Source organism: Phallusia mammillata, chromosome 1, assembly GCF_965637545.1.
Source record: "Phallusia mammillata chromosome 1, kaPhaMamm4.hap1.1, whole genome shotgun sequence".
Classification (NCBI taxonomy): domain Eukaryota; kingdom Metazoa; phylum Chordata; class Ascidiacea; order Phlebobranchia; family Ascidiidae; genus Phallusia; species Phallusia mammillata.
The window spans coordinates 11,831,232-12,109,743 of record NC_137252.1 but is presented as its reverse complement, the minus strand read 5'-3'; the positions used below and the strand labels follow the sequence as shown (position 1 = coordinate 12,109,743).

Below are 278,512 nucleotides of genomic sequence, written 5' to 3'. Positions count from 1 at the left end.
TGATTTTATTCGCTATGTCCTGGTTATCGTAGTTTGGTGCCAGCAGCATAATTTGGGGAAATGTGCACATCTTTTAAAATTTCCTTGTCACCTTTATTGTAATACATTTTGGGAAGGGAATAGTGCCCCTTTGCATGTTTGCTGGAACAGTAAGTGTCAAGATTATATACATGACAATACAACACAGCAAATAACAGAACAATGCATTTCTGATCTGTAGGCTTATGTTTGTAATTGTTCTTTATTTCTTTTATAGGTTGAATCAAAACTTATGACATCATCCATATTGAGTGGCAGAGGTCCCATGAGAGGAATGGAAGCTTGGAATGATATACATGACCCCACTCTTGGTCATGGTACATATAAAACTTTTTTCATTTATGCCAACAAATATTTATTATACTAGGACTGTATGTGAACACAAACACTTATAACCAGATTTGCCATCAACATGGAGCCCAAAATAAGAACAACCGAAAAAATAAATTTTATGCTAAACAAAGCAAACAGTTTTGAACAAATCTTTGCATTTATATGTTCCATGATCACAGGGCACATTTTTTCATATTTTCTTTTATGATTTTACAAAATCTCGGTGCAAAACCAAGTTTGTATATTATGCAACACGGGATAACAACAATAATTTTGTCCTAGACCAGGGGTTCTTAAACTGGGGCGCGCGCCCCCATAGGGGGCGTGAGAGGTTCGCAAGTGGGGCGCAGCACAATCTGGCTGTAAAGTTTTCACCTGCAAACAATTGTAAATGAATGTATGGAATAATGTCGGCGCTGATTTCGAACTTATTGTTTGGAAATCAAGTAAACTCTTCATTACTGTGAAATGGATGTCCAGCCCACGAGGCGATTTTTATATGGGCGCCAAGATATGGTCGTTCTAAAAATCCACTTCAAATCTGTTAAATTGTATAGTTAGTCTCATCTTAAAATCCTGGGCGTTGCAATCCCATAAAAGTAGGTAAATGACCTCACAGGCCATAGTTTGGTGACCCTTGTGCTATATAGTCGGTGGTACATTTTTATTTGTTCTTAATTTCGCATCAGAAATTGCCTTGACTTTTAGTGCATCAACAATTTCTGGGCGACATATGCCTACGTAGTTTACAAGAATACTACGTCGCTCTGTGCTTGCAAAAGCCTTCTTTTTCACAACTTATCAGTGTCGAAGTGGCTTTTTCCAACGTTCGGAACCAACGTGACAATAGCTTAAAGCGGACCTACGATGTATGTTGTCTCCGAAAAACAAGACAAACATCATCAGTGCTAATATTTGTTTAGGGGGACGTGAGGTAAAATAAATAGTGTCAAGTGGGGCACGACCGCAAAAGTTTATAAGCCCCTGTCCTAGACATTGCCTTTGTAATAAGGACAAATCTTACAAAATAAGGTCGGTATGGCAACTTTGCTTAAATAGCTTAGCAGCTGTTGTGTATACTTTGCTTTGTAACATGCTTTTTTACAGACACCAGACTTGGATTAACATCATCAATGCAGACTCCACAGAATCAGACCCCACATTTTGACCCACATGCAATAAGGTAAATAAACATCTAAAGCTGGGGTATATATTAAACTGAAATAAATTATTTGTTACACATTGTTTATTGCAGATGTGTACACTGTGATGCACCACAACCAAGAAACAGGGATACAAGATTTTGTGCTGAATGTGGAAAGCCTGTACCAGTGGATCCAAACTTGTTTCCAAATGAAAGTGGAAGTGTAAGTTAATGGCAAGCTATGTATGATTTACAGACAGTTGTACCAATTAACCTGTTTATTCAAATGTCTTGTTACCTCAAACACATCATATATTTACACAAAAAGTCATCTTTCTAAATTGTAGCAGACTCTCACACTTTATTTCTCCCATTTGTTTCTCCAAAAATAGTTAAAACAAGCTTTCTGTCCTAACCATTGATTATAAACTTTTATTTGTTTTGCAGATGGGCATGTGTACAAAATGTCGATCTTATGTTCCTCTCAACCAAGCAAAATGCATTGTTTGTGAGGAGCCTATCGGTCCAAAGCTTAAACCTGTATCAAGTGTAAGATTACAGGTAGGTGGAATTGTTTTGGAACACAATCAGCTTTAAAGCATAGTGCGCCAGGCCTATTAAAGGCGTTGTACTGAGTCAGCTGGTCTTCCAATCGATATAGTTCATAATTATAAAAAAGTAGGCATTTTAACTAGTGCAACATCTATTATGTACTGACATACATAAAAAGCTTTGTGTTTCAATTGATTTTTTTGTGTTTGTACAGCTATGTAGCTTGTGTCTTCTTACAGAATAAAAGTATGTGCATTAAAAATATGTGATTGTCAGGCCAATGTTGCATTGCACGTAAGTTGAACTTCGCTGTTATAAATCACCCCATCAATTTGGTTTATCGGCAGTGGTGGGATTCAGTCGGCTCGTATCGGTTCTATAGAACCGTTTCACGAAATTTTATAAAATCAGCGAACCGGTTAGCATTACTGGTTACTGTCAATGAACTTTTTGTAACAGAATCGGCTGGAAAATCTGACTTACGTGATAGAACCGGCTGACAAAAAAATTTGAATCCCACCACTGTTTATCTATATCATAATTTTACATTCATCGATGTCACTTTTCAGGACGAAATAGTTTGTGGAAGCTGCGGAACCCACAACCCATCCCACCTCACACATTGTGCTTCCTGCGAGCATCGCTTTCCTGCACCAATTCACACTGGTTCAAACTCCCCACCGTTACCCAGACTGGACGGTGAATTGGTAAGATGTCCGTCCTGCTCAAGGGTGAATAACCCGGATGCAAGGTTCTGCGACTGGTGTGGAGAAAAAGTGAGTTTGTAAAAGAACTTGTATAGCATAAAGCTATCCATGCGATACAGGCAAAAAGCCCACAAGCAAAACATTAAATATTTTTGTTTTATTACAGGCTGAACGGTAAAATTTCACGCTTGTAGCAAATCGAGCAGAATTTAAAAGCAAAAGTTCTTTTTAAGGGCAAAACCCTAAAAATCGCACCTGGATTTTGGGTCGAAATGTCCCGAGTTTGGTAACTTAAAACAAAACGGAATGACTAATAGAGCAATTTTTAAAAATAGATAGCCTACACCTCGATCTTCGCCTAATTCGGACAATACTTGAGATTCAAATGATTTGTAATATGGTAAGGCTTTAACTAATCGACATCGGTACCGAATCCGTATTGTTGCCTAACCCGAACAACTTTTTGGTAACGGGTCCGGATTAAAGGATTACTGGATTTACAAAAGATATTTAATGTTTTGTTTGTAGCCCGGGCACGGTTTGCCCAGATCGCGCCTGACCACAAATTAAAAGCCCTCAAATGTCTTTTTGGTATTAACATTAAGCTTTCTTTTCTTCAGCCTATCCCAGAGCAGAGTCCGTTGGCATGTTCTCTGTGCAAGCATAACAATCGTCCCTACTCGAAATTCTGCTCTCAATGCGGCTCCAAATTCGTGGCACCTGACCGCATGGATCCAAGAAACTACGATTTAGGCGACCAACTACACACTACACAGTTTGACAAACTACCAATGTGGCAAACTATCCCGCTACCCACTCTACCTAAATCACCAACCAAGTAAGAATTCTTCATGCTTCCTAAATTTGCCAATAAATTTAACTGCTAATAATAATACCCATTTTTGGCTGGATGAACCCAACGAAAGTGTATGCTTTAGAATGCTTGAATAAGTATGTTTCATAATCACACAGCTTAAAACCTACCATTAGACTTGTAACTTTAATTTAGGCTATTCCTGATAACTTGATCTTTTTAGTTGCCTACAATAAACTATTTTATTTATCCGGTCTACTTATGTACCATACAAGTTTTAACTTCGGACATATTGTGTATGTGTATCTGGGAGCATATTGAAAATATGAACATATTCCGATCTTTGTTTCGCAGTACGAGAATAGTTCGCGCTCAAAAGGCCCCAAGTCGTGAAGTGCAAACACAGACAGTTGGGCTTTTTTACCCAGGAGGAAAGAAAGTCAACCAAGAGCAACAGATGATGCAAGAAATGATGAATCAGGAACTGCGCATGCGCGACAAACAACCACCACTGACTGCCATAAGTCCCGGAAGAGGTAAATGATTTGTGTGCTTGTTCTTTGGGCTTAAAAGATTGTTCCTGGTGGGTTCATGGGTCCTTAACCTGCTTCTGTTTTCAAAGAATTAAAATAAACTATTTTTCTTTAGAATTGTTCTGGACAATGTTGCTTGGTTTAACGACGCGTTATGGTTGACTGCATAAAGGAAATCCACGTTAGGAAATCCGCTTTAAGCTTGCAAAGTCTTATATGTAACTGGCGCTATGGTTGACTGCACCAAGCTTGTTATGAAAACCAATTTAAACGTGCAAATTCGTGCATGTAATAAATACTTTGGTCGACTGCACAAAGTTCGTTAGGAAACCGATTTAAGCACGTAAAGTTGTCCTTGTTACCTGTGCTTTGTCCGATGGTCGATAAAACACTTGGAGATGTTATTCAGGATAAAAACGTATAACTACGACAAGGGCTTAGTTCTACCCGTAAAGCAGCAGGACTACTTTGTAATTTGACTCTTTAATTTTGAAATCAGGGTTTTGGCGCAAACAGATGGATCACATATGCGGCCACTTACGCGGTTACACAAACAACAACGTCGAATTCCGTTCAGTAATCGGAGAACCCAAACTTGGCAAGGTGAGATCTTGTGTTAAAGTCTCTGAAATCTAGCTTAACACTTACTGAAAATCTACCACTAAATGTTAAGCATCTAGTTACTAGATTTACTAGATTCTAGTAAATCAAGCTCAACAGTAAGGTAAACAATACACTTCTGTTTTTTACTTTGTAATGCAACTTCATTTGCGCTTATTAAGCAGATATACAGGTCTTATAAACCCTTTACCGTGTAAACGTTTTTTTTTTTCAGATTCTGGGCACAGCTATAGATGAGGGGGAGGAAGAAATAATTCTGAGTGTGACCTTTGCATTGAAAGGTCACACAGAGTTTGCTGATGGCGGAACACATGGACTGCAACGGGGTAAGAACAATTGATATTTGTATGTAACTGTTCCAAAGACAAAACGTTACATCCCTTTACTAGTAACAAACGTAAAAATTTTGTTGGAAAGTGTTCGTTTTTGTAAGTGATTGAATATCTTTATTCGAGTGTGTAAACTTCGCCCAATCGCATTTATCGTAGAAAAATATACTTAGCCCTTACATTAGGCTACTTACAGTTGTACTTTTTTGTTGCCAGATATTTACATGTCGAAGAAGAAGGTTGCGTTTGGAAGCACGTTTGAGAAAGATGAGAACGAATCCGAGAGGGGAGGGAAGAAAAGTAAAAAGAAGGGCAAGAAGAAGTCTTCGTCGCTTGCCAGAGAGGAAAAAATGAACGTACGAACAAATTTTGATGATAATCGTAGCTATTGAAATGTTCATGAGTCTTAAATATCCCAATAATGGAATAAGCAATTGAAATTAAACATTAGATGATAACAAGAACTCAACAAACGACCACTCCCTGGTGCGTTTGGAAAACTGTAAAAGCCTTTTTACTGTGTTTCGAAGAAAAAACATAATTTTAAACTATCAAGGGGTTCTCTTAACTGAAAGTATCAAGATTCAAGTATTTTCATTTTTATTAACGAAACATACTTTGAACAGCCAGAAGATCGACTTCTGATCAAAGAACTCGGACCCAGAGGTAGTGGCCGAGCGGACGAAATTTCACAACTGATTAAAGAGGGCGCAGATCCGAACTGTCAGGACCCGGATAAACGCTCCGCCCTAAGTGTGGCGGTCCGAAATAAGCGAGTTGAAGCTATCCGCGTATTGCTGGACGGTGGAGCTGACGTTAACCGAAGATCAGGTCCTCAACACAATTCCGCCCTTCATCATGCTGTCAAGCTTGGTCCATCAGAAGGCAAAGAGATTGTGAAGTTGTTACTCGAGTAAGTAATACTGTTTTGTATTTGGCATAAACAAGTTCCATTCGGTGCAGCTGGTGACAATATGTTGACCGTATATAACCCAGTTTGTCGAAAGTAACAGGCTGAAAAGCCCAGAAATCACCTCAAAAACAAATGCTAAAATAACTGTAGGCCATACCTACTTGAAAGAAATTACTTTACTTTAGTTTCAAACAGTAAACTAAAGTTTGGAGTTTTGCCAACTTTACGTTGTTCTAACATAGGAACCAAGGTTAATTTACCAGAGGTAGATTATACTTCTCTTTGACTGTAAATGCGTCTTACCAGTAGCCTACATTGTGGTACATTGTTGTTAAGTACATTGTTAATCTATTTGCAAGATAAGAAAAATTTATTGTTTTTCCGATGCGAAATTGTTTGTTGTTTTTCAGTTACGATGCAAATTCTGACGTTAAGAACGAGCAGGGCCTAAGTCCGTACAACTTTGCGGTCAGAAACGATTACAACACCATTGTGGCCCTTTTCAACGAACCAAAGGGAAGCAAAAATGCACAACCAAAGAGAAAACCTCGAAAGAAACGTCAAAACACGTCTGAATTGAGCAGCAGTGAAAGTGATAGCGACTTGTTCTGAAATTGTCAATTTTGATTGAAAGTAGTTGGTTTTGAACAATGTTATTGAACCGCACCACAACGTAAGGATCGTCACGTAGAATAGACTTTGTTGAATGTATTACGTGTGTTTTTGGAAGAATCGTAATTTTTATCGGGATAGCTGCTTATATCGTAACTTATATGTATTAAAACAAATTGGGTTTCGTTTTTGCGGTTGTCTTTGTGATGTTATTTCATATTCTAAAAAATACTGTGGTACTGTACAGAGTGTAATAAAGTTGTACGACATTAAACTTGGATAAAGTCGATTGGTAAGGTTGGTCATATTTGCATTTGGGTTTTGTTGGCACGAACACCTCATCGTGTTGCTAGTTAGCTACATGATATTTCGATCTATCCGAGTAAAGCTAATATTGTCTAACGTAGTTTTTGATTAAGAATAGGGCATGAAGTTCAAAATCATCGTCTAAAACGTTTGCCAAAAATATAAACCAATACAGGATTCTATACACCAGGCCCGTACTCAGAACAACGCCCTATAAATCAATTACAAGGCTTTGCTAGTGTAAACAAAACGCAGTGAACCTTATTTGTGATTGATGGGTTCTCTGGTGATAGGACGTGCTACTTATTGCAAGTTTTGCTCCAAAGTAAACAAACACACAAATTAGTACATGCAACACCAGAATAGCAGCAATGGCAAACCTACGCTCAAACAAAGCGAGTACCCCGGAAGCAAAAGGTCTCGCGGGACCATTACGTCATCGAAACGTAATCCAGTTGGCAGGTTGGGCCTTGTCTGCGTAGCTTGGGTAAATTTGCCAAGTCATTGGTGTCTTGAGTGACGCGCAAACGGCACGCCTCCGCTAAGCGTAGTAGTCAGCTAGTCGCTTTGTAAACCACTGCTGCAAAAACTATGGGGTCGTTTCAAGGTAAAACTTACAACACGCCTGAAGAGGCAGAAGCGTTTGTTGATGAAACAATACAAGCTCACAAGGTTGTAATGTTTACGAAGCGATTTTCACCATACTGCTACAAGGCTCGATCTGCATTTAAAAGTATTAAAGTGGAGTGTGTGGAAATACTGCTAACTGGGCGACCGGACTGTCAAATTATTCAGGACGCCTTGTTGAAAAAGACGGACGCGAGAACCGTACCAAGGGTGTTTGTAAACGGAAAGTGCATTGGTGGTGGTAATGAAACAAAGGCCTTAAATGAGCAGGGAAGGCTGGAGCAAATCGTTTTGGGGCAGCAAGCAGAGGAATAAACATGTCAACCTTCACAACCTACTCTGTAAAAAGAAAATGTGCTGATTTGTCGAGCTTGCTTTTGTACACCTTTGCGAAGATTAAAATGACTACCTATTCATGACAACATATCCACTTTGTAAATTCCAGCATAATTATGTATACCTCTAATTCATTTTCTGTTGTTATTCATGTCTGTGCAAACGTACATGTGAACATGCTTTTAACATTTGTACGAGTCATTTTAGCTGTATGAGAGTCAAAATGAAAAAGTCTAGTACACTGGTATGTAGTTGATTAGGTAACAGGGATTTCAATATGTTTCAAATCATATAAAAGTATAATCAGTTAAAGAACAATTCCTTTGTCCTAAATTATTTGACATAGGTGCTGCACATAGTTTTCCTGAAATCCAAATCAACCTTCCTTTAATCCAGTGATATCCAATATCAATTTTTCGTCTGGAAAATATACAAAACATGATATCACATCAAAAAGCAAAAAAAGTGAGGGTTACATAATTTTCCAATGACAACCAAACACAATTTTCACAAACTTTTTGGGTATGTATTATCCAACCATTGTGCGCTTTCGGCCCCTCATGCGAACTTCATCAAGTTTATTTATAACAGGGCTTGGGTTTTTGGAATTGTCTTTATATGCCTGAAGAAGTACATTAAACAATTGTTCTGAGCCTGGGTGAGTGCTAAGAAATGCTCTTTCCAGCACATACAAATCAACACCCTTATCTTCAGGCATAGCAGAAGAGGAACTTAACCCAAAATCAATCATAAAAATATTTCCAATTTTGTTGGATTCCTTGCTGGATTGGTATATCATGTTTGAAGTTGTCAAATCTCCATGGATAATATTTGCATCATGCATTATTGCAAGAATTCTTCCAATTGATTTGATAACTGGGTACAAATTTGCATAGCCTTCCTGAGGGTTCAGTTTCTTTTCATTGGAAACAAGATCTCTTACAGTTAGTCCATTAATATGTTGTAATAATAAAATGTTTCGTACAGTGTCAACAAAATATATTGCAGGAGTACAAATTCCAACTTTTCTGCAGCGCTGTAAGGCCCGAATTTCTTGAATTAACCTCTTTTTTGTAAGTTTTTCATCAATTTCTGGTAGTCTGTACTTTTTTGAGAACCTTTCTTTGATGATAACAGGTCGGTCACAAAATACACCTTCATAAACTTTAGCCTCAGCTCCTTGACTGATAATTTTGGAGTTTTGGCAGTAAAATTCCATGTCAAGCCCTAAAATTAGGTAGTCTCAAATGAACTTTCAACAACGGTTTGGCTTCATATAGAATGTTTCAAGAAAACAACCACACATGTAAAATATAATGGCTTTCCAGTTCCACGATTACTTTATAACCTTAGACGAAGTCTATATAAAACACGTTGTTTATATCATACCCTTTGCCCTTAGACAACATACTTCTAGAAAACACTTGTGCCACATGGTTTATACTTTATAATACACAACCATAGAAATTTTAACCACCAAAGACAAAATATTTTATTTCTAATCCTGTCAAGTCTTAAATTGATAACTATTAGCACTTTACTGATAAGGTATAAACAAATATTTTTAACATAAATAACAATTAAAACAAAAACTTGCTTGGTATTTTGTTCTTCTATTGGCATGGTCAAAGTATAAACTAAAAGCGTTGCTTGTGTCTGTGGAAACCAAACAACATTTAAAAGTTTTGAGTTTGACAAATGTTATTTCTTGAAATTTGATCTTATCCAAACATTGCAAGTTACAAACTTTGCAGGAAATTGGGAATTATATGTGTAATACTAGATTTTTTTACTGAGATGGATATCACTAGAGGGGAATTTAAAGACTTCTCGCAAAGTCAAAGATCGTCTCGTATCGGTAGTAGATTATCATCACGTGGAAGTACGTCTGGATCAATGGAGTTGTTATCCCCAGACTTGGTAAACGAACAAAAATGTTTTGCTTAATTACAGATTCAACAATTGATCGCTAATCGTATGTTAAACATTGACTGAAGACTGATTTTAATACCCATAATATATAAATAGTTCTATAGTTCTACAAAAACCATCTCAATTGATAAGTTATACAAATATGTTTTTTTGGGTTGAACGAGATAATATTGATAAGACTGTTTCTGAAAAACAAGATTATGTCTTAGTTCAAAAACATGTGGTAACCAATGTTTTTGATCAATATTTGTATTGATTTTCTGCCTCTTAATTATGTTTTCTTAATCCAGAGCAACTCACAATACCATCAAAATGAAAAGGAATCTTCTGAAGATGGTGACAGTGAATATTTTTCAGCAGAAGATGAGGATTTAAATGTTTCTAATACTGAAAAACCTGGCCAGAATGCTACTAGAGAGAAAAGTAGCAAGGAACAAAGAAGTGTGAAATCCTCTTTTTGTTCCACAAACTCTTCAGCACACTCAAATGAATCAGCTGAGTCTGAAGATTATGAGTTGCAAGAAGCTATCAAAAAAATGAGGAAACTTGACAGAATTTTGCAGAAAAAGATAAAACTCGAAAAGGAGGTATGATTGTCAAATTTTAAAAAATCAAACCAAATATATCAACCGTGTATGTAGGTCGTAAAATAGTAATTATTTTTGTTACTTAAACGCTTTTTTTGAGTATGCATACATAAACAAACTTTCATTTGACTTTTAGAAATGCTTTTTAACTATTTTTACATAATACTCCAGGTTAAAAGACAAAGGCTGTTGTATCAAAAATCATTTCATGAAGGCCTGGCGCTAATGAAGGTTGAAAATGGATCCACTTACAGTGATGCTGATAATAATACTTCCAAATATTTATCTTTGCTACCTCCACCTCAGCAGCTTGATGGTAAGTTTAACTTAAAAGTTTCGCAGTTGTAAACACCACATGATAGTGTGCACGGACACATGTTACCACCTGGTAATGCATTATTCATGAACGAAAATCTACTCTCTACTAGAACTTTTTAACTTAGTGCTGACAGTTAAGACTATTCAGCCTGGGCTGACAGTTTGATTGGTGTAATCGCATAATTTGGTTTCAAATATCCTTTCAGGATGTACAGTCGTACCATGAGGTATTATGCAGTATTTGGTTGTAACGTTTTTTATTTTAATATCTGTCTCCTTAAATGTTATAGTTTTGGAGTTTCAAAAATTCCATAACCTACATTTTTAAAATGTTTTTTTAAATTGTAAATAATAACAAAATTGTTTCAAATAAAGTTTGTTGCTTAAAGTGCTATTGGAAAGAAATGAAGGTGGCAGTGACTTTGAACCAATATTCCAGACACAATTTCAGTTACATGGGTCTTCTGTTGAGGTAAGTAATTCAGCAACATGTTTATACTGTTGAACAACACCATGTTCATTTTATTAGAATGATTTACGACCAAAATCAACCAATGATGTGCAAAGAAATGAACCTGACACTGACAGTGAAACAACAAGAAAAAAAACTACATCTGCTACATCGAGGCAATCATCAAACAAAGCTAATAAGGACACTGATTTTATACAAAGGAATATTGAGGTGCAGTATTTTAGAATGCTCTTCATATCATGACATATTTTTTTCTGAATGCCTGCTCTGGTGCTTGCTACACCATTCCATGTAAAAAAGTGTACAAAAACACCTATAAAAGCAAATAACATTGCAAACTGTTTTGAAGAAAAAGAAATTTCAACGTTGATAACAATATGCGTAGTTGGTAACAGTTAACACTATAATACTGCAGTAAGCAATATTTTGAATATTTTGCACTTTTTGAAAAATACTGTTGCAATTGTCATGTGTTATCAATACTAAAAATACTCTTCCTCTCCTTTCAGTTGGCAAAGGATGCTGCCAATTTGGTCTCAATGACAGCTGAGGAAAAACAAAGATTGTCTGTACTATTGGAGGACATTGATGAGGTTGACATTGATCTGGTAAAATACACATTTCAATCAAATATATATGTGATAAACGGAACAAGTGTATTGGACTGATTATAACTATTTAATTATAACAAAAGAGTTTTTAATTCAATAACGTTAATATTTATGTCACAGGAAGACTCATCACATGAACTTGCTGCTTTATCATCTGGTGAAGGTTACTTGCCAGACCAAAGCGAAATGCAAAGGTTGATGCAAATTGATGAGAGACTTCAGACTCTACTAACTGCTGATGTGTATCGATCAATATCAAGTACACCAAGATCAAAACATCATATACAAAGCCTTGTGAGTATTGCAACATGACCTGAAACACTAAATCACTTAATATAGGCATTTTGCATTTGCAGTACAACCATGTTGATGTATTAAGTTGTCTGTTTGTGTACAATGTTTGTAAGTTGTAAAGTTTGTTTAAAATTGAATTTTCACTGAAGCCTGAATAGAGCCTTAATGTAAATTAATATCTCGGGAATTGGCCGACCCGAGCCGAGCAGTCGCAATCTTTAATGCTCGGTGCTCGGTCGAGCAGTCACATGAATTAAACCGAGCATACAACAACGGAAATAATGCCGACCTTAAAAGACGTTTATGGAAGAAAACATGCTTTGAACCATCTCACCCGTACGCAGCACGTGTGACATCGAGAATTTGAATACAGGCTTGGCAAAAACATAAGGGACTTTTGAAGTAAAAAATGAAGTACAAAAAAAGATGCTCGGTGCGTGACCAAACAGAGCATTTGTGGTTTTGGCCCAAATTCAAAACAACAATAAGCTGTAACTTTTTCAACATTGACTTTTATTTACACAGATGCATGCCAATGTAGAACTAGCCACAAAATTTTCTAAGGCTGACTTAACAGAAGCTCGTAATCCGTCCCAAAGACTAGTTGATGTGGAAGAAAGGTTATCAAAACTTGACGAAAAATGGAAGGAACAGGTCAGTAAAACACATCACTGCCATAAAATTGATTTATGCATGAAAATATACTCCTAGCAACAACTGTAGTATAGAAACTAATGTTACATTTGCCTTCATTAAGCTTGTTTGGAAACCCGCGTTATTTGATTTGAATGGACATTTTATTTTTTCTGTTTTTATTAGTTTAGTTCTAGCGGTCCCCGGCTTACCGACGACCAGCTTTACCAGCTGCTGTCAGAATGTTCCAGAAACACATCACCAAATTCCCTTACTACATCACTGGGTTATAGGGAATGGAACGATGACGACACTCTGACATCATCATCGTCACGACTTAGTTCGGTTACGCTTCAGTCGGCAAGCGAGGCCAATTTCGACAACGAAGGCAAGGAACTGTCCCAGAGCCATGACACCATATCTCGAGAAGTTTTGGGCGACTTGTTAAAGGATGCAAGGACATGTTTAGGTTTAGATGACCAAAGCCATGGAATAGGTGGAGACACAGACTCCAGTTTGCGAAACATTGGTGAAATAGAGGACGTTGAAAATGTTGATATTAGTGACGATGATACCAGCAATTGAAGATGTCATAGCGATAGAAGTTATGTTGACTGCTGTTATTGTACCACATTAAGACGAGGAGATTTACTTAAAGCGACTGCCTACTTCATAAGGTCGCGTAAAAGTTAAACGCTTTATTTTTATTTCACACATTGTAGGCCAACTGTATCACTGTTTAACTTTCAAATTTTTATGCCAAGTAAAATACTGTTTTTATTTTATGACTGGTTTGTCATTTGTGTTGCAAATTAGTTTAAATGGCATTGATGCCTCTGACATTTGTAATATTTCATCAATTTTGTGCAGCCATTCGAGCCTCACTGGTCCAGACCATTGATCTTGTTTCTCCACGGCAAAAAATGCCAAGTCGAGTACAACATTCAAAATGTGAATTAGGATCCTGTTTTTTTTACATGACTAACTTGACGTCGAAAAAGAAAAAGGCCACAACTTGTTTCAAATTTATTTGAGTAGTTTTCAAAATATATTCTTGGTACAAAAGCGCAATTTATATTGGCAGGACGAAGTACAAATATGCAAAACTTACAAATTAGAACTCTTTTCAAATCTCTGGACACACAATGTACAGGGTTTGTACAGGCGCTACAAAATCATGGCAATGATAAACAAAAGCGCATGCTACACACGCCTTCATGCAAAGTCATGCAATATGTTATAATCAGCTTCATTCGTTTCCAGAGCAATTGCTTCGGGTTCGCCTCTGTCGCTCCATACGCCATCTAGCGGATGTGCAATAACGTGTTCCGTGCGACAGTTCTAAACAAACACACGCCTTTTTAGACACAAATCTGGGACAAAATTACTGCATAACTAGAAAAGTGGCTTTCTGGTATACTTCCATTTTATATATTCTATACGACATTTACCAACTTACTACACTATACACAATTTATCTATATGTATGATTGTTTTTGCAAGCAAAAACGAATGGGTCCCCACACGCGCGTTTATGCGGATTTACGGTAAACCTATGTTGCGGTTATTTTTAGATTTTGTAGATAAAAGCATCAACTTAACTTTAAAAGTTTTTGTCCATATTCTTTTTGCATCATTATTGTCATATAATTACAAAGAACGGGAAAAATACTTTCAATTTAATCTCTTGCTTTGACCTTGATATTGTCGTTCAAGTTCAGTATTTAAACATAAATTTTCCTAGAAAGCCTTAACTGTTATATTAGACACTATATAAAAAAGTCGTTTGCTACAAAGGTATACATAACAACTTGTTTTAACTTAACTTTGTTTCGCAAAAACGACCGTTTAATGACCTTTTTACACTGTTTTTAACAGCATGCAGTCCTCAGTGTTCAACAATACCGTTTAGCCTAATTTATACATGACTTAAGTACTGATTCTTGAATTGATGTGTCAAAAATAAAGAAGATACGTTATGACGAAAAATTCGTAACTGTGTTGTAATGCCTGCAAGTTGACCTTTAGTGACCCGTGGTTATGCGACGGCCAAGCTGACAACGAGAATTTAAAGAACATTTATAGCGGCGTTCTAAAAAGTTAAGTTTATTTTTTCATATTTATGTTGATCAACGACGTTTTGCCCGACATAAACGAAACCGAAGTACGTTTATTGAGATTAAATTACGTCTTAGGTGTAAAACCTTCGCCAAAACTGAAAATGCGCGTAGTAACTCAATAAAACGACACAGCATTGCTGCACACAAAAACAGCTGATTTCTAATCACTCAAACGACTGTCTCGTAAAACACGTCTGTCCGGACGTCAAGCTGAGCACTCCCGCTCTGCGGCCTTAATCGTAAACCAGTGAATTCCTCCCTTGAGACTTATATCTGACTGATAGCGTACACATATTATGGATTGTAAAGGTAACTGGCAAAATTTTAAATACTAAACGAATAGCCTGCTTAAACAATTGTTAAAATGTTCAAATATTTCTGCACCATAGGGCTTCTGCTTTAGCAAGTATAGCCGATTTAAAAATTTCACGTTTTGGGGGGCTGTGGGTGAACCGAGGGATCAAACGGGGTCAAAATTCACATGGACCATCTTTAGACCAATATCTGTAATGTGTGTAAATTTGAAAAAGTTTGAACCATTCTTTCTTGACCAAAACGTGGGAACAAATCCGCGTTAAACGGAAAAAAAGAAAAAAAAATACGGACAAAAACAATATGTGTCCCCTTCAGGGAAGGGGACCCATAATAAGTTAGGTTGAGATACATGTAACAGTTCATTGTGGGCAGGGTAGTAATTCAGGTCGGGTTCGGGCTTTGGTTTTTGTAACAAAAGGGCTTAATTCGGGCCTGACTTCACGTTCTGTGATCGTAATTTTTTTTAAATATGAATTACCGAGCTAAGCAACTAGTTGCTGGATATAACCTAACAGCCCTAAACGTTTTGTTTAAGCCATTGCCATTTTGTATGTCTTCTTTAATATAGGCCTGACAATCAAACTTTCGGGCCTAAACGGGCTTCTCAAAAACTTTCGGGTTCAAATTTACAACTCTGCGTGGGTTAATTTACTTGTTGATTCGCTCACCTTTGACACTATGTCAATTCTTCGGTCCACGACGCAATCAATGTCAGCGCAGTAGAGCACCAGAATCAGGAATCTCTGTTGTAGCATCACGCACGAATATTGCAATGCCAGTGTGTCGATCCTCTCGTCCACTTCGATATCGCTTTCGGCTCCCACAATGTGCTTTGCAGCGGCAACGATCTCATTTAAATCTCCTTGGCCATTGGAAAGGCGGATTTGTTGCTCCTAAAACGAACGTAGGCTATACAAGCTTTTTTATATTTTCATCCGTGCGACACAATGAAACGATTTTGCTTTAAGTTTGACACTATGTTACAATTAAATCCCCACTACGGTCGACCAAAGAAAGATAGCCCGAAAGATGTTGCAAAACATGTGGGCCATAATATGGTAAAAATGTGAACAGTTTATCGACCAAGCCCGTTTGACCACAGTACCACACCAAGGCAATATTTGACCAACATATGAGCTTTCCATGCTGTACCGAAATCTCTGGCATTAATATGTGTAGAATCGATGCGGAGTAAAAACACAATCACACCTTTGTAGCCTCCTTAACACACTCCTAATGTCAACATTTACACAAAAAGGCACACAACATACCTGATTGCTGACAAAGGCCTCTTTTAGTTGTCTAGGGCACCAGCCGAGCCCATGGTCTTTGGTGACGACAAACGCGACCCGTTCTTCATCTTTAAGCCAAGCGCTAAACCTGGTGATTTGGTTAGAAAGCAACGCTGGTTCTTTTAAGAACCGGTTTAAAGTAGTCTGGTCTGCCACATCCCCCTGTACATCTGTTGCGTGGCTTTCCAAGTCAACATCACTGAGTTCTAGGTCCCAGTCGGTGTTGGCGATTTCTGCGAGTAGTTTTTCGTCGATTTCGTCGGGCGTTTGAGGATTGTTTCCTTGTGGCGGGTTGCCATTGTTGGTTGCTTCGGTCATGGCATCTTTACCACGATTTGAAAGCGGTGCAAAACTGCTACATGAAACTAAGGTCAAACAAACTATCTACATGACACACACCGAGCACTAGGTGAAAAATCTACAGTCACGCGATTGGGAGATTTCAAGGGAATCACTTTTTTTCAGGCAGCTACATTTATTTTCACACGTAAAATAAAGGGTTTTTAAAACAAATAAATGCGATCATGAATAAAAAAACACCTAAATGTATTTTGTAAAATAAAAAATGTAAACTTTTGTATGCGTTTCTACAAGAATAATACGATTTGCGACAACGTCAAAATCAAGGCTATACGTAAGAGCGAACTATCATTCCGGCAGACTCTTGTGGTTGCGATGTGTGTGTCCTATAACAAAACCGTTTCAGTTTTAATGTTGCCAATAACAACACTAATAGTAGTGTCATTAGCAGTTTTTTTGCTTTCTTGTAGGCTCCCTCCTTGAAACAACGACTGACTAAAATTCTTGCATGCTTTAAGAAAGTTTGTTATTTTAGGCGAGTACAACAACCACATAATCAGTAGGTATAGTATAGCACGCATTTTCGGTGCATGGCATTAGTTTATGCTTACTCCTTGACAAAGTTTCCAGGTCTCTGCGGTTTTCCATCGATATCAGTACAGCTTTCCATATCGGAGCCTGTGGTTACGGATGCAGCCCAACGCGACGATAATTCTGCGTCTCTCCACGATTTCGGGATAGTCGGTTGGTTTGTAAGTTTCGCCTTTTCATGCCTTCGTTCAGCATTGAAATCGGGCATACGGCTGCCTGCAAACGATACACTTACATTTTAGTATTACTGTCAGTAAAGTCAATTGCGTTTAAGGTCCACTTTCAAAATAAAACAAACAGATTTTAGTTTGCAGACCACCTTAATAACGAAAGACTGTTAAGAGTTCTTCTGAAATCGATTGGTAGTTATTACATGTTGTACAGCTTTAGGAAAGGCAGCAGCTTAATGGTCAAATCGCCTTGTTCAACGACAATATATATACTGAAAGAAACAAATCAGTTCTCGAAAACTTTAGTGTGACTTACCAAAACCTAGTTTGTCGCGAATTTGGTAGAATGAATGATCACCCAGGGGTACAGGAGTTCGATTAAGGTTAGCTGTCCTGGGTGCCAATGAATCGTTCGGATGTAGAGTGTACGAAGCAGAAGTTACCAAAGAAACATCGTCCTCAAACGGCTGTTAAAAACATAGTGTTGGTCAGGCAATTAATTTGGCATAGACCAGTGGTTCCCAAACTTTTTCATATTTTTTTCAAAACGGTCCCTTTGCCATTATTTCGAGGGCTCGCGGTCCTTAAGCCTAAATGTGTATTTCATAAAAACGAAAGTTGATTGCAGGATTTTAGCTAGTTATGCAAAATTGCGCATAACAATCATCCAAAGACAGCATGTGACATCACAAACAGGACAAAAACATTACGATTGTGCGCGAATAATTGCATTTTTGATAGTTGTCATTCAATAAAGGCCATTGTTTAGCAATGGATACAGTCGATTCTCAATTCTACTTTGATTTAAACTTATTTAGTGGCACCAACTGACGCCAAATAAGATTATAGAATTACTTCAACAGCTTCGCGGTCCCCCAAAATTGCCTCACGGACCCCTAAAGGACCGCGGACCGCAGTTTGGGAACCGCTGGCATAGACGAAACTAAAGTTTCCACACAAAAATACGTTTTGCGTTTTCGTTTAAAAAAACAACACGTTATGTTATTTTTTGAATTGAGTTAGAGATAATCTTATAAGGCGAGGCTAGCATGTGCCCAGAAGCTCTACAATGTGTTTTCATTTACCTCAATTTGCCTAAACGTTTTGGCATAAGGGTCGTCTATTAGCTTCATTTGAATATTCGTTTCCAGTCTTTCCCAAAGTAGCTGAATCTCAGAGGATCTGATCTGTGCGTCGTGTCTAAACTCCGGGTAAAGTTTGCAGAGGTAATCCGCCTTTGCTTTTACTCGTTCACGTTTGGACAAGTTTTCCCGAATTTCCTTCAGGTGGCCCTAACAATCAACACAGACGTTTTTGCGGGGCATATATAAAACGCTTACCGTAACAACACACGTTTTTTGAAAAACATGGCCTTAAAATTTTCCAACATGTCGTTTATAGTAAGTTAATGTACAGAAAAACGCTGGTAAAAAGATTATTCCTTGGACTTGGAGCAAGTAAAGTTGTTGTTTTTTCTGAATGTATATTATAAGGATCAAAAAATATTCCTGTCTTGGTTAGATTCTAAGAACATGAATACAAAACAGGTAACTGAACATGGAACGTCAATAATGGCATATTTATGGTAACGTTTTTCAGCAAACAAAAAGCAGACAAACCTTGTACCAAAGTTCCAGTTCAAGATCCGTAAACTCTCCGTTGTCGCCGACATCCGTGTATCTTTCCATTTGGCAAATCCAACCCAAAGCATTGTTGTACTCGTCAATGAAGTCGTACCACACACGACGGGAAACGCTCGATAAACCGCTTGACATGACAGAGGGTTGAACAACCTACAAAAAATTAACAAAATGCAGAAATGATAATTAATCAACGATAACTGCATTTAAATATTTTTTGCACCGTCCAGTTGCAAAGCTCTGTGCTTGGAAGGACCTGTATTTTAGGCAATTTTAAAGAATCATAACAGTTGTCGGTGGATGTTTTGGTTTGCCAAAATAAAAATAAAACGATTTAGACAACCTGGGAACGTTTGTATGTAACAGAGGTCTAAAAATGCTTACCGATCGTATACTTGGTTTGGGTGTTGATGTCAACGGATAAAGCTTTTGACTAAAACTTGGTTGATAGGTGGCTATTGAAGCCTTTGAAGTTGGTTTGGACACAGTTGGCTTGCTTTTCTTTTTGTAAACCTCGTGGTCGAAGATTTCCAATCCAGAGCATTCAAGCTCCAATCTTTCCACAACGGAGAGAACAGTTTGCTTTTCACTTGGAAGAATACCTGCTAGTTCTTCAGCGTCTGCTTTAACAGCAGCGTACAAGCGTCTGGAATGACTTGTAGCTTGGTGAAGGCGCTCAATGGCAGATTCGTAAAACTAAAACAACAACATAAACCACTCGGGTTACAATTTAAATGCCTCTGTTCCAGCCGACGCCTACTTGGCATAGTCACTGCCCAATATCGTGTAATAGTTTTTTTTCGCCAGGACACACTCATTAAACATTCTAATTGAAAAACATTCTCAACCAATCGGGTACGTTTTCCACGCTTATGCACTAAGCCATCTCTTTGTTACGTGTACAAACTAGGCAACTAGCCAACAGCAATGATTGTTCTACATTTCGCCTGTGTTTACAAGAAAGCTGATTTGTGAAACCGAACCAAGACGCTAACACAGCAGAGGAATTGTGTGGTCAAATCTTGGCATTCCTTACATATGTTTCTTCTCCGCTAGATTCCGCCTCTCGAATATCTTTTATCTCCTCAGCCCAGCTCAAAAGCGACAGGGTGTTTTGGGAAAACCTCTGAGAAACAAAAAATATGTTTTTGAAGGTTTGTAGGTGTATATGTTGTTGAAGTCAAACCTTTCTAATTTCGTCAAGTTTACAAAATAGAGTGTTAACAATCCGCTAATTCAATGTACAAAAAACCCAAACAAAAACAATAAAAAGTATATGAAACTGTGCATGTTTGATTGCGCAACATTGTTACAAAACCTGAATACATCAAATATCTATGAATGAATGTCAGTCGCAATCTCTGTCATTGCGAAAATATGCTTATTCATTTCACAAGAATAAAAATCGTGGTTATTGCTACGACTTGTCCAAGTAAAAACAACAAACAAAATAGTTTCACACTGATATGGTGCTGAAGTATTTTGAATATTTTGCTACGACTCCGCAAAAAACAACAAACGTTTTCTCCAACTTTATATAGTTATGACAGATCGACATTCCAACGCCTCACGTTACCTCCACTCTTTCATAAATCTTTTCCCAATGTTTTTCCGCGGGTTCCTTACTGGGAAAACCATTCCCCGCCTTCTCAATTTGCACATCTGCTACACTCCCACCAGGAAGGTCCAGGTTTTTGTTTTTGAAATTTAATCCCTGTGAAAAGGGCAGTTGCTTATTAGGTCATTGTATTGCCGCGTGCCAAAAATATACTAATTCCAGATTACTGTGTTCGCGATATAGCGCTTGAATGCAACTGATTGTGTTTCGTTCAATAAAGATTACAAAGGGCAAAAACGAGTTCTTGAAAGTTCAATGCTTAATAACGTTACAGGGAATCAGGTTTACATGCTAACAATACAAGCCATGGGCGCCGCCACGTAGGGGCAAGAGGGGCACTCGCAGGTGCTTTGATAGTAACAGGTGTTTCTGTTTGCGACGGTTTTGGTCAGGCATAAACAATTGACATGCTTGCTTAAAATCTAGGCTGCTGAAGTAACTGAAGTGCTTTTGTTTGAAAAAATAAACTTGTTAGTTTGAATTGTGTAAACACAAATTGGGAACAATTGCGGACAAAATAAGATTGAAAAATATTCTGGCGTTTTACGTGATGTACCTGCAACAAGCTTTCCACTTCAGCCGAAGCGTTATCGTCATCATTCACATACGTCATCTCACTTCCCATACTCTTCGAGAAGTATCCATCGTCTTTTGTAGACATAGACGAACCGTCGTACAACGATGACCCAATGCCGCGATCGAAGCCACTGTCACAACTGTCAGCCACCGAATCAGCTTTCTTTCCCAAGTGCGACATTCCCTTACTCAGCAAATGCTCGCTGTAGCTTGGTAGTTGATTGGCAGATTCTTTGATGTCTACTACATGGACGACATCCGCTTGTCGCGGGCTGGCTCCGTTCAACTGTATATTCAGTATTTGCAGCTGCACACGAGCTAGGTTCCACAACTGCTCGATTTGTTTTAAATGAAAACTTGTGAAGGATACTTGACAGCTAGTACCAGTTAGCCCGTCCCAGTCCAAACGCCCAAATAACGGGTTATGGTTCTGCGCAACGTCGACGGAGGTATTTTCGCCTGACCTTACTCCTTTGTGGTGTAATGTTTCATATTCGCCTTCTGTACATTCCGCGATCCTTTGTTCGCTTCGAGATTGTTCCGCTGAGCTAGAATTACGGCGATCCAGATAATGGCGAGCTTCTTTCAACAGGTGCTGATAGAATTTCACTCTTTTTTCGAAGTCTATTCGCGAAATCTAGGAAAATTGAACTCGGTCAACAAGGTCACCACAAAAAATATATTGGTTACGGATATAACCTTCAGGCACGGTTGTAGACAACCATTCGCATTTATCAAATGCCTGTATGAGTTGAAATGAAACGTTTAGTGTTATACGCAAGGACACAGCGCCCAAGCCACTATAACACATTCGCTACGACTGACTGCGCAAAACTTACCCATAACAGCTCAAGCTAATAGCCTTGTACGACTTTTGTAATCTCTACATGCTATCATATTGAGCGATTATACCAGGCTTAACGGTATGAAGTTAATTATTGAAAGCTAACCGACTAAGATCTTTACGCACAAGGCGCACAACCGCGTAAATAATGGTATTTGAACGAGAAACGTCGCATGAAATGCCTTGGGGTGGCCTCTTAAGCCTACTTCATATTCATCTCAAGTGTTCCGGGGTCAATACACAAATGCCTTTGACAGCTTGGCGAATTGGAGAGTAAACGTTTTGATTTCTTATAAGCACTGAACCGTTTTCCATTGTGCCCTAAGTTTGCAAACATGATGAACAATTGATTATAGCTGGAATTTTGTCCTTTGTTACTGAGCTTGACATTTTAGATACATTTAACAAAAAAGTAGTTGGGAATTGCAACAATAATACCTAAGCAGCGTATTAAAACATACATTAGATTAGGCCTATAGCATATGTCAGTTTTTAGAGAACATGCCCCCCTTAACCATATTGTCCTCCAACGCCATCAAAAAGTGCCCAAATGTCCCCCATTGTTGGGAATTTCCCGATTTAGTTAATAAAGATGTGTTGAAATACGACAGGCCTAACATACATATTGTAACACACTTTCTGTATATTAGCCAGATAAAATGTGACAATTTATGTTCCTTACTGATTTTACACAACTTAACGAATTAAATTAGACCTAAACAACGCTATTTAGTCAAGGATTGGCGCTTGGGTGTTCTATTGGCGATGTTCTGTAACAAGTAGACTTCTATTTCGTCACAATAGATTTACGAACGAAAAATGTTTTGGTTTTTTTATACTCTGTCCGTGCAATGATCTAAAAGTATGATGTGTAGTGACGATAATGCGTTAACAACAGCTCTGAAAGCGGGGTCCGTGATCCCGTATGGACCCGCAATGATTCTCAAGTTTTTGAAAAGATTATGGATTTGAACACTTTGATCTGTTTATAGTTCCGGTTTATATACCGAATAGCGAGGATCGTTTTTTTAGTATTGTTTTTTCAAGAAAAGATGAAAACGACTGATCTTGCGTTGGACATAAAGTTTAGAAACAACGTGATTTGGCTTTACTTTACCTCCACGCCTGAGGTAGGCGCTGCAACAAATTGTGCCTCCATGTAATAACCTATAATTTGAGTCTAAAACCTTTCCTACAACATATAGTAGGTTTTTCATATATACGCACCTGTACCATGGTTTTCGCCAGAACCTTGTTCAGTCTTTCTTGGTGATTCGGGTGCTGTAGAGATGTTCCCACTTTGGTGAGCTGCTCTGTGGTGGTTGTAAGCCACGACAGTAGCCCGTACACTTCAGCCGAAAGCGCCACTACATAAGCATTCTGTAAATCCATGCGACAAACGCTATTCGCCAACATCTCGACCTCGGAGAGGATTTTGGTTCTTGGCGAAGTCATCAAACCATTTTCCTCGGCTTCTGTCTCTAGCAAACCTTCACTGGTTGCCTTGTAGCCGCCTCGCAGTTCCGGAAAACTGAGATTGTTTTTGTTGGCTGTCCAAACCCGTTCTGTGGGCTCGCGTGCCTTTGGTAATCCAACGAGATTATCCATTTCAATAACTCAAGAGGCACTTAAGCTCAAGCTAATTAGAATCCAGATGTTTTTTTCGCTTGGTGTGTGTCGCTTTGCCACTTGAACATACATGAAGCGTTACCAGCATATTGTTTGCGTATCTAACGTTATGAGTTGCTGTTTCGCCATTGGACGCTACACACCTACAATAAAGTCATACAAAATTAAAAAGGTTTGCGACAGTATACTGAACTAATTTCTAATAGTAAGAGATATTGTCTATTGAACACATATATACCAACCACTTTGTTATAAAAATCCCTCGCCTTTACAGCTCTTTCACTAAGAAATAATTTACTATTTTACCAAACATGCATTCCATGTGCATCCTTCTGTGGCACAAATTTGCACCATTTGACGGATCCTGCTTTATAACTTGCGTATACCAGTGTCATTGAATACAGATCCCATACCGTTCAGTTAATACTGTGTGCCATGATTATAGCCTAAGCCACATGTGAGAGGCCAATAATGGAGTTCTTCCGCCTTCGACACGCCAAACGCCACCTTGGAAAACAGTTTCATGTTTACTCAAGCATACGCGGCATGGTTTTGGTCGATACTATCAATACAGTGTGACTCCAGTCGAGCGGGGATGATATCTTTGTTTAAAAGGTCGCCAAACACACTCCCAAGCTCGTATCAGTCTGTTTACTGTGAACGCTTTAATCAACTATGCATTCCTAATGCGGTTGAAGTGGTTTGCTGCTGACGCATTGCTTCTGTAGAATTTCTGTACCAACACGCAGAGGAGTTGAACACTAGAGGTCAGAGATGTTAAAGAGCGACAGCTTACTCGAACTTGTTTAATATGTAAACATTCCTAAAGTTGCGTTGCTTTACTTTTATGTGCCTTGCAAAACCATTATAATTTGTCAAACTATTTTTCATTTTAAAGAAAATGACTTCTGACTCTGGGTCGAAACATACTTTTGGGTTCAAAATATAAATGCGATAAACTGCCTATGAAATAATCTTGTCCAGCTTTTTCTGTTTTGGCACTAAATTATATAGCACCTGGTTACCACGTTTGTTTGCTATCGAACGTTAAAATACTGCTATTTTACTACAGTCCATATTCCTCTTTTTCAATACTAACGTTAGAAAGTGACCTTGCCTCAACAACAACCTTCAAACAGGTACAACAAAGCGTTTGTAAACAAGTACGTTGGGTCCTTACTTATGGATTTCCACATAACTTCTTACGAGCCTCAGCCTGCCCATGAAACTTTTGTGTTTCTTCAACTACTTATATCGACCATTTATTGTATGTTCACAACGAGCTACATAAACAAACGACGTATACGAGTTTGGCCACAATAAATCGAACGCGCGTGCTTGCTGACGTTACGAACGAGATTGGGCAAGTTATGAAAGTCATGTAGTGAATTGGTTACGGTCTAAGCTGCGCTTTCAAGTCGTTTATTAAGTGGGCATGTTTACGTGCGTTTAAAGTTACGAAAACAAACAGTGGTTATGTTGTTTGCCTTAAACCTTTCTTTAATGTCAAATAAATTACACGTTGCTTATTAAGACTTGAAAAAATATTTTTCTGGAAGATTTTGTCGCCTTAAACACGCCTTTGTGGCAATAACCTCATGTTTCTTTCGACGGCTACCCAAAAGTTACTGAAACAGACTGTTTTAAAGTAAGACCTCTGAGTGTTCTACCACTTCCAGTATAAAATGATACAACTTCAAACAAACCAGCACTGACACCATGGTGAAGAATGGTTGTTGTGCCTCAGGAAAGGCGTGTGAATTTTCGCACGCGTGACAATCAACCATGCAGGTGTAACTCAAGAAATACTGCGATCGCACTCACATTCCAAGCAAAGGCACGCACGCTGCACGCAAATTTGTGACACAGCCAATTCCATGAAAACCCAAAACTTGTTGAAAAACCTGCTTAAAGCCTAAACATGTGGAAGATGCAAAAGGTAAAGAAAAATTCTTGGTCAACCAAAAGAACAACTCGGTGATTAGGAAGTTGTGCTTAGGTGTAGCACACCGACCGTAAAGTTTAAAGATAAACGAACAGAAGTTATAATTACAGACGATTTTTATGGATTATGTGTTAAACCTAACGAGAGTTTACGCAAAAACATTAACAAAGATTTCTTTCGATTTACTACAAAGTTGGCAATTAGGTCGGTTTGGTTGCATTTGGGAAAGATGTAGAGGTTTCAACAAAGGTGTTTCTTATTTATCACATCGGACACCACATTTGTCTCGAAAGCAATTATTCACATAAATGGCATCTTATTTCCGTAAACATACTGAAATATTAATTGCGGGAGAAGTTTGGATTTAAAACAGTTTTGTTTTTCAACCACTTTAAACTAATCAAACTTTTTTGTGCAATAACGAATGATCGAAATACGTTTTGTTTCTTTACTAGGGCTGGTACATATTAACGTTGACAATTAAGAAACTAAAATCTAAACAGCTTTAGTCGATGTGGGGGTTAAGATCAATCGATTTTGGCTGACGAACAAATCAAAAAGGCAATTGTAGATGCATCTTTTCCTTTTTAACGGCAAAAAGGTCTGTCGAGTTTGTATTAAAAAACAGCTGCTATCATTTTTATCTGGCAAAATATATTTTGGATTGAATGAATCTTATCCTAAAGTTATGCTTTTTCGGAAATAATTCGACAAACCGATTGTCCCCAAATTCATTTGAAACAAGAAACATATGGGACTAGATAGTTCAAGATTTTATAACCTTGAAATTGCAATAATGGGATTGATTTTCGCCAGAGAGTTTACATTAACATCTCCGAACATTTTCTTACCAAACGCGAAACATATGCCGCTTGCTTGTGTACAATAGAAAAAAAATTGGCACTACATTACACTTTTTTTACACTAGAAAAAAACCTATACGTATACGTTTAAGTATTGTATACATTAAATAAGGGTTTCGCTATACTTTCATCGACAGAAAGTGCATAATTTGCATGTATCGATCCTAAAACCTTTGAGTCGCACTTTTAAAACGATTTCGTAGGCTATCGGCCTAAGTGATATTGTCGTTTAGGCTATAAACTCTCCATCTTGCACACAGACACAAGCAATCATAACGATTTTTTTTATTTCGACAATTAAACCGTACCTTAAGTGTCTAAAACATTTCAGGACAGTGCGATTAAACTCTTCAGTTATTTTCATAATGGAACCCTGCGTTGGTTTTTACCGACCCACTGGAAAGTAAGAATGTATTTAAATGTTTGTCGAAACGTTTTGTTGCAAAACGCATAGCATACTGGGTTCAGAGTGCTGTTGAGATAACAAAGCCAGTAACCAATATTCCACGCTACATCTGGAATACAAGTGGCGTCGTTGGTGCCACAGAAGGCCTCGGTGATTGCCATGATATTGTATGGCAACCATAGAATTATAAATGCCGCCAGTATGGACGCCAGGAGGCGCGCAAGCTTCGTTTCCTTCTTAAGTGCTTGAAGCTTCTTTCGCACCATTTGATTTTTCAGCTTCTCAGCGGCTTTTGTGATTCCGCTGCCCCCGCCACGTTTTCTATCACCTCCAAACTTCGGTAAGGCTTCTTTCCGAATCCAAGAAATGATCCTGTTGCGCTTTGGCGACTGTTTCTCACTTTTTGCGCTGGTATGTGACTTTTCTGGCGGAGTTGGGCGCTTTTGGTCGCTGTTTTCAACACGGGGTGGGGCTGTTGTGTCTGTCGCCTTGGGGATCGTCTTGTTTTCGTTGATTGCACTAATACTAGATTCTTTGTTGGGGGGATTATCTGCGATTAACACCGTACTTCGACCTTCCTCTTGATTGCACAATGATTTACAGTTATCAGGGGATTTATATATGTTTTCACTTGCGTCCACTTGCGATACGGAGCTAGAAATAAAATAAACAATTATCTTTGACAAGATCCTATTACAAACTTTTGATTGTTATGTCTGATTTATTCAAGATTATTAAACTGTTAAACAAATTTGTCTGAAAAGGCCAAAAAACACACATAAACATATTACTGACATTTTTGAAAAAAGTGAATCAAATTAAGAGCACAACGAGAGGAGAACCAACTAAGTACAAAATAAGCTTCTTAGTAAAAGCTACAAAAGTAACTTAATATTAACGTTGGTAAGCTACTTTGTATGGAAGGTATTAAAATAGATACCTGTTGTTGGGTTCATTATCCAATTTTGCAGCATTCTTGTTTTTTGCCATATTTTCCAGCAATGGTGTAATAGGTGAGGACTCCTTGGGCAAGGCAGGAAGAAGTCGACGTTTGGAGGATGATCTCTTGTAACGCTTCGTTGCGTGGAAACTTGATCTCGTCGATTCCACCACCACACTCGTCTCCGCATCTCGCTGTAGGTCTTCCACGGATGGGGATTTCCAAACACGTGACGGGGAATCGGTTGTCGGGGCAACAACAACTTGCTCCTGCACGTATCCGTGACGTACAACGGCCACCACCCTACTGTGTTGCTGAATTGTCTCTTGTTTTGTGTCTTCCAACTCTGTGCTATCGACTTGTTTCGTGTTGACGTCAACGCTACAGTCGTGAATGCTTGGCCAACGTTCGCTAATTGGCGCATCGACGGGCTCGTTACAGGCCTTCGCTGGTGATTTTGTCGCCGGTTGCTCGTTAATGGCAACGGGTGCGATTGATTTTTCTCCATATTGGGCTTGCGCGTCTTGCTGCGCCGAGGTCGGTTGACTTTCCCCGCCACTAGACTCTTTCATGTCACCAGCCATCAATTTAAACTCAAGGGGTGGGTCCCTGCTGCTCTCCTCGCTCTGATTAGCCTGCGGGCCAATTTTCCCGTCGACGACCGGTGCTTTAACTTCATTACTCTCTCTATTGGGAACCACCGCCCCGTGAATTGCCCACTTATTGCTTTTCTCCGCCGAGCGACTGCCCAACGCCGAAAGGCAGCAAATTAATGCTCCCCACAGCACTTGGCAACAGTTAATTCCTTGTGCGTGGTTGGAACCTCGCGTCTTCTCGTGGTGACAATCCGAACTGCTTGTGCACTCAATGTCCTCACTGTGTGATGTCACTGCATGGTTGTCCTTGGGAACTTTGATTTCATTCATACCTAACAGCTTCCTGCGTAAAAGTATGGAATTTAGTGAAATGAAATATTGCTTTTATACAAATCTTTTTAGAAAAATGCGACATGTTGTTGCACTAAGTAGAAGTTTTTCTTAGTATATTTTGCAATCTAAGCGCTGTACTATATATGTACAGGATCATGATTGTCAGCTGCTTCTTTGTATTTTACACTGCTCGTGAGGGAAATCGGCCTCCTAAATTTTAAAAGAGAATTCAGCGTGATGCTGTTGTAATTTTGCTTTTATTTATAAATTTTACAAGAGAGGTGTATAATGCTTGATTTGTTTTCTGCATCATCGGCTGTATGACTTACTTTCGTCTTTCGCGGATGCCCAAGTAGACCTTCCAATACAGGTAGCACATGACAGTAGCAGGGAGATAAAACGCAGCTACTGCTGTCACCACTGCCATCGTCTTGCTATCCTTGATAAACTGCACGTAACACTGGTTCTGCAAAATAAAGGGGAACTAGTTCAAACGTTGAATAGGCTTAAAGCAAAAATAGTCAAAACTTTAAAATATATAGATCGTATTTAGTTTTTACATGTACACCTGCGAAATGACTTTACCAAATAAGTTGGATAAACTGCCATTACGCATCTATCTTAAACAGAACAAAGGCCCCTTTTACCATATTTATGCAGTTTGGTTACCCCAATATTTATCATGTCAATAAAAAGCTATTATTTAAGGTGGGAAACAAAAACCTAAATTAAAACACGCGCTAAAAAAATTAAGAATTACGTTTCAAATCGCAAAAGAGCAAATCACCCATGTTTCGTCAACAAATACAAATTTCATAATGCAAACTTTTAAATGTAAAAAACGCGTGCATTTGTAAAACGCCAGACGACGATAAAATGGCTGCAAAACACCCTTCAACCTTTTCTAAGCCAATAAATATTGTACGAGTTTTTAATGGAAGATAACCTTCTTGAACGACCGACATGCTATTACGAAATACATTAAACTGCGGCTTAGCTACATCAGCGATTTGCACACTGTTGACTTGTTCTTCAAATTTGCGTCGTTCCGTGATGAATGACATTGTTATTGTGACTTCCGTGGTAATTGTGACTTCCGTGGTAGCTACGCTGTTTAATCCAATACTCCTAATTTCCATGACTATAGGTCCCATGTAGATATACAAGGTTCAAGGGAAGGGAAAAGGACCGAAATAACAAGACGAATTGGTTTACTTACAGTGGGAACTGTCCTCTGACCGACGATGTACTGCCAGAATAAGATCCACGGTGCCCAAAGAACAAACGAGATGGTCCATGCGCTTACGATTGCTGTTATGAAGCGTTTGGGCGTACGGGTGTTTCGATATTCCACCGGCTTTGTCACTGAGTAATACCTGCAAAATAAAGTCGTAGTGAAAAATCATTATAAAACATGCTAAAATACACTTAAGGTTTTGCTATGTTTATGACAAGTGTGTAAAGGTTGCAGTTTAAACGCTGCTGGCTCTGATGCTTGATTCGTAAAAGCCTAGTGTATAGGTCACGACCATTTAATTGAATAGTGCCTGCATTCTATTTATAACCTTGGCCTTGCTTGATGGATACTTAGTTTATTTGAATACAGGCTGTCATTCAGATTTAAAAAAAAAACTTTTCGAAAGGTGGTCGTACGAAATAGATCAATGCTTGTGGTCGCCTTACTTTGAATCTATTCATAAGTACGGCCCGCATATTTACATACATAATGTCGTATACCCTAACAAATTAAAGGAAAATGTAAAAAAAAATCCGCCGCCATATTTTTTACAATCACCTTTAACAATAAGCAGATGTTTTTTACGTTGACCAACAAACGCAATTACGGCGAAATAACACTAGTCGACCTTATTTCAAAATGACGAGGTGTTCCCTACCATTGACAAGTCTGACAAGGTGAATGGTTCGTGAGCTTGTTAAAAACACAAAGTGTTGTTGTCCCGTTTGAGAGAACTTTCAGGGGACAGTTGTTATCGATTTGGCCACCTATCAAGCGCCCTGTAATGAGCAACAGCATGGGAAAAGAGAAACGCCGTCGCTGAGAATCGAGATTTTGATGGCTCCTGTCAAGCGACATGAACTTATTCAACTGTTAAACGTTGCTTTAGGTAGTGCCGTGGGTTTGACATTTGGAGATTACATGCATTTGGCCGGCGTGCAAAGTTTATTGCGGGTCAAGGAAGGTCTTGTAGCGGCCAACTTTTGATATTTTGAAAACGCATTACGTGTATGTCTCATGCTCTTTAAATAATCAAAGTTTATGCTACATATATTACCTTCGAAGCACAATATATTTTTGAGTTGCGTTTAATGTGCACTAGGTTTTTAGCAGCACGTTTATCATCAACAAAATGCCCTTTCAAAACAAGTAAGGCGATAACGATATCTTAGTGACAATATGTAACTTAACGTGTGAAACGAGATTTTGAAACGAAGTCCTCCACTCCTTAACCGTATAATTATCCCACTGGAGCACGCGCAAAAAAGGCCAATATATTTTGTAATCATGAGCACTAATTGCGGTAATTAAATCCCATACCCAAGGCGGATGGATTATATATGTATCGACCTATGCATAGTGCTGTGTACACATACGAAATGATTGCACGCATAAACCGAGATAGCCTACGTACCGACCTGGTTTGGTTAGAAATATTAACTAAAGTTATTCGTTAGGAAGTATAGAGCAAAACTGATTTTTTGTAGATTTTGAGATTTTGCGCATCTTTCCGTACATTTTTTTAAAAATTGGTTAGCGCCAACAATGCCTTTTCCGCCAACCGAATAACCTTGCAAAAATATTTTCTAATGCACTTGATTTGGATAATTATACATAAAAGTCAAGATTTTAACTTTTTTTAACCGTTTAAATCTATGTTGCGACGTTTAAACTATTCACTAAACGGGCACAGAATGATTTTCTATGGTAAGTCGGTTTAATTGTTTCGAAACCTGATTGCCAAATAACATTCACTGCCAAGACAACTGAAATAATATTTTCTATTGAAGAAATTTTGTTTCCATATAGGTGGTGGTACATACAAGCATTGAGGTGCGTGGTTCGGTACATACAAGTATATTGCCCTTACGTTTTTTAACCATTGTGACTGCATTTAATTAAGCAATGTATGGTCAATGATCGAACGGGACATTAATAATTTAACAACACGTAAATCCGAAACGGCGTATAATGGAGCCGAAATTTTGGGTATACACGATACCATGGTGTTTGGTACAAATTCCTGAATACGTGAATATTCAGACATAGATAAACAATTCCGATACATCAATTATCTTCGTCACATTGATTCTGCTGCTTTGTTGCCAAACAGAGTGCAGGTGACAGAAGCGCTGCTTAAACTTTTTGAAACAAATCGCTGCGATCTTATGAATATTTTAAGTGACAAGCGGCCGCTGCAAAATGCGTCCGCTCGTTAAAGGGGGCACGCGCGTCTGAAGGAGCTTGCTCACCTAACAGTCGCATGCAAAAAGTCATCTCAAAATTTTGAACTCACGTCTGTCCTATAGAATCATTTAAATAACCGTATATGACAGAATGTTCAAGATAGCTATTAAGGTTTAAAAGCATGTATATATGTGCAGAGTAAGACTTACATTTATTTAATTATAACCCCTTAAAGGTAAAATTAGATCTTGCAACCTGAGATTTGTAGCAATTGCATACCTACAATTACAAGACTTTATAACTTTAACCAATAAAAGTCAATATAGGCCGTTACAACATATACCGTAATCTGGTGGTGTTCTGAAATACTACATTGATGTTTATAGTCATGTCCCAAAGAACATTACACACATTTACCTGTCAAGGCAAATAATGAGAAGATTCATCACCGATGCGTTGCTTGCCACGTAATCGAGCGCCAGCCAGAAATCGCATAACGCGTTGCCTAAGTACCATCCGCCCTGCACAATGTAGATCGTGAAGAGGTTGATTGAAATTAATCCAATCAGAAGGTCAGCGGCGGCGAGACTCAAGATCAAGTAGTTGTTGAGGATTCGGAGAGAACGGTTGATGGCAAAGGAGAGGATGACCAGCACGTTTCCTCCAATGGTCAGGAGACTGGCCAGTCCAGAGAATATGCAGATAAATATAATGGACACTGTATTGTCGGCATCTGGCGCTTGGGTCGTGGTGCAGTTTGTCACATCTTGAGTTTTGAGAAGTTTTTCTTGCCACAGAACTTGTGTTAGTTGCGACAAGGGCATTTTGATCGCGATGCTTGAATCTTAAGAATATGCACCAGTTTGGGCTAAATATTAAAATTTTACTGACCTTTAAAAGATTAATGTAAGTCAATTACTTCTTACATGCTATTCTCGCTTTTAGACACAATATAGGAATTATCACCTGAAACGTAAGGAAAGAAATAAAAATATTATAACTAGCAAATATTATACTTAAGATAGGTGCATTTTTACTGTCTACTACAGCTTATGCATTTAAAATTCTACTTTGAGAGTGCAAACCCTCGAAGCTGAACTATATGGAGACATTATCTTAATCAATGCCAACACCAAGGGCTCTATCCAACGCCCTGACATTAAAGTTTTTAAAGGTGTTCACATTTAAAACCTAACGTATCGTGTCATCCACACAGGGAAGTTTTTGCACCAGGTGCGCACGATCTAAAGGTCGTTTCCTGTTTTTCTGAAACAAATTCTTTCCTTCAGCACTTTTGCTGCACAGAAACTTTCCTGACGTTTATCGGGCCTTTCCGTGTTGTTTTCGCAGGTGAGGGTTAACAGTGCACCCGGGGCGTCTGGCACAACTGTCTTGCCACTTACAACACCATCTCCCCATGCGCTGCTTTCGTGCCTGAAAGAAGAAGTGCTTGCCTGCTTAGCCAGGTCTCAGGTCGGAGAACCTCGCGTGCGGGCGATGTGTGGTGCCTGACAGGCTGCATTGAAGTATACATGTCTTCCATTCGCCGATGAAATCGATAAAGACATCTAATGCTAAATGAGCGATTTTAGTAAAATTGTGTCACGTACTTGGTAGTTAAAAGGACATGTCATAACCCGAGAGCCTTTTTGTTGTGCATAGTTTTAAGACTTGTCTGAAGCCCACTGTTCTGTAAACAAAACAAAACCCGCCTGCTCAGACTTCCTAAATTCTTGACACATTAGCAGAAGTTTTAAAATAAAACCTGAAACTTCAGGGGATTAGCGGAACAAGGTTTATCTGAAAAACAATTCCTTAGGTTTATAATTAAATTAGTATAAAAATATAGCACTATAATCAGAGTTGATATACCGTCCTTATTTCCAAGAAATGTCGTTGTTTTTGACTAGAGTCCTTATTTTGTCTTATTTTCAACAATTACAAGTCAAATCCCTGCTACTAGTAAAAGTGAACATAGACCTGAGCTGTAAATTTAGAAGTATTTTCTACGAACAAGAAGTAGAACAATAAGAATGTTTTTAAAACATTTGTTTCGTTTCGTTTAAAAACTTACTGTTTCGGTTGGTCTTATTTTGGGGTCCATGTCGATGGCAACCCTGACTATGGTAAAAGCGCAAAAACGAGCATGCACAAAGTTGAACAAAATGCAGCAATAAAACTTTTTGCAACTGTATGAAAAACGTAATCGAAAGTACCTACTAAGTTTACTTTTTCAGTTAACCAACAACTTTTTGTCGCGCTTGGCTACTTCCAAAATTGGACCTTGATCATCTTTCATACGCTATAACCTTTCCGGTGATTTAACTAAGCTGAATTGAATCCATGACGGGTATAGAACTGCTTGTAAACATCAGTCCGAACCGAATAAGGATTTATTTATTGTACACAATTTATGTCCCATTACAAGTAGAAAAACTTTCGATAAATATTTGAAATCAACTAACAAGGGCGTCGCGTAGCAGGTCTAATCAGCGAGGCCAAATTTCCCAACACAACTTTACCTACATATGTTAATTTCGTTACTGCACCGACTTTATACCATAAGAACCTATGGCTCCAAACTATACCAAACAGTTTTTGTCAACTCAGCTACCAGGCGTAAATCTTTTACGGCTGTACGTCAAATTTACAACTTTGCTTGCTTTAAGCATGGACCATGTTAAGAAAAAGGTTCTCTCTCGCGTCCAATTTTCTCCCGTTTCGTTCACATTACATAGGTGACAAAGTGAAAACAATTCGTCAATTATTTTTCGCATCTTTTTGTCTGCCTACTGTTCGATCACAATCATTATCGATTGTCTTGGCTTTGTTCAATTAGAAACAACGCACGTACCCATCCTAATAGACGCTGCTCTATCGACGAAATTGGTGGCCCGAATTTACGCTAATTCGATTTTTAGCGCTATATGCAGCAATGTGAGGGGAAAGTCGAAGCTTTCAATGACGAATGTGGTTCTTTGTATAGCGGAAAGGTCATTTTCTTGGTAGAAACCGTTTTGCTGTTGCTCGTGCATTTGTGTTGCCACAAACACAATAAACTCAACTCAACCCATCAACAAAGTTGTTGCAGTTATTAGTGACGCTAGGTTCAAAATCATCACTTTTTCAACAACGTTTTCGAAATGTATACAGCTGCAGTACGGACTGGTAGATATTATGTCTTACTCGACCACACTGTGAAACACCCACGAAAGCGCTTAAACTGCACATTACTGGGCTCCATTTCGCTAATTTTATAATTAAACTTAGAATGGTAATAAACGACGACTAAAATCGCTAGACCTTATAGGCTCTGGTCTGTATGTGTGATATACACGTTGCAACGCTTACGCGTAACCGTTATGTAACCAAGCTTGTCATAAACTCCCAAAAGTCCAAAAAAGGCAAGGTATAACCTGGGAGTAACTCCTGGACGTTGTTTTCGTTGTAAAATATAGCTAAACAAAGGAGTTGCTCACAGACAGATGATCTCAACTTCCTGCTAGTTTGATGAATTGGCATATTTGGGCGCATGTAAATGATCTTCCGATAACAATACAGCTCTTACCAGTTCAAGGTAAAATAAAGGATATGGGTAACACGTTTTACTTTTAAACGATAAAGCGTATTAATCAATTTACTTGTGTAGCCGTTGTTGTGGACAGCTTGTAGGCTACACAAGTCACATAGATGGGTTATACCAGTGGTTCTCAACCTTTTAAGTTTGCGGACCGGTAAACTTTCAAAAATAATTTTGCGGACCGGTGGACTTCCAAAATCAACCCAAAATGTAATCACGACAAAAATATGCAGATCAAAAAAGTATGAAAAATTCAATTAAATGAGAAGTTTACTGTTGTCTGTTTGATATCATACGTGTTAAACGCGGTTCTAATGAAGTTTCTGCAAGTAGAGCGTTGACTTCCACACGATTTCTCTGCCTTCAACATCTTGTATTTTGCAATTGAGATATAAAATTGTAATATATTTGGCGGACCGGCCGAAACGTTGACGCGGACCGGCGGTTGAGAACCACTGGGTTATACGATTTAACTCAACCACTGGACTTCCATCTTTAAAAAATGGCCCAATTAGCAATTTTATCAACAGGCGACGAAAAGTTTATTTCACTTGGTGAAAGACAACATAACGACACAATTGCACTAATGACTAAAACAATCACCAAGCCGGAAATAGCTGCGCAACGTTAAAACGTGAAAGAGCGCAAAACAGTGAGGGGCACAACTGGTGGATGATACCAAAACACGCTGCTGCTACACCGTATTATAAAGCGTTGTGTGATTGGGGCTCACAAGAAAGTGAGGTTGGGGTAGTGTTGGTAAACACGATTGGGGAGGGAACGTTGGTGGGACCAGTCGAGGCGGGGCATATAAACTAACTACACGTGTTAGGGAAAGAGAGTGCGGTTCGATAGGAAAAGAAACTACCGAAAGAACCCCTGTCGGATAGTTTCAAGCGCCAGAAGGAAGAGCACACACAACGATGATAATAATTAAATACTAGACTTCGGACTATTATTGCATTGCTTTAACGAGCAAAATTGTCAAAACAACTTTGCTGTGCTCCCTCAATCGTAGTAATGTTTCTTTAATAGATTTGTCATAAAAGACGGCTTCAAAAAATTTCACAAAAAAGCTTTAACGATTACTACCACAGAGCAATTGTGACACAATAAGGAAAACGCACGTATAGCCTATTTACGCATCAAATTTTGATTTGAGTTTTGCAATTTCGTGTTTAACTATGGCCACGGAAATAAAACTTGCATCAGAAGGGTTTACATTTCACGTTTACCGGTACGCCCTGTGTTGATTTCTATAACTTGCCGACGTGTCTCAAAATGATGACGCAAACAATATTTGTTGGATGAGCACAACATAAATACACGAAAGTTTTTCGAATCAATTTCACGTATTTTGTTCATAATTTTGACATTAAGGTTACATTGGAAAAGTGAATTTTGACATTACATTAGATTTAGTTTAGAACAATTATTTGTTTAATTAATGTTTGTTTATTGTATTATTGTTGTTAAACTTTTTTTTGTTTTTCGTAAGATTATCATTCGCTTATGTTTCGGTACTTTTTGCTTCTTGGCTTTTCAGCTGATTTTGTGTTGTAGTAAATTTGTGAATGTAGTGGCCGAATTCCTTGTTATTGTGTCATTGATTTGTCGTATCTTGTACTCTTTTGTGCTTTATCCTTTCTTGTATTCAGCGTATATGTTGTACAAAACAAATCCGTCCGGTAAATTTCCGATACTTGTTAAACTCCATTTGTGTGAAGTTTGTGAAATAAATGGATATTGATTTTTTAAGTAGGCTATGCTCATCAGTGTATATTCTCAAGCATGCTGATTTGTTTCACCCCAATGTTGTTTGACACTCAGCATCACTGCATTTCAAACAAATTTTGACTACTTGTTGAGATTTTTTTCATACATAGTTTTTTGTGTAAGATTGCATATACTATAGCACCAGATATTCCTTGGTCTGGTAGTGGTATTTGGATTTTACATATTTGAACAAAAAAATAGCATGTTTGATCTTGTAAGAATAATTTTCATGACTTTAATGATGTCCATTTCTTTGTAATTTCAGCATAAGTGTTTTGAGTGTTAAATTTTTAGAAATACAATCATTTTCTGGCCAAGTTGAATCAATATGACAACATACCAGGAGTACATACTTCAAAATGAAGAAAGAGATGGTGTCCGACTTAGTTGGAATGTTTGGCCATCATCAAGACTTGAGGCAACACGAATGGTTGTTCCACTTTCATGTCTATTTACTCCTTTGAAAGAAAGAGTGGATATGCCTCCTATTCAGTATGAACCCATACTGTGTACCAGACACACCTGTCGTGCTGTTCTTAACCCCTTGTGGTGAGTAAAATTGAACCAAAATTGTGTACAGATGTGTTTTTTTTTTAAAGATAAATGCCTTTTTGTTATGTAAGGATTGTTGATTTGCCCTGTTAGACAATAGTATGTCTCTTTGTTTTGTGAAACACTGAATATATATGTTTTCTTACAGTCAAGTTGATTATCGCAGCAAAATCTGGACATGTAACTTCTGCTATCAGCGAAACCCTGTAAGTCTTACCTAATCAGCTCTTGTGTTATAGAACATACCCTGGACCCAAGTTAAAAATTGTACTCAATGTATATATATTTTTGATTGATAGATGGCAAAGTTCAAGCCATTTTATTTACATATGTGGTTTGCTTAACCAAATTGTTTTTGTAGTTTCCAGCCAGTTATGCTGCGATAACAGAAACCCATCAGCCTGCTGAACTCATACCACAGTTTACTACACTTGAATATCAACTACCAGCACAACCAACCATTGGTCCTGTGTTCTTATTTGTGCTTGATACATGTATGGATGAAGAAGATTTACAGGTGGGTTGGTGTGTATTTTTTCCTTTTGACCAGTGACAACAGTATGTAGTTTTCTGTATGTACAAGGCCATCTGTTACCCTTAGTTGAAAGCAAGTCTATCGGTATGTGTAGCTGAGTTGCTGGTCTTGCAAAGCCTTTTATGATGAAAATGTAGCGAACACTTCTTTCAATGTGAAAATTTGTACATGTACATTTAACTTATAAAAATGAAAATTTATGCCCGACAAAATGTGTTGGAAAATATTGCTTTCATCCCACAGGCAATGAAGGAATCACTCCAAATGTCGCTTAGTCTTCTGCCAAACAATGCTATGGTGGGATTGATAACATATGGCAAAATGGTGCAAGTTCATGAATTGGGAACAGAGGGAATTTCAAAATCCTATGTCTTCCGTGGCACTAAAGACTTGGCAGCAAAACAAATCCAGGTGAGCAAATTTGTTTGGAAAGCAATTACTTTCTAGAACAATGTATATGGATCTGTGTATAAGTTCAATGATGAAAATAATGGCCCAAATAGACCTAAAAATGTCACTTATGGAACAGTTACTTTCTATAATTATGGAAAAGTTAATCACTCTTTGACCAGGGTTTTAAATCTGATGAATATTTACTATACTCATAATGACCCCAACTGAATGCTATTGGCAAAATTGGCCAAGTTAGTCACCAAACGTTACACTCATGCTCCACAAACTTGAAAAATGTGACTCAAACTCTATCTTAAAAGTCTTGACTCCCCAACCCTGTTTTTCACTGCACTGTTTAACTAATGCAATATTATTTTGCAGGAAATGTTGGGACTGAACAAAGTTCCTGGTAGCAATCAACCTGGTCAGCAACAGAACAACACTGCGAATTTGCCTGCAAATCGGTAAGAGTGATCATTAAAGCTGTTACTACTGATCGTGGCCAATCACTCTCCAGATAATTGCATAAAAAAAACTTGGAACAATAGATGTGAGAAAAAGCAATCATCTGTACCTATGCTTAAACAAATTACATTCACCTTGTAAAATTGCTAATAAAGCTTGCAACCAGTGTACATCCATTTTATAAGGCAAATCTGTAAGTAAAAATACTTTTTTTTACAATCCTAGATTCCTTCAGCCACTTCACAAGTGTGACATGTTTGTTACTGATCTCCTTGGTGAACTGCAGCGGGACCCATGGCCAGTTAGCCAGGGAAAACGTCCCCTGCGCTCAGTTGGCACAGCTTTGTCCATTGCTGTTGGCTTGCTTGAGGTAAGTTACTCCCAAAGTAAAATGCTTGTGTGTGTCGAAACATTAGCATGTGTAGAAGGCCTGACAAAAACAGTTCGCAGAATACAAGGAAGCATGCTTAGTTGGTGTAAGTTGCAAAAAGGAACCTGATATTTGCACATTTGAAAATTGCTCTATCAACCCTTAAACCCCACAATGTAACTGTATTCTGTACTATTAATTTAAATTCTGTGTTTCAGTGTGCTTTTCCAAATGTGCCAGCTCGTGTAATGCTGTTTATGGGTGGTCCATGTACCCAAGGTCCTGGTATGATCATTGATGATAGTTTGGAAAACACAATTCGATCGTGGTATGATATTGAAAAGGACAATAACAAGTACACCAAGAAAGCAGTGAAGGTTGGTGTTAATGTCACTGTCAATATTTTATCCGTTACATGAATTGCAGTGTGGTTGTTGCATAAATTGATAGGTTAAATCAGTGGTCGGCAACCACTGGTTCGTGGCCCGGTGCCGGTCCGTGAGGGGTTCGTTACCGGGCCGCTTTCTGAAGGTTTACATTGAATCAAAGTTGTAATAACTGTATTAGTTTTCAGTGCTGAACATTTGTGGTTTTTAAGGCCGGTCCATGATAAACATTTCAGTTTCAAACCGGTCCGCAGTGCATAAAAGGTTGCCGACCCCTGGGTTAAATAACCAAGGAGGTGGACATCATTTGTAACAAAAAGTGGAAAATATTTTTTATGTTTGAAAAATGGGCCTAAATTTATGAAACGCAAAACTGGCATATAATTATGCAAAATGGTGTTATTTTGCGAAACGAGTGAAAGCTAACATTACTTGATTCAATGCACATGTGTTTGTATAATTTATAAGGTGAGGACAAAATTTTTGGTTCTAACACATCCAACAATTTTGTGATTTGCAGCATTATGAGGCCCTGTCTACCCGTGCAGCAAATAATGGACACACAATTGATATTTATGCATGTGCTCTCGACCAAACTGGTCTTCATGAAATGAAATGCTGCACAAATCTTACTGGGTATGTATGGATAGTTTCTTTTTGCCTAATGTGCATTGCCTGCTACATTGCAGTTTTTGTGGGTTCCCTTTCTTGTTGTCTTTGCTTTATTAAAGGACACTCTTAGATTAAACACTTCCCCTTAAGAAATGATGAGAGCCACATGTTTTGACACTCATTTGTAAACACTGTCATTCATGCAGCTCGAGTATACCAAACAATGGCATTTTTAATTAAAGTAGGCGCCCTTTAAAGGCCAACCTCAACTTTGGTCTTTAACATTATTGCCACTTTCCTTTAATTTTCGATTCTCGGTTTTTCATCAGGGGCTTAATGGTGATGGGCGACTCGTTCAACACTTCTCTCTTCAAGCAAACTTTCCAGAAAGTTTTCTCCAAAGATTCCAAGGGGGAATTTAATATGGCATTTAACGCCACTATGGAAATCAAGGTAAGAATAACAAAGGCATTTTATCCGGACTCAATATCGACACAGAGGATTTTAGGGTTACAGTTTAAATATACAAATTCTATTTTGTCGGGGTACATCATTGAGGTGGCCTTTCCGTCAACGTTTAATTGATATCGCAATATGAAAAGTCAGATTTTATTAAATTCACAGACAAGGCTACTATGAGTTTTGACATTACTTGTAACACTGTGACGGTGCTGTAAATAGTTTTGGGCAAATTTGACATATGTGTTGCTATTGTGTTTTTTGTTAAAATCCAAAAATGGCCTTGCCTTATGAACGGCGTTACTCGATAATTAAATTAACAGCGCTGGTTTTGCATATGTTAGGGTGACATTCAACTATGCACTAATACTGCGGCTAAATCAATGTAGTTGTCAAATATATATTCGTTAATATTATAATACCTATGCAAAAATATTAAGAATAGTTCATAAACGTGTAAAACAACCGGATTAGAAAATTGCCCTTCAAACAAATGGGTCTGCCGTAGCCGCTGAACTTATCCTAAACTTAAAGTGTACATGGGTTTGCATAAACTGCAAAATTAATGACTTCGGTCAAGGCATGTGATTCGACTTTCCTGTAGCAAAACCACCTGCAGATCAGCTGATCGAGCGCCAGTCCTCTCTTTCCTAAAGCCTGGCGCTGTGGGCTAGAATCCCACCGCAGGGTAGAGATTTTTAACATGTTGTTTTAATGAGCTAATATTGCCAAACCCAAAATGGCTTTTGTAATGTCAACCTTGTCGCCGTTTTAATCGATACATAATGACGATACGAGATCCCATTACCCTTGCCTTCCTTTTTAAGCTCTCGAATATATTAGTAATCCTGTTAGTGTCGTCTTGTTAAAAATGCCATAAGGGATATGGAATATGACAAGGTAATTGTGTAAATATGCGACGTTATGAGAATAAGCATGAAATTGAGATTTTATTAAGGAGATTTTCTACACTAAAAATAACATTTTCTTTGCAGTTATTTTTAGGTCCTTGCACTTAAATTAAAGTCCAGTTTTTGACACAATATTTTTTTGTTTTTGTTTTGTCATGACTTCTAACGAACATGTAAGCCGGTTTAAGTTAGTTTTAAAAAAATCAATTCCCCAAAACTACATAGTAGCAGTATGCGAAAAGCTGTTAAAAACTTTTTCTGCGTTTTAAACTATCTATACTGAACCTTTTCCTTGAAACGTTACGCTCAATTGTACAATTTTGGAAACACAGCCATAAACGAAACACGGGACCATATGCCGAGCCATGTTGCTCCGGAATTACTGAATTCTGTGGTTGCCATAAACTACATGCCCTGCGTCAAATCCAATTACGCTTACTTAGTGCCGTCGAGGCAAACTTGTAATATCTTGCCTCAGTTCGTTATAGAAGACCACGACATTGTCATCGCATCAGTTTTTACACTTAAACTTGACGGTTAGGGTAAATGGAAAGCGACGCCTGGCGAATAATCAAGTTACGCTAAAACATTAAAATTAACGTCGTCCCTCGAAAATGAGCTTGTCGCTTAAAGATTTAGCTAGGAACACCACTTTCACACATAGTATTGAAGAGAATAGAGTTTCGACGAGAAAAAAAATCCTTGAAGTTGTCAATTTTGCAACTGGGACCATTAACAAGTTAATGATTGCCATGACATTACATACGATTTGCTTGGATTCGGAAAAAGTGTTTGTTTTTACTTGTTTGAATTTTAAACCACCTCCCTATTTGCATAGCTGTTAATTGCTCTTGAATGCAATTGGCCCAGGATTCAATTTTAACAATTCACACATTAAAAACTTTAACATTTTTAAGATTAAAAAGATCCTACTAAAAGATTTCGCGCGTGACATGCTGACTGTGTCTTGTGTTTAAAAGCCTTGGGTCTTGAGCGTTAAGGCGATATTTTTACCCTGTTCAAAGTTTCGACCATAAATGCGGTTTGGCCGACCGCATAAACCTTGCTGCAAATCAAATTTTTCAGGAAAAATCACTATCACCAGTTAAACAAGCACAATACGCTTTTAAATATTTTATATTTACTGTACTTTGCAGGCGTCACGCGAAATCAAAGTGAATGGTGTGATCGGTCCTTGCGTGTCGCTGAACGTCCGCAGCCCCAGTGTATCGGAAACGGAGATTGGCATTGGTGGAACTTCACAATGGAAAGCAAGCGGAATTGACCCATCGACAACTTTTGCTGTGTTTCTCGAAATCGTCAACCAGGTGAGTTTAAAGTCCTGTCCACAGATCAGGAAGTAAAAGGAAACAACGGACTCCTTCGAGTAAAACGAATTAAATCAATCATAAATTTAATAGCTACATTCACTGTTAATTTTGTTGTAAGCGAACAGTGATTTTCAGTTGGATCTTTGTACTTCAACAAACTGCGTTGCGGTTGGGCTGAACATTTGGTCGACAAGTTTTTTTCATATATATTTAACTTCGTAAAATAAATTTCAACGTTGACACTGTGGTGGACAACATAACGTAAACGGTAGTCCAATTTCGTAGCTTTTTCAAAGAAGTTAAGATCATTTTGAAAATCGGGCAAACTTTTAAAGCTGCTTCAGCTTTAATTAGTTAAATAAATTGTTGTTAGAGCAGCGTTCGCACGTGACTGTTTCCCATTACGTAATTGAACAGCACGTTGGAAACAGTTCAATACAATAACAAGGTAGAAACTGCATTGTGGTTGGGGAGCAATTGGTGGTGGGTGCTTTACACATAGAAAAAGAGCAACCAGTGGAAAGAATTGATTTCCAATTACCTCGCCCTTGATTAACTTCCCACTCTGGAAAATTTTCCAAAACAATATCACTTGTGTGTCTTCAGCACAACGCTCCAATCCCACAAGGCGGCAGAGGAACGGTACAGTTTATTACACAATATACTCACTCAAGTGGTCAACGCAGGGTCAGAGTCACCACCATAGCTCGCAAGTAAGCATTTCAAAAGTTATAGTTTGTTCGCTTATGTTGTTGTTTGTGTACGCTGTATCTTATAGAAGCGTTTAAAATCTAAATACAGCTTGATATTAGCATGGCTAAATTTGTTCCGGGTAGCTATTTGTGGACATTTGGAACATACAACTATGAGAAAATCAAAGTAAAAAGGCCGCTCTTTACTACCTTTTTCGTTGCCTTAGTTATTCTTTATTACACCATTGAACCATACGGATATATGTGGATTGGAATGGGGCAATTGCTAAACTAGACATTTTTTCCAATTCTTTGATTGTTTATGGAGTAGTTTTCGTGTAATACACCTCGGCTTGGACGTCCAAACATTTTTCGCCCACTAGCGCCATATACTGGTCACAATCACCAATCGGTATTTATTTCGCAGCTGGGCCGACCCTAATACTGGACAATCTCATATCGCTGCTGGGTTCGACCAAGAAGCTTCCGCAGTTCTCATGTCAAGACTCGCAATACATCGGTCGCAAAATGACGAGGGACAGGATGTTTTGCGATGGCTCGATCGAATGCTGATAAGACTGGTAAGTATATTTATGTTAAAATTAAAAATACGTTGTTTCGTCTAGTAGTGTTATCAGCGTTTTATGTGAGAAATACCGAACGCCATAAAATGCCAAATACACCAAGACGCTATTGAATTAGCTAAAAAATTGGTAAATATGTATTTTGGAAAGACTGCACAGCTTGAACTGAAGACACACCACCTGAAAACTAAAAACACGTTCTATTTTTTATGTTACCGACGTGTTGTATGAGAAATGTCGTATTTGTAAAAAATCAATAATGCCCTGACTTGATGCCAAATTCACTTAGACCGTTTTAAATAACCTGTTCAACGATAATAATTATATTCGCGCATATTCATAACAATCGTCTTGTCCCTTACCTGACCTTCACCCTGGGGTCGATTTTTATATCATGACGTAACCTGGCGCATTTTGGTGATTGGGCATGAATAAATAATGCCACGTCATGTTACGTAGATGGATCAACACAAAAAGCCGTTAACTGGTAAATTTTTTGACATCCCTAAAGACATGTTTATCACAATTAGGTTCGATAGCCAATCTTGTTGTTACCTGCTTAAATGCTTTTACCAAGATATATATTTTGGTCCCGTCTCAAATCGTATTAACCCAGAATTTAAACAGTTGCGTTGCCCAAAATTAGCTTCTGAAATTGGAGCTGGTTTGTCAAACTTGAAGTAAAAAGTGGATCAGCATCACGTGACCATTTCTAAAGTCATGATTGGTTTAAATAGAATATGTTCTTGAATATGGTCTGAATGACTATTACTCCTCACATTCTAACACACCCCTCTCTGATAAACGACGTCACACATTGGTTTATCGACGCTGGGATATTAAACTCTCGCCAATGACCTTTTATTTCTGACCTTTTAAAGTCTAACACGCCTCTTTCACTTACAGTGCCAAAAATTCGGGGACTTCCAGAAAGATGCGCCGGAGACCTTCCGATTCGCCGAGAACTTTTCACTTTACCCGCAGGTATATGTTGTTCATTGTGTTTAAGCCGACTTGTGACCTCATAATCAATAACGATGCGTCCTTGCGTCGTTGTCGCATCATCGCCTCTGATATGCGAATTATCTTACATTTTGGTAATGCGTTAATGTGTTTCGCGGAAAGTCGTGGATTAAAATCGTTCAATATGCGTTTTTCTGCACGTAAGTGGTTTACCGGAATGTGAAGTTTTGCCCCAACGTTGAATATTATGTAAGAGCGTGGGTTGTGACAAAAACTGTTGTATCGACCACTAGAATAATGTCACCCAAGATCCAAAGGGAGATTTCAACCCATAACCAGTGTCTGTCTGTCTGCTTCACACAGGATTTATATCGCAGCTCTAAGCACTTTGGGCGTTTTCACACTTATTTTTTTTATAAAACAAGTAAGACCTTAAAAATGTAAGTAACATAAAACTTTTTTCTCCATTCTAGTTTATGTTTCATTTGCGCCGTTCAAGTTTTCTCCAAGTATTCGGTCACAGTCCTGATGAAACGGCTTACTACCGTTACCAGTTTGACAGACAAGATCTCACCAACTCGCTGATTATGATCCAACCCGTCTTGTACAGCTACTCGTTTAACGGACCTCCCGAGGTAAAAAAATCAACATTTCTGTATTATTTCATAAATAAAACCGAAATACCTTGGTCTGCGAAAATCACCTTTACGTTTGTTTTGGATTTTATGTGGTCGTTAGTGGACAATTTTGTCTTTGTCTATGTTAGTCGAGGAATGTTTTTTTTGCATATTACTTAGGCGCAAGTATAGGTTTTCATTCAGTGGGATCCGGATTTCCAGCCATATCCTTTAAGGAGATAAAGCGCCTCTCTTTAAACCTAAACCATCTTCATTTTCTTGTTTCACACGTCAAATCAGTTCAATTTAGTTACCATAGTGGGTTTTGCCAGGTGATGTTTGTGTACAAAACAGATAACTTATAAACAATTTAATATGGTTAAATGCATTAAACTTTCACTCACCCGTTTACACGTCTAAAATAAAGTCGTTAGTGTTAAGGGTTGGAACATTACATTAGTGGTACATCGATTCCTAGAAGTGTTGCAAGACAAGTTGTTTGTGCAGTCGTTTAAAATGAGAACCCCTCCTCTAGGCCCTAGGGGAAGAAAAACATGGTCTTTCCCCTCTAAACAAGTCATCAACAGGACGACGCATTCTCATTTAACGTCACTGCGCTTGCTTTAAACCGCCTGTTGACGCGAGTACAAAGTCAATTAAGAAACCCCTTCAGTCCTCATGCATATTTCACCACAAACCCGCGCGTGCAGAGCCCATTCCTTCGCAGTGTTTTCCTATAACGTGTGTTTCCGTTCACGTTAATGCATTTATCAGCTTATCTGTTTCGTGGTGAACACTCATTAATCGTCGCCGCCCGATCCCCACTAAGATCCTACGCCATTAAAAATTTATCGGTGATTGCGTACCAGCCGAGTTTGCGCTGATTGAAAATCGACGTCCCGGTAAATAGACTTTTTGCCCCGCGTTTCTTGCTAGAACCGCAGCTGGCAAAAACTAATTATTGAATGCATCAAAAGGTATTCGTTTATACCTATTTCTGTACAGTACGCCGAGCCAATTTAACGTGTACTATTGCAAAAAGGGGGTAAATTTACCATAAACAAGTGTCTTTCCCAAATTCCCCTCTTGCTACAGGGTAACTGAAGATATATTTGAAACATAAACTGTAATGGAAAATTGCGTTAAGGAATACAGCAATTACTTTATTTCTGTGATTTCAGCCTGTTTTGCTGGACAGCACGAGCATCCAACCCGACAAGATTCTTCTTCTCGACACTTTCTTCCAAGTTCTCATTTTTCATGGCGAGGTATGTAAAAAACAAAATGCATTAAAAGACGACAAGGCGTCAAACGTTACTATTATAAACATAGCAGAAACGAAAAATTCCAGCTTAACCATTTTACAAATTGATGATAAGCGACGTTTTCTCAATTGAGCATTTGATTACTGAGTTGCAAATGATGCGCATTATTTGTGACAATGTTTAGTTCACTAAATATGTCTTTAGAATTTAGAAGTATTCTATTTAGCGTGCACTAAGTATGCTCGGGCTAAGATGACATCACACTTATATGACGGAACAGTTGATACGTCGCTATTCTTTTATCATGCAAAACAACAATGCGAAGCTACTTTTTCGTTGGCCCGCATCAAAAAGACACAACATCTTTTGAGTAAAGGCTACAGTATTGATTAAGGCAACGCTTTTGTTTTATTTTCACAAACCTTAATTATCGACGCTTCCACCAAGTGACCCTGTTGAAAAATTTATAACGGGGTAAACATCCGTTGTAAAAAAGGCAATTCTGACCTCTGAACCTTAACCCCCGACCCTCGAAAATGCCTAAAAAAGGCCTTTTCTGTTCAATACCGTTAACAGCGAACCCCAACAAACGTTGAATAATTTGTAAGGACGTTTGGTTGCGTCAAAAATTATCTAGTTCTCAAATCTCCGACCGGGACGTAATTAAACCCTGCCACCGACAGTTCAGATGTTGAAGCAGTTTTCGTAACTGTCTGTCATTTCAACGTGTGTTTACGTTAAGGAAATGCCACGAAAAAAATATAGGTCGACTCCTTGGTCAGTTCGGCTTTAAATAATTTAGCCGCACATAAAATTCGACCAAACAATTTTTGCATTGTTTTTCATCATCGTATTGGGTGCCTTGGTAGGGTTAAAATGGCTCCGTTCACAAACGGAAATTCTACTATAAACGTCAGAACTTACATCACACTAAAGTCCTATAACAGAGCAATGATGGTAATCAATTAGAATTAAGTAATAGAGAGACTTATATTGTGAATCGCTGCTTTGTGTTTCACAGACAATCGATCAATGGAAAAAGGCAGGTTACCACGAGAAACCGGAATACGAAAACTTCCGGCAACTCATGCAGGCACCGGTGTTTGATGCACAGGATATTCTTGCTACGAGGTTCCCTATTCCAAGGTAAACATTTGCCCGCAGTTCTGACCAATATGGATAGTCATATGTTTTAACTGACATTCTATCCAATAGTGTAATAATGATATACTGTTTTTACCTCTTTACTGGTAGTGCCCACGTTTTTTGTTGTTCACCGTATATATTTTTGGAAATTGAAGTAGATTCCCAATACTGGTGGTAACGTAAGAATACAAAAATAGTTTTTTTGTTTGGTACACGTTAGTTCGAAAGAGTATTTTTAGCGTTTGAACCAACAATTTGACATGTAGCGCTTGTGCTCCACCTAGCGTTCAATGATATTTTTAATTTTAACGACTGATTGCTCTGTTCCTTGTAGATATATTGAAACGCAGCAAGGAGGAAGTCAGGCGCGATTTCTTTTCCACAAGGTCAACCCGTCGCAAACTTATAACAACACGATGTTCGGTGGGCAACAGGTAATGCTGGTTCCTTCAACAACAAAAACGGTTTTGTTTGTACATGTGAAATCAACGTGGTTATGTAGAACTTAACAAAAATGATTGGTCGTCTGTTTAACGTACCTTTTAGCTCTGTGTAGTTGTCTTGCTTACAAGTTCGTTAGGAAACGTTTGTTGCAACAGGAAAACCACATGGTGACGTAACGTAATATTAAATCTGCTATAAATTGTTTGGTGATATGTGTGTTTTCTATCACATATTGATTTATGCATAAACTATGCAATTTTTGTTTTCTTAGGATGGCTCAGCTGCTGTTTTAACAGACGATGTCAGCTTACAAGTGTTTATGGATCATCTCAAGAAGTTGGCTGTGTCAAGTGCATCATAAAAACGAAGCAATCTCTTAGGTCGTATGTAGAACAAGTGGAACAAAAGGACGACAGTAGCCTTACGATTTCGTTGCAATACTTCTATTCCGTAGCCCTGCTTTACTTTTTACCGATAACGACGTTCGTGTTAAATAAATAATATTGAGTCTAATATTGGGTCCATATATTAGAACAGGTGTTACCAAACTACGCGAGGTCATTTCATCCGGCCCGCGACCACATTTTTTGGTTTGCCAAGTCGTATTGATAGCTTTGTAACATTCAAAAATTAATCTACTCCTTACGAATAAATCTACTCCTTACGAAAGTTCTGCGAAATGTAGGATTGATATTACCTAGTTCTATAGGATTACAACGCCCAGGATGGGTCCAAAGCCATTTTGTTTAAGCCAGACAAGACTAAGTATTAATAGTGCGCAAACAATTACCTTTTTTGTTACCTGTGACGTAATATACACGCATTGCTCGTAAGATGAGACTGGCTATATCAGGGGTTCTTAACCAGGGGTACGTGTACCCCTTGGGGGTACGAAGTACCAAAGCAGGGGGTACGACATGCAGTGTGAAATTATACGCTATTTAGGCATATTTGTGAAGAATGCGTAACAAGTTACTTTGTTCTATGTCTTCGACTGATTTGTTTTGAATTGACTGATTGTTGGTGTGCTGGAAATAGCAGAATGTTTTATTTTGAAAAAACAGAAATATTAATTCCCCCCCCTATTTGAATAAAACGGAAACTGACGATGTCGTTTGGGGGGGAAATTAATATTTCTGTTTTTCAAAATAAAACATTACACTGACGCTGATCGTCTGTTGCTCTTTTTGAGTACATTTTGTATATTAAACAAATAGCCTATATAAAAAAATATATTTTATTCTGTGCAACCTTAATTGTTTTTTTTTTGACATCATAGGCAAGAAGACAAAAATGTCATTTGTAAGGAAGTTGATTTGCAGAAAAGTTACCGTGAAAGATTTTTTTAAAATCATCAAGTTTATTGAAACTTTTCACCTACCAAGGTGTGCATTGGCACATGTCTTTGGAATCGATTTGCAACACAACATGTTGTTTTTCAATGCAAGAGCAAAAATGATTATCAGTGATAATGTTTCTCTCGGAGTGTTTGACAGAAATGGGACATTGGTTCGTCTTAACATGGCACAGATAAAAGAAACGAAAAAAAGTTTACAAGTACCCGACCATCGTTGCAGAAGAGTCTTCGGGACATCAAGCAAGAATACGATTTTTAAATTTACTTGAGGGGGACGTTTTTTCCACCATTAGGGCAAACAAAGTTATGTCTTTATGCATGGCTACCGGGCACACTGCATACCATGGACAAGAATTGTGGAAGAAACTAAAAATTTACGACTTGTTTGAATTGTTTGCTCGAGAAAATCAGTGTGACTACATTATAAGTTTAGCTGTAAGCATTCACTCCCAAAAAGTGTTAAACAAAGCAGGATTTTCAACGATTAGAGAAATCAAGTATTCGGAATACATTGATCCAAATATGGGTGACAAACTTTATTTAAATTTGTCTGAAGTTCACACCAGTGCGATGTTAATGTGCAAAAAAGTAGTTTAACTAAGTGAAAGAGCCACACATATTTATTTCGTTGCTCAGTTTTTGTGTACGGCGCTGTTTTCCGAAAACAAGATTTAATAAAATTTCGTTATTTCGACGGTCAACCACGCACCAACAGTTAACATTAACGTAATGTATTTGCGACCATGTACCAAAACGTGACGCAGCCATCACGCTTGACTGAAGTTGTGTTCTGGAATTTAAACACATATAATCCCCCCTCCCTCGAAAACAAATTAACAAACTGAGGTTCCAAGTAAAATTAGAACCTGTACATGCGTTGCCAGCATAAAATTTTGAGCTGCAGACGGTTGATCACCACTAAATAATATGTGTGGCATGGTCTGAATTCTTCCTTACTTGATTTTGTTGAAAACAAATAGAAAAGCAGACCAGTAATTGCCCCCCAATAAAACTTTGGACACGACGGATTAAAATCCACATCTCCTAAACCCGTCCCTCATATCCGTTAACATACGTATATCGATCATTACGTAAATTAGGGATAATCCAAACGACATAGAATTTTGTTACTTCTTTTTGGCTTACACCGGTATCGATCGTATTTTATTAACTGATGTTTAATTTCTGGATATAGATAATTAGAATGGATGATAGTAAAATCTGTTTGGTGGCTTAACTGTCGCAAAATATAATCGGCTAATTATATTTTCAGATTATTATTTCGGGTAACTTGACTTCTCTATATTTCATGCTGCCAGGTTTTGAGTAGCTAACAAAGATTGCAAAGTCTTCAGCCTATTAACACATCCAGCAGCGTGGTAAGAAAACATATTTTGCTAGTTATAAACTGTAGAATACAAAACCCTTCGGTTCTGATTCCACGTCCCAGCTAGCTTTCTAACTGGCCACTGTGTGGGTTACTTGCACCGCCAAATGCTGTCTGTCACACTGATACGTTGCAACAATAAAACGAAGGCTGTATTCCAATCCCGAGTACCACAGTACAACGAAACTGGACAGTTTATAACAGTACAAATTATTACAGTCAGTCGCGTCAGATCAGTTGGTACAAAACATTTAGTACAGAACAGTTTGGGAACAGAACAGTTTAGATCAGTGGTTCTTAACCTTTTTTCCTTGCTGCACCCCTTTCAAATCAGTAAACAATTTTCGCACCCCCTTTCAAATCACTAACCAATTTTCGCTCCCCCTTCTGTAATTGCTTAAATAGAATAGACCTAACCAACCTTAATGATTCAGCATCCCCGCACCCCCTAGGAACAGTTCTCGCACCCCTTGGGGGTGCGTGCACCCCAGGTTAAGAACCCCTGGTTTAGATAGTCAGGACAAACAGGACAGATCAGAACAGTCTACGACAGAGCAGATAGACAGATCAGACAGGACAGGACCAGACAGTCACAACAGAACAGATTTCTGCGTTAGCAGCTCCCACACAGATTTACATTGCTTAGTGTCTTATTCAAATAGAAATACAAAATAGAGAGTTTAGTTAAGCTACTAACACGAGAGAAAGATAAAAGTATACACGACTAGCATGGTCAGATTATCACACGTACTTAAATTATCCACACATCAACTAGTACACTCTAATCCACTGTAGTTACCTTGCACACAACTACTTTTACAAGAATAAACCCTATACAATACTAATTAACAGTCCTACTGCAAAACTACGGTGGCCCACAAGTGCAATTCAACAACTTTTTGGGAGACATTTATTTTTCAAGGCAAACATTTATTTTTCGATGCAAACATTTATTTTTCATGAAATAAGCTATTGCTGCCAGGCATAATGTATGACTAAGTATTGCTCATCCAGCAGTTTTATTGTAAACAATCGACGTTTCGACGTCCTATACAAGACGCCTTCATCAGGATAAAGCAAGAACCGGCTTCCTTTCCTAGATGTGGAAATTTTGAAAGCGGCGGATGGTAAACTTTCCACGCGTGTGTACCACAAGCCGACCAGTACCATGCGCTATTTACACTTCACATCCCATCATCCTTTGTACCAGAAAAGGGCTGTTGTCAAAGCACTTAAAGACCAGGCCAGACGCTTGACGACAGACCCAGCATTGCTTCAGGCGGAGTTGCACAGGGTAAATGAGGCCCTGCGGTTAAATGGCTACCCGAACTGGATTCTCCGTGATCACAAAAAGATTTCACGGAAAGAAATCCAGTACAAAGAACGTGCCTTCGTCACCTTACCTTACATACCAAGGTTAACAGACATAATCCGTCGTATGTTGACCGATTTCGGAGTATCGGTTGGGGTCAAACCAGCAAACACCCTACGTCAGATGCTGTCGCACCCAAAAGATCCGCTAGATGCTACTGCAACTAGGGGTGTGGTGTATGCTATACCGTGCGGGGAGTGTGACGAAATATACATCGGTGAGACTGGTAGAAGTCTAAATACGCGCCGGAAGGAGCACGAAAGGGATGTGGGCAAGAAGGATGCGAAGAAATCAGCGTTGGCAAACCATGCAACCACTCACCATCACAGCATTAACTTTTCTGCTGCTCAAGTGTTGGTGAAGGAAACTGATTTTCACAAGCGAAGTTTCCTAGAGTCTTGGAACATCCATTCACGCGCCAACACAATGAACGTTAAAACAGATGTTCTAATGCCGATAAATTATCGGTCGCTTTTACACCACTGAGCTTGTTTTATCGCTACGGTGGTGCGAGTTTGCAGCCGCGCGATCTTGTTATCGCTGTTTTACATGTGTGTGGTTTGCATTTTGTCGCTTTAAAAGAAATTTGTCCTGCAAGTTATGTCATTATCCTGATGAAGGCGTCTTGTATAGGACGTCGAAACGTCGATTGTTTACAATAAAACTGCTGGATGAGCAATACTTAGTCATTTATTTTTCAGTGCAAACATTTTTATTTCAGTGCAAACATTTATTTTTCGATGCAAACATTTATTTTTCGGTGTCAACATTTTCATTTCAGTGCAAACATTTATTTTTCAGTGCAAAATATTTTTGTTGCAAAACTTTTTTTAGCAAACATTTATGGCTCCATCACCTAAGACTTACGCGGCGTGTCAAAAATTGCAAAATGACATAATAGGCGCAGGCTACGGTCGGAGCTTAAGGATGTCGTAAAAAACTACACGCCGGCTTAGCCCATGCACGCTCACTAAGACCCTGTTTAGTTTGTTAAGTCATCGCTTAATTAGGCTTTGCCCGGGCCTAGTGCAGTGGCGTAGCCAGATTTTCAAACTTGTACATTGATAAACTTTAATTTAGTGTAGTTTCGTCCCTCATCATTATGGTTTCGTTTCTCAACTATCAAAGGAATATATAAATTACTAAAAATGAATTTTGTCACCAAGTTGTAAGCCGAAATCCATGCTTTTTTATTTATGCAGACATGAATAAATCAATAAAGCGTCTGGCTGTCCCATCGAACCACAGTTTGACAAGTCACGTGTTTGGTAAAGCCCGCCGAGCGTTAGCGAAAAGTTGTACTGGACAACAAATTATTTGGCCCCTCCCAAAATTTTTGGCTGCCTACGCCACTGGCCTATAGTGTGCTAAGCGATGGCTTAGTGCGGTGGTTCTCAACCTTTCATAGATCGTGCCCCCCTTTAAGTAACCTTCAGGACCTGTGCAACCAATAAGTAACCCCTTAGGTAACCCCTGCACAAAAAACGCAGGGATAAAAAACTCACTTAAATTAAAGTCCAGGATTTATAAGGATAATAATAAATTTCTAAAAAACAGACAAACGGCATAAATATTAAGACATGGGCCATGCGTACCTTAACACGGACAGTGCTCACATTTTACAAATTGCTATGGCCATGAAATTAGGTAAAATGCCGAATCCTAAAAATAGGTAACGGCAAATCAACTATTTAGTTCCAGAAACATTAAAGTTTATTGTTGCCAATAAATTCAGCCTTAATCACATTAAATAAAGTAGGTAGGTACTTGGTGGCCCCAATGTGTCACGAAGACCGAGTGGCAAATTGTCGATTAAATCAAAAATACGAGGGAACATCTACATGTGCTAAATCCAAGGTCAAGACATTTGTAATATATCCTAAATTATGTGCATTGCGAAAGAAAGGGGTTATGCCACGACGGAAAAATGACTTAATGTCTCTTGGCGAATGTTTCTAGTGAACCGACACGGGTGGCCACCAGGGCCCCGGTTGAGAATCACTGACGTAGTTCATTGAACAGGGGTTAAGTCAAAACGGGTTAAGGGCTTGGCGAGCCATACAAGGTCAACTAATCGCTTAACAAAATTAACACGGACTAAGCAGTGGTGGGATTCAAATTTTTTGTCATCACAAAAGTCACGTTTTTGGGCGGTTATGTTACAAAAAGTCCATTGACAGTAACCAGTAATTCTTACCGGTTCGCTGATCTCATAAAATTTCGTGAGACGGTTTTATAGAACCGGTACGAACCGGCTGAATCCCACCACTGGGGCTAAGTAAGGGCTATGTGGACAGATTGGGAGGGGGTTAAGCTGGCTGTGCGAGCGAAGCGGGAGTACAGTTTAGGCGTAAACGGAAGGAAGAAGGCTCAATAAAGCCATCAGCAGCAATGGTTTCTCAAGGACTACTTTCTAATAAGGCGCAAATAAAAGCGATTGTTTTATTTGAATTTTCGGGACTTGGTTAAATACATGTGTCGGTTTACCTACTTCACTTTGACAATATGAAGCAAAATACTTCACTTTGGCATTATAAAGCAAAATAGTTCGATGTGACAGACAATTTTTTTGAGAAGTTAACACAAGGGGTAGTTGAAGCATTGGACCTTTATTTTAAACTAAACAATAATAGGAAGTGTGATGTATATTGCTTGACAATGAAGCCTATTAGCAAGCTTTAATGTAAAACAACACAACATTTTACATGTCCTGCAGTGCAGCTAAGACAAACAACTCCAGCGTTTTGGTCTTTGGCACGCTGTACAGAGAGTAGGCTACAGACCAGAGTTGCAAGCTGGCCCGAAATCTGAGCCCGAACCCGAAAGTATAAGCCCGAAGCCCGGCCCGAACTCGAAACGTTTTTGCAAAGCCCGTTTAGGCCCGAAATTTTGATTGAGAGGCCTATCCAAGAAAGCCTTGCAATAAAGGATGAGAAAGAAAAAAGAAAAAGACAACAAACACAATGAACAATAGTAGACGATGGGGTAAACAATACGTTTTAGAGGAGGGTGGGCATTAGGTCAAAGCCAGAGAATTGTTACTTAGCTGAGTCATTTTATTTAAAAAACAATGGCGGACACGGAACGTAAAGTCAGGCCCGTTTTCTCACAAATACCTAAGCCCGAACCCGGCCCGAACCCGAACCCGTCCCGAAAAGCCCGTCCCGATTTGCAACTCTGCTACAGACAGAATGTAAATGTGGACAAGTGCAAAAAAACAATTCATCTTAACTTTAAATCCACAACATAATTGTTATTATAACGTTTACTAACTATAGAAAGTACTGAATTGTTTAGTGGCCAAGGTTTACAACCAATTGCCTGTGTAATGTACAGGTTTATCACGTTTCCACAATTTTACAAATTTTGACACACCCTATAATGGAACACCAAAAAAAGGTTTTCCAAAAAAAAAGTTGCACAAAAAAATTTTTTTGCACTGAAAAAAAAATGTTTGCACTAAAAAAATGTTTGCATCGAAAAATAAATGTTTGCACTGAAAAATAAATGTTTGCATCGAAAAATAAATGTTTGCATCGAAAAATAAATGTTTGCACTGAAAAATAAATGTTTGCATCGAAAAATAAATGTTTGCATCGAAAAATAAATGTTTGCACCGAAAATAAAATGTTTGCATCGAAAAATAAATGTTTGCACTGAAAAAAAAAAAAGTTTGCACTAAAAAAATGTTTGCATCGAAAAATAAATGTTTGCACTGAAAAAAAAAAAGTTTGCACTAATAAAATGTTTGCATCGAAAAATAAATGTTTGCACTGAAAAAAAAAAGTTTGCACTAAAAAAATGTTTGCATCGAAAAATAAATGTTTGCACTGAAAAATAAATGTTTGCATCGAAAAATAAATGTTTGCATCGAAAAATAAATGTTTGCACTGAAAAATAAATGTTTGCATCGAAAAATAAATGTTTGCATCGAAAAATAAATGTTTGCACTGAAAATAAAATGTTTGCATCGAAAAATAAATGTTTGCACTAAAAAAAAAGTTTGCACTAAAAAAATGTTTGCATCGAAAAATAAATGTTTGCACTGAAAAATAAATGTTTGCATCGAAAAATAAATGTTTGCACTGAAAATAAAATGTTTGTATCGAAAAATAAATGTTTGCACTGAAAAATAAATGTCTGCCAAAAAGTTGTTGAATTGCACTTGTGGGTAGAGATGTACCGAATATTCGGTTTGCCGAATTTATTCGGCCGAATCGGCCACTTTTGCAAAGATTCGGTTTCGGCCGAATAATTTGTTGCGATTCGGCCGAAACCGAATCTTTTACGAACACTCATTTAAAGCGTTATACGTGTTTTTTTCTGCTTAGTACCAACGAAATCGCGTCAATCATTATATTTTTTTAACACATTGTCGCTTTTCCCACTGCAGACGGAAATCAGTAATTCATTGTCGGGTTGGCAATCAATGTTATACCTCACTGAACTAAAATAAGGACGAAACAAAACCATTCTGCACTTATTGCCTGGTAGAACAACTTATGTTTTCATGTCAAACGCGTAGGGTACGAATTCGCGTGACGTCATAAATGATTCGGTTGATTCGGCCGAATTTATTCGGCAAAACCGCCGAATATTCGGTTTCGGCCGAATCGAAATTTCGCCGATTCGGTACATCACTACTTGTGGGCCACCGTACAAAACTGACACAAAAAGGAATTACGCAATAACTGTAGCCTAAGACTCGTGTAAAACGTACGGTAAACGACACGAGACACGACAATCACCACGCCACAACTAATAGAAATCGATATTGACACGCTTCACTGCATCTTGACCACAACACATTCGAACCCAGGACACTCCCGGGGACGAATCCCGATCAAGGTTTTTTAAGGTCTGTATATGGGTCAGGAGCGCCAGGCCATTCGGCCAAGTTCCTGCCATATTTTTAGCGTTTGAACCAACAATTTGACATGTAGCGCTTGTGCTCTACCTAGCGTTTAATGATATTTTTAATTTTTACGACAACACGATGTTCGGTGGACAACAAGTAATGCTGGTTCCCTAAAAAAAAACGGTTTTGTTTCTACATGTGAAATCAACGTGGTCATGCAGAACTTAACAAAAATGATTGGTCGTCTTTTTTAACGTACCCTTTAGCTCTGTGTAGTTGTCTTGCCTACAAGTTCTTTAGGAAACTTACGTAGAAATAAAATTACGTTTGTTGCAATAGGAAAACCACATGGTGACGTAACCTAATATTAAATCTGCTATAAGTTGTTTGGTGGTATATGTGTTTTCTATCACATATTGTTTCATACATAAACTATGCAATTTTTTGTTTTCTTAGGATGGCTCAGCTGCTGTTTTAACAGACGATGTCAGCTTACAAGTGTTTATGGATCATCTAAAGACGTTGGCTGTGTCAAGTGCATCATGAAAACGAAGCAATCTCTTGGGTCGTGTGTAGAACAAGTGGAACAAAAGGACGACAGTAGCCTTACGATTTCGTTGCAATACTTCTATTCCGTAGCCCTGCTTTACTTTTTACCGATAACGACGTTCGTGTTAAATAAATAATATTGAGTCTAATATTGGGTCCATGTGTTAGAACAGGTGTCACCAAACTACGCGAGGTCATTTCATCCGGCCCGCGACCACATTTTTTGGTTTGCCAAGTCGTATTGATAACTTTGTAACATTCAAAAATTAATCTACTCCTTACGAATAAATCTACTCCTTACGAAAGTTCTGCGAAATGTAGGATTGATATTACCTAGTTCAGAGGTTTTCAACCTATGGGCCATGGCCCAGTAGTGGGCCATGACGCTGTTTTCAGTGGGCCACAGAGCTTGGCATACAGCGATATCAGAAATCATGTCATTATGAACATTCAACACAGAACGTTACGTTTGTGACGACATAATTTCTGCTAACAATGCTTAACTGTTTATGGAAGTTGCTATCTTGCGTTGATGCTGGTACACTTTGGTTGAGTGGGCACTGGGCAGTGAATTTGAAATACTGTACAAGCGTTAAATAAATTCAATTTTGATTTTAGACATGATTCAATTTAACGTTTAATAGCATAAAGATTTTAATAATTTAGCATGGCAAAAAGAAAATTCAATCAAGATTTTATAAAGTATGGGTTTACTTCATTCAGTGATCGAGGTGAGGAAAAGGGTCAATGTGTCATTTGCTATCGTGTTTTGAGTAATGAATCACTGCGACCATCCAAATTACAAAATCATTTGGAAAAGAATCATCCTGGCCTTAAGGGAAAAGATATTGAATACTTTAAAAGACTGGAAAACGGTTTGAAGCGTCAACGACTTGACAAGACTGGATCGTTTGCACGTACAGATAAGAAACTGACAGAGGCATCTTTTGAAGTGAGCCTACTTATTGCTAAACAGAAAAAGGCTCATAATATTGGTGAGACTCTTGTAAAGCCAAGTGCTCTGGCTATGGTTCGAAATGTATTGGGTGAAGAAAGTGAAAGAAAGATAAAGTCAATTCCTTTGTCGGACAACACAGTTCAGAGAAGAATTGATCTTATGGCGAATGATATAAAAGAGCAAGTGGTCACCGAAGTTAAAGATAAGTCATTGTTTGGTTTGTTTGCTCTGCAACTGGATGAATCAACAGATGTTTCTTCAGCAGCTCAACTAATGGCCTTTGTTCGCTATGTAACAGAGAAAAATGTGAAAGAAGAGCTGCTCTTTTGCAGTGAATTGGAAACCACCACAAAGGCAAAAGATGTAATGGCTAAGGTCGAGGATTTTTTTGATAAAGAGAACATAAGTTGGGCAAGTTTGTGTGGTGTGTGCACTGATGGCGCACCAGCCATGTTAGGTGCCAAGAGTGGATTCCAGACGCTCGTAAAGAACAAAGCACCTAATCTTGTGACCACTCACTGCTTTATTCATCGCGCAGCATTAGCTTCAAAAACCTTACCTGACGGTCTTAAATGCGCTTTTGATGTGGTCGTTAAAAGCGTCAATTATATCAAAAACAGCGCATTAAATACTCGATTGTTCCGGAAGTTGTGTGAAGGCCTAAATTCTGAACATAAGCAACTTCTCTACTACACCAAAGTACGATGGCTGTCAAGAGGTAACCTTGTAGCCAGAGTGTTTGAGCTCCATGATGAGATAAAGGTCTTTCTGGGAACAGCAAAACCTGAACTTGCAGTACATTTTGAAAATGTAAAGTTCCTTTCTTGCTTGGCATATTTGGTGGATATTTTTGAAGCTTTGAACCAGCTGGATTTAAAAATGCAAGGAAAAGGAAAAGATATCATTCAGTTTGTGGACTTTACAAGGGCATTTGTTGAAAAGCTGGGCAATTGGAGACGTAAAGTGACAAATGGTAACTTTGACATGTTTCACAGTTTCGCATGTATATCTGATGTGGATGATGAGATTAGGGATGAAGTGGCAGACCACCTTGGTACTCTACAAACTGAATTCAAATCCTACTTTCCAGAGCTTAGCAGAGATGCTTTCACACTTGTGAGGAATCCATTTCGTGTTGATATTGAGCAAGTGGATGACGAGTTACAAGATGAACTAATTGACCTTAGAAATGACTCAGGCTGTCGTGACCTATTTGAAGATGTGCCTGTCACTGAATTCTGGATCCAAGTGTCCTCATCATATTCACAAATCAGCAAAAATTGTCTTATGAAACTACTGCCTTTCACCACCACGTGGTTGTGTGAGTCAGCATTTTCATCCCTATTGAACATAAAATCCAAGCCGCGCAACAGACTTGATGTTGCAGCTGACATACGGTGCGCTCTCTCATCGACTGCACCCAGAATACAAAGTCTTGTGGACAAACTACAGCAACAACCTTCTCATTAAATTTGTGTGAATGTTCAGCTGATTAATTTATTGTGTTGTTGAAACTTGGTGTTTTTCGTTGATGAAGTTTTTCATTGTGTTGTTGAAACTTGGCGTTTTTCGTTGAAGTTTTTCATTGTGTTGTTGAAACTTGGTGTTTTTCGTTGATGAAGTTTTTCATTAGGTGTTTTTCATTAAACGTTAATGGGCCAACGCCATTTTTTACTAATTTAGTGGGCCATGAGCAAAAAAAGGTTGAAAACCCCTGACCTAGTTCTATAGGATTACAACGCCCAGGATGGATCCAAAGCCATTTTGTTTAAGCCAGACAAGAAGTATTAATAGTGCGCAAACAATTACCTTTTTTGTTACCTGTGACGTAATATACACGCATTGCTCGTAAGATGAGACTGGCTATAACAGGGATTCTTAACCAGGGGTACGTGTACCCCTTGGGGGTACGAAGTACCAAAGCAGGGGGTACGACATGCAGTGTGAAATTATACGCTATTTAGGCATATTTGTGAAGAATGCGTAACAAGTTACTTTGTTCTATGTCTTTGACTGATTTGTTTTGAATTGACTGATTGTTGGTGTGCTGGAAATATTGTTCAACTTACAAGACTGTGTAAATGCATGCATTCAACACGTAAGTTATAAATACACTGAAATTAATTCCTATTGTTACAATTTTATTTTCTTCCGTCGGCCATTGTAGACAAGGGGTACGAGAAAATTTCATGAAAGCTTAAGCGCTAATAAGGTTAAAAAACACTGAGCTATATCATTTAACAGTCGCATCACCGGATTTTAAATAGGAATGTAGAAAGACCATATCTTAGCGCCCCTATAAACATCGCCTCACAGGCTAAGTTTGGAAAAAAAGGCGCTAGGGCATGTAAACTATATTCGGCCCGCGCCAATCATTATTGAACTTATCCGGCCCTCAGTGAAAAAAGTCTGGTGAACCCTGTGTTAGGATAATATTAGCCTAAACACCAGTCCGGTCTTTAACCTAATCTTCAAGTCGGCTAAAACAGTCATGGAAGGCAAAAATGTGACCAGAATTTTTTTAAAACCAAACAAAAAAATCAAAATTATGTGTTTCGGCACCACAATAAGATAGTTTCACCTTTTAATGGACCAGTTTGATCTTTATTAAACGACATGTGTACAGAGTTAAGATATGACCTATATTTGGTCTTGTTAAGGAAAGATGGTACAATTTTGTCGTTTAAATGCACTAGTGGCAATGCTTTATCAGGAGGCAGTTTAAACGCCTGTTTATTACATTGTAAGTTGTCCCTGTTAGCTACAATTACACCCTCCAGCATATATAAACGCGGTCTCTTCGGTAAAACTCATCCCACAGGTGGCAGCATTTCTTCAGCTGTGCACGAGGAAGCTTGTCTATTTTTTGCAAATTTGGGTGGATAATTCTCACAACAAAAACTCCGGAACAGCAAAAACAATTTGTTGCCACCAAACATTTCCTTTTTGGGTCAAATTTAGCGGTTCACAGCAGCCCAGTGACACGGCTATGAGAAGAAAAATTGTTTGGCATAGTGGCGGTCTTTTAATATGATAAAAGTAGGAAAAAGGAAATAGTCGCAAACAACTACGTTCCTATGTCTCAATTACGGCTGTGGCCGTTAGTGTATGGATTCGAGCTGAGAAAGGCATGGAAAACGACAAATCTCCAGTCAGTAGAAAACCAAGACCTAAATGGGCAAAGTCATGGGATTTTGTGTTTGCTGCTGTTGGTTGGAGTGTAGGGATTGGAAATGTTTGGAGATTCCCGTATCTATGTTTTAAACATGGAGGAGGTGAGAACTTTTTCTTGTGAATTTATCTTGCACGTAAATTGCCGAATTGACTTGGAAAGTTTTTATTTTCGTAGAAAATTGCGACAAGTTTTCTTTTTTTGCTTACAGAAAAAAGCATGATATGTTAACTTTATTAAACATGTAAACTTACTTGTGTCAGACTCCATAAAATCCAGGACTCGATTGCAATTCTAATGTTTTTTCAGGAGCTTTTTTAATTCCATATTTCATCTTTGCAACGATTATTGCGATTCCCTGTCTTATTCTGGATAGTTCCCTCGGACAGAAGTCACGCCGTGGCCTTGTACAATGCTGGACAATTGCACCAATATTCAAAGGTATATAAAGTTGGGCGCACAGTATGGTAAATATGAAGGCCGGTTATGCAGATTTAACCTATAATTTCCTTACGTATAATCAATGGCCACCATTACAATATAATTTCGTCATATGATTCATCACTGAAAGAAATAAAAGTTCCAAAAAAACGTAGGAAACATATTGGTCATCATTCAAAAAGCCTTTTACCACTTTATTTGATAAGCAGTTGACTGTTTGGAAAAAATCTAATTTATTTATTTTCTATGTTTAGGAATTGCATTTGCGCAGTTTGTGCTTCTCTTGCATCACAATATTTCATATCCCATCGTTCTCGTGTGGGCCTTCAAGTATTTGGTGAAAAGCTTCTCGGCGGTTCTGCCTTGGGACAACTGCAGCAACTCGTGGAACTCCGCAAACTGCATAGCCCCGACCGACAGCAATAACGTGTCATTCAGTAGCAATGGAAGCAAAACAATTTCAGCTGGACTCGAATTTTGGAGGTGGTTACTTACCAAAATATACGTTTGCGCAGAAACAATTTTAAATTTTGTCAAAGTATTTGTGTATAATAGCCCAACGGAGATAAAAACCACATTCGTAAAGAATTATTTTCTGCAATAAACTACGAATAGTTGTGTTTTTCGGTAATTTTGCAGCGCTTAAACTGTCGGTATTTAATTTGTGTCGACATTCCATATGTCGGTTTTACCAACTTATTGTACATGACAGGGCTGTCAACGACAGCATATCGACTTCCCGTCATTTACTAAAAACTTCATGGACAGCACAAGATTGTTTACTGCAAATGTTCGCTGCAACAGCTAAATAAAGCTTTACCAAAACGTTTCCTATAATTGAGATTTCCATCTGTTTTTGATTTAGATCAGAAGTATTGCATATATCTACTGGAATTGAACATCTAGGAGACATTGTTCCTGATCTTGCGCTTTACCTTTTCATATTATGGCTCTGTTTCTACTTCTGCACGTTTAAGGGAATCAAATGGACCGCCAAGGTGATTATGATTGGGGTTTTTCAGCCTTTTTTGTCCCTAGCAGCAAAATTTTGGTTTTTTTATTGATCAAAAATGGTGTTTGAATAACTTGTTATTAAAATACCCTTATTTCCGTTGCTGGTAAAAGGAATTGTCAATTAAAAATTGAGCCTAAATGTAAATGGTTTGTGCTAGAAATGGGGAGACAGTGCTTTGGGCTACACGCTATAAATAACTTAAGTGGCTAACACAAAACGCATAGAAATTACAATTCTACAGAGAAGGAAATGCATGGTTTGCATGTAGCTTCGCAACCCTCTCAACACGACATGGTTGTGTGGATTTTTTGTGATAATATACATCCAACCAAACGGAAAATGTGACCATTGACAGAATTTTTACAGATCGTATATGTCACTGCATCGATGCCCATCATACTGCTGATCACAATCCTGGTTCGCAGTGTCCAATTGGAAGGCGCATCAGATGGGATCCGATATTTCATAACACCTGATATCGCAAAACTGGGGGACTTCAAGGTAAAGTAACAAGCAGATAAAAATACAATTTAGGAAACCGCTGTTGTGAAAATTATGTGTCCGTGGTCTTACCAGTATCTCAGTGGTTGCCAATTGGCATTACGCTCCGATGCATCAAGAAGAATGCCATACAAAAGCTTGATTGTTGCACATTGCACATCAAAACACGGTGACATATTTAAACAGATAACCGATAGATGATAAAGGGAGCGCTGGATAATAAATAGGGGCCCAAGAATAAATCTGTGCAATTGGAACATAAGAACGACAAGGGAAATATTGATGTTTGCCTCTTAACCCTTATGTTTGAGAGTTCCAAAATGTTGCCTACCTTTAACATGAAATCCGAAATTAACAAACTGGTGCTGGTGTAACAGCCTTGACCATCATATTAATCCTTCACAGGTGTGGGGAAGCGCGTGTTCTCAGGTGTTGCTTAGTAACGGACCGGGTTTGGGGACTCTTATCTCACTTGGAAGTTTTAACGACTATCACTACAACTTCTGGCGGTGGGTTAAAACAGTTTTGGATAGCAATCACAAAATGTTCCATGTTTGATTTTCGCTTTTTTGACAGAGATTCGTTCATCATTGTCCTGTCAAATATTTGCACGAGTATCATTGGAGGATTCGCTGTTTTCTCGACTTTGGGTTTTATGGCAAATTATCAGGTTTGTCTATTTGGATATATCAGGCCATAGGTAATAGCAACCATGTTTGTTTTAGGTTCTCATGAAGAGAAAAGTGTTACACCTTGTGTGTGCTATAAATATATTTTTACATTTTTTCGATCTGATATCAAAAAACCTTGTAGTCTTTGGTTGTAACCCTTTAAAACAGAGGTGTGCAACCTTTGTTACTGTGCGGCCAAATACAATTGCCAAAATTTGATCGCGGGCCGCACCTGTGTATGACACAAGGTGATTTTACTTTGTTGCTTACCAAATATGCTTAACTAAGTAAAATTCGCATGTAATTCCAGCCACATATTGCCTAGTCGCAGGAAAATAGCATCGGGCGCATTAATCTGCTTAAAAATATAAAATAGTTGGCCTCGTGTGTAAATACATTTGAAATACAAGCGTCTCTACGGGCCGCACAAGCTTTAATCAAGGGCCGCATTTGGCCCGCGGGCCACAGGTTGCACACCCCTGCTTTAAAACACAACAAAACACTGCCATGTAAAATGAGTTGGCACTGCACTCTGCTTGAAACAGAAAACATACAGCATTTATATTTTCAGAACACAACTGTGGAAAATGTGGCAACATCTGGGCCGGGACTCGCTTTCGTTGTTTATCCTGAAACGTTATCACTTCTACCGCTGCCTCAACTTTGGTGCGTTCTTTTCTTTCTGATGATTCTTGCTCTTGGATTTGACACTCAGGTATATCCAATTAATTTTAACATTGTATTTTATAGGTGATGTGCATTAAAAACGTAACTTGAACCAAATAACCCATGTGATCTTTATGGATAAACCTATATGTTCCTAACTGCTCGAAAGAAACAGATAGATTTTCTCTAATTAACTCTAAAGGGAGTGATTTTTACTTTTACATTGCACCATAAGTTTACATATAGAACTATTTATTTCAGTTCGTTTGCCAAGAAACGTTGGTGACAATCATCATGGATAATTGTGAAAGAGTAAGAAAGCATCGTTTCGGAAGAGAAATCGCGCAAGCTGTCTTATGCACCTTGCTTATGCTACTCTGTCTGCCCATGGTTACAGAGGTTAGGTTTGTATGTTCGACAGTTATACCGAAAGCCCTTAGATATACCCTTTATGATCCTATTATCAAATTTAAATAAAGATTAGTGCAGTGGTTCCCAACCATTTTAACGAATTCCTCCAACAGCAATTTCAAACATTTTCATTCTCCCTAATTAAAACACTTAATAGTAGACGCTAAACCACCAACAAGATCATTTAAAATTGGGTCTTTTATCAACTTCACAGGTCATATTCCCCGAGCTAAAGTGTCTATTTGCAAGCCACATGTAGGATTAAAGTAAATTCCTCCAATCAAGTTTTAAAATTTAACTACAATTTATCGGCTAAATCAAACTTCTGTTTATGTAAGTTTTCTGTTTAAATAAGTTATTTTAACACAGGCTTACTGTTAACAATACTTCATTGCAATATAAATTAATTAGAAAATTTTACAAACTAGGGCAAAGAATTTGACAAAATTGTATCATATTCGTAATAAACATGTAAATGTGAAAACTGTTGGTACAGGGTGGTGTTTACTTTCTCGAACTGCATAGCAACTACAGTTTAGCGGGTTGGTGTTGGCTTCTTATTGTCGCGTGTGAATGCGTCGCTGTTTCCTGGTGCTACGGATTTGATAGATACTGGAATGACATCATTGACATGGTCGGTAAAAAGTGGGGAAAGCTTTGGATCAAAATATCCTGGCAATACCTGGCGCCTATTACTTGCACGGTAAGACAACACTGGCCTACACAATTTTTGGTGTCTTTAATGTTAAAACTGGTATTGACTAATTTTGGGGTGCTGATTTCAAAAATCATTACGGTTTTCTTCAATCAGATCAACTTTTTAAGTTATTTACAAAATCAAAATTTATGACCATATTGATTCAATGACTTTAAAATCATGCTTTTATGTTTTTGTTAAAGTTTTGTTACATTATACACATCAATTTTCTACAGTGCAGTCAGTTTCATAGCATGAATATGCGTTCTATCCTTATGCTTCGTCTAAAAATGGTTGGTGCAGGCTAGCGGTAACTTTAAACTATACGTGTTTTATGGAGTGATTTTCAGACTAGTAAAGCAAGGTGGTAAAACTAAAATTAATAGTGGCTAGGTCATCTATAAGGTGTTGCATGAATTAACAAGATGTTTTATGCTACATTACTGGTGAATACAACACAACTAAAAAGAAATAGATCGGTATCAAATGTGCATATCTTGCACACTTCGATGTGGCTTTAGGGTTTAGGACAAGCAATGGGCTTAAATTACCTAATGTTGACTGGAATATTGCAGTAATGGACAAAAACAGTAGAAAGGGACTGAAATTATTAGAAAGAGTACATAACTAAGTTATTAAGCGGTCTGAAAAATTCGGTACGAAAATGAGTATAAAGCTACACTTCCCTTAAAACGTAGGGAATATAAATGATGAGAATTAAGCTGAATGGTTTCAACAGGATATCAGTAATACGAAACGTGTCAATAACGTTAATTCCAAATAAAATACTCAAACCCAGTTTCACTATAGTGTATACATATAGATTGTTTTTCAAACGTGGATGTACCATAACAGGAAAACTAGACGTGATACAGATAAACCGATTGCGTTTTTGAAATCAGGGCACTAGAATTAGTCAAAATCAGTTAAAACATTACAGACACTAGTAAAAAAAAATATTTTTTTGCCCAGTGTAATCGTTTAGTACTTGAACAGTGGTTATCAAATTGGGCTTTGTGCGCGTCCAAGGAAATCCAAAGTTTAATGCTTTCAATCTTCTAAATATGGTTTATTGTAGATGAGAGTTCACAGACTCAATTTACAAAAACAAGCAATTATAAAGGACGTCCTATAAAGGAAGTAGCACGCTTGTATGGGTTTACATTTTTTGAAGTAAAATATTGCTACAAATAAGGACATGACTTTGGAAATACAGCAGTGCAGAGATATCCAACTAATCCTTCCCCTCCCCTATCGACGTTGAAATAATGTGCTCCCATTCAATTCGAGTCAAAATTTTATTTGCATCGTCACTAAATCATCACAGTTCCATGGTTGGACAGTTGAGTAAACAGCAAGGACACCGAAAAAAACCGTGGGTTATCGAGTCAAGTGTCCCATTTTTTAAATGAACGTACAATTTCCTGCAAAAGTGCAAGAATATAAACAAAACGCAAACAATATTTGAATATAAGCAAGTAAGTTATTTGAATATGGAATCCGTCAGCAGAATGTTGAAAAACGAAACAACAAAAAGTTAAAGTTTCTATATCACAAATGAACCAAACACATGGGGAAAAAATTGCTAAAAAGGAACAAGCTAAAATAGTGCCAAAAGTCGCTTCAAGAGTATCTACATCGTTTTACTTGTCGCTTCAAGAGTATCTACATCGTTTGCGATGTAACTGCAACAAACCGCTGATGTTGTTGGATGGTGCTTCATTTTAACTTGGTTTTGTAACGCATTGTGTAGTCAGGACGGTCATTTACTGTTCTGTATGTGTATAGACTTCGTGCTGCGAGAAATATCACATTTGTACCGTATTAAGTGTGGAAAAATGTCACTTTTTGCTGGAAGCTCCTGGTCGACGTATAGCATATAAATGTTACATTTTTTATCCTTTAAATCGTTGCGCACAATTATGCATATTTAACGATACGGCTGTGGGTCAAATAGTATTTTAATGCAATTTTCTCAATAAATCACGTTTATTTGATAACGTGCTATTGATAACGAACAAAGTTATATTTATCATTTATTTTAGACGATAGCTATCCATTACATGGCCAATCTGAACTCACCGACTTACAACGGTTACACCTATCCCGTCTGGGCCGAAGTACTGGGTCATCTCACCAGCCTCAGCTCTGTTATGTGTATTCCAGGCTATGCCATTTACAAGATAGTAAAGACTAAAAGGAAAGGAAAAGACATCAGAGAGGTAAAACGTAAATTTCTTTAACACCTTGGCGGTGGTTTAAAGTCTGAGGTATTCTCGCCAAGGGCTTTTATAGGCAACCAATGTCAAATAAAAAGTGCAGTATACAGAATTTTGTTTTGTACCTAGAATTTCAACTCTTAATCGAGGTAAATTTGGGACCGCGTTGGGAAAACTTTGCCTAATAATAAGAACATCGTTGTACTGCTTGTCCTGTGAGATAATACATATTTAAATATATCGGTGTTTTGTCATGCTAGCTTTATGAGAAATGTGTTTTAACTGTTATTTATGCATCTTTGTCATCAGATTCTATCAGAGCCAGTTCAAGACAACAAAAAGCAGAACGAAGAACTTGAAAGTCTTAAATCTTCTGGAAAGTTGCCGATGGTGTAGTAAACCCATGTTGTGAACAGAACAATTAGCACACAGTAAGTACATACGTTTTCAAGGCCATGCTAGGTTTTTGTCTGTCACGGTATTTTTATTTATTTATTTGTGATTTCGTTTTTGCAGATGAAATTTCCACAACAATGGTCGAATCTTTGACAAGAGTGGTAGTAGTGATCTAATATATGACGCTGCTTTGTTTGATTTGGTCTTTTATTACTTCACTCTTTTCAAATTCCTGCTTTTCCTACATTAGTTATTCAATAGTGATGTTTGAGTGAATGACGTTAATTCAAAATACGTTTTGTATATGCTGCGTGCTTTGACTGTACGACTTCTCTATGTAATGCATACGAGAAATGGCTTACTTGGTTTGCGAAAAAATACAAATAAAAACAAACTGCAACCGGAACTTAAGCTGTTTCGTATTGTTGTCATTTTTTGCAGCTACAAGTCACTTAGTAATGAAATGTTATATGTTTGGTAGGCTGTATAATGTTTCGATGTTTGTCTATTTTTACCCATTAAAGTCTCAACTAACAACGCGGATGCACTCGAAGATTAAGAGAAAGAAGGGACCGGAGAGCACGATCGTGACAAGGCATACAAAGAGAAAAAGGGATGGAGAGCTTGATAGTTAAACAAATACAAATTTGTTGTCACAAGCTTAGTTTGAATTGGAAAACAACTTCAGTGTCCATAAAACGTGAAGACAAATAAAAATGGACGAAGTAGATCACAAGTTAACTGATGTAAGCAAGTCGAAAAACAGAGCAAGACCGAAATGGAGAAAATCATGGGATTTTGTGTTTGCCGCGGTTGGGTTTAGCGTAGGACTTGGCAACCTGTGGCGTTTTCCTTATCTATGTTTCAAAAACGGAGGAGGTGAGTCCTGTGAATTGTGAAGGAAACAATTAACCAATACCTGCGATAAATTCACTAGATTTTGAGCAATTTTTTTCCCTATTTGTATTGCATAGCCTTTTTTTTCAATATCTGTTATAAGTTTTTCGATATCTGTTATCGCGTTGTTTCTACATTACTTGATTACTGTTTGGGTCAGAACCCTATAAGCTTGCTAAAAACAAAGCTAATTAAAGAAAAAAGTCCAAATATGAAATATAAAAAGACCGAGTGATGAACAGCTCAAAGGTTTTGTTTTACCCTACGACCATTTATTTAAATTTTGAAGCATGCAGGCCACATTATTTTTTTCGAGGCGTTGTCCACCAGATCTAGCTTCGCATCATTACAACACATGCCGAGAAAACTATGTAATTCAAAGGTTGCTTTTTATATGCGTGTTTCAGGCAGGCAAAGTCTGCCAGATGAATCGTTGGCACGAACTCACAACAGCTCATATGTTTGTTGTTGAAAAGGAAATTCGATAAGATTAAAAGCAAACGTCACGATTTAACTTCCTGATATTGTGCCTTTTGTACAAGATGAAAAAATAAACAGAATGTCGCATTGTGTTGCATTTATAAAAGCAATAATTTGGGCCTGTCATGCAACAAAAACTGTAAAAATGCTTTACGATCAAAGACTTTTTTTTAAATGGCCGAGTTTAAATAAGGGCTTATGTTTGATTCGTGTTTTGGTTTCACGTTGACAAATCTATGTTTTGCTTGCAGTTTTGACTTTAAAACAAACAAAGTTTGGGTTTGGCCATGTACGAACCCAATTTTCGGTCCGCTTACAGTCCAAATCAATGCATATGTTTGTTTACTAAGGAATCTGCCCAGAATAATCTATAATATAAATCTATTACCTGTCACAGTTTGAAACACCGCAGCTTAATTGTCAACAAATCTTTTCCTAAACAGGCGCTTTTCTGATTCCGTACGTGCTGTTTGCAATTTTCATCGCCCTACCTGGTCTTATTTTGGACACCTCGCTTGGTCAACGCACGCGACAAGGCCTACTACAGAGCTGGAATATTTCACCAATATTCAAAGGTTTTTTCAAGGCGTTTTAGAATTCAGATGTCTAAAATTTTGAAACGAATGCGCTGATTTTGTTAACCCGATTCGAGAGAAAAATGTGTTCGGTATGAAAAGTTGGTACAAAAACATAATTACTTGGAAAGTGACTTTTTATGTTTTTCTCGTAAAAATGTTTTAGCTTTTTAGACGTACAAACATCCTATTTGCAACAATATTCAATGTGGCGCGTCCAGGCTGGAACAATTTAAAATTCGACAGCAGTGCAGTTAGGCAAACTTCTATGAAATTGTTTTTAGGAATAGGCCTGGCGCAGTTCGTCTTGATTTTAAACGCCTCAATATCATATCCCATTATTCTGGCTTGGGCGGTCAAATATTTGGTTCGAAGTTTTGCGAGCCCTCTTCCCTGGGCAAGTTGTACCAACAAATGGAACAGCGTCAACTGCATTCCCTTTAACAACTCAAAGCCTATATCAAACACAAATCTCTCTGTGTCTGCTGCCACTGAATTTTGGAAGTAAGTTCCACTTGGTGTTACCGAGGTCAACATTAAGAATCGGTGTGTGTGTTTATACATTGTGTGTTTATGCCCGATAGACTTGAAAAATACTACAAAAGTTTGTGTTAAATGATGTAAAAACAAACACTGTTTTTTTTTTCTGTACTGTAATTGAAAACCACTGCGGTAATTGTTTTCAAAAAGGCGCTTTTTAGATGGGAAGTTCTTCACGTGTCGAGAGGAATTACCGACGTTGGTCAAATTCAAACTGATCTAGCGATGTACCTTTGTATAGTATGGATCCTAATGTACCTTGCAACTTTCAAAGGGATTGAATGGTCAGCCAAGGTACAATACTAAAATGATTCTAATTCACAACATGTTTCTATCGTGAACAGCTCACATGCACTTGGTGATCAAACAAGTTGTATTTAGCGGAAATAGTACTTGCATACAATATTTTTGTGGGTAGAGGACACGCCCTAGCACGATTCATATGATTTTTATTCGTGCAGGCAGATGCTCAGTCAAATCAAATTAATGTTGCTAGTAGGCTTGAAAATGGGGCCCGTACTCGAAAGTGAACTCCGAAACCCGGTTCCAACCCTATGTCGCAGTTATCTGCTTGTGAGACGTGCTTTGAGTACAGCACTTCACCCGAGAAAATTTTCCGCAAAAAATTGTAATTACTTTTTGTTGATTTCCTTTGTCATCAATCCAGGTCGTGTACGTCACAGCTACATTACCATTTCCGCTGTTGACGATTGTCCTTGTCCGCAGTTTGATGCTAGATGGCGCTATAGCGGGACTTAAATATTACTTGATTCCGGATATGGGAAAACTATCCAATTTTTCGGTAAATCAATGTAAATTTTTCAGCACACAATATGTTTACTAATCTTCCACACTTTTGGAAGGTTTGGGCAAGTGCTTGTTCTCAAGTTCTATTCAGCAACGGGGCGGGATTAGGCGTCGTTATTTCATTGGGAAGTTTCAACGATCGGCGACACAATTTTTGGAGGTTCAAGCATATTGAAACAGCAGTTTGTTTATTGAGAAGCCTGTTTTCGCTGTCAAAACAATTGAGTTTTGGATTTTTTTTTAATCAACTTATCAAATGTTTTCTATTTTCAAAACACAGGGATTCCATAACAATTGTTGGAATGAACATGCTAACAAGTTTTATAGGAGGTTTTGCTGTTTTCGCAACATTGGGTTCAATGGCTACCTACCAGGTAAATGAACTTCGTCCTGTTCATAGCTTTACATGAACCAAAATTCGAAGCAACCATAACACAAACTTCCTGGATAAACTAGTTTATGTTGTAAGTTTGCATACAAAATGGTAACAAGCCAAAGTGTTGGCAAAACATTTTTTGTTGGTGCTTCGGTTTCGGCCAGTAAAATCGCAACCAAACGATCCAAAAGCAAACCATAAAGAATAACATCGAGATTATAATATACTGGCGCTCTACTTTTTAAGATACACATTTAATGCCGAGTTGGACGACAAAATTCAAATCCAATTGACACTCGTTAGCTGCATTATATGCACTAAGTTATAAAATAGCCAAGATAACAATTTTAAGCAGTGTATTTTTAATCAAACATGCAAAATGTTTTACAGAATACAACAGTGGATCAGGTAGCGACGTCAGGTCCAGGTTTAGCGTTTATTGCTTATCCCGAAACACTTTCTCTTTTACCACTTCCACAAATTTGGTGTGTTCTCTTTTTCCTGACGATATTATTTCTAGGATACGACAGTCAGGTGCACAAATTTCTTTATTTATTACTTGTGAAAAGAAATCTGGACAAGTGGAATTAACAAACATATCATTCACTGTAAATTATATGCATTCCGATATGTACGTTTGTTTCGTGTTTATTCTGGCACCGTCGTATTACATCATAAATGCATTTCTATGTTGTGTGGCTGTAGCGAATTGCCGAAGAGACGTGCCCTACGCGGCTTAGAAGCCTGCAGTTGGAGTTGGTGTCGAGCGGTGGTTGTGTCGCGACAGTTTTATCTGCGCTTTTATCGTTTTTATACTTTTTTTATATCATTTTAACACAAGTTTGAATTTGGTCCTGACTGCACGTTATCGCCACATAATCGAAAAAAGGCTTATTTACACGTTATGGTCACTGTTCCGAAAGCTTTTATGTTTTTACATCCTGCTCTTATTGTGTACACCTCAACCAAGCCTCCAAAGCTTTAGGTTTAATACCCTTTCTCAAATTCACAGTTTGTATGTCAAGAAACCTTAGTATCGGTGATCCTCGATAACTGTGGAAGAGTTAGAGATCATCGATATGGAAGAGAACTCTCACAGGCTCTGCTATGCTCCTTACTATGTCTATGCGGTCTTTCCATGATGACAGAGGTAAACTTGAACGCAATTATTTTAATTCATTAGTGTTAAACTGATGAAAACTAACATGTTGCTTTTCTATTAAGGGGGGCGTCTACCTTTTCGAACTACACAGCAGCTACAGTGTAGCGGGATGGTGTTGGCTTTTTATTGTGGCGTGTGAGTGCGTCGCCGTCGCCTGGTGCTACGGATTTGACAGATACTGGGATGATGTCAAAAAAATGACTGGTGAAAGAAAAATTTGGAGACTTTGGATGAAACTGTCATGGAAATTTGTGGCACCCCTGACATGCATTGTAAGCGATTTTCTGCAACATTTCCATACAAGTACAACTAAACACATATCAGCAAATTTACGTTTAACAGATAATAGCTATCTACTACATTGCGATCACCAAACCTCCAGTGTATGAAGAATACCAATATCCAAAGTGGGCTGAGAGCTTTGGTCATTTGCTAAGCGCCATTCCTGTCATGTTTGTGCCCGGCTTTGCAATTTACATAAGCATAAAAACATGGAGAAGCGGTGGCAAGCTGAGAGAGGTAACACATTCTATAGCATTAACATGTTTGATGAATTCGATTCATGTCTTGTTCAGAAACGTCTGAAAAAGTGTTTATTTCGAATTGGTTTCATAAATATACCAATTTCGCCAGATTGAAGTTATAAGTTAGTACTAAAAGTGAAAATATTTTAAACATGGTGTGAATTTAGATCAGAAACCTCCCTGGTTTCAAATCCTGCATTTTTCTGAATGGTTTAAACTTAAAGTCTAAAAACTATTGTGCAGTTACTTTCTGAGTCCAATGGGAAACGACAACCCAGCATGGAGGAGATGGCAGCGTTTCACCCAAACGACGATTATTTGTGAAGAAATTGGCGTGTCAGCACATCCATGTTTTCGAGGCATCAGTAGTTATAATGTATCAGATGCAAATTTTCATCAGTACACGTATTTTATGCATTGCATATTTAAGAGTTAGATGATGGACCCCTTGAAACAAAAACAGGCAATTTGCGCCAATAATTTGTAAATGCAAAGTTACCCAAACCATAAATTTAATTTTCGCTTTATAGTTTGTAAATTATGACTCGCATCTTAGTTTTGTTTATTACGGCGGTTCTCAAACTGGGGTCCGCGGTTCTTTTGGGGTCCGTGAGGTAATTTTGGGAGGATTGCGAAAAGGTTGAAGTAATTCCATAATCTTATTTGGCGTCGGTTTGTGCCACCAAATAAGTTTAAATCAAAGTAGAATTGAGAATCGACTGTATCAACTGCTGAACAATAGCCTTTATTGCATGCAATTAATAAAAATGTAATTGTTCTCGCACAATCGTAATGTTTTTTGTCTTGTTTGTAATGTCACTTGCTGTCTTTGGATTTTTGTTATGTGCAATTGGACATTTTGCATAACTAGCTAAAATCCTGCAATCAACTTTCGTTTTTCTGAAATACACATTTAGGCTTAAAGACCGCGAGCCCTCGAAACAATGACAAAGGGGCCGTTTTGAAAAAATAATGAAAAAGTTTGAGAACCACTGGCATAGGCGCCGATTGGGCGGTGGCGGGGTGGCGCCGTGGCGCCGCCACCTTCGGTTTCTAAAGCACGGTGTGGATATTTTGATTTGTTGTAGCGGTATCGCACAAAACATCGTAAAATCTGGGAACATTTTCGCTTTTAAACAAGCGTACTGGCGAAAAAGCAACAAAACGTACCGAAACTGCAACCTGTTTTGGTCAGTGTCTTGTTTATGACATCAAACACACAATTGTTGGCATTGAATGTATGGCCATTATTGTGTACAATGCGATTGTACTGTAAATAAATGTAATAAAAGTTATTTTGGTGATACGAGAGCAACAACTCGACGAAACCTTTCCTAAACGTTGCTAAACCAATAATAACGTTAAAGCAAAGTATTTCAAACAAATATTATTTCAAAAAAAATTGACGAACGTTGCATTATATTTTTTAGTTGGAGCTCGTGTGGTTGTACGTATTGGTGACGTCACTTCATGTGACGTCATAATTTACGTCCACCACCTTGCATTTTTGTAAAACTCGGCGCCTATGACCACTGGTATATTATGGTAAGTGTTGTGGTACAATTTTCGTACCCGAATCAATAAAATTGACTTATTATGTTTTAGTGGTGCAGGGTCCAAGTGTGACATCCAAAGGCAGTTACGTTTTCAACCTCAACGGAACGTAAATACTAACGTGATTGAAACTCAAACACACACATATCTTGTCGCGAAAGAGAAATGGCGCGCAGTCGTTACAAGGAGGTTGTATCTGATGCTCTGTTAATCGTTAACGAATTATGAGATTTTGTCTTTACAACACCGTTCGATGGGTTGAAAAGTAACTTGCCAAAACGACATTAACGAGAGTTGTATTAACAGGCTTTTGAGAGCAGTAGAGATACACTAACACTATTTGGATTGTAGGGGAAAACTCGAGTTAGATTTGGCCCAATATTTGTGATCAAATACAAGCAACGACTTTGACTGTTCAAAGAGCAGTCTTAGGCATGTAATGATATGTCCTGATTGGGAAAAACAGTTTTACGCTTCTGTGCGGTTAAGCGCGTGAGCGAGTCTTTGTTTCCAAGGGCTTATGTGTACATGACGACTGGTACCTTAAAGTGCCAAATTTTAAATATCAGGCAGATTTAGATAAATTTAAACCGTTGTCCGACATGTTGAGCATAATAGCTACAGGTTTATTACAAATAAAAATTTGTGTCCATGCTAGTTTTACCTCATCAGAAAAACGCATAAAGGGATTTATTAAACGAAGTAAACAAAAGAAAGAAACTTTTGTTGAAGTTTCATTTATGTCTTTTTGTGCTATAATTTGAAACAAAGTTTTACAGGTATAGGTGTAAGTTGCCAACTAGTTTCTACGCGTACACTAAAATTAATATCACATACACTTATAGAACACAGAAACTTAGTACAGTGACTTTCTGCACATAAAGCTTGTGCCAAGTCATTACTGGCAACCTGCTTAGCCAGTCCAAAACTTTCCAGCAGCAAATAGAAGCGGTATTGTCATTTACCACAGAACCGTTCAGTCAATGCCAGGACAAGGTGAACAATAGTTGGACCAACATTAAAGTTCCACACAAAGAAGTCAAGCCTGAATTGTTTTGATACCCCATCGAATTTAGACATAATCCATCGGGGTTATGAATTTCATTGGCTTGTTACAATGCCTCGTCACGTTTGTGATCACTCTTAGTTGGAATGGTCAAGTGGTTACCAACGGACAAGACGTCGTAGGTATAGCTTGGGTTTGGTCGACAGCAGTGATATCAAATTACTCTCGTTCAATTGAACTCTTTTGTAATCACTGATTTGTTTGATATTTGTTTCTGTTAAACCTTTGTACAAAAAATTAAACCGTTTTTTTTTAATTATTCACTTGTTTGGGTTTATTATTCCATTTTTTAAAAGCATTTTTCATTTTCCCGAACGTAGCCTAGTACAGCTGACCGCCCCAGCATACCCAAACTCAACTGAAATAAGCAAATTGCTTATGGTTTCATACGCTAACATTTACTAATCAATTTTAAGCATGGTCAAGGGTGCTATAATTGTGAGTAATATACTATTTATTAAATACCAATTAGAATAACATACGATGCCACTTCTTCACTGTAAGATGGTTTCAAAACAACTAAATGTGAAGAATACAAAAAATGAAGTTTTTAACACAAGTGAGAGTTTCGGTTGCTATTTCAGGAAACCCTCAGCCAAAAATTATCGGAGGAGAGCAAGCGATATTGGGGGATTTTCCTTGGCAGGGAATGTTCCTTCAGAGAACTTCTCCATCTCAAGCTTCGCTCGTGTGTGGTTGTTCCCTGATAGCCACCAGATGGGTGTTGACCGCAGCTCATTGCACCATTGAGTAAGCATATGTTTCCTAAAATAGCTCATTGCACCATTGTGTAACCATATGTTCAGCGGGACTGCACAACATATATGACCAGAAAAGTCGATGTAGCCCAATAATTAAATGACACAGCCAATTAGTCAAAAGGAATAGTTATTGTATTATTATGTCTTGAAGTATCATATGTTGCTTGACAGATAAGAATGTTGCTTGTTACAAACTTTACAACTACCCCAATGGGGGCGATTTGATATTTGCTCTGAGGTAATTACGTTATTCCTTTTAAAGTTATGTGACGCCATCCTTTTCTGACGTCATGTTTAGTAATTTTACTTGTGAGATAGCTAGCAAATGAAATTTATATGATAAGTTTTAAGTGTAGCGATTATGAAATAGATAAAATCCACTGCTCCAAATATAAATGATTATCAAGAGTTTACACTCTACACACATCCTTGGAAACTTGTGCATGATCCCAAATTTTAATTGGATTCGAACACACAACAGAGCAAACGTTTTTTTTTTATGCAGTCGACAGTCTTCTGATATTCTTGTCCGTTTTGGTACCGTGGACAAATACAATCCAGAGTCAAGCGCAAAAGAATACAAAATAGAAAGGATATGTCAACATCCAGGTATTGATTGTTGAATTAGTAAAGTGGTGGTAATAAACAAAACCACAGTTTCGAATAGCTGACAAGCATTGTTGTAAATTCAACTTTTCTTACTGATGTTTTCTTTTACATGTTAAAAGTAATGAACCTCAAAACAAAAGAAAATACTAGTTTGCAAGCACAGTTGATGTAATAATCAGATAGATTTGCTTGGAATAAGATTTAGCCCTTTTGGCACAAATTATACAAATAAGCAATACTTTCGTGGTTTCAGAGTACGACCCTAATACTTTGCTCAACGACATCAGCCTGTTGCGCGTGGCAGACAACGTACAGTATTCGTCATACATCCAACCAATCCCACTGCCCAATCAAGGAGCCCAAGTGCCAGTCAACACAACTTGCACCATTACAGGATGGGGTTCGATATCAGGTAAGTGTAACAGTTATTAAGACGTTTTTGTAAAACGTTTAAAAGTTTGCTTTGTGGCTCCAAATGGACAAAAGGATTAATACGTTTGACGCAACCAAAACTTTTTTGCGAATATTTTTTTGTGAGCCAGATAGGTATTTAGTTTTACATTGGATATCCTGATGTTACACCCATTAGTATACTTACAAACTAACAGTTTAAAATTTTCATGTGACAAAGCCATTGGGTTCTGTTTTTTGGCAGTCCGGTTACCGGTTATGTTGATTTTAAAAATATTTTACAGCCCAAATTCAAATTCTACCCGACTACCTCATGGAAGCAGAAGTTCCTGTGATTAGCAATGATCAGTGCTCACAGTGGTACCTTTCTACTATGGCTACGACTCAGCTATGTGCAGGGTAATTTACTTGTTTGCATAAAGCGAACTGACCCAAGCCAGTGTGACTGTTCAAAGTTAACATATGTTTTCGTGTTTGAAGAGGGGCATTAGTTGGTTACTGTATAACTTGTGCACAAGTTTGTTAACTGTTACAACCGAAAAGACCAGTGGCCTTCTTAAGTAAGTTGTGTGAGTAAAAGTCAATCATACTAAAACCGACAATAAGCTTTAATATAAAAACAACAACAATATTTTGCCTCAACAGTTCTGTTTAAATCACTTTAGGTATAAAGAAGGTGGCATCGACACATGTCAAGGAGACAGCGGTGGGCCAATGGCGTGCCCCACAGCTCCATCTGGTGGACAGTATATTCTGCAAGGAATCACAAGTTATGGGCGGGGATGTGCTCAGGCGTTTAGTCCTGGTGTGTACACAAGAGTGTCGGAATATGTGACCTGGATAGAAGTTACAACAGGTAAGAAAATTTATTTTGCAGAATTACAACAATAGACTGTTATGTTTTTAGTAAAATGCCATGTTAAAGTTCATGTACTTTACATCAGCTTAATTTTTCTGCGCTTATAATACAGATTCAAATCTAAACAACGACAAATGTTCGTTAAAACTGCTAATGTAGTTTGGAAAAGAAACGCTAACAAAACATGATTTCTGTGTCTTTGGCTGGTAGTGTATATTTTTTTCATGAATTTCAGGTTCTGCAAATCGTCTGTTTGGAACCAACAAAGTTTTAGCTTCTGTCTGCTTGGTCGTCTACACTCTTCTTCATTTATCCAATAATGCAGCGTTTTAATTGTATTCTTTAAAGTTCCAAGGCGTATTCGACTAAAAGTTTGCCACTGTGCTACATCTGTTTCCTCATTAACACATAATGCTGTTTTGGCCATTTACTTAAAGCTTAGAAAGCAGAAACTAGCCGTGCTTTTTATTATTAAAAATGTCTCGATGTTTTATACCTGGGGTAAATGCGCATTTCTTTCATCGCACTGGAACCTGGCGTGAATTAATACAATCATTATTGTGCTTACAACTAAATGACTGTCAAACCAAACATGTATTATATGACATTCGCCAAAATATTATTAATGTCCATGTTTTGTCGCTACAAGCACAAGTTCAATGTTTAAACTTTCTGTGAATCCCGGTATTGTCTTTCTGGCACAAGATTTGTTTAGCTTTGAAATGTTTTAGAATAATGTTGTTGGGGGGTGAAATTGTCAAACACGGCAGATATGTGTATTAAACTTTAATTCCTGCGTTAGTTATTTAATTTTTTTTCGTGTGCGCTACAACCACGTCATGACCAAACACGCAGTGACGGTGTACATGTTCTTTTATGTACATTGGTAAAATAGAATGAAATATACTTGTCAACGCAAATAATATCACTGCAGTGAAACACCGGTTTGTAATGCGGATCTTAATACATAGTAACTGAAGAGCACAATGGATTGAGATTCATTTTGGAACGCAAATTAAGTTCGTCATTAGGTGACGCTATATAACAGGATAATGTGTAATGTTTGTTCCTTGTTTGATCAAAAAAAATAAAAAATAAAAAAAAAATCCTTGTTTGATCAACAAATCAAAACTCAGTAAGCTACACAATAATGCTCCAGCAAGCATCTAAGTTTTATCATCCAACCTCTTGCAGCTTGAGCAATGGCTACATGCTGTTGACTAAACAATTGCATAAAATGGGTTTAGATGAAGTTTAACACAATATTTTACGGAACACGTGCGTTTTTGCGGTTATTGATTTAAAAATCTGAAAACAAAACCGAAACGGCATGTCAGTTTTTTTAATGGTATCTGTGTTCATTTTTTAAAAAAGATGAAACATGTGTGACAAAGGTTTCATGAAAACCACAAGTTCCAATTTAGAAGCAAATCCAAAAAATAACCCAAACTCCCTGCCATCCGTTTGGAAGTGGATTGCCCGCTGTGGTGTTTGCATTGGAAGCAAGATAACGCTTCGTACAATGTCGTTTCGGTGCCATACCGCTCCTCGTGCCTGGGTTAATTATTGACGCTCCCCGTTCGATACAACATGTGTGAGGCCAAGAGAAATATTTGTAAATGATTAAGTATATATTTGTTGTTTTTCGCCGTCAACTGCTATGGCGTTGATTAATTGAGCATCAGGTGAACATACGACATTTTTGTGTAACCTTTTGAGATGGGTTATCAGATTGTTAACACAAACTAAATTGAATGACGGTTGCAACATATACAGGTATTTTAAATGACGATATGTTGTGAGCATCAAGCAGGCTAATTGGCAAAGCGCAGTTGCTAATTTAAGCCTAAATTAAATTTAAGTTAGTTTTGTAGATGTTCAATATACATACCGTTAGTTGAGAGAAAAAGAGACATTTTATAACACTGTTAGGTTTGGTTGCATTAAATTTGCATAATGTGCAGGCTGTTGCTTTATATTTACCAATAGCATGATGTAAGATATAGTTTGTATGACCTCAGTGTCGCAAAGTCATCATTTTTTCTTCAACGCTTTTTCACTGGCGGAGGGATAAAATGCCTTGACTGATTTATTCTGTGTGACCCAGTCTCTTGCGTTAGGGTTTTTGACAAAGATAAACAACCCCCAATCGGATAGTCGCCATCCGCGTGTCTGCTAATCGATTGTAAGCACTCCACGGGCAACGAAGCATGGTTGCTCAGCGTCTTATCGACACTGCTCGAACTCTTGTAGCAAATTTCTCGAGTTTTTAAGCAAACAAACAAGGCACAAGCGCTCAGGTATTAGTCGGCGCTTGGTAAACGTTTGCCCTCCTTATCACCTACCTGGGCACAGTGCGCTGTGTGACAAATTAAACAGTAGTTTTAGTGCTAGTGCAGTGAAATCGGTGGGTAGCTATAACTATGTTTATGCGCGTATTACCTGGTTTTCCACCATTACGATCAGTGGGTATAGCAACAATTTCAATCAAACTTCACAATTCGCAACGATTGTCTGCACACGGCTCTTTCATGGACCGCCTTGGCATCGTTACATAAAAAAGTGTAGTATCACCGCAAACCTAAACGTGTACATGGTTTGTTTCCTCGCCTTTCGGCGTTGACTGTGATGGATAGCGATGTAGATTTGCAGGCGCGGCGAAGGCTAGGCACTTCCCGCCGTAAAACAGAATGTGACGTCACTATAGTTTACTCTGCAATGGAACGTCTCACATTGAATCGAAATGTCGCGACAACGTCAGTCAGCTGTCAGCACTCAGCAGAGCCACGCGACTAGATAGTGGAAGATTACTTGCTTGACATAGGAATTTTTTGTTACACTTGTACCCAAAGTGGGTTGACCAAGCTGATAGCCATGGTATATTAAACGTCTTGATTTCAGAATCCAGCTGATCCGCGTGTTGCATTTGTTCTGTTTTGTGAAACCTAAACGTTCGAAATACGAAATTGTTTTTAACAATGAATGTTTTTCCTGTCGCTTGACATAAAAAACATCTCGTATTGGAAAAGGAAATAATTTTCAGAATTCTATCTACGGGCGTGAAGAGCATTTTTCGCCACGGCGGCTTCTCCGCGATTGGAGCGCCGCAGAGACAATAGCGCGTGGCCGCGACAGAAATAAACAATACGACTGAGACTGGCACGAAGGGGTAGAAGATGCAGGTTTGATCGCGCGCAGTGAGAGGAAGTGCCACTACAGACTGCCGCCGTCCTATCCTGGATTATAACACTTTTATCTCCGTATTTGAATGAAAACAGTTAGAAATGGTAAGTCGTTGGAACTGAAAGGTTATGGTTTGATAGGCTTTACAATTTGCGTGTACGTCCAGTGAAAGGAGGTCAATTTACCTTTTGGAAAAAAGTTTAGACTTTATGACAGATAAATTATTAGCTGGACGTAAAAGATATATGTTCAACATTGACCAGTCAGACACGCAGGTAAAAATGGAGTGGATCAGCCAGTCAGCCACGATAAGAGCGTGACAAAGAAGACTGACTTAACCGAAACAGTTTGGCGAGAGTTGAGAGTAGATTTGCCGGCGGAATAAAAACATTAATTTTGGGGTCACTGTTCTTGACGTACAAAACTGCGTAATACCAGATTTGTTAAATATTTGCACACGGAACAGTGAAGTTTTGTGTATTACTTATGATGCTTAACGACTATCCATATACATGTAGCTGTTTACACGACACGACCAGTTGAAACTGTTGCAATATGGTCGAAAAGTCATCATAGGCCAGTGTATCTGCTGTTAAAGTTTGGCGCTGAAAACTGCACAGGCAGAAATTTGATTTCACTTATCTGCTGAATAAATCTCACAATGGATATTTTTGTTTGGGTTTTTGTCACCTTTTGTTGTGTGTTGCACTCAGCGCACGTGTTGGCCTCGCCAGGAAGGGTCACCAACCAGCCTATTGCCCTCGGCAAATGCCCGACAGGTGAGTGTAGTTTTATTTGTTGATAAACATCGAGAGATAACAGTAGGGGACAAATGATGGCAAATCGAATCCGACAATCTGGCGAACAATTGTTTTGAAACATTGTGTTATCGCAAGGGCAATCTTAATCGTCTTGGACGTGCAAACTGAGTTAGAAACTCTAGTATTGTTGTAACCCAAATATGCCACTGATAAACTTGATGTAAAACTAAAACTTTATTTTAAAAAATATTGCTTCCAGTTGTGCTGACATTTTTATCGCGGCATAGCAGTAAGATTTCGAACACTTGCAATGTTTTTGTTTCTGTCCACAGCTTGCACCTGTACTCGCGACCGTAAAAAGCTGGTGGAGGTCGATTGCTCCGATCAAAGTTTCAACGAACTGCCACCTGAAGCTCCCAAGATGACCAAGTCAATGTAAGTAACATTTTTGTGAACTGTTTCATTATGCGATAATTTTGTAGCAAGTGCAGTCTGATACCTCGAGCCGGTCAAATAGTTTTGTAAATTTGTGTTCTCCCGGTCGAAAGAATTTTGAAGTTTGTGTTTTTTACAGCCACATTACGTTGTTTGTTTGGTGAAAATCTTTTAGGTGCAATTGATGTTCAAATACAATTAAGTGCATATCCCAGGTTCGTTATATCCGTATTATTGCGCTGTACCAATATTGCGCAATTTAATTTACGTAGGTCTGATATTAGAAATAAAGGATCTAATCGCTTTTATAAAATGGTAATTATGGGTGTGGTAACTGTGTGTTTAGAAAGGTTGGCAGAGACGAGAGAGGATATCTTGCTTATATTTTGATGTAGAGGTGTTCACGTACGTGGATTAAAAAATCGGGGCCCTTGTTGCTTAAAACAGCGTTAATTTACCTCCAGATCTCGGTGCGAAGCTTTTTATGCGTGGCGACGCTTTTTTGCACTTCAGTCACAAACGGTGTTTGAAGCTGTTAAGTTCAGGGTCAAAGTTGTGAGCCCCGCGGGTCAAGGGTCCTCCATTCCTGGCAATTGTTTTGCGTGAAATGCGAGCGCTAAGCCATCCACGATACTCACAAACAGCTGGAACTTCGAGAAGTCGGCATCTGCCCGAAATTTGGAGAATGTTTTGAAAACAAAGCTCATTGCAAAAAATTGCCCAAGTTTTGAGATAATTTTGAATTTTTTCTTAGGTGGTGATTATTTTTGGAAGATTTCTCCATTAAGGTTTCATAGTTGAACGCATAAACGTCTATGCGTGGGGCTAGTTTTTTGTTTAATTAATTGCATCACATTGGTAATATGCTCCTAGTGCATTAATTCTAAATCTTTCAATTTAATGCAAACTGAGAAGCTCGCGTTCCCAATCCACTTGTATTACACACTTAATCGTCTGCTTTAGGAAATAGTCAAACCGTCGTTGTAATCTCTGTTGTTGCGGAAAATCCGTTTATCTGCTCTAAATGTTTATTAGCAAAGCAGTGTATTGCGACTGGTTGGTTTCTTGTGTCAGTCACGACACTGACATTGCGTATCACGTTTATTGGTGGCTCTTAGGCCAGGCCTGGTTTAGGGGTTGGGATTGGCATGAGAATTTTTATTGGATTTTGTTTAAAGAGACAATTTTTTAACTTTTGCAAAAAGAAAATGGTGTCTCGTCGATAATTCATACATACGTGGCTTTCAAAAATACTTTATTTGTTTCTGTGATGGATGTGTTTTGTTTGCGCATCTTTTTACAAATGGTTGCGTTATACGTAGTATAGTTTCTCAAAACCTTTCATAAAAGTGCTCTATATGTGAGAAACTTTACTGGACTCGAAAGTTTATTTGCGGTTCGGCATTGGTCAAGAATCACGTGACTTTAGGATCGTGAGAATGTAGTGACCTCCACGGGATAAGTTGATAATGTTGAGTGAAATGGACATTTCACGTTTGGTTTGGTGAACTTTCTTGAAGGATGGATGGAATTTACTTTCGAAACTCAAAGACTTGTTTCGCCAGTATCATTATCCATATCGCGTCATCGGCAGTTTCTTTTTATGTACGGTTGGGCGGAAGGAGAATTTAATCTAGCGGATACCCACGAGAATTCGAGGATCATTTACTGTTTCTCTCATAAACAAAGCCAGAATTTTCATTTTTTATCTGAGTTTTTTAAACTCAGACAAACATTTTGCAATGCGTAAACTAGTGTTGCTTAAAGATATTCAGAACCATGGTAAAACCTGTTTAAAGTCCCAACAAGCGAAAACAGGAATTGTCTTGTTTTCTTACAAATGGCAAGCGACCTTCGCTTTATGCTTTTTTTACTCAAATGCTGTTTGAAAGCATTCCTATCTTTTGTCCAAAAATTCACGACCTGCCATAATACAAAACACTGGACGCTTTACTTCGGCACCGAACCTCTACAACTGCTTGCAATTACTGCCAGATCACGCAATACATTTGGGATCTTGTTACTTGACACATTGGAGCATCCCGTTGCAAACCCAAGGTTACCACGTCACAATGCGTATTCGTTGAAGAGTAGGTCTATTCCTCAGGTTGCGCAACATCTGTTACACGACCACCACCAAGTTGGCCGAAGCCGCAATGTTTGCATAGAGTAAATGCTCCACTGTAGTGTTTTTTAGTATTTGTGCATCAGTGAAACGAATATTCATTGGGAAAGTTAAAATGGCCTGATTGCTATTGTTGACGAGTTTTACGTTAACTAGATCACGATTATTGAAGTCAGATACTTATCGGTCTTTTAATCTGTTGTTTATAGGTGTATCGACGTCGTAAAATGTTGTTTATTCTATTCCGGAAGTCTTATCAAATTAATCTAAGCCGCACCTAACCTAAACCACAAAGCCATGCTGAATGGGTCTATTTGAATAGAAAACCTTGAGCTTCTTGCTGCTTTCCACCATACTACAATCATGTTGCGTTGGTTTGAGTTTGTGGTTAAATGAAGTAGTCTTCTGCTGCTTGTCGCTTAGTTTGAACAAAAGGTTTATGTACGAACCTAATTTGCTGGCGATTCGTCGCGTTACTAATGTCGATGATCTTTCAAATTGGCCAGTTTCTTAAAACAAAAATCAAGTTTTTAACGTCTTTTGGGTCGCGTAGCTTCAAAGAATATTTGCACGTCCATTATAAGACGTTCCCAATGGGCTTGAGTGGAGATGACGCCGTTTAAAGAACTCTAATGGATTTTAAAGCGCAGGTTTCAATGGGACTTCTACATGATGACTAGAACTTTGTCTCACGAAATGCAAGTCATTGCCAGTTTTGAATGTGACTTCACTGGAGTTACAACTTATGTATATAGAAAAGGGGCATGGATGAACTTTGCAGGGTTTTCGTTTTCCTTGTCAAACATATGTGCCTTGATTTTTGTCCAAAAGCAGTGTTGTTATTGCATTCCAAAAAGTCAATGCAGGTTTTAGTAGTTTCCTATTGCAGCGTGCTTATTGAGCCATGCCTTACCCACGCGACTACAGCTTATCCGTGCAAATATCTTTGCCGTCAAGTAGGGTGCGCCAAGCTGTTTACAATAGCTACATTACCCCTTTGCCTAATCAGATATTTGATAACCCATATCCAGTGATTCCGACTCACATTTCATCCACAAAAAGCCGGGATTTGGCGCTCCGTGGATTCCGCGCAGGGATAACTGTACTCAGTGATTTCCAGGGATTAGGGTAAATTGCGGGTGGGCGTTTATGTTGGGGAAGCGATAGGGACCAGAGCCGCTTTGTTTTTCTCGCCAAGTCAAGATAACAAGATTAGGAACGATTTGTGACATAAAAGCTGATAATCCTTCCTTTGGCGTTACCAGGACGAGCAGCGTCCGTTTTCTTCCGCTTGTTATCGGATGTAGGTTTGCATAAGATTGTGGTTTGAGTCCCTGTTTCTCTCGGTGTGTACACAAGCGACATAAGATATCTTACATATAAGTTGAAGTCGTGTATCCGGCGAAATCCAAACTCGTAAAGCCAAAACAATTCCTATGCGGCTACCAAAACCGTGTCTTGCAGAAGGTATACTTTATATCAACCCAAAACCATTCTGCCCCCATAACTTGCAAAACAATTTAACCAGAGCGACCTCAAAATCATTTTTCACATCAGTTCCCTATAGTCAAAGGTTCCAAAATAACATTCGGGCTTTCGTTGGTTTGACGATAGGAAACATTGCGGTCTCGTAAGGCACATTGGCGACCGCATATTTGTATCGTTACATTTTCTTCTAGACTTCGCCAGTTGTTTGTTGTTCATTTTTTCATCAACGATACTTCATGCTTGTGTTTGTGTGTGGCAACCCTCTAGCCTTGCGGTCGATGACAAATCATTTCCGACGTCAAAACATTTGGGCAAGTCTGCGGTTTGAACCGCGCGTTTGGAGAACTGGTAACTTTTAGCGGAAATATCGATGACCAAAAATGTCAATGTCCGCAAGGCAACACAAGGTGAAAGTGTGTTCAAGAAATTCCAAACACCATTCGGTGATCGAATCTTTCAAAATTGGTCACACTTAAAAAGATTTGCCTGTTTGAGGCTGGGAAGTTCCACTTTAGAACTTTTGTAGACTTTTAAATATCTCAAGTTTTTAGAGAGGGGGGATTTTTAGGAAAACACTGGAAACGCTATTTTTTGCCAAAAAGGTTTTGGTGTTGTTCCTTATGGCCTATAAGGGTCAAAACTATTCATTTTCGTGTTGTTGGTGTGACTTTGGTATTGTTAAATTACGCGTGATAATGGATTGCACCCAACGGGATCCAAATGGGACCAAATGTTGAGTTGACCATTAAGTGAATTTATATGGCATAAAAAACATAAACAAGGTTTGCGTGTGAAATTGCCAACAGTTCGCACATGACGTTAGTATCGGGTCCATAACCTGTCATAAAAACATACTCGGTTCACTGCAGAGCTATGTTAAACAAAAAACAAGCTTTTATCAGCCAGAGGGTTATTTTTCACAAGAGATAGACCACTGCGGGTAAACTAAGCTATAGGTGAGGAGAACGCATGCCAAACGAAGGTCAGATGCACATGGTGTATGCCAAAAAACCTTTACGTTACGATAGCGACAGCCGCGTCCTTTAAGGCCTTTGCGCTGCTGGATCATGGACAAGCAACCACAAAGGACTGAAATAATTCAGGTTGGCAATAAACACTGCGATCAAGGCTCGGTGGCTGCTGCGTTCCAGGATAATTATCTTGTAAATAGTGCAAAGCAGAGTATGCATGAGTCCCAAGGGAGCACAAGAGTGGTAGTGCGTCCTTAACTCCGGGCGGCTCCAACTCCAACAACTGCTGCGACATTATTTAATTACCAACTTTTTCTGCACGGCGCCTTGCTTAAGCCCCTACAATACCACCTAATCATGCACCCACCTTAATGAAACATATGCACGTGAGCCAACGATTAAGCAATACCGTAACTTTGAAGTACGTTGAATTAACGCGTACTGAACACAAGGGAATGCGCTGACATACTTTAGTCCCTGTAATGACCAGGTCTGTTCAATTTTGTTGGGCGCATATAAAGCCTTTAACTCTCGCGTTTTTGACAAATTGCGCTCAAAAAGTCTTGCCCTTTGCAGCCTGCGTTAAATCGCGTTGCCTAATCGAGAAGTTGATCGCATTGGCAGCCAACAAAACGTAAAGTTTGCGGGAGAAAATAGACGCGTTAGCCTGAATGAAAGCAAGCATCAAAAGTTTTCAACCGTTCTAAGCTGTCAGAATCGCTTATAGCGACCAAATTGAAGTGTGTCTGTTCGAAACCGTGCTGTAATCTACTCACAATATCTAAAGGCATGTCTCTTAAGGTCACTCAATGCGGTTACATGGGCGACTTTAATGTGTCAAGGTCCAAAGTTACACCAATCCGCACCGAATGACTTTGATGCCTCGCACTTTTCAAAGACTTTAAAATGTCGATATTTTCGTCGTGGTGACTTGTAATCGACATACCACTGTGTGTGATTGCGGTTTGTGACTATATGTGCGTAAACCAAACGCAAAATGTTGGTGTTTTGTGTATGCTAAGTATTGTACATGATTTAAAAGGATACTCTGATAAAAAATATAAATAGCAGTGGATGTAAAAACTCGAAAATCAATTTCGAAGAAGGTTTTTTTTTACTCCAACACAGTTCGTTATGAGACTATTTTCTAGGGTAAATGGAATAACAGTTCAACAATGCGAGAAACATATCGAATGATAAAGGTGAATGTTTTACACTTTTGTCGTGATAGTAGGTGCACCTTTGGCATCGAGAAACTTACATACGGTATAGTACCACCGCGGTGATAAATCGTCACATGAAAAAGCGATCTCATAAAATTAAAATTTGTATTTCAAAATATTCCTTTATTAGAAGCGGCTCCCTGGCGAGCTACAAATCCCCTTTTTAGTTCGTTGTCTGTCATGTGTGACCCTGCAACCCAGTAAAGTCGAAGCAATAACTGGTATAAGAAAGCCTGTATAAACGCAATATCTCAATGTTTTGCTTTTGTATTCCAAAGCGTAACAGACCGGTGATTTTTCATTTTGGCGTGCCGTTCGATTGTGTCGCTAGCGTGGCGTTAAATTTTCAGACCCATTAAATGGCGATACCCCGCTATAGTTCTCGCACATACGCAGCCTGCGGCAACAAAAATATATTGCCCCGTGCAATTAAGTGAAGCGTACGGGTTTCAGTAATAAAAGTTTCGCTTACCGCGTCAATTGAACATAATGCTCACATGGTGTGTTTATTGCGACAAAGGCGTTGACCCGTAAGGCGCTATAACTGGTCAATGGAACGAAGACATGAAACAAAATGCGCGTTTGATGCTCGGGACCAATGTCGTTTGAAGGTCGTGTTGTGTTAAACATCTTGGAATACGCCTTGAAGCGACAAAAATACGTCGATGTTGTTATTTGTCAGTGGGAGTGGTCGGGGCAGACATTATGGCTCATAACATGCAGTGTCCCTTCCCAATGTTGACAAAACTACATAGATCTGCTATTAACTTTGTGTTGTAAACAGAAGGGGCCACTAAAAGTCAGCACGCTTACTCGATTATATGGTATTTGCCTAAATCGGAATTGACACGACAGTTTTGCTCATATTGTAGAAAGCCATCACGAACATACTGTTGCCATCGGTTGGATACCACCGCAGTTCAAATTTTCTGTAGCTTTGCTTCTTGTAAACTTCTTAAAATTGGACCAACGTCTTTTACACGGCTGTTATCATAGGCATTGCCGATAAGCATTGTTTGGATGCTGCACATTGGGAAGTAAACATCGAAATTAAAAACACGCCGACTCGCCCAGCAGTAGTGGTCGTTGCTCATTGGACCGCAAACGTCGAGCACCAGGCGGTTTGGCGCCGGCGTCTCTGCTCTCGGAAGCAGATGAAATGAAGGGGAAAGGTCCACGGCCCTCTCCACATGCGCAAACTCTGTGGGAGACCAAGAGGCTTGAATTAAATTCTCACGCGCTGTTCACAACAGTAGGACCCCAATCGATCAATCTATAGTCACAGTTTTCACAAACCTATCCTGAAAACCCTCAGTCACAATTAGAGCTGTTTTGATTTGACAATTTGTCAGCAAAGGACTGATTTGGGAAACCACAAACGCAGTGTAATTTCCTTTACGTCGTATGCACACTAACGCACAAAACCTAAAGTTTTCCAAAGTCCTTGACACTGAGAGAAGACGAAAAGTATCATCACTTTGCCATTGGATTTACGAACTAAAACGGCAAGCATGTAAGTTTGGCTACATGAGGTTGGCGTATAACAGTAGATGAAGTAGTTTATAGCTGTGATCACAATAAATTTGCGGTCAGCACGATAATGTACTCACTCTAAACGTGGTTTACGTGCCGAAATCCAGCTGATTGAGTTAGCAGTCGCACGTTTCAGTGTACGTTTGTGCGAGGTGGGAGTCGAACGGGTAAACACCAACTTACCATTCAGCAGCCAACGCGGATTTTCCATTTACCGATCGCCGGTTTGTTTGCCCCGACACTTAGGCCTGTGATTTACAAGTTATTTCGCTGGGTGCGTCGTCTGTCGCCAACAGCGCAAATCCTACTGGTAAAGTGTTTACCGCTTCCGTCAACGCCGTCGCCTCCTATCGGTCATTTGCGACCCCCGCTGTCGTCAGACGATTTACAACCTAAAGCCCCAGGCATTTCCGTTGTTGTTGTTTTGTGGTAATATTGAAGAAACGTCTGAAATCGCCGTGCAAGTGTCACCATAATTTCTTTTTACGTAAACGCAGGAAGTTGAAATTTGAACATTCAACCGTCAAGGTTCTGATAAACATCGAATTGGACATAGAAAAGCTTTTTTGCCTGTTTGGATATATTACAAAAACACGTTTTAACGAAATGAAACAAATTTAGCTTGCGTAACCGGTAAAGTTGATCTCGTAGGCGCGTTATAGTTCTTCCCCGTAGCCTTATAACCTACTTTTCGACGAAACGGAAGATGCCTTACCGATCCATCACTCGTATTTGATAAGAGAAGGTATGACGTCACTTCGTAAGCCGGCGTCAAGCGCTAAATAGTATTCAACTCACGTCAATCTATGCTCGCCGTGAGCAAATTTCGGTGATTTAACAGAGGACACTGAAAATCCTTAAAACCAGCAACGAAATCTGTTTTGGACGGATTGCGTCCGTTTTGATTCTCGCTGGAAGAACAAAGGCTTTGCGCGATCAAACGCCGAGTGGTGTTCGATTGGCAACCTTTAATTTGTTGTCATTCGCACTCGCGCAACGTCGCGGCGCCACAAACAGGTGCACAAGGCGCCATGGTAGTGTTCTGGGTCACAGGACCACTGCAATAAGCGTGCAACCGTTAAGTCTGATCTGAGAAAACTGTTTGCGGAAAATTAAACCCATATGGGTGCAAATGTTTGTTTCCCAGCAAACAAATTTTGCAAATAAATTATTTTATTACTCCAATTCCTCACATTGTCTTTTTTAACACCGAATCACTAAACAAAAATACAAGTAATTGAGTTAAATTGAAGTTTCACAAATTCTATTGTATGTACTTATGCATTGTGCGTTGTTTTATGCGATGCAACTGCCTTTTAACCTAAATCGTTGTGTTGTAAGAAGAACAGGTTTTCAGAGTTATGAATTGGCTCTTGTGTGCATTTTAAAAACACTGCCTAATACTCTACTACATCTTTTGAATATCATTCACCGCATCAAACCCTACATTTAAAGTGTTCTGATGGCTATTGACAATCTGCAGATGAAGTGACAAGATTCGAAGTTCGAACTGTTATTCCCTGCTTAGATGTTAAAGTTATGTATTTGAAAGTATTCTTTGTTTATTAGTCGTTGACCCCGATCGTCTTCAAATTAAAATTTTCGAGGAATTTATATAACTTTGATAAACAAATTACCCGTTAGTTACCGAGAGAAAGGCGCGTCATCATCAACAAATGTGGTCAAGCAAAGCGCGAAAAGAGAATGTAGCCAAGTTTTAATCCGGATTTATAAACGAGTTTGTTTTATGTTGGGTCACGATATTGTGATGATCACGTTTTGTGTTCGCTACGATCCGATCACAACCACGATGCCTTGCTCAATTTGTTGCGATTTTTCGTAAAATAGAAGCTTGCTATATAAGGGTTTGTTTTCCGCCATATCTAATGAAGGGTGACTTTAAGTCTGCGTGCGAAGAGGCTTGAGTTGCACAGGAAAATGGTCGAACTATATTCCACGAGGAAAAGGATGGTAAACCGTGCTTGTCAACACATGTCGTCAGTCTTGCTCACACATAAAAAACGCGGTTAGTTGACAGACATACGACGCCTGGCCTTTGTGTGAATATCTCCACAAAAGGGTCGTTATGGTTTGGGGCCTGTCGGTTTCACACTTCACTTTATGTATCAAAGGTTTCACACTGTATCAAAGTCGGTAGACACTTCTTTCCACACTACGCGGCTGCTCTTTGAACTGCCTGAACGCCAACCAAGTTCATACCAGTAGGCAATGGTATCGTCTCATCACGTTCGTATCAAATTGCCGAACACCCGGGGTAACCTGAGGATGATTTTCGCACTTGGATCCATTGTGCTGTCTCTCACTTGCGACACGGTCTGTGTGGTGCTAATCCGTATAATCCCGAGTTGTTTGACGATCGCTGATCGACGGGGACGACTCACCCAAGTTGTTAATCTTCTCCGTCGACAGTAACAAAATCCCCCGTTTCTTCACACCCAAGTTGCGCTTATCTCGATACAATTCTGAATGCCCAGCTGGAGTTGTGGAAATTTGGGGCGTAAACCTACGCAGATTTTTAGAGATAAAATAACTTTGAACTTACTCATACTTCCAAGGTTTGGTAGTGGCCACAAATTTTCAAATTCAAAGAGGGATCACATAAGAGGAAAATCAAAACACAGGAAAGCAATTTCAAGGCGAAGTATCACTCGTCGGTGTTATAAATAAAGTAAATAAACAGCATCATGAATTTAAATATGCTATTGTTAAACTTAAATACCCACATCGAAGTTCTTCAAAAAAATCTCGCCTCACAGTTGCGTGCGAGTTCACTGGCAGGCGCGCATCATAACATATCACGCTTCTGAGCGCCTGGGTGACAATATGTTGAATCTAGGATATCTTACATACCCCACTTTTAAGCTACAACAGACAGAGGCTTCAGCTAAACAATTGATCTTCAGACTCCAACTTTGGATTTAAGTGTCTTCCGTCAATTGTTTGGTCAGAAGTTATCAGATACATCGACCTGCTTTGGTTGTCACTTTTCTTTCGTATATTTGTCTGAAAATAATTTAGGGATTGACTGTTTGATGGAACTGTTGAAAACGTAGCATATAACCATGTAGTTGCGATTGTGTGAATGTAACTTTTATATCAAATCCGTTTGGGTTGTTTGTTTGACTATCACTATGACAACAATAAATGTACAAAAATAAACGATTAAATTTAAACCCAATGACAATAAAATATTTTCCGTTTAACCTGGCAAGTCTTTATCAAACAATGTTATATATTCTTCAAGTCTCACAACTTCAGTATGGATTGGATAAGTCATGTGGTTAAAATCGAGAACATATTATCCAATGAGTGGCATGAAGCTTTGCGACAACTCTTTAGTTGGGGATCGCTGAATAATGTGTGCGGCTTTTGTCAAAACGGAAATTGCTTTCCAAACGCGCACGCGAACGTTATAGCTCGCTGAATATGAATTGATAACTTAGGGTTATACAGGCCGAAATTCGACATTATGGATACAGCGTCCAACCTAGAGATAGTTTTGTGCAAAAAACTATGAAGAAAATGCGTTCTTTGCCGGCTTTGCCCAAGGTTTCTTTAGGCAACAACGGCCGACAATCTCAAGGTCCATAGTTTACACAAGAAAGCACGCATTCACACCTGTTGAAATCCTGTTGGTAATAGATTTGTTTTGTGCAAATTCGCCGCAGCGTGTCTTTCTGATACTACAAGCCAATAAAGCCTGATAAAAAACCTTTGAAGTAAAGCGCGTTGTTGATGCAGGCTTAAAAAACCCATCAAAGCCGTTAGAAGGTCAATTCTGTTGACTCCCTGTCGGCTGTGCTGGTCCACGTTTGTTTTGATGCTCTGATCACAGAAGCAGACATCAGACGAAGCCTACCTGCGCCTGTTCGTATTTCTGTCATGTTGTTATTGCGTCAATATTGCTTGGCACAGCAGCTCGTTTGTGGTTTTGTGGTCCGAAGGTTTGCCCACAATGTGGTCTTTCTGAAATACTAGGCAGTGTTGTTGTTTTTGCTAATAAATACATAATGGAGTTCAGATTGAATTTTGTTTTTTCTCCTTTTTATACAAGACTGTAGCAAAGACGTCACATTGTTTTGCCCAATAGTATAGAACAGCGGTTTTCAAACTGGGGTCCGCGGCCCTTTTGGGGTCCGTAAGGCAATTTTGGGTGGACCGCGAAAAGGCTGAAGTAATTCTATAATCTTATTTTGCGGCAGTTTGTGCCACTAAATAAGTTTAAATCAAAGTAGAATCGACTGTCTCCATTGCTAAACACAAGTCTTTATTGCATGAAACTAACAAAAATGCAATTGTTCGCGCACAATCGTAATTGTTATGCGCAATTTTGCATAACAAGCTAAAATCCTGCAATCAACTTTCGTTTTTCTCAAATACATTTTAAGGCCGCGAGACCTCGAAATAATGGCAAAGGGACCGTTTTGAAAAAATAATGAAAAAGTTTGAGAACCACTGGTATAGAATCTTATAATAAATAAATTGTACATTTTGTTTTCAGAAATCTTGAAGTAAACAACATTGTGGAAATATCACCGAAAGCATTTAACGATCTTCACTTTCTAAAAACACTGTAAGTATCTGATATCTGAAAACTATTGGTGATTTTATGCCTGTAGTAGTCGGGAAGAAGTTTATCAACATATTTAATAAAAATCGTATCTTAACATATTTAATAAAAATCTAGCAGCGAATAACGCATGAGTGTTTTCATTTCCGAGTACCAATGAGGTAACCCCATTATTATTGTATTTTGAACTCAAAGTCCACTTACGATCATTGGATTGCCCTCAAGAAATTAAGTACACTGGAATAATAGTGCATTGTTCAGAAGTAGCTATACTCGAAACCTTGAGCGATTAATTCCGCTTAATTTCAATAGTTGGCAATTCACTATTGAAATTTGACAGTTTGCCTCATTGAGTCTCAGTCTTAATACGGTTTGTAGTGACAAGCATTTACATATAATCGTTTTCAAAAGGACCACTGCAACAGAGTTGCAAGTCGGGCCGGGTTCGGGCCGGGTTCGGGCCGGGTTCGGGCCCGGTCCGGGCTTAGGTATTTCTGAGAAAACGGGCTCAAAACGGGCCTAACTTTACGTTCCGTGTCCGCCATTGTTTTTTAAATAAAATCACTCAGCTAAGTAACAATTCTCTGGCTTTGACCTAATGCCCCACCTCCTCTAAAATGTATTGTTTACCCCATTGTCTACTATTGTTCATTGTGTTTGTTGTCTTTCTCTTTTTTCTTTCTCATCCTTTGTTGCAAGGCTTTCGTGGATAGGCCTCTCAATCAAAATTTCGGGCCTAAACGGGCTTTGCAAAAACGTTTCGGGTTCGGGCCGGGTTTCGGGCTTATACTTTCGGGTTTGGGCCGGGTTCGGCCCCGCTTGCAACTCTGCACTGAAAGTTGTTTTTAAGTTGAACCAAGGGCTTGTCAACCATCTCACCAACCCGATTTTTTGTTTTAAATAACATTTCTCCCAAAAAAATTTAACCTGAATGAAAACAATTTTACAGAGTATTGCCGTCTAGTTGTCAGCTGCTACAGGCCTGTAGGTAAACGGTAGTGCCAGACTGAGACGCCCAGCTCGAAAATATATGTGACCATTAACACATGTCCAACATAAGGCAACGTGTGCTGTTTGGTTAGTTGCACAAATCAAAATTCAGTAACATCTCAACAAGTTGATACTTGTCTATAGCAGTGTATGGTCGCTGAGAATACATTACCCTCTGTCCATTAATCCCTATCGTGTGGCATCGTTAAGGGATTCGACGCGAAATTTCAGTAAACCTGAAGGCACCGTCCACAAGAGCCGTCCAGAGTAAAAGCATTACAGCGCCTTTGATGGTCGCGCACATTTCCCCAAAGATTTCGTTCAAACTTTTAATAACAAACAGCCGGGCGTCCGGCAGGCATGGAGGAAGAAAGATTCCTCCAGTAGACATTGCGTCGGGGCATAGGAGACGGTGCGTGTATGACATTCCCGCTGTCGTACCGAACGTAACCTCAATGTAATTAAAAGCAACCTATACGACTGTGTAGAATGCATGTAGTAGCAAGCATAGGTCAAGACCCAATTATAAATACTTGTAAGCTAAATGCATGCATCCATTTTATATTACTAGTTATGAAAAAGATAGAGTCGTTCCAAGCAATAAATGTAAAACTATATTAAAGAATAAGAAGAAAATCCTTACTCTATTTCAATAATGTCCATTATACCTACAGGAAAACAATTTTGTTTACCAAAAAACGTTTCCATCAACAAAAACGATGTGCAATGACAAAACAGGCTGTAACGGATATAAAAAGAATGTACATGCCGCATTTAGTGCCTTAAATGTTACGACTCCGGGGCACAAATAGTTGTTGAAAAGAACGGAACGTACTTCACTGGCTGAAATTTCATATCTAAACCCACCGGGAAAACAAGGCCGTAAAACGGCATCTTGATTTTGATATTTGGCACAAGTAGATTGACGCACCATGCGCGGCCCCTTTTTCAGCTACTATGGAGAAAAGATCCAGACAGTTGAATTACGTCAGCGCGAAAATTGCAGCTTTTCTTGACATTCAAAAACCTTTACTGGATTACAAACGGAGGCCTTACATGTAATTTGCTTTGCTTAAAAGTGGCGATTTTGTCTCTATTTCTTGACGTGCGCCCTTACTGAAATTGTTACCTCCAAATATTGCTCTGTCACCGCCTGAGAACAGCCCGAGTAATCAGATACCAGTAGTGGAACAGCTGGGAATGTCAAAATGACTCACATTAGTAATTGACGTTCTTGAGTAGAACAAATGTCCTGTATCTACCAAAGTTCAGCTCAATTGGAAAAGGAAAATTTGGTGCCTAAACTGCAAGGATCCAGAATAATAAGACAACTTGGTTTTAAGTTTTTACGTGTGTCTGTGCTTGGAGACGGGACAGTTGACTCATAACTTGTTCCTGCGACCGTTTTACATTGGAGAAAACTGATGATTTGAAAAATTCGCTAGGGAGCGACGCCGTGTTTACCAAATCCCGACATTCATTCAGTTCTATATATAGCTGGTTTTTAAAAGTTCTTACTTTTGTTTACATTTTAGCCAAGTGCAACTTCGGAAATACAAGTATGGAACCCCTGAACAAATAAGTATTATTACAAGAAATTCATGGAAACAAGCATCAAAATCCCTCAAAAAGAGACATTACGTCAAATGTCCATAATAACCTTTTTAAACGCAGTTAATACAAGTCAAGAGATCTCGACTGTGCTGGTGGATACCATGCCATTTTCTACGTTTTCTTTTACGCGGTTAGGTCACGCTCAAAAAAGTATGCGGCAACTGCAAATGTGAAAATCGTTTTTACGGTCCTGTGCATCTTTTTGGCTTCACGCAGCCATAACGCCCTTATCAAACTTTTTGCTGGTGCAGGAGCCTGGGAATACCGCAAACTGGTCAACGATTTTCAGCCCTTCGTAAACCTGGCTCAATAAGCAAACAGCACAAGTATATAGCAAATTTACCATGCACTTGTACGCCATGGTATGCCTATATGTACAATGTACACACTGGAAAAGGCTAAGTGGATTTTATAGCTCCTACAACAGTTGTAAGTTACAGTGTTTACTGACCAGAGTGTGAGCTCTGCCACAAGTATTTCCAATGCTTGCCAAGCAGAATGCACAAAGTCGTTAATCCAGCTGCATAATTGTTGCTGTACATCGAATTGTACACTAAAGTTTGTTTTTGGTGGTTTTTAGTTCCGTGTGATTTGGACTTACTCCAACATTATATAGAAATACTTACAAACTCTTCCCATGAAATAATAAGCGTTTGAAATACCTTTTAAACATCCATACCAAGACATGTGTTTGAACTGGTAATTGGCTAAATGCTCCGAAACTTTACCAACAAATGCATGTGAAACACGTACACAGGTGTACAGGCATGTCTACGTGTTGAAAAACAAATATCAAAATGACATAAATTATCGCGTTTGTTTGCGAAGATTCGTTAAATCGGTAAAGGCACGAAGGTGCTCACTCATCTTTAACGTGATAAATCGTTAACCGTGTGTAGCACAGATTTGCACCTGGCTTGTACTGTGTAGCAATTCACAACCGGGTGTTGGCCATAAATACAACTTAACTGGTGGCGCCGATAAAGTTTTTCGAGCCCCTTGTGACCGACACCATAAATTTTCTTAATCCGGTCCAAAGAAATCCTGTCCGGAGTTTGTACATTCAGTTTTATCGGGAACCGCCTCGTTCAAAGCTTGGTTGGGGTATCGCACATTGATCTGTTTGATAAATATCCTTTTGTGGAAACGGTCATGTTGACTTTATTTGTACGCTGAGCGTTGTATTACAAAACCAGTATTCGATATGATTATCCTGTTATGAAGGGCCTAAATCAATAAACAATTCCTTGTCATTTAAGTCTTACCGGGTTCTGTATTGCGGAAGAAAAGTAGTGAAAACAAGCTTAAACAGACTCTGCATTTGCCAGGCTCCCTTAACTTTAAAAATAAAAGAACTCGACAATGTGAACTGTTTGGTAAACTAATATAACATTGTCTAGGTCAGTGTTTCTTAACCTTTTTAGCGCTTGTACCCCTTGAGTTTTCATGATATTTTCTCGTACTTGTTACGCATTCTTCACAAATATGCCTAAATAATGTATAATTTCACATTGACTGTCGTACCCCCTACTTTGGTGCTTCAAAAAATGTTCCAATTTGCCAAGAGCAGACACAAATTTAGGACCTTAGGATGAAATGGCTAAATCTTATGTAACAGCACTTTTTTTTATAGAATCATCAGCGGGAACAAGTTGACAACACTGGATCACGCATCCTTCACAGGGCTCGGAAAATTGGAAACACTGTAAGTCCGTAGCACAGGTCGCAGTATAGCGTAAATTGCTTCCCAAATTTAAACTTAGCCCCTGCGGAGCGTTACATTGGTTACGGTTGTTGCTGTTCCAATTGTCCACAACCGCGCTCGATTTTGCCAAGTTGTCCTGTCATGCTTTGCTGGGATTTGGGGGACCTCAGCAAGGCACGGTTGTGACAAAGCTTGTGAGGCATGCGATTGCAAATTATAATGTAAGCAGCATGGCACATAAACACGTGATTTTGGACGGACGCGCAGCATTCAAAGGTCTTCTGGTCACAACATTAGGATTGGATTAAGCAAATGTGGGATTTCGGACTTTGACTTAGATCTTTATGCCCGCCAGGTTTTGGTTGCTTAAACTGTCCACAAGCCATCGTTTCACACTTCAATTCTCTGTGGGTGTACGGCGGCTGAAAATAGACCGATCATATGGAGAAAGGAAGCCACTTTACTTATACCTAGTCACTGGGGAGCAATTCTGTACAGTACGGCAGCGAGTGTGCGGTCCTTTGCAGTTTGTCCGTTTGCAGCACTGGGCTTTTTCCCAGTCTTCTGATGGTTTCCTTTCGGTCGTTAGGCTCCACGCAAACGCTCGTCGCTAATGTAAATGCGCAAGGTAATCCGCCAGCCGCACATTAATGGATGGCATACAGAATCGCCCGTAGGGAGGTCCATTGACGTACTTATGCTACTTTTCGGTCATAGTTGTCAGTAAACACCTTTGGGTTGTCAGAATTATTAACGGCCCAAACATACAACTCGGAACAACGATTTGGTAGGAGGGGATTTTGTTAAAGGTATATAATGGTTCAAGCCTACACAATGTAGAATTTACATTCATTGGTCGTTTTCGGAACGCTTATTATTTCTCTGAATTCCGCACCAACTTTAACTACCCTGTCATAAATATGTAAAGCTCATCTTTTCACCATAAGGCCGGCTAACGATACGATTCAAACCTGTGATAGGTACCGCTGCAGTGTAGCTTTAATGGTAAACGAATGACATGTGTATCATAAGTACGCCATGGCAACGGTTGCTGTTTATTGCGTCAACCAAACGCTCGCCCACAGTGATAGGCGCTTCTCATTTTGAATGCGTTTCTATGACATTCCACCCTTCGGCGATCTCCTACCTTGCTGCTCTAATGCCTCATTCATCAGGATTGCATAGGCCGACATGAAAGAACGTTTTCGCGTACCTGCTACAAATCTACTGGCCCGGGACGCCAATGAACATTAGTCAACTGAAACAGGGGTCAACGCGCGATAGACTGGCTCGCAGGGAATTTTCAACCCTTGTGGGTCAAGGATATCTTATGTACACAAACATCTGTCCCACACAAGAGGTGTTCGTCGAAAATGAATGAGATTCGTGTTCAAATGTTTCAGACCTGGGTGATTGACTGAAGTCCGTTATTCATTCTAAAGTAACCCAACAATCTCCTCCTCCCTTAAGTGGTTTATCTGTTAATCTGAATAGCTAACCGTTGCTAACTATAGGAAATACGAACTGTTTACATAAACGCCAAAGAACGAACTTGTTTAGCTATTTTTTTGCATTACCGTGATAACTTCGCACAGATATTTGATTGTCCCAAAAAACAGATTAATGAAATTGTGGTGTTACCAAATCAAAAATTGTAATGCTATAAAGAAACACAAAAGTCCAAAATCGATCGTATTGGATTTGTAAAAAGATAAGCGAACAACACCACAAAAACATGAAATTTTCAGACCGGAATTGTTTTACCGAAACAGAAACCGTTTATGCCTTTCAAACATAGCAAATACCGCCATGAAATAATGTGTTTTTCTCGAACCAAAACGTCAATATAACGTGATGGACAGCGCTTCGGTTGCTGATGAAAGCGACAAGCCAAGTGTTTTGCTATTTGTTCACCTCAGGTCGTGACAAGCGTCGGTTGTTCATTACCGGCTTTCCGGGTATCCTTTCACCACGAAGAAATTTATCTTCAGCCGCTTTCAGTTGTATTGTCAGGCAGTATTAGATTCATGGTTAGATACGCAACGATTTGTAGGTTTTCTGATGAAATAAACAATAACACCGTGCTACACATGCATGAGATATTTCGAGAACAAAACATATTGTGAACACAGTTTGTTTCAAAAGGTTAACACTACTTCCTAGTAGAATAACAAGACCAAATAAATTCGGCCATATGTTGTTTTCGTATACTTGGTAGGATCTTATCTTCAAAATTTTGATGCTAAGATTAAAAAAGATGAAGTTTCTCGTCGACCAAAAGCAACTAAGTTTTAAGACCAAAGTGTATCAGAGTGATGTTTGGTGTATAACCTGGGTTGAAAGGCTATAAAAATGCACGCATGCCTTTTATGGCTTTGGATGACTTCTCCCCTAATCCACTTACAAAGACAAACCGCAAACATCATACCAGGCGCCAGGATCGCAATGCAAAGTCAACTTTCCTCGTTAGCAACATTTGCAACACGATCCCAGTCCCCTTCACTCCTTTACCCCACCGAACCCAGTTTCATAACAAGTGCTGGCCACAGTACTCACTTTTACGGCAACCTTGTACCTTTGCTGCCATATGCTTTGGTTATAATTACTGACCCTTTGCGCGTAATCGGAGACTTTTCCGTGTCGGTGTCGCCTTTCAAAGAAGAGGAGGACCACACGCGGCGCCACGTAGACCTGCCGTGCGCTCCTGGGATGTTGTGATAATTGGCAGGGCGGTTTGAGTGACGCCCCCATCTGCGCGCGCATAAATAAATATATATTCGACTTCATTTCCGCGAATCTGACGAGCGACGTGGCTTCCGTAGCGCTTATCTCGTCGGGTCAGGTGCGGCCGGGATTTAAGGCCCACACCGTGCGCGATTATTTAACCAGGGGATAATCTTGAATTGCGGCGCTCGAATGGAAGTCAATGCTCGTTGCGTGAAGTGGACGACATTGTTCAACTGCTCCGGTGACATTAATCATGTATTGTAGGCAATATTTGGTCCGTTGTTTACGGTGCTAGTGAAAACATACAGACAGGGAGACGGACAGGACACTATGCGATGTACTTCTCGGCGCGACAGAGCGTTTCAATGTGTTTTGTCCACAAGTGATGACACCCCACGCATTCGCAGACATAACATCGTTAGGAAGAATGCGTTTGGGATTGATCTTGAACCGAATGTCTTAGAAAGCACAACATGCAGTCTACCACAAAGTACACGGCCTATTTTTCCGTTTAAAATTGCTAAAGCAACACATAGGGCTAGGTCGATGAAGTTATAACGTGACATTTTTGCTTTGCCACGGCACTCCTACATTGAACATCCTTGACATGATAAACCGTCATGGATAAAATGAAAAACAAATAAAAACGTGGAATGACAGATGAAATTCATAGATTCACGACATGTTTAGCATGACACATGTCACCCCACCTTAACCCGTATATTGCATCGACAAATCCGTGGAACTGGGTGCGTCGTTAACAAGACCTCATAAAAACACCAGAATTATTGTTCCATCGAAACGTTATGATTGTTTTCCTAAACGAGTGTTAAGATAAGGTTTTTGTTGTCTCTCCAAAACATATTGTCTATTCAACTGAGTTAACATGTTGCTGTGAAACATTTCAACATTTTAACCCGACCAAGGTTATAGTAAAGTCAAAACGCTAAGATATTTTGAAAAAAACAAAAATAGTGGATCCCTTTGGGTAAACTAACCCCAAACACAATTCACAACACTGCGTTAAAAGATTAAATTGTTGAAGGTTTTACGAGTCGATCGGTGTCCTTGTTTTGTGTTTGAAGCCAATGTGAGCAATTGGCAATGAACCACCGCCTCCCTATCGCCCACAAGCTTGGCGCGATTAAAAAAATATATTACCACCGCGTGAGGCCGTCCAACGATAAAACAACAGAGTTGTTTGTGTGCGCAATGCATCAAACCGCAGAGAAACCATTTGTTATTTTAGCAGCTTTCCGCAACAAAGCCTTGTTTGCTTAGCAACCCAAATGATCGGCGTTCAAATCGTCCCCGGGTGCTGGTGACGACCATTCCCCGCCAAACCTCATCACGGATCGCAGTCTCCGCGCCTCAAATTAATAGATCGACGACCATTGCCGGGTTATCGAATACTATGAGAGTTTTCTTTGATCTTTGATGCATGAGTATTAGAGCGCGAAGATCTCGGCGTTTTTAATGTGAAGCGAAATTAAAATCATTTTAGGACTACAAAAAGTAAGAAGTGTTACACCTTGATGCGCATGAAGGAGTTACTCGGAACGTCATAGATTGTGAGAATGGTCCACGTACTTTCGAAATTCAAGTGCCATTTTTTACTTTATGGCAGTTGTTTTCTTTCTCGGCTTAACTTCTTAATAACCTCTCAAAGCTCGGTGTGATGAAAAATCCTCACATTTTCGTTTTTCCCTGTTTTTCATAAAAGATAAAGGTCACAAATTTTGTTATTTCAAATAATGTTCGTGTTTGTAACCAGATTTGTAACTTGCAATGGGAACAGGGCTGTATTGTCGTGCAAAATACAATTTTAAAATGTGCATTTTTGTTTCAGAGAATTACAAGACAACAAAATTTCGTCTCTGATTGGCCACGTCTTCAGTGATGCAACGAATCTGCGATCGTTGTAAGTACAAGTTTTTGCGCTAAGTATATTGATTCAAGGAAATTTATCATAGAAACAGCATACATATATAATAGCATTTAAAAAAGTCAGAAAAATCATAGTCCAAAGGTCGATACACGTTTCTCGGTAAAATAGGGCAATTTTGTTGTTGTATCACCCGACCAATACCTTCAGCTCGGGGCTATACTGTCTAATTTACGAAACATCAAAGAGTAAATCATGGCCACACAACTTGTTTAATGTATGTTGGTACACAGAGCGTTGAGGTACGTTCATCTATCCGCTGTTTATCAAACGCATACCACCGGGCCATCAGCGATCGTCCAATATGACATTAATTCAATCACTCACATCCAAAGGCAGAGCTAAGCTGGAGTGAGCCGGACTCTTTTGCTCCTCCGCAGTAATTAAGTTTCAGCAAATTAAGTTTCGCGTAATAGCTGTTCCGCATTGCTGGGTGCATATGCAAAGACCGATAAGTCTGCAGAAGCTGCATGCAAATTCAAAGATGGAATACCGCACTAAAATTAAACCCCGAAATGGTAAAGAGTCTCCAATTATAGGAATCATAAAGATAATACTTTTTGTGTTGCGATAAAATTGTAAAACGATCCGCATTTTTATTTAGTCTTACAGTTACAGTAAGACATCTGTGCTGTCAATAGTTTACATCGATTTGTCCTTTATTTCCGTCCAAATTTTTGCCTCACTTTGGCTGCGTGCCAATTCGCTATATCAAGGTCACGGGGTCAAATCTCGCTCACCACTTGCGGTGTCAATTGCGCTTCTCGCTCAACCGTTGCTCAGTCGAAACGCACTGATCAAATTTGTAGAGATTTTTACCGGTTTTCGGCGCGAAAACAACAGGCAGAAATTCAATTGCTTTTGGTTGAAACGATGCCAAGCAGCAAAAACAGATGGTGTGTCGACTGCGAGCCGATCCGGTAAGGTGAATGGGTGTCACTCGCGTTTAGCAGGGAATGAAATAGAAGATTGCAGCTAGGAAAATGTCTGACAGTGAAAATGCATTAGGGGAAAGTGTTCCCAAAACATCCAAAGTCGCAGCACCAACTTAGGCGTATTTTTATCATTGCAACCCTTTACGTATCTTTTTCACGAACCAGACTTTGACAATTTGCGTTTTTCTTCATTTTGTGTATATTTCAGGAGACTGAGCGGAAATTTCATTTCTGATATACCAAACATCTTGCTATTTGGTTTGCACAATCTTCGCAAACTCTACCTTGACGACAATCTCATTGACCAAGTTCCAAGCAAAGCACTGGAAGATTCGCCCAATCTCGACTGCCTGTAAGTTGCTTATACTGTAGCTTAGTCACTTACGGTAGTTAGAAATAAGATCACGTCTGCACAAGACATGGCATTTGCAACATGGGTCAGTCTATTCTTCATCATAACATTTAGGATACTTTTTTTCACCAAACTTCATTTTTGCTGAGTAAAGTTTTAATGGTAGCGTTAAGGTTTCTTGCATATTATTACATGATTCTGTATAAAAAAGATCTTTAGGATACAATTGAGCAAGGGCGTCTCTAGTTTGCAATAAGTTACAATACAGTAAATCAGATGTTGATTGCCAATTGGCTCAGTCGTTAATGTACGTCTTACGCAGTAAGTCTGCAACTCTGAGCGAGGCAATGTTTATTATATTGCAGAAATACTAAGCAGCTCAAACGTTCGAAGCGGTTACCAGCGACTGCGTTAAGCTTGAAATAACCCAAATCAATCCGGCGATTACTCGGATGGAGTAATATAAATTGATTGAGTTACATTTCAACGAAATAAGACTTTGATACAAAGTAACAGTTTAAGACCGTAACACACACGACCTGTATGCCGGGTCGAATACCTTTCATGAACAAATTCCAATTTTTAGATTTTGCAAAATATTCAAGGACATGATAAACCACGTGTTCGTGCATGTGTAACGCGCGCTTTCTGGACGACCTGTAAAATAAACTTGTGGCGCTTTTAACGGCACTTACGATGTTGTCTTGGCGCTTGTTAACGATTCTGTAATGAGGATTGTCGGTGCCAGCCAAGACGCGGGAAACTCGCTTCTCGTTTACGCAAGAAAGAGTACAATAAAAAACGAAGAGTTTTAAAACTATTAGTAGTTTTCTTGTTGAATAAGATACTGAAGGTGCCTATAATGTGGATGAATATATATATATATATATATATATATGTTATAAAAAAAACGGTGGTTTACTTCAGACTTTTTCAAGTTTAATGTCTGTTAATATACGCAACGGTTGTCTCCATCGCTAATACTGACTCTCCGGTGACTCGTGATTGTACAACATACTACACACAGTTAATAGTTCTCCTGCGAAAAGACAAAAATGAAAGTATATGAGAAATACATGGATAAATCTGATTTAGATTAGTGGTGTGTGCAACTCGGAAGTATGTTGCCATTTATGCATCAAATATGCATTTCAACGCGGAAAGTAAGACGTTCAAATTAGTTAGAGGTCAGTGGTGGATTTTTCGGACGCCTGGTGTTCATTGCTGACCTTACGACCTAGGCACGCGTCCGAATGTGGTTAGCAGTAAATGTTCGCTTTACGAGCGATAAAGACAATTATGATTTGTGACCTAGCGTACCTACATAAGGATAAAGCGCACACCCGTAAACCTTTACGACAGTCTAACGGGATCTAATTTTGTGACGTCAAGTGAACGGTAATGTGTTTTTGTAGGTAACAGTACTTTGTTTTCTTTGGTTGTTTTTGTTTTAATGTGCCGGTTACTTTCCACAACTTTTGTTCGACTTAATCGACAATCATTATGATGTATGTAGCTGTTTGTTGTCCCAAGTGCCGTGACAAAAGCTGAAACGCAATTTTGATTAAGGTCATGCCTTTTTTGCAGGAATCTGGCTGTAAACCAAATAACAGAAATACAAGATGACGCCTTTTCAAGTCTACCCAAGTTGGAAACTTTGTAAGTGCCAGTTGCGTTTTTACCTTACTGAATAAATACATTTTGACAGGTTCGGTTCAACTTGCCTAAACTCACAAAAAGTAGCTCTTGACACCTGCGCAACACTTAAAAAGATATTACCAGAACCATAACGCCAAAAACCGGGTTTGCAATAAATACAAACTTCGACATAAAGTGTCACACGAGATGCGTTATCGCATTGTTTTCCTCAGCGCAGTTAGACCGTCACAAAATACATCTGCCTAAATCTCCCGTAACAGCGCTATATTCCCCATACCCGACATACCTTGAACAACAAAACGGGGTCCGCCCCACCGGGTAGGTGGTCGTCTCACTGTGACGTCACAACAGGTGCACCCTCCCACCATTTCCCTCACACTTCTTAACACGGATCCACTTTGCTTTCAGGCTTCTACGAGAGAATCAAATTTCGACGGTCGGGACAAGGGCCTTCGCGGGAATTCCCCTTTGCCGAGTTCTGTGAGTAATGATTTTTTGGGTAATTAGTACATTGTTGCGTTGAGTTTGGGTTAGACGGTGTTTTTTGATCGCCCATGTTTAGGCACACGAGTTAAGCCACACGACAGCTGCAGTGGGTCTTGTATTGTTTGTGCAGTTGTCCCTTCGCTATTGTGTCATCCATTGTACGGCTCACCTGAATTTCAGAAGTCGTACCTTACTGTAGGATACGACACGGTGACGATGATTAGATTAAGAGCACAAGGCCTTCGTATTCGTTGCAAGTGATGCGAGGAATAATTGGTGAACAGGATGTCCATTAACATACGCTGTACGGACGTAATCTTGTCAAAACACGTTGAACGTTGTAGCACAGGGCGGAGATATGGTGTTACTTTTCACAGATGTTTACAAATTATTGGATGAATAACTGATATGTGTTGTTTGTCCAGAAAACGCATAACAATCGTTGTTAAATTTTGCCATACAAAACGTAGGCAATTAATTCGAATAATTGAAAAACATTACATACATACATACCCACAAAACGTAAAGCATGTAAATTAAATTTGCCAACGAATTATGAATTAAGAGTGTTAGATACCTGTGCAAAAACAGCAAATAGTAAAAAAGACTTTCTTTCTTCCAGTAAATTTTATTTTTTAGCAAGAAAACATTTTTTTAATTATTTTCACAAAAAATAAGTTCCCACGCTTTGTTGATAGGTTTTATAAATCACGTCTGTTGGCCAAATCTATCACGCTTTCCGACCAAAATAGTTCGATGACAATTTGTCTCACATGGAATAAGCAGATGAACAAACACAAATCGATCGTCGTGACATTCCGCAAATCCCAAGGGGAATTTCTTATCATTTGATTTCACGCGTCAATGCTCCGTTATTTTCAGTTTTATCATCCATTGATTCCAATACATTGGGTCGCGACGGGGGTCCACGGTTTTCCTGTGTTTGGGGGATATAAAAGGCGCCAGCAGGTGGCCAATAACGTTCGTTAGCTGGTATGAATGAAAAGAAACAGGGATTAGGCATAATGCCGGTTTTAGTCGAAGCAAATCCTATGAATCGCAAAGTTACAGATTTAGATGTGGGAAGCAGGGGAGAAAGCACGATGGTTTTGCGCTCAGGGAAAATGAAACTGTTTCTTGTTTGTTCAAATTTGCTACAATTGACTTGATATTTCATGCAAGATAAGAACGGTTAAGCCATAAACTTTTAAAATACAAATACCCTCATTGCTCGGCACAAGCGGGTTTTCTAAGCATTTGTATGTTATTTTCTTTTTTTGTGTCACGTGTTGACCTAAAACTTGATATTGTGTTGATGCAGAACCTTGCAGTATAACAGATTGACAGAATTTCCAGAGAGCATCACCAATCTTACCAACCTTGTTGACTTGTAAGTTCAATTTATACCGTTAAAAATGAAGAGTTTCAAAACAACCACATTATTTCTGTTCTATACAGGACGCTCAGCGACAACCAAATTCAGTATCTCCCCGATGGAGCCTTTTCGAATCTTCGCAACCTACAAATATTGTAAGTAAGATATAACTGTAACTCGAATGCCGTACAATATATAACGCAAGTGCCTTTTGCAGGGTTTTGAGAAATAATCCGTTGAAGTCTGTTGGAAAGTCCGCCTTCACCAACTTGCATCTTCTGACTACCATGTGAGTTGTTCAAATAATCGTCAGTTGTAACTCTAAATTGTAAGTGGGCCTCAAAATTTAGACCCAAACCCTTTTTTTCAATTGCTGGCCCGAATTCGGCTGTAAACTTGGTAAAAATGTGGCACGAATACGACTTAGTGTGAACTCAGGCCTAAATTAAGCCCAATTTAAATTTATACCTGAACCCGGCCCGAACCTGAACCCGAGAAGCTTAGCCCGACTTACAATAACAGTGTAAGTATTCTACAATAAACAGAATCATGTGACACATTGACCTGATCTTAACTCGGATGCATTCACTATCCAAAAGCTTTGTACAAGCCAGTAGTATAACAATCATTCTCTGTCATCGAGGTCTGTGTGCCTTGCTTCTTAAGGGCTGATATCAGCATAGATTGGCGTGTTTGCAATAGATATGAAAACAGGCTGGTATCAGAAATGTCAAGGTTTTCTCAAATACCTTAAGTCGTGTGCTGATTACCTTGAGTGGCAGTCATTGAGATTTGACCTTCAACTGTTTACTACCGAATTTGCCCTTGACAATTATGTTAAAATTTTACATTTTACAGACGCGTGGAGCAGATCAGTGAACAACGAGTATTTCCTGATTTTTCCGGATGCAGCAAATTACAAGACTTGTAAGTTGGATGCAAACATATACTTCCAAGTTAAATAAAAAAAACTAACCGACAAGTTACAGCAAAGAGGCAAATTACTATTTCGCCTATAGGTAACGCATTTTCTAAGACCCGCTAGCGCCATCTAGGCGTGAAAACGTAAAACAAAAAAGTTTATCTCCTTTACATTGAGCAATAACGGACGGCAAACAAAGTCCAAACAAGATCGCTGTAAGCACATGACGAAAGTCAAGGTCGTATTAGGATTGCGAACAACGAAAAAAAAACACACTTACTGAACGGGAAAATAGTAAATGGCCGAAAAACCCTATTCGTTATCAAAAAATAACGAACCATTGTTTCATGAATTTATCGAAAAAGTAACAAAATAGTGTAAAATCGTCTCACACAGTATGGTTTATACATGTTACAGGACGATCAGTGGCGGACGTATTCGGTCACTGCCAACAGATTTATGCCGTTGGCTTCCAGACCTCCGGAGTCTTAATGTAAAAGAAAACAAACTCGTTAACTTAAGCGGAATCGGAAGTTGCTTCCAACTTCAGTATCTTGATGCGAGTCACAATTACATGAAGAGGTTAAGCAAAAGTGATGTTGGAAATTTGACCAGTCTCGAAGAACTGTGAGTATCAGTCAACATACATCTTTTACACAATAAAGCAAATACGGGTGAAAGTTTTGACATGAAACAATTGAATTTAAATGTGTCTCTCGAATATTTTGGCTGGCTGAAAATCTGACAGTTATCTTTAGCCTTTTGGTTGTGTTTCAGGGACTTGAGCCACAACTTCATTTCAACTTTAGACGACAACGTTTTCCAAAATAATCCCTTACGAAAACTGTAAGTAAATTTTTGTTGTGCATATTTGTTCACAACTTGTTTGGAGTGATAATTAGGTTTTTGATGTTCTTGTTCTGACCCTCAAAATTTCTTATCACCAACGACGAATTAAAGAAAATAAATAAACATACTTACAAAATATAGGCAAGATGTTAAAAAAATTTCACAGTTTTCATTACTATAAAAGCCTGCTTACCAAAATCTCTGCATTTTTTGCAGAAACTTGGCATTCAATACGTTCACATATCTGCCAGTCAAGGGTCTTAGCCAGTTAACTCATTTGAACTTAACGGGTGTAAGCAAGATGTTGTACCTCCCGCCAATCGAACTACTCAACAAGCTGCAATTTCTCAACGCCGCTTTCTCATATCACTGTTGCCAAGTCCGTGCTGAGGTAGGCAGTTTTTTCAAGTTGGACATACATCATAACACAACAACGAAAAAGAGCAAATTGTAAACAAATTTCAAAGAAAATCTTTGCCCCATTTTTAACAAAGCGATTTGCACAGTCAACCACTGAATGGAATACATGATATTGTCATGGTTAGATTAATCGAATTTGTATTGAATGTGATGAAAACTGAAACGTTTTAATACGGCCGTTTCACCGCTATGCAGCTGTTCGTTGGGTTAAATATTTCATGTTTAGTTGCCAGTGCTTGGTGGAACAGGTTTCAGATTTAATTTAACAAAACTGAATTTTACTTTAGTGGCAGCGAGTACATCAAGACGAATCAGCTGGAATATATAAACCTCAGCATTCAACACAATGTTTTCCTGATCCCGGACCTCTCAGCCCATGTATTGATCTTCTTCCTTCGGTGTTGGCCCGAACCATTCTATGGCTTGCCCTCGTTGTTTCCTTTGTTCTAAATCTCACCATCGTTTTCTCCAGCACCATTCGCAAATGCCTGTACTCCTTTAAACAGTCGAAGATACGCCATAAAATCACGGAGCCTTCGAGTTTTGAAGATTCTACGAATGAAAATTCAAATCAAGCACCTGTTATGCCCGTCCCCAAAGCCAGCAATGCAGATCCCATGGAGGCGTTTGAATTGGCTTTGTGCCATCTTGCTCTTGCCGATATTATCGCCACTGGTTACGTGGCAGTTATTGTGAGTTTTGACACAATGACAAGGAGTGATTTTGCAAAATATGGAGCTTGGTGGCAGCAATCCGTCCCCTGCCGAACAGCTGGATTCTTTCTGGTCATGGGAATGCAGTTGGCATTTTTCACTGTACTTATTGCTGCCGTAGAGCGCTATCTATCGACGATGTTTCCGCTTAAGCCGGAGAAACACATGGGCAAAGCGGTTATCGGGCTGGCATTGAGTGCTGCCTGGGTAATATCTGTCGCGACCGCCGTAGTGACATTGTACAGCGGCGCCAAATGGTATCAGGGTTCGGTTGACAGCCCTTTGCCTCCATTCAACGGAGCAACATGCCTTCCATGGTCAACCGATTTTCCGTACGTTGCTGTTCTGATTGGCGGACATTTTGTTTCCTGTCTTGTGGTTGGAGTTCTCTGTGTGCTTATGTTCTGCGCGCGTCGCAAGCAGTCGTGGTTAAGTCCTCGCAAGCACACACGGACGCAGATTGCTCTGGTGGTGGCATGTAATGTTGTGTTCATTCTACCACTGGCCATTATAGGACTTCTAACGTCAGCCATAGCGACCTACCCCGCGGTCGCTGAGCCATTCTTTACGTCACAACTTAACGACTTTGACGCATCAGAATACGTTGACAAGGTCCTGAACGTCGATCTGCTGCTGATGTTAGTTTTGCTGCTCATCTGCCTGCGTTTGCTGCTAAATCCGATTCTTTACGTCGCTTTCAGTACTGGATTTAAAAGAGACGCGAGTGCCATAGTAAAAAGACTCTTCTGCACGGAAAGAGTAATCCGGTCGCACGATGTTGACGCTGATGGCGATAACATCCACGACACTGCGGGGGAATTCACCTTCAGGTGTGGCACCCCGACCGATGGAAAACGTGTCAAAGGGGGTCGAGATGTGGATAAGTTGTTAGAATCGCCGATTGAAGAGCCAGAGGCATTTGAAAATAATATCCCGTTACATCGAGAGTTTCAACTTCTTCGCACGCCGCCAATGCGCATGATGTCGCGCAGCGTTTCGCACGAGGCCGATAACAACGTACACCATGCTACGGTATATCCGGAGCCAATTGAGGACGCCGATTGGTTCAACCTCTGTCCGGTCTATCGCTTCCACGGGGATCAGAACGCAGAAATCCCGCGCGACTTGGTTCAAACCGCCATTCCGCTCCGAAAGATCCATCCTAAATCGTTATCCATGCAACCGTGTACAAGCAGCACGATTGATTACCGCGTCGACGAACCGGGGTGTTCGACAACCCTGCGCCCGACCCGTCGCAAAAGCAACAACCTTCACATTGATGTGTCCAAAGAGCGCCTACCGCCGTTGGCATGGCAACGGGTCGGGGACGACGGACAGACGCAAATCTGCATCGGGGCAAACAAACTTTCCCACTCGTGCGAGTCTTCGACGTCCAAGGACTCTGGAATCCAGTCAGAACCCGATTTCTTCACACCCTGCGCGTGTTCAACGGGATCAGACAGCTTGGCCCGCTCAAGTCAAACGTCCGACCACTCCAGCGCCAACCAGCGGTTGTTTGACCCAGTTAACGAGTCCCTACACAGCGAAACAAAATTCAAATACGCTAAGGCCGACCGAGGTCCTCCTGCAACGATTCAAACAAGAGCAGAAACTGTATTGTAGCGAAGAGCTTAACTTGTGTATGTTGCGTTGCGTTTTATACCTCCTTATTACCTTGCTCTTGGGCGTTCAAAATCTTGCTAACTTCGATGATTTTTGCATGTGCGTTTTGCCCTCCCGCGTAAATGATAACGTGGGTAAGTTTCTATTTATTTTCCCATCACAATGAGCTTTATTTCGTTATGTTCGAGTGTTGCTGCTATTTCATTTGTAACTGTCCGTTGTCGATCACCTGTTTTTTTGCAAGTTTACCGAAAAGTCTGGGGCTGAAGTGCCGTTAAAAACGCAAAACTGGATTAGGTGTAAGAGAAAGAGAGGGTTAAGAATCCTTCATTCAAGGTGACGTAAGAACATACAACATAAAACTGAAATGGCAATTTTGGTCGATTGTGATTTTTGACGTTCGATATTGGTGGTCACAAAAGTGACCATCAAAGTTTGATCAGCCGTTATTCCTGTTCGCCTTCGGTTGGTATAAAAGTATGAATGTATTCGACTTTACATATGTCATCGGACCTAGTAAACTTTTACAACCAGCACTTTTTAAAAAAAGGTGTAGCAGAACTTTATACTTGTTGAACGCTTTATTCACAAACATTTTTGTTCGATCGACCAGTTTAAAGAACTTGGAAACCAAAGTTGGTGTTGCATGTCCAATTCAAACACCGACATTTTTACCTGTAACCCGCAAGTAAGCTGCCCTTCTTTTAAGACGTACTACCACAAGTGCATACTTTTCTTTGCCAATTGTCGTTTGTTCAGCAAATATGTCGTTCTGATTAAACGAGGACGTTGACCCGTTGATTTGCTCGCGAGCTTTTGAATACAACTGTCAATGAAGGTTGCTTAATGTTGTGGACAGGCTCAATTCTAAGACTACTGGACGTAAATCCACTACATGGACATTAGATTGGTACCTTATGATGCAGTCTTGCTACGTTTAAAGTAATGAAATACAGTTTCTGCAGTAAGCAAGGTAAACTAAACTTGTTTTAAAACACAAAATAGAAACATTTTGGGAAAACTGTAAAATATGTCCCCGTTGTGATGATGGGAAAGAAGGACAAGACGGGGATACGGGACGACGGAAATACGGAAATCGAGGTCTAAAAGACGGGAAAAGTGCAAAACTAAAAGAAGGGAGAGGCGGGACTACGGAAAAGTATTTGATCGACGTGACTAAAAGTCGGGACTAGGTGAAAGTTCACACGCAGTTCTTATAGCGTTAGACGGGACTACGGAAAAGAGTTTGTTAGACATGACTAAAAGACGGGACTGGGTGAAAGTTCATACGCAGTTCTTATAACGTTAGACGGGACTACGAAAAAGCGTTTGTTAGACATGACTTAAAGACGGGACTGGGTAAAAGTTCACATACAGTTCTTATAGCGTTAGACGGGTCTGGGAAAGTTCAGTGGCACGACACATGTCCGATGCGCGAAAAAGGCACAACTGGTTTGACTTGATTGATCGACGTGTCCATATCAAACAATTTGTTGCTTCCTATATCAATGGGTGGCCTCAAATGTGGGAGTCTAATTTCTTGTCAAATAATGGCCGAAGAATGTGCTATTAACAAAGTAGTCTACAGACTCTTATGCTTGCAATACGCGACCACTGTATTTGCGTTTGAACACCTGTTGAAAACGGTTGATGCTTTTTGTAGTTTAAACTTATTACAGCATTTCAATGTCTTGCGTTGCACTCTGCCATTAATGCTGGTTGTATCTTCGAAGGTTGTAAACAGTAATGCTCCGAAGCTTCGGTTGGCCGAAACAGTTCTGCCGAATACGCTGTTTCGGTTTCGACCCGAACTTTTTTAGATGGGCTCGGTTCATTACTAGTTGTAAACAATGCAAAGAGAAAGAAGCACGAAACAAACCCAAAAAGTATTCAATTTTTATTTCTGATGTGTCCGCATGAAAACTTAAGTACCAGAACACGTTTTTTGGTCAGGTAAGCAGGTGTTGCAAAATATCTGTTTCTCTCGAGTTTTACTTCCTCGCATTTGGCCCAATAGGTTGGGTTGGTAGTTTGTTTCGAAAAAGTCCGAAAAGCATTCATTCGAGAGCGGAAATATTGGGCAATTACAACCTCAGCTGGTCATAAACGTTAATCTTTACACTTTTTATTATGACGTTGTCGCATCGCTGGCAATAAACCAAAGCCAGTTACGAGCTTTTATGTCACAGTTTTGGCAAGGGGAATGTTGTTTATTATGGAAAAACAATTTAGGAAACCCTCTTAACACAGTCGCGCTATTCCTGTTTGCGTAAGACGGTACTGCTCATGTTTTTACACTAGCTTTGCAAACTTTAGTTAAAGTTTTCGATTCATTGATTAGTTGAACTTGATGTTTCGTCAGTCGTATTTTCAAGCGTATGTATGGGAGGCAAATTTATTTTCTGAATTAAACTTTCGCTGGCATTTGTTGTCGCTGTCCGGCCATCAATCTGCAGTTACCACGAAAAGATAAGGAGCATGTGCTGCTAAGAATTCAAGAGCAAGAACTGCGTGTTCACCCAGTCCCGTCTTGTAGTCATGTCCAACAAACGCTTTTCCGTAGACCCGTCTAATGGTATAAGAACTATATGTGAACTTTCACCCAGCCCCGTCTTTTGGTCATGTCAAGCAAACGCTTTTCCGTAGTCCTGTCTCACGCTATAGGAAATATATGTGAACTTTCACCCAGTCCCGTCTTTTAGTCATGTCTAACAAACGCTTTTCCGTAGTCCCGTCTCACGCTATAGTAATTATATGTAATCTTTCACCCAGTCCCGTCTTTATGTCATGTCTAACAAACGCTTTTCCGTAGTCCCGTCTAACGGTATAGGAACTATATGTAAACTTTCACCCAGTCCAGTCTTTTAGTCATGCATGTCTAACAAACTCTTTTCCGTAGTCCCGTCTAACGCTACAGGCACGGTCTGTGAACTTTTACCCAGTCCCGTGTTTAAGTCATTTCGAAAAAAATAGTGCATCTTGAAATCTGTTGCAGCATTACTCAGCGTTAACAGAAATCTTCTCGAATAGATTCTGCAAGTCATCGCCCTCTCAAACAGGAAATGAACACAGAAAAACAGTCTTGAGTCATGACACAAGGCGTTTCAAAAAGAAAGCGAAACACATGCGTCTCGACATATTGTCGTTCATATGTATTTTATTTTGTGATCGCACTCATATATGCGTCGTGAAATTCAATATCATTATGGAATGTTTGTCCCCTTAGCTTTAATCGTTAACAAAGTGTAAAGTGTGTGCTTTGTTATTGGTACTGTAATATTACAAATAGTCGTAATGCCAATATTTATTTGTGCGACCAATCAAAAAGGGTTCCAGTTAAATAGGTTTCAGTTTTTTAGGCAAAAAGCAACCAACCAAGTTAGTGGTGTGAGTGGGCAGTCATTGATTTGTGGCAGTTTGTCGGTTTCTGTGGTGACTGCTGGTTACAACTGAATCGACAGAAAATATACACTATTTCAACATGTACTACTGTTATTACGTTGCAATTAACTTTAAAGGTACGTGCAAATGCAGTGCAATTACTGTAGATTTGCAAACTTTGATACACCCGCTGTAAGTTAGCAACTGCCAATCATAGTCGGTAAGAAAAAAGCATTTTTTTCTTTACCATGACGATGCAAATAAATCGCGCGTAGTTAGCCTTGGTTGTTTACGCTTTCCGTGAGTTTACGGTATTCCTTTGCTTGGCTGGGTTTTGTAGCAGTTACTGAACGTGCAGTATATATTGAGTTTGCAAATGTAAATTTACATGTTGCTTTATGGAAGATAAATAAAGTGATAAAATGGTATTTGGTTTATATATTGAGTTTTTACAGGTTTACATGTTGTTTGCAAATGTAAATTTACATGTTGCTTTATGGAAGATAAATAAAGTGATAAAATGTTGTTTGGTTTAATAAAAAGCAAATTGCCAGCGACGTAGAGTAAAACGTATTCATTTTTATTAAAACAAACGTTTCGACAAAACTATTGTCATCATCAGTGTAAAACTTTTCTCCTTACTTTTCTGTACATAAACGCGCTTGTTTTCACTTGTGCATTACATTTTACACTGATGATGACAATAGTTTTGTCGAAACGTTTGTTTTAATAAAAATGAATACGTTTTACTCTACGTCGCTGGCAATTTGCTTTTTATTAAAGCTGTTATTCAAGTCCGTGTCTTGTGTACCTAAGTTGTTTGGTTTATGTTGCTAAATACACGTATACTTGTTTTGACAAATCAATAGTTATGTCGGTTTTACAGTTCAAATACTTAATTGCGTTGGCAACAAATACACTTTGTTCTGCAACAATACCAACAAATACGTATAATTTGTGCAGACGGCATAGACCTACTTACAGGCTAAAACTGTACAACAACGACCAGCAGTTATGGGGTCAGGAAGTTCGGTGCCATACCAGGAAAATATGCATGTAGTAGTAGTCGGCGGTGGCTACTGTGGGGCACTGCTGGCGTACAAGATAAAAAAGAGTAATTTGTGCAAAGTGACCATGATCGACCCAAAAGACGCAATGGTTCATAGCATTGGAGCTCTACGTTGTGTGGTTGAAGAAGGTAAGGTATATAGTCTTGTCAGAACCATTAGCCTTTTCAATTTTAAAAATTTTAATATCCATTTATTGCCCTTTATAGACACAAAAGATGGCCTTTTTAGCGAAACAAAAGTTCTAACATTGCCAACTGATTTTAACTGGAAATAAACATTTCCCAACTTGTGGTATATACAATGAAAAGTCGAAATCGTAGCAAGAATGGTAATAGAACAGGGAATAATTCCCTGAATCAATTTACTGAGATTTTTAGTCTTGTAAAGAAATAAAAATCCGACGCAACTATGCGGTAGCCTAAACGTCCAAATCAACTTTCAATGGGCAAATGTACTATAATTGCCAATGCCAAAACACACGACAACCACTTACTGTAATTTTTGCGAGTCACTAATCCCCTTCAAACGCAAAGCACGTATCAATAATTTAGATTGTTGAAGTTGGGCCAGTTGCCAGGTCGGCTTTAAACACTTTGATTGGGACACGAGTCTCTCTCATTGCTTCGAAGGCACAGGTGTCAACTTCAATGTAACTCGAAGGCCGCTCTATAACGAGTTTCATGGAAGTAAAAACATGTCAACCAACTATTTAACGTTCTAGAAATCTAGAATACGACAGACTAGCCAACAACACGTATTCATTTGTACCAGATTTCACCAAGAAGATTTTTCTTCCCTATGATCAGTTTATTGGCGATTCTTTTAAACGTGGCAAAGCTGTCGGATTAAACACGGCACAGAAGGAAGCTACGTTGGAAGATGGTACCACGGTAAACTTTAACAAAGAAAAATATCGGAAAAAGTGTGACGTGATAACATCACATGATCAATTCTTAATTACTTATTTGATGTAAGAAGATTAGGTATTGAGAACCTTATACACTTTTTAAACTGACCGACTTAGTACCTATGTCTGGTTTTAGGTCTCCTATACACACTTGGTCATCGCAACAGGTACAAGGGCACCATTTCCAGGCAAAGTCACAGAAGCTTATCCAAATGTCTCCACCGTGGATGCGCTGAAGATTTACGCCGACTACAGAACCGAAGTAAGTGTAACAAGTTCTGTTGTCAGTGTACAGTAGCTTTTTACTTGTTACAGAGACACGAACTGTAACAAAAGCGTTAAATTAGCAAAAGCCACATAAAACCATCAAAAATTCTGGATAATAGTTTACATTGCTTTAAACGTGTTGGTTTTAACGAATTATATTAGGTTTAAATGGCCTTTGTAATTTAAATTGAAAACCTAACACAACAAATGACACAATGTTTAAAGTTATAACTAAATTGCAATTGTTTGATATTGCTATGCATACATGCATGTTTGACATTTGACAGTATGGTAATTATACAGGCGTGTTGCGTTGATTGCAACAAATCGCAAAAACGTCGCTGGCACGATTGGTGGCAAATTACATTCTTTCTGTGCATCAGCAATTAGTCGAAAAAAATTGAATCAAATCCAAATTTATAGCGAAATAAATGAAATGCTTTAACTTGGCAGGTGAAAAACGCAAAGCGTGTAGTTTTGGTGGGCGGTGGCGCAGTTGGCGTGGAACTGTCTGGCGAAATAAAAACAACTTACCCAGATAAAGAGGTAAGTGTATTTTATTGTACATCAAAGAATAATATCACAATGGTGTAGCTGAAAAGGTCCTTTATATGCGCAGACCCGTATGACAAATATTTATTCCCTACATCTTTTCAGGTGACTCTCATTAATTCACACGACTACTTCGTATCCCATAGAACATCGAAAGGCTTGCAAAAGAAACTTATCGGCGTGTTGAACCACAAACACATCACTTTTATGACTGGTGAGTATACCTCGGGATACTGTGCTGGAAAGCATCCCAGCAGGACCTCATGTATGCGATAGTTATGATCCCAAAAGACACCACTGCATATTACTTCAAGCCATGTGAAATGACCAGCAAGGTCCTGCATTTGAGTTTGTAAAATTCTTGTTTGGGTACGTGTCATGTTCAAAATATTATAACCAAATTGGTTCTCCGTCTTTGTATCGTGTTCAATGCCTACTGCTTTACTTGTACTAGGGAAAGCCGTGACTTCCTTACGACGTGTGGTGATAGTAAACGCCGGAAGACCCACTTGTGTCATGTGGGCATGGGCCAACCTAGTAGGGTGTATGTCATTTTTTAAACCTAGGGCTTGGGCTAAGACGTAACTCAAAACAAAGTTTCTGGGGACTTATGGTTGAATTTGTGTAACGTACACTTTACTTCGTTTTGCCTTTCGGTCATCAAACAATACGATGTTCTGCACATTTTGTCCATCCACCGAACGGTAAAAATTATAAAACTCGCGACGGAATGTTGTACCAGAGAGTTGACTCTGGGTATCAGAAGTTTCAAAAAAGTTAACAGTCGCATATACCCTGATAAGCACGCGCCTATACGTGACACGTATTTACTAAGCTGTTTACGCCATTTCGTGTGTGTTGGCCACGCCCGTGTACATACATCTTTCAACACGTTATACTATAATGTATAACGGTTATAGTATAACTTGGTTAGTCAAAAAAATGTTCGGTAATGATTAACACATTTAAAATCAATGGACTGTTTCATTCAGTGAGGGTCAGAAAGGCTTTACCTGACAACGATATGTGGCGAGCAACGGCGTTTGTTGACATTTATGACGACTAACATATTGATCTTCTATTGGACTAGCTTGGACATGTCAGTTAAGCGGTTCACAAGCAAGACTTACGAATCCACTAGAAAGGTTAACGATGGTAAAGAAACAACCGCATATGTTTGACGTCTATATACTTCAGCTTAATTGCTTCCAACAGAAATTTTGCATAGCATATCGCTGGACTTGGTCTTGAATGACTGTTCACCGTACAGGCTCTAATACAGTGGTTCTCAACTATTTTGCTTTGTGACCCCCTTTAAAGGTTTTCTATCACTATGCGCCACTTTTACAAACACATTTAAAGTTTTTTACCATACATTGTTCATCGTACATTTACTATCAGACTTCACTGTAGCAGTTCGGCTTATAGGTGTACAGAAACCTCGTAAAATTGTGGTTATGGCTCATGTCACCATTATTTCGTGCTTTTCAGAAAAAATAAATTAAACACATTCATAGATAGATATATTTTTGAAAATGTGGTTGAACCTATTCTAAATTAAACCGTTTTGTTGGTAACTATGCTAAAAGGAAAAGTTTGTTTTAAATCTTTTCCGAGGTCACGGGGAAAGTTTGTTTTAAATCTTTCCGAGTTGGGTTGCGTCTTTGCGACCCCTTAAAAGTGCTTTGACCCCCATGTTGAGAAACACTGCTCTAATATTTCAAGTGTAAATTTTCAGGCGAGCGGGTAAGCAACCTTTCCGATTTGAAATTGAACGAACACGTAGAGGGACAAGTTGTGAAGACAGAAAGCGGTAAAGAGGTGACCGCCGACATCGTCATTCCATGCACTGGAACTAAACTTAACAACGAGTTCTTCAAAGAAGCACTAGGTAAGTTTAAATGTGGTAATGACCAGCATGTTTACATACCGGTCCTTTAAGCGTACAGGAAGGGCATGATTTTTCTTAGCGGGTTTTAACCCTTGCCGGAATAATCTATTTTGATTAATTAACGTTCTGTGACAGGAACTAGCTGAAGGTTATTATTGGCAAATTTGGATTACATAAACACAACAGACGTGTAACGTGTCCAATACAATATTTCTTTTAATTTAGCCCTACAAGTTATGTTTTACTTGTTGTTGGCTTTTAAACTAAGGGCAAATATAACCTAACAATTCGCTTTGTTATTCTGTTAAGTTTTGCTACCGTTGACTGCTTGCTTTTGTGTTTAAATAAACCGAGTTTGTGGCCTTTTATTGCAGCTTCGTCTCTCACCGAACATGGCGCTTTACAAGTCGATGAATACCTCAGGGTTAAAGGTCACGAAGACATTTATGCCATCGGCGACATAAACAATTCGCCTGAGGAAAAGATGACCTATACAGGCCAGCTCCAGGCAAAACTGGTTTTTAATAACTTCAAAGCTGTTGCCAGCAACGGAAAATTGAACCCACACAAAACTGGTGGGTGTTTGGCTGGCTAACTTAACGATAAATTTTCCTTTTGCAGTAAAACGGTAGAAAAGGTTTCATGTCTTCGTGTTTATACATTTCCAAGTTTGATATGTGAATTGTGAACAAAGAAATTATAAAGCTTGATTTTTGTCCACCCGAGGCTGCGCGATTGTAATTACGATTGTTTATGTAATTTGCGATTGTAATTACGGGTAGAGCTACTAACACCATACCTCACGACAGACCTAGCTAAATTTTGATAGGTGGCGCACAGAACTAAATAATTTATTAGGCAGTAAAAGAGAGGTAGGATTAGGAACTAAGTTTCAAGACATGCAGTTTTACTGAATTTTTAAACTGTCAGCATTTCTGGAGATATATCGTTTTAAAAAGGTATTTGTGCTCTTTCTGCCACCTATCGAAATTTAGCTGTTGGCCTGCCGTGATGTATGATGTCAGTAGATTTTCCGTGGATACGCTGTAACCTTTGGCGATATTGCAAAATTGCACGAGAATGTTTCATTTTTTAGCTTCCTTCATGATGGTGGTTCCAGTTGGCAAGGACAATGGTGCTGGACAGCTATTTGGAATGGTGATTGGAGGGACAATGGTCAGCAAACTGAAAGGCCACGACCTGTTTCATGCGCAGACATGGTCTGGCTTTGGTCTAAAAGCGCCACAATGAAATAAATTGTATTAGGATAGAGTCATGTACTCGTACATTGGCATGGTGTTATTTCGTTTTTCGTTGTGTCCGTTACACTACCTTCCATATATTCTACTAACGCTAGCAGCTTGCTGTGACCATTAGCTTCGCCCAAAATAACGCACGCCCGTAAGTTGTAATATTTTTGTTTTAAATCACAATGACCTCACAAGTTTATCACAATGCCGCTGGATATGTGTAGCCTACATAATCATTTAATTTGTTTTTTTTAACTGCTGCGATTGACTGATGCATTTTGTCCATACTTCAGTCATTTTATCGTTTGTATTGACTCAATGTGCTCCAAATCTTTGCAACAGAGACATTCTTGGAGCATTTAAATATGTACTTACACGCCATTTTTTTGGGGTGTGCAGCTCAAAAAAATTCACAGAAAATATGTCATTTTGGTTAAAGCATACTGAATAAATTCAATGCTTTAAACCAGTGTTTCTCAACCTTTTTTCTGTACCGCCCCTTTTAGGTCTATAACTCTACATAATTTATAAACGCCCCCCTTAAAACAAACAAAAATAAAATCGTACTTTTGGTGTATATTTTACATTTTATTTCACGTACAAAATAAATGCGATAATTGATGTTTTAGCGCTTAAATATGAAAATGCTAAGGGTTAATTCAACATGATACCCCTAACTGCAGACAGTGTGCATTGCGTTTAACTTGGTACCAGGAATGGGCCAAACCAGCAATTGTTCCGTTTCGTCGATCACGCTCGGTGTATTGTGACGGTCACGCAACGCTCCCATTCACATAGTGTTTTTTTGTGGATTTCAATGCCCCCTTTGCGACAAACGTGGAATGTAGCTTATAGGGCCGTATTTAAGCTGTAGATGTGCCTTCTGCGTAACGTGTAAGGCAAGCCCACAACGTTTTTGAAAACAGTCACAGTTATTTTTGGAGTCTCTGCTTCCGTAAGTCAGCAGTTAACAAATCACACGTTTAATTGTGATGTCAACAAACCCGTTAATGATTTGCCCGTTAAATTATTGTGTAAGAGTCAAGCAAACAATTTGTAGTACAGTTTCGCAGCAAGTCTAACACTCGGCTTAGTTAATGCGACCGAGCGCCGAAGCACAGAGCACTCTTGTTCTGACTCGGTTCTGCCGAGCACAAATCCATTGCTACCTGTAAATTTTGCTCTTAAGCGCAGACAAGTCCCGACAAATGAAGCATTGTTATTTGCACAAAAAAGCACATCATTATTGAAATCATGTAGCAAAATACATCCAATACAGTGAATACTAACCTAATTTGCTTTTACCGGTCGCTGGATGACAAAAATGACTTAAAAAAGTTTTATTTCGTTTCAACAGCTCTACCTTCTCCCAGCCCCGCCCAATCGCCCAAGTTGTTCATTTATCTAGCGCCCCCTTAATGATAGCAAACGCCGCGGTCTTTTAGGGGTCCGTAAGGCAATTTTGGGGGGACCACGAAAAGGTTGAAGTATAATTCTATAATTATATGATTATAATCTTTTTTGGCGTCAGTTTATGTCATTAAATAAGTTTGAATCAAAGAAGAATTGAGAATCGGCTGTCTCTATTGCTAAATAATAGCCTTTGTTGCATGACAACTAACAAAAATGCAATTATTCGCAAACGTTTTTTGTTTTGTCTGTGATGTCACAAGCTGTCTTTGGGTCATTATTATGCGTTTTTACATAATAAGCTAAAATCCTGCAATCAACTTTCGTTTTTCTGAAATACACATTCAGGCTTAAGGACCGCGAGCCCTCGAAATAATGGCAAAGGGACCGTTTTGAAGGTTGCCGTTAGTGGTCAAATTGACACCTTTGAATTAGGGTTGGCCCGATACCAATATTTTGAACCGATACCGATACCCGATATTTTACCCCAAAAGTACTGCGATCCGATACCGATACCCGATACTTTGCAAACAAGCAAAACATTTTCAAACTGATGTATTTGTAATGTGTTTTCCCATCACAGTTAATGTAACAACACACTGAGTCTAACACATTAACTGTTTTTTCACCATCACAGGTATTTTAACAACACACTCAGTCTAATAAATCACTTAAGGCCGTAAAATGCCCAGGTCTTGTAAAGACTCTTTGGCAAATCAGCTGGCGAGCTAACAACGCCCTAACGACGGTGGTGCATTGGAGGCATAACTAACGATTGGTGCACTTGTTGTTACGCATCTGATCACGTGATTACGTTTATGCGACGCGCTTTGCAACGTCTTTCCGGCGTCTATTGTTTGCAACGTCTTACCGGCGTTATTGTTTTACGACTTTGACAACAAAAAACATTTAACGATCATGGCTTTAGGCAGAGAATGGGATTGTCTGTTAATATCCCCAAAACAGTGAAGGAATCCCAAAACATATAACGTTTGGGTCATTTCTTAACGCCAACTTTTGTATTGCAAAATCGCAGGTAGTTTAATTGGGATTTAAAAAGTAATCACCGAAAGTCACAACTTTGTTTGCTAGGGTGCCTTTTTTGCAGTTAGTTAACAAACTTTATATATCTGTACACTAGGAAGTCTATGTCAGTGCTTTACAACCAGACAAATCTAATTACCTCAGCATGCTCACAACATGGTTACTACTACTGAAGGCAATAAAAACCACTAAATGAAATTATTATCATCAAAGTTTTTTTACTAATTCTCTGTCTTTGTGGATTTTTGGGTATTTAGTTTCAATGTAGTTGTGCTAAGTTTTTTCCCAGTAATTTTCTTTGTTTTGGTTAAGCTTTGTAATGTGTGAAAATGGTCTACTTTCGTTATTGTCAAGGTTAATGACTACACAGTTAAACATGACATAAGAATTGGATTTGATATTTTAGATTCGAAACAATTATTCTAGAATACCCAGTTATTCTACTTTAAACATCCCTAACCATGACCTAGAACTATTACCACCACGGGCAAGAATTGCACCACAATGATTGCATGTGCATTTAGACAAATCAGTTTCGCACTTCATAAAATGATCCCACACAGCACTTTTTTTTACAAGTTCACCTAACGGCATAGAAAATAACTTGTCACTGATAACACTAGGAATGTCTAAATACACTTGGCCATACAAATTAAACACCTGCCGTTTCGAAACTTATGCTTACAAACGTCTACAATGAACTTTGTGCGTTGTGACGTTCGCAATTAACGCGGCCCTAAAAAACGTGTTGCGGCATTAAGTCGCTGTAGCGATTTAGGTCATATTATTTCATTAAATCCAAAACAAACGCGTTTTTTAGTTGTAGTCCCATAAATATTTTATCACAGCCGATGGTTGTTGTTTTTTTGCCTCCTTTCATTTTCAATTTTACACATGATAAAGTCTCAAGAAAAGTATCGGTACTTGTACCGATACCGCTAAAGTATCGGACGAGGACCGATACTGCTCGAAGCATCGGGTATCGGCGCCGATACAGTACCATCGGGCCATCCCTACTTTGAATTCGGGATTCGTATATTTGTTTAATCATAAATACACAAAACGTAATTGCATAAAGATGCATGCTGTTATAACCGAAATATGTCGGCGGGACCAAAAATATGGCTGTAGTGTGCTGGAATCTGCTGTCCTCCTTCTGGTATGTACAGGTTCGGCTTTCACGCAGCAAAACACAATTAGTTTTACGCACACCTACTGTTCAATGACGAGCAAAATACTTTATTTATAAGACAAGGGACCAAATGGACCGTGACCCACTTCCAGTTGATTGACGCCCTTTTGAGTTTCACTCAACCGCCAATGAAACCTGTCAATTCCCCAGAAAAAGTTTATGATATTTTCACTGTAATAATCGCTCAGTTTTTTTTGTAAAACAATTCATTAATGTTTTGTAATTGTAAAAGATTATAAATTACATCTGGAAATAATTTCTGGTAATAAAACCTAAACGTAGCAAGCCCTTTCCCTCATCCGTTTTGGCCTGTTTTTAAACTTTATTTTGTAATTGATTGACAGGTTTAAGATACCGTATTTACTCCATTGTAAGCGGCGGCTTGGGCTTATATCAGGGGTCGGCAACCTTTTTTGCACTGCGGACCGGTTTTACAACTAAAATTTTATCGCGGACCGGTCTTCAAAAAACTACAAATATATAGCTATAAAAACGCTTAAATTAGTTTATCATGCCCGGGATACATGGGCAAAATGTTTTATAGCATTTAACGTGAAAAATTATACGGCCCGGTAACGAACTCCTCGCGGACCGGTACCGGCGGTTGCCGACCACTGGCTTATATTATTTTTTACACCTCAACATACGAGGGCGGCTTACAATCGAGTAAATACGGTAGTCTTCTGTCCAGTCAATCACGTAACCGTAAATGATGTAAGTTAATGAGATTTTTTTATACATGTTTATCCTAACATACTACTAAAACTTCTGTTTACCAGGTTTAGCATTTATCAAAAGCAAATTAAATACAACATTCACTTATGCCAGAAAGAAGCTTAACGTTATAGGCTGTAAACATAAACAACGCTGATGAATCAAGAAAATTACACCAACATCCTAAACAAGGCAGCCATCTATGATTTGCAATTTGAGATAGCAAACTTACGAAAGACCTATCCACAACAACTTGCAAAACTTGACCGGGCAGCGTCAGAAACATTTATTGAGGAGTTAAAAAGTTACAAACCTGAACCAAATCAAACACCACTAGAAATTCCTGAGAGTGCATATGAAAAAACTCTAGCATCACATTCAAATTTGTTATCTGAACTTCAAAATCTAAAGGTTTGTACAAAAAATTCTGGTATATTACAAAACTGCTAAAAGCATTTTAAGCCTGAAACAATACTCTTTTATCAAACCTTGTTGCACATAAGTTTTGCTAATGTTGCTGCCTTGGATAATATCTACATGTATAAAATGTTGCAGGATATGGAATCACTGTTTGAAAATGTAAGGAATGTAACTGAAGCCAAGAAGTAAATAAAGAGCCTTGAAAATGAGAAGTGGGCTCACTAGCAGGCATCTGTGGTTTTTGAATTGCAGTTAACTCTAACAATGCTATGAGGGTGTTTTTTTTGCAAACGACAATCATCAAAATGTAATAAAATCAACTACTGTTGTTGCTAGGAGATGCATGATTTAATTTTTTAAATACTAATGTGGTTGTGTAGGATTATTTTTTTTACTAGTTTTTATACTTTTGGTGTATTTTTTACATTTGGCAAATATAATTTTATCGTTTAAAAAATGTTCAACATCAGTGTTTGTTTTGTATTGCTAAATACTTTCAAGGAGTACAAAAGACTGAAAATGGATTCAATACAAAATATTGTATGTTATTGCATTGTCAGGGCTGTGCTTGATGAAGTGTCCAAAACAGAACTGACTAACACAAACAGTCCACAAATATTTCCACAGGTTGTGTTGAAAGTTTATGCAGTTGTTGTCCTTTAAAAAATGTTCAAGCAATAGTGATATATATATAGCTGTTGCTGTCAGGTATAATATCAACCTATAAGGTTAACAGTGATGTATCTTGGTATGTAATAAGACTAAAACAAAAACATACTCAGTACTGGTACCTTGAGAAGTTTTCAAGCAGTTTCAAACAGTAGATAAACATACACAATGTTATGAAATGCATCAGTACAGGATATATATTTATTTACATTTGATTATGGGCATCTTGAAGAAAACTACTGCTTGCCTGTTCGCAGCAAGCGAAGGCATTTCTCCAAATAGTCTGTAGCTGTTGCGACATCTTTGTACTGAAGAGCACTTCCAGCATATTTGCATAACTTTTCAGCATCACTGAAGTCTTTTTGTGTCAGATTAGCACCAGACTGTGCTGTGGGCACAGTATCTGCATATTGAGTTTCTTCTGGCTCTGGTGCAGACTGCTTTCGTGGTGCTGGCATCGGTTGAGCTGACATTTCAGGAGCAACATAGCCTCCTCCAGAAGTACCACCACTGTCACTGTGAGATGTTGATGGTTGCTCTCCTTGGGAGACACCAACAGAACCAAACTCATCTTCAAATTCACCTATGGGACCTGGTTGAGGAGTTTCATTATTTTTCAGGCAGTTATGAATGTAAGTAGCCTTCCATCGAGCATATTTGTGCTGTGTTTTAATTTCATCAGAAGTCTCCTCTTTAAAGACATCTAGGACATCAAAAAGTATTGATGAAGTGTAGAAGCTTTTTACAACTTGTTTGTTAAAGATGGATTTTCTATCCTGTCCATCAGCCCAGTTGAATAGTTTGTTTGCCGCAGCCTCAACAACAGCTTGCCCTGTCATGTCATCTAAACCTTCATTTAGTTCTGGATCAGCCTTAATTTCTTTGTGCAAATTTTCTTGAAAGCCCATTAGTTTTGTAAGATACAACTTTGATTCTGGGCTTGTCTTGTACTGAGTTTTAAGTCCAACTTGCAAAGCATAGTAACAGCAGTAATAGGATACAAGTTTGTCTTGTCGATTGATTTCAATAGCAACTTTTACATAGGGTCGGATGGATTTTAAAAATGCAGGAATAGGCAAAAGACTTTCCATTCTTGGTTAGTATTTAAGTCACAGACAGAACCTACGTCTTATCAGTTGAAACCAAACAAAACAGTATTAGCAGTTCATCTGTAGTAAAGTAATTAGGTCCAATGTTAACTGTAAGTAGATATTTTAGCCTTCAATAGGACAACCAACATCTATATTCTATTCTAATGTTTGGAAGATTGTAAATAACTACTTAGGATTGTTTAACAAATAGATCAATCCAAAATATTTACAGTTGAAAACCCTTAATTTTACTTGAGGTGCGTAAAACATCAAAAATGACAAACCCAAACTAATTTCTGAAGTTGCCTAATCCGGACCGCAGCCGTAAGAAAAAATCAAACACTGGGAGAAATTCACAAGAACCCGTGACAATACGTACCGTCCTAAAAATATACCTTTGTAAAAATTTAATGGACTTTTAACTCTTGTTGAACTGCGTACCAACCCACAAACAACTTTGTTTTACAAACGTAAAACTATACCAGCAGAAGTAACTTTTAGTCAAAGGTATGTGTTGACGAAACCTGACAAAATTTTAATAGGGACTCTTTTGACAGCTTTATTAAAAAAAAATATATTCTATTTAGTTTAGTAGATTATTACTGCGCCGGATGTCAATTACTTATTCGGTGGTGAAATAAGAAATCTAAAAGGAAAATAATAAACAACGTTTGTGACGTCATGGTTTAAATACCAGTCAGCTGATCATTCACAACAAACAACTCGCCCAACGGCTGTTGTAGCGTATTATACAAAGTGGTTCTGCAGAGACAGAATTGTAAGTCAAGATGGTGTTTGACGTTCCAGAGCAATACGACAACAACAGTAATGACTTTACGACGTTGCTCCCGGAACATCTATCGGAAGAGATTTTCTCCAGTATGGATATTTGCAGTGTTTGCAAATCCACACAGGTTTGTTTGTAGTCGTGTTCTTTAGTGGACAAAAACTTTGTATTGAAGTGCTCTGTTAGATTTACCAAGCAACATGTTTTTTAAGGTTTCGCAAAACTGGTATTGTTTGATAAACGAGTCGAGTCATGTATGGAGAAACTTGTACAAAGGGTTGTACAACGCTGAATTTGACAACGTACCCCGAAGCGCCAGACATTGGAAGGTAACGATTTGGAACTGTATTGTATGTCCTACTTTAATGCAAGTCTTAATTGTAGGTTTTGGTGGAACAGAAGTACCGAACGCAAAGATGTAAATCCCAATGGATTAAAGGAACATTTGCACAGATAACATCATACAAGGACTTGGAAAATACAAATTCCAAGTGTCAATTTTCTAAAGACGATTGGGGTGATATTTTGCAAGTGGAGCTGGCACGATAGCTACATGAATGTCACCCAAATGCAGTACTGTGTTGCATCTGTTTAACATTATAGTACTGTCTGTTGCACTTCTCAAGATACTGGTTTACTATGTTGTATTACTTTGCTTTTGTACACCCTACTTGTCTTATGTTGTATAAGTTCCATATTTAAAAAATGTAGTGTTTGTGTGGTAGTTTTGTTTTCCAATACTGTACTTTTAAATGCTTTATGGTGTTATGCTTTTTATACAGTGAATGCAACATAATACAAACTAAGCCTGCTTGGCCAAATGTCAAAAGACTACCTAACAGAAAATGTAGTATATCAAATCGATGCTAGATGAAGACCATGTTCAATGTGGTAGGTGTACCTGCAGAGTGTCCTGGTTTGTTTCTTGTTTTGGTTTACAGAAAGAATAAGGTAACCTGTGTACAACTCAAATCAGCCCAATGCTCAGTAAGACACATTTCTGTGCAATAATGGGACACAGACCATGCAACCAGTAAATACTAATCAACACCATTGTGTCGTATATCTGAATATTTAAACTGAAACATTCACTTGTTGCTGTCCCATGTTCACTTTTTACTTCCTGGATAACAAAATGCAAGTTAGGTAAGAGGTTTGGCTGCCACATACAGTTTTCAATTACCTATACTAGTTTTATCACTCGACACATCGCTCCTGGCATCAGGCAAACCAATTTGTGACATTCCATGAACATTCATTGACATCCTTCTGACATCTGCAATTGGTATCAAAAAATTTGACCTAATTGCAACAAAACTGCAAACAAGAGCCCATACTTTCCACTGCCGCAATGCTTCTGCGCCTTGTCGATCTATTGATATTTAGTGCTGGTGCTAATAGTGACTCTGCCAACAGAAATATATTTTTTCATCAGTTTAAATGCATTGGTTATATACATCTCAAGTAAATATGTCAAAATTTGGATCTATATAAATATATCAAAAGCATCAAATTTAATTGAGATACTTCTCAAACTTTAAGGGCTACAAACAACTTTGGTAGCTAAATTTTTAAGAACAATCTGTGCACAACCACTCATCCTGCAAAAAAATATTGTTTCAAAATCAGAGAATGCATCAAATACCTAGTGAAACAAATCGTAACAGCACAATTGCACTAAAATATTCACCAAGCCAGTACTTACGGTGTCTTGTAGAACCTCTTTTAGCCATAATATGACTAGGATAGGACCCAATTGAAATCTTGCTATCGTCACCCAAATGAACCTGTGGACAGCAACTGAACTAAATAAATCAGACTTTCTTACGACAGAAAAAACATTTAATACCTTTATTTTAGGCTTGACTATTTGTTCTTGTTTTGTAATTTTCCATCTTCCCAAAAACTTCCTTGCATAAATTATACCTTGTCCATCAGTAGATTGATAATAAATAACAATACATGTCAATAGAATTCCCAATGTCACCTAATACATGGATAATGGAAGTTTAATGACTAACATAAATAATTTTAACTGCACAGCTTTCAAAATAGTTGTTTACCAGCATAATAGTAAAATGCGATTTGGCGTTTAGTTCAATTCCAATAATGTGAATCTCAAATGTAGTTGTGAAGTCACAATTTGTTGAACTGTCCACACCTTTGTTTGAAACTTCCATCACCAAATAAAACTCTTTAAAGCAAAAAAATAACAGCTTTGTTCATAGCAATGACTCTCGCAAATCTACTTTTAGGACAAAAAGAATTTATCTCAACTAAAATCCGGAGCTTAATGAATAACACCTTTAGTTTAGGTAGCCACATTTTAAATGCTGCGAAAAAAATGTGTCGATCAAAACAACTGTATAAAACTGATTAAAAAGGGCAGATAGCTTGTGATGAAAACTCTTAAACCATATTGTATTTTCTCTGGCCATCACTTGTAAACTGAATACAAGTCATGAACAAATTGCCAAGTTCAAGTCCATATTTGTGACTGTCAATCATGTACACAAAAATTGAATCATTCTGTCTTAGCTAAAGCTTGAAAACAAACCAGGGTTAGAAAGTAAAGAGAAATATGTACCATCAGTATATTTTCAAGAAAACCATAAACACCAGATACAAATATGTACCAAATCAGTATATTTTCTTGAAAACCATAAACACCAGATACAAATATGTACCAAATCAGTATATTTTCTTGAAAACCACAATTACCAGATGGGTTTGATACTCCAAAGGGAATGCTACCACATGGAGAATCAATGCGACACTCGAACACAATACTTGCTGGATTGTTGCCATCAAATATATATTGGCCAGTTGCATTGTCTCTCATTGAATCAGTAGTTGTTAAGTCCAGAACTGTCCACATAAGGCTTTCCAGTTTTTTACTGCACACAAAAAAGGCTTTTCTTCAAATTGTTTTAACATGTACACATCAATCTGAATAAAAGTGACATTTATTTTGAACCCTATAGCAACTGTGACACATATTTTAAAACCTATAAATTGTTTCCAAAAAATACCTGTCTCCTGGCATATAGTTGTACATCTTAATTTCTTCATCAGCATAACTTCTGATATTTTCATGGTACCCAACCCCACCTCCAACAATTTTTAGGGTGAAATTGCCTTTAAATGGTGTTCTCAGGCCAGTTATGTGATCATACATATAAAATGCAGTCACAAACTCTACATAAAAAAGTGGTATTTATATACACCAGCCCTGTTGTCTGTTAAACCTTAATAATGCCTCAATATAGGAAAAGTGTTTTACAATTGCATACTAGTGATGGGACAAGTACCCGGTACTCGGTATCGAATGATTTCAGTGGTATCGATACTCGTACTCGGTATCGAAATATTTTGTCTCAGTTTTCGATACCAATGTGCAAGTACCGAAGGCCGATTTACACCCTAAGAATACGGTCAACGTTATGCCAATATTTGCTTCGGACAGCACAAAATTGGAAAAAAGTTGCACCAGTTTACGTTTATCTTTTTCGCTATTATGTGGAGATTACATTTTTTGGCATATGTGTGTGCACACCTGTACCCCGAGCATGGCAGATAAATTAGCCAGTGATATACAACTAAGTACAACACTACACTTAAGTACTCGGTATCATAGGTATATACATGTGGTACTCGTATTCGCTTCAAAACCTGGTATCGTCCCATCACTATTGCATACTTAACAAAACAGACAAATAATTGCACACTGGTTCCAAAACCATAATATATTATTACAGCAAACCTCAGTTAAGCTGGATTTTCAACCTATTCGGACAAATTATTTGGTCCAAATGGGTCAGGATTAACAGAAGTTTACTGTAGTTAAAACATACTCTATTTAATCTCACCATTAGCTTCACAAATTAAAAACACAAAAGCCAAAATTAACAATTTTAATAAAAATCTATTCTGATGTAACCTGATGTAGTGAAACAAGGCACTCCATCACTGACTTCATACAAACATTCAAAATCATCAGTCCTGCCTCGATCAGCCAATATCTGGATTGAGCGTTTTTTATCAAAGCCAAGGGACAATGCAGGTGGGCAACCTCCCTCCACAATAAAGGTAATGTCTATAAACAATGCCTAATTTCACTCACAACACAAGCATATGATTTAAGTCTAATAAAAAACATTTTGTTGCATTAAAAAGATTATTATTTGTAACACTGGAGACCAGTGATTTTAAACTGTGTTCCTATTTTAAAAGTGCAAGTATTCTCTGGTGTTTTAGGACTTAATGACAAAATGCAGGCATGCATGACAATGTTTGAAAGGTATTTTTTTTGTTATAAAAAGCAAACTCACCCACGACAACAGAGTAGCAAATTAGCTTTCTTTAAACAACTTTTGTGTTGTTAACCCACATAGTGTGTCATGAAAAGAAATTAAGAGTGTTAGTGTGCTACATGCCCGAAAAGTTTTAGAATCAATGCCAAGATGACCTAAACCCATGGCATCGCCGTTTTACTTACCATGCACATTGGGAGAATAGTGCCAAGGTCGAATTTTAACACCAACCGGTTGCAAGTTAGTGCCTGAAGAATGTTGAGGCAGTTGACAGCCTTTGAAAGTTACCTGAACAATACCACAAACATATTACTTTGTATCAAGTATTATTTATGACACACAAATATTTCAAAGTTAGGATTTATATTAAAAAAAATTTGCTTAAACCCGCAGGGTTCTTTGAAATGCATTCCTATATGATTCAAACCTTAAATTCTGAAATGCTTGAATTTAGTTGAATGGATTAACAGGTAACTAGTTTAAGCAAGTTAATCAATAAAGCTTAAAATAATTAAATAACATGCTTTGATTACAATTTGCTGCTAAAAAAACATGTATATTTTAGCATTTGGGCATGTTTGCCTGTACATATGTTACATAAATATGGGAAGAAAATACCTAAAATAAAACGTAGACCCCCTGTTGTAATTTACCTCAAAGATAGTTTCAAAAGGGCCACTATGTCTTTCAACCTTAACGTCAACAATTCTATTCTTAGATATGGAAACAAAGAGATCTTGTTGTTCCAATGGTGATAAAGTGTTGTCAGTGGCAGTAGACAAGGAAAAGTTTATTCTGACACAAAAAATTAGCAAACATCAACTTAAAAATAATATACACACAGACCTAAAGTATCACACTTACAATAAGGAAATAAGCTAAATATGCAACAAAATGTCTAGTCCTACAAAATAAAATGTCTTTGATTGATGAAAAAAAAGATCATTGTCAGTGAAGATTAATAATTTTTTATTCAAGAAGAAAATAGCATAAAAAAAACTTAAACGACTATAATTCAAAGAAATAATCTATAACAGTATACTACAACTGATGTGGCCTTCATATCACTGATGATGGCATCAGCATTTGCCGAAACGTTTGAACAATAAAGCATGTCACTTTTTACGTCTATTTGGAGCGTTATTTTCACCATTAAGTATACTACAAAACATGCGGAAATATTTTTTTAAATTTAATTTAAATGTCTTACATCAATTTCATATCTTTATCAAGGTACAGCTTTCTGGGAATGATGCAGTCATTTAAATTAGATGGATGTTCCATTACATAATCATGCATAGAGAAATAGGACTTCCATGAGAATCCCACCGCAAGATTGTTTGCAGCTATATAACGAAGATAGTTTTCGTAACCAACATTATCAGTATACCAACCAGATCCTTCCACAGTGTTGTCTTGCTTCCACCAAAAATGCTTTCCAAATTTCTGTTTTAAAAATGCTAACTCAAAACTACATATTTGAACTGATCACCACTTTAATCATAATTATAACTGCAATAAAAGCACTGGTTCAATAACAGTGTTTCTTCTCAAACCTGATGTGTATAATCTTTTTGCTAATTATAACAAACCAATAAAATGATTATTTAGTTGCCTAACAAGTTATGGGGGAAATTGAAACAGGTGACACATAACCTGTGCAAAATTCTCTCCAAATTCTTTGTGTAAAAATATTTCCTGCCCATGGAAACAGGTAGGCAATGTGTTTTACATGAATAAAACTAAAACTTACCCTTTGTGTGGCAAGCATTTGCACAATAGCTCTGTAAGCCAATAACATACTGTTTGAGTGAACAGGGATTTGTACATCACTTAAGGTGAACTTTGCATAGTCCAATTTTGCTGATTTAGACAAAGCAGGCCAGACTCTGGGAAAATGAAATGCATAATTCTGATGTCTGGACAACAATGATATATTACTGCATTCTGCTTTCATCAAAATGGGTTCATTTTGACCTGAAAAATATGTTTAAAAATGTTACAAAACATTTGGTAATTGAGGTAAAAAATGCGTAGCACAATCTGGTGTTTCAAAATATAAATATATTGTTTGCATTCTGTACAATTCAACTCCTTTGATTTGTTGTAAAGCTGTGTCAGCTACGTAAGGATGTTTTGTGCATCTGTACATTAACCTGAGAAAAATGTTCTTGCAGAGCCAAATATCTCATGCATATAAATGCTATTTTGTACTCCAATTTTGGTAAAACAATTACTTCACCTGATGAAGTATAATTGAAATCAATGACAGATCGCTTGACACTTGAGCCATTTATGAACAAAAGATAGAGTTCATCAAAACAATCATAAAATAATCCCAACACATTTCCTAATACCAAAGATGGAAAATCTTGAACATGATTATTATTTTTGACCAGTCTTGAAAAAGTTCCGAATCCAACAGCTTTTCCATGCCAAATTTCGCCATTACTTGTGATCAAGGCAAAATGGTGACCATGTGGTTGGCTTACAAACTGCACAAATGTATTGTTGAGAAGGAGTGATGTATCAGATAGAGGTACTGCCCCAATTACACCACTTCGAATGTCAAATACAAGCATGGAATTTCCCCAAAGATATAAATTCCCATCATGAGCATGGCTGCAACTTACACCTTTGATATTAATCATAGCTCCTAAAAAATATTTAGTATTATCAGACAGAAGATATTAAAAACACTACACTTGCTATAAAGTAAATATATTAAATGAATATTGGGTAGTATTCCAACTTGACTTGTTTGGTTTAACAGTAGATTTATAGGCAGTGATGCCATCACAATTCATCCCAAAATAAGACAACTTAAAAATTACAATTTCATATGAAACGAAATAAATAGTTTTGAACAAATCTTTGCATTTATATGAGCCAAGACATATCAAATTCCATATTTTTGCCAGAAACAGTCTGTTCCAGAAACTCCTTCTTTGTCAAAAATACTGCATCCTGTGACAGCTTCGGTATATGTTTACTTTTACTTGAAGCAGGGATTTGACTGTTGTTGCACTAAGTCTGTTCCTTGTAAGCTTAATTGTTTAAAATGAGACAAAATAAGGACTCAGGTAAAAAACAATAACATTTCTTAGAAATAGACAATGTCCTTTGAAATAAGGACAAATCATAGAAATATGGATGGTATGGCAACCTTGATTATATGGATAACCTGTTAATAACAAGCAATAGACACAGTAGCAAATCAACATCAAACATTATGTAAATAACAACACGTTTTTTTAATTTTCTTTTAAACTATATCTCACCATTGTAGTTTAGGTTGTGTGTAAAAAGAGCAATGCTGTTGTGCAAAGTGAAATTTGTTGGAAGTCTTTCCTCAAACTCTCGAAGAAATTTCCATTTGCCAATTTGATCTACACCTGTTTGACAACAGTATTATTAGCAACTTAAGGAAACTGTAGTATTGATAAAGTAAAATTTAAACTTAAGAATGAACAAAATATCAACAACAAAATAACTGTTGACTAAATGTATAATTAGTCTACAATTAGGTGCAATGCAAAACACTTAAATGCAAGTTCTTGTGTTGAAAGAAGTGATGGATTAACTTTCATGATACAATTTGCGAAATGCAACTTCTTCAAGTGGCAGGTGACTGTTTTGGGTGTCTCAACCCCTGGAATGAGATACTGGAAATCAATTTTTTGCACACTAATATTGGGTTTACCTGTGTATTTCAACAACACAAATTTGCTGGCAAGTGAATGATGAAGAACCAAATACAGCGCACCACTACAATATGTGTGTGCCAATATAGATACATGATTGGGATTATAGTTGGTGTAATCTAGAAATGTCTGCCCATCAATATCCACAAGTTGGTTTAGAGTTGATCCTACATCATTTTCTGCTAACAAAAACAACAAACAATTTAGATCATATTGTTTGTCAAAGTTTGCAGATCATAGTAAGTGGCATAAACTTATATCAGCATTATTTTCACAAAACTTGATTGCAAAAAGAAATTTCTCTCATGACTAGATACAGTTGCAGCATTTTTTCAAAACTTTTTGTCCTCCCTTTGATTATCAATTGATGGTATTTACAACTGCTAGGTTCGAACAGCTGTGCACTTCTGAAACCATCATTAAGTTGTATATGGGCCTGGCGTACTGTGATTTAAGTTGTATATGGTCAGAAATTCACAGCAATTTTGACCTTCTGTATTAAACTTAAATTGTATGACTAACTCTTTAAAATTCATAGTGATCAGCGATATTGGTCTTCCCTATTTAACTTCAATCAATAAATAAGCCTAAAGCAGTTGCTTGCCTTTTCTCAATGTGTGAATCTCACTATGAAACAACATCACATCATCTTATTCAAACTGAAATATATATATAGCTATGTAAAACAAGGTCAACTGCCTGACATACATGCAGGGACATGGACCTAACAGTGGCTAAATTTCAGGTGGGTTGAGGTGGCTATGAAAATGGCCCTTTTACAATTTCTACTTGTGTTTATCCAAATTTGCTAGGGTGGTACTAAACACTGCATGAACACAGTTTTACGAATAAATGATATACTTACTGCTGAAATGATAATTTTGTGGACTGGTGGTTAGGGATAGTAACAAAAAACAATTATATATAATCTGGTCTCAAACCCCGTTTGGGTTTATATGCTAACAGTATATGTTTACTACCGACCCCTGTACTACACACAGGTAAGACAGTAACAATAACTGAAACTTTACAAAGCCTTGATTTCTTGCCTGTTCTTGTAGTAGGTATCAACAAAAAATACAATTTTTGGCTGGTTGAAATGATCACTGTTCTTGACAAGGGTGAGAGACTGATGTGTTTTGCACAAATACCTTCACTCCCACCAAGCAATCTTTTAACCTGTTGATCACTCACAAGTACCCAAAAGATTCCTTTCTGTTAAAATTACACTAATAATTCAAGGATATGAATGCATACAGAAGCTTCAGACACATATCAACATACATTATCTGCAAATGTACTCAACCGGTTGGCACTCTGCACTCTCAACACCAGAGTTAAATATCTATCCCCAACAAGAACAAAATAACAAGCCAACTAAGCAACCCTGCTATCTATACACACCAGCAACAGCTTTATTTACCTTGGTTGAAAGTAAAATCTGATCAAAAAAATCAAAAGCCGTCTCAATGGCATCCGGACAGTCCGTCTCCTGTCCTGCTAAAGCATCTGGTACCTTGTAAACAACAATTGTTATCGGTAAAATAACACCGTCAGAAAACAGAGCAATCAACAACAGTCATCATGATAAAAAGAGCTTGATTTATTTACTAACCTTTTTTACAATTGAATGCTCAAATTCAGTAGATGAAAAAACAAGATATCCATTTGCAGTCACAACAGTAATAGGGGTTTGGTAAATGACAGGTGTTACAGAATTTGGCACAGAAGAAAGGATTGGTAGTGATGCTGTTTGAAAGTGTCTATGGTTCACAATGAAAAAAGTCTTCCTGTATAAAAGTCAAAGACGTCTTATAAACATTTAGACCAAAAGAGTTTTTATTCTAATTTAGCAGCACAATTTAACAAGTGTATACCCGAAAAAAACGAAATCATAATCATATCAGCAGCAAAATCAGTTTTCATATGGAACATTTTTAGCTTAAACTAGATGTAGCAAAGTATTTCCTGCTACAGACTGGTCTTTGCGATTCATTCATTTATTATTACAACTCATGAGTTATTATTAGGGATAGGCTGAGTCGATTTAGAAACCCAATACTATGTACTAAGCATCGCTGTTTTTGATGCTCGGTGTTCGGCCGGGCAGTTGCACAAACGGATCCAGGGATTAAATTTGCATATTTATGCCCTGCTAACAGACGAAACTAGGGTTCGAAAGAGTACCAAAGAACAAAACGCTGTTTACATAAGGAACCTTGGAAAGCTACAAAACTAACATGGGTGTGGGAATAATTGTGTTGTCACAATGCACCAAGCATGCTCCACCAAACAAAACATTGGCAGTTTTGAAAGTATAAGTATGATTTAAATATAATGATGTTTAAATGTTTACCATGAAAAAGTTTACACCTGGGGTGTCAAACATGCAGCCCTGCAAGAGTTTTTGTGCAGCCCATGAAATAACTTTTAGAAGTTGTATGTGCACAGTTGGTTCTTTCACTCTGTTACACTGTATATATATCTGTTTGGTACTTATAACAATATTGTCTTTAAATGTAGCTAATGGCATTAATAACCATTTAACTTTTTAATCATGCAATAATTTTGTTGTCATGTTGCATTGCAACAAATATTTCGATAATGACTTACTTCACTCGACTTACTTACAAGTTTGTTTTTGCGCTCAAAGCAGATTGAGTTTGACAACTCTGCTTTACACTATTTCAAGAAAATCACAAAAACTCACTTGAAACCTTGCACTTTAACTGATCCAGTGTCTTTCTCACTTATTTCCAAAGTCATGCCATGTGTGTAGTCATTAACTGGTAAAGGAAAGCTCCACTTTACACTTGAAAGCTCCAGTTCATTTTCATCAGCTGTTACACAAATAGTATTAGTGGCAGTTAGCTACTGCAACATAAATTTATGCCTGTTAAAATTGCAATCTGAACATAAGATCAAATTAGAAAACACTGAGAGCATTGTATATTTTAATGTTGACAAAAAAGAAATTAAAACAAAAAGCTTGTTTTATTGTGAATCAGAGATTTGGTTCAAATGAAGTATTTAATGTTTACAATAACTATATTTAAACATGCAGCATGTTAACAAACTCAAAATTTACTTTGCAGTCTGACCACAGAAAAGTTGTTTTTTTAATGTTAATAAATAATTTGATGTGGTGGGCAAGAATTCTTTTCAAGAAAGATATGAAAAAAATAGGTTTTAAACATTATCATGCAAGATCGTATTTTGTTAACAAGTCATGAAACACCAGACAATGTTTCCACAGTTAAAATAGCGAATTCCGCTGCCATTTAGAAATCTATCACATTACAATGTAAAAGCATATAGAGCCAATAAATGATAAGCTGCAGACAGTGCACACTGTTTCGACCTATAAGGTCCAGTTGTGGCATCGCACAGACTAGGTGATGCATGGGGTTGTACTCTGTGCTCCCAACAAACTGGAGTGCCGTTGAATGGCTACACTAGCCAATACGGCCGATCTCTCGTCACCAGCTGCACTGATGAGACCTTATAGGTCGAAACAGTGTGCACTGTCTGCAGCTTATCACATTACAGTTTGAGAATCACTGCACCAAATTGTAAGTATCATAGAATATATTATTCGCTTACTTGATGACAAAACTCCATGCAGTTGTAATATCACCTGTCCTCCATCTATCTCATTCTTATTGGGTAAATCAGAAATCCTAAAAACCGGTTGTGAACCACTGAGTACCATGTGTCTCATAACGGTCCTAGCTACCTAAATTAAAATTGCCATTCAGATCAAAGTTGATGATAAAAGTTTTATTTTGAAAAATATACAGATAGCAAACTTAAAATATTTTTTGTGCTGATTTTATGGTTAACAAAGCTGTCTTACCTGGTCATTTTCATTCAAAATAGTAACTTCCAGCACATACTGACTGGAAACAAAGTTGGATTTTTGAGTTTTTGCCTGACAATAAAACAAAAGTTATAACTTAAATGCTACACACAAAAGAATGAAAATGTAACACTACAAAGACCACAACAACATTACAGAAATTGAGTACATCAGATTGACATTAGCTAAAGTTACTAAACTTTTAGCAGTATTACCTTAAAAAACTTTTTTTAAATGAATCTTGAATGCCCTATTTTCCTTACCGCAGACATCGCCACAAACGGTAAAAAATCCTTGACTTCATTTTGAAAAGTTAATGGATTCAGTTTCTCGAAATCTTGTGTCTCTATTGGATTTGTTTGTGCGTCGTCTTGCCTGAGTAAAACAACGTTCCACCTGTATTGCTGGGCGTGGGATGAGGCATCGACAAATAACGCCCCGAGAACAATCAAAATAGTTCCAGAAGGAAACATGATTCCCGCGCAAACGAACACGTTACGGCTGATTAGTTGCAATAATTTTGAAAACAAGAGTTTCGTGTAATTGTTACGAAACAATTTGTTATGCATGAGAGCATAAACGTTGGTTAGCATTTTAACATCAAACAACAAAAACTAACCAATGTTTGTTTTTTAAAATTAACAATTTATGCTTGTTTTTGCCCTTCGTTTGTTTATATTGTAATCATAAAAAAGTGCTTTGCAGTGTATCAAAAAGCGTTGATGTTTTTTTTTAACAAATCAGTACAAAGTAATTTCCTAAACTTTTGCTCAGTGTTCAGTGCACACTCGTACAAATTAAAACTACGAATTGGTGAAGCGGAACAGGTTTACTCCGGGTCAAAACGGTGCTTGTTTGATAGGCGCAGTGAAAGGTCAAGTGAACTCCGGCATGAGTTCACCATGCTTGGAAAAAAGTCGGCCGGGTCGAGGTCGAGCGCTGACCTCTGAACCAGATTAATCACTCGGGATGTTACGTCGTTTGTTACTGATGGTTATGGCTTTAAGAAACAAAATTGTGTTTGCGACGTAAGTATTTGAATGACTGCAAGAAGAAGAAAGGGGACACCACTTTGCAATAGTCTGCAAGCTGGATAACAACGATACAAAGAGTACCAGACTGCCTCAATAGAGGCGTCACCCGTTGTTTCTGCCAAGCGTTTTCCGGACAGGCGTTAATTCTTGCTGAGTTGCCAATGAGAAGAAAATAAAAATTGCTGAGTTGCCAATGTGAAGAAAATCAGGATGGAAGACTATAGGTTGGGCTTAAGATTTTGTGTTGTAGCATTTGCGATAGGTTCCTGTTTATTTATGATCAGCTATATCTTATTGCAAGAAGACACAAGCTATGTAAAAAATGTCCAAAATATGATTGATGAATTTTCCAAAGAGTGGAGTATCATGCCGAGAAAAGGATATGATCATGAAATATTGCAAAAGAGTTCTTTGGAACCAGAAATTCTAAGCATGTTTAAGTTTGACCCAGTTGATCCTGAAGCTAACATGAATGCTTCTCAACTTATAACATCCAAAGGATTACCTTGTCAGGAGCACTATCCACAGACAACAGACGGATATATTTTGGGGATGCAGCGAATACCTCAACCAACAAAAAATCGCTTGCCGGTTTTGCTGGTACATGGACTGTTGAGTTCATCAGACTGTTTTCTTACGAACCTTATAAATGAAAGTCTGGCCTACATCCTATACAATAAGGGTTATGATGTTTGGCTTGGCAATGTTCGCGGAAATCGCTATTCCACAAACCATGTAAGTTTGTCACCAGATGAGTACAAGTTTTGGCAATGGAGCTTCGATGAAATGGGAAAATATGATATTCCAGCTATGGTTTATTACATAACTAACATAACGGGACATAAAAAGGTGAACTACATTGGACACTCACAGGGAAATACATGCTTTTTGATAGCTGCAATGACTCAAGGTGACAGTTTTGCCAGCAAAATTGAAGCCTTTATTGCTCTTGCTCCTGCTGGTTTAGTTGGGCATATGACTTCTCCTCTGCGATATTTGAAATATGTTGCTAATGACATAAACTTTTTATATCGACTGTTTGGAGATGGCGATTTTCTTCCCCATACCGGTTTATTGGTTTTTATTGCAAAATTAATCTGTCCACATGAGGAAAAGTATTGTGAAAATGTCTTGTTTCTTATTGGAGGCACTGACTTTACGAATACCAACATTTCAAGGGTTCCTGTGTACTCTGCACACAATCCTGCTGGTACCTCAACACGAAATATGATCCACTGGGCTCAAATGGCTGGCACCAAGGATGGTAACATGAAGTATTTTGACTATGGACACTGGTACCTTAACTTATGGCACTATGGACAGACGCACCCACCCCTGTATGACTTCAAAAAGTTTAAGATACCAGCTTATGTATTTTGTGGTGGAAAAGATACCCTTGTTGTGCCTGCAGACTGTAACACACTTGTCAATTCTCTTTCATCAATAGCTGCATATGATTTTATACCTGATTACACCCATCTTGATTTTATATATGCCCTAAATTCACCCCCAGTTTTATACAGCAAAGTTTTACATATTTTAAGAAATCACTAAGTATTTTCATTAATGATGTGGTCTGTAATTCTTCACCGTACAAATCTTTTAATGGCTCTTTTACTTTTTTTGTCAATTTTAAGCTGTTGTCTGTCTTTGTAAGTGTTGTACTCAGTTCCATTGCCATTATTGCCTTTTTAATGTGTCAAAGTGGAGATTTTAACATTGCTTGATATATTTGTAAATGTGTGAAGTATTATCTGCTAATGAGAAAATCTGGACTGTTTAATTAAAAATTGTTCAATAAATCAAAGTATCATTTCTCTATTTATAAACATTTAATTAAAAAAGTTTTTAGATTTAATTAAAAAAGAACAGTCAGATTCTTTTAAAAATCTCTTTGTAACTTACCATTTGTTTTTGTTCAATCTGTTGTTTGATATACTTACTGTGTGCCCATAAGGTGTTGAACTTTGCTTTCTACTGTACTATTTGTTGATTATTGCATTTAGATTTAGATAAATGATAACAAATGAAATTGTCATGCTAATGTCCTCTTCTAATGGAAACATCCTGTTTGAGCCCCCCGGAAACAAAACAGGGTCAACCATTTGTTAGTGGTGCAATTGCATCAGTAGCTGCTGAACTCACCACATTTCCAATTGATTTAGCTAAAACTCGTTTACAAATTCAGGTAAGCTGTCAAAAGTTTTTTGCAATGCTTTGATTAACTAAATTACAAAAAAAAATAAAACCTTTAATGGTGCATTGCCTTAGTGCATCCCAGCTATACTATCTTCTCTTTATAACACAAAAAAGAAAAAAAATACTATCAAAATATCAACATCCATGCAGTGTTCCTTGGTGATCTTGCATATATATTAGCACTACTGTCAAGATTTAATTTTGGAGCAGGTCTTTATTTTCTGATGTTGATTTTTTACAGGGCCAAGTGTTTGACAGCAGGTACACCAAGCTGAAATATCGGAACCCCTTGCATGCAATTGTTAAAATATGCAAGCACGAAGGTTTTACTGCACTGTACAGAGGGTAAGTTGTTGTTTAAATAGTCATTGCATTTTGTTCTGAGTGAATGCTAAATCATTTTTGTTCGTCAGATTGTCCTGGTTAAAGGGCTACATTTAAACAATTCACAAATGTTATTTTTTGTCCTTTGTTTATGCAGATGTGCTCCAGCAGTTTTTCGACAAATTGTTTATGGTGGTTTAAAGCGATGGACATATAAAAATCTTAACCGCTCATACAATGGTAAGAATATTTGCATCAACTGCCATAAAAACAAAACAAACACCATTACAAGCTGGTCTGTATAGTTTCGTTAATACGTAGCACACCACTTGCAAAATGTTTTATTGTGCTTGCCTCTTAGCTTAGTGACTACTTTTACCTGTTGTTGTTGTTGTGCAAAAGGTCATCTGAGTTTACTACTACAGCGACTGGAAAATATTGTTCCACTTCTCCATGAGTAACTCTTGGGCAACACATCAAAACCTGACCCCTGTTAAACCCTGCTCAGAGAACCATTTTGGGTCAAGGAACTGTAATGGTATTTTTTTTATGTAGGTGTGCAATCATTTTCTTCCAACTTAGCTTTTGCTTTTATTTCTGGAAGTTCTTCAGCTGCAATGTGTAATCCAGTCGACATATTAAAGGTATGTGGAATCAACTCATGTTTCAGAGGATTCTTTTGAACATTTTGTATTATTTATTCTCCTGTGCACACTTGTCCATGATAATTTGACAGCTTATTGCTGGTGTCATTGGCAGTTTGAGACACACTCTTTATGAGCATAGCACATTCAAGCATGTAAAATTTGTTTGTAAACATGTTTATCAAACCACCCTTTGCATTTAGGTGCGAATGCAAACACAAGGCATGACTTTATCAAACTCCTCTAAACAGCTTATACAGGATGGTTTCAAGGGATGTTTTAGAGTGGGTTTGTGAATCTTTGTAACTTTATTGTTATTAATTAATAACGTACTGTACTGGTGTTCATAAAATGTACTTTCAAATAAGTTTTGCATTGTTTTGTGTCTATAAATGTTTTAAGTTTAGTGCCTACAAACAACATGTGCCGTAAAATGAGTTAAACAATAAAAAAAACATAATTTACTTTTTTATAGGGTGTCAGCCCTAACATATGGAGAACTGGAGTGTTGGTTGGTGTAACATTTTCAGTCTATGACGAATCAACTAGAATTCTCCGGCACAATTTTGGAGATTGGTACATCACTTCATACGTAATGTAATACGCAAGTACCACTATTTTAAAGCTTGGTTAAAAATCTGAACTGTGTGCAGTTACCAATTTTTAAATTTATTTAAAAATTTGAGATAATAACATAATGATGTAAAAAGAATATTAACAAAGTTTTTTGAGAGTTGATGGGTTTTAGTAATTTATTCTTAAAAATTAAAAAAATAGTCGCATCATTTTTATACTGTAACCAGTTCGCGTAAACTTGTGTGTGGGGACCCATTTGTTTTTGCTTGTAAAAACAATCATTTTAGCAAGTCAACTGGAAATCTATAGAAAGCCACTGTTCTAGTAAAAGTGTTTTTGCACCCAAGAAACCGCAAGCATCCATAACGTCTTGCCCCTTGCACGCAAAAACAAAAGATGATGTATATATAATAATAGCAACAACTCATGTTGTTTTACATTGTGTTTTAGATCATCTTCTTTTGCTTCAATTTTGGGAACAGTTTTTGTTAATCCTTTTGATGTCACCAAGGTAAGAACTCAAAGCAAGTTTTCTTTATGCATTATAAAAAGTTACAAACTCCCTAAGTCCGGTTTATAAAAAAACTTTGCTTTCAGCGGCCTGTAGAATGTTTATGTTTCACCCCTTGGCGCTTTTTAGTAGGGTTGGCCGGTTATCTGTTTTCATCCCGTACCAGTACCTTATATTTTACACAAAAAGTACTGCGATCTGATCCAATTCGCGATACTTTACTGAATTAATATATATTACATTATTCGCTTTAAAAATTATGTTCAATTTCTGGCCAGGGCCGAAGTTTAACAAAACACAATTACAATCAAAAATTATCCAAAGCAATGTTTAGTGTCTTTAAAGCACTGTAACGACCTAAAATTGATCCATATGGCCGCAGTATCGGTATTTAGTCCGTTAATTGTCGGTCGAGTACCGATATCGCACATGGTTTCGGGCCGATAACTCTTCTTTTAGGGCTTTACTTTTTTGCCCAACCAAGCCTGCGTTAGTATTAAGCTAAAATGTTCGCGGGCATTCTGTGGGACATTGTGTAATTAAACATCAAACATCGACGGACGTCATTTCCATGGGAAGTGCGAAAGCGCATAACCATAAACGTTTATTACTGTTGTCACAGCGAAGTCTGTAAATTCCAGCAATCCATTTTATGCCAGGGTCCGTAACAAGTATGCTTGCAGACTTGCAGTTAATGGGTAGCTGAGTGTTCACAAATAGCAATACTTTCATTCACCTGCTTCACATACATTACCATCATGTCAGAATTTCTCAAAGCACGGCTTCTTAGTCTGCGACGGACCTGAAATTGGAGCCGGAACCTGGCCCGATCCCGAACCCGAATCGTTTTTGAGATGTCCGTTTAGTTTGATTGACAAGTGTATACAAAGATGTCCCCGTAAAGACCAAGACAACAAACACAACAGACAATGATCCTAGTAAACATGGCGTTTTGGGGCTGTTGGGCATTAGGTCAGGTCCAGCAACTAGCTACTTAGCTAGTTAAATTTTTTGAGAAAAATCGCTGATACAGAGTGTGAAGTCAGGTCCGAATCAGGCCCTTTTTTGAAGAAACTTAAGCCCGAACCCGGCCCGACACAATATGACTCACTTTTCTTGCACAATGACACTTGTCAAGTAATAAACAAAATAAGAAATAACGTCAAAAGCATAACGATGTATTTCGCTGTGTATTTTAACTCGCATTCTCTTCTACGAGATTGTTTAGTTAAATTTTGTTTGACATGCAGTCTTCGGTGTAAATAACATTAATGTTCTAGCAAGTGTTTCGCCTACAAACTGACTCTTGATTTTGATTTTAGTCACGAATGATGAATCAATCACTACACAACGTCAGATACACAAGCATGTGGCATTGTATTTATGAGGTGAGCGTGTGAGCTACTGTTATGTCTACGTTTCAGCAGCTAAAAAAAAAACAATGAAACGATTTGACTCTAGGATAGGATTAATACCTTGAAAGCTAAAATAGCGATGTTTGGTGGTTTTCTGAGGTCTGGTGAGAATCCCAAAATAAGTATTTGGGAGCCGCATGCGGCCCTGGGGGCCGCGGTTCAGAATCACTGTTCTAGATTAGTGTATCAGTGTTTTTTACTGAATTTCTTATTTATGGAATAAGCATGATTTTTTTCAGTAGGTTACACCGTCTTGTGTTGTTTTGCAGACTTACAAAGCTGAGGGATTTCGTGCGTTTTACAAAGGATATTTGGCAAACCTCTTTCGTTCTGTGCCTTGGCACTTTGTTGTATCCTTTAGTAAAGTGTCATATGTTTAGGTATCATATGTATACATACTTTGCAACTCAAGGTTTAGATCAGGGCAATTTTGTAGACCGAGAGGCGACTGTGCTAAAATATATGTAAACACCGTGAGCGTGGGGTAAGCGATATGACTTAAACCTAACTAAACCTTACAACCAGATTTTATTCGTCTCGCAAACAAACACCAAAGCACAAGGGGCGCAGCAGCTTAAACATGTGCCTATTTAAAATAATTGTTTTTGCTTGCGATTATAATTGTTCGTGTGTCTTGGAGATCTCGAGAGCATGGTTGGCAATTAATTTGCCACGGGGGCCTTTGAATAACATTATGTATGCTAACGGCTGATAGCTTTCGAGTACTAAGGAGCAACCTTTCATACAAACGTGTTTCGCTTTCACACGTCCTATACAAGCGCTTCCCAAACTGTAACTTTTAATTTGGTAATTCTAGTTGTAACTTTGTATGGAATGTATAAACGTCTCCCCTGCCGAATAATACCCCTTTGTTCCCTACTCAAATGACAAAAGAAGGCGATTGTTTGCGCATAATCGCAGTATTATATCTTGTCTATGATGTAACAAAGTTTCTTGCAATTAACGCTCCAAAGTCTGTTAGCTAAAGCTTTTGAGTTGCTGAGTGAATTTAATTGCTCATCTTTGCTCGGGAGGCAAGAACTTTTTTTACAAAATAATTATCTAATAGGGGGCGATTTTGATCCAGGGTCACAAATAAGGCGATTTAAAAAATTAAAGACCACATAGCCTCTGTTAAGATTGTTAAGATATTCGTTTTATTAATCAGCAAAGGGGGCCATTTGGCGTTATCCAAATAGGAAACTCACCAGCCGTCCGTAGTTTTGCCGTATAAGGACAAATGTACATTATTACGTCGGATGGCTTATCACTTGTATCCTGACGTTGTAGCGTTGACAGCGGTCATGGTGGTAATCTAAGGACAGCTTTGCAAATAACTTTAGCGCTTTGGACTCTGCTGTTGCTCGGTGATAAGGAATGCAATAGAAAAGGCCTGTAGTTGGACCCGTCATCTATTGATCACAGAATAACGATTTCACCATACTAAGTGACAGCAGCATACGCAGCTAAGATACAATGTAAATTCCCAAATTACTTTTTGCAAAGTTAATGCCGTAAACATATATTTAAGCAAAGTATGCCTATGACCCCAGCATGAGATAATATAAAAATCACACCGTGTACAATTTCAGCTACTTTAGAGAAACGGGGCGTAAAATGCCAACACCCTTGTTGAAATAAGGTTCTTAACACCCTAGCATAGCAACAAAAATAAAAACAAAACAAACAAAACGTACGTTGCAGTCGTTTGACACGCCATTTTCAAATCACACTGAGGGGTCGCACACCGAAAACTATTAGATTAGAACTTACCTTTAGCGCGGCTTGTATTTCGCTTGGAGAAAGACAACATAGCGACACAATTGCACTAAAACAATCACCAAGCCGGAAATAGCTGCGCAACGTCGAAACGTTATGGAGCGCTTAAAAGTGTCGGGCACAATTGGTGGATGAGAGCCAAAACGCGCTGCAGCTACACGTCATTACAAGGCGTTAAGTGACTGGGTCTTACGAGAAAGTGAGGTTGGCGCATTGTGGGTAAACCCGACTGGGGGTGGGACGTTGGTGGACCCAGTCGAGAGGGGCCTATAAACTAACCACCCGTGTTAGGGAAAGAGGGTGGGGTCGACAGGAAAAGAAACCACAGAAAGAAACCCTGCCGGATAGTTTCAGGCGCCGGAAGAAAGAGCACAAGTCTTAACTGTTTTGTTTTCCTTAACCATATCGTCGTCACTTCATTTACAGTTTTTTCTGGTTACCGACTTTGTGGAAAAAAGATGATTTTTTACACCAGCACTGCCAGCTACCGCCCCATGACCTCCATTTCCTATTTGTCTTTCATCATCATGCCTATTTGCTGTTATTTGTTTTTTATCATATGGTTTGCTGTCTTGCTTTTTGTTGAGAAACCAACCAAAAATAAAAAACTGTCTTGAAAAAAACTGTTTTTTTACCAAAAAAAACTTTAGACATTTGTTGTCAAACAACGTATTCAAATTAATGATCGCAAAAGTCTTGACTCCACTAGGGGACGTTTGTTTATCCAACCCCTACAGTCCAATATTCGTTGTTCTTACGAATGACTGATATAACTAGAAAGGTAGCTTTCCTACATGTTGCCGTTTTAGTATATTATATGTCTATTTAACCATTTACTTTCTGCACTATTTGACCTGCAAACCCAATTTTTTTATGTAAAAACGTGTGTGACCCTACTCCCTACACACGTACTGTTTATTATGGGTCCCCTTCTATGAAGGGGACACATATTGTTTTTGTCCGTACTTTTTTTTCTGTCTAACGCTGGTTTGTTAAACGCGTTTGGTCAAGAAAGAGTGCTCCAAATTTAATGAAATTTACACAAATGTTAGTTATTAATCCAAATTTGATCCTCCTGAAGTTTGACCCCAAATGACCCAGCGGTTCACCCGCAAGCCCCCAAAACGTATTTTTTTTAAAAACGGCTGTACTGACTAAAGTACATCATCTCTGAGTGATATGCTGTGTTGTTTGGTGCAATATAAGATATTTCAGAGAATTTTGTATCTTTTTTTTCGATTCACCCATTTTCACCCCTTAATATTCATTTCTGTCTAACGCTGGTTTATTAAATGCGTTTGGTCAAGAAAGAGTGCTTTACATTTATTCAAATTTGCACAGATGTTAGTTATTGCTCCAAATTTGATCCTCCTGAAGTTTGACCCCAAACGACCCAGTGGTTCACCCACAGCCCCCCCCCCCCCCCCCCCCCCCCCAAAAAAAATTAAAATTAAAAACGGCTGTACTGACTAAAGTACATAATCTGAGAGTTTCATGGTTTGTTGGTTGGTGCAATGTAAGGTATTCTAAAGAATTCTGTAACTTTTTATTGGATTCACCCATTTTACCCCTTAAACCCCCAAATAATAAGTTTTAGGCCAAAAATACAAGCCCTAATGTGCTGAAATGTTAAACAATTGTTTGCAGTAGGTTATTCGTTCAGTACTTAATCGGCCAAATAGTTACTTTTACAGCCCATAATATGTGTACACGTTCAGTCAGATAGAAGTCTCAACTCTCAAGGGAGTAATTCACTTGTTTACGATTAAGGCGGGTGAATGCAGCGGGATTTCTCAGCTTGACGTCCGGACAGGCGTTTTACGAGACAGTCGTTTCGGTGATTAGAAATCAGCTGTTTTTGCGCAGCTATGCTATGTCGTTTTATTGAGTATCAAGCACATTTTCAGTTGTGGAAAATTGTGTTAAAAACTGACCTTGAACGACAATATCAAGGTCAAAGCATGAGATTAAGTTAAAAGTTTTTTTCCCGTTCTTATGTACTGTTTTTTTTTTGTAATTATATGACAATAATGATGCAAAAAGAATACGGACAAAATTTTGGGTTTAAAGAAGAATACGGACAAAACTTAAAGTTGGGTTATTGCTAAAGTTGGTTAAGTTTTTTCTTAAGAATCTAAAAATAACCAGGACGTTAAATCCGCACAAACGCGCGTGTGGGGACCCATCTGTTTTTGCTTGCAAAAACAATCATATATGTAGGCTAGATCAAATGGTGTGTATAGTAAATTGGTAAATATCGTATAGAATATATAAAATGGAAGTATATCAGAAAGCCACCTTTCTAGTGTTGATTGGTTATACGGTGAAAAACGGTACGATTGTTTCTACATTCCGAAGAACAAATTGATATAAAAGCATCGAACCAAACTTTAAAACATATTCTTTTATGTTTACAATCATAATGTTGTGCAATAATCAGTAAAAACTCTTCCCACTCTGCGAGAATTTAATCTTTAGCTTAATTCAACCTTATGTTGTCTAAAAAATTTAGAAAAATTCACATAGGTTTACAGACACTGGCAAATTAAAATACCATGTTGTGGCAAATGTGTAAAAAATTAATAATAACTGTGTGTTTTTGCCATACCTTTAAGTTGGCTTGTAGGAAACCATCGTCGTGTGACTGCCAACGTATTTGCGTATAAAGCAGAGGACATCCTACTATACATTAAACCGCCACATTTGTTTACCAGTAAATCTTCCTCATGGGTCTTTAGACATTTAATAACCATGTGTGTAACTGAACAAAAAGTTTGAAGTATTTTTTTTACCAAACGAATAGAACAAACCTTTAGGCAGCAAATAAAATAAAAATGACGAACGTAAACAATAGCCTATGTGTTATCTTCCCTTTGACTTTCGGGGAGCACATTCACATATATGTGCCCAAAGACATACGTTTTGGTAATGCGCAAAAAAACGTATTCGAGCTATTTTTAGGAGTTGGACTTTTCACCTTCCGGCCCTGCAACCCTGGTTTCAGGGGAAAGTGAAATGAACTTAAACATCTCTTGGGAGTGCTTGTTAATAATCAAGCTCACCTCTAAACTGTAAAACAATGACATTTAGTGAAAAGACTTTTTTTATTTACTCCTTTCGCACATTTAGGTCCGACAAAACGTTCCAAACAAGCACCACAGTACAATGTAACACAAATAAGGGAAAAACGAACAGATTTCATTTCGATGCCGTGAACGATCAAAAACAAGAAAAGTACATTGTCGGTAAAAATGGCTCACACAATAAACACAGAATTCAAGAGCGAAGTGAAACACTGGTACCAGTCGGAAAACTATCCGCTACGAATTACTATTGTTCCGAAGAGAATCTGAAACGTCTCGCATTGTTCGTAACATTTCCCTTTGCAATCCAACCATGCTTTCGATGGCGTTGGCAATTCGAGTCTGACTTTCGGCAAGGATTTTTAGGCTCTCAGGCAAACACAGCAAGGAGTCGATCGGGACCTCAAACCCGTCCTCCTCTGCGCGACGACCTGACTCCGTTTTTGTACCGTTCGATCGTCTCTTTGGATATAGGTAGGTAATAGGTTCATCTACTGTTGCAATTACAGGGCTTAATCTATCCGTGGTCTCGGTCACAGCGTCAGTTCCTTCCCGATCCGATTCGCATGTGTTGTTTTCTGCAAACTCCTCATTTGCATCATCATAAAGTATTTCCAGGCACCGTACATTGCCGGAGTTAACTGATGGCGGAGGAACCATGGTTGGTCGGTCTGACATAGTGCAAATACTTTTGTGAGCACGTTTACGATTGCTGCGGGGACGGATATAGCTGCTACTGTACGCTTTCATCATCACCATTTCAACATTGAGGAGCTTTGAGACATCTTTGAATGTCAATGTTCCAGGCTGGGTTGAAAATATATGGTAAAATTTAATACCCAAAGGATGATACATTTGGTTAATTAAAGCAGTGATCTTCAACCTTACATGCTACCCCATTTTTTACCAATAGGGAGAAAAATGTTTCAAGTAATGCCGAAAAAATTTAAGTGAGAATTTGAATAATAGCATTCAGCGTGCATTATTTTGCTCAAATGTTACAACCCAAAGGTTTTATTTAATTTGGCCAATCTAATTCGCACTAAAGCTCACCAGATGGCAGAAATCAGTAAATTTATGTATTATTCCCTGTACCCGCTGTATTATTTTGGACACACTATGTCATTCGTTGGGCTCTATCGTGTAATAATAGGTTGGACAACTTGTGTTATAAATAGATTTCGGTCTCAACTATTCGGTTTTTGATTATTGCATTACAATGATTAGATTGTGACATAAGGTACCAAGCTGTACTGCAAAACATGAGAAAAGGTTGCAAACTAGAACAAAAACATACCATTTTTTGGTAATAAACACCAAAAAAATTATTTTTTTAACTCCAGATAAAGTTTAGGTGACCCCACTTGGGATCGCGACCCATAGGTTTAAACTGAGTACTTCGCAAGCTTTTTTTAACACAAAGGTTTGTTAGGTTTGAGGTACATTTTCTAGATGTTCATTTGGACAACGGATGTAACAATACTTACATGTTCAAGTCCATCATCACAATTTCCCAGTATCATAGAGGGATCGCCAAACAGTTCCGATGGGCAAGCAGACTCTTCATCACTTCCATTTTTCTTTTCATATTCTTTCCACAAAACACAAACAAAATACATTATCTGTAATAATTAACATAGCTAAGCAGCTATGTAAAACATTTGACAAGAAGAATAAATGATACTAAAACAAAATACTGGTTGTATTTATCGATGCTAAATGCTGTAAATATATCAAATAATTGATTAGCTTCACACACATGGCCCAAACAATGACATAAATATGTGCAATCAATATCTCTATTTTAAACCAGTATACCTACATTACCTTACCTAATGCTCTTTTGCAAGTATCCAAGGCTGCTTGTCTGGCTGCAATATGTTCCTGAGAGCCCAAATGGCGCATCAACCTTCGAACTCGCCATCCTGACATTGGTGGACCTTGACCAACCGCCCAAACACATCCTTGAGAGAGAGGTATGCGACTGTTTCTACACAACCTAAATCAGATTTTGAGTGTCAGAAATTATTACAGTTTTTTTAACTTTTGAAGAATACTAATAGAAGTTCATGGCTTCATGCCTTATGTTCATAGTGAAAATTCATGCAAAAAAACTTGTTTTTAGACTAGCAATCATATAAATAAGTTATGGGGTCATCATCAACACCCTCATAAAAAGAAAAGTAAAGAATCAATAAAGCAAATTCAAACCTGCAAAACGTAAAGTTCTTTACGGGGTCATGAGAAAATGAAGGAAACTTTTGACTCCAAACTGGACACCACCTTCTAATATCTCTTTCCATTGCAAAAATTTTACTCGTTTGTTTCGTCACAAACCAAAAGTTTAGTCAATTGTATATATCAGGCTTTGTCAGCGTCAGTGATATCACAAAGAGTAATAGCACCTGTCGCTGTTACACTAACGTCATTTCAACTAAAACCGAGCAGGAAATCAATCTAAAATTTCATGCATGACTAAATTTCTGACAAAATCAATGGACAATTTTTGTGCATACATTTGAGATGACAACACAAACATGTTGCAACAAGAAACAGACTCGCCTGGTTTGCGTAAAACGTTGTTTTTGATGATTATTTAAAGTAAAAAATGGTCTTGAAAAATATATAATTTGCATCGCAAGTTGAATCTATAATTCTTTTTGAAACACTGCACTGTATATTTGTGGTCACTGGTCCATGGCAGGTAGAGTTAAGTAACATAACTACATAAATAAATTATTTGTGCATGGCACTATGGCAAAAAACGCAGGTTTAAATTATTGATTTATTTTTCTTTTTTTTCAACCAAATTTGCTAATTTTTTTGTTAATTTTAGGATTTTTGTGTTTTCCTTTTCGTCATGCATGATTTTTTTTGTTCGTGATGCAAGAATTTTTTCAACCAATCGAATTGTCCTATTGTCGTTGCGTCACAAGCTGAAATCAAAAAGGGTTCACTTCGAGCAGCAAAAGGAAAATGAAACTGTGCTGTGTCTTTTTTATTGTTTCGCAATATGTTTCCCTAAAACTTCCTCGTTGACGTTTTGTGTTGTGACAGAATGATATGTTGAAAAATCGTCAAAACAGTTCAGTAACACTAGTTAATTTATCCATACTCTATAATATAATATGAAGTATATATAAACAAAGCAAAATAAATTTTTCACATAAATGTAACATTTGACTTGTGGTGTTTTCTGTCCAGTTTGCTGTGTTAGTTCTCTGTGATTTTTTAATACTAATATTAAAAATACCTAATATACCTAATATCCATTGTTTGCAGTTTTTATCTAGAGTATTTAAAAGCAGCAAACAAAATGATAGCTTTAAACATAGATAAAATGATTGAAATGGCCAAGGAGTGCAAGTATCTTCCTGAGCAAGATCTAAAAAAGTTGTGTGATTATGTTTGTGATTTGCTGCTTGAAGAATCGAATGTGCAGCCAGTTTCAACTCCAGTTACTGTCTGTGGTGATATTCATGGACAGTTTTACGATCTGCTTGAGCTTTTCCGCACTGGTGGAGAGATTCCAGATACCAATTACATTTTCATGGGTGATTTTGTTGACAGAGGGTACTACAGCTTGGAAACCTTTACCTATTTGCTCACACTGAAGGCAAAATGGCCAGACCGCATTACTCTGCTGCGAGGAAATCATGAAACAAGGCAAATCACCCAAGTGTATGGATTCTATGATGAGTGTCAAACCAAATATGGAAACGCAAATGCATGGCGCTACTGCACAAAAGTCTTTGATCTCCTTACCATTGCTGCAATAATTGATTCAAAAGTCCTGTGTGTGCATGGTGGTCTATCGCCAGACATAAAAACACTTGACCAAATTCGCACAATTGACCGACAGCAGGAAATTCCACACAAAGGGCCATTTTGTGACTTGGTTTGGTCTGACCCAGAAGAAGTGGACACCTGGGCAATCAGCAATAGAGGCGCCGGGTGGCTGTTCGGAGCTAAAGTTACACAAGAGTTTATTCACTTAAACAATCTGTCCCTTATCTGCCGGGCTCATCAAGTTGTTCATGATGGCTATAAGTACATGTTTAATGAAAACCTGGTCACTGTATGGTCGGCACCAAACTACTGCTACCGCTGTGGAAATATCGCTGCAATCATGTCTATAAAAAGTCCTGAAGAAAGAGAGCCAAAGTTATTTCGTGCTGTGCCTGATAATATGCGCGTCATTCCAGCAAGAACCACTACACCTTACTTTCTTTGATGTTAAGAGTTATTTTTTGTCAACAATTAGCTTTAAATATCACAAAGGCATTTTGCAATATATGAGTTGGGTAATTAAATTGTATATCCATGAATGTTTTTGAACTGAAATAAAACATAACGTGGGATGTATATTATATTTTTGTAAAACAAATTCATTGCCTTTTTTGCTTTTTTCAATGACAACTTGCTGGCTATAGTGTTTGGTAATTTGAAGTTCACTTTTGTTTTTATCATTTTTGTAAAAAAAACTTCATAATTTACAGCAAATGATTAGATAATTGTTTTTTTGCAGTTGCCTTCATATCATATCAATGTTTTTATGAAATGCAACAAATTACTATTTGTGGGCAGTATTTTCCTGCGTACATTTATACATAAACCAATAAAATTTGTTCTCATACGCACATGTCACTGATCCTGGTTAAAAAAGTTGAAAGAGATACATATATGGGCATCATCAGTCTTTTATTAAACACATTTTATGTTAGGAGAGTTTTTGTGTTGATTGAATATGATACAGAAGCAGTGCTGCATCATTAGGCTACTATTACTAAAAAGTATAGTTTAATCAGTGATTGTTGACACAAGATGGCTTACTACTGGAGTAAAATACCAATTGTTAATTTAACACAAAAAGTGATTTATTATGTAACAACTAAAAACTTATTTTTCAAATAAAAAATTTACAAAGAAATCATTATCAGTAAAAACATCAAAGGGCAGTGAATGAAGTGACAATACAAAGCATATGAATGTAGTCGTACTGCAAGCATGGTCATTTAACGAGAACTAACTAAAAAGCACAAAAACTGTTTAAAATACATATAAGTTAGAAGAAGATTTTAGTACAGACATTAAACCACACCTTGGAACCATTTTTAACTGACATTTGGATAACACTGGAACTATGTGGATTTAAAAGTTGTTCTAAATTTGTCACCTGTTACCAATACCAAAAATTCACAACACAAAATAGTCAGCAATACCCAAAAAATAAGCACCAACATGTTAAGCAAAATACACCAAATTGGTTGCAGTCAAACATCTGCCAGATAATTCACAGTGACAATAAAAAAGATAGGTTTAGTGCCATTGGTTGATGAAAGTTGATCAAAAATAGAGACAAAAAATAACTAAAATTATGTAGGATTGACCACTGGATTTTTTGTCACAATTTTTGTATCCATGTTACAGCCATAAACAAAGTGCAGTGCAGCTGACAATACATTACAAGTGTGGGACATAAAAGCCACAATATGTGTACTTAGTTAATGTACCCTCTAATAAACTTGCAGATAAGCTCAAGGCTTTTCCAAAAGACAAATATTTAGTTTTGCTACACAGCATGCGTTTGTGACAAAGTAAAATCCCTAAGTTGATCAATGATGGCAATATCTTCATGCTGGATTTCATAGCTAATGGCATCTGCAGGTGACTGTCCATGTTTGACAAACACTGGTATTTGGAGCTTGTCTTCTGTTTTGAGATTATATTCTTGGTAATGAAATTCCTTCTTCTCTTGTTTAAGCATATTCAATAGATAAGCCTCCTCATCTGTACAATATGCTGCTTCATCAACCAGTCTCAAATTTGATCTATTAATTTGCCCATGCCAACTTTGTGACCCAGGGTTGGCCCTTGGGCATGGCGATATTCTGGCCATGGGACTTGACTGTCTAAAGCTGTGTCCAAGTGGTGTTGTAGAACGACTGGAGTCACTATGCACAGGGGGAGTATATGACAAAACTCTTCGTTGCCTGTGCAATTGCCCACATACATGCTTCCTTTGCATATTTTCTATATCCTCTCTAGGTGAACAACGTAATGCACATGCACTACCAGAAGCAGGTGGGCTTGGATATAATGATTGTTCCCTATTGTATGAAGTACCTCCAACACCAGAGTCAAGGCTTCTTGATTCTACTTCCCTATTTTGGCCCATGATCAGTCTTTTAACATGGGCTGAAGGTTGTAAGTCATCATTATGCAAGGACCCTTCATCGGTGCTGGTCCCACGAATGGGAGCAAATTCACATGGTTTTACATCCAATAAATAGGATCTGTTTGCTTCACAATCTGGAGTGCGCTGCTCCAAACGAGTTTCCATCCAACCTTGTAGCTTGTTCAATACATTGTGTTCAGACATATATCGCTCATGTACAGCTCGCTGGTCGATTCGGTGAAGGCACATAATTCTCTCTGCATTTATCCTTTCTGTGGTCAATCGGTCAAGGGATTTAAGTTGAAATTCAGTTTGTTGCTGAAGATCTTGAATTTTTTGCATCAAGGATGTGTTAGTCTGCAAAATAAAAGCATTTTTATTTCCCATGGACATTTTTGTATCCTGAAAAAAAAACATGCACAGAGAAATACACACAAAATTTGTTTGGCACCACTTGTATTGTTGTTTGTTGTTTTTCTTTTGTATCGAAGAGTTCACCACTAATAACACCTTATTCATTAGGTTTTGAAATAATAAGTGTGTCTTACAATGTAGGATGTTCAGCAATTTTAAATGGCATTCTATTTTAAAGTATCCTATTATAATGAAGCCAAATGTATTGAAACTTTAATAAACAATGACATCATGCAGCTTATACAAAACACATATAAAGATCAATCATACAAATTCATCATCATTTCTGGTCATGAAACCAAAACAGTTCTGATAGCCTTAAAGTAATGCGATTATCGTTTACACAGATTTCTTACAGAGTCTTGTATCGGATGCACATACTTTAATTTCCCTAACATGCTTGGGGCAATGTGGACAACATTGTTAGGTCTAAAAAAAGCCTGTTATGATGATGCGAAAAGTTTATCTGATATCAGATTGTGTGGGCACTAAAAGCCTTTTAAGCCAACTTTTAAACAGTTACCACACAGATGTGTCATCCGATGGAAATGGTAACTTTACAAGCCATTACATTTCATTTTGATGAAAACTTGTGGAAAAAATAATGGAATATTAAGAATGAGTATGTTTCCCTGTATGAGGTTTGCAAATCAAAAAAATATTAAAGAATATGCCTCTTGGCAAGAAATAACCAGCGATTATATTGTTGCCATCATACCCCCAAAATGACATAAATTGAAAATAAAATATGGCCATTTAATGAATTTAAATAGATATTTGTAGTAGGTTATAACCAGCTGTTTATGTATTTGTTCTTGTTTTTTTTTGTTACAGTTTACAAGTTTCTGTGTAATGAACACATACAAAACAGCAGATAAGACAAATTTGAAGTGTTAAGTCAAAGTCTTTCAGTCCTTTCAAGCACCCTCATCCTACTTTTCTCCCCAGTTACCTGTTCCACAGAATCGTGAAGCTCTCGTCTTGATTGCCATATCTTCTCATGTATCTCCTCAACTATTTGCGGCGTTGGGTTTGGCAATTGATCAAGAACAGGCATCTGCTGTATGTCGCCGTGTTTATCTCTGTTAATTGAAAAGTAGTAATTCTGTGAATAATAAAGCATATAAAATGGAAAATAAAGCAGTATTTTGCATTTCTGAAGTGTTTTGCACTGTTTCCTATGTTAGAAACCTTCAACATATAAACTACCAAGTGCCAAATGTGTTGTGACAATTCTTAGCAGCAATACTGCAAGCTTTACAATAGGATATTAATACAAATATCCATTCAGTCAGCGGATATTTCAGACAACAAAGAATAAAAAAAAACACTAACACAATGCCATGGCCCCTATGCAAGCCGCAACAGATGTTATCAAAGTCAATTTAGGAACTGGTGTGAATTTTACACTTGAACTTGTGATCATTATAATAAGCAGGTTAAAGCCTGCAACTTAAATGTGGTGTGTCGCGTAAGTACTAACTATTATTAGAAAAGGGATTTGTAACAGGTTATTAACCAAAAGGCAAGACTTGAATCAAGTCATTAAACATTTGGTGTAACTTGCAACTATTTGCAATTTTTAGGTTTGTTACTTAATTACAAATGTCATCAAATTTAAAACACAACTTGCAGTTTTTACCTAAGTTGTGCAAACAAATTTATTGCCTTTTAAACAAACAAGATGACTGAAGTTATCAACTAACTTTACATGAAAGTTGTTAAAAGTCCAGGACTTAACCATAGCTGTAAAGCGAAAATTGTTAAAAGTCTGATGATTTATTAACCACACCTGTAAAGTGAAAATAGCTGGGGGACAACATACGGATTCACAGTGAGATTTCTGTAACAATCATCTAATGTTTGTCTGGGTTTATTCCTGGGCTTGTGATCAGTGTGAACTTCTTTGGAAATCCTGAAACAGAATGTGTGTGTTACCGGCTGACTTTACAGGTTGTCATATTGATATAATACAAACCTCGTTCTTTCTGGGCTTTGTGATTTTGATCGACTTTTCTTTCGTCTTGTCAGAAACCTTTAAATAAATATCTCACCTTTGAAAATTAATGTTTAATTTTACTTGGTCAAACAAAAAAATTGAAGACAGTAAAAACATGCGAAGTATATGTATAAAATGACAACAAAAACATGGTGGTTGAGTCATAACTGTCCTGAGGAGTGTATATGTTTCATCAAGACAATTCATACTTGCAAACATTATGGTTTGGAATTTAAAATTGTTGTTACCTTTTAAATGAAGTTTTGTGTTTCTGATGTTGGTCATTGACCTGCAATTAAACAGGTTTGCACTTTATGTTGCATATAAAGAACTCAATCATGTTGTGATATATACCTGCTTCCCACCATCAGAAACAGTTTCCTTTGGTTCTGATCTGCTTCTACCCTTATTCAGTGGATCCTTGTGCTTTTTCCTGCCTCGTTGTCGACCAGAAGATGGTCTGGCTCCAGAAATCAACATAAGTGCAAGCTCACCTGAACCGAATGTGTAAACTCTAACATCTTTTGCAAAGACAACAAAAACTGCCTATGTTAAATTTGTCTGGTATATGGATAGGTAGCAATGTGATGAGAGATGCCATTGTAAGATGTTCTGAATTTTTAGAAATTGCGAAAACCAAGTACTTTAAATAAATCACACTGGGAATAATAAAACAATACAAGTGTCCATATGTTTTGTAGTTGGGAAATTACTGTACTATATTGGAAAATATTAGGAAATATACCATAACTGCTGTCAAGCCATTTTTGTCTTTGTGTTTAAATAAGTGAAATTGCCGTACAGTACAGCTATTTGATAACTTTTTTGTCTAAAAATAGGTATGCTTCACACTTATTTGTCAACTACACATCTTTGTCTGAGGCTTTTTGTACCACATAGTGTAAGTATGTGCACAAGCTAATCCCTATTTATAGGTGGGTTTGTGTATAACACTGTTGGGATTACAGGACATGTACAGATTCACACAAGTTTGAGACATTACAAATCACATTTAACCAAAGTTCAATCAAGTTACCTGCGTTCAAATCCTTTGCCAAATCCAATGCTGTCTTAGCCTTCTTATTCTTGAGTTTCTTTACATCACTATGTGCATCAAGAAGCAATCGCACAATCTTTTGATTTTGCGCCACTACTGCAACATGCATTGCTGTGTTTCCAAGCTGAAAAAATACATGAAAAATTGCTGTACCATCTGGCAGTTGAAAAATGGACACATTTGAAAAAACTGTAAAAAATACAATTGTTTTAAACCAGGGGTGTGCAACATTTTTCGTCGGTGGGCCGTATAACCAATTTCGAACCTCATGCGAGGGCCACATAACATGTGCACAATAAATTCGAAATTCTTCTAAAAGCATCAATAAATTTATTTTCGACAACATACAGAGTTTCAATGCAACACTGGCTTTCGCAACAAAATAAGAGGGAATTGTTACATCACATTCAGTGAAGTAGGCTACTTGTTGTAACTGCTGTATGATCCACCGGTTGGAAAACGCTGGTTTAGCTTCTATTTGTTAGTATAGCAACTGAGGAGATTTACCAAAAACTAGTGGAAAATTTTGCTGAATTCTCAGAAGAGTTGCATTTTTTATCTTTATCAATGTGTTGGTGGGGGCCACACTAAATAGCTTGGCGGGTTGGACTGCTGCCCATGGGCCGTATGTTGCACGCCCCTGTTTTAAACCAATAAATTGTAACAGCAAACCCTGTTTTTATTATCAAGGAATATGAGTAAATTAATTGTGAATAAATTGGTCACATATTCACATAGTTTGCCTCGTAACCTATTAATAAACTGACGAGAATTTCTATCCTTGGCATGAAATAATAACATAAAACATATATATCACATATGTTATGATACAAAAGCTCATAAGAACTAAACATGTTACTTTAAACCTTACTTGATTTTGAGCATTAAGATTGCAGTTTGTTCCTAAAAGAATTTTGGCACTCTGGATATGACCGAATCTTGCCACTAAATGCAATGGAGTATCTTGCTGTTTATTGCTAGGTGAAGTGTTACTGCATGCTGCAACTATGTGTCTTGTTGCTGCAGTGTGACCATTTCCACACGACATATGTAGAGGACAATCACCATTCTGGAAGAATTAAAAAAAAACTCCCACAAATCAATCTTTAGACTTATATTGTGAAATAGACTGAAATATTTTTCAAATACAAGTGGTACAGTATGCCATGAAACAACATTTGCAATCAATGTACTGTGATTAACCAGTATAGTATTATTTTATAATTATTTTTGTCTCATGAACATTGTATATATGCTGTTTGTTCCATTAAAAATAATAAAGTAAAATCACTTAAACAAGAAATCATAAAGAATTTTAACAGTCAGTGTGAAGTGTGTACGCCAGACAATAATTGCTTTCAGTCACCTTATTTGCACAATCAACATTGGTATTTGCCTTCAGTAGTAGCTTTACAATGTGAGTGTGACCACATCTGGCAGCTTCATGAATCGCGATGTCGCCCAACTAAATACAGACCCAATGAAGAACACTTAATTATTTGCACTAAATAGTTTAAATTAATTTAGGGGCAAATTTCATTCATTAAAATTTGCTTCATCATCATATGAATTGAAATATATTACCAAATTGTAAAACAATATTGTAAGGATTCACTATTGTGCAAACAAAAAAACAAAATTGTTTTATTGTTAATTGCATAAAGGTTTGTTTTTTAGTTTCATACATTATTTTGTCGGTCTACGGAACATGCTTCATCAAGTAAGCGCTGTACCACATTAACATGGCCACCATTAACTGCCCTGTGTAAAGGTGTGTCACCATTCTGAAAAATAAAACATTTAATTATTATGATGTGTAGATTTTAATGGTAAAAAATATTTCTAAATTTCTCACATCATCTTGCAAATCAGGATCACATCCATATTGCAACAAAACACAGACAATGTCCAGAAATCCTCTGTGTGATGCTATGTGAAGTGGTGTTCTTCCATGCTGTAGCAACACAACCAACATTATGTTATATGATACAACCTATTTTGTACATTTACCAGAACACAAGTCATTGAAAAGATTCGTCAATTAACATACTTTGCATGAGACTATATTGTAAAACATACATTTTGCAATTAAAACAGTACTATAACTTGTTTTTACATGTTTGTCACTTAATAATAATATCAAATGGCATTTTTACTAATGCTCAAAGACACAATTGAAAATTTGAAATACCTTGTTTACAGCAAGCGTTGCGCCATTCTGAATTAAAGCCACAACTTTTTGGAGGTCTCCTTTAGCTGATGCTCGCAATAGTTGCTGAGCCAACGGATACTGATGAGCATTTGATGAAGCCATTGTCCATAGCTGTATAGAACTCTTAGTATCTGAGGTAACGTGATAGCATCAAGTGAAACCTTATCCTATTATTTCTGTCTGGCCTTCGCGTTTTTCAAGACGAAATAACAGATGACGTCATAGATAACGCATTAACAGCGCCCCGTGTGACGAAATAGAAGTAAACAGTTTAGGTGATTTCCCATCGACAATAATGGCCAGCAAGTTGCAAAAAGCAAACAAAATTTTAATTCTACAAACGGGAGGTAAGTGAAAATTGAATTATAGTGTGCTGGATCTCTGTCTACCGTTAATGTACTGCAAATAATCGCTATTACCGCATTAACATGACTTCGAAACACACTTTTAAAGGAACTATTGACAAGGACTATCCCAAACGTTCCAGAGGATATGCGTTTGAAATATGCGATGCACCTGCGATAAGAATCCTTAATCGGGCTCAGGTTGCAAATTCTATTTTAGTTGACACAGTTTGCAGAAAAGATTCGCAAGAAATTACAAAAGATAACAGATTTTAAAACAAACATATTACCTTGTTCCTATTAGAACAAAAAGTCCAAACTTGTTTACCTGTACAACTTTCAGAGACCACCTTCTCTCTCATATCCTCAATGAACAAGAGAGTAAAATACTTGTCACCCACGGGACTGACACCCTAATTGATACTGCACTCTATTTAGAACCACACATTGGAGAGAAAGTACTTGTTTGAATAATAAAATCAATTCTTTTTTATGCTTATCTTTGCTTTATTAGGTAGTGGTGCTGACTGGGGCTTTCAAACCAGAGACATTTAAAGATTCTGATGCAGACTTCAATCTTGGATTTGCACTTGGTGCTTTGAGTTGTATGTCGGCTGGTGGTGTGTTTGTAGCCATCAATGGTCTTATAAAGCAGCCAAACCAAATAGAGAAAGACAAAACTAGTGGAAACTTTTACCCACTTTAAACCTCGATTAAGCGATTGTCATGTATTTTTGAAAAAATACAAATGCAGAAATTTAAATTCACATAATTGCTATTTGATCATACTGATACAACATAATTAAATAAGATTACACAACCATGCAACAGTGGCAGCATGTGAAACTAAATGGTTGTTGGGCTAAGAATTTCAATCCAGTAGCTATCTGGGTCCTTGATGAATGCCAGTCCTTTCATTTTCCCTGCACAATACAAACATTAGATTTTTGGTAACAAGTATTGTAAGCTGCAGTATTATGACATGATTTGATGACAGAAATGTTTCAAAAGTGGTGATTTGTGTGTAGTTTTGTAGTGAAGAGAGTATAAATGATAAAACCATAAACTTGGTAACCTTGTTTTGTATGGAACTAAAACAATATACATCAGTCTGCAAAGCTTACCTCCATCAGGCGTTTTGATGTATTCAACTCCAAATTCATCGAATCTTTTGCAAGCTGCATATACATCAGGAACAGAAATTCCAATGTGGCCAAACCCTCTTGGATCAGAATTACCATTGTGGTACGTTGAATCGTCTGACTCTGTTCCCCAATTACTAAAAGTGGAAACAAGAAAGAATTTAGCAAAAAGCTTGCTCAGTTGTTTAACTACATATCATTGTCTGACAGAAGGTAATGTAACATTCGGATTTTCTTGTTTGTAAAAGCTTTTTAAAAGTTTTACAGCTCGTTCACTGTAGTAGCCACTTTTGCATTGTAAGGGTTGGCCAGTCGAGGCAGTTAAAGCTTCATCTGTGTGTATATGAAGAACAGAGCCACACCCTCCAAAGCGCTCATTTTTGCATCCATAGTAAATAGTTTGTATTCCAATGCTTCGCAAAGACGCTGCACACATAATGCATGGCTCAACAGTGACATAAAGTGCACTTTCTGAAAAGACCTCCAAAATGTTATCAGTTTTCATATTGCACATGGCATCATCAATAGCAACCATTTCAGCATGTCTGGTTGCATTTTTTGTTTCATTGACTTTATTTCGGCCAGTTCCAATCACTTTTGTGTCCTTATGAACGATCACACATCCAACAGGCACTTCTCCATGTTCAAGTGCCTCTTCAGCATACTTGAAAGCTGATTCCATCCAATTACTAATGTTTGATGAAGTTTCACAAATATTGCCATTATCCATCATGAAATATGACACTCTTTAAATGTGTCTTTAGTCAGTAATTATAAAACCTGTAACTAAAAAGAACAAAGTTAGTTGCATTAAAGTAAAACTACCTACTGTGTTAGTTCAACTGTTCCTGGTTGTCGAAAAGTCCATTCCTTTCTTTTCTTTTCATCACTGGGAATATCTTTTGGATCTGCATAACCCATAAAGTAGATGGAGAACTTCATGCTTGGCATGTGTATTGTATGAAGCAACCTGGAAGTGAAAACACAAAAACTACTATATATATCTTGCATATGATTCGTCTGCAAAGACTGCAATAAACACGGGATGGCAAAAATTTTACAATTTGACCATGATACTCTTTTACCAAATTTGCAGCATAGATAATCAACCTATTTGAATGCATTAATAGTGGACTGTTATACAAATAGTGCATGAAAAAACAGCCCATTAAATAATATCAAACATGCCCTTTATTTTTAATACTCTAAAGAGTTTTACTATTATTGAGTTGTGTTTTCACTTCTGTGATGGATGCTGTGACACAACAATTTTGTGGACAAGGTATGTTTCACCAAAGTTTTTCATACAAATTTTAATTGAATGAAAAAAAGTAGTATGTGATGTAGCACCTGTAAATAAAAAAATTGAAAACTTGATTCTTACCTCATTCCCAAAACCTGGGAATAGAAAGCAAGGGATTTTTTTGGATCTTTAACTCTCATCATGGTTTGTTGCATGATGGAATCCTGTCAATCCAGTTTGTTTACAAATTACTAACTTCCTAATGCAATACTTGTTTACACATTGTTTCAAATATGGGAATTAAGGCGTAACGTCCACAAATGTATACTTGGTGGTCATTTTATCTTAGTTACCTTTGTATTTTCATCAGGCTCGTGTAGTGCAGCTGCTATTTCTTCTTTAGTTAAACCACAAGGTTCAGCCATATTTCAGATTTGCAAATTTATTGTCTGATAAAGTCTTACTTTTTATTATTTTACCACAATAAAAGCTAGAGAAATTTCAAAATGACTATGTCAACTTGTTGGTCCGTACCTTTAAAATGACTCAGCAATTTACAGGTTCTAGATTTGCAAGTCACGCACGTGTTTACTCCTCACGTCATTCATGCGTGACTAATGTTTGCTTTATTACTGCATTGTGTAACAAGATGTTTTTGCGTATTTTTAATAATTGTATTGTTAAGTTTGCCTTAGTATACCGACAATGAGTATGTGTATGGCTTAGCTTTATTAACTGAAGGGGCACATAGAAAAGTTGATTTCAATTTTACAGGTCTTAATGAATAATGGAGAACCGGATCGGACATTTGTATGAATCGAAAGAACGAACTGACGATGTAAATACTGAGAAGTCGGTTACATTCGATGAACTGCTGCTATCTGACAATGTTCTTCAAGGACTGAAATCTTCTGGATTTCATGCCCCTTCTCCGATTCAGCTAAAAGCTATACCACTTGGAAGATGTGGTTTAGGTAAATATCCATCTAAAATTAAATGTGTTTTTTAAAATTATTTTGAATGTCACCATCAAACATTTGATATTCCAGAACTTATTCTTGCTGTAGAAGTTTTATAATTAATCACACAATTAAATGTCTGTGATAAAAAGCATTTATACTTCAAATGATTAGATATGGTTGTTCAAGCCAAGTCTGGTACTGGAAAGACATGTGTATTTTCTGTGATTGCCCTGGAAAGTGTGGACCCACAGTCTCTCTCTTTGCAGGTCTGTATTAAAAAAATGCCTAAAAGTTTATCTTGTGAAATATTTGAATTTGATTAACTTTTAAATTAGGCTAAAACGATTCTGATTAAGGTAGTAATACCCACTATTTTATGTGTAAAAAATTGGGAATACGATTTGATATTAACACTTGACCAATAATTCTTGGTTGTTTAAAGGCAATAGTGCTTGCTCCAACTCGCGAAATTGCTCTTCAAATACATAGTGTGATGTCTGGAATTGGTCGCCATATTGCTGACCTGAGAATTGAAGTCTTTATTGGAGGAACAGAAGTTTCAAAAGACAGAATTAAAGCAAAAAAATGTCACATAGCTATTGGATCTCCTGGTATGCTCTGACAAGCATGTATTAAAAGTTATCAAAGATACAAAAGCATCTTTGGTCTTATTTCATTTAGCCGCAAATATTTGATGCAACCATGCTAATCGTTACTCTAAATATTGGGTTGAAATGTTTACATAAATGTTAGATCATTAATGTTTTGTTCATAAGGAAGAATCAAGCAGCTTGTGGAATTGGAAATTCTGTCGGTAAAAAACGTCCGTTTGTTTGTGCTTGATGAAGCTGACAAGCTAGTAGAGGAGGGAACATTTCAAACTCAGATCAAGTACAAATACTATGTCACTCTATTTTTTATTTAGGTGTCGTGAGCTCTACCAACCACAAATTATCTGTATGAGGGGTTTTAAAACTATGTGCATTGGCCTCCATAATTATTGACCTACACTTATACCTTTAGCCCACAAGTAAACATAATAGGATACATTTTCCTTCTGTTTTTTGCATTAGTGCAAAGAGTAGAAAAGTAAAATATTTTGGGTTTTTATATGCTCTTAGTGTTGCTTCTGATTTATCGAAGCATTTCTTTTCTACTAAAAAATGGTTACATGTGATAGAAGTTTACATTTGTAATGAAGTGTTACTTCTCTATTTTTGCAGTTGGATTTATTCAACTCTTCCAGGAACCAAGCAAATGTTAGCAGTGTCAGCAACATACCCACAAGCGCTGGCTGAATTTCTGAAGTGTTACATGTGCCAATCACAGTTTGTCCAACTAAATCCAACAGATCCTTCATTATTAGGTCAGTCAATACCAATGCCCTGTATTAATTTCAGAAGCTTTGATTTCTAAAATGTTTCAGATATTATTGTACAATAGTGATGGGACGATACCAGATTTTGAAGCGAATACCGATACCAAGTATGAGTACCGCATGTATATACTTTCGATGCCGAGTACGATTACTGAGTACTTAAGTGTAGTGTTGTACTTAGTTAGTTGTATATCATTGCCTAATTTGTTTGGTCGGGGGGCACACACAGATGCCTAAAAATGTAGTCTCTACGTGATAGCGAAAAAGATATACATAACTTTTTTCCAATTTTATGCTGAAATATTGGCATAAAGTTGCCGGTATTCTTATGGTGTAAATCGGCCTTCGGTACTCGCATGTTAGTATCGAAAACTGAGATAAAATATTCCGATACTGAGTACGAGTATCGATACCACTGAAATCACTCGATACCGAGTACCAGGTACTCGTCCCATCACTATTGTACAATTTACCTGTACACATTATAGCAGGTCAAACTTTCAATAAAGTATCATGATCACGTTTTAACTTTACTTCCTTCATTTGCAGGCCTGCAGCAGTATTATTATGTGGTTGGGGATCAATGTCTTCCACATGTGATGTTTGAACAGAAAACTCAGAGCATTATTGAACTGTTTACAACATCTTCATTTCAACAAGCTCTAGTTTTCTCCAACTTTCATTCTCGGTGAGGTCTTGTGTAAGAAATATGAAAAACAACAATATTTATCATTTTAATTCTACTCAGGGCACACAGTTTATCACAGGCGCTAAATTCAGCTGGATGGCCAAGCACTTATATATCAGGAAATCTGGACCAACCTCAAAGAATTGTAGCCATTAACAAGCTTAAAGACTTTAAATGCAGGTGGGTGTTTGTAATAAACAACCTACTTCCTCAAACTGTCTTGTTATTGTAAGATTGTTGTTTTTTTGTTTCTTGCACTGGTTTTGCTTTACCGTCGAGCATTGCTAAAACTAGTTTATTCATTGAGCTTTTTCCTGGGATGTGCGGCATTTAAAAAAAAACACCTTTTTAGGGTGTTGATTTCAACTGACCTGACGTCACGTGGCATCGATGCTTATCACGTGGATTTGGTTGTTAATATGGATGTTCCACTTGACTGGGAAACCTACATGCATCGAATTGGGCGAGCAGGAAGGTAGGAATATATAAACAAATTAACAAAAATGTTGCATTAAGATCTATGCCTGTGATTCTCAACCGGTAATTTCGTCAAAATTTCTGCGTTTTGTAAATAACGAACCCAATATCACTAAATATAATTTTGATGGCGACAGTGAATTCTTCTCAGATATGCGGCTTCAACTTACATAATTTTTATGTATTTTACAGATTTGGTTCAAGGGGAACTGCTTTTACGCTGATTGGTTCGAAGCGGGAAGAAGAGAATTTGCTTGCAATCGCCGCACAGTGCAGTGCAAAAATTTGCAAACTTGAAAGTTTAAGCTTTGTCTCCAGAAAATCGGATTTATCGGTTAGTAAACAAACAACCTTAAAGAGCGCCGTTTAGCAATGCTTGTGTAACTGAGGTAATATGATGTTTGCCGGGTTTAGCCTGTTGTTGGTAATACGAATCCGTCCATGTGCAAATAGATCTGCTTTTTACCAATCGGTTCTGACTTTTGCGATTTTGCAGTCTTGCTCTATGGTATTTTTCAACACACTGTTTTCTGGTGTAAGATATGTAGCATTGAACTACCGTATATACTCGCGGATAGGTCGCAACTTTTTTCCTTATATTTTTCAAAAAAATGTAGGTGCGACCTATCCGCTCGACATAAGTGCAAATCGCCACCAAGTCGGAACAAAACTGAAAGTTTTCGGCTATTGCAAGTACCGTATTTTCCGGTCGGCTTATCGGGCGGATATAACGTATTTATTCGAGTATAACGTGCAAAATTTTATACTAATTTTCAACAAAAAATTAAGGGTGCGCGTTATAGACGCGAATTGTAGTGGGGGAAATGTGCTATCGAATCGGGTGCATGCGCTCGTGCACGCACATACCAATGCGAGACAGTTTCATGAGGGCACACGCACATGCGTCAGCTCAGCGTGCGTTGGATTTTCCCGCTTTGTTGAGAAAACATAGTTTTGCGGTTTCAGTGCAATGCAGTTCAATGCTAAAAACAACCAATTGCACCAGTTATCTATGCAAAAAAGCTAGGGAAATGGCCTTTTAAATCCCTAGATTTTCAGTGCGACTTATGTGCGAGTCAACTCTAAATTACACTTTTTTAGCACAAAACTAATAGTGCGACCTATACGGTGGCGCGACCTATCGGCGAGTATATACGGTAATACTTTTACACTTAATAGATATAAGCCAGTTAAGGTGGTATACATCTAGTTCAGTCGATAGATATTTGTTTTGTTTTCAGGGGCAAATCAACAATCTAGAGCAGCAAATGACTGGGCTGCATATCAAGACTCAAACGAAATCGTTATCGACTGAATTCTTGGGGTACCAAGCTGAACCAGATACCAATGGAATGAATGGCCATGTGGCTCAGCAAAAGGCACGGAGCCACCCGAAAGCTAAAGGGGAAATACAAGACACCAATGTAACGGAAGAACTAGCGTTGACTACGGACGAAAGTTCCAGTGAGTCAGACCACGACACTCCTGCTCAGCCTTTAATACCAAGTTTGCAAGAACTTCTACAGAGCAGCATGCACCTGCGAAAGAACGTTCATTATCGCAATATGTCACACTTGGAACTCCTAGCGGATTTAGAGTATTTCAAAAAACACGGTGAAATGGCTCCACCACCATACCGCGAAGATGCTAAAACTGACACTCAAAACGTACAGGTCAAACCTCGTAGTAATGCCAAAGCAGTACAACGTACAGATAAAGCGAATGGCAGAGATACTAGTATTGAACCAGTCAGTAAACAATTATTAAATACGTCTTCAAAAACTACTGCACAAAGTTCCCAAGTAAAAGTCAAAACAAACGGACAAAATGGCTCTCAAAACACGGGACCCGATGCTAGGCGTGTCACTGCAAATTCAAACGAAAAAGCCCAACATGCGCGTAAAACCCAGGAAAGAAAACCATCTCCACCACACTCCAGGCCTATTCGCAGAGACAGCACATGTACCAGCAGCACTTCTTCAACTGAGGTCGCTGAAGGTAGTATTCCTTACGAGCCACAAGTTTTGAACAATCCTCGTCAATATCAAACTCAGCAAGCTGCTTCTCCAGTGTGTAGTAACTGCCAGTGTGTGTCTCCCTACTTTGTTTATGAGGACGATCGTGAATTTGCTGCGTATGTTCAAAGACACGCTGCATGGTATGCGCGACATTACGTTGAGCTTTCATACAAGTCAGTGCTTTCTTAAAACTTTGATGTTTTGTGTCTGTGTGTTAACAGACTTATCATGACCAGTGTTTTTTGACTAGGTTCGTTAAAGTTCATTTGCAACGTTCTTCGCCTAAATACTAATGTAAAATGTAATATTGACGCATTTGAAAACACTATTGTCAATAAGTTTCGTTCTGTAAATGTTTTGCTCTTTTTTGGCTAACAGCGATATTGCCTATTCTGTTCCAACCGCCGGTTTGCCTACATTTGCCAAATACAATCATCTTTTTCTGACACAAGAGTAAAAAATCTGACTTCGAAACCATTTATTTGTTTAAAAATGCTTGCTTCTGGACTTACAAATTGAAAAAAAGGAAAAGCTAGGCAAAAAAATATAAAAATTAGTCGGTCGTATTAACAGTTCGGTAATTTTGGTGATCTTCTCGTTGGAACTTCTTATGCATGGCCAACATTATACGATCGCTTGTTACACCCTCAGCAAGTTGGAAAAGTTGGTCCCTCTCTGCAGTAGTTGGTCATTCCTAAGGCTGCCTTTATAGTCTGTTCTGCACAGAACCTGGAGTATTCCCTTCGGTTTTCATCGCATTGCTTATCCATTACAAAACCTGGTGGTGCGGGCAAAGAACTAGGGGAAGGTTGGTGGTAATGGTTTTGACTCATATTTTGAATAAAGAGCCTTAAACTGATTTCAATTGCTTTTTCATTCGGTGTTATCAAATGAATGGGCGGTGGGAGAAACATTGGTGGAGGCGAAATAGGCCAAGATGCTATATTCCGTGGAGCTGGTGGTCTGGGGTGAAAAAACGGGACAAAGCCTGGCATGGGAGGTGGATAAGGCATTCGAAATTGAGGTGCTTGCGGGTTCGGTTGCATAGGAGCTTGAGTCGGAAACGATTCTACATCCGCTGCTATTTCTTGATCCTTGCACATATAGCCAGCGTTGCGTTTTGCTCGGATTTTTTGTCTCATATATGCGTAAGAATGTCGAGGTGGATGATCTCGCCGGTGGACCAAGCTCTAAAGTTTTGTACAAAATAAGTAGGTAACACCATAGTGAACCAAACAATCTGTATTGAATTATTCAACTGCAAAACAAAAATTTTGTGTACATACCTTGACCATATTTTCCGAACTGTGTTACTTACCATGTTTTGCTCGCTGTGAACGAAGTTTTCCATTTGTTTCAAAGCAGAGTAATGAGATTGTTCATAAAAAGCAGCGAAAGTAGTTTTTGCCTCGGTTTCTATGGAAGACTTGGGTTTTAAAGGGCCACGCAACAATCCGATTGATTGCGTCACAAACAAAAATTTACATGTGTTAGGACTTGCTTCAATTCGATTGTTATGTTTGTGCTTGTGCATCCGTTTTTGCCATACAAAATCACTTGTGCTCTTTTGCGCTATCAAGGAGCATCGTTCATGCGCATCTGGCTGAAGTGAACTCACGAAACGAAGGTTTCCGAAACTCTGAAGTCTGAATAACAAGTTGTCTTTTGAATGACGGGAAGTTAGACAAGGAAGTTTCCCGGTAATCGGATGGCTTAATTAGCAAGCCATGGCGTACAATACGAATAGTGGTGGAAAGGTTTACAGGCCTTACAGAAAAGCTTCGGTAAGTTCATTAAAAAATATGAGACAATTGAACGTAAATCTTACGACGATGTTTTGTTAAGTTATGAGGTTTGTAAGAAATGGGAAAACAGCATTGCTTATTGTGACACTGTTTATATTTTCTCAGGAGTACTTAACAACCCAACAAAAGCCAACCGCTCCAATAGCTGGACCTAAATTGTAAGTAAATTCCTGAAGTAAAAAGGTAAAGTACAAACTGGATGTATTTTACCATCATGTTGGCTTTAAATGCATCAGTAGTACGAAATGCAATGAATCTAGTGTTGTTGCCTTTTCATAAACTAATATTATATTTGTTGGTTGAACAAATAGGATAGTTTATGTGAGACATACAAGTTCAATTGTAAGAAAAACTATAATCTTGACATTTTTAAAGGGATTTGGAAAAAGAAAATGAAGCTCTCAGGCAAAAGGTTCTACATCTCACCAGAAACCTGGATCATGCCGAAGCAGAATATTCACAGAGTAGAGAATATTTGGAATCACAGCTGGATGTTGCCAACGACAAGTTACAAAGGGTTTCAACTCAATACAAAACGTATGAATACCCATTTATGAGTAACATGCACACATTTTTAACAAGAAATTAGATCAAAAAAAGTCCTGTGGATAAAATATTTTTTATAGTTATTAGGTGTTTGCATTCAACTATTAAAAAGCAATCTTATGTGGCCCAAAACGGTTTCCAAAAACTTAAATCTATTACATTGGATTGGCACCATGCTAAATTAAATATTTTGTGTTGGCTTTTCAATTGTATTTAGCTTTATCCTCACTTAAAAGTATTGTTTTCAGGTTGCAATCAAGTTATGTAACTCTACAAAGCACAAATCGAGAACTTGAAAACAAAGTATCAAAGGTGGTGAGTTGTTCCTGGAATATTCCTATACCCTAACAAACTAATATTAATAACTTATATGTTTATTTAACAACTACCTTCTTCCAAGCTTTCGCAAAGGCGGCAAATGTTGCAATATGACCAACAGGTTTTAATTGTTTGTATGGATCTGTTGTGAATCAAATTATTCACTATCAAGCTGTTTAACCATTTACAACATAGCTAAGTTATTGCATTCACAAAATTACATTTTCATTTGCCGACTGAATATGAAAAGGTGTAATAGTTTTGTGACACCAATTTGTGCTAAATGCCACATAGCAATTAATCATCATCTAATTTGTATCAAAAAGCACAATACTGTCACATCATGTGTAAAAATTTTATCACACAAAACAGCATTCATTTTTTTACTTGCCACTCAATATTTTACACGATTTTAACTTGATCCAAAATGTTTATTATTCACTCAAAACATAGAATCAGTTTTTTGTTGTATTTTCAACTGCGTTTTTAAAGATGTTGCTGTTGTAGATGTTCGTATAACGTATATATGTGCTCTTATATTGTAAAAAAATAGGTGTTTAATTTCCACAAGGTGTGATGGTCTACTTGCATTTGACTTGTGGCACGGTTTGTGAATAATTTATGAAGCTGCTTAAATCAATAAATATTTTCAAAAACCTCAACCTTTTCAGATTAATCGTCTTGAAAATGAGAGGGGTTCCATGGTCCAAGAAATCAATGATTTGACACGAAAAATCACAGATGCCAGGAATAGTTTATTGAAGTCACAAGAAGAAAATGTAAGGTTTTGTTGTCATGCCAACATTCTTTTAAAGTTTTGAAGTAAAATGTACTTCAAGTAGAAAGTTTATTTTTATTATTAGATGTTGCTATACTTTTATGTTTAACCATGTTATATTGTTCATACTAGTTTGTGGAGGTAATATACAATGAATATATATATATATGTATGTGTATTGTATTCATGTTGTTTTCTTTTTTCAGGAGAGACTTCGAAAAGACTGCAACCTTGCTGTTCAGTTGTTGAAATGTAATCAATCAGCTTATGCATCACAAAGACCAGAACAGGTATATATATGTCTGATTTCAAGCTCAAAAAACTGGCTAGACTTTTAGACTTCAACTCCCAACTGTTACTATTAAGTACACAAATAAAAAGACACCAATTTGATGTATTATCCTGAAATTTTGAAATTTATATCACTGATTATGGCATGAGCATTTGTGAGAATGCTTGAATAATAAAGTATATTGCTTTTCCTATTTGTGCCCTTATATTTGTCATGCTTTTAGATTCCAATGGAACTACAAGATCGTGTTAGTGATTACCAAGTGAAATTACAGGACTACAATGAATACATCAACCCCTATGCTGACAGTGATAGTGATAATGAAGACCGAACCCGTGCACCAAAACCACCACTTAAGGAAACGGTAATATGAACTTTTTATTAGACCTGACGAAATTGAACCTTTGTTTTGAGCAAAATTGATAATTGAATAGGTTGAGTGCATCCAACCAGAATGCACTTTTCATTCTGCTTCAAAGGGACTTTTAAAGTTACTGTTGTGGAACAAAACCTGTAGTGCACCACATCTTCTTTTGTTTTCCAACATGGTAGAGCTACTAGCACCATAACGAGAATCTACCCCCAAATTTGATTGGTTATATCTCCAAAAATGCTCACGGTTAGGGCTATTAGGGTCGGGGTAAGGTGTTAGCACTTAAAATTCAATAAAACTAACCCAAAATATGAGTTACTAATGTAAAAATTTTATGTAAATATTTCCCAACCCAACCCTTTTATAGCCGCTAAATAAAAATTCAGCTCTTTACACCCCCTTGTGAAAGCGAAGTTCTGATTCTCGTTATGGTGTTAGTAGCTCTACCTTCAAACACAGTAACAGTAATTGAAACAAACAATTACATGGTTAAGTGCCAAAAATGTAGAGCAAAAGATTTTTGTATGCCAAAGATACAGTGCTAGCTAGCCTGCCAGGTAATTTAGGTGAACAAATATTATTCTAAAACATTTTAATTGCTTGAAGAATGTGTATTCCAGGTTTGCCATTTGCTATGAAACACAGGTTAATAGAATGAAACCTATGTTAATGAAACACAGGTTAATATAACCCAGGGGTCACCAAACTTTTTTCACTGCGGGCCGGATGAGTGATAACAATCATCCGCGCGGGCCGCATAGCTTATGCCCAACCCAACGAGGCAATTTTTATAGGGGCGCCAAGTTATGGTCTTTCTACAATCCTATTCAAAAACTGGTCTTGCGACTGTTAAACTGTATAATTAGTCTCATCTTACGGGTAATGCTTGTATATTACGCCACAAGTGACAAAAGAAGGCAATTGTTTGCGCACAATTAACACTTGCAGTCTTCTCTGTGACGTAACAAACTGGCTTTAGGTCAACCCTGGGCGTTAAAATCTTGTGAAACGCGGTAGTATTAATTCTGAATATCCCCACAGAAAAACTTTTGTAACGAGTAGATTAACTTCCAATGTTACAAAGTTATCAATACAATTTGGCAACCTAAAAAATGTGGTCGCGGGCCGGATGAAATGACCTCCGGATCCGGCCCGCGCGCCGTAGTTTGGTGACCCCTGATATAACCTATTCAAAATTGTTTAGTATTGGTCAATGAGCAATGGCAACAAAATCCATTTTATTACTTAACATAACAGCATTTTTATATTTCACAGCCCAATTCCATATCAACTGATATGCTTGCAAAAGTTCTACAGAAGCCTGAAAATGTTCACATGAATCTTGAACCTGCCGACTTCATTCAAGATCCCCAACTTACCTCTACATACAAAGCACGATATACTGAAAAAAAACTTATCAAGCCAGACTATGGCAACCATCAGCAAGGTTTGTTGTAAATGAATGTCGATCTAAAGTTATTTTTTTGTGATGTAGATCTGTATTTTTTGCACAACAACCTAATGTAAGTCAATAGATAATTTGTGCAAAAGCCTATCATTTAGTTATAAGTCCTCTTCCTGAAGGGGAAACAGTTTGGTTTTACTTTGTTTGTTTATTTCATTTTCATCCCTGCAGTTTATCCATCTTACTAATTCCAGAAAACGAGTCAAATTTTTAAAGGCTGATTTTAATGAGAGCTTGCAACTCATATAGCATGATTATTTTAGCAGAATATTGATTTCTGTGTTGGACCTCACATCACCAAGTTGTATCATAGAATGCATTATCTATAAATTTGCATGTGTGGGAACCCATGGGTTTGTGCCTGCAAAAAAACATTGTTATAAAACATTGGCTAATACTTGAAATATTAAATAAGTGTATAGAGCAGGGGCCGACAACCTTTTAGGCGAAGCGTGCCAATTTACTTGTTATTTCCATGTATTAATGACCTCGCGTGCCAACGTTTTTCTAAATAATAATAGATCATGCCAGCTGATATCAATAATAAAGAGAAAGCAAAGCGTTTTGTGCATGTAAAGCTGAATTTTAAGACAATAACATGATAAAAACTGAAAACAAGCGGTTTAGCAGGTTAAATTGTTACTTCAATATAAACACGCAAATCGGTTGTCGTGCCATGAAAAACCACCTCGCGTGCCAACCTTGGCATGTGTGCCAAGGGTTGCCGACCCCTGGTATAGAGTATGCAAACTTTTCATAATAGGCTATAGTTTATGTTAAAAAGCAATATAAACTAAGCCATATTCCTGGTTTCACTCTTCTCTCTTGCTTGTTTTTGTTATGGCTTTTATGTCTTGTTGAGCCAATATGTCAGGGGCGGGCAACATACGGCCCGCGGGCCGGATCCGCCGCGGGATTTTGAGCGGTTTCTGGTCTTACATGATAATGTGGCCCACGGCCACAGTCTGCCGCAATCCCACACTACTTGCTTACTACGTCAAATTATAGTTGTAACGGACAGTAACGCTCCCCAATAGCAAAAAACTTTCCCGCCTTTGTTACCATTGCACCATACATCTATTGTTACGACATAACCGCCAACCTTGTGTGTGGCCTGCTTTCACGGCTTCCTTTGTTTCCACATGTGTAGCCTAGTTAGTGTTTCAGCAGTATCTAAGTCTGTGGTGTATGCATTCAATTTGCTGTGGTAAATAATTTTATGTTATATCATTTAGATTGTTTGGACTGTATTGTAATTGTGACGTTCTTGATTGTATTTGGTTTAGGACGTTTAAGTGGTCAAAAATCCGCTTTAAATCTCTGGATAAATACGCGATTAATGTATCAATTCGGGTATCCGGCCCGCCGTACTTCATTTTCCCATATCAGGCCCGCCGACTGGAGAAGTTGCCCGCCCCTGCAATATGTAATAATGTTGCATTTTCTTTTAGTAAGCCGGGTGTGTTTGGAGTGTGGTACTGTTGTAAAGCTTCAATTGAATAAAAGTAAATTTTTGTGCAGAATCTATTAAACTTTCAAACTCATCAAGTGCATCTCACACTGGTACATCGTCACCATGGGAACAAAGTTCTGGTTCTGGCAAGCTGTCAAGCCCATGGGAGCAAACCCAAGAAACTTCAAGTGAGTCATCTCCATGGGAACGTAGAACTGTGCCCACAGGTTCCCAATATGCAGATGATAATGATGATGATGAGGCCCCAGCAGGAGCTTATGGGGTTTATGCTGTTGGGCCAAAAAGGAGAATCCCTAAAAAGGCGCCGGAATTAAAACACAAGCTAAATTTAAATCTTCCTAGAGAGCCTGTCCTTCCACCATCACACTCAGTACCAAGTAGCCCTGAGGAGCTTGACTTCAGAAAGCCCACTCTTCCAGATGCCTACATTGCCTCTACATTTCTTGCCAAAGCTGCAGACGTTGTAGCATCCAGTTTGCCATCATCAAAGTCAAGTTCTCTAAAGAGTTCTCCCTATAAAGTAAGAGGCAAGGTGTCAGCAAGCCAAGCTGAAACATCATCACTTTTGACAGGTGACAACAGTGACGACGAAGACGACAGAGACCTGTCAGTGTCACAAACACCAAGTCCTAAAAAAGAATATGGTTTTAATGAACAACATCAACCTGAAGGTCTCGGACTTCTTGATAGAGATGAGGACATCATGGATGATTTGCATGACAAAGAAATTACTTTAGAATGGGATCCTACCGATGTTTATGAAGAAGAAGAGCTGCCAGCTCAATTGAAAAATGAAGAAATTAAAACTGGCCCCGATACTGATGTTATGACAACACCAGCACAGAAAAATCTGCTTCTTTCATACAATGAAGTGGAAATAAAGAAAGAACCTGAAGGAATGAATCTGGAAGATTTACTGAATATGAATGTGGAGACTGCAACTGATACTATGGCCAATGTTAACTTAACTCCAAGTCAGACTCCTGACAGTGGTCACCTTTTATCTGAAATAGCGCATGGCAATCCAAGTTTTGAAAGCTTCCTGTTGACTACACCACCTCCTCCACAAGAATTTGCTTCCACTGAAAAACAACCACAACCAACTGAAGATGCAATTTACACCCAGGTAGATATAAATGCGACGGTCAACTCTACAGAACAAGATGACAATGTTGTTTGCACAAATGAAGCCAATTTTTCAGTTCAAGCCAATGATGTAATTGAAGTTGTTGATTTGGATTTAACTGAATCGCAGCTTGACACACGAAGGAGAAACAGCTTTGAGCAAGCTAGGGAATATGGCAATGTAATGGATTGATTATAGAATGTCAAGAGACTTGTTCTATTCAAACCTGAAGCGTTGCACATCAGTAGGTGCAAGATCCTTGTTTGTTGTTTATTTGACCAACTCAGTCACATTGTGAACGAAATAGATGCCGTTTATAACAGAGCAATCATAGTGATAAGTTGACAAAAATGGACCAAAACAATTGCAATCCCAGCACTTAGATTGTGCGTATTTGTACATTATATTGGAAAAAAGTGTCAAGTGATCATTTTAAATACTATATCACATAAAGTAAGTAACCCCACTGTTGCTGTTTTGTTCTGGTTATTTCCTTCAATTGTATGAAGCCCTTTCAGTCATCATTGTAGCAGATACAGCAGCACTTGCCTAAACAGTGAAGTGTGCATCCATTGTAGATTTCATTTTTTGCTTAAATTTTCACTTTTAGGTGCAATATGGAACATCATAAATGTATTGTGTTATTTCAAAATCAAGTTTCTTTACTTATTCTCTATCACTTTTTTATTAACTGCTAGTGCATCAGTTTCATGTTAGGTGCATTGTTCAACATGATCGGCTACTGCATTTTATATTAATATGACCCTGCATATTTTCTAATCATTGTATTTGTTAAGAGTGTTACACATGTAGGTGAAAGCCATTTGTTTGTTAAGCATCTTATGTAAGTTACACTGTTTACAAATATTTTTCCCAATTGGGTTGCCTAACCTACAATTGCTGATCATACAGTTACTGCAAAATAAATCTTGCACTTCTAAAAGGTGAGTAGTTGTATTATGACTGGGGGAGAATAGTTACCACCATCTTTCTACAGCCTAAAAAATCTGCAATAGTTACCATGGTAAGGTTAAGGTTGTTCCAGATTAATTACATCATATTTTAAAAACTCCATTAACCAAATAAGTCCTGCAAACTGTCTTTAAAAAAGTCTGCCTTTTTGGACCCAATACATTTGAAACAACCCACATTGTATTATTTTGTTGTTGTAACAACCTGCATGTAACATTTGGAATGAACGAGCTCATAGTCACTGCATCATTTGGTCAAAAACGCCTAAAATATGTTGCTTCAAACATCATAATCATCATCTTCATGTAATTTTGAAGCAATATTTTGTGTTTGAGATGCTGGTGGGAAATGGGACATTGTGCCCGGTGGGTTGTGTTCACGCTGTGCTGATACTGGGTTGTAGGGGTACTGAAAAGGGGGGCTTAAAACCCCAGACTTATGTAAGTTTATGTCTTTTGTTTGAGGCTGCCCTAAATGTTCCCCAGCTGGTCTCGGAGGCAAAACGACAGGTGAATGTGCGTCTCCTGTGTAGGGGCTGTATAAAAATGACAACATGCCACCTTCAGGCATGGAGTGCTCGGACCCGTGTTTTGCACTACCTGGATGGGTTGGTACTCCTGCAGGTGTTGGACGATATAAGTGGGACATGTTCAATGGTGAAGGTATAGCAGGAGACTGCTGTGGCAATGCAGGATGGCCACCATTAGAGTCTGCCCTTAGCAATGTGTTTGACACCTTATAATTGGGCACTGTTAATGCAGGGGTAACTGTTGATTTTTGCTGGGCTATTACAGCACAGTTGGTCACGATTACTGGGCACCTAGTTGTATGGGCCACAGGTGGCTTTATTGTCATATCAATCGCCTCTGCTCCATCAAGATCTGCTTCAGTTGTTTTGGGTTTGTTGCCATCCAAGTTGCTGTCAATCTTTTTAAGGAGCTTCTTTTTTACTTCTGAGGAGGTGGTTTCCTTCCCGAGGTTCTTTTTCGGGCTGACTTCTGTGCCATCAGCAGAGATTAAATTAGTTAACGGAATGTGAAATGACATGCTATCACTGGTCTTTCCATCTCTTGGTCTGTAAATACAAACATCACAGTTTAAACTTGCACTGTAGTGTGGGGGTACCAAACCATAAAGAATAGCATAAGTGCAGTCATAAAAATTGTCTTAATATTGTTTTTTTAAACTGAATTTAGGTAATCAGCTATTAAGACCATTATGTACCACACTTTAAAACATTTTAATGATGCATAAAATAATACATAGCAGGCATAAACCTTCTGGAAGCTATGTGTGGTTTAGAGACAATTGTACTTGTTACAAATTTTCAGAAATATTTTATGTATGGGCACACTTCAGCCAAAAATGCTTAGTATGGCACAAAAGGATGTTCCATAATTAGAATCATACCTTTCAATAACTTGGCTTGGCTTCATCATTTCTTTTGGGCTTCCATGGCCAGTTGAAGACAGTGAAGAAGAAAGAAGACCGTTGCTACTATCTTGAGATGTCTCCGCACATGAATCCTCATCTTCCGATGCAGTAGGCTAAAATCGAGCGCCAAAAATATCAAAACAAATCAAAAGTCTTGTTTTTAAATTACAAAAGCAATACATATAGACAGTGGCGTATCCAAGGTCCGGACCCCCAAACCCCCCCCCTTTTCAAAAAGTTGTGCGTAAATTAAATAGGCCAAAATCGTTCCGTTTACCACTGCGTGATAACAGGGATTCGTTATCTCAAAGACGTAAGCCTTCAATCTCTTGTATTCGCTTGTTATCTAATCGCCAATTGTGACGTAACAAGGGTTTAATAAGGAGGTTTATGCGCTAACAATCGGAAAGTTACGTTCCGGCTAGGACGCTGGTGGCAGTTTCTTGCTAAGTGGTAACTGCACTAAGTGCAACATATCAAACTGTTTTTGCATTTGAACAATGTAAAAGTGTTAAAAACGTGTAATGTTGTGTATGCTTTGATCCGCCAAACACGTAATAGTTTGTCAAAAACATTAGATCGATGTAAATCGAGTTATGTTATTAGGGTAATTTGTTACTTGCCAGGCACAATTTATGCCTTCTGCAGTTACCACCTTTAGTGCATTCGTGACTTTGCGCAACTTAACAGTAGGATTACCGCTTCAGCAATAGATTTAGTTCTAGAAACCGCCAATTTTGGAAAAAGTGCTTTGCCGCATAACGCGTCGTTTTGAACGACGTGTGACGTCATAATGACGTCATTAGGGATTTCCCCCCGAAAAAATTGTTGGACCCCCCCCTTTAAAAATTTCTGGATACGCCCCTGCATATAGGCATGTATGAAAACGCTGCTGCACTCACAATGACTGATAGTGGCAGTAATCAATACTGAAACAAGGTCAGATAAAAATCAATGTAGATTGGTTAGCAACAGCAATACGTACAGCCAATTCTTCTTTAGTTGAGTTTTTCCTGCTTTCCCCAAGCCTTGCTCTCTTTTTTGGAGTTTTGGGGTTTGTTGAGTTCCTTAAATGCAATCAAAATGCAATTAATTTTCATTAAAGTTTATTTAATGTCATATGGCAATCGTTAGATATAAAATCTACATTACTGTATCAGTGTATTTAAAAAACATATACAAAACAAAACATTGGAAAAAAAATGTTTGCACATTGAACGGGATAAAAAAGTTTCATGTTACCTATTGTTTTAAAAGTAAGCAACTCTTACTTACCGTTTTCGGGCAGTCTTTTTGGCTTCCTCTGGTAATCCTGAACTACTTGTACCAGGTTCTTCTTCATTTTGCATGTCAGCAACATTAGCCACCACATCTTTAAGGAAATCGAACATCCCAACATTGTTGATGCATTCTTTTCTAAAGGGAGAAATCTCACGTATAAACTACATTCTTCAACATTCCAAAATAGCACAAAAGCCTTTTTTATCCACTCACATTCAATTGATCTACTTATAAACATTAAAAATATCAAGTTTTACCACAAATGCCTGATTAAAAATATTTTCGGCTAATTTTATGTAGTTTTGTAAACAAAACAAGGTGATGTAATGAAGTATATTTTTGTGTAACAAAGTAAGTTAGGTGACAGGAAAATTATTTAGTGTTAGTTGTTCTGCCAATAAAGCATGATTTGTTTTCATAACATCAACTTGTTTATGTGCTTCGACTTTCCTTCAAAGGAAATTGGTAATACTGTACTTACAAATGAGACGTTGACATTGTCTTCGCATGCTTTCCTTTTGTTACCTCTCCCGTATGCTGAAGAATCGATACCAAGAACATTTCCAAGCATTTGGCTACAGACAATGATGTTAAGAAAGTAAACAAACTACAGCAAAGAACATGTAGTGAAAGTAAATTATTATGTTTTAGACAAGCAACACAAAAATGAAACCTCTAGACCAAAAAATGTATTTTGATTTTGTGATGCCAGTATTTTATTACTTGTGTTATATAATATGTGTTCTTATTGGGCCTAAAACAGACTTTGGTTCAACAAATCCTGGTGCCCTAAATCTAAAATTTATCTTTCAAGGATACAAATTAATACTGGAACAGCAGCAGCAACTTTTCCAATTTCATCATCGGTTTGCATTATTTTTTTAATTCGAGCCTGTAAAAAGAATATCGGTTTTAACAAAATCTACAATGGAACAATGACACAAAATTTCAAAGACATTTTTAAGACAGATGTACTTACTGGTGGAAACCTTGAATTATACTTCTTTTTCTTTGATGGCATTTTGATGATATGTTTCTGAAGCCCGAACAAATGATCTTGTTGTCAGGAATAACAGATAGGCAAATTTAAGTGCTATACCACATTATCCATGTTCTTGCCTTATGAATGATTATTTTTTAATACACGATAGCTGTAAGTTGCTACACTGATAAGGAAAATTAAAAAAGGGAAAATTATATACATCATTATAAGTACAGAAGTTTACACATAATTTGCCAAGCTAATTTTTTGAAAAAAAAGATAATACTGAAGTTTTAAGTCCGAAAAGACAAAATAAGATTGTACTGTGGTAAAAATATACTCTGCCGATAGTACTCATGTTTTTCCACATTTCTTACTCAGGAAAACCAGCATGAAAAATGTGTTCATTGAAAACAAGCACACACTACACAACACACAGAAACAGAAGGCAACAAGTGATGCGTGACGAAAACGTCACTGAAATTATTTTCGTTTTCGTTTGGTTCATTTTTTACTAATATCACCAACTTGTAGCTTACCCTACCATTCAGGAAGCTGTTACAATGTTTCTTTGTCTTTCATGGAGTCAAAATTTATTTTCGTTTTTGTTCATGTGTTGTTTCTCTAACCCGAGTCCGTGGACTTAAATGAATCCGTGCATGATCCGTGCAAAGTTTGCATCAAAGTCTATATAATACTTGGGTTTACATGAGTCCTCGAGGCTCGAGCGCATAATGAGGTAAAATATTATTTAACTCTATACGTTCATGCTACGTAAAAATTTGTCTGACTTTAATTTTAAAGAACTATTAAACTAGTGGCTAAACAAAAGAACAACAACATTCGCAAGTGGGCAGCAAAGATCGCAACAGCAGCGGGAATGCTTTTCAGCAGTGTTTCATACCGGAACGGAACGAAACCAAATAACGTTATTCGTTCTGAGCAAACTATTTATTTCGTTATTTCGTTCTGGACCGATATTTTCATTTCGTTCCGGTCTGACCGAAATAAATTTATAACGGTATTTTTCGGTATTTCGGTCTTAACAAACGAACATTTCTTTGTGGTCTTTGCAACTATAAAGCGAAAAAAGAAAGAAAGTTGCAACACACAAGAATTATTGTCGGTAGTTGTTACGTCACATAACATTTGTCAATGATGGTCAAACGGATGTAAATTGTAGGAGCTTCAATTTTTATTATAGCTTAACGGCGCGAAATTTTCAGCAATTGTTTCATGACAAATGTCCAGAACGAAATACCGGAATAAAAAATAGCGGTATTTCGTTCCGTTCCGGTATTTGGAATATTTTTTATTTCGGTATTTCGTTCCGGTATTTGAGCCAAAAATTATTTATTTCGTTCCGGTATAACGTTCCGTTCCGGTATGAAACACTGCTTTTCAGTTTAGAAACAAACATGTGCAGCTGACCAAGTGGTTTTTGTTACATGCCGTAGATCTATTTTGTTAATTCGACGAATTTCAAATAAATGACAGAGGAAGTAGAAGCCGAAAACCAAAGAAAACATGTGACAGAACGACTTCGAAAATCTGTTGCCGAGTTGTCCAAAGAAATCGGACAGAAACAACTTTACAAGAACTGGTCAGAATCTTCAAACACGCAACATAAAAAACAATGTGATTTAAAAGGAAAATACCAAACATCAGCACTTGATGACCAAACTTTAATGGAATTAGATTCTCAGATATTTCAGAAGCGGAATTTGCTGTCTAAGTTACAAAGCTTAAATCAAAAATTTAAATGACATTGATAAAAATGGTGTTCTCACCAGGAAATTATTGCTTTTGTATTTATTGCTATTTTTCTGTATGTGCTTTGTTTTTATTTGCTGAATAATTGGACAGAATTACGGAAAGAAGTGTGTCCTCTAGCTGCTTGTCACAAAGTTATTTTATTAAGTTTGTAAATTCAGTTTATTTTACCCTCTTGCTTCTTATGTCACGCAAGATTTTTGTTGGTGGAAACACAAGTAGCTAAACAAGATTAAAGCCAGCAGCTTTGTGAGCACAAAATTGCAGTGTTACCCAATTGGCCTCTTGTATCTTGATTGTTGATGCATTTATTAGTTGCCCAAAAACGTATTGCAGCATGGTTGTCAATTATGTTCTTGCTAAATTTGTTAACCTTTATTTGGACTAGCATGAAAACCTATAAAAGTAACTTTTCTAATTTACAACAGGTTTTTGATACTTGTACTGAATATATGACACATGACCTCCATTATTAAGTTCACCCCTTTGTCTGGGGCCTTAAATGAAGGACCATGTTGTTATATGTTGCAAGTAAGTTAAATGTACATTGGAGTCATCCTGTTCTAAATCAAAATGCATGGAAATTTATTTTCTAGGTTGATGAATTTACCTTTCTTCTGGACTGTGGATGGGATGAAGAATTCGATTTAAAACTCATTGAAAACATTAAAAAGTATATATGTAGCTAAAAATAGTTTTCAAGTGCAATCAGTTCCTGAGTCATTTTTTTGAGCTTTCTATGTAATGCCACAATCTGAAATCTATTTTCTTTTTATTACTAGACACATCTCACACATTGATGCTGTGCTACTTTCATTTCCGGATGCTCAGCATCTTGGTGCTCTCCCATATCTTGTTGGACACTTGGGTTTAAATTGCCCCATTTATGCCACTGTGCCTGTATACAAGATGGGGCAAATGTTCCTCTACGATTTGTTCCAGGTAATATTTTTGATGCATTTTCCCCAACAGATGAAATGGGTTAACTGCATAAACATTTTGCCAGACTTTCTCATGTAAATAAGCAGATTTTGTAATTAACTTTATTATGCAACAAAGAAATTACTCTAATCTGCTGTTTTGGCTGCATTGTAAGGCATTCAGGTTCATGTCTAATTTGATGTTAAAAATTGATGTTCTTTGTGAAATATTAAGCATTGACTTTATTGTTCAAAGAGCAATGAAGAGACTCTTAATAGTTGGTTGAATATTTTTCTCTGCAGTCACACCACAACAACAGAGAATTTGATCAATTCACTTTAGATGATGTTGACACTGCATTTGACAGGATCATTCAAATCAAGCACAATCAAACGGTTACACTAAGAGGTCAATATGTTCTGATGTTTTACCTTTTATAAATTATGCTAAACTACACAACGAGTGACATGCTTACAGAAAATAGCAACCAGGTTCAGGGATGTGCATTTTTTACTCATAATACAGAAGTACATGAATAATATTTTTGATCAGTGGTTGACAACATTAAAATATCTTGGTTTTGAACTCTTTTAGATGATTGGTTGATAAAATTTTATGTGTGCAGATAAGGGTGAAGGACTTTCAATTACTCCTGTTCATGCTGGTCACATGATTGGAGGAACAGCTTGGAAGATTGTTAAAGATGATGAAGAAGGAGAAGTTGTATATGCTGTTGATTTCAATCACAAAAGGGAACGCCACTTGAATGGTTGTTCTTTGTTTGACAGTGGTAAGTTGATGTCAGCATTAGCATTGACCTAATATGTTTTTAGTTTGGTCAAAAACACCTTTTTTGAATAGTACTTACATGTAGGAATTACTACATTAAAAAAACTTTTTCATTATGGTCAAGTACAGTGTTGGCAACCTTTGTACAGTTTTATTTTGCAGAGATTTTTTTTCGTTTTCCAATATATATGTATATATATATAGAAGCATATTTTCTGGAATACATACAATACAACATTACTATAGCACAGTTTTTAATAAATGCCTCGAATTAATGAAACTGGCAAAGAGAAAAGAAATTGTGTTAATTAAATTGAAATTAAAAACCATATAACTCGTTTACTATCCAGTTGTTATCCAGCATACTGTAGAAGTAACATAAACTAATGGGTCACCATGTCTCTACTCACCTAAAAAATGTTTCGTTTTGCCATTCAGGTGATTCACTGAGCAGTCGGCCACCTCAGCTTCTTATCACAGATGCTTACAATGCTGCTTATATCCAAGCAAGAAGAAAACTTCGGGATGAACAACTTCTAAGTATGAAGTTGGGTTAAGGAGCCTCTTTTAACTGCTGCTGCAAAATTAAGCCAAATTTCATGAATAAATTTAGTGGGTTTGTCTGTACTGTTTTAGGTTTTAAACACTTTGTTCAAGCAAAACATTCGACTCCTTATTACATAAGCTCCCATAAACGACTTTATTTGGAATCCTCCTTAGGTTACCATAAGATTATAGTGATAATCCACACTGTTTTTTATGTTTTAACAAAAATGTTGATATACTTTTATGTTTTAGCAAAGATCATCGAAACTATGCGAGCAGATGGAAATGTGCTGATAGCTGTTGATACAGCTGGAAGAGTCCTAGAGCTTGCTATTTTGCTGGTAAGTTTCAGTGTATAGTATTAATAGTTCTGTGTGTTTACCCGGTTATAATTTACCAGTAACGCTTTAAAAATGTAAGATGTCGACGCTTTCGCACTGTTATCGCATACGTCAGATGGCGCTGTTGACACATCAGTAGCTTAGCTGTTTGGTTTTACTAGTTGTTTTCTTTTCACCGACCCTTGTACTTTTGACATACTTGGCAAATCAATAACTTGCAAAAACACACTACAAAAAATGTAAGGCAAAGTCATACACTACATAAAAGTCAAATTTGCTTTTTCTTTTTGGACTTTTTTGATCAAAGTTTGCAAAGTGAAACATGACACACACTGTTGCGCGAAAATCAACGTGTTTTTAAACAAATGCATTAATTTGTACACTATAATGATTGCTTCGCAGGATCAGTTGTGGAGAGACACAAGGTCTGGACTTCACGCCTATTCCCTCGCCATGATCAACAACGTTACGTACAACGTCGTTGAATTCGCGAAATCAATGGTAAGTGATTTTGAACTGTAATTACATTGCGAAAGTTTAATACCAACTTTAAGTAAACCCAAAGCAACACACATGGATTTTATAGAGTGTTTCATTTCTAAATTGTGCTTTAAAATTTCCAGTGATGTTTTTGGTTTTGTGAAGCACTTATTTCGAGTTGCTACTTTTTTAGAAACGGCCGTTTAGATTTAAACGTGTTGTTTTACTATTTGGGCCTTCAAAGTCGGGCTACTCTAAAATACGCAATTCACGCAAGCCGGCGGTTAGGGCTATTAGGGTAAGGATTTGTAATAACATTATAGTTCAATCTCAGATGCTCTTTTAGGGCCAATATTGTTACATGCGTTAACATACCATTAATACAGGGGTCTCCAACTCAAAATTTTTCCCGGGCCAATTTTTCAACTACCTAGAAGGCGCGGGCCATACGTGGCCTTGAATGTCAAAATTCATGTAAAGACCTTAATACTTCACGCTCCACTACACCAATCGCAGGAAAATATGTGTTAGCATTACTGTGAAATCAAAACTTTAGGCCAGGGCTTCTCAAACTAGTCTACGGTGCATGCCTTAGTAGTGTTTACAGCGCTATTTTCGTTGACTTTCAAGCTCATGGCTTTACAATCTTACTTGCGTGTTGAACAAGGTTTTTTATTACGTAACAAGTGGCAATGAAAGCAATTGTTTGTGCATAATTTCGTATTTTTAGTTTTGTCTGTAAAGTCACAAACCGCTCTTAGATCAAGTCAATATTTCATTAGGTAAAATAAAAAAACATTACTTTCAGCAGCTTAAGATTTCGTTTCGCTAAGATGTTTAATTGGCATTGTAATCATCCTGGTCTGCGAGTCCTACTCGGATAAATTACAAAACGTGTGTTATGTAAATAAAATGGTTTGGAAACGATAGTCTTAGGCCTTCGAAACAGTATATGCGGCTTATACACAAACTGTCAAGCATTGTTGGTTGGCCTTCATAAACGTAAACGCTAAACCTATATCACAGCTAACTCAACCGGATTTTTAACTTTAGGTGTGACGATCAGGTTAAGTTCGCATTTGTTATGGGTCCCCTTCCCTGAAGGGGACACATATTGTTTTTGTCCGTATTTTTTTTTTCTTTTTTTCTTTTTTTCTTTTTTCTTTTTTCTGTCTAACGCTGGTTTGTAACGCTCGTTTGGTCAAGAAAGAGTGCTTCAAATTTATTCAAATTTGGACATATGTTAGATATTAATCCAAACTTGGTCCACCTGAAGTTTGACCCCAAATTACCCAACGGTTCACCCACAGGCCCCCGAAACGTAAAAATTTTAACGCTCGTTTAGTGAAGAAAGCGTGCTTCAAATTTATTGAAGTTTGGACATATGTTAGAAATTAATCCAAACTTGGTCCACCAGAAGTTTGACCCCAAGTTACCCAGCGGTTCACCCACAGGCCCCCGAAACGTAAAATTTTTAACGCTGGTTTGTAACGCTCGTTTAGTAAAGAAAGAGTGCTTCAAATTTATTCAAATTTGGACATATGTTTAATATTAATCTGAACTTGGTCCACCTGAAGTTTGACCCCGAATGACCCAGGGACACACGCTCGTTTGGTCAAGAAAGACACTGTAGGCAGAAGTCCCAAGAGAGTACGTTTACGAATAATAGGGCAGAGCGGGAAGGCTCAGCTTGACGTCGGACAGACGTTTTACGAGACGTCGTTTCGGTGATTAGAAATCAGCTGTTTTGCACAGCAATGCTATGTCGTTTTATTAAGTTATCACTCACATTTTCAGTTTCGGCAAAGGTTTCACACATATGACGCGATTTAAACCTAATAAGCGTGCTTCGGTTTCGTATAATGTCAAGCAAAACTTTGTTAAACAAACTAAATATAAAAAAATAAACTTGACTTTTTTACAAGATAAAAGTTTTTTTAAATGCTCGTTGTCAGGTTGGCCGCTGCATGACCACGGGTTACTTAAGGTCAATTAGTAGGTATTACTAACACAGTTCAGAACTTTCTTTCGTCATAACGTAGCGTTTTTTTTTTTGAATCAAATACCCAAGGCATGTATAAATTAGGTCAAACGGTGTTGTTGAACACCAAGGACGGCGTGCTATTGAAAACGGTGTCAAAAGGTCAAACAGTCGTTTGGTGTGTGCATCCTAAAAGGTTACTACATGTCAATGGTACTCGTTTTGCGAAACAAAGTTAAATGAAAAACTCGTTTTACGAAACAAAGTTAAGCAAGAGATTAAATTGAAAGTATTTGTTTCGTTCTTTTTTAATGTTTTTGTAATTATATGACAATAATAGTGCAAAAAAATACAACAAAATTTTTCATTGTTGGGTTAATGCTTTCTAAAAATTTGTTTTAAGAATTTAAAAATCACCGCAACATTAGTTTACCGTAAATCCGCACAAACACGCGTGTGGGGACCCATTAGTTTTTGTTTACAAAAACAATCATATGTGTAGATCAAATGATGTGTATAGTAAATTGGTAAATATCGTATAGAATATATAAAATGGAAGTATATCAGAAAGCCACTATTCTAGTTTCAATTGAATTTGTAAATTTTAACGTAGATACATGGGTGTGGTTTAAAGTTCTTTTGATTTTCCTTCGTTAAACGCTCGACGGATAAGTAAAACAAAAAAAAAACTTGGGTCATATTCAACAAGATATTAAAGTTGTTTTCATTTGTTAAAGAACCCGCGGGCCACGGAAAATTGCTTCGCGGGCCAGATGTGGCCCGCGGGCCGCGTGTTGGAGACCCCTGCATTAATACCATGTGGTGTTTGGTAGCAGACCCAACGCATTTGATAATATTACCCCCAAAGAATCTGCTTTTAATAAGTGAAAAACCTTTGTGTGGAGTTCGAAATTAAAGTTTCCCGAATGCAATGCGAATGTATGGAGTAGCTACGCCCATCGTTAAATCAAAGCAACACGCATTTCCCCACATTCATCTCACAGTAGTGACGTAATAATTGTCCGAATCCCAAACTGACGACATTTCTTGGCATTTACGTGACCGTCGTTTCCGGGAGTTAATCTTGCACAACTAGCGTGAACCAAGCCAGAACTCGATATGCTGCTTAACACTGTGGCACTGCATTAACATTCTTCAATCAACTTGGCGGCATATTTTTGAACATTTGAATTCAGGTTAAGGTAGCTTACACGTGCAAGCAATAAAAATCACTTTAATCTAATTTATTGGCGAAAGGTACTTGAAATGAAAGCACAAAGTGCAACTTCATACACAAAATGACTTAATGAAAGGCGAAACGCCATTTTTTCATTGATTTGTTGAACAGTTGACAAGATTTAAAGACTTAACAATATTTACTGAACGATTATGTGTAGTTATTTTATACACTTTTTTCACATACATTGCGAAAGTACAGGAGCATGTTATCATGTTGTACTGCTTCGTGCGGCCTTCTGTTTTTACCCTCGTGAACAAGTTGCGTAAACCGTTCAAATAGTGATTGGTAAGCATTTTGTGTGCAAGTCCATTCTTAGTATGGCCACACTCATATATGCTGTATACCCGGTACATGCTGTTAAAAAAGCAGGTTGAAGCTTTGTATCTGGTTTCCTGCCAAACCGTTATAGATAAACATCTATGGGCTCCGTGCAGAAATGCAAATCAATAATTCATTGTTTCATCTCAGCCTATTTATATTTCTACCGTCTGAGACGTTCCTTGTGTTGGAATTTTGAAGTTTATCTAGCAAAGAAGCTGGTGTGGGCTTTGACAGGTCTCTAGTAGGCTTTGTTTACTTTTAACGCGTGCTAGATTGAACTTGGCGACTCATCTTTACGTTTCTAACCCCCTCCCACGCTGGATAAAGTAGTATTTGAGCAATTAAGTAGGTTTAAAATAACTTTTTGTGTTCCAAGTCTGGGCACGATTAGTTGTTTTGATGCTTACAACAAAGGCTTTACTTTAAGTGTTTGGTAAATCGTTGAAGATTTCTGCTTACTTTCCTCAAGTGGTCTGTTTTTGGTTTGAGTTTGAACAATTAGTTTAACGATAAAGTTTGAGCATCAAAATATGAGCTCTCATAATCCATTTATTGTAATTTTTGTGTACCCTCCTACTTGCAAACAGTGTTTGATGATAAATGTTTACTGCATGTTATACCAGAACCAGATCAGATATACCCACAAAGGGTTACGATTTTATGTTCAGAAACGCTTTAAAACTGGCTTAACCCTTAAGTCGGTGTAGAAACTAAGAGCTTTGTATGCATTTTTTTGCAAAATAAAAAGACAAATTTAAGGACTCGTGTGAAACAATACTGAAACCGTGTGAAACCGACCACGATATTCCTAAGCCCTGTTCACATTAAAACTTTACAATCTGTAAATTATGTATGACATGCGGCCAGCAATGCCCAACTAACCCAGCAGGTATTGTTTTATGGTCAAGTGCATGCGGCACGGCCGTCTGAGTTTCTGACCAACTTTTTTCTCTGCGTAGCGAATTGTGCAGTCAAACAAGTTCATCGTGGGGTAATTATTCTCCCTGTGACCTAACAATCCGGTCGGTACGGCCGCTTTACTGATCAGCGAAACGGTCTTAATTTTACTTGTTTTGGTGACCGACTGTACCGCCTTAAGTGTTAGCTTTGAGAGCTTTTCTACTTAATGAAATGACTTTTCTAGATCACATTTTGGTTGGACGAAGTAGCTTATGATTTGTGTTTTAACATGAATTTTTCACTAACTTTTGTAGCAGTTTTCATCGCATATTTCTGAAAGTTGTGTAGAAAATTTGATACCAAATCCTTATGCTGCACATTTTACCAGATTTACTTTACCAAATGCCATAGTAAGATACAGTACTAAGTTTGCTAATAACCGATTTGACACCAGAAAAGCCTACGATTGTGCGACAATCCAGCTTTCATATAAGTTAGAGACATTTCCTTGTCGTCCATAACTCTGTGCTGTAAATGTATGTTACATAACAGCATAGTTTTACGGGAACGTATTTTATTCTCTTATGACAACAACTTTGTTGCATTAGCTCACTGCATGTCGATAGTAGTGTAGCGAAATTCGGCAACGACTTGGTAAAAAAAAGGGAAAAACTAATGGTAGAAAATCATAACAAACGATACGATTATCGTAACACAGTAACGGAACATAGAAAACAGTGAAAAATGTCGAGCAATTCTGCCAGTGTCTGTGTGTAGGGCAATGTGTAGTTGCAGTAACGCGATTCAAGAAACATTTTTGGATATACTTATAAGTTGGTAGAAATCGTAAAGAAGTGTAAAACGGGATGGTAATCCACTATTGAATGTGGTTTAATGCAAACAATGCCTTGACTAGAAACAACAGGGCCTTAAACCTATAACCACAGGTTTAAACAGAATATTGTACTTAAACTGCAAAGAGAATACTGCCAATTTTTTCATTGCGTCTTGATTTGCAAACGTGTTAAAGATTATAACTTTTACCGGAATATAAAAAAGTGACGTACATCGTGCTACAAGTCGATTGTGACGTCAGAATTTTGCCTAATCAACGTCACGGGGCGCTTCACCCTCTCCTTGGTCTCGGGGGCGTCCAGTCCGTCTTTGCTGGATCGCTGACTGTCCCTCAGCGAGTGCTTGGAACTCAGCGTGTTACTTCGTAATGGTGTCGGTGGGAAATGCATGTCGAAGTAGGTCGACACTATATCCTCCACTTCTTCGTCATCCCCGTTTACCCCACTTCCGGGAGATTCACCTCGCGATACCGGGGGCACCGACCCTAAATCCTCTTCGTTTATAACGCCTTCACTGGTCGGCGACTGGAACACCGGGTCTAGGTCAGGTTGAGGCGGGAGTGTAGACGACGGCGAGTAGGACGAAGATCCGTCGGTGGACCAGTCGTTCACGCTGGGCGTCCGGCTTGGCGCGTATGAACTGGATGCATCGGATACTCTTGGTACTCGTCTCCTGTTTCCGTTCATTCCAGAGCGTTTTGATCTCCGCGCGCTGTCCTCGCGCACAATTCCCAGACCACTAATTCGGGTCGGGGCCATATCCTGATGTCTGGCTGAGGGATAATGCAGCTGGTTGTGTGGTGGTGTCTCGCCGTTTCGATGCATTGGATGCTCATCGAGCGATTCTTTTCTGAGGCTGAAACGATGACCCCCGGTCCGTGACTCGTATGGTAGAGTATCGGATTCTGTTCCCGTGCCCAGTCCGCTGCTGAAACTGTCACGTGTTGTTATTGAGGAAAGTCGTACTGCGTGCTGTGGATAAAAATATAATGTTTGTTTCTTGTTTGCACAAAAATCTATATCTTACTTTACGTGAACGACAAATTGAAATCTTAAACAAAAATATTTTGTAACGCCGACTTTAAAGGCCATGACTAACACTAGAGCGTTTTTGGTAGCCCTTAAAGAACTGAAATTGAATCATTTTTTAATTGAGACGAAACAAATTGTTAGTATTTCAGTGATTTGGTATTTAACCAACTCAAGGTTTATGATAGAAAAGATAAGTTATTCACCTCTTTACTGGAGTTTCTTGACTTTCGATACCGATCTGATCTACGGTGTGGGGCAGAAACGTCACTAAAACTGCCAGAAAAGTCCTCGTGTGCACAGAATCGGTCGTTGATATAACTGTAGTCACTACCCATGGGTAGTAGTTCACGGGGACGACCGAAAGCTCCGACGAAGTCCTGGTCAAAAGCTTCATGATTGCTCGGTGGAAGCGGAGGCGTCGGTTCATCGTAGGAATGATATGAGCTTGGGTTAGGTTCACTTGGTGTATGGCGCTTTGGCGTGGATTGGTTCGTACGGACTGAACCAGTTAGACTGGTTCGCTTTTCCGCCGACCCTTCACCTTGACCGTAGCTCGGCAAGGTCAGGGTCAAGTCCAGCGGTTCAAAGGTCATCTCCTTAGGGTTTTTCTCCACTACTGACGCGTGCCGGTACGGGCGGTTCGCATTGCGTCGCTTTTGTACGTACATCCATATCGCAGCTGTAATGATAATACCAAGCAGCAAGCCCACGATGCCGCATGTTGCACCGACGATCGTAAGGACATTTGTATTTCCAGAAGGAGGCGGAACGACAGTGGTGGTTGTAACGCTAACACCGGCACCGTCCAGTGCATGGAAAGTCGTTAGGTCGTCTTTGGCGTTTCTCGCCTGGCCCTCGACGAGCGAAACTTGAACAGGTTGAGTGACTTCTTCCCGTAAATCACCGTAAGAATATAAAGGCGTTGTTGTCCCAGTTGTAAAATTGCTCGTTGTCCGCGCGTCGTGAGTCGTTTGTGGCACAAAAGCGGTCGTTGATATGTTTCGTAAAATTCTTGTAACCAGACCGTCGTTGTCTTCCGCCGGGTTGTCCAGATTTGTTGCCCGTATTATGATTGACTGCTGCCGAAACGTTGCTGCCTCTCCACTCCCTGTTACAGCCATGTTCTTTTCTGTTCCTAGTACACGAGCCTAGTAGTTAATGGCTCCATATATTCACTGCCACACAGTTAACTGTTTCCACTACCTACTGATGTTGCACAGCCTTTTTCACCTGTGAAAAATCGAAGAGTTGATGAAAGAAACGATAAGGCTCGTACAGCAAATTGCCGTGATTACGCTGCTCTTAATTTCGCCGTCTTTGTCAACAAACTGACGAAATGACTTACGCGTCGCAGCGCGGTGAGAATTAGACCCGCGAGGTGAAAAAACGAGGCTAATTGCCACCGCGTCTGCACCTTTCACGCTGTTTGCCGTCTTGACCTGCGACTTCTGAAGCAATAGCACAGCAGGGGTGGCTGCCGCGCAAATTTCCGGACAAAGTCATGCAGTTTTCAACGTGACTGATTTTGTGTGGTGTTGACCGACGGGTTCTTTGTGGCCTCGAGATTAGTCTTGTAAGCCCCCGTAATTTTCTCGGCGAAATCATGTTTCTGGCCTCATTTACCGCGTAATGCGTTATAATGGCTTTGACACTTACTGTATAATAGGCGTGCTAAGTAAAGACTCATTTCTCCCACCAGCCGTTTTGACTCATATGTAAAAGTAAGATGAGTGCCTAGTTGCGTTAAAACCTATATATGCACAAAACCAGGCCACATATAAAATTGGGCACATTTTCTTGAAAAAAAATGGTGGAAACTGTTCTTTGCTGCACTGATAAGCACCAAACCGACTGCACAGCTGATCAAACACAGGTTCACTTCCTTATTACAAGGTTAAATTTCAGACTCTACCGGCCGACCTGAATCTGGTTTACTCCACTTTCACGACAAGTGCAAGTTTGACCGACAGGTTTTACAGCTTGTACGCAAACTTACCACGCCCGCTAATCCCTCTGCTTGACCCTTGCGGATGTCAAGCAAAAGTTAAGGGTCATGTAAACGTCACTGCAACTCGAACGTGAAAATCACAGTCACAAAAACGGCACATTATGTAAATATTTCGTGTACAATATGCGCTGGACAACAAGTGCGCATATTTACAAACATTATTCATGGCTCAAGGGAGAAAACATCGGTTAAACTCAACTCTCGGTCTTGGCTAAATCAGCGAACGATGTAACAAATGAAATTGATAAACAAAAGACCTAATGGACTATGATATATTATACTTTTTACTAGCCGACTTGCTACAACTGCGCCCAAATTCACTGATTTTTTTAAAACTAATAAAAACATCGCAGATTTACAACAATATTTGCCACAACTATTTTTACAAACTAACTTAACTAAATGTTTTGCGGCTTGTGTTAAACTGGCAGGAGTTATAATGCTACTCTGCCAACTAATCTGTAACCATGCGAAGAAAAACCTTTTAGCAATACATTAAAGCGAATATCCCTCAGAACTGATAAACTGACCGTCTCAGGGGTATAACCGGAATGTTCCTTGCTACCAGAAAAAGTCGTGCTAACATTACATGTCGCCCAAATACGGTGCTCGCCACACATCCATGCCAAACACGATTCATTCGTTACATTTCCCCCCGATGACGGCGAATCGTCGGAACAGCTGTGTTGTGACAATTCAAAAGTTGATGTTTCCCGCTAGCCCGTGTGTCGCCCATATATACCAGTTTCGCCTTGTAAGGTACGTAATGGTTTTGCCTAACCTGATACAATGCAGCAATGCCAAAGCGGCAGAAGCAATGAATATTTTATACCTCGAACTACAGTCCCTGCACAGGGTTGCATGCGCCTGGGTGTGATGACGTCATTTTCGCTTTTGTGGCCCGTTTTAAGCTTAGCGTGGCGAAAGACCGGCGGTCTGGCGTGAAGACAAAGTAATCGCTGTAGTCGATTTCAAACAAAAGGAATCTGCAGCTAGTTGTCATGCAGTGTTTTATTACAATTTTTGGCATTGCTTATCTGTCGATTTCGCAAACCAATTAACACAGGTTACAAACCACAAAACGCAGGACATAAAGTCTTGCGGTGAAAATTGATTTTCACAACAATATGGAAGGTGTATATGTAGCCTACAAACAACGACCCTCAGATCACTCATATCATTTTGGGGATTGATTTACGTCTTCAGAGCAATTCAAACGGCAATGCACCTACGTTGTTTGTCGCGAATGACCTCAAAAGGGCTTTAACTCTCAAGCCAGTTCAATGTATTGGGGGCATTTATAATTACAACAAAGTTACGTAATCTCCTAAACTGTGAAAAACGCGTCAAAAACACAAAATACCCAATCCACCTTTTAAATCGCCAATCCATTGCACAAATACCACCCTATATTGCAGGTTAATACGTTCTGATTCACGCAGCCTGTGCCTTGTTTATAATTTCCGAGCCAATCACAGCCAGCGTGTGTGTAACAATCGTCGGGCAACGATAACGGTGGCCTCGTCGGGTCGTCTACTCCCGCAGGCGGATCAACAACTGCTTCAACCACGTTGCGTCCGTCAGTCAAAGCCGCCCGCCCCACATAACACGTTACATGTAGTTCCAACACTTTGCTGATAATTTGCGTCGCGACAACGTCGGTCCCTAATGCAGCTACCGACTAATTGCCTCGGCTACTAACATCAAACAATAGTTAAATCAGTTTAAATTGATAAGTTGCGATGTTTTTACCGGGGCCTGTTTTATACACGGAAGTATATTTGTTTGTTTTTTGCCTACTGCCAAACTTTTTTTTTGATTTCTTTTGATTCTTTTTCCTAAAAAAGGCAAATTGTCGTCGAAATTTGCGAGGGATGTGTCCCAGATATATTTGAGTTAAGTTTGGACAGGTGAAGAAGGGTTTGCCACGATTTCAACGTTTTCAAACTAGTGCTATTTCAAGGATCAGGACAAACGAGTTTATTTGTCGAGTTTGTTTAAACAACAGACGCCTGTTTTACTGTTTATTTCCGCCTTGGCTTCTTTTTTAAGCTAGGCTGGCCTGGGGCTTTGTTTACAGCAGTTGTTTCGCTTCCGGTTTAAACCATTGTAGCGAAGAAAAAACAAAGACTATTTTCGTTTCTGAACACGCAAAACTGACTTAATAATATTTGTAAATAGCAACCTAGGGTGTTTCTGCTTTCCACGCGCTGTAACATGTCAACTTCATCTTGATTTAAGACACAATAACATCAAACTATTTTTCTGTCCCTTCTTACCTGGCACATTTGCTACTTCTTTTCCATACAACGCAACTCAACATTTGTGCCAAATGAGCGTATATTCTATTCTTTTTGGTATGCATCGCATTTCACGCTCAGAAATCGCAGTGGCTATCCATCATTCAACTCTTCATGCATCTAACAGCGCGGGCCTATATTCCAACGCAGCTTGGTCTTTTAGTATTCATTATCCTGCAAGGCAATCAATATCTGTCTGCTGTCATTTGTGCTCTTGTCTTCCCCGTACTGAACGAAGCAATGACCAGGCGTTTTGCTCCATTGCGCTGTAGATGCCAGTTGATCGACTTGAACTTTTTTTTCCCAAACCGAGCGTCACGGTTGATCGCCCCCACCCGCGACTGGGAGCCGAGAGAGCGATGAAGCGCTTCTGAAGTTTTCAAATCACGCACAACGTGACATTTGAATCGTGCGTCACCGTAACTTGTGATGACATGTTGTTGCAAGTTTAAAGGAGGTTGCACTCCAAGAATAATGTTATCCGCACAAAACAAACAAAAACACCACATTCGAACCGCAGTAGAACAAGCAGTATTAAGACTGGCTCATTATACGGATAGGAGATTCTGTCTTTCAAAAATAAAACTTAACAACAACGCTATTTCGGCTACAATAAATGCTATGACAGAATGAACTATATGCTGGTTACTAATCTGACCCTCTATCGGAGGCCTTACCACAAACGGCCCGCGTACGCCTTCCAACAATCAAAACAAATAAAAACAAAAATTTTGTGCCGTAGAATAAGGCAGGCTTATAATAAGGATATTATTAGCCTTCTCCGCTATTTCAGTCACAATAAATGCTATCGCCGAATGTACCATGTACTTTGGAATACTATACACGGATATGTTCATAAGTTTAATGACGAATACAACGACCCAAATAAACTGGTCTAACTGATGTTGCCTCTCATATTACTGATGATCATGAGCATTCACCGAAACGTTTAAACAATAAAGAATGTCGCTTTTTACGTCTGTTTGGGCCGTTATAAACGTTATTAAATCATACACAGTACTATTACCTATCTGACCCTTTATCCGATACTTAATCGCGAACGGCCCGCGTATGCCCTTCCAACAAACATAACTGGCTGGAGTATTAATCCCACTCTTCAGCACATCGACTAATTCGCGTAATTTGCTGTTAATCACCAGAACTGTCCCGTCTGCATTACGCGTTGACGATTTGCCGTGCAAGCATGTTGACTGATTGTCGATCATTCAATTTTCAGTAATGGGAATTTCTGCCGAAGCAGATGTATTTTACGCATCGTTGGTCGAAAAGCATGGGTTTCAACACATTATGGCGCTGCTTGGTTACTTTCAAAGTATAGCAAGATATTTATGACATACGTGCAAGAAACTTTGCGTAAAAAATATCAACCAAATCTGGGTTTATATCACCCCCACCCCCCTATATGGTAAACATAGGTCATTTGACTATTTCCATATAACTATGTTAATTTTGCCAACTACTAAACTGTTAATGGTAAATAAACAAAAAAAAACGAATTATTTTTTTAATAACACAAAAATGCACGCGTTCATCATGTATTGATAGGTAAAACTTCTTTAAAACAGCTTTTTCCTACATAAACGACACGAATGTTTTTTAAAACATGTTAGAAGAGGGTAAATATCTATATTTATTGTTTTCAACTGACCTTGCCCTGTCTTGTTGTGCTTAAACTTGTTGATAGCTGATAATATACTTTGAACTTGCTTTTGAAACATCTAAACAGCAATCCGTAGCTTTACTGTGAAGACGCACTTCACAATCCCCAGAGACGCCGCCAATATCTTTACCATCTCATATACAGCCCACGGCATTACAAGTTGCTCTTTGAGAACACCACAATCGACTTGACTTCTGTTGAACTCACATTTATCGCATATCGCTGTTTGGTTTTCGTTTTCTGCGGGAAAATACTTGACGCAATACGGGCTTTTATTGTGAATCAGCGACGTACACCAAACACTGTTAGCCTACACCACCCACAAATATCTTATGTTTTCAATTGATTGTTACTTTAGGACTTGGCCTGGCTCCATGAAAAATCGTATGTGGATTTTCAACAATCTTTGTGTAGTCAACAGTAAAGCGTGTTTATTGTAGATTTTTTAACTATATGGACGAACAGTATTTGACAGTCGACTTTACGAAGCTTGTTTTGTATACTTATGCGCTTACATACGATTTCCTACGAATTGCTTTCTTTTTTTTACAAATACTATCAAAGGGGAAATATACCACATTTCCTTGGCGATTGATCTTGATGCGTAAGTGGGTAGACTAGTTCTAAATGTCACCAGTTTCGCGTCAACTCAGCAAATTTGCATTTGCCGTGCAGTGATGTGGACTAGTATGCTATGCAGTATTGAACGGGTTTTGTGAGCGCGATTATGCAAGCATAGGAGAAGGTTTATAAACCAATCGATTTCCAATACCGACTCGAGTGTTTTTCTGCCGAATACGCTACGTGCTCTACCGATCCATAAAACGACTTACATATATAGTACTTTCTCGTCCACAGGGTCTTTTCTTACAGCGCCTTTTATATCTTTATCCATTTAGCCTATGCGTGTACTGCCTGTGTCAAGGTGTGATGATTGTTTTAACTTACTTTTCAAAGGTTTAGATATCCTGGCCTTTTTACCAAACTTTTCTGCGAATTTTTGACTGAGTTTTTTACTTCTACCTTTTAGTCGGGGTTTTTAATGCCTGAATCAAGATGTGATGAATGAAGTGTTCATATCCTGGCCTTTTTAACAAACATTTTTGCTGAAGCTGTTTATTGAAATAAAGTTGTATTGTGAGGTGTTACAATGGATTGAAAATACAAGTCGTATAATGAACACCCTAAAACCGGTGGTGCACTTAGAAAAAGAACACTTAGAAAGACGGGTTCCACCAATTCAGTCTATTTTCTGCACTGACTCATGACTTTTTGCACAAGTTTTACGGCTGGTTGCTTTCGACGCGGATCGCACGCAACCCATGTTACAACTTGCATGTCGTATGCGCTTCGATACACGCAGTAATATTTCAAATGCCAGTTCAGTGTTTAGCTCAGCCTAAGAACCCTGGTCTCAAATATATGTCTGTGAAATTTTATCGTGATCCGCACAAAAAATGTATTTCAACTTAATACTGTATTTATTTCTGCACATTTTATTAGAATTTCAGCCAAGATAGTCTAGAACAGTGGTTCCCAATCTTTATACGAACTTCTCACTTAACAATTACAAAGATTTTCATTCTTCCCCAATAGACTACATATTAGATGCTAAACCTTACAAAGATCATTTAAAATTGGGTATTTTATCAACTTATTTTATCAACTATCAAAATTCCCAGAGCCGAAGTTTTCATTTGCAAACCAAATCTACAAATAAAAGTAAATTCCACCCCACAATTTTTAAAATTCCTCCTCGCTTAGGAATCACTCATCTAGTACCTACAGGGTTTAGAAACTGTACTGTGCTATGTCACATAAAACTGGTTTAAATAGAGGTATAAATCTGATATGCGTTTCTAAGATATTTGTGGTCGGTTTGAGCAAGTAATTAACCATTGGTCAAAATTCTTCGAACTTATGAGTGCCCGAATTTCCTGAAAATCGTCGTAATACTTCGATTTCCTGAGTTAGTCGTATTGAACAATAACATTCGCCGCGGTTGACTGCACGAAATGAAAATAAAGCATGTTTTTAAATACGCACCCAACAAGACCGAACATGTCACCGTATCAAAAACATCATGTTATTTTCAAACCGCATCTCCAGTTTGAACATCAAACGCTACATAACCTAACCATCGCTATACTGCCTTTGTTCGAATTGGTTTCCCGAACAACTAAGCTTTTCTAAGATCCTTGTTTATAAGTAGCTTCAGCTGCAATTTTTCTCTTGGAAAATACAAATACAAGCTTATACTCGCTACAACAAGCCACATACAAGCAGCACATCTCCTGCCAATTAAAGTCAAAAATCTTGCCAAATTTGAAACCAATGTCAACGCAGCCTGATGCCTTGGCGTAACAACATCGAGTTGACACAAAAAATACTCTTGCCCATACTATACTCTTCAGAAATTCTATACACCGTTATGCTTTTGGTTTACTTTACACAGTACTTATACGTTTCTCTTTGTTTCCAAATGTCTTTCGTTTTCGGCGTTAACATATGGCTAGGACTTGAAAATCTGCGTTTCCTTAGTACTGTCAAAAATTCTTTACACCTCTCTGCTTTATAGTGCATGGAACGTATGTTATTCTTTGTTCCTAAATATCTTTCGGTTTGGGCTTTAACATGTGCTATGCTATCATTACTTCACAGTGTCCAACTTGTCTTTAAATTTTCTCATTTACGAGCGGACAAACAGTTTCCCTCCCACTGGGCTTGCGACCATTACTCAGTCTCACTACTGATTGCTCACAGACAAGACCCAACGCCTGCGTATCTTCAGTACTTCAGACCCTTTCGTCAAACCGTTCTTCGACCCGTTCCGACTTTTCTTGTTCGAATCGTTTACTCGATCGATGACCAGTGATGGATTTTCCACGATTGATCTGTGTTTGGTGTTAGCTATAGGAGCTTTTCCGAAAGGCTCGATAAGCAAAAAGGCGCTTAAAGCTTCCGAAACCATTTGTCCAACACATTTAATATAAATTCTCGACAATCTTTAATGCATGAGACGAATAGTTTTTTTTGTCGTTGGTAATTGTTACTACTTTCCTTGTGTGTCTGTTTGTGTTTTAAAACTTCAGGCTATCTAAGGTAAACTTTTCTAAATTCTTAAAAAAATCGAAATCTAAAAAACTTCGCGCGTCGTTTCTATTTCTTCTCAGGCGGCAAACTAAAAAAAGAATAATTCAAACTAAAAAACAGATATATATAATTCTTAGTTCTTACGTAATACAAAGATTGTTTTTTACTGATTAAACAAACTGGTTTTGTTGTCACTTAAATTTTGTCCATACAATCTTAACAAAAGAAAAAAACGTCGCGATACTCGTTAAAAATACCACCCTTGAAAAACTGACATGTTTCGAGAACTAGCCTTGACAGGGTCAGTGATCCGTGACGAAGGCGCGTGCTCGTGTTTGAAAGAAAACAACTTTTCCCTCTCATATCGACCTTAACCGTCCAGTTTCAGCACACCATTTCAATTACACGTGGGGATAATTCTATTTCAAACCGCTTTTACGGTCGGACGCTTGCAAATTGGAACCATCCCCCGGGTGTGCTGTTTCGCCATCAAAAATCGTGAATATAAGATTCGAATTACCTCTGTTTACACACCAGAAGCGGTTTCCGAACGAGTTTGGTGGATCAAAAGTCGGATGTTAATTTATTCGCTAAAATCAAACACCTAGTATCTGCTTGTATTCGCACAGTTGTTGCTTCAAACCCTATCTCTTAGCCATAGGCCACCTACTTTTCAACTTTCGGGCTATTTCGGGATTTGTTGTTTAATACAACTGGTTTCGAGTCGAGTTTCGAGCTTGTAATTTCGAGTTGTGGTCAAATTCGTGCTCCAATTTTATGCCTGCTGACAACTCTACGTCCACTTGATAAACCATTAACCACAATTCACGTGTCGTAAACGAGAAAAATCTAGCAAAACGCCACTAAAGATAAAAACGTTTCTCTACGGTGGGCGAAACCAAGCCTCGTAGCGGCGACCTGAAGACCCACAACAGAATGTCACTGAAAAGGTTTAGATCGCAATCAATCTATACTGACCTTATGCCAAGTGCCTCCGACGCCTTTATGTCTATTGCCTTCTGATATACAACCGAGAATATACATTACTACACAACTGTACTGATCTAATGCACTTTGACGGCTAACTTATTACTACTATAACTCATTAAGGACAGAACATACAAGGAAGAAAGTACACCCTTCTTGCCCACAACAACATTGAACTTTCAATCTTACATGCATTTTGCCTTTGAACAACTAATTGCAAAGACCGAAACCATGGCCTCGCACTGTAATTTGAAACCCCGAGACGAGCAGGTTTGGCCTTACTAAATACAACCTGCGTTGGTGTGCGGAACTTACGACGGCGGTGGTCATGTTATTCGGGCGATTCTAAAACACACACATGTGCATGCCGATGTGCCGACCTTTGCGTTCCGGCAATAAACTAAAGCAATATAAACATATCTTTGTTGGTGTGTCACTTTCGTAAGGTTGCTTTGTCGGCGATTAGAGGCATTGGAAGGGAGACAACGTTTGGTAATTACACAGTTTGAAAGAAATGTTATTTATGACTTTGTACGCCAGGAAACAACTTTATTGACTAATTGACACTGAAATCTCGCCGTTTTGCCTGCATTTACCCCCCTTGCCGTCAACAGCTTTGTTGTTAAAAGCGCAAAACTTGTGTGGAAAGTAATCACTTTATTATTTTTAACTGTCATTGTTTTTTCCCACAAACTTACTATTTTCAAACCTTAAAAATTTCCAGCAAGTACTGTGACGTCACTAACTTTGTGACGTAGCATACGTCATAATCTTAAAAGGTGGAGTCCGTGAGAGCGAAAACAAAAATAGACCGCGGCATCGCGTTGGCAGTGCTAAAAATCGCCGATGTCCGTCTGTGACGCTTATAATTGAATCATTGGTCAGGGGGGCACAATGCAACCCCGTCGTGCGTCCGCTGGACATCAAATTTGTCACACTTTCTTCACGAAAGCTGTACGCAGCTGGAGAGGCACTGGGAGCTTTTAATCTGACGCCTTTTACCGCTTTTTGATGTCGTTTTAAATCACATTTGTTCTTCGTTGTTTACCCAGATTTTTCATCGCATAGTTAAACGATGACTGATTCTACCTTTTTGGGGGCTTCAATTTTTCCATGCGTCTTTTCTATCATAAATCGATTGTTAAAATTGGCTGAGGAAGCCACGGTTTAAGTGTAGCTGACCTAATCTGTGTAGCTAATGCTGGACTTCCCTGCCCTTTACCACTGTACATTGCCACGGATATTACCAGTTCACCTTCTACGACATTCAAACAGTCATCGCAATTACAGCGTTTAAAGTCCACAGAAGACTGATGCCAAGGAGCCACGAGGTCCCTTGACGTAATCATGGAAGTCTGGCAACTCCTCTGGGAGCCAAGAGCGTTACATGTCGACTGAATTCCCCCTCGACTGATCTACATAAACTCAAACCTCGTGCCTTGGCCTTGCTTACATAGGGTGTATTTTTGTTTACTTTTAAAACCAGTTTACAAACGAGACCTATTTAGGCGACCGTTTTGTCTGTCTGTGATCTGTGTTACCGACGAAACAAAGTCGCAGAGTATTTAGTCATGAAATCACACATTTTAAAGTGACGATTTTAAAAGGCAACTAAAAATTGGCCCGTTTACTACGCATAACAGGGTCCAAGTTTACCAAGACGTTGCACCTTAAAAAACAAAAGGTTTTTGAAGATTTAACGGCGTTTTTTTAATGGACATATTCTAGCTAATCTTTACGCAACCATTGAAAGCCCGAATCGAAAACAAACGGTTTCTAAAAAAAGTGAATGACGTCACGCACTTTGTTCACTTGCTGTTTCGGCCAGTGACTGGTATTTTTGGCCAGGAATTAAAGCACGTTGAAGCGGGTGACAGAAACGCAATTACAGGCATTAATAAAAAAATTGGCATCTTTCAATTGAAATCCGTGCCAAGCCCACAACCTAACTCAGCAAAAAATTGTTTATGATTTGCGCATTTGTACAGAAACTTCTTGCATCATTATTATTCCTGGTCACTTTCTCAAGTCTGACGCATTAGTTTGTTTGGTGACGCATTTAAACTTTCCCGCTAATTGCTAATATCCTAAAAAACCATTTCTCCTAAAATCGGCCAAATCATTCACACTGGAAGATGCTGAAGGGAAATCTTGAGTGCTGACTTTGTCACCAATGTGTTAATGCGCCACATTTGCTTTGATCAGCAAATTTACTGTTTACGATGGGGATTAAAGCGTGAGAAAATGACTTTAGGAATACATCAGTTAAAAAAGTTAAAATATTACAAAATTTATTGTTTAAGCCTTGCTTTGTTTGTTTAACCTTTATGAGTAAACGATAAAAAACCGCCTTTAATCTATCAGAATTTGATTATCTGGTAAGGTAAAGTTTTTTTTAATTAAAAGAATAATACGATCACGCAAAACATCTTGTTACGTGTTCTGTGCCCACTGAATAGTCAAAAATAAGTTTGTGTTGTACCACTGCACTGTACTGAAACAAACGCCTTTAATGTAGATTTTTTTGTCAACAGTGCATCCAGTCTTTGTTATCGTGTTATTTCAAACCAATCCGCGCTATTCCTGTTGTATATCCACGCGCAACCTTTGATCTTTGACCCGATTAAACGGTCGATTCGCCTGTTTTAACTTTCTACAGCGCGTACAAATATCTCATCACGGGTAAAACTATTGGAGAAAAAAATTCAAAACAAAACAAACACTACTTCCTTTAAACTCTAGTGTGCAACTTTTAGCTCTCTAGTTTTCCTGAACCTTTCAATCTATTTCAAAACATGCTTCTTCTGGATTTTGCCTAACCTTTAATATATTTTTGACAAGTCTAACTCCCGTGTTCAAGGTAATACAGTCAGTTGGAACCCAACTTGACTTTCTCTGTATCCAACCTACCTACATCGTCTCGTGTTGTCAAAACAAGGACTCCGCAGCCACAAATGGGAAAATCGCTTTATGGCCTCGACTATCGACTCAATTGTGTTGTAGTTCAGATACTTAAGTAGTGCGTGGAGTCTCGATTATATTTGCATTTTCCCTGTCGCTACCGTGAAGGGCCCAGGACTTTCGTTTTTTCTGTATCGCCCACTTGTTGATGACGAACGAGTCGTCGAGCGTTTAATGTTGGTTGTGTATAGGATATGAAATCGTTAAAATTGAGTCTGTGGAAATAGATGGACTTGTTTCGCCCCAAATCGCTTACAGAGTACAAACGCTGAAAACTAATGATGTTTGCTAACATGTACAAAGCGATATGCTTTATTATCATAAAAAATCAAAATCTTAACTAAGTAACTTAATTCCAAAAATGGTCATGGGTTTGGTGAAATCATTACTCGAAAACCGCTTCAATCTTTACACACAAACATTTATGTGACGCACGACGCTCAATCACACGTCCGATACCGAAAATCTAATCCTTTGTGGCTTGCGTGGGATTTTATCGAGTTTTAGTCCATTTGCGGAGATTGTAATCGCTCGTGTGGCCTTGTAAGCTGGGAACATTTTGATGACTTGTTGGTGTTTTGTATTGTCTGCTTCTTGATGGATGCCATTCAACTATATGTGTTGGTACAAGTTAAAATCACTCTGTTTGGGCGTTGTTCGTGATACGTTTTATACCCGTTGTTTGATACGTGTGGACTTATATAGCCAAATTTCACTTCTAAATTTGCTTTGTGATTTCGTTTTTTTTTCTCCACGAGTTTTAAATTTAAGATTGTAAGATCCGTTAGAGATGTTTTCTAAGTATGGTTTTCGTAAGTTTGTTTTGGGCAATAAAACGTGAACAAACCTAAAATGACCGACACATCATATGGAAACTCACAGAGACTAAAAATACATTGCTTACCCATTAACAAGTTATACACAAGGACTCATGGCCAAAGTCGTCGCATAACTCTCAAAAGTAACTCAATTCTCTCTGCGGAATAGTGACATTTCCCTTAACGACAGTCTTATGTTGCCGTGCATTCCTGTCTGTCAAACTTTTACCTCTGTGGCACAACTGTATACACTAAACAGCTGCCAAATTGTTGTGGTGTTTTGGGGCGCCTGTGAAACCGCAATGAACTTTTTGTGCAGGTTTGTCGTCACGCGAATGCCCCACGCTGTAACAACATACGAATATGGTAAACGGACAAGACCACATAGGCTTTATACCTCTACGTACATCGATTCAATAGGTGTTAACCGTCTGTGTGATTTTCACCACCGTTGTGAAATTAGGAAAATGATTTGTCTTAAAGATCCAGTTGACGAAAATGCCTGTTTATTAGTTTTTCGCTGGTTTACAAACAAGCTTCCTGCAACCATTTGTTTCCAAGTCAGGGTTGTAAGTCGTGTCGGTTTCAGGTTTCTAATGCCGGCCCCAAAACGTCATGTTTGAGCCATTGTCAGTTTTTTGTCCAATGTATGTTTTCTCTATTATATTCTGTGCAGTCGCTGTACTTTCGCTGGCTTCAAGTATAGGCCTGTCAATCAAACTTTCAGGCTCTAACGGGCTTTTTGAAAACGATTCGGGTTGGGACGGGGTTTCCATCTTATACTTTTGTGCTCGGGCTAGTTTGGGGCTCAAATTTCGTGTCCGCATACAACTCTGGTGCAAGTTGTTGATTGGCCCGATATAACAAGTAGAAAAAAATCAAAGGTGTTTGGTCAAGATTTGGTGGTGCTTGGAACTGATTTTATTGGAATCCCAACATGTCTTCCTAAATGTGTCTTAATTATTTCTTCCTGGTTGCAAGTATTTTGATTTCAGAAATCCACACAAACAAGCACAGACCAACAGTACGAAATTAAATTCAAGTTGTAATTGACATTGTAGCTTGAAATATTTGTAAATGTTTTTTGATCCTATATCGCACGCGCGGTTTCCTTGCATCAAGTGTTAAAATGCGACAGACGCCATATGTTTTCCACGCTCCCGTGCTGCTGCGACCACAACGATATGAATTCGCGATTACGTAATGCTCGTACCCATATGGCGGCTCACACCAGCAGATCTACGATTAAGATTAAAAGCCATGCGAACGGGATTTTAATGACTGAAAATCGAATTCGAAATTTCATTTTTTTGACCCACTTTCTGACTTACATAATCCACGTGAAAACCTGGAATAAAAATTTCAAAACTTTTCCATCACCGGTAATTTTTTCGAAAACTAAACTATTTCAGGGCCGAAAATAATTGCTTTTAAATGCGAAAATTGTGTTGTCATTTCACTTGCTTGTCGTTTTGGTTGTTTGCTTTTCGATTCTGAGACGTTTTTGTTTCACGCGTAGTCGGCTTCTGTGAAACAGATGTTCCTTTGTTGAAATAAACGAAAATTGTCTTGACTAAATGCTCCCAAATTCGTCTCATGTGCATGTAGACGGAAACACCAGTGTCGCTTTGTGGACATTAGATCTGCGAAGCAATTTGTCACAAAGTAAACCTTAAAATAATTTAAACACTACCTTTGATATTTTGTACAACCCTTATTGGGCGAAACTGTAATTTTTTGTATATTACATGCTTCCAAAAATAGTCAGTTAGTTTCTTTGGTTGGTTTTGGTATTTTTGTTTGGTTGGATAGTTGGGGTGTTAAACGTACTTTGTGTTTGTTAAACTGAACAAGTGAAACTATACACATTCATTCGTTTTATCGGGTAGTTGTGTTTGTTTGTTTCTTATATGTTTTAGCCCTTTGTGTCTATATCTTAGACGGCCTTTGCTATATAAATGAATGATTGCAGCACTGTGTTATAAATTCTTTGTTAATGTACGAACTTTTGTCTGTGAAAGTTTTTATTCAGTGTTTTTACGTTGCCTTTTTTATGTATTGTGCAGGTTGAATGGATGAGCGATAAAATCATCAACTCGTTTACCGATCAACGAAACAATCCATTCCAGTTTAAACATCTCAAATTATGCCACAATCTCGGTGACCTGGCACAGGTTCCCCAACCCAAGGTAATTATAGAAGCTAATTGTTACAACCGATACAACATGACTTAAAAACCTTAAAGCAGGAAATAAGACGACACATGTTTATACTGAGCAAAAAAGTATTTGTATCAAATGATTTCCTTTCAAATTTATTCTTTTAATTATTTTTAGGTTTTTATTATTTTAGTCAGTAGTACTAATTTCAATTTTAAAACATCGAGTGGATTTTTACCTCATGAACCATTGCCACAAAAGGAGTTTATTTAAGAATCGTTAGATGATGCAATGCTTCACACACCAAGCACGACTCCATGCATAACGGTTGTACTTTAAACTTCAAAAACATGTTTACCACATTTGCACTTAAATATATACCGACCGTATTAATGTTTCAAAATCAGTCACATAATGTAAAATCACAGCTTGTGGTAAAATCTAAACTTACGACTCCCAAGTTTTAAATTCCAACCGAATAACTTAGCGCCACCCGCCATCGCCGCGTTGGCCAAATATTACTCTCAATATTTTATGTTTATGCTTGTTCAGTGTGTGCTCGCCAGCACCATTGACATGCAGAGTGGATTTTCCCGTCAACTTTTCGTCCGCTGGTGTTCCGACCCCCGCAATGCAGTGATTGTCACAGGCAGAACCGCGAAGGGTACTTTGGCGCGCACTCTCATTGATGACCCAACTATTTCGCATCTAAATTTGGAGGTATAGGCTGCTGTTAAGTGGCTTAGTGTTGAATGTTTTTCTTGTTATAGTGTATGTACAACCACTGTTGTAGCATCACAATTGTTGATTACAAACATTTTGCAGAAAACCAATAAACTAAGAACTATTTGTGTATTTACTGATCGGTAATATTATGTGCATTTTGTTGCAATTGTTAAAGCGCTATTTTTCTCCATTTGAAACTTTATACTATTTGCATATTCTTGTAAACAAACATCCAAATCAAACAAATGAGACCTAATTTATATTTGCTGTTTCGCCCTTGCAAATGTGTGTCATAAATTACCAAAAAAATCTCGTAAGTTACAACACAAGTTTCACCACAAGGACAAACTTGTATAAGTGCTTAGGGAACATTTTCCTGACATGAAAAAATGATTTATTTTTTCAGATATATAAACGCGTCCCTCTGGTTGGTGAAGAACTTGACCAGTTCGAGCGCCAGAGAGCAGCTAAAAAGGCCTCGGAAGTTAAAAAGTGAGTTTTGTTGTGCTAAAAACGAGAAATTATTTTTTTTATTTCAAGATGATAAAAAATGCATGGATGGCCCCTCGTTGAACCGTTTTAGTCGATATTTGGATTTTTACACGGCGAAATTATGTTTGTGTGGTTTTTGATTTGATACAAAACGTTATGTGTCCGTTTTTACTGGTTCAATTTTGGGGCCCTTGTTTATATTGAACCCAATCAAACCATTAAATTATAAAGCTCGAAAATGGTTTAAGCTCATATTTAATGCCTAGTCTAAGCTTAAGTATCTTAGTGCAGTTCACCTATGTGCTATTTGGCATGATAAAATATTGCATGTTTTTGAAGATGCATTTGGCCATCGCGTGAAACGTATAACTTGAGAAAATGTTACAAACCAATGTGTCAGTTCTTGAGGGCGCTATAAACACCTTGTTCTGTGCATTGAAGGGACATTCCGACCAACGTTATGTTGCAATCTCGTCTAATTAACACAACGTTGCCGATTTTATTTTACCGTGCGTGTAAAGTTGACGTTAATTTAACGACACTCGTAACCGATATTTACGACCAGAGGTCAAATGGGTTCATCTCTTAGAAATGACTCGTCACTTCGCAAACAATTTCCCCATTAAACAGTAAAAACATGTCAGTGTATGAAATAAAGGATAGTATACAATGGCAGGTTTTTTTAAGGTTTGGTTTGGGTGACCGCTAAGTATAGTTTTAAGAGACCGCAAGTGTTTCATTTAAATACCAAGAAATAGCCATATTTGCTTTTGGGAAACCGCTGGAGAACGGTCCCCCAAAACACCTTAAAAAAACACTGATAATGGTCTGAATTTCCTGTTGCGATTATTGTGTAGGTAACGTGCTGGGAATAATGGTGTTGGTCAGCTCTCATTTTTGGCCAAATCAAGGTCTTCCGAACTTTTGAAACCTGTAACTGTTTGACAAGTTCACGTATTGTCTTTAATTGGACTAAACATTACATGTATTATGCGACGAACCATTAGCTAAGGCCAAATCCATTTTCATCAGCCAACCAAGCGCCTGAGATTTTTTGATTTTTTTCGCGTATTTCAATCAAAGCGCACATATTTACTATTTCACGTTTTGTCGTTTCCTGGTAAGTGTTAATTATATTGATTTTGATGCGAAATTTAGTTTTATGAGGACCTATGATGTGCACTAAAACATAACCCATGTGTAAATGTGGATGTGCTAATTTTAAGAGATTTGGAATTGGCTAAGTAACATTTTCTTTAAACACATTAATTTGCGTCAGTACTTTTGTAACACAAATACAAATAGGCATTTAGTTATTCATGTTTGCATAACTTGGTCTCATCCAGATACAAATATGTATATTATTCTTATCACTGATGTCTTGAAGGTTTGAAGACGAATCGAGCGATGAAAGTGACGTTGAAGATGCTTCTAAACCCGGTCAAGTTCAACACGATTTTCTCGTCACAGCTGACGTAAGTAGAAGTGACATCAGCCATGTTTATTCAGTGGTTGTCATTGGACCGAAAATCATTTTCTTTACGGTTTTCTCTTTTGCATTACCAGACCACTGTATCAAACATAATTTTTTCATAGCCACCCAAGAAGGGAGGGGGATTTTTCAAACAAGCTAAAAAGACATATCCAATGTTTCCATACGTCGAGCAGCGCCTCAAGTGGGACGAATATGGCGAGTTTATCAAGTAAGCTGTTTTATTTTGTATTGGATTTTTTTGCGCTAAGGTTATAGCGCGCATTGATCTGTGTTTTGAAATGTTTTCGTTCTGTTACCTGTTTTTAAAGCTAGGTCAAACACTGTAAACATTTTTTAGTCCCGAAGATTACAGACTTAATGAGATAGCGATGCTGGAGGAAGAGGTGGAAGCCGCCAAACCAAGAAAACTTCCAAGCACAGACGAACCACAAGAAGGTTGAATTGTTGTGCTGTATATGTTTTGTGCCTTGCTCAGTGATCTAAATGAATTAACAATCGACATCAGAAGCATTAGTAGGGTATGATTGCTATAAATAGCGCTTTAACTTCGAATTTAAATCTCGTGCAAACTTTTCAGGGGCAAGATACTATATTGTACTTACACGTGTAGTGAAGCGCAGTATTGTGCCGCTTACTGGTATTCATTGCAACGAGGCATGGCAAAATTGAGTACGTAGCAGTTTATTGGGTCATGTTTGTCGTCTACAAAGTTTGCAAATAAGTTTCATTCAAATACAAAGCACTGAGCAGTATGTGATAAAGCTGCAGACAGTGCACACTGTTTCAACTTCATCAGTGCAGCTGGTGACAAGAGCTGGGCCATATAAGCTAATACAGCCAACTTACGGCACTCCAGTTTATTTGGAGTAACAGACTGAAGGACCGATGGCAGGTCGAAACAGTGTATACCAGTGATTTTCAAACGCGGCTCTCAGGGCCGCATGCGGCTCCCAACTACTTATTTTGCGGCTCGCACCAGACTTCAGAAAAACCAATGATTGCTATTTTAGCTTTCAAGGCAATAGACTTTACCGATTTTCTGAGATCTTGTTTTTTGCGGCTCCTTAGACACTTAAAACACTACCATCTGGCCGCGACAATAATAAAGTTTAAGAACCACTGGTGTATACTGTCTGCAGTTTTAAATACATTGATTCGCCATGGTTTGAAAGCGATGACTTGAAACCATTTTATTGTCGTTTTTGTAGCGTAAATACAACACAGCTGAACTTACCACAAACGATTTTGATACCTCTTTCCCCAGTCGAGCAACAAGACGAAACCCCGACCAAATGTGTTCGAGAAATACTCGGTGTTGAAGTGAAGTGTAGCGTCTCGTTTATCGACTTCGAAGGCAGATCCGACGGAGAATCAATGTTAAAAATCGTCCAACAGATCAAACCACGAGAGGTGATACTTGTCAGGGGAGATCCACTCGCTACAAGAAAGTTTTCTGAATCTATTACCAAGTAAGAGCTAGGTACTTTTTGTGTCACGCAAGATTTTGCGTGTTTTTGCACCTTGGTTTTGACATATTTGCGCCAGGAAGTGTTTGTAAGAGGTGATGCTCTGAAATAGGCCATCTATGCAAAGTACTGTGCAATAGCCAGGCATTGAAAAGACGACCACCTACTACTTCACTATTTCAGAATAGATTGTGTACTTTTATTACTGTAGTCCAGAAAACCAGCTGAGTGACTAGAATAGATTGTATTTCCATGAAGCTGGGTCATTGCATTCCAAGAGGTAGACGAAAAAAGTATGTTCCCTGCTGGTCAAAAGAAAGTGAGGCCTTGTTCAAAGCCTACGAAGAAACAAATGACAATAATACAGCAGACCAACTATTATCATCACTTAATAAAGACAGGAGAAACAGATGGATCAGTACAGTTGAAAATCTCGACTTCAAACACTCAAGCCGTAAAGCATGGGCACTTCTACATAAACTGGACCTTAATTCAACATCAAAGCCCAAAACTGCAGCTCCGATAAGTGCAAACCAAATCGCAAAGGAAATTAAACAACGAGGACACCATAAACCAAACCACACTTTTGAAAAATCTGTAAGAAAAGAATATCAACAACTATACCGCACATACACGGAAGATTCCAACCTGTCATCACATATACTAATGTCAGAATTAAAAGAGTCGCTAAAGCAAACAAAAGCGAGCAAAGCTGCTGGAATAGATGGAATTTACCCTGAAATGCTGAAACATTTAGGAAATAACAGTCTTCAATGGCTGAGGACCGCATTGACAGACATTATTCAAACCGGAAAACTTCCCAAAGATTGGAAAATAGCAAAGGTGATAGCAATTTTGAAACCAGGAAAAGATCCAACCAATCCAAGCAGTTACAGGCCAATTTCTCTTCTATGCTGCACCTACAAAGTTCTGGAAAGAATCATACTTGCCAGAATAACGCCACTGGTCGAACCATTCTTACCCTCTGAACAATCTGGGTTTAGAAAACATCGTTGCACCAGTGAACAAGTCCTTGCTTTAACATCACACATTGAAACAGGATATGAACTAAAAAACACAACTGGAGCCATATTCGTAGATTTATCAGCTGCCTACGATACAGTATGGCATGATGGTCTTCTACTAAAACTAGCAAAAATAATAAAATGCAGAACCATGCTGCGAATCATATCAAAAATGACAGGTACTCGTCGCTTCTACACATGTGTAGGTTCCGACACCAGCAAAACTTTTAAAATAAAAAACGGGGTACCTCAGGGCTCCGTACTGGCCCCTACACTATTCAACGTATACATCAGAGACATGCCTAAAACCAAATGTCTTAAATTCGGCTATGCGGATGACTGGGCACTAACTTATCAAGGAAATTGTCTAACAACGATTCAAAACCAACTCACAGCTGATCTCACCACTCTCCAGGAATACTTCACGACATGGTATCTACAAATGAACACCACTAAAACAGTGACAACTCTTTTCCATCTGGACAATCACCGCGCAAACCAACAACTGAATATTACAATTGATGGAAAGCAACTGCCAACGGACCCCAATCCGAAGTATCTTGGAATAACATTAGACAGAACTTTAAATTATAGACAACATTTGGAGAAACTATCAAACAAGATAAAAACTAGAAACTCACTGATCAACAAACTAGCAGCCACCAGATGGGGAGCAAGTCAATCAGTCCTGAGAACATCTGCCTTAGCTTTGTGTTACAGCGCCGCAGAATACTGTGCTTCGACATGGGAGCGTAGTACTCACACTAAAAAATTGGACATCCAACTGAACAGAACAATGCGAATAATATCAGGAACTCTAAAATCCACCCCTATTACATGGCTACCAACAATGAGTGCAATACCTCCCCCACACTTACGACGCAGAGCATCAGCTATGAAGATGATACAGAATCTTCAAACACTTCCCGAGGAAATTCCCCTCACCAAAATTATAAGACAAGCACCAAAAACACGTAGACTAAAATCCAGGCATCCAATCTACAACTTAGAGACTGACAACACTTTCGATATGACTGAAAAATGGAAACAATATTGGTTTAATAACATGCCCGCTGGAGGAGAGCTAGTAGACGACCCAACAACTCCACTGCCAGGTTTCGACTTAGCACATAGACGTAACTGGGTAGCAGCGAACCGACTGCGATCAAAACACGCTCGCACTGCCCACATGCTTCAACGCTGGGGCGAAAGAACGAGTTCGGAATGCCCTCACTGTGGGGCAGATAAGCAAGACACCGACCATCTTGTCCTAAAATGCCCCACAACCAAGTTACAAGGTGGATATCGGACCGTACATGAATGCGATACAGCATTTAGCGACTGGTTTCAAAATATATCCGATCACATCTAAGTTTTTTTGAGACGTGGAAACCATACGACAATATAATATATTGCATTGATAACGCAATTGATCGGAATAGGTTTCGTATATTGCATGGTTTGAATAGTACAATGCTAGTTACAGTTTGCGCAGATTGCGTATTGTAGAGTCTTTTGAAATTGTTAGTGGAACCTCGCATGAAGCTTGTCTGCCACCTAGCGGTGACACAATAAACCTATATGTCTGTGAAAAAATAATTGGCCCGAAATGCTATTGTCCCGCTGTCTGTTGGGAGCATGTCAAATTGGTTAGCTGTGCCATTCCAATTCCTTTTACCTTGTTCCACAATGTCACAAGGCTTTTAATAAAACTTATATTACGACAAACTGACTACGACAAACTAAATCAAAATTGAAATTCTGTTGTTAAATGAACACTGTTACGATATGTGTTGTATTTGTTGTATTTAATTGGTCGAAAAAACATTTGCAAGTTTTCCAACGTGAACTTAAATGGTGCGATAAAGCTTTTTTTCCGACTAAAATTTTTGAAAACCAAATTCTTTGTTTAAAGATTGCTGAACTCTGGCGCTGGATCCACATCGGCAGTAGAGGTTTTCACTCCAGCTGTTAACGAGGTTGTTGATACGACCAAGGAGCGTCATATTTACCAGGTGTGTGATGGAACTATATACAGTATGGGTTTTATTAAATTGCGAGGCAAAATTGTGTTATCGCTCTTATGGCAACCCTTATCTCACGCAGCGGCAGTTGTTAAATACGCCCGTTTTTTACAAGTGAAAATGGAAATCTTGTTTTGCTGCCACGTTACACAACCACCCAATTTTAGCGTTGTTGGCGCAACGCAGGATGCTTTTATTAACATGCCCAACTTTCGGTTTTCAAAATTTATAAATACAAATCGCTATCCAACTTTAGTTTTCTGAAAAGTTCCGAAAATGTACTTTTCATAATTGAGAGAACGTATAACACAGTTAAACATACACCACACTACGATTTGACTAAACTATATTCCTTCGCCTGTGTGAACGACACAATCAATTCCACTTGCTACTTGTAAAATACATTATGGAACGTTTGTAACCACAATAATACTAATTCGTATTGTGCTTTTTTCAGGTGAAACTGAAGGATTCTTTGGTTGGATCTCTAAGGTTCTCTACAGCTAAAGATGCGGAGATATGTTGGCTCGATGCCAAGGTCGACTACAGCGAAGGTTTACGAGATACGGCTCAAGTTTTGTCCGCTACTCAAGTAAGATACTTTGTTTTGCAAAAACACATTTCAAATAAATAACTTTGTTCCATTTTTAAGAAAGTTAACTAATTACATATTAATAAATTACAATTACTTTTTTGTACGAAGTTTGTAAACTTTTGCAAAATCAACAACAAGTTATTGATTATGATTAATCGGTCCTTACTGTTTCTGATAATTATGATGATTAAGTTACCATTTTTCCAAAAAAAAATCTTCAAATTAACGCTGGTACTGCATAGATCGCCGAAAGCACAGAAACTTCGAGGCAAATTCGACTGTCACTAGATGGCGATGAAGAGATGGACGTTGATGAGGTCGTCATGGCAACAAGCAAAAGTACGACTGTTAATATAATCACTGTGTGTGAACCTTTATTTAAGCTTCTTCCTTTTCAGGTGCGAAATCAGAAACCAAGCCACTTAAAATCGCCGAATCCGAATACAAAAACGCTATTCCATGTCTCGAACCTTTAAATCTTGAAGAGGTCGGTTTTTATCATCTCGTTTTTGTTTCTAAGATTTCACCTAATTGTTAGACAGCGTCTAAACAAAATTGATTGTTTTTTTAAGAAAAGTCCTTTTTTTGATTTGTGTCCTTATTTGTCATTGCATTTTTCCTATTCAACCGTGCTCTTATAACACTTACTCTCGTTCAAAAATAAAGTAAGAAACTAGTTTAGTTGGTAAAGCATTGGTTGCATAAAATCAAACAGTTTTTAAAATATTCTTTGGTTCATTTTTTATCAAAAATATCATCAGTTCTGGTCGTCCTTACTTTACCTGATGTAGCAGCCTGGTCACAAGTTTTGGTTATGTTGGTATTTCGATACTGTAACATACTTTGTCAGCATCTGCTTCTACCAAAGCCTTCACACTGAACGCAGCAGTCTTTGATATCGCAAACGTTATTTGTAGACACCCGGGCATCAAATATGTTTCGTTAATGAACTTCGACTTTCCGACTTCAAACAAGTTTTGGTGAAAGAAGGAATACAGGCAGAGTTTATAGGTGGAGTGCTCGTCTGTAACAACAGTGTTGCAATCAAAAGGGTAAGTTTGTTGAAAATGTTAGTCCGGGTAGCGGGTCACATAATGAATTATGCGAGTATGAAGTTTGTTAGTGTTGTTTTTTTAGACCATGATTTTTGACAACAAATCTTGTCTTAATGAATTGCTTATTTTATATTTAAATATTTCATGTACCGAAGTTTATTCGGTTTGTCGAATTAGCGATTTTTGAGATTTCGGTTTCGGCTAAATGATGTATTTCTATTCGGACGAAAACGAATCTTCATGCACACGACCTTAAAGTGCTCAAAAATAGTAGGATTTATGAAGCTTTATCGTTTTATGCCTACCAGACAAAAGATCAGTAATACATTTAAAAGCTGGCAACGTTGCCTGGGTCAACCTAATCGCCCAAAACTAATATCATATTTTATTACAACTGCCCCATTGCAGTAACACGACTGTTTGCACGGCAGAAAAAGGGATACGATCACATCAATATTTCTTCGCGTGACGTCACAAAGTTTTCGGTTGGTTTCGCCAAACTTGTTCGGCAAAACAGTTGTGATTTCTGAGCCTCATGAGGCAAAACTGCATTTGAAAGAAGTCCTAAAAACGACACAAAATTCGGGCCGTTTCCCAAGTGGTTTATAAAATTATATTTTGGCCCAAGCCGTTGCTGATTAGGTTCGGTCCATCACTCGTTTATAACTAGCCGTTGTTGCATGTAGGCCTACCTATAATGGTAACAATAAAATGTTAAGATATACTTTAATAAGACATTTCATACATTGTTATCTAGAACCAACAAGGTCTAATAGACATGGAGGGTTGCCTTACGGAGGATTACTACGTTATAAGAGATCTACTCTACCAGCAGTACGCCATAGTATGACGCACCTTTTTCCAAGCCCTTTGTTCCAAGGGTGTGTTCGTCGCTCTTCTTGCTACGCCCAACAAAGCATGACGAAAACGTGACGTGGAAAATCCACAGCGTTGTTGTGTTCCGCACTGAGAAAAAGTAGGCGATATGATTGTCGACGATATGGCGTAAATAAAATTGCCCTGCAATCACTAACAGGTTTTATAGGAGGGTTCACCTGCTACACAGTGAATATAGGCAAATTTAGTATGTTCGCCACGATGGAACTAGTTTTAGTTCGTGCCTGCTGTTATCAGTTATATACTGGCTAAGCGATAGCAGAAAGAGAAGAAAGACTGGTTTAGAAACGTGCTTAATTAAATTGGTCGTTTAAAACGAGGCAGGTAAGAGAAGCATTTAAGCAACAGTAATTTAAGAACAAAGCACCTATTTTTTGAAAACTATCGATTTAGTTTTGACACGTTCTATCTGGGCACTTTAATGTAATGACATTTCGTGTTTTTCGAAAAATAAGAGTTGTAAAACCATAGATTATGAAACAATACTGATCAAGAAAAATCTACTTGCGGCCACGAAATGTTTGTTCCGCGCGATGGAAGCATAGAGTCACTAGTCAGCTGGCTGTCAGTCATTACATGTGTAACGACCAACGACGCATCGGCAAACAATAGGAAAAATGCACACGTCAACGTGGAAGGCAGTGATAGGTAGCTTTGGTTCAGGTAAGTCCATCCTCTCTAAATCCAGGTATTTCTGCGTAGAAGGTTAGGAAATCCGCGATTTTGTGAGCGGTAAACAGGACATTTGATGTGACTGTAGGGGTATTTATAGAAGAATCAAAATTTTATTGCGGCTGCATTGTTGCATTTCAAATCTTGCAACTGGATTAAGTTTTGCAGCAAGGATTAGTGTATCAGTTTGGCCGTTTAACTTTGCTAATCTCAGCGACCGAATGAGGCTTAAAAGCAGCTGATCAGTTTGTTTACACTATAATCACTACAGTTACGTCTGCGGAAGTTTAATGGTTTCGTTATTCAGCTAATATTAATCCATTTAGGTTGTGCATTTTTCATGTAACCTGTATTATCTGATGTTTAAGCTTTAAACCTTTACCTGAAAGAAAGTTACAGTAAAGACAGTTATTCATGTTTTTGATGTTGTTTTTGACATAAAAGTTATGGTAATTAATCAGTATTGTTTTTTTAGCTTATATTGCCCATTTTTAACATGAGCAGGTAATTTTGTGTGTGCTAAATCATTCGCTATAGTTAGTAACCATGCGGCGTTATCAAGAAATAGCCCTGATTGCTGGAGTTTTTGTATGGTGCAGTACAGTGTTGTTCCTCTACAGAAGCCAGGACGCCTTGTAAGTATTTTATTAGGTTTGTAATACTGTTGTTCACAAGTTTTTGAACCGTATAAATTACTGGATTTACTTTGCAGATCAATGACCAAAGAAAACCAACATGAACTAGACCGGGCATTTAGCACAATGGAAGAGCTACAAAAACAAAACCTGCAGTTACACAAAATTGTTTCACAATTAGGGTAATTCTCTTCACTTTTTTTCATATTCAAGTGTTAAAAAACTTGAAATTGATACTTGGTGTTATGTCAATCGTAAGTATATGTGTTTTAACACATTTTTTCATGTTTCAGCATGCTAAAAATGGGCAATGTAAGTTCAGCTGAAAGTGACAAGCTGATGAAAGAATTAAGGTCACAGCTGAAACAGTGTCATGGCATCAGGCAGACTGGAAAAGAAAATTTAGGTGCAATTGGTAAGTTGTCAGCTGTACTAATACTTTGCAACAGGGGGATTGCTTCATGTATAGCGACGAAAGTACATCAAGCATGAGATGAATAATTAATGCCAAGATCCTAAAATATTGATGTGCAATTTAGTTTTTGGAATACACAAAACTCTTCCAAGTTATTCTGCATTTAAACAAAGTACCATGTTTAAAATTTGCAGACATTTTAGCTCCAACAAAGGAACATGAGACTTTGAAAAAGAAAATCACTAATGGAGTTGTGGAATTGCTGTATTCCATTAAAACCGAGTTAAACTATTTGAAGAAATCCAATTCTCAAGAGGGTGATACAAAAGATGCTATTTCACGCTTGAGTCAGCAACAAAGGTGAGGGCCTTTAAGCTGCTTACAATGCATGTCACACTTTTCAAACACCAAGCGGGTACTATAACCACCTTCATTTAATTGGTTAAATTCTTCATTATAAAATGCTATTGAATTTATGAAACTTTATTTTACCAACTATGATTAAAAGCGGTAAATACATTTTTATATCAGGTCTATATTGATCGATATTGAAGACTTGGATCAGCTAAACAATGATTGGAAACAAGCAGAATCAAAAGCACTTCGAGATCTTGTGATAAAGCGCATGGAATACATTCAGGTACAATTCAGTATTACCAAAAACGGCCAGGCACTGACATGTGTTTGTGCTGTTAATTAATTAGTGTCACATGTTTTCTCCTAATGTCCCTGGAGAGTTTCTTAATCTTGCCTAATGAGACCAGCTCATTTCAACTAGCACACCATAAATCCCTGATGTGTCAGGTTTGCCAATGTTTGTTTGTTTTTTTAACCACATTGACAGAAATTGGTGTTTAGCCTTAGTACCAGGTTTCTGATTCATCTCAAATAGCAAACAGATTTAACTAACATGCCTTTGCACAACAATAACATTAACCTGTGAAGGCATTCAGTTTTTTGGTTTGGTGTTGTTTAATGTATGATTTTGTCATACCTTTGTGTTGAGTGGTCAAAAAGTTACTTTTAAATGCTACTGGTTACACAGAAAAACAGTCGAATTTCGATCTAAGTTTGTTTTTACAAGCATAAGCCATTACTATTGCTTACATGTAGCCTTGGTGGGTGGTGGCACGTTTTTTAGACACAACAATAGCACGGTTTCTATACCTGGCATATATCCGGTTGGTTGACGCGGAAAAGATTAAATGTGAACAAATGAGGGGAACGTTTCTCTCATAATCTTAATACACACAGTGTAGTCCTTTAAGAAAGACTTTGTTTATATAGAGGCTTATCTTCATTGAACCAATAATGATATATGACTATCTGATCGAGCAAACTATATCGTACTGAAGGCATAAACTTGTTGATTAGTACCAACTTTAATGAGTCAGCGCGTTCGGTCACTGTCAGAACCACTAATGTTGCTTTTATTATACCACTTTGTCACGTCTGCATCTGTTTCCTTCTACTATATTTATACGATTTTAAGCCGTGACTAACGAAGGTTTTTACTCTACAGTTGGTGTGGCTTACTGCCGAAATTATTTCTACTGCCGTGCCTTTTGATTTATTTAGCATTCAAAATTTGTTTGCATGTAGACATTACACTTAACGTCCGTTCTGCTGGGCTCAGCTATTTGCAAATAGTTTTACTATGTAACCACTGAAGGAAGTATTATAAAACAATATTATCTAACATCACAGCATGCGACCTACTGCAATCAAGTAAATACGGTACTTGATTTTTTATTCACATGTACCAATGCGTTGTTCGCGACTTAACAATTTAACTTCAAATTAACATTAATACATACATTGCACGTAACGTCGGGTCAGAGGAAATTGTAGAAACACCGGACCTTTGACAAGGCACGTGGATTTTTTATACTTTTATGCTCTTCTGATATAAATAAATTTCGTGATTCGTGAAGAGGGTCATGACACCACTCCAGCGCCTTTTTCCGTGTTTTGCGCCCAGTTTTGACACCTGAATTTAATTGGAAACTGCATTTAACCTTTAAGTACAAGTCGTACAACTACGTTACAACCTTATACTCTGCTTGACCCCACGGATTGTGCTGCTTCCAACCAAACTGATTTTTAAAGGGTTTCCGTCGTATTACTGATACAGTATTGCCGATGAAGAACTACCACTGTTCCTGTGAAATTTCGTTACTTTGGCAAAAAATAAAGTTGCCAACTTAATAAAATTTAATAATGTGTTTACTTTTTACGCGTTCGAACCCCTTAGCTTGTTTGAAATACGTCGTGCATTTTGTCTACAATTACCGACAAGTAGTGCAATTGCAGTAATAACATGAAATTCTGAAGTAAAAGGGACAGACATTTCGCCTTCATTGTCGTGGGAAAATGTTATTTGTTAATTATTGTACCATAAATATAAAACGAAAGTGTGTTAGTTTCATTGCTAATTTTGGAAATAGACCGACAAAGCAAATTCTTTAGTATGCCTGTGTTAAAAACTGCTGGTAAAGCTATTGTTATTTCAGCACAAAATATCAAGTTCTTTTCTATCTCGCAGAACCCGAAAGACTGCGCGAATGCGAAACAACTTCTGTGTAAACTAAACAAAGGATGTGGATTCGGTTGTCAAGTTCATCACCTCACTTACTGTTTCATGATCGCTTATGGCACTGAACGCACCTTGATAGTGGAATCCAAGAACTGGCGATACGAGCCCGGCGGATGGGAGGTTGTCTTCAAGCCCGTCAGCACAACTTGCACCAAGACGTCGAGCACGCCTGTTGGCTGGAAAGGTAACTCAGGATTTTGCTTGTTTTGCAAACTGACGGACACATTTTCTGACAGGTACCTGTTTTGTTGGCATGTTTTTATCGGAACTCTAAATTGTAGGTGTAATGATCGCTGTTTGACATGTTGCCCCCGTTGCTTAAGGAAACCTCTTAAATACCATAGGTATAGTGCCATGTATGTAATAATGTCCAAAACAAAACTACGCGCCCTTGGGATTGAAATAATTATTAGTAATTCTAATAATATTTAGGTTGAATAATTGCAGTTTGATCGCAGCACTTACAGTAGTGACTAAGCTATAGTTGAGTATGTTTGGATTTTAGTTAGTTTTTCACTGTTAGTTAAATATTGCTTTCTTCCCGAAGAAAATTTGGTTAAGAAGTGTTAGTTTTTGACCTTCTTGATTCCATTAATAAACAAGTTTAATGAAGGCTGCTAGAAAAGAAACCCTTCACCAGAAGTGCAAAACAAATTTGTGTTACATTCGAGTAGTTACTGCCTCGCTAAGACTGATTTTCGTGCCTCTTTGCATCAGAATTGCAGAAGAATCGATAAACCACTAATGGTTACAAATGGCGTCGTCGTCAAATCGACTTTTTGCCGATTTCGATTTGTTTTCTTTTTTTCTGTCCCATTCCAATCCCACCGTCACCTCTCAACTGTTTTCACTTGATCATGTATTTTAAAAAATAAATAAATCGCTGATAATTATGAGTCTCCCTTCATTTAGGAGGGGACGCATTGTTTTCGTTCGTATTGTTTTCTGTCTAAAGCTGGTGTGATGGACTCATTTGGCTTTTTTACCCCTAAATCACAACATTTCAAAAACATTTTTACGTACTGAAACTGAAGTACATGAGCACTAAAAATCGCATAGTTTTATTGTTGAGAGACAGATATAGTTTTCCTATTTGTTAGTAGTACTTCTTTTTTACTGTTTGATATGGGTTTGTTACAGCGTTTTTGTGAAAATAGGTCGTTTCAAACGTTTGTTAATTTGCACACGATTTTCATTGAGATTGTTACTTCTTCAATTACAATGCGACAGTCTCGTGTGCGGTAGATTGGCCCCACCATGACTTACGCATTGCTGTCCTTCGGCGGTTTGCAGCAACGCTTAAAATAAACGATCAGTTGGCAAGGCGCCCTGTTTAAGTGGCCAGCGCCTACCAACACGTTTGTTTGTCAAAATCGCTTCCACTTTGAATCACCCCAGACCGCTTTGCTGTTTCCGAACCGGCCCCAGCCAAAAGTAATACTTTCCCAATTCGGCTGGACAGTCCGGCACCGGAAAAGTTTGTTCGTTAGTATCCGACATGCGACGACAAATCGATAACTCACAAATACTGCGCGTGCGTAGCAATGCCCTTCCTGACAAAGTCGGCCACCGAGGCTTATATTACATTGCATTGTGTTGGTTTAACTGACAGACTGGACCGCGGCAACAAAGGGATTGTGCGATTTTTTTTTGCGGCCAAATAGTGCTGTTTTCCATCACTGTCCGTTTTACGTTGATTGTTGTTTATCTTAAACTGTTGAATGCTATGGCCCAGATGTCGTAATTTTTTTTGAGTGTGACAAACCTTTTTTAAAAAAAAACTCCTTTTAATGTTGTTCGAAACTGAATGAAATGACAATTCATATTTTTTTACGTTTTGAACATAGGCAAACTGTTTATAGTTGCTTTTTTATCACTAATCCAATCAGCAGATCTTTGTTTAAAAAGCACTCCATGCGTCTTTTAACAAGGCCAGATAAAAGTATTTCCTATGCATAGTCCAATATAAACGCAATAAATTTGCAAGAATCGTTACAGGATGACGTGGCCAGCGTGACAGCGATGAGTAATGCGTATTGATCTATGGAATAATCCGCTCCTGTTTAGAGCGTATAATCCCTACTGAAGATTTTGTGATTACTGTTAAGCTATCGTTGTGATACCACATGGCCCATCTGCTGGTTTTTAATCCCTTCAGCAATGTATTGGCTAAAAAACATTTCCAACTGTGGATTTTTTTGTATTCTGCTTTGTGTATCTTGCTACGGACTAGGGAAAAATGAGTTACCGCACGTTGTTGGCATTGCCTTGACGCAAATTTTTTTATTGGTAGCTACATATCGCCATAAAGTTTCTCGACCTTTTTTCTCTCGTATTACGTAGATTTCGGAAATTGCCAGACTTTTTCCATACATCAATTTTACTCCATATAAGATTGCATATCTACATTTGCACTCAAATCACATCATATGTAGTCCTCTGGGGATAAATAGAAGTAAACAATTGTACATTACCAGCCTTTGTTGTCTCTTTGCTGACACAACAAAAACACAAGGCGCCCAACTTTAGATTTTTTAATTTTTAAACGTAAAATTTAGTTGGAAGCCAGTTTTAGAAAGACTCGTCACCTGGATATACTCTGTTAACCTGTTTTTTTTGGCAAAACTTGCCTCGTTCACCTCTTCACGTTTCAACACGTAACCGTCTGGAATTGGCACGTTCTTTGCACTCAAGTCTGCTTGTGACATAACACGTGCTATTCATCACACAAACAACGACGATGCTAAGAGAAAAACTGTCCATATTTTTTAGGTTGTGGTAATGCAATTGTCAAACTTTGGTTGAGGTTGCAAGATTTTGATAATCACAAGAAGGTATAGTTGTTTACATGGATACACGTATATACTCAGCTCAACGACAACCATTGTTATTTGTTGGGCAAATGGGTTATCATTATTCAGGATTGACGACAAAACTCCGTTTACATTCATGATGCAAAAATATCGAGCTGTTGCAATGCCTGATTTTGTACAAACGTCAAATATTGTCTTTTAATGTTGATCGTGGGCTGGATAATGCACCAAATACCTATTAGGACCGAAATAGGCAGTTATCGTCTTTGAACATCTTGCAATCCAATTTGACTTAATGTACTCTTGTTGTATTTCAACAGGTGAATCCGAGTCTAAAGATGTCCAAACGGTTCATCTCCCAATCGTAGACGGGGTAATAAAACCTCCACCTTATATGCCTCTTGGGATTCCCGAAGACCTTGCACCCCGCCTGTTTCGCTTACATGGCAACCCATCTGTATGGTGGGTGGGTCAGTTCATGCGATATTTGCTGAGGCCTCAGAAATGGCTGGAAGACGATTTGTTGAAAGTTGAGAAGGAGTTTGGCTTCGAGAATCCTGCAGTGGGGTGAGTGAATTACATATTATGTGGTATCACAAGAAAGCTATTGAAATTAAATGGCGGATTTGTCTGTTTACCATGGTTTAGATAGGTGTTTTAATTTCGTTGCCTTGAAACACAAAAGTTATGCTGCCTGTCATTTTATGGATTTAAGTGACAACCACAGGCCTGTACCACACCTTGGTGTTTTTACCACTCTGCTTTGAGATATTGTATGATATACATGGGACTATATCATTGCACCCTTAATTGGTTTGAAACGTTTTTTGGACTATAACATAAAAATATTCATATTTGTAAAAAATGCGCCACGTTGTGTTGTAACAAATTCATTGGTTCCCCACCAGGGTGTCGCAGCACCCTTAACGGCCATTTTTAGGGGGGTATCGCTCTTAAAATTATTTATTTAGTACAAATACAGAAATAAATAGGAGCGCTTGTTAGTTGCTCTCGAGGTGAGGAAAGGCCATTCACTTCTATCAATGATCATGGTGCTGCAAAGCCACAATGTGTGTTGTGTTATGTAGTATTGTCGAATCGAACTCGTTAAACCTGCAGCCATTTTGACATGGGCAGACTCCAGTGCGGCCACGACGTGGTCTCGAAATTGTTACATTTTTTGATGTTTGAGGCTTGGGTCGTGAGATGTTCATAATACTCAGATTTGGGTCGCGGTCAAAAACGTTTGAGAACCACTGCCCTAAACAAAAAATTGTCGCAAAAACTGTCCTACGCATTTCAAACAAAATTCGAAAGGCTGTTGGCACAACGTTGTGACAAAATTTACAGAAAGTTCTCCAATGGTTTTCTCCGCGTCTGCTAGCCTTGTGTAACCAATGTAATGTGATAAACGTAATCATAACGTTCCACTTTCCCCCTAACTGCACATATTTTGCAAAACGAGACGTCTTTATAGAATGTAGTCAACAATTCTACAATTATTGTAGACTGTTGATAATTGAAAAGAATGGGTTTTTTTGTGCCGCTGCTCTTTTTGGTATTCAAGTATTAAACATCGTGTCTGAACTTATGCAGAGGATTTTGTTCCTTTGTATTTAAGGTGCGTAAATAATGCAATCATAGCCTTTATATCCAGGAAACGTAGACAACCTTACAATGTCCCCAGTGGTGTAATACCTTGCTGCGACCTTCATAAATATATTCATGAGCCTTATAACGATTCAAATTATTGGCTCTGTTACAAATATAAATCCAGTTCTTGCGCATTGTTTTTTGCAATTTGCTTATTGCATGAAAAGATATGATAGCTATCTTTACGTTACTGTGCCAGGCCTGAATATAGAAAACCCAATAACACTTGGTCATCCACTGTCTGCTTTGCAATTTGAATCTTTTTGGGGTAATTTCAATGCATTCTCACAACAGTAAACCTCTGTTAACCCGGATCTTCGCCTAATTTTGTCATAAATCGACATACAAATGATTTATAATGCGGCAAGGCTTAAACTAATCGACTTCGGTTAATTCGGATCTTCTCATAATCCGCACTAAATTTTCGGTCCAAACAGGCCCGGATTAACCGAGGTTTACTTTATGTCTAAACAAGGTTTCTTGGCGATCTGCGTAAATCAGAAATCATATAGGCGTGTATTGTTTGGGCTACACGACCTTCAAGTACCATTTTTTGCAATTACACAACATTTGATCACTGGAAAACAACCTCTATATTGCTAACATCGAATTTACAAAGGTTAGGTATATATTTACAATCCTTTTTTTGTACTTTCAGTATCCAGGTTCGGCGTACGGATAAGGTGGGAACGGAGGCAGCGTTTCACGGGATAGAGGAATACATGAAACACGTGGCCGAGTGGTTTGACAAGTGCGACTTGCGCTTAGCCAAGGAGCAAGCCGGAACTAAATGTGTACGTCGTGTATATCTTGCCACCGATGAACCAAACGTTCTCCCAGAAGCCGTCGAAAAGTTAGTACTAAGTGTTAAATATTTTTCTATATCGATAGGGGTATATAAATACAGTTCATGGGACAATTAGAAGTGAGTTTTTATTTGGTAGGAAAATCCTGTAAACTAGCAGATGTCTTGTTTAGCCCTACTGCTATTTTGCTTATCTAATGGGGTGTTCAAAAATATTCTCCTTGTATTTTCAGAAAAACCAAAAAAATGTTTTTATTTTAAATCTATGAACGAAATCTGTTCGGTGTCATTGATTTTCATATTATGCATGCAATATTATGAAACAAATAAACCTTGTGGTCATAAAAAATAGGTTTTTGGCTTCATTCTTTAACTTACAATGTGCTGTCACTGTAGTTTCTTACATTATTAATACATATTTTAGGTATCCCGATTACGTGTTCATCAGCGATCAAGCCATCTCGAAATCAGCTGGACTGGACAGCCGTTATACGAAGGCCAGTCTACGTGGGGTCGTATTGGATATATTTTTCCTGTCCAAGTGCGACTATCTGGTCTGTACGTTTTCCTCACAGGTATGACCATGTGTATAAAGTTACTATTAATTAGAAAACAGCGTACTTTTGTATCTTTTGCTTTGTTACATCTATTCAAAGTCATGAGAATGTGCTTTGTTGGAGTAAATTTTGGAAGAACTAGTATTTTGGCAATGTTCGTGTTGCAGAGGCGCGCAATAATATCATTAATGCTTTGCCAAGTCATGAATGGTGCAGCCCCTATATTGAGGCAACTGCCCGGCAATATTTCGGCAATCAAAATTGTCCTTGTCGCGAAAAGTCATTACACACCGACCCTGGGAAGTTGTTTCACTATTTTCGGTGTTTGCGTGCGTGTGCAACCAAGCATGTTATATGCAGCGGTAATTAAGTTGAATTGTCGAGACTCGATTGCAGTAGTAAGTCGGCAATTCAGTGTGGCTTGGTTTTAACATTGTTTCAATTGTGAACTTGCGTTTTAGTACAGAATACAATCAACTAAACAAGGATCCCTTTACGAGCTTTCAGAAATCAACCGTGCCAAAAAAAATTTAATGCTTGTAAAACTATGTTTTTTTTTTCACGACCTACTTGTTAATTTCTACGGTTACATGTACAAGTTTGTGAGAATAGTTTTTTTTCGTTTTTGTATTTACTCATGCAGCAGCTTAAGGTAAAATCGATTTCTCTTGGACTGTTGAACCCGTAGTTGATACGACCAATTTGTATGATGCGCCGCAGAAACTGGGCCTTGAATCTATACTGCCTTCGCGCATATAAGGCGCTGTTTTAAAATACTCAATAATATTAGGCTTGCTCGTTTAAAAAATCCAAAAAAACGCTAATTTTGAATACAAACTGCGTGTATACTTAACAAATATGTAACACATGTTAAATTTGTGAAAAAAATGGGATTAGTTCAGTTAGGACTGAAAGCAAATCATAGCTTTTTAGCTTTTATAGGTTATTTATGCAAAACATGTAACTTTTTACCAGAGAGTGTTTTCGAGTTATAGCGTGCGAAACTCACATTACTAGAAGATTGGAAACATTCTTGCCTCGTAAACCGGCTTCGTTTGCATTAATAGTTAATGCGTATTACAGCTAGAGCGCCTAGAGCATTGGTTCTTAACCTTTTTTCATTGCTGCACCCCTTTCAAATCACCAACCAATTTTCGCACCCTCTGGGTTTTTGTATTTATATAGAATATACCTAACCATCCTTAATGATTCAGCATCCCCGCACCCCCTAGGAACTGTTCTCGCACCCCTTGAAGGTGCAGGCATCCCTGGTTAAGAACCCCTGGCCTAGAGACTGGATGTTACACAGTAACTTTACTACCAGAAGGATATTATGACTATACCACATTGCGATTCTGTTCCTAAGGGTTCAGTGTAGAATGTAGATACTTTGTTACTATATACATTTGTCCGTTAAACTTTGAAATAAAAGGTTTGTCAAATCACTGCACCCACCCAGCATCATACTTGTGCGAAATCATATAACTCCAAAGGTTGCCAACATAACTCTCAATGTAAAGTTAATTTTACCAACCATTGTTAGTTCGACTAGAAGAGAGCGTTTATAAATAGTTTAACGATCTGTTTTGACAACACAGTACCAAACATCCCAGGCATCCAGTGTTAAAGCGAGAAACTCAACAAATTCTTGATGTTATTACACAGGTATGTCGGGTTGCATACGAACTGATGCAAACACTTCATCCCGATGCCTCATCATTCTTCCACTCCCTAGATGACATTTACTACTACGGCGGGCAAACTGGCCACGAGCAAAGAGCCGTTTACCCTCATAACGCTCGGCCGGGGACCAACGAGATAGACCTTAACGTGGGTGATATATTAGGAATAGCCGGCAATCATTGGGACGGCAACTCAAAGGGAACGAACCGGCGAACGGGGAAAGTCGGTCTTTACCCTTCGCACAAGGTTGAAGAGATTATAAGGATTGTCAAATACCCGACATACCCCGAAGCAGATTCAGTGAAGAGTTAGCGACTGGGTTGATGTACTTCCTCACATATCCGGCAGCGTGCCAAGGGTGAACGCGCCTTGCGTGCAACGCAAGTAAAGGTGCGGGTGGTTGTTCCCAGGTGGTCAACTATTATCCAGTATGTCTAATTCAACTATAACACAGACATGCCTTTAACAGTGGTAAAACTCAATTTAAAGCCTTGCGATATGTTTGTAGAGTAATAATGATTTGAAAATGTGGTGTAGCTGGACTTTCCCGTGTTTTAACAAAACAAAAAGTAGTAAACCATTTGGGAACGTGGAATTTTTGAATTCATGCGCTTTAGCGCCACCTGTCGCCCATTGTGCCTAGTTATAAGTTGCCGTGAAGTCTGCGCCCGAATTTCTTCAATTGTATGATCGATTTTATTTTATCGAATTTCTTCATTTTTGAAGTAGCGTTTTTATTCGTAGATTAGCGCGTGTAGATTTGTTTTTTCGCTTGTTTTTCCATGTGCAGTTTTAGTAACCTATCTTCAAAATGGTTTTAGGAGATTCTTCACTTAGCGTTGCAGCGAATTCGGGGGGTTCCCCTCACGGCTGCGCGCAAATTTCTTCAGATAATCATTGTCTCATGAGTTTTGTTACGTTTTTAGTTTAAAATGTGTTGATAATAATCAGGAGCAATATCGTGCAGTGCGCAAGGTTGCATATTATTACAGAGTAAAACCTCTTTTTTGACCAATTTATTGATTGTTTTTCGTTTTTGTTGATTTTACTTTAAATCGTGATTGTTCCTGTTTCGTTCCCGATCTCAACGCTTCAATGGTTGGAAAACCACTTTTCTTCATATTTTGTATTTTCTCATATGTATGTTTATGCTTCATACTAATCCCGTATGCAAACGAATTTATTATTTTGCTGTAGCATTATTCTTTTACTGTGTTTTTATTTCAATGCTTTTATCGCTGTAGACCCCAAACTAGCACCTAAACAATTACAAATTAAGATATAGTTAGACTTTGACGTCGTAATCTAAAATCGATACAGTGGCTCATTTGATTGTATAAATAAGCTTACGATGTAGAATATAGTGAATAAGATAAATAATGCTTTTTAACGTTAGAAATTAAATACTAGAGTTCTTTACCTTGGTGCTTTGCTGCACAAAAGGATCCACTTTAAAACACAAACAATTTATGAAGCAAAGAATAATTTGTAAAACTGACTTTTTCAAATCATTTGTGCAGCCTTCATTTTATCACAACCTGGATTTTGAAATTTTGCGAATGCCAACCTTAAAAATTTTACCGTTTTTCGTCATTTCGTTGTTTCTTTCTGTGAAATGTTTGGTTGAACTTAGTCCCTTTCTACCCCACCGTTGAAAACAACCTAGGTTGAATCCATATGAGCAGCCTTTGTTTCTTACTTAAATTTAGTTGAGCGATAACAGATTTTGCATCGTCAATATTTCTCTGGTACGCATATGATTAGAGTAAGATCATTTCTGGAATAATATACAATTTTCTGATACGTCTCACGGTTAACAACTAAACCTCCAATACTAAATATTGTTTTCTAATCATAGAAATCAATGTGAGTTCGCTCTTTCACCGGTTTTCCACTCGCAACTTGTGTTCAAACGTTTGCTAATTTCATTTTGCCAAATTCCCAAATCTAGTTGGGTGAAATGTGTGAAAAAAATGCGTTTTCTATATAGTTATACGTAGAAATTCCCTCTATAACACAAGCCAGGCTCCTAATTCATAGCACTTTGTCTTACATATCATTGTAAGAGTATGAACCTTTTCGCAATCGAGGTTATTGAAGCATTATCTTATTCGTGTTATCATTGTGCAGCAGCTGTGTTTGTTTTCAAAATGGAAGGGAAGACATTTCAAATACCTCAAATATTCGAGTGCACTCCAAACCGATACGAGCAGAGCTGCGAGCTCTCTGCTGCCGTTTGGCGGACTTTGCTGTACGCAAAAGCTTTTGTGCCCTTGAATTTGCTTTGCGTTATATACAGTCCTTAATAAAGAGACATGATTTCAACCAAGAAACTCTGCTATTATTGCCCATCAGGATAACTTTCAAACAGGTTTAAATCGGAATCAAAAATCGTCGATTTCGCCAGATTTAAAAAAAAAACATATAGCCTTTGCGAAATGCGAAAACTCACCGGAAACCGGATTTTTCTTCGATATTTTTAGCCCCCAAAATTTGAAAATTGGGTCAGAATTTCTGGTTTTCGATCCCGGTTTAAACCGTTTTGGACATTCGGTAAGCGACTAAAACCGGCCAGAACCAGTTTGAAACAGAAATATTCCGTCGAAAACCCGGCAAAAACCGGATTTTTCTTCGATTTTTTTACCCCCAAAATCAAAACAAACCGGAAAGGCCTTAGTTTTTTCGAAAATCAGGTCGAAATTTATGGTTTCGATTCCGGTTTAAACCTAAATTCACTTCCTGTATAAAACGGAGTTAATATAATATCACAAAAAAATAGTTTCTGTGCTTAAATATTTTATGCAATTGATATGTCGCAGAAGAGATAGCTAGCAGTTTTTGAGTGGTTGTAAACCAATTGTAGATCGCAGTAAATATGTTCCGAGTTCGAACTGACATTGCTCACAACCATAAATTTTCAGGAAATCCCCCTAGTGTTAATATTGATTGACGTTTCCCCAGCAGTTATTGCACAACGAAAATTCCCAATCCATTATATTGGTCGTTTAATTTGAACGTGTGTGGTAATAATAGAACATTGAAGTAAAATTGCTGCAAATTTTTTTTCTTTATAACACTCACTTTCGTACGATGGCCATTTTGGCCACAGTCTTGAAACGAAGAAAACAGACTGCCGCACAAAAACACATTAGCTGAAAATCTGATAATAAAAAGTGATAATGGCAATATTTAATGTACTTTATACATACATTCTATTTTAGAAATTTCTGGTGGATAAAGCGAAATATACGTTATGAAAATCATTAATTTGTGATATATTCCACAACTATATTAGTATTGAAAACGGTCGTTATAAATATATAGTGTAATTAGTTTAAGTTTAAATGTACTCTATCATCGAGTGCGGCAAAAAAAGTTTTGAGTAAAAAGATTAATAATAAACGAGAAGTGAAACAAAGAAAACCAAATAGGACAAAACAAGGTTCTGGGAGGGTCCCTAAACTTAAACCGTGTTTTTATAATAACAAATATTCCAGTAACAACGACAATCCTTTAGCTTGGCTTCCTCCATCCCCTCCAGCAACTCGTGCTTTTAACGCCGCAAATCAGCTGTTTGCCTTGTATGTCAACCTCGGCGCCTCTGTAAGTCAGCTTTGGAGTCACAACTTTTTCTGCCTGTGGAGTTTTCGGGCAACGATTACTGAATCACTTTACTGCGCGTTTTGACCGAAAAATCGCCCCTTAGGGACGACACAACTCTTGGTTTACAAACAATGGAAAGAAGTGACAACAGAATCAAACACTGAGTTGTGTCAGGTGATGTCACATAAACATAATAAAGACGGAATTGATTCGTGTGGTGCACTTCAAATCTGTTTTAGCAATTGTCGTTGTTTATAGCTCAGTAAAATGTATTTACCACAACAGTTCTTCCCAACCTTTAACAGCTCGAGGTCATAAAAGAACTAAGAAATGAAAAGTATTGAACTTTATTTTTAATAACTTACACTTTCTCTGGCACATTGTATTCACGTTCGCGCATCAGACTCTGTTTTCATTCCTTCCCCTGTCGTTGCCTTCGGCAAGCATTGCAGCTACAATTTCTGGTGTTCATTACCAACCAAGAGATGCCGTTAGGGCGAAACTAATTAACCCCGGTCAACGACGATCACGTTGTCTTTTGGGACCGCGGTCGGGGATGGCCAGGTGCTAATCTATCCCACGTGATTTAAAACACTTCATACACACAAACAGTCAGACAACTTTAAAGGGCATTTTTTCGTAATAATAAACGTTATGCTTGTTACGTTTGCGCGAAGTTCCAATCTACAAGTTTTACAAAAAACTAGTCAACATTTCCGTCAATTACTTCAATTCATTCGAACAAACGGCCATTGGGGTTTTAGTGTCACAACTGTTTGTACGTTCCACTTTGCCTAATACTTTGGAAGCATGTCAATTTGTTGTCGGTTTTTACACAGGTTGTAGGCAACCATTCAATCCTGAACAGAATGTGACATTACGAGAGTTCAAACTTCTAAATTGGTTCTAAAAACCCAATCCCGAATAGTCTGGCTCGCCATACAATGCTAAACTTTACTGCACCAAACTCTGCCGAGGTGTGCTTTACTGCATTGTATGATTGTTTTGAATAATGTTATTCTCCAAATTGAACAACGCGCACCCCCATAAATGTAAACACCTGCCTCTAATCCAGGGGCGGGCAACATACGGCCCGCGGGCCGGATCCGGCCCGCGACGGGATTTTGAGCGGCCCGCAGACAGTTTCAGGTCTTACATGATAATGTGGCCCGCGACCACAGTCTGCCGCCATCCCCCACTACTTGCTTACTGCGTCAAATTATAGTTATAAATGTAACGGACAGTAACGCTCCCCAATAGCAAAAAACCTTCCCGCCGTTGTTACCATTGCACCATACGTCCATTGTTACGACATAACTGCCAACCAAGTGTGTGGCCTGCTTTCACGGTTTCTTTTGTTTCCACACGTGTAGCCTAGTTAGTGTTTCAGCAGTATCTAAGTTTGTGGTGTATGCATTAAATTTGCTGTGGTGAATAATTTTATGTGGTATCAGTTAGATTGTTTGGACTGTATTGTATTTGTGATGTTCTTGAATGTATTTGTTTTAATTTAGGTGGTCAAAAATCCGTTTTAAATCACTGGTTAAATACGCGATTAATGTGTATCGATTCAGGAATCCGGCCCGCCAAGTACTTCATTTTCCCATATTAGGCCCGCCGACTGGAGAAGTTGCCCGCCCCTGCTCTAATCCCATGATTTCTTTAAAAAAATTGGGATTTCCCAGTTGCCAAAGGTAAGTGCCAGTTTCCAGCAGACACATTGTAACAAAATTTTGCAAAAACAAAAACAAAACATGTATTTGACCCCCAGTTTTACACAAAATAGCAAAAAGGATCAAAGTATCACGTATTTGCGAAATATTCGCAAGCAACTAAAACAGAAAATTATAATAAATATGTACATGTCGCACAAGAGGTGGTTTGTGCGGTTTAGCCGGTTGGCTTGTCCATCGCGGCAACAGCCACAACTGCCACGTTAACTTGTCGGTTGTCATGTGGCTGTTGACGTCGTCTAACGTCACGTAAACGCTTCCGAACTCGTTCGTACAGCATTTTCGGGGCGTTGGAGTAGATGAGAGGGTTGAGATAGCTGTTGATGGGAAGCAGGATTATTGCTGACACTGCATAAATCACTGGAGGTACAGTTGTTCCACCGAAGTTCAGGAAAGCCATGATTGAGATTGGTACCCAGCAGAAGAAATCAGTAAAGACCAGCCGGATGATTTTCTTTTGCATTTCTGCAACAAACACTAGATGTTAGGAGTCATATTTAAGTTGCGCTTATCGGATTTACCTTGGTTCTGTTTTTCAGCTCTCGCATTTCTGGCCCTCTCATTCACTTGCCTGCCACTGGCAGTCGACCTCTTGTAAATCCAAACGTACGCCACTCCAACAAACAAAAAAGCCACAAAGTTACAAAGTTTAGAGTGATGATGCCAAGTGAAAATGGCCAAGCCTTGTCGGTCGGTGTCACGTAAAGTTTACTGATGCAAACACTGTTGGTGCTGTAGTACCTGAGAAAAACATTCAGTTACTTCAACTAATATACGAATCCCATTTGCTTGTAACTGCATACCCTAAATATCCTGTAATGTCAAACAGTTGAGTGTAGTTATACTCTTTAAGAGTATCCACAAAATCCGCCCAAGAATAAATCTTTTGTACCCTTAGAAGTGCGCCATCGAGTGTCTGAGAATCGTTATTGGTAAATTTTTGTCGAAACTTTACAAACCGTTTCATGAAAGTGTCGATGCCTGCAAGAAAACGCACGATGGATAAAAACAATTAAATATACACATGTGTTACAATTGCTCACTTGAAAAGTCAACGACATGACTCTTGAAGAACGGGTTTTCTTTCATCCACGCTTTGGTTTCAAACAAATGTTGAAATTGAGACGTAAGAGGAATAAAAGCTAGTGTGAATAAAATTGTCCAAGACAAAATGACGACAAGGATAATAATCTTCAGTTTGGGGAAATACGGCGCGTCAAACGGCTGCAAAACATGAGTTGCTTGCTGCAAACAGCACACAAACATTAAAAAATACCTACGTTTTTTACAGCGTAAAGTCGAAAAGTTGTCAGCAAGACCATTGTAATTATTGATGTTTCGCTAGAAAGCAAAACCAAAATGCCCATTGAATTGCACGCCAGGCTTGATCTCCAAACAAGGTCGTTTGCACAGTAGTCTCCAGAATATAGAACACCAGCAACGCCTAGCATGAGCAGATACACTCTCATGAGCAAGTCGGAAATCGATAGATTCAAGACAAGAAGATGGTTGGTTTGAAATGAGGCTGGTTGTGATTCTGTCGTCAACAACAGTTTCATCTCAGTAACCATGACGACCTGAAATAGGAAACAAATGCTAATTGCAAAACCACTTAGTTTGTCGGAACTTAGAAATGCGTGTTTTGTTTCAGCCAAGCATTACAAATATACCAGGTTTCCAAAGATTGCGAGGAACGCCATTATCCACACAACAGTTCGTAACACCGGGTTAGCGATCAGCTCGTATCGCGAGGAGAAAACGTTTTCATTTGCTCTGCTTGACTTCGTTGGGCATTCGTCGCTCCAATCAGAACAGTCACCAAATCCATTAAATTTCTGCTGGTGACATATTCTGTTAAAACTGCCATCAAAAGAAAATTACATACATCAATTAAAAACCTTTTTCTTCTTCACAAACAAAGGTTGATTGTTTTCGCAATAGAACCTCCCGTCACTCGTGCAGTTACTTTCGTCGCTTTCATCATCACAGTTTATCGTAAAATCACAGATCTCTGATTTGCTAATGGAAACCTAAACACATTAACCTATAAGACGAATACATATATGTATTATATGTACATATATGTATATATGTAAGGCGTATAGGCCTATCTTACTATAACAGACAGAGTAGAGGTTGTTATTATAATCCACAGATGCTAACATACCTTAGCTCCACTTAACGCGGAACAATTGACCCTTCCTTGTTTTGTGCAGGTTTCCGAATATTCGTCACTTCCATCTTTGCAGTCAATAAAACCGTTGCAAATTTTTGTACGAAACTTTCCAGAGATTTCGGTCACAGTTTCGTCACTTCCGTCTTTGCAATCAACAATGCCATCGCAAACTTTGGATTGAGGAATGTTGAGACGATCGTTTGTTGTTGGGCAATGTTTACGATGCGCGCAGAGACGAGGATCCTCATCGTGGTTGAAGCTTCGTTGATCAACGTTGACAATTTCACCCCGACAATCTTGTCTTCCGTCACAAAACAGTTCGATGTTTATAGGTATCAACTAAACGACAAAGACAAAGATTAAATTGATTGCTGGTAATTCAATCGTACAGCTTGTGGACACATGCAAACGAAATATCGTGTTAGTTAAACAAAATATCACACATGTCAGGTATGTTTTTTTTCTATTTATAGTAACAAATTATAATTCTATACCTTCTATTGTTGGTTGTTGGTTGTTCAAACGTACAGTTTGTGGACACATACAAAACAAGATATTGCGTCATTTAAACAAAACATCACACATGTCAGGTATGTTTCGTTCTATGGATAGTTATCACTTACCAGCTATTGTTGGTTGTTTGCACACACAGTGTGTGGACACATGCAAAACAAGATATCGCGATAGTTAAACAAAATATCACACATGTTAGGTCTGTTTTGTTGCGTGGATAGTAATAACTTACCAGCTATTGTTGGTTGTTCACACGCACAGTTTGTGGACACATGCAAAATAACATATCGCATTAGTTAAACAAAATCACACATGTCAGGTCTGTTTCGTTCTATGGATAGTAATAACTTACCCCCTATTGTTGGTTGTTCACACGTACAGTTTGTGGACACATGTAAAACAAGATATCGCAATAGTTCAGTGTTTCTTAACCTGGGCGCTACCGCCCCCTAGGGCGCGGTGCTTACTTTTAGGGGGGCGGAAATACTCAGGGGGCGCTATGGGGGGGGGGGGGGGGCGCTATGTAAAGAAGGTGTAACTATATTTTTAAACCGTAAAACGTCTAAATCTGGATCTTACCTCTAACATGGAACCTTTTTTAACTTTGTTTTGTTTCCGACAGAACTCATTAATCATTCATAATACGACTTAAGTTGCCAAATATGTTTTTAAAGGGCCCCGGCAGCGGCGATGTGACTTTTTCTACATTTTAGATATTTAGAATTGCCATAATTCAGGGATTCCGAATCACTAATTTTTTTGGTCCTATGATTTGTCGTTTTCGAGATATTCAATCAAACAATGAGCTCTCGAGCGACACCTTGGTTCAAAATGTAGCAGCGATTGCTACGTCACCTCATACCAACTTCTAACAATGGCGTTGATCAGCTGTTGTTTTTGTTGCTTATTTTACCTTTGATGCGTACATTTTTTTATTGTTTACAACTGATAAAATTAACGTAGATACTTAGTTGACAGTTAAGCAATAAATAACAACTGTTTGCTTAAAAAGGTAGGTGTTTTGTTGTTGACAAAAGCTATTTTCCACGTAACAGAATTATTGTAGGTGTTTATGTACTAACTGCGTGATAATGGAGGAGAGAAAATTATGCGTTTGCTGCCATGAAATTAGTAAGTGCAACAGCAGTTAGCCAAGTTCAACGAATATTCTGAGTCGAATCTGCTTTGTATAAAAGCATATCCTGGATTTGAATCTATATGTCTCAACGTGTATGTATTAGAAGCAGCATGTTATCGATTTAAACGTCAATTCGGAAATCAGGATGAGGGTAACACCTATTACGAGTAAGTTTTACTGTACCAACTACTAACATGCAATATGCCACCAGCAACCTCTATGTATTCAGGCGTTACAGATATACTGCCTACAGAAATTTGTTGAATGGTGCTGAGGAAGACTTCAGAGTTACGTTGCCAGACTGACAGCCACTTGTCAACTATAAGTTGTGAATTCCCTTGTGACGTTGCTGCACAACAATACATGTGGTTGCATAAGCTTTTCACCCAAGGTCCCAACTCTTTGCAACATGCTTTGTTAGAAAGTGCTGTCAGTTTCTTTTGGATTCCTAAAATTAAAACCATAAAAACAAATATACTGGTGTATGCTCATCTTTTATTTCTAACATATATACTTGTAGCTACATGCCAAACATCAAAATAATGTTTTGTTTGTGACAGTTCTTCACTAATGTATTTAATGATTTGTGGAAGCCTGTCAGTCACAAAGGCTTTAATAAACAATCATTTGCTTGTGATGTTTTCAATGCATCCCAAGAATCCTTCTTTTTCCATATCATTGCTGTTTGCCACTTCATTGCTCTAGAAAATATTATGAAATTACCATTTGAATACCTGAACAAGGTTACTAGTAACAATTTTATTGTTGCAAAGATCCATCATCCATCATTGTGTATGTACCAAATTTTTTTTACAGTTTTAGTTTTTTTTACACACAATGTATTTTGGTTCATAGCTTAGTTTGGGTGGTACCCTACATGAAAATGTATTGATATTATTACACCTTTTTTTCATAACCACACTTTTTTGTTATTACCAAGTAAATGGCATGACAATAAACTAAATTAGTATAACATCTTGGTAATATTAAAGACTATAATGTTAAATGAGATTATGTCAGAAAACAATTAACTAAAGCATACCATACGCTGTGCCGCTACTTTTCTTGCAGCTGCTCTCAATGGCATTTCTTGCTGAAGAAGACTGTTCTTGTAAATACATGGAATAGCATTTGGCTTTAACACCAGAACTTTTGCCATACCCCTGTCATACTGCATTTTATTTGTAAAATGTACAAAGAACACTGTATTCCGTTGGTCCCTTCCATTTTTTTCACGTTAACAAATTTAATCCAAGCTGACCGCAATCGCTTTATATTTGGAAAGCGAAAAAGTGTCATTTTGCTGGTCTTTTGATTTCCTCTCGAATTGCAACCATACAAAGGACACACTGCAGGCATTTTTGCACACTTGAGTATAAACATGAAAACATTTAAACACCAAAATACCTAAACTGACTAACGTAATTGGCGTCGCAGAACGTTAACAACCACCGACTACAAACAAGCTCCAAACCAAGTTGGTACGAGGTGACGTCACATGCAGGGTTGCCAGGTAGTGACGATTGGATTCGGACAATATTTGTCTGAAAATCGGACATTTTAGGACAAAAAAAACTAGAGCGTATAATTGCAAACAAGGTATCAATATCGAAGTGCCAACAGCCATTTTTGTGTGCTTACGTTTCCTACACTCATAAGCGCGAGTTTTAGAAAAACGCAAAGGGGTTGACGTAAAACATGACAAACTTCCCATGTTTGACAAAAAAACGACATGTTTAAAATAATATTTAGTCGGCAATTGCAAACACGTTGCTGTAGCGTTTATCATTGGTTTTAGCAACGTTAAAAAATGTTTCGTCAAGTTGCTGCTTCATATCACCAGAGATAACCGTTTATTACAACACATTTGCATTGTACACAACAATGGACAGACATTCACTGGTAGGCGTTTTGTCGTTAAAAAGGTTTGCAACCTGCAAAAAATAGGATTTTCGGACATATAGCAAAATTCGGACATATTAGGACAAAAAACTAAATGTCCTAATGATTTTTAGGCGTCGGACACAGCATGTGAAATTAGGCCAATTTATCGTTTTTTGTCCGAATTTTAGGCCACCTGGCAACCCTGGTCACATGACGTTTGAGCTAAGTGACAAAATATCCGCTAGGTGTCAGTGTTTTTAGATTTAAAACGTAAATATTTGACTAGTGACTTCGATTTTTGTGGTTTTAAACCTGAAATCGTGTTTATAAAAATACGATAAACAACATGTTAAAAAATAATTTTCCGGTGCCGGGGCTCTTTAAGGTCGAAACAAAAGCCTTGTGACGACTGTCATTAATTAGCGATTGGAGGTGAAACATGTGATGTAGAGTTGATTAAGTGATTGAATGCTAAAACAAAAGCTAAAAAATAGCGGTTGAATGCTAAAAAATAGCCTAAATTGAAAGTCTTGAAACTTAATCAAAGATCCGATCTATTAGTTTGTACTTAAAATTAGGATTATTATCTTTGGCTCTAAAAAGTATTGTATGGTATATGTAACTCTCTTAGTTACCAAGCCTAGGCTAATCAAAGTAAAGTGGGTCAAAATTTCTATATAATTCTGCTAATTTCCCCTAATTTAGAACCATAAATTCATTGTTTGTTTGTCACCACGTGGGTGCATTAATCCGTCCATAATTGTTGTATCCGTTATTATACTGCGGTTATTTATTATTAATTGCATTTACATGTCATCTGCTTTAATATAATACATGTTCTATCTAGTTTAGTCAAATATTTCAATTAGAAAACTCTAACTTTCCCTTTGTTGTCACTGAAGTTATGAAGTGGATTTTTAATCGGTCTATAATTATTGCGTCCTGTTGTGTATTTTAAAGCATAAAGCACATTTTTCCCAAAGATTTCTTGTTTAATAAATCAGTATTACCTTTTCCACATTGTTATGCACATGTATTTCCCTATCTTGCCGAGTTGTTTAACCTGATTATAAAGCAATGCATTATATTACGTAATAACAATAGAGTGACTGTTTGTAATAAGCAATGTACATTCCGAAAACCGAAAAGAACATTATTGCACAGAAGCGCGCTAGCATGTGCATTGTAGTCAAATATATTATCAGATTGAAGCTGTAAATCAGGGCTGACATTGCAAGCATTTTTACATTTGTATTGCTGCTTATACTAGCAATAACTACAAAGTTCAGCCCAAAAAATGTTGTTGAGAAACAGAATAGGAGGATTTTCCATTCATTATTAATGGAGATAAACCTGTGTGTCTTATCGTTACAAAACTAGTAACTTAAAACGTCATTACGAAGCTAAACACAAAAAAACAGCCTAATTTCAAAAACCTTGCAGCCCAAGTGGAGACTCACAGCATCACCACACAACAATAAATCATTATTTAAAAGCCTACACTTGATTGTGAGTGAATAAATTCGTTTTTGATTTTTGTGTTGCGGCTCTTTTAAAACTAAGTTTTGTAATATGCGGCTCGAGCATGAAGCAGGTCTGGCCACACCTGGTATATAACAAAAAATATATTTTGTTTGTTTCAGAGTACATAGTTTATTGATTATTCAATGCAATTTTAATTTAGTTGCTATTACTTTTAATCAGCCACCCCTAAATTTATCATATTCTACAAATGTAAGTTTTAATTTCCTGATTCCACAACACTACAACGAGGATCCGATGCAACTTCACTGTATCACTCCTAATCTTTAGTACAACACTCACTTTGGTGGGCGCCAGCCTATGGAAATCTCAGAAAAGGGGCGCAGAGGAAAAAAAGGTTAAGAACCACTGCAATAGTTAAACAAAATATACCACATGTTAGGTCTGTTTCGTTGCGTGGATAGTAATAACTTACCGACTGTTGTTGGTTGTTCACACGTACGGTTTGTGGATACATGTAAAACAAGATATCGCGATAGTTAAACAAAATATCACAGATGTTAAGTTTGTTTCGTTGCGTGGATAGTAATAACTTACCCCCTATTGTTGGTTGTTCACAAGTACAGTTTGTGGTCACATGCAAAACAAGATATCGCATTGGTTAAGCAAATATCACACATGTCCGGTCTGTTTCGTTATATTGCTAGTAATAACTTACCCGCGGTTGTTGGTTGTTCACACGTACAGTTTGTGGACACATGAAAAACAAGATATCGCGTTAGTTAAACAAAATATCACACATGTTAAGTTTGTTTCGTTGCGTGGATAGTAATAACTTACCCGCTGTTGTTGGTTGTTCACACGTACAGTTTGTGAACACATGAAAAACAACATATCGCATTAGTTAAACAAAATATTATACATGTTAAATATGTTTTGTTCTATGGATGATAATAACTTATCAACTATTGTCAGTTATTCACACGTACAGTTTTTGGACACATGAAAAACAAGATATTGCGTTGGTTAAAAAAAATATCACACATGCCAGGTCTTGTTCGTTCTATGGATAGTAATAACTTACCCGCTATTTTTGGTTGTTTACACGTCAGAGTTGCAAGCGGGCCCGAAATCTGAGCCCGAACACAAAACGTTTTGTCGAAGCCCGTTTAGGCCCGAAATTTTGATGGACAGGCCTATATCCACGAAAGCCTTGCAACAAAGTATGAGAAAGAAAAAAGAGAAAGACAACAAACACAATGAACAATAGTAGACAATGGGGTAAACGATACGTTTTAGAGGAGGGTGGGCATAACGTCAAAGCCAGAGGCTTGTTACTTAGCTGAGTGATTTTATTTAAAAAAAAATGGTGGGCACGGAACGTAAAGTCAGGCCTTTTTTAAGCCCGTTTTCTCACAAATACCTAACCCCGAACCCGGCCCGAACCCGAACCCGGCCCGAACCCGAACCCGGCCCGAAAAGCCCGGCCCGACTTGCAACTCTGTTACACGTACAGTTTGTGGACACATGCAAAATAAGATATAGCGTTAGTTAAACAAAAAATAACTCTCATGTTAGGTCTGTTTCGTTCTATGGATAGTAATAACTTACCCGCTATTGTTGGTTGTTCTAACGTACAGTTTGTGGACACATGCAAAACAAGATATCGCATTAGTTAAACAAAAAATAACTCTCATGTTAGGTCTGTTTCGTTCTATGGATAGTAATAACTTACCCGCTATTGTTGGTTGTTCAAACGTACAGTTTGTGAACACATGAAAAACAAGATATCGCGTTAGTTAAACAAAATATCACTCATGTCAGGTAGGCTTCGTTGTTGTATGGATAGTAATAACTTACCCGCTATTGTTGGTTGTTCACACGTACAGTTTGTGAACACATGCAAAACAAGATATCGCGTTAGTTAAACAAAATAGCACACATGTCGAACTGTTTCGTTCTATGGATAGTAAAAACTTACCGACTGTTGTTGGTTGTTCACACGTACAGTTTGTGGACACATGCAAAACAAGATATCCCGTCAGTTAAACAAATATCACATATGTCAGGTCGGTTTCATTCTATGGACAGTAACAACTTACCTGCTATTGTTGGTTGTTCACACGTACAGTTTGTGGACACATGCAAAACAAGATATAGCATTAGTTAAACAAAATATCACACATGTTAAGTCTGTTTCGTTCTATTGACGAGAATAACTTACCCGCTGTTGTTGGTTCATCACAAGTAAAGTTTGCGGACACATGTCAAACAAGATTACGCATTAGTTAAACAAAATATCACACATGTCAGGTCTGTTTTGTTGTATGGATAGTAATAACTTACCGTCTGTTGTAGGTTGTTCACATGTACAGTTTGCGGACACATGCATAACAAGATATCGCGTTAGTTAAACAAAATATCACACATTTTAGGTCTGTTTTTGCACATATATCGTGTTAGTTAATATAATTGAAACGAGGCCACGAAGCAACGCATTTTGTTGTTTATAACTTAACGCTTTGCGGTCATGCCGCATATGACACAAACAAGTTGTTTGATGCTTTATGGAAACAAGATAAATCTTTAGAAAACGAATGGACGGAAAAATCAGCAACTGGCCCGCTGCTTTGCCAAAAACTTAAAAAACGTAAAATGTCTTTATGACAAGGGTCGCCAACCAGCGGCTCGTTGACCCCTGTGATGCGGCTCGTTTTTGAAATTACCGAAAAGTTTTTGAAATTACCGAAAAGTTTTTAAAATTACCAAAAAGTTTTTGAAATTACCGAAAAGTTTTTGAAATTACCAAAAAGTTTTTAAAATTACCGAAAAGTTTTTGAAATTACCAAAAGTTTTGACTACACTTTCTGTGACGATTATGCCTAACATAAAAGTCGAAAATAAAAAATGGCAGTGCAATAACATGAGCGATCCCGCTTCTAGTAGCTACAATTAACTACGTATATACTCTGAAACGTCAAGTCTGAAAGAAGCAAACTGGCCGGAAGCAGGTTAACACACAATCTGAGGTTATTGTTTCGGTTTGAAGTGTGTGTGTGTGCGCGCGAGACAATACCCGTTTGTAGAAAGAAATAAAAATCACGGTTAAAGAAAATAAAAATCACCGTCAAAATTAAACAGAACATTCATTGCTACGTGGAGGAATTGGTTTGCTTTTAATGCCGATAGGACTATAACTAACAACAAAAAATCGAAAGTAGTACGACAACAACGTTTTTTTAGTCCGGTTTTAGACCCCTAAAAATCGAAAAACGGAAAGGTTATAGCCTGAGGGTTTTTTCGAAAACTGGGTCAAAATTTCTGGTTTTCGATTCCGGTTCAAACCGGTTTGGGGGTTCGGTAGGAGGCTAAAACGGGCCAGAACCAGTTTGAAAGTGAAATATTCCGGCGAAAACCCACCGAAAAACGGATTTTTTTCCGATTTTTTGACCCCCAAAAAGCCTTAAGGTTTTTTTCACAATTCGGGTCAAAATTCTTGATTTTCGATTCCGCTTTAAACCGGTTTGGACATTCGGTAGGAGGCAAAAACCGGCTACAAAAAAGGAAAAAAAAAACGGAAAGGCTACAGTCTTAGGGTTATATCGAAAATCGGGTTAAAATTTCTGGTTTTCGACTTCGGTTTAAACCGGTTTGGACATTCCGTAGGAGGTTAAAACCGGCTAGAACCAGTTTGAAACTGGAATATTCCGGCGAAAACCCACCGAAAACCGGATTTTTCTTCGAGTTTTTGACCCCCTAAAATTGAAAAAACGGAAAGGTTTAGGGTTTTTCAAAAATCGAGTCAAAATTCTCGATTTTAAAAACCGGTTTGGAGGTTCGGCAGGAGGCAAAAATCGGTAAAAACCAGTTTGAAACTGGAATATTCTTTCGAAAACCCACCCAAAACCGGATTTTTCTTCGATTTTTTGACCCTCAAAAATCGAAACAACGGAAAGGCTACATAGCCTTAGGTTTTTTTTAAATCGAGTCAAAATGCTCGATTTTAAAAACCGGTTCAAACCGGTTTAGTGGTTCGGTAGGAGGCAAAAACTGGCCAAAGCCAGTTTGAAACTGGCATATTTCTTCGAAAACCCACCCAAAACCGGATTATTCATCGATTTTTTGAACCCTTAAAATTCGAAAAACGGAAAGGATTTTAGGTTTTTTTCGAAAATCAGGTCAAAATTTTGTCTCTCCGATTCCGGTTTAAACCGGTTTGGAGGTTCGGAAGGAGGCAGAAATCGGTCAAAACCAGTTTGAAACTGAAATATTCCGGCGAAAACCCACCGAAAACCGGATTTTTCCTTAATTTTTTGACCCCCGAAAATCGAAAAAACGGAAAGGCTTAGGGTTTAGGGATTTTTCGAAAACTGGGACAAAATTTCTCCCAAAATCGAAAAAAACGGAAAGGCTATAGTCCTAGTTTTTTTTTCGAAATCTAGGTCGAAATTTCTGGTTTTCGATTCCGGTTTAAACCGGTTTGGACATTCGGTAGCAGGCTAAAACCGACCAGAACCAGTTTGAAAGTGGAATATTCCTGCGAAAACCCACATAAATCCGGATTTTTCTGTGATATTTTTGAGCCTTAAAACTCGAAAAAAGGGAAAGGCTATAGTCCTAGGTTTGTTTCGATGATTAGGTCAAAATTTCTGGTTTTCGATTCCGGTTTAAACCGGTTTGGACATTCGGTAGGAGGCTAGAACCGGCTAGAACAAAAAAGGAAAAAACGGAAATTTTCGAAAATCGGGTCAAATCCGGATTTTTCGGTGATTTTTTTAGCCTTAAAACTCGAATATAGGGAAATGCTATAATGTTAACTTAATTTATTTATCTGTATCTATTGAAACCTCCTCACCTGATACATACCAATTGTGAATCAAACTCGCACAGTCTCAAAACAAAGCGAATTCACAAACAATACTTAAGAATATGACAGCATCGAGCCACTACCATACAGACCAACGTCTCATCATTGCAGCTTGGGACAGTTGATTGGTTGTATTGGCTTGTATAGCCATCCTACGATTCTCCAGTTTGTAGGGATCAACAGGCTGGAAAGAAATTTTGGGTTAACCTTATCCTGTTGTAACGCAGATATTGTTGCTGGTTGATCTGTGATATTAATTTATGTGATCTTATATCGATGCATATAAATATCACGACTTAGCTGAATTCGTTGCTGTTGCCTGTTTTATATAAAGCTTAAATCCACCTAAAGCTAAAAATACGGACGACCGGAAAAGATTTGTATTTTCTGCCTCAAAATAATGCAAACAATTTTACTTAAACGTGTCTGTACTACTACGATCGAACTGGCGATCCCCTATTACGAAGCTGACATGTGCGGCATACATGGCAGGCAACATTACTTGTGATTTAACTTTCGGCTGTTGCTCCACTGAGCCTGTGTTGCTCAGTTGGTAGAGCGCGTGTCCCCCGAAAGACTCGTCGTGGGTTCGAATCCCACGCTTGCTAGATTTGTCTAGTCTATGCCTCGCCATATAGCAATGCTTGGGAGACAGGCTGATTCGGTATACACCTTTAATAGGCCTGCCTGGTCACAAAATACTGTGATAGTTATCCAGGATGAAATGGAATATCTAACGAAGTTAAAATTATGGACAAAACATGAAGGCTAAAGGGGCATTCGTTAGAGTTTAGAATTTGCATGCAAGTTCTTTTTCTTCTTTTTAATTATCCGGCGATGTTAGTGTTACGTCATAAAGTAGACATAAACATGTTCGCCAGAGGAAAGCGCGCTTAAAATACGAACATACTTGTTTTGCACACACACACTGGAACACGATGTCGGTTGAGAATCAAATTGCTATTTGCTATGCAATATTTAAATACGTTGAGGCGAGAATGGATTGGCAAACTTTCAAGAAGCCAAACGCAACAAACGGCGATTGATTGGTAAAAGATCTCATCAAAGGGCAGGAATGGAAAATTTCGTTTTGTTACGTTTCAAAAATCTTTAATAGCAGCTTTTACGTATTAAACTAGACTTTACTTGTGAAGGAAAAAAATAGCTTAGTTAAACAATGAAGGCGCCTTTAGCGGAAGATAACACACGACCAGCATAGCACACACATATCTACATAAAACACAATTGTCATCCGTAAGCAACTGTTTTTGAGTACATGTTAATGAAAAACAGGTTTCTAAGCGCATCTAGTGATAAAGGAGTAATAATAAAAACACAAGACTAGTATAACTAGCAAGATAACCCGAATACAAAATAACACATAACTTTAATTAACAAGCTACTGCTTTGGATACGTATTAATAAAACCAGTTTTTAACAGCCTCTAGTTGAAGATGGTAATAACAGCAACACAATACCAGTACGACAGATAATTTACAATATAACACAAGTACACAAAACAATACAACTGTCATTCGTGCAGATGGTTTTAGTTTCATGTTACAACTTGTAATGAGAGGATTGCTGCGACAGCTGTTGTAGTTTCAACAACAGCGGTGTGGGGAACATCGCCCCTAGCGATAAGGATCTAACCAAAACATGAAGGTGCGAAGCAAAATAGCGAAGTACAACATACATAACGGTTAAGCACATAAATAAACATTTTCAATCAAAACACAATAACATAAATAACTGTCACGTTCCCGTTTTCACGGGTACGCAAAAGTTTGGGACTGACTATCGGAAGTTCTTTAACAACTAACGCTCGTGTACTCTGATCGGCAGCAAACCCTTCTTTTTACATTTATTCACGTTCAACCACGTACTCAAAACGACAAACAAACAATCCAGCACTACTTCGCAGTTATCTCTCAATTCTGTCTTCTATATCTCTTATGGTTAGATAGGGGCGCTTATATATCATGCGTTACAATTATTGAACGGAAAAAGGCGTTAATTCGCTGTGACGATTTCCTTTAGATAAACAATGAACACTGCAACGGGCAACCGCGACGCGATAAAAACTGGCACGCTAACGACAACACAATAGCGCCTGCATCGATAGACTCCAGACGTACAGAAATTGTCCGTGATGCGTTGTAATTGGGTCGTGGGATATTGTCACGGGGCGGTCTAGAATATTTGTGACACAACCCCGTTTTTAAAATGAGATTTTCTTCAAACCAGAAAATCTCGCGCAATCTAGCACAAATGTTCCCACAACTCATCAGTGCCACCCGAAAGTCAATGTCCTTGCATCCTGAAGGTATTGCTTCATCTATCCGATGTTTTTCTTCTTTGCTTCCTTTCTGCTTACTTCTGCACTTGGACAACGTGTGGAAATCCCCCCGGAAGTAACATGGCTTGGAATCTCGGAAAGATGATTCCGCAGATTGTACACCTGACTGCTGGTCACCTGGCTGCATTGGCTGTTTTATCTGTCGTCGGGTTGTCATGTACGACAGGAGACGGATAAATGGGCTTGACACGTTACTCTCACTGGTCGGCGCTAAAACAAGATTGTCATCACTTGGTTCCTCGAGAATCTGTTGTAACGAAGAAACACGACTCTTTGCATCCACCATTTGCACCTTAACACCAGGGAGATTCCTAAACAATTCTTGCTCCTGCTCATCTCCGACAGTATGTGATATGCCGCTCTGCTTCGCCGTCGTCTGGTTTGAAGAAACCGTCTCGTCTCCCTCCACCGAATGCAATTGCGATTTGACCAGCTCATGCGATAACTCAGCTTGTTGCCCAACAGTCATCGTCTCAGGCGTGGCGTTTTGCTTCGTCGCTTGTTGTGTCACAGAAGCCGACTCTTCTTTGTCACACATTTGCATTTCCTCTTCAATGCATCCCTGCGAAGCAACCTCGTCTTGCTGGTTAAACAGAGCATGAGCCTCGGCGCTGCCCGCTGCTTTGCTAATTGGCCCTGGAATGCGCTCTTGTTCATCCTCCACCAGGTGGACACGATCCAGGTCGACTTTCTCCTTGTCTGTTTTTTTTCTACGGCGGTTCATAGCTTCCAGCTCAAGCTTCTTCATAGCCAGCTCGTGCTCCATGGCGCGGTTTCGTTGCCGTTCTTTTCTTTCGGCCTCAAGGTTCACGATCTCACGTCTTTTCTGTTCAGCCTCACGATTAGCCCTTCGCTCTTCACGATCATTCTCGCGGTCTTGTTTCACCTGCTCATCTACATACTTGCGCAGCTCTTCGTCAACCAGCCCCATCTGTTTTCCCGCCTCCACGTAGAGGTTTACAGACGCCATTGCCGATCTTACAGGGGTTAGCGTTCAACTTCGCGTTTTAAAGTCAGATCCCGGACGAGCCCCCAGATGTCACGTTCCCGTTTTCACGGGTACGCAAAAGTTTGGGACTGACTATCGGAAGTTCTTTAACAACTAACGCTCGTGTACTCTGATCGGCAGCAAACCCTTCTTTTTACATTTAATCACGTTCAACCACGTACTCAAAACGACAAACAAACAATCCAGCACTTCTTCGCAGTTATCTCTCAATTCTGTCTTCTATATCTCTTATGGTTAGATAGGGGCGCTTATATATCATGCGTTACAATTATTGAACGGAAAAAGGCGTTAATTCGCTGTGACGATTTCCTTTAGATAAACAATGAACACTGCAACGGGCAACCGCGACGCGATAAAAACTGGCACGCTAATGACAACACAATAGCGCCTGCATCGATAGACTCCAGACGTACAGAAATTGTCCGTGATGCGTTGTAATTGGGTCGTGGGATATTGTCACGGGGCGGTCTAGAATATTTGTGACAATAACCCACAAAAGAAATTATGTTTAGTATACAGAAAACATCTTTGCAAGTCATAAAGTTATACATTGCTATACGTTGCAAGGAAATTTGTTCTTACAATAAACAACAGTTTGTGTTGTCAGCTTATATGATTGGAATAGGTCAAGTTTGCCAACAGATTGAGGTAAAAAAACAGCAACAGAAACAAGTTTAATACAATAACCGCCAAATGCAAACAGTAATGTTGTGAGTCAAATTCATCGGTGTTTAATCACAAAAAGTAGCTAAAACATCATCATCACAGTCCATATCAAGCATGTTACGATGAATAGAATATCGCGTAAAAGCAAAGTGATTTGTTCAATGGACTTATGCATTATAGTTCAAAAACTCGATAAAAGTTGTGGAATTAATAAAAGCATCGCCGTGCGTTCTATACATCGCAGTGTAATTAAATTTAAACATGTTGGATTATAACATGCCGCTGTGTTGGCGCGCGCGTGTGTTTTCGTGTAAAACAACAGCTGTGCCCGGCATCGTTCAGTCAAAAAGTGTGAGGGGCAACAAAGCCCCAGCTTTGTAGGGCGCCGCCTTCTGGGGTCTTGGTGGAACCGGTTCACCCAAGATTGCAACCCAGCTTGACGTCACATCATTTACGTCAGTGTGACGTATGAAGTTGCAGTGGCAACATGGAGCATTGATATCAACGGCCGAGTGTTGTGACGTCATCGTTGGAGGGGTATACGTTGCACGACGTCACTGTGATGGCGAGATGATGTTATGCTTCAGGTGACGTCCTCTGACGAAACTTCATGACGTCATTGACGATGATGTCAGGGGGAGAACTCCCGTGCTCAGCCGTGCGTTGGACACCATTGAGGACGAAGTCTGAAATAGAAAAAAAATTGGTTAAACTTTGAAATAAAAAAACAAAGTCCTTAAATATGAACACAACAAGTTAAGTCATCCAATTTAATTCATTGTTTTTTTAGGTGCAAAATCCGTATTTGAAGTAAACATTGTCACCTTTTATCTTTGTGGTTGAAATCATTGCTGTCGCCGTCGTTTGCTGGATAGAAGTACGACGTCACACTTCGTTGAAGGATCTGAAAAACAAATTAGATAATTTAATTTTACCACGTGTTTAAGGGTAATAAAACTATTTGGAACAAAGTTTCGCCATACTTACGTTGGGTTTTTCGAGTGTCAGCTTTATTTTTTACTTGGTTATTCTTCTTCTTGCAACTTTAAAATGTTAATTGGTAAACCTGTGGAAACATAAAACCTAATTTTGAAACTACGTAAACCTTAAAAAGCTGAAAAACAAAAACACAGTTTGGTAAACCTGCAAAAAAGGGTTAATCTTTTAATAATCATCTTGTATATTTTCTAAATAAGTGTAAGTCACCAAACAAAAGACAGTTGTTTCAAATAGCGAACTCATCTAAAACGTATTAATTACCTAAACACCTGGAGACAAAAACATGTTTGGTTACGCCTGCAAAACAGAAGTTATTAACGAACCCCTAGTGTGAAAAACAAAACAAGTTTCAAAATCCTAAAACCTGAAAAACAAAACAAATTGTTGTAAATTTAAATATTTTAAAAATCCTTTTGGAATCTGAAAAACAAAATGATTTGTTAATCCTGCGGAAATTAATAATAAAATCTGAAAAACAAAACAGAAGATTAAACCTGTAAAAAATAAAAGAAGTTGTTTCCTGCAGAAAAAAACACATCAAAGTTAAGAAACACAAATGTAAAATATACCTGAAATCCTGTATTGCATGGCATGGTTTTATAAGTTTTGCATGCATTTTTACATTTTTTTAACTTCCATTTTTTAAATACCAATGTTTTCACCAAAACCTGAAAAACAAAAACAAGATTAGTTTTCAACAATAAACTGGAACAACAACAAGAAACTTACAATTTAGCAAGCTGACTTGGAATTGAACAATAGCAAAACCTAACTTCTGTTACAACTAAACTTTTTGCGTTCTAACACTTGACGATGGCGGTTCGCGTGGTTAGAGCGAGCGACGGGCGATAAAAAAACACAACAATAACATCATAAAAGGCCTGTCGGCTGATGTAAAGAAGCACAACACCCCCCAAGAACTGGTCTACTTAAAAAGAAAGGAAAGGATAGAAAAGGAGGACTACGCACACAGTTTTGTTGATGAAAGAGGGAAAACGACAGAGAAATATAACACTTTCGTTTCTAGGTTATAATAGTTCGATCATTAACTTGTAATTTGAAAACAGAGTCGGTGCATTAGGTAACGAGTCGGTTGTTCGTCTGCTTCGTTCGATAAGTTTCTGAAAAACGTCGGAACCGCTATCGTCCCTGCGCGCGCGACGTAAAAGTACACAAACTGGCCACAACTAACTGCCATGCATTCAACCGTCGCAACTTAGCCTAGAAAAGTAGAAGTTGAGTCTGTCATGTTTTACAACCACCCAATTGTCACTGCCCCGTAATGACTGCGTGGCCGGGTCAACAAGGAATACGGAACTGAAGTAAGTGATAAGTTAGTTAGCCTAAATCCACAAATACAAAATGGGTCTAACCAGCAACATGGGAAATTTGGGGCATTTGATTCAGCGAAACTTTTAGGATGAAAATTGTTAAAATAATAATTGCGATTAACAGGAGTTATTACATCACATGCTTGATATCCAATTCGCGGCCTCTTTTTAGGAATGATAACCTTGAGCCGGATGTTCAAACATGGATAAAACAAGCTGGTCAAAACCCGATAAAAAATCCACAACATCCCTAACTTTATGGTTAACATAGGCGCCGCAACATTGGTTAAACGGGACAGTAACGTTTTAAGGCGTATAGCTCAACAACATCGTGTTACTGTCCCTTGCCCTCAGAGTCCCCCCGCAAGGACCCAAAAATTTTACGCATTCGCAGGGGTGGGGGAAAAAATTAACAACAGTTTGCGCCCTACCAGGGTGGATCACGAAACTTTTCGGGCTATGTGCAAAGCCGGTCTCCTCTGGTCCACGAGCCTGAACCTTCATTGGAAATAGCGGTGTCCCTACTCTGTGTCGTCTGCACCGCGGCCAATGCAATGCGGTGGAGGCCATGCCAAGGCCGTGTTTCTATGCGCACCTTATTTTAGCTAAAGCCAGTTAGCAACGCGCCACACCTAACTAGAAATCGATCTAAGCTAGAGTCCCTACGTGGCGCGCGAATCCCAAACGTACCCCACCTATGTTAACTATAACCTACCCCTAGTTAACGAGTGCCACTGTAGATGTAGCCCTAGCGCCAACTTGCTGACATAGTAGCACTCATACAGACTTGGACCATTCTTTGAACGAGAAAGACTTCCTCTACGGGTCCTCCTCGGACAAAGAATAGGTCATTCACCCTAGCGCCAGTTAACCTAAGTTAGGCCTAACAGTTCCGCAAACCCGGTTGACCCACGACAGACTCCTATGTTTACATACAAGTAAAATATTTGAAGTTGTTTGACGATGGTGAATGGAAGACAAAGAAATCGTTGAGCAGAAGAACATCTGATTCTGCAAATAAAATAACAAATTAAACAACGCATAACAGACATGGGCTGAGCAAATTGTAATAATAAATCTAGGTCGATCAAGCTGAAACTGCACAACGCGCGTTGCAGATTTCACAAGCCACGCCGATTTGAAAAAACGCGCCCGCTTGTGTGACGTCACAATGCCTAAAGCACGAAGCGTTGCAACAACAGCCTGGTGTAGCAAAGTGGCTTAAATGGTTGCTTGTTTCGTTTGTTGTGCCAACAAGATCAAAGAAGGTACAAATTTGGCCTAATTATCTAGGTACATCACTATAATTAAGTTTAATGCAACTGGTATACACAGATAAATTTCTTTGAACGTTACAACTCGCCTACAATGTCAGTTAGTTTACAACAACAAAAACACGGCAATGAATACCCGCATACGCTACAATATTGTTGAAGTGTTTCCTATTGTGTAGCATAGTTAAACACAGAACTTTTATTTACCTTGGAACTTCTTGGTGATTCCACCTCTGCACTTCGCAAACACCACGAGGCAAATGACTTTGAATGGACTAACTTTGGCAAGCCAAAAAACTCACTGAGCGCTGATTGGTTGCGCCCACTTAAGCGTGTTAAATTTTGATGATGTGGCGCGAGAAAAAAATGGGGAGTACAATTTTAAAACATTAATTTAAAAAAAGAAAGCAATAAATATAGGTTTCACTTTACGGTAGGTTTAAAGTTGGTTTGATTAATCGGATATTAGTGCTTGAATATAAACCACAGTTAGCAACATACATTAATAATTCCTCAACCAGCAAGCTGTTAACCACCTTAGAACTCTGGCCCTAATTTTTTAGAATAATAAATTAATTCCAAACACATGCGACATGACCTTTGACATTTAAAACCGGTTTTGAAGAAACTTATACCTTAGCTCGGTATTTAACTTATAACTTATCTAAATTTGTTTGTTGTATTGGCAATTTTAATTCGAAAATATGCAGTGCTCTACAACCGGCGTTCCGTACAACCCTTACAGGAGTTCCGTGAACTTTAAGAGTTGCACAGGGGTTCACAGCAGTTTGGCGTAGCAATTCAAACAAGAATGATTCATAATGTCAACAAAAATGATAGTGATTGTGAACAGCAATACTCGCCTGTACGATCTAGTTAACCTTGGTTACACCATTGATCAATTGTGACGTAATAAACACAGTCTTGATACACTTTCGCAACGTGCAAGAATATAGAAACGACCGATCCAAGCAACATGGCAATGCGTTTCAGTGAATTGTTTAATTGAAGTCAACTTTTTTTTTTTTAATTATTTTATGGGGGGTTCCGCAAAGTTTGACAAAACACCTTGAGGGTTCCGTGCCACTAAAAAGGTTGAAGAGCACTGATATAACCAGTAGAAAAAAATAACTAAAAACTATAAGACGTAGTCTACGCATATCGCGACGCAATGAGTCGTAAATAAACAGTAATGTCGCTAATGATGTAATGAGCGTTTGAATGTTAAAGCATGTCGCTTTTTACGTCTATGGCCTGTTATATTCGATTATGAACTGATCCGTGTAAAGTGATATCAATAGTATATAATATTACCATTGTGACTCCAAAAAATACAGTCCTAGCGATCGCTACAATTCGAATTGTTCTTTGTTGAAGTGTTTGATTTTAAAGTTTTTGAGTAAAACCGGACTTTTTTTCGATTTTTTGACCCCAAAATAAAAAAAACGGAATAGTTGAAGCCTTAAGGTTTTTTTCGAAAATCGGGTGAAAATTTTTTTAAGGCTCCTTAGGTTTTTTTTTCTAAAAGCGGGCCGAAATTTCTGGTTTTCGATTACGGTTTAAACCGGTTTGGATATTCGGTGGGAAGCTAAAACCGGCTAGAACCAGTTTGGAACTGAATATTCCGGGACCTGAAAACCAGATTTTTCTTCGCTTTCTTGACATTTCTTTGAAAATTCGGTTAAACTGATATTTTTGCTGATTTCGACATAAACCGGTTTTCGAGGCTTGGTATGTTGCACTATATTTCCCAATAAACTTTCAGTTTTTTTCAAACCTTGAATCATCCACTCTAGAGGCCTTGTAAATTTGACCGCTGTTGCTATGGCGAGAAAATTGGCGTTCCGGGTTTCCGTAAAGTTCTATTTGTAATAGTGGACCTGTAGAAATTGTTCATTGTTGGTTCTAGGTATTATTTGGGCAATAATGTTTGTTATACTTAGTTATATTGATCGCACTTTGTCGCATCAGTCCAAAATTATTATATGTTACATTAAACAACCAAAGCAGATATTGTAAAATTTGTTTTACTTTATTTCAGGACGATTTGCCAAATTAGAATTTTTCAAAACACATAAAATTTACCTCTTCTTTCTGTGCTTTGCGTTTCAAAATGGATTCTTCAAATAGACCCCACCCCAATGCACAGTTGCAATACCACATGAACTATAATTACCCTCCTTTTCGACGTGTTATGTTAGCCGCAGTGAAGGAGGGTCTTTATCATCCAAGGTTGCCCACCCTACGACGAATGGATATGGACAATGCAACCCATATGTTATCTGATGAGCATTGTCGAACAACAACCTCTTGTGGACCAAAAGATTTCCATGATGCTTCCACTAGTTTCTTCCAGAATGCCCGCAAACCATTGTCAGGCACTAGGATTACTGAAACTGGACGCTCTCTGCAAAAAGTTATTCCAAACTACCCAGCTGGTGTGACACACACTGCCCCAACTAAGAATCGCTACATGTTGAGTCTAACCAAAGGCGATTGGTCGAAGTTTATTTCTGCCTCGGGAGAGTTTAAGCTTCCGGAGTATGATCCAAAACATTTTCGGTTTAGTGGTTATGCTGTGAGATACCTTAAGCCCCAAGTTACACAGTCTTGGAGATACACACTTGAACAAGAACCCAAATTAGACCAGTATGCACAGAAGCCTATCCCAGCTAATGTTTACAGTCGTTACAGAGACACTTTTCCCCAATACAGCAGGAACATTTCAGTTGAAGCTTGGCGCTAAAATCACAATTAGATACACAAGTTTTGTTTTATTTGTAGTCCTGTTTGATTGTTTCACAAGAACTCTTCTGTTAATATTTACTGGCATTTTTAGTCTTTAAACTGTATTTTCCTCTGGCAAGTGTTGCATTTCATATGTAAAGTGGTTGTTTTAGCTCTTGAGTTTTATGAGATTGAACACATGTGCATATTGCCTGTTTTCAATAAAACAAACTGCCTAAATGCCTTTAAAGAAATTATTGTTTCTCTGCAAAATGCTCCTTCTGTTTCAAATCTGCCTTACATGTATACACTGACTTCAGAATTAGTCACAATATTAAATTTCTACTGCTTTTTAATGTATGTGTATATTGTTTTGAATGTTGCCAAAAGCCATGTTGTAGTGCACTTATGTACAAGCCTCCTAGTAGTGAAATAAAACTTTAGTGTTACAGCGCGAATAGAAATCTTTCAAACCACCACAATTGTGTTGATTTTACATTAAATTTTAGAATGAATGGTATATGTTGCAATAGGTATTGATTTTGTTTAACATGGAAATCACTCTAAAATGTTCTAAGTGCAAAAGTACCATTCCAGTGCTTTCACTTAATGACCATCACAACCATCACAGTGCCCTTCAAGTTCTGAAGTTTAAAAATGGTATAATTGAAACAAAATTATTATTCTTATGAAATATATAGATCTTAAATTGCTTATTATTTCATGCAGTGTCAAGGGGACCTGTCACAACAGAGATTCTTTTGAAGAGGAGAAGATTAATCATAAAGAAACTTGTTTCCAGATTTAAAGAAAAACCCAATGATCCTGATCTTTTGAGGAGAATAGACAAGTATACCCTAATAATAGTTATTATTCACTATGACTAAGTGTAAAGCTAATTTTCCAAACTTATTTCATGGTGATATGCATGTAACTGGAACATTTTCATGACTAATAATAAACTGCAGTTTGTAATTAAGTATGTAATAAAACACAATTTGGAATTTACCGCCACTATCTGTATTAAAATTCAATCTATCCTTTTATTTTTAAAATTTACCATAAATAAAGTCCATGTTTCAAAATTGCATTTGTTCTTGAAAAAGTAATAGTTTGGTCTCAGTATTTTTGCATTTAGTTATTTGCATCTTTTCACATAGAGTTAATGAATCATTTGACATTGTTCGATCTGACTTGTTGAGAGGAAAGTCTGTTTGTCATTGTCTTACACCTTTAATGATACGGTCCACAACTAAAGAAGGTGGACTCAGAGCAGATGATGAAGGTAAAAATTTGAATGCCCTCTTCATTTGCAAAGTATTTTCTCACCGGTTAAGTTCTGCTTTAACATGAAAAAACAAATATTCATGTTAAGTATGCATTTAAATTTGCCTTCTATGTGTTTGTAACAATCTTTGTGCAATACAGTAAGTGTTTTTTGTTACTTTTAGAACTCATTAATGACATAAAGAGCAATGCTGTCACAGCTTTGTCAACTTCTGGATTACCCAACTGTGTAACAGCTATAGGTGCATGTGAAGCAATGAACATTGAAGCAAAAAGTGTTATGGAGGACAGGACCATGGTCTTTTGTGGTTATTCCCAAAAAGGTAAGGCATTTTTTTTCATTTGCTGCTTTGTTGTGAATGTTTACTTCCAAAATTTTAAAATACCCAAAAATGTCTTCACTTTGCAATCAGCTGTTAATAATCAAATGGTTATCATGAAGCCAACATTCTGAGCCTATAATTCTACTCAGTGGTGGGATTCAGCCTGTTCGTCTCATGAAATTTATGAGATCAGTGAACGGGTTAGTATTACTGGTTACTGTCAATGGACTTTTTGTAACAGAACCGGCTGAAAAAAAATTTGAATCCCACCACTGGTTCTACTATTATAGCCAGTTTTGGGTCTAGGTCTAATGCTTGTATTGCATAAACGCCAAACAATTGCCAAGTTCTATATTACCAATCAGCGATTTAATCTTATGACATTCACCAGAGTTAAATACAAATATTTCAGGTGCAAATTGACATAAAGTTTGTTGTCCAGGTTCTGATGATCCAACAGGCAAATCGTCTTGTTTTATTGGCTTGTATGATGGTTATTGCGGATCGGCAGCAGTTAGTCATTCTCATCAACATTTTCACGAAATTCTACGAGAGGAACTAAACGACAGGCCGCAAAATCATACCACCGTTGACCTTTCTGACCCCGAACAAGCCTCAGACAATGTACGAATATTAGAACGATTGAACAGTGGAACTGGAACGGAATACACAGAAGATGAAACACAAAAACTTAACAGAAGGAATATGAAGCAACACGAGGACACGCTTAGGGCGTTTCAGAGAGCTTACCGAAGAATGGACGCTTACCTTGCGTATGGCATCGATGAAAAATCCTGGTATGTAAGCGTATCATGTTCACCGCGCCTATTGTAAACGCGTGCGGCTGGGTCATAAGGCCTTTGTTCCAGGTGGTGTAGTATAGACAGTGCTGGGGAACGTTTAATATTTGGCAACAAACATTACGACAAGTGAAAGTTAAATTGGTACAAACTCCAAATACCTATTATAGAGGTTGATGTTTGATGTGTCAACTATAGAATTCATGTTAACTGTGTTTTGTGTCGAGTGGTCAAAGGTCATTCTGGCCTAAATTTGGATCGCCTTAAACTTTGTTGCTTAGCCACAATCAACGTTTTTGTACCGCTATATAGAACCTATAAATAAAATCATACCGATAACACGTCGCAGCCTCTGAAACCACGAAGATAATAGGATGTAACTTGCTTAAGTTTAAAATTTCATTGCAAACCCAACCGCATTGGTTTATGACTTATGTACTTGTATTTCAGGGTTCGATGGAGCGGTTGCTCTGCGGTGACGTGTGTGATATGCGACGAACCGAAATCTCACACAGAAGGTATTTTTCATACGTTTGCTTTTTGGGGTGTTTTGGAAACTTTTACTTTTCTACAGACGGTTCTGGCGATGCAAAGCCGCGCGGAGGCGATCAAGAGTCGTCAATACAAGGCAGTTACTTTGGCAGGGCATACTTTGCCAACGCAGGTAACACTCGGCTGGCCTTCATGAAATGAGTTAAGTTAGTACAGTAAACTTTACAAACTTGTAAACAACCGAATTTTCATATAGTTAACCTCATACACTTTTATATATCGTCTCTTCGCCATTACACCGATTTGTTACGCTTTAAATCAGGGGTTGGCAACCTGCGGCCCGCGGACCACATGCGGCCCTTAATTAAAGGTTGTGCGGCCCGCAAAGACACTTGGACTTCAGATGTACTGGCAAACGAGTGCAATTATTAGATATTTTTGAGCAGATTAGTGCCCTGGTGCTATTTTTCCGCGACTTGACAATATGCAGCGAGAATCAAATGCGAATTTTACTTGTAGTAAGGCATTTTTGGTATGCAACGAAGTAAAATCACCTTGTGTCATATAAAGGTGCGGCCCGCGATCTAATTATTATGGGTCCCCTTCCCTGAAGGGGACACATATTGTTTTTGTCTATATTTTTTTTTTCTTTTTTTCTTTTTTTTTTTTTCTTTTTTTCTTTTTTCTTTTTTTCTTTCTAACGCAGATTTGTTCCCACGTTTTGGTCAAGAAAGAATGGTTCAAACTTTTTCAAATTTACACACATTAAAGATATTGGTCTAAAGATGGTCCATGTAAATTTTGACCCTGTTTGATCCCCCGGTTCACCCACAGCCCCCCAAAACGTGAAATTTTTAGCGCGGCTATTGTTCCCACGTTTTGGTCTAGAAAGAATGGTTCAAACTTTTTCAAATTTACACACATTGCAGATATTGGTCTAAAGATGGTCCATGTGAATTTTGACCCCGTATGACCCAGAGGTTCACCCATAGGCCCCCGAAACATAAATGTGTCTAACGCCCGTTTGGTCAAGAAAGACACTGTAGGCAGAAGTACCAAGAGAGTAACTCACTGGTTTACGATAGCGGGAGGGCTCAGCTTGACGTCGGACAGACGTTTTACGACTTGTCGTTTCAGTGATTAGAAATCAGCTGTTTTGCACAGCAATGCTATGTCGTTTTATTAAGTGGTCACTCACATTTTCAGTTTTGGCGAAAGTTTTACACCTATGACGTGATTTAAACCTAATAACCGTGCTTCGGTTTTGTATATGTCAAGAAAAACTTTGTTAATAAAAGTTAAGATGAAAAAATTAACTTGAGTTTTGCCAAATAAATGTTTTTTAAAATGCTCGTTGTCAGGTTGGCTGCCGCATGATCATGGGTTACTTAAGGTCAACTAGTCGGTATTACAAACACAGCTCAGAACTTTCTTCATAACGTAGCGTTTTTTTTGACAATCAGTTAAGGAGTCAATACTCAAGGCATGTATAAATTAGGCTTAACAGTATTGTTGAACACGAATGACGGTGTGCTATTGAAAACGGTGTCAAAAGGTCAAACAGTCGTTTGGCGTGTGCACCCTGAGAGGTTACTACTGGTCAATGGTACTCGTTTTGCGAAACAAAGTTAAATGAAAAACAATTTGTTATGTATACACTTGTAGCAAATTGCTTTTTAATTTACAGTGTCTGTAACACAACTGTTACAGCTTTCTAAAAAAATTGTGTTCAAAACCCGACCTTGGAGGACTATATCTGGGTCAAAGCAAGAGATTAGATTTAAGTCTTTGTTACGTTTTTTTAATTTTGTAATTACATGACAATAATAGTGCAAAAAGAATACGAACAATTTTTTTTTATTGTTGGGTTAATGCTTTCTAAAAATTTGTCCTTAAGAATGTAAAAATCACCGCAACATTTGTTTACTGTAAATCCGCACAAACGCGCGTGTGGGGACCCATCAGTTTTTGTTTACAAAAACAATCGTATGTGTAGATCAAATGATGTGTATAGTTAATTGGTAAATATCGTATAGAATATATAAAATGGAAGTATATCAGAAAGCCACTCTTCTAGTTGCAATTGTATTTGGCTCCGCAGTGACAAAGGTTGCCCATCCCTGCTTTAAATGAACCACTGTTTTTTCGTTTAAAGGCGATGTTGAGGCGTACCTTTGCCACAAAAACAAACCGTTCGCGTTGACAAAACGACACACACCACACGACGAACAGGAATGCCAAAGAGTGGAAGCCGCTGGTGGAAAGATATTAAGAAGTGGTCGCTCTCTTACCGTGAACAGCGTGTTAGCGACATCCCGTGGATTGGGTACTGTATTTTGATTAGGACACTTCGAATATATTCTCAAAACAAGCTACTGGATTTGTTAACCAAACCTAAATCGCAAACAGCACTCTCGTCCGGTGCATCACTCTTTATAGTTGGGGAGAATCAGTTCAAGCATTTTAAATTTATGTTTTAAAAATAGCTATAGACACTCTCCCTATTTAGCTCTCTGGCTTTGATACTCAAGGACTAAATAAAAAAACAGCACTCTCTTGCAACTGTTGCCAAATTTTAGTACGGAAGATAAGCAGTTGATAACTTATGGTCTATTTGCAAACATCATTTTTGTGTGCTTAAAATCATGGTCAAGTGATCCATATCTACGACTTTTTAGGAAACCATGGTGATCCAGTATTGCGTAAATGCGTGATTAACGAACCCTACACTGCAACTGCTCGCATCTCCGAAGGGTCACAGTTCATCGTCATGGCAACGTCGAGTGTGTGGAACGCTTTGGGAGTTGAAGAGATTTTCCACCTAATAAAAAATACTTCTCTTGACTCGATCGGTTCCCGGTTTCCACTTCCTATGACAATGTTATACAAGCATAAGCGCCAAGGTAACGGATTGCCATAAACCAAAATCTGAATGTATGTTTTTACGTGAGTATGTGTGTTTGGTTGTGCGTCGCTGCTTCAGAGCCGAGCGTATGATAAATGAATCCATTTGGGATCCGAAACAAAAACGGTTGCTGAGCATTTCGTTTCGTTGCCACTTGGCAATTTAAAGATAAAATATACGGCCAAGTTTCTTCACAGCGCACTTATCAAGCTCCCTAAAAATACCCACATATATTTACTCGTAATGAAACTTGGACTTAAATTAACCATGGCCGAGAAAACTCTAATGTACAGGATTTTATTAATAAGGTATTTTCCCCCTAAACTTTGTTGGTAAATGTGCGTATTTGTATAGGCCTACCATATGTCCTCGTTTTGGAGGACATGTCCTCCTTTTTAACGAAAAGCAAGTTGTCCTCCAGAGACAATGAAAAATGCCCAAATGTCCTCCTTTTTGAATTTTCTGTATTTACTGAATATGGAAATAACAATTGTGCCTTTAAAAATGGCCAAAGAGTGTAAGTTGTGGTCATTGTTTATTGAAATTAACAATTTATTTCATAGTAAGTTTAACTTAATCCAAATTGGCCAATTATAATTGACTGCGTGGAATTCGTCAAATATCGTGTGCTTTTATTTTCTTGGGCACAAAAGTAGGCTAAATGTTAATATTCTTTGTCGGGAAAATGTCCTCCTTTTTGGTGATGAAAATATGGTAGGCCTATATTTGTACCTATCTTTGATCCAAACTGTACCAACTAGTTTCTTAAACTCGGTCACAAAAGTAAATACACAAAACATATTTTGCAGATTCGAGAGATGCAGAATCAGGAGAAGAAGACACAGGAGGAGAGGAAAGTGTCCTCCAGGATCCAAAGATGTTAGCGAGCATCGTGGAGACGGATGAAGAAATGTGTGATGAGATTGAGGAGGTTGTTATCGTGAGTGGACACGATGATGACGATCAATCATCCATGACATCGGTTAGTCACGTGATGTTTATTTTCAAATATGATTTGCACGGGGAATTATTAGTTTAAATTGTTGATCTGACAACTACAGTTGCAAGGCTACACATATTTGATTTTTAGCCTATGCAATTTTAGACTTGAATCTTTGTTTTGTTTTTGGCGTGGTTAGTCTCAAATTGTTGCACTCCAATATTTTTTTCTGGCGTTGGACATTTCACATTTAAGCTTTTGTAAAAAAAATAGTTCCCCTATCCTAAGTTCAAAAGTAAACAAAATAGCGACATGGTTGGTATTTTTTGTGTTTTGTCACCGGTTGTTGAATTTACTACTTTGATTCTTTTTCAGGCTGGCGTTCGAGAAAATTCACCTGTGGGAAGCGAAGCGGGCGATACGCAGGGCACAAGTGTGGATACAATCGACCAAGCTCACCAGAAAGAACGCAAGGTCATGTTGACTAAGGGAAAACTGGCTCAAGCAATGAGCGAAAGAATCGTCCGCAGTGCACTAACAGCAGGTGCCACAGAGAATTTGTCAGCAATTGTGGTTTTGCTCAAGGGGTTTGACGCATGAAATCCTTGCCCAAGAGAAACTTGGCCTATGACAGAACCGTTTCGAGTGGGTTGGAGTTTGAGAAACCTGGAGACAAACTTGGGTTTATTTTTAGGTGCATCGTGACAAATGTTATTGCATAACACTTCTAAATCAGGCTGAAAAAGGCTGGCTTCTATGTACAAAATTATAACTCACCCCAAGACTATTTAAGTTTAAAGTATGTTTGCATGCAATTTTGCCGTTGAAAATTAATGTGCCATTTTGAGAACAAGATATTAGGATGCAAAACATTATGCCGAATTACAAAACATTGAGATTGTCGATTCTCTCTATTGCCATACGCAATGATTTTTAAAGTGTTGTTAACTTGTTGCATTATGTTTAAACAGTAATAAACACAGCCTATATGATATGTGGGATTGTTTATTTGCAATGTTATTCGTTTATACAGACTCTTGGAACAGGCCTCTATGCATGATATGGACTGAAGGTGTGTTGGTGACCAATTCTAAAATATCAAGAAGCAATTTGAAACCTTTGGAATGTAGTGCATATGTATAATATCCGCCCCATTGCTACAAACTGAGCACAGGTCCCTCGACATGAACTGCTTAGCGAAATATCATTAGCTATCCGACTTTGTCCTTTGTACAATGACATATATCAGGGGACATGTGAATAATGATCTCATACTTAGTCTGTTATTATAAAAAGTGCTTTGTATTTTTGTACAGACAAACCCTCTTGCAACTGCGTTTGCAAGAATGCGCAGCAATAAACCGTGCAAGATTTTATAGAAGTCCTGCAAAATTGTTGCGTCTTTCATTTTTTAGGCAAAACATTTCAGACATAAAAGCAAATTAATTTTACGCTGTTAATGGGAAAAGGCTTAAATTAATTTTACTTGTTGGTTAGACCTAAATTGTCCGCATCCTAAGTCCGTAGCCAGACCAACTGACGAAAATCACTGCTGCGGCCGCAACGCAACTGCACTTTCAATCACCGGATAGTCGTCAATTCAGCTTTACCCGCCCGCAATGGGAAATCGATGACACGTGCCGACCAGGAAAAAGTAATAGCAAGTGCTTTATTAGCACTTCTCGGTCTCGGAGAAATTAGCACTTCAGAATAATGCGGAAACGACTACATGACACCCAAGCGGGGGGCGCGTGCACGCCAGTTATGCTATTCTCGAATTTTGCGGGCAACGCGCCAAGTTTCTGTCACTTTTGCGGTAGGGTGTGTGAACCCATGTAGCCCTGTACGTCGTGTTTGCAAGACATAAAGCCCGAGATTTGAAAAGCGGCCTTCTTGGAAGCTACTTGTATCCTGAGGTTGCTTCGCAGTAAAATCGAAATTTCTGACACGCGCGCCCGCTCCTGTCCTGCGAAACAAGCACGACACCGAATAAATATGTTTGTTTCCTCTCCTGTGGCTTGGCAAGTCACGCGCCCGACTCAATAAAAGTTACAAGTTGTTTAAAGTAGCCAAGTAAAATTGTACAGTGTACATGTGCATGGAATAACCTGAGAAACAAGTTTTCCGGATTCGATCTTGTTCTTGTTACAAAACAACAATAATAAATGTTTTTAATTTAATCAACTATAGGTTTAACAAATTTCACGGCTTGCTTGATAAGAAAATGTGATCATCCCATTACCGTTACGCTTTATTAAAAAAAACATGTGACTAGAAATATTAGTAAAGCCACAATCGAAACAACATTTGGAGTCTATTGGCAATTAAAAGTTTGAATATTATACAAAATGTTTATGTTGTAAGCATCTTATATTTAATCTATCAGTATATTTGTCACAGAATCTACATGAAATGCCTCTAATTTTTTTGACAAATTGAACTTAACATAAGTTGGCTTTCGAATGAACACACATGTCGACAGAAACCGATTTCTTCCGACTCTTAATAGAGGAACAGGAACTATCCACGTCCGACACACGTTAAGTACCCACAAGGAGAAACGCACACGAAAATATATGTGAGGAATCACGTAACGCAAATCAATACATAATGTTTCTAGGTATCGCCCCCACCAATTATTCATAAAACTCCCGGCCAGTGATTTGACGCTTTTGTAAGGCACGTATCATTGTCATGTTGTTGGTTCATACCGCGGCTCAGTATAGGATACACCGAGAGTTGCTCTTACATTTAGCGATAACATAAACGCTTGGATTTGCTGATGTTGGCAATATCATTAGTCCTGTTGTTTTGAGAAACAAAAATTGATCAAACTTTATTCGAATGTTTCGTCCACAAAGTGAATATCGCGACTCATCGCATGTAATAGATTGTTTTGTGTTTATGTGCAGTCATTTTCTTTTCAAAAGAGTTGTAAATCGGGCTTGACTCTTAAGAACGGTTTCGGGTCCAAGAATAATTAAAACGGACTTGACTCGGGTATGACTCCACACGACATTATAGTTCTGTCGCTATTTCACATAGTTTCGGGCCTAATACGGACTTCGTTTTTAAAAAAAAACTGGGTTTGGGCCGGGTTTTGGCTTGTACTTTCGGATTCGGGTCTCAGTGCGGCGGTCTAGAAACATTTCCATTGAAGATGCACAAAAACAGGGTAGCGCCTCGTAAAATGCCCAAAAACTGTTTTTGTATGCGTTAAGTGCGATATGTATGCAAAATCCACTGAAAAACAGAAATAAGGTAAAATCGCTTATGTCAATTTTAAAAACTGATAGGGCGGTCCCTTTTGGGGGGTAAAAGTGGGTGGACCTCTTTGACCCACCAAATACGTACTATCCTTTCCCTTTATTTAGCAATTCATCCTTACATAAAGCAGGAGAAATGATCCCGATTAAAATAGCTTCCGGAGGCAATTTAGTGTGGTATTACCAAATATATACATTTAGACAAAAAATAACTTCTCTGTAGTAATAAGCGTTAGCAAATTCCCAGAACCTAATAAGGGTTAATCGGAGGTCGCTCCAGGCTTTGCCTAATATACATATAATAAGAATCTGGTGAGATTACCGTGTGCTCTTACTCATCAAAGTATGGCCAACTTTGACGAGATTTACTTCGGTATCAAAGGTCTCTAACGTTGGGGTCGTTTTTTTCTGCAGTGTAATATCGGTCGAGTAAAATTTTGTGCCGAGTCATCACATGTTAACTTATCATGTCGTGGTGGGGTTGGAATTTTCGTTTTTGCTCCTGCTTAAAAAAACGCTACAAAAACTTTTTGCTGGGCTTTTTTGTTTACCACGAAAAAGGAAGAAAGGGTCTTGATTTATTGGTTTAAAAGTTGGGGGAAGTTTTGTGATCTATTTTTAACTCAGGCTTAATAGTTTCAGAATCGATAAAACTATAAGCGATATGCCATTGTACCGATATCTTTATATAATATGAATCATTAGTTATAAATCTTTGTCCAAGAGCCGCAACCAAGAGGCGTGTCACGACACTCAATTTGAGACGATTTTAACACCTCTGTTTTATGTTGTTAACACACATATGTGGCCAATAAGTTGCCTTTGAATGTATATGATAATCTTCCCGTTTTGCCAGCTTGTGATGCAGCGAAACTCTTACCGCTGTAACAGAATTTTGGACTTGATATATCGATTTCAATGTTAGACTTTTTTGGTTTTCACGTAAACATGTAAAGCAGAGCTTTTAAACCTGAAAAAAATCTACACCAGTGGTTCCCAACCTTTCGTGGACCATGGCCCCCTTAAAGTAACTTTTTGGCCTCGTGGCCCCCTTAAAGTAACCCTGTAGGACCTGTGGCCCCCTTAAAATGTAGATAGCAATCTCACATTGGAATGCGGTATTATTTTTGACCTTAAACAGGTCTAATAGAATAAATGAGCATGATAAACCTCAGTATAAACAAATAGTATGTGAAATAGTCCATTTAATTCGGGAATAACGTTAAAGTGAAAATGACTTTTAGTAGGTGTTTCTTGTGAATCTACGCCCGTGGCCCCCCTGGGGGGCCATGGGCCCTGGTTGGGAACCACTGATCTACACCTTTGAAGAAATTTATCATGTTTTGAAGGTCAATATAAGTCATATAAAGTAATTAGACATGCGGGATTAGTGCATTAAATAAACTTGTGGGTAAATTTATCTGCTGTGACATCTGCTAAGGTAGTAAAAAGAAAAATGTGGTGGACAATCATGTGGTAGAAAAATGGTGTGGAGAATCAAAAATGTGACTTGTTAACACACAAATAAAGTATAAAACAGAACAGACATTTAACACAAGGAAGTCAAATTACTCTGGCTAATTAGGGATTTATCCGACATATGAACCGTCTCCGGGCATGGAAAACATTAGTCATACACGTAAATAAGATTCACGTAGAATACAAAATAACGTAGATCGTGCTTTAGCTCACAGTGTTACACATGCTCAGATGAGCTGCTATAGACCTATATTAGCGCGGGGTCGTGTTACATGACACAACGTTAATTAGGTTCATTAACTATGGCTAAGTTAAATCCGGCCCTGACAATTTTGTAGCCAAAAGAGTTCGCTTGCTGTAGAAAATGATAGAGGACCAAACGTTAGGTCTACATATATTTTGCAATGTATGTGAAACGTTTACGGGTATTATTGTCATACCAGAGCCCAGAGCGTAGCATATCATAAGTTATCTTTGCTTTTTCAAGGCATGTAAGCTTTTTTAAGGCATGACACATCAATGAGGACCAGAAAATGTGTGTTTTCGAAGTTGTGGGACTACTAATATAGACCTGACACATAACAATGTAACTCCGTATAGTGATCGAAATAACGGTTATAGCCTATACAGTACGTTGCTTCCGTCTTATGCCAACGTTTTTAGTACATCACACGTACAGTTACGAGGCATGCAGGCTATAAACGTTTTTTTTTTATCAAATTAAGTTGGAGTTATCAACAGATTTAGACCACGTAGACTTGAAATAGTGACTGAACAGAAAAAAAAACAGAACTATCTAAAGACTAGCCAAAAATTTAGTACAAAGGACGTGACGATTGGAAACGCTTTTTGCGGCTACTTGCAGTTAGAATATGAAATTCCGCGAGATGAGCCAGTATTATTGATTTGTGTCTGGTTCTGACATTCTTGTCGCCTAACACAACCATAAAAAAGCTAAGAACCGGTTAAATGTGTGTCACAACGTTTGCTGTGAATTAATCACATTGGCAGCTGTTATCCGAGCCATCATTAGCGACGTTTCCCACATTGGGCCAAAACGAAAATTTGCCGCGCGACCCGACAACTATTAAGCCACTGCACCCTGCTTGATCGTCAACCGGGAGTGGGGTAAGGGGCAAACTATGGAAGTCGATTTAAAAGAGAGGGTGGTACACTTGAAGTATAGATCAATGCATTAAATTCAGAATAATTTTGGAACACACCATTCGATCATTGTGGGTCTTACGTTACAACAGTAGAATTAAAAAAATATATGATGTATGGCGGTGGTCGGCAACCGCCGGTCCGCGGCCCGGTACCGGTCTGCGAGGAGTTCGTTACCAGTCCGCATAATTTTCCAGGATAAATGCTATGAAGTATTTTGCCCATATATCCCGGGGATGATAAACTAATTTGGGCGTTTTCATTGTTAAATATTTGTAATTTTTTGAAGACTGGTCCGCGATAAAATTTTACTTTCAAAACCGGTCCGCAGTGCAAAAAAGGTTGCCGACACCTGATGTAAGGTACCAATATACGGCCAATATCTTGTCACCAGCTGCACAGATGAGACCTTGTAGGTCGCAACAGTGTACACTGTCTGCAGTTTACTTATGTAAGTTTATGGAAAAAAAGCCTAAATAAAAATCTTACAATAAAGGTTTGGTTTTCGCAGGGCGTATGTGCCTTTACTTGCGTTGCTCGCTTAAGAGGCCTATTTATTTTGTTGGACATCTGGTATAGTGTACTCTATCACGGGAGATCATTACTCAAATCTGTGCAAATAATAAGTTGCGTGAGGCGATGATGGCTCTTCCTTCCTCTTTGTGCGCTGCGGGCAAGTGATACCGCATCTTCGCCAACAGAACAAGACATGCACCGCAGTTTTTACAACTGGTCGGTTTCCGACGAGGCTGTTTCTCTGGGGTCGTAGGGCCGCAAAAACCAAACACGACTCGGCTGTACGGCTGCGACGCGATCTTTATTAATTGTTCCATTAAATCTGCGCTGTTTCCTTTCAGTCTTTTTAGCTGGAGGCGCGGGAAAAAGCATGGAAAATGAAATATAATTGACTAAACCAACAAATAGGCAACACGCAAAAATTAGATCGGGGC

At 38.2% G+C, this 278,512-nt stretch overlaps 36 protein-coding genes, 3 long non-coding RNA genes and 1 pseudogene across 44 annotated transcripts in view; 24 read left to right on the top strand and 16 right to left on the bottom strand.

The window, feature by feature from the left end:
* The window catches only part of LOC145226022 (double zinc ribbon and ankyrin repeat-containing protein 1-like), a 7,768-nt gene extending 882 nt beyond the window's left edge, over nucleotides 1–6,886 (top strand). Inside the window, exons 4-15 of one of the 2 annotated variants that reach the window (XM_080092259.1) lie at nucleotides 257–356; nucleotides 1,480–1,555; nucleotides 1,628–1,739; nucleotides 1,964–2,077; nucleotides 2,638–2,775; nucleotides 3,396–3,613; nucleotides 3,944–4,125; nucleotides 4,622–4,725; nucleotides 4,958–5,069; nucleotides 5,289–5,428; nucleotides 5,699–5,985; nucleotides 6,396–6,886. In XM_080092259.1, the coding sequence (XP_079948385.1) occupies nucleotides 257–356; nucleotides 1,480–1,555; nucleotides 1,628–1,739; nucleotides 1,964–2,077; nucleotides 2,638–2,775; nucleotides 3,396–3,613; nucleotides 3,944–4,125; nucleotides 4,622–4,725; nucleotides 4,958–5,069; nucleotides 5,289–5,428; nucleotides 5,699–5,985; nucleotides 6,396–6,597 (1,785 nt within the window). In that variant the 3' untranslated portion in view covers nucleotides 6,598–6,886. Of the gene's footprint in view, nucleotides 1–256; nucleotides 357–1,479; nucleotides 1,556–1,627; nucleotides 1,740–1,963; nucleotides 2,078–2,637; nucleotides 2,845–3,395; nucleotides 3,614–3,943; nucleotides 4,126–4,621; nucleotides 4,726–4,957; nucleotides 5,070–5,288; nucleotides 5,429–5,698; nucleotides 5,986–6,395 lie in introns of both variants that reach the window. The other variant, XM_080092258.1, reaches the window with a different exon arrangement.
* Nucleotides 6,882–8,060, top strand: LOC145226064 (uncharacterized). Its single transcript, XM_080092261.1, has one exon. The coding sequence runs from the start codon at nucleotides 7,495–7,497 to the stop codon at nucleotides 7,843–7,845; it is 351 nt and encodes a 116-aa protein (XP_079948387.1). The 5' UTR covers nucleotides 6,882–7,494; the 3' UTR covers nucleotides 7,846–8,060.
* Nucleotides 8,061–8,236: 176 nt separating this feature from the next.
* On the bottom strand, nucleotides 8,237–9,303 carry LOC145226048 (EKC/KEOPS complex subunit TP53RK-like). Its single transcript, XM_080092260.1, has 2 exons — nucleotides 8,382–9,303; nucleotides 8,237–8,286 (listed from the first exon to the last, which is right to left on the bottom strand). Exon 1 carries the CDS (start codon nucleotides 9,083–9,085, stop codon nucleotides 8,396–8,398), a length of 690 nt encoding a protein of 229 aa, XP_079948386.1. The 5' UTR covers nucleotides 9,086–9,303; the 3' UTR covers nucleotides 8,237–8,286; nucleotides 8,382–8,395.
* A 238-nt stretch (nucleotides 9,304–9,541) lies between these two features.
* LOC145204064 (fibrous sheath-interacting protein 1-like) lies at nucleotides 9,542–13,498 on the top strand. Its single transcript, XM_080076482.1, has 9 exons — nucleotides 9,542–9,786; nucleotides 10,089–10,385; nucleotides 10,557–10,701; nucleotides 11,093–11,175; nucleotides 11,233–11,385; nucleotides 11,685–11,783; nucleotides 11,907–12,080; nucleotides 12,606–12,734; nucleotides 12,900–13,498. Exons 1-9 carry the CDS (start codon nucleotides 9,664–9,666, stop codon nucleotides 13,296–13,298), a joined length of 1,602 nt encoding a protein of 533 aa, XP_079932608.1. The 5' UTR covers nucleotides 9,542–9,663; the 3' UTR covers nucleotides 13,299–13,498.
* Nucleotides 13,499–13,724: 226 nt separating this feature from the next.
* Nucleotides 13,725–23,951, bottom strand: LOC145203991 (uncharacterized). Of its 2 annotated transcripts, none has more exons than XM_080076387.1 (12): nucleotides 23,407–23,951; nucleotides 21,316–21,972; nucleotides 20,718–20,855; nucleotides 20,178–20,267; nucleotides 19,526–19,837; nucleotides 19,121–19,294; nucleotides 18,587–18,793; nucleotides 17,818–17,968; nucleotides 17,352–17,547; nucleotides 16,420–16,795; nucleotides 15,817–16,041; nucleotides 13,725–14,054 (listed from the first exon to the last, which is right to left on the bottom strand). In XM_080076387.1, the coding sequence occupies exons 1-12, from the start codon at nucleotides 23,785–23,787 to the stop codon at nucleotides 13,929–13,931; spliced, it is 3,033 nt and encodes a 1,010-aa protein (XP_079932513.1). In that variant the 5' UTR covers nucleotides 23,788–23,951; the 3' UTR covers nucleotides 13,725–13,928. The 2 variants fall into 2 exon arrangements, with proteins under 2 accessions (XP_079932513.1, XP_079932521.1); XM_080076395.1 differs by having other exon boundaries at nucleotides 16,420–16,792.
* A 2,935-nt stretch (nucleotides 23,952–26,886) lies between these two features.
* LOC145204008 (muscarinic acetylcholine receptor M4-like) lies at nucleotides 26,887–34,955 on the bottom strand. The gene is made up of 5 exons (XM_080076406.1): nucleotides 32,733–34,955; nucleotides 30,111–30,267; nucleotides 29,221–29,357; nucleotides 27,963–28,901; nucleotides 26,887–27,676 (listed from the first exon to the last, which is right to left on the bottom strand). The coding sequence occupies exons 1-5, from the start codon at nucleotides 33,137–33,139 to the stop codon at nucleotides 26,977–26,979; spliced, it is 2,340 nt and encodes a 779-aa protein (XP_079932532.1). The 5' UTR covers nucleotides 33,140–34,955; the 3' UTR covers nucleotides 26,887–26,976.
* Nucleotides 34,956–37,909: 2,954 nt separating this feature from the next.
* LOC145204015 (protein transport protein Sec23A-like) lies at nucleotides 37,910–49,909 on the top strand. The gene is made up of 18 exons (XM_080076420.1): nucleotides 37,910–38,220; nucleotides 38,372–38,429; nucleotides 38,585–38,740; nucleotides 39,002–39,169; nucleotides 39,533–39,615; nucleotides 39,842–39,986; nucleotides 40,205–40,363; nucleotides 40,893–41,008; nucleotides 41,314–41,437; nucleotides 43,512–43,682; nucleotides 44,292–44,398; nucleotides 44,805–44,958; nucleotides 45,868–45,945; nucleotides 46,398–46,559; nucleotides 47,723–47,809; nucleotides 48,828–48,952; nucleotides 49,287–49,386; nucleotides 49,668–49,909. The coding sequence occupies exons 1-18, from the start codon at nucleotides 38,000–38,002 to the stop codon at nucleotides 49,755–49,757; spliced, it is 2,304 nt and encodes a 767-aa protein (XP_079932546.1). The 5' UTR covers nucleotides 37,910–37,999; the 3' UTR covers nucleotides 49,758–49,909.
* Nucleotides 49,910–53,308: 3,399 nt separating this feature from the next.
* LOC145231252 (uncharacterized) lies at nucleotides 53,309–58,916 on the top strand. The gene is made up of 2 exons (XM_080096333.1): nucleotides 53,309–53,869; nucleotides 58,827–58,916. Exons 1-2 carry the CDS (start codon nucleotides 53,309–53,311, stop codon nucleotides 58,914–58,916), a joined length of 651 nt encoding a protein of 216 aa, XP_079952459.1.
* A 348-nt stretch (nucleotides 58,917–59,264) lies between these two features.
* LOC145208896 (protein FAM200C-like) lies at nucleotides 59,265–61,925 on the top strand. The gene has a single exon (XM_080079141.1). It carries the CDS (start codon nucleotides 59,587–59,589, stop codon nucleotides 61,345–61,347), a length of 1,761 nt encoding a protein of 586 aa, XP_079935267.1. The 5' UTR covers nucleotides 59,265–59,586; the 3' UTR covers nucleotides 61,348–61,925.
* A 1,447-nt stretch (nucleotides 61,926–63,372) lies between these two features.
* On the top strand, nucleotides 63,373–64,482 carry LOC145204124 (uncharacterized). The gene is made up of 3 exons (XR_013853454.1): nucleotides 63,373–63,490; nucleotides 63,745–63,973; nucleotides 64,356–64,482. It is a non-coding gene; the product is annotated as an uncharacterized LOC145204124 (long non-coding RNA).
* LOC145231092 (sodium- and chloride-dependent GABA transporter 1-like) lies at nucleotides 64,476–70,485 on the top strand. The gene is made up of 10 exons (XM_080096323.1): nucleotides 64,476–64,488; nucleotides 64,861–65,006; nucleotides 65,412–65,515; nucleotides 65,583–65,676; nucleotides 66,249–66,392; nucleotides 66,605–66,742; nucleotides 67,251–67,457; nucleotides 69,497–69,673; nucleotides 69,980–70,101; nucleotides 70,187–70,485. Exons 1-9 carry the CDS (start codon nucleotides 64,476–64,478, stop codon nucleotides 70,064–70,066), a joined length of 1,110 nt encoding a protein of 369 aa, XP_079952449.1. The 3' UTR covers nucleotides 70,067–70,101; nucleotides 70,187–70,485.
* Nucleotides 70,486–70,723: 238 nt separating this feature from the next.
* Nucleotides 70,724–76,214, top strand: LOC145204056 (creatine transporter-like). Its single transcript, XM_080076474.1, has 12 exons — nucleotides 70,724–70,945; nucleotides 71,887–72,018; nucleotides 72,303–72,522; nucleotides 72,720–72,852; nucleotides 73,226–73,360; nucleotides 73,422–73,525; nucleotides 73,646–73,739; nucleotides 74,132–74,275; nucleotides 74,754–74,891; nucleotides 74,966–75,175; nucleotides 75,246–75,422; nucleotides 75,671–76,214. The coding sequence occupies exons 1-12, from the start codon at nucleotides 70,783–70,785 to the stop codon at nucleotides 75,749–75,751; spliced, it is 1,731 nt and encodes a 576-aa protein (XP_079932600.1). The 5' UTR covers nucleotides 70,724–70,782; the 3' UTR covers nucleotides 75,752–76,214.
* A 1,558-nt stretch (nucleotides 76,215–77,772) lies between these two features.
* LOC145235019 (trypsin I-P1-like) lies at nucleotides 77,773–81,381 on the top strand. The gene is made up of 7 exons (XM_080099556.1): nucleotides 77,773–78,169; nucleotides 78,632–78,797; nucleotides 79,314–79,417; nucleotides 79,671–79,829; nucleotides 80,113–80,227; nucleotides 80,494–80,684; nucleotides 80,923–81,381. Exons 1-7 carry the CDS (start codon nucleotides 78,076–78,078, stop codon nucleotides 81,018–81,020), a joined length of 927 nt encoding a protein of 308 aa, XP_079955682.1. The 5' UTR covers nucleotides 77,773–78,075; the 3' UTR covers nucleotides 81,021–81,381.
* Nucleotides 81,382–84,364: 2,983 nt separating this feature from the next.
* LOC145203982 (leucine-rich repeat-containing G-protein coupled receptor 5A-like) lies at nucleotides 84,365–116,154 on the top strand. The gene is made up of 16 exons (XM_080076379.1): nucleotides 84,365–84,649; nucleotides 84,964–85,066; nucleotides 96,929–97,000; nucleotides 101,235–101,306; nucleotides 105,883–105,954; nucleotides 107,122–107,265; nucleotides 108,853–108,924; nucleotides 109,333–109,404; nucleotides 110,732–110,800; nucleotides 110,869–110,940; nucleotides 111,003–111,074; nucleotides 111,644–111,712; nucleotides 112,125–112,334; nucleotides 112,485–112,553; nucleotides 112,773–112,947; nucleotides 113,264–116,154. The coding sequence occupies exons 1-16, from the start codon at nucleotides 84,532–84,534 to the stop codon at nucleotides 115,310–115,312; spliced, it is 3,510 nt and encodes a 1,169-aa protein (XP_079932505.1). The 5' UTR covers nucleotides 84,365–84,531; the 3' UTR covers nucleotides 115,313–116,154.
* A 3,466-nt stretch (nucleotides 116,155–119,620) lies between these two features.
* LOC145204313 (ferroptosis suppressor protein 1-like) lies at nucleotides 119,621–125,312 on the top strand. Its single transcript, XM_080076810.1, has 8 exons — nucleotides 119,621–119,891; nucleotides 120,535–120,653; nucleotides 120,807–120,932; nucleotides 121,391–121,483; nucleotides 121,595–121,703; nucleotides 123,228–123,380; nucleotides 123,755–123,955; nucleotides 124,477–125,312. Exons 1-8 carry the CDS (start codon nucleotides 119,708–119,710, stop codon nucleotides 124,629–124,631), a joined length of 1,140 nt encoding a protein of 379 aa, XP_079932936.1. The 5' UTR covers nucleotides 119,621–119,707; the 3' UTR covers nucleotides 124,632–125,312.
* A 3,721-nt stretch (nucleotides 125,313–129,033) lies between these two features.
* On the top strand, nucleotides 129,034–129,874 carry LOC145229068 (uncharacterized). Its single transcript, XM_080094329.1, has 2 exons — nucleotides 129,034–129,401; nucleotides 129,546–129,874. Exons 1-2 carry the CDS (start codon nucleotides 129,147–129,149, stop codon nucleotides 129,597–129,599), a joined length of 309 nt encoding a protein of 102 aa, XP_079950455.1. The 5' UTR covers nucleotides 129,034–129,146; the 3' UTR covers nucleotides 129,600–129,874.
* LOC145229050 (vacuolar protein sorting-associated protein VTA1 homolog) lies at nucleotides 129,262–131,244 on the bottom strand. The gene has a single exon (XM_080094306.1). The coding sequence runs from the start codon at nucleotides 131,168–131,170 to the stop codon at nucleotides 130,316–130,318; it is 855 nt and encodes a 284-aa protein (XP_079950432.1). The 5' UTR covers nucleotides 131,171–131,244; the 3' UTR covers nucleotides 129,262–130,315.
* A 555-nt stretch (nucleotides 131,245–131,799) lies between these two features.
* LOC145229060 (F-box only protein 48-like) lies at nucleotides 131,800–132,786 on the top strand. Its single transcript, XM_080094317.1, has 3 exons — nucleotides 131,800–132,084; nucleotides 132,170–132,286; nucleotides 132,342–132,786. Exons 1-3 carry the CDS (start codon nucleotides 131,959–131,961, stop codon nucleotides 132,504–132,506), a joined length of 408 nt encoding a protein of 135 aa, XP_079950443.1. The 5' UTR covers nucleotides 131,800–131,958; the 3' UTR covers nucleotides 132,507–132,786.
* A 52-nt stretch (nucleotides 132,787–132,838) lies between these two features.
* On the bottom strand, nucleotides 132,839–144,353 carry LOC145230935 (cation channel sperm-associated auxiliary subunit gamma-like). Its single transcript, XM_080096315.1, has 23 exons — nucleotides 144,097–144,353; nucleotides 143,831–143,905; nucleotides 143,578–143,710; nucleotides 142,685–142,814; nucleotides 141,590–141,764; nucleotides 141,398–141,490; nucleotides 141,024–141,189; nucleotides 139,974–140,156; nucleotides 139,552–139,665; nucleotides 138,513–138,926; nucleotides 138,024–138,247; nucleotides 137,481–137,716; nucleotides 136,924–137,065; nucleotides 136,456–136,558; nucleotides 135,898–136,053; nucleotides 134,990–135,155; nucleotides 134,679–134,854; nucleotides 134,021–134,151; nucleotides 133,807–133,944; nucleotides 133,663–133,744; nucleotides 133,295–133,363; nucleotides 133,141–133,233; nucleotides 132,839–133,080 (listed from the first exon to the last, which is right to left on the bottom strand). Exons 1-23 carry the CDS (start codon nucleotides 144,304–144,306, stop codon nucleotides 133,067–133,069), a joined length of 3,423 nt encoding a protein of 1,140 aa, XP_079952441.1. The 5' UTR covers nucleotides 144,307–144,353; the 3' UTR covers nucleotides 132,839–133,066.
* A 322-nt stretch (nucleotides 144,354–144,675) lies between these two features.
* Nucleotides 144,676–146,874, top strand: LOC145233826 (gastric triacylglycerol lipase-like). Its single transcript, XM_080098611.1, has one exon. It carries the CDS (start codon nucleotides 145,078–145,080, stop codon nucleotides 146,419–146,421), a length of 1,344 nt encoding a protein of 447 aa, XP_079954737.1. The 5' UTR covers nucleotides 144,676–145,077; the 3' UTR covers nucleotides 146,422–146,874.
* LOC145233835 (kidney mitochondrial carrier protein 1-like) lies at nucleotides 146,852–152,938 on the top strand. Its single transcript, XM_080098620.1, has 10 exons — nucleotides 146,852–147,055; nucleotides 147,308–147,411; nucleotides 147,548–147,630; nucleotides 147,946–148,034; nucleotides 148,238–148,318; nucleotides 148,510–148,631; nucleotides 149,061–149,121; nucleotides 150,444–150,509; nucleotides 150,806–150,886; nucleotides 152,742–152,938. The coding sequence occupies exons 1-10, from the start codon at nucleotides 146,924–146,926 to the stop codon at nucleotides 152,775–152,777; spliced, it is 855 nt and encodes a 284-aa protein (XP_079954746.1). The 5' UTR covers nucleotides 146,852–146,923; the 3' UTR covers nucleotides 152,778–152,938.
* A 2,462-nt stretch (nucleotides 152,939–155,400) lies between these two features.
* Nucleotides 155,401–157,861, bottom strand: LOC145204080 (uncharacterized). Its single transcript, XM_080076506.1, has 4 exons — nucleotides 157,610–157,861; nucleotides 157,231–157,397; nucleotides 156,886–156,989; nucleotides 155,401–156,205 (listed from the first exon to the last, which is right to left on the bottom strand). Exons 1-4 carry the CDS (start codon nucleotides 157,699–157,701, stop codon nucleotides 155,636–155,638), a joined length of 933 nt encoding a protein of 310 aa, XP_079932632.1. The 5' UTR covers nucleotides 157,702–157,861; the 3' UTR covers nucleotides 155,401–155,635.
* A 793-nt stretch (nucleotides 157,862–158,654) lies between these two features.
* On the top strand, nucleotides 158,655–160,034 carry LOC145204089 (serine/threonine-protein phosphatase 6 catalytic subunit pseudogene; annotated as a pseudogene). Its single transcript, XR_013853451.1, has one exon. The product of XR_013853451.1 is annotated as a serine/threonine-protein phosphatase 6 catalytic subunit pseudogene (transcript).
* A 46-nt stretch (nucleotides 160,035–160,080) lies between these two features.
* On the bottom strand, nucleotides 160,081–167,482 carry LOC145204025 (uncharacterized). The gene is made up of 12 exons (XM_080076432.1): nucleotides 167,238–167,482; nucleotides 166,902–167,000; nucleotides 166,732–166,830; nucleotides 166,413–166,511; nucleotides 165,918–166,115; nucleotides 165,026–165,170; nucleotides 164,344–164,483; nucleotides 164,238–164,278; nucleotides 163,969–164,025; nucleotides 163,783–163,905; nucleotides 162,943–163,072; nucleotides 160,081–161,933 (listed from the first exon to the last, which is right to left on the bottom strand). Exons 1-12 carry the CDS (start codon nucleotides 167,358–167,360, stop codon nucleotides 160,971–160,973), a joined length of 2,217 nt encoding a protein of 738 aa, XP_079932558.1. The 5' UTR covers nucleotides 167,361–167,482; the 3' UTR covers nucleotides 160,081–160,970.
* A 192-nt stretch (nucleotides 167,483–167,674) lies between these two features.
* On the top strand, nucleotides 167,675–168,311 carry LOC145204133 (uncharacterized). Its single transcript, XM_080076575.1, is given in 3 exon segments — nucleotides 167,675–167,914; nucleotides 167,983–168,060; nucleotides 168,117–168,311. Coding segments are annotated over 3 exon segments (498 nt in total). The 5' UTR covers nucleotides 167,675–167,686; the 3' UTR covers nucleotides 168,309–168,311.
* Nucleotides 168,312–168,315: 4 nt separating this feature from the next.
* Nucleotides 168,316–170,583, bottom strand: LOC145204117 (lactoylglutathione lyase-like). Its single transcript, XM_080076551.1, has 5 exons — nucleotides 170,341–170,583; nucleotides 170,129–170,211; nucleotides 169,574–169,714; nucleotides 168,727–168,881; nucleotides 168,316–168,525 (listed from the first exon to the last, which is right to left on the bottom strand). The coding sequence occupies exons 1-5, from the start codon at nucleotides 170,410–170,412 to the stop codon at nucleotides 168,449–168,451; spliced, it is 528 nt and encodes a 175-aa protein (XP_079932677.1). The 5' UTR covers nucleotides 170,413–170,583; the 3' UTR covers nucleotides 168,316–168,448.
* On the bottom strand, nucleotides 168,888–169,561 carry LOC145204108 (tRNA-specific adenosine-34 deaminase catalytic subunit ADAT2-like). Its single transcript, XM_080076539.1, has one exon. The coding sequence runs from the start codon at nucleotides 169,475–169,477 to the stop codon at nucleotides 168,941–168,943; it is 537 nt and encodes a 178-aa protein (XP_079932665.1). The 5' UTR covers nucleotides 169,478–169,561; the 3' UTR covers nucleotides 168,888–168,940.
* Nucleotides 170,584–170,594: 11 nt separating the features above from the next.
* LOC145204035 (putative ATP-dependent RNA helicase DDX20) lies at nucleotides 170,595–175,955 on the top strand. The gene is made up of 11 exons (XM_080076443.1): nucleotides 170,595–170,696; nucleotides 170,762–170,961; nucleotides 171,121–171,215; nucleotides 171,392–171,560; nucleotides 171,726–171,840; nucleotides 172,173–172,315; nucleotides 172,877–173,015; nucleotides 173,076–173,195; nucleotides 173,368–173,490; nucleotides 173,685–173,826; nucleotides 174,734–175,955. The coding sequence occupies exons 2-11, from the start codon at nucleotides 170,775–170,777 to the stop codon at nucleotides 175,697–175,699; spliced, it is 2,199 nt and encodes a 732-aa protein (XP_079932569.1). The 5' UTR covers nucleotides 170,595–170,696; nucleotides 170,762–170,774; the 3' UTR covers nucleotides 175,700–175,955.
* A 23-nt stretch (nucleotides 175,956–175,978) lies between these two features.
* On the bottom strand, nucleotides 175,979–177,044 carry LOC145204097 (uncharacterized). Its single transcript, XM_080076528.1, has 2 exons — nucleotides 176,829–177,044; nucleotides 175,979–176,700 (listed from the first exon to the last, which is right to left on the bottom strand). The coding sequence occupies exons 1-2, from the start codon at nucleotides 177,042–177,044 to the stop codon at nucleotides 176,158–176,160; spliced, it is 759 nt and encodes a 252-aa protein (XP_079932654.1). The 3' UTR covers nucleotides 175,979–176,157.
* LOC145204044 (uncharacterized) lies at nucleotides 176,994–184,630 on the top strand. 2 transcript variants are annotated; one of them, XM_080076464.1, is made up of 9 exons: nucleotides 176,994–177,294; nucleotides 177,421–177,473; nucleotides 177,691–177,852; nucleotides 178,110–178,173; nucleotides 178,851–178,958; nucleotides 179,164–179,247; nucleotides 179,473–179,613; nucleotides 180,898–181,069; nucleotides 182,609–184,630. In XM_080076464.1, the coding sequence occupies exons 1-9, from the start codon at nucleotides 177,238–177,240 to the stop codon at nucleotides 183,877–183,879; spliced, it is 2,112 nt and encodes a 703-aa protein (XP_079932590.1). In that variant the 5' UTR covers nucleotides 176,994–177,237; the 3' UTR covers nucleotides 183,880–184,630. The 2 variants fall into 2 exon arrangements, with proteins under 2 accessions (XP_079932590.1, XP_079932580.1); XM_080076454.1 differs by having other exon boundaries at nucleotides 177,095–177,294; nucleotides 178,110–178,176.
* A 191-nt stretch (nucleotides 184,631–184,821) lies between these two features.
* LOC145204070 (uncharacterized) lies at nucleotides 184,822–188,559 on the bottom strand. The gene is made up of 7 exons (XM_080076494.1): nucleotides 188,354–188,559; nucleotides 188,194–188,266; nucleotides 187,856–187,949; nucleotides 187,369–187,509; nucleotides 187,079–187,160; nucleotides 186,070–186,206; nucleotides 184,822–185,734 (listed from the first exon to the last, which is right to left on the bottom strand). Exons 1-7 carry the CDS (start codon nucleotides 188,393–188,395, stop codon nucleotides 184,939–184,941), a joined length of 1,365 nt encoding a protein of 454 aa, XP_079932620.1. The 5' UTR covers nucleotides 188,396–188,559; the 3' UTR covers nucleotides 184,822–184,938.
* Nucleotides 188,560–189,644: 1,085 nt separating this feature from the next.
* Nucleotides 189,645–225,448, top strand: LOC145203953 (cleavage and polyadenylation specificity factor subunit 2-like). Its single transcript, XM_080076339.1, has 21 exons — nucleotides 189,645–190,660; nucleotides 190,726–190,802; nucleotides 190,912–191,071; nucleotides 191,353–191,458; nucleotides 191,676–191,840; nucleotides 192,278–192,379; nucleotides 192,638–192,726; nucleotides 193,129–193,227; nucleotides 215,449–215,571; nucleotides 216,094–216,261; nucleotides 216,674–216,759; nucleotides 218,147–218,234; nucleotides 218,356–218,462; nucleotides 218,592–218,689; nucleotides 219,519–219,723; nucleotides 222,661–222,760; nucleotides 223,227–223,361; nucleotides 223,607–223,703; nucleotides 223,763–223,851; nucleotides 224,282–224,416; nucleotides 225,177–225,448. Exons 1-21 carry the CDS (start codon nucleotides 190,589–190,591, stop codon nucleotides 225,267–225,269), a joined length of 2,394 nt encoding a protein of 797 aa, XP_079932465.1. The 5' UTR covers nucleotides 189,645–190,588; the 3' UTR covers nucleotides 225,270–225,448.
* On the bottom strand, nucleotides 198,206–202,637 carry LOC145203974 (uncharacterized). Its single transcript, XM_080076368.1, has 2 exons — nucleotides 199,738–202,637; nucleotides 198,206–199,474 (listed from the first exon to the last, which is right to left on the bottom strand). The coding sequence occupies exons 1-2, from the start codon at nucleotides 200,653–200,655 to the stop codon at nucleotides 198,722–198,724; spliced, it is 1,671 nt and encodes a 556-aa protein (XP_079932494.1). The 5' UTR covers nucleotides 200,656–202,637; the 3' UTR covers nucleotides 198,206–198,721.
* A 990-nt stretch (nucleotides 225,449–226,438) lies between the features above and the next one.
* LOC145203961 (alpha-(1,6)-fucosyltransferase-like) lies at nucleotides 226,439–239,470 on the top strand. 2 transcript variants are annotated; one of them, XM_080076350.1, is made up of 10 exons: nucleotides 226,439–226,623; nucleotides 226,701–226,805; nucleotides 226,917–227,038; nucleotides 227,233–227,398; nucleotides 227,570–227,678; nucleotides 229,584–229,818; nucleotides 232,768–233,014; nucleotides 234,759–234,953; nucleotides 235,330–235,480; nucleotides 237,128–239,470. In XM_080076350.1, the coding sequence occupies exons 1-10, from the start codon at nucleotides 226,535–226,537 to the stop codon at nucleotides 237,455–237,457; spliced, it is 1,749 nt and encodes a 582-aa protein (XP_079932476.1). In that variant the 5' UTR covers nucleotides 226,439–226,534; the 3' UTR covers nucleotides 237,458–239,470. The 2 variants fall into 2 exon arrangements, with proteins under 2 accessions (XP_079932476.1, XP_079932483.1); XM_080076357.1 differs by having other exon boundaries at nucleotides 226,580–226,639.
* A 3,086-nt stretch (nucleotides 239,471–242,556) lies between these two features.
* LOC145209412 (relaxin receptor 1-like) lies at nucleotides 242,557–243,092 on the bottom strand. The gene is made up of 2 exons (XM_080079690.1): nucleotides 243,003–243,092; nucleotides 242,557–242,946 (listed from the first exon to the last, which is right to left on the bottom strand). Exon 2 carries the CDS (start codon nucleotides 242,942–242,944, stop codon nucleotides 242,639–242,641), a length of 306 nt encoding a protein of 101 aa, XP_079935816.1. The 5' UTR covers nucleotides 242,945–242,946; nucleotides 243,003–243,092; the 3' UTR covers nucleotides 242,557–242,638.
* Nucleotides 243,093–255,395: 12,303 nt separating this feature from the next.
* LOC145203938 (uncharacterized) lies at nucleotides 255,396–258,245 on the bottom strand. Its single transcript, XM_080076313.1, has one exon. It carries the CDS (start codon nucleotides 257,868–257,870, stop codon nucleotides 256,578–256,580), a length of 1,293 nt encoding a protein of 430 aa, XP_079932439.1. The 5' UTR covers nucleotides 257,871–258,245; the 3' UTR covers nucleotides 255,396–256,577.
* A 47-nt stretch (nucleotides 258,246–258,292) lies between these two features.
* Nucleotides 258,293–259,983, bottom strand: LOC145203925 (uncharacterized). The gene is made up of 4 exons (XR_013853421.1): nucleotides 259,836–259,983; nucleotides 259,563–259,641; nucleotides 259,400–259,479; nucleotides 258,293–259,261 (listed from the first exon to the last, which is right to left on the bottom strand). It is a non-coding gene; the product is annotated as an uncharacterized LOC145203925 (long non-coding RNA).
* A 363-nt stretch (nucleotides 259,984–260,346) lies between these two features.
* Nucleotides 260,347–262,450, bottom strand: LOC145203931 (uncharacterized). Its single transcript, XR_013853423.1, has 2 exons — nucleotides 262,387–262,450; nucleotides 260,347–261,916 (listed from the first exon to the last, which is right to left on the bottom strand). It is a non-coding gene; the product is annotated as an uncharacterized LOC145203931 (long non-coding RNA).
* Nucleotides 262,451–264,224: 1,774 nt separating this feature from the next.
* Nucleotides 264,225–265,417, top strand: LOC145238659 (sperm microtubule inner protein 8-like). The gene has a single exon (XM_080101901.1). The coding sequence runs from the start codon at nucleotides 264,293–264,295 to the stop codon at nucleotides 264,923–264,925; it is 633 nt and encodes a 210-aa protein (XP_079958027.1). The 5' UTR covers nucleotides 264,225–264,292; the 3' UTR covers nucleotides 264,926–265,417.
* Nucleotides 265,418–265,454: 37 nt separating this feature from the next.
* Nucleotides 265,455–272,645, top strand: LOC145238651 (protein phosphatase 2C-like domain-containing protein 1). Its single transcript, XM_080101891.1, has 11 exons — nucleotides 265,455–265,566; nucleotides 265,636–265,756; nucleotides 266,067–266,191; nucleotides 266,358–266,516; nucleotides 266,959–267,313; nucleotides 267,767–267,834; nucleotides 267,891–267,980; nucleotides 269,964–270,134; nucleotides 270,487–270,711; nucleotides 271,523–271,695; nucleotides 272,029–272,645. Exons 1-11 carry the CDS (start codon nucleotides 265,458–265,460, stop codon nucleotides 272,251–272,253), a joined length of 1,821 nt encoding a protein of 606 aa, XP_079958017.1. The 5' UTR covers nucleotides 265,455–265,457; the 3' UTR covers nucleotides 272,254–272,645.
* The last annotated feature ends 5,867 nt before the right edge of the window (nucleotides 272,646–278,512 follow it).

Bases quoted from the DNA above. Each gene is read 5' to 3' on its own strand.
- LOC145226064 (XM_080092261.1), top strand. From the start codon at position 7,495: ATGGGGTCGTTTCAAGGTAAAACTTACAACACGCCTGAAGAGGCAGAA.
- LOC145226048 (XM_080092260.1), bottom strand. From the start codon at position 9,085: ATGGAATTTTACTGCCAAAACTCCAAAATTATCAGTCAAGGAGCTGAG.
- LOC145204064 (XM_080076482.1), top strand. From the start codon at position 9,664: ATGGATATCACTAGAGGGGAATTTAAAGACTTCTCGCAAAGTCAAAGA. The intron at 11,176-11,232 runs GTAAGTAATTCA...TCATTTTATTAG, and splicing joins TACATGGGTCTTCTGTTGAG to AATGATTTACGACCAAAATC. The intron at 12,081-12,605 runs GTGAGTATTGCA...TTATTTACACAG, and splicing joins AACATCATATACAAAGCCTT to ATGCATGCCAATGTAGAACT.
- LOC145203991 (XM_080076387.1), bottom strand. From the start codon at position 23,787: ATGGATAATCTCGTTGGATTACCAAAGGCACGCGAGCCCACAGAACGG. The intron at 18,794-19,120 runs GTTTGTCTGCTT...GTTGATTGTTAG, and splicing joins AACTGGAACTTTGGTACAAG to GGCCACCTGAAGGAAATTCG. The intron at 17,548-17,817 runs GTAAGTCACACT...TATCGTTTGCAG, and splicing joins TCGCGACAAACTAGGTTTTG to GCAGCCGTATGCCCGATTTC.
- LOC145204008 (XM_080076406.1), bottom strand. From the start codon at position 33,139: ATGCCCTTGTCGCAACTAACACAAGTTCTGTGGCAAGAAAAACTTCTC. The intron at 30,268-32,732 runs GTAAATGTGTGT...TTTATTTTGCAG, and splicing joins CTCATTATTTGCCTTGACAG to GTATTACTCAGTGACAAAGC. The intron at 29,358-30,110 runs GTAAGTAAACCA...TTTATTTTGCAG, and splicing joins GTCAGAGGACAGTTCCCACT to AACCAGTGTTACGTGCAGTT.
- LOC145204015 (XM_080076420.1), top strand. From the start codon at position 38,000: ATGACAACATACCAGGAGTACATACTTCAAAATGAAGAAAGAGATGGT. The intron at 38,430-38,584 runs GTAAGTCTTACC...TTGTTTTTGTAG, and splicing joins TCTGCTATCAGCGAAACCCT to TTTCCAGCCAGTTATGCTGC. The intron at 44,959-45,867 runs GTAAGTATATTT...TTTCACTTACAG, and splicing joins ATCGAATGCTGATAAGACTG to TGCCAAAAATTCGGGGACTT.
- LOC145231252 (XM_080096333.1), top strand. From the start codon at position 53,309: ATGCGCTATTTACACTTCACATCCCATCATCCTTTGTACCAGAAAAGG. The intron at 53,870-58,826 runs GTGAAGGAAACT...TTGTTTTCTTAG, and splicing joins TTTCTGCTGCTCAAGTGTTG to GATGGCTCAGCTGCTGTTTT.
- LOC145208896 (XM_080079141.1), top strand. From the start codon at position 59,587: ATGGCAAAAAGAAAATTCAATCAAGATTTTATAAAGTATGGGTTTACT.
- LOC145231092 (XM_080096323.1), top strand. The intron at 66,743-67,250 runs GTTAGGTTTGTA...CTGTTGGTACAG, and splicing joins GTCTGCCCATGGTTACAGAG to GGTGGTGTTTACTTTCTCGA. The intron at 67,458-69,496 runs GTAAGACAACAC...CATTTATTTTAG, and splicing joins TGGCGCCTATTACTTGCACG to ACGATAGCTATCCATTACAT.
- LOC145204056 (XM_080076474.1), top strand. From the start codon at position 70,783: ATGGACGAAGTAGATCACAAGTTAACTGATGTAAGCAAGTCGAAAAAC. The intron at 73,361-73,421 runs GTAAATCAATGT...CACTTTTGGAAG, and splicing joins GAAAACTATCCAATTTTTCG to GTTTGGGCAAGTGCTTGTTC. The intron at 74,892-74,965 runs GTAAACTTGAAC...TTTTCTATTAAG, and splicing joins GTCTTTCCATGATGACAGAG to GGGGGCGTCTACCTTTTCGA.
- LOC145235019 (XM_080099556.1), top strand. From the start codon at position 78,076: ATGAATTTCATTGGCTTGTTACAATGCCTCGTCACGTTTGTGATCACT. The intron at 78,170-78,631 runs GTATAGCTTGGG...TTGCTATTTCAG, and splicing joins CAACGGACAAGACGTCGTAG to GAAACCCTCAGCCAAAAATT. The intron at 80,685-80,922 runs GTAAGAAAATTT...CATGAATTTCAG, and splicing joins CTGGATAGAAGTTACAACAG to GTTCTGCAAATCGTCTGTTT.
- LOC145203982 (XM_080076379.1), top strand. From the start codon at position 84,532: ATGGATATTTTTGTTTGGGTTTTTGTCACCTTTTGTTGTGTGTTGCAC. The intron at 101,307-105,882 runs GTAAGTCCGTAG...TTTTTGTTTCAG, and splicing joins CTCGGAAAATTGGAAACACT to AGAATTACAAGACAACAAAA. The intron at 108,925-109,332 runs GTAAGTGCCAGT...CTTTGCTTTCAG, and splicing joins CTACCCAAGTTGGAAACTTT to GCTTCTACGAGAGAATCAAA.
- LOC145204313 (XM_080076810.1), top strand. From the start codon at position 119,708: ATGGGGTCAGGAAGTTCGGTGCCATACCAGGAAAATATGCATGTAGTA. The intron at 119,892-120,534 runs GTAAGGTATATA...CATTTGTACCAG, and splicing joins ACGTTGTGTGGTTGAAGAAG to ATTTCACCAAGAAGATTTTT. The intron at 123,381-123,754 runs GTAAGTTTAAAT...CTTTTATTGCAG, and splicing joins GTTCTTCAAAGAAGCACTAG to CTTCGTCTCTCACCGAACAT.
- LOC145229068 (XM_080094329.1), top strand. From the start codon at position 129,147: ATGAATCAAGAAAATTACACCAACATCCTAAACAAGGCAGCCATCTAT. The intron at 129,402-129,545 runs GTTTGTACAAAA...AAAATGTTGCAG, and splicing joins CTGAACTTCAAAATCTAAAG to GATATGGAATCACTGTTTGA.
- LOC145229050 (XM_080094306.1), bottom strand. From the start codon at position 131,170: ATGGAAAGTCTTTTGCCTATTCCTGCATTTTTAAAATCCATCCGACCC.
- LOC145229060 (XM_080094317.1), top strand. From the start codon at position 131,959: ATGGTGTTTGACGTTCCAGAGCAATACGACAACAACAGTAATGACTTT. The intron at 132,085-132,169 runs GTTTGTTTGTAG...ATGTTTTTTAAG, and splicing joins GTGTTTGCAAATCCACACAG to GTTTCGCAAAACTGGTATTG. The intron at 132,287-132,341 runs GTAACGATTTGG...TCTTAATTGTAG, and splicing joins GAAGCGCCAGACATTGGAAG to GTTTTGGTGGAACAGAAGTA.
- LOC145230935 (XM_080096315.1), bottom strand. From the start codon at position 144,306: ATGTTTCCTTCTGGAACTATTTTGATTGTTCTCGGGGCGTTATTTGTC. The intron at 141,491-141,589 runs GTTAGTAAATAA...GTTGTTTACAAG, and splicing joins AGCATTCAATTGTAAAAAAG to GTACCAGATGCTTTAGCAGG. The intron at 139,666-139,973 runs GTAAACCCAATA...GTTGTCAAACAG, and splicing joins TGTGTTGTTGAAATACACAG to GTGTAGATCAAATTGGCAAA.
- LOC145233826 (XM_080098611.1), top strand. From the start codon at position 145,078: ATGGAAGACTATAGGTTGGGCTTAAGATTTTGTGTTGTAGCATTTGCG.
- LOC145233835 (XM_080098620.1), top strand. From the start codon at position 146,924: ATGGAAACATCCTGTTTGAGCCCCCCGGAAACAAAACAGGGTCAACCA. The intron at 147,412-147,547 runs GTAAGTTGTTGT...TTGTTTATGCAG, and splicing joins TTTACTGCACTGTACAGAGG to ATGTGCTCCAGCAGTTTTTC. The intron at 150,510-150,805 runs GTGAGCGTGTGA...GTTGTTTTGCAG, and splicing joins TGTGGCATTGTATTTATGAG to ACTTACAAAGCTGAGGGATT.
- LOC145204080 (XM_080076506.1), bottom strand. From the start codon at position 157,701: ATGGAAAGAGATATTAGAAGGTGGTGTCCAGTTTGGAGTCAAAAGTTT. The intron at 157,398-157,609 runs GTTTGAATTTGC...AATCTGATTTAG, and splicing joins AAGAACTTTACGTTTTGCAG to GTTGTGTAGAAACAGTCGCA. The intron at 156,206-156,885 runs GTAAGTATTGTT...TTTTCAACCCAG, and splicing joins GTGATGATGGACTTGAACAT to CCTGGAACATTGACATTCAA.
- LOC145204025 (XM_080076432.1), bottom strand. From the start codon at position 167,360: ATGGCTTCATCAAATGCTCATCAGTATCCGTTGGCTCAGCAACTATTG. The intron at 166,116-166,412 runs GTGACTGAAAGC...TAATTCTTCCAG, and splicing joins ATGTTGATTGTGCAAATAAG to AATGGTGATTGTCCTCTACA. The intron at 164,026-164,237 runs GTAACAACAATT...ATTTATTTAAAG, and splicing joins CACAAAACTTCATTTAAAAG to GTTTCTGACAAGACGAAAGA.
- LOC145204108 (XM_080076539.1), bottom strand. From the start codon at position 169,477: ATGATGGATAATGGCAATATTTGTGAAACTTCATCAAACATTAGTAAT.
- LOC145204117 (XM_080076551.1), bottom strand. From the start codon at position 170,412: ATGGCTGAACCTTGTGGTTTAACTAAAGAAGAAATAGCAGCTGCACTA. The intron at 169,715-170,128 runs GTAAGAATCAAG...TTTCACTTCCAG, and splicing joins TCCCAGGTTTTGGGAATGAG to GTTGCTTCATACAATACACA. The intron at 168,526-168,726 runs GTAAGCTTTGCA...TGTATTGTGCAG, and splicing joins CATCAAAACGCCTGATGGAG to GGAAAATGAAAGGACTGGCA.
- LOC145204035 (XM_080076443.1), top strand. From the start codon at position 170,775: ATGGAGAACCGGATCGGACATTTGTATGAATCGAAAGAACGAACTGAC. The intron at 172,316-172,876 runs GTCAGTCAATAC...CTTCATTTGCAG, and splicing joins AACAGATCCTTCATTATTAG to GCCTGCAGCAGTATTATTAT. The intron at 173,196-173,367 runs GTGGGTGTTTGT...ACACCTTTTTAG, and splicing joins CTTAAAGACTTTAAATGCAG to GGTGTTGATTTCAACTGACC.
- LOC145204097 (XM_080076528.1), bottom strand. From the start codon at position 177,044: ATGCACAAGCACAAACATAACAATCGAATTGAAGCAAGTCCTAACACA. The intron at 176,701-176,828 runs GTAAGTAACACA...ACAAAACTTTAG, and splicing joins TTCACAGCGAGCAAAACATG to AGCTTGGTCCACCGGCGAGA.
- LOC145204044 (XM_080076454.1), top strand. From the start codon at position 177,238: ATGGCGTACAATACGAATAGTGGTGGAAAGGTTTACAGGCCTTACAGA. The intron at 177,853-178,109 runs GTATGAATACCC...TATTGTTTTCAG, and splicing joins GTTTCAACTCAATACAAAAC to GTTGCAATCAAGTTATGTAA. The intron at 178,959-179,163 runs GTAAGGTTTTGT...TTCTTTTTTCAG, and splicing joins TGAAGTCACAAGAAGAAAAT to GAGAGACTTCGAAAAGACTG.
- LOC145204070 (XM_080076494.1), bottom strand. From the start codon at position 188,395: ATGCCATCAAAGAAAAAGAAGTATAATTCAAGGTTTCCACCA. The intron at 187,950-188,193 runs GTATCCTTGAAA...CATTGTCTGTAG, and splicing joins TGCTGTTCCAGTATTAATTT to CCAAATGCTTGGAAATGTTC. The intron at 187,161-187,368 runs GTAAGTAAGAGT...ATTGCATTTAAG, and splicing joins AAAAAGACTGCCCGAAAACG to GAACTCAACAAACCCCAAAA.
- LOC145203953 (XM_080076339.1), top strand. From the start codon at position 190,589: ATGACCTCCATTATTAAGTTCACCCCTTTGTCTGGGGCCTTAAATGAA. The intron at 216,760-218,146 runs GTGAGTTTTGTT...GATGTCTTGAAG, and splicing joins AAGGCCTCGGAAGTTAAAAA to GTTTGAAGACGAATCGAGCG. The intron at 218,235-218,355 runs GTAAGTAGAAGT...ATTTTTTCATAG, and splicing joins ATTTTCTCGTCACAGCTGAC to CCACCCAAGAAGGGAGGGGG.
- LOC145203974 (XM_080076368.1), bottom strand. From the start codon at position 200,655: ATGGCTGTAACAGGGAGTGGAGAGGCAGCAACGTTTCGGCAGCAGTCA. The intron at 199,475-199,737 runs GTGAATAACTTA...TTTTATCCACAG, and splicing joins CAAGAAACTCCAGTAAAGAG to CACGCAGTACGACTTTCCTC.
- LOC145203961 (XM_080076350.1), top strand. From the start codon at position 226,535: ATGCGGCGTTATCAAGAAATAGCCCTGATTGCTGGAGTTTTTGTATGG. The intron at 227,039-227,232 runs GTAAGTTGTCAG...TAAAATTTGCAG, and splicing joins AGAAAATTTAGGTGCAATTG to ACATTTTAGCTCCAACAAAG. The intron at 227,679-229,583 runs GTACAATTCAGT...TCTATCTCGCAG, and splicing joins AGCGCATGGAATACATTCAG to AACCCGAAAGACTGCGCGAA.
- LOC145209412 (XM_080079690.1), bottom strand. From the start codon at position 242,944: ATGCAAAAGAAAATCATCCGGCTGGTCTTTACTGATTTCTTCTGCTGG.
- LOC145203938 (XM_080076313.1), bottom strand. From the start codon at position 257,870: ATGGCGTCTGTAAACCTCTACGTGGAGGCGGGAAAACAGATGGGGCTG.
- LOC145238659 (XM_080101901.1), top strand. From the start codon at position 264,293: ATGGATTCTTCAAATAGACCCCACCCCAATGCACAGTTGCAATACCAC.
- LOC145238651 (XM_080101891.1), top strand. From the start codon at position 265,458: ATGGAAATCACTCTAAAATGTTCTAAGTGCAAAAGTACCATTCCAGTG. The intron at 265,567-265,635 runs GTATAATTGAAA...TATTTCATGCAG, and splicing joins AGTTCTGAAGTTTAAAAATG to TGTCAAGGGGACCTGTCACA. The intron at 267,835-267,890 runs GTATTTTTCATA...ACTTTTCTACAG, and splicing joins ACCGAAATCTCACACAGAAG to ACGGTTCTGGCGATGCAAAG.